This window comes from Papio anubis, chromosome 7 (assembly GCF_008728515.1).
Source record: "Papio anubis isolate 15944 chromosome 7, Panubis1.0, whole genome shotgun sequence".
Lineage (NCBI taxonomy): Eukaryota > Metazoa > Chordata > Mammalia > Primates > Cercopithecidae > Papio > Papio anubis.
Window position 1 is genome coordinate 104,010,027 of NC_044982.1, and position 225,789 is coordinate 104,235,815.

A 225,789-nucleotide genomic window follows, 5' to 3' on the forward strand; every position below is an offset into this window, starting at 1 on the left:
GACCAGCCTGGCCAATATGGTGAAACCCCATCTCTACTAAAAATACAAAAATTAGCCAGGTGTGGTGGCATGTACCTGTAGTCCCAGCTATGCAGGAGGCTGAAGCAGGAGAATCACTTAAAACTGGGAGGTGGAGGTAGCAGTGACCTGAGATCATGCCACCACACTCCAACCTGGGCAACAAAGTGAGACTCTATCTCAAAAAAAAAAAAAAAAAAAAAATTACTCCAGTCTACATACAGAAAAAAGAAAAGAATAATTATTTATTATTTATTAAATAAATATTTTTATAAAAATAGAAAGATAATTTTTAAAATAATGGAAAAAATAGCTTGAAATAAAGGACATAAATATATTAATGTTTTTGCTATATTTTCATTACATTGGAATTGATTACGAGTAACACCTTTTCACAATTCAATATTTTTTGTTGTTTTCCAAAAGTCCTTACCTGCATGCTCCCTTGATCCTCCCATTGCTTCGTTATTACACCTATTTTACAGATGAGTTATGTCTCTTTTATAGATGAGTTAACTCAAGTACAAAGCATGTTAATTTCAGAGAAATTAAACAAATGGAGAAAGCCAGAGTGTATACTTCAAACACATGAGAAGTACAGAGGACAACAGAGAAAAGGAAAAGCAGGTCAGGAGCAGTGGCTCATTCTTGCAATCCCAGCACTTGGAAGGCTGAGGTGGAAGAATCGCTTGAAGCCAGGAGTTCAGGACCAGCTTGGGCAACATAGTGAAGCCCAGTGTCTACAAATAAAAAATAAAAAAATTACCTGAGTATGGTAGTATGCGCCTGTAGTCCCAGCTTCACAGGAGGCTGACGGGAAGGACTGCTTGAGCCCAGGAGTTTGAGGTTGCAGTGAATTGTGATCCTGCTACTGCACTCCAGCCTGGGCGACAGAGCAAGATACTGTCTCTTTTTTCTTTTGAGACGGAGTCTCGCTCTATAGCCCAGGCTGGAGTGCAGTGGCGCGATCTTGGTTCACTGCAAGCTCCGCCTCCGGGGTTCAGGCCGTTCTCCTGCCTCAGCCTCCTGAGTAGCTGGGACTACAGGCGCCCGCCACCACGCCCAGCTAATTTTTTGTATTTTTAGTAGAGACAGGGTTTCACCATGTTAGCCAGGATGGTCTCCATCTCCTGACCTCGTGATCTGCCTGTCTCAGCCTCCCAAAGTGCTGGGATCACAGGCGTGAGCCACCGCACCCGGCTGACACTGTCTCTTAAGAAAAGAGGCCGGGTGCGGTGGGAGGCCGAGGCGGGCAGATCATCCGAGGTCAGGAGTTTGAGACAAGCCATGGCCAACATGGTGAAACCCCATCTCTACTAAAAATACAAAATTACCTGGGTGTGGTAGCCCATGACTGTAATCCCAGCTACTCAGGAGGCCGAGGCAGGAGAATCACTTGAACCTGGGAGGTGAGGGCGGCAGTGAGCCAAGATCGCACCACTGCACTCCATCCTGGGCAACAAGTACAAAACTCCGCCTCAAAAAAAAATAGGGGGAGGGGGAAGAAAGGAAGAAAGAAAGAAAGAAGGAAAGAAAGAGAAAATAAATGACAGGAAACCTAGGGTTGTCACAACAGGATGTGTAAAACAGGGGTGTTCAATCTTTTGGCTTTCCTGGGCCACACTGGAAGAAGAGGAATTGTCTTCGGCCACACATAAAATACACTAACATTAATGAGAACCAATAAGCTAAAAAAAAAAAAAAAAAAAAACCACACACAAAATAATCTCTCACTGTTTTAGGAAAGCTTACGAATTTGTGTTGGGCTACATTCAAAGCTACCGGGCCGCATGTGGCCCGAGGGCTGCAGGTTGGACAGGCTTGGTGTAAAATCTCTATTTTGGCAAATCTTTGAGCACAATCTCCAACTGTATGGGCTGGGGAGATGAAGAGAAACATCCTGGGATATCTCAGGTCCTACTCTTTACTTTCAGAGTGAAGAAGGGACCAGAGAACCAGGAAAACAGCAGAATCTTTAAGGGAGAATCAAGGATATTGGATACAATTTCTTAAACTCAGAGGGAACACATAGGGATTAGTTATAAAATCAGAACAGTAACCTCAAAAGGGAAATCTTTCGTAAATCAAAATTGCCAAAATATGAAACATTTTCTTTTTCTTTTTCTTTTTTTGAGACAAGGTCTCGCTCTGTTGCCCAGGCTGGAGTGCAATGGCATGATTTTGGTTCACTGCAACCTCTGCCTCTCAGGCTCAAGCAATTTTCCTGTCTCAGCCTCCACTGCGCCTGGCTAACAAAATGTTTTCTTAAAGGCAATATTTAAAAAAGAGAAAATACCTACACCGAATGAGAACCTGATCATGACTCCAATGGTGGCTAAAAAACAAAGGCTGCTGATCAGCTAACTGGTGCAGTACTCAGGAAAGCTACGAAAACCTAAGGAAGTGAGAAGCCCAGGCCCAGCATTCTTAATTATTTGGGTGTAATATTCACGTATGTTAGGGGACATTTCTGTAACTGGAATGAATACTCTTTAATCTCCAAAGAGGTTTAAATGCTTGGAAATCTGCCAGAGAATCTCACTATTTCTAAGAGACTTACTAATAATCTGAGCAAATCTGCACAAGAAAAACCTAGTCTCTAAAGAATTCCCAAGGGCTTTGCAATTGTGGAATTTATTGCAAATAAAAGAATTTCAATAGACTTTACAAAGGTAAAAGAACTGGGTTATGACATCCAGCATTGTGACACGGTAAAAGCAACAGACTTCAAATCTGGCTCTGCCATGCATGGACCAGAAGACCCTGGACAAATCCCTTAACTTCTCCTGGTTTCTCTCTTTTATAAAATGAAGGTCATTTAGAAGGTTCATTAGATAGAGAAGGTAAAAGCTGTTATAAACTATAAAGCACTTAGCAGAGCTCCTGGCATATTCTAAATACTCACTATTATTAGCTGGACCTGGGAAACGCAAAGCCTGCTTTAAATATGAAGCCCATCTCAGAGGGGGAAAAAGTTCCCTGGATAACAGCTATGGTGTTGACACAATAGTGCCTGACTCCGGCAAAATGCCTATTACATCAAAAATTGATCAACTAAAATGTCAGCCCATCTACCTCAACTCTTGACCAATTCCAAGAAAAAGGATTCTACACAGCATTCTATTTTGGCTTAAAAAAGTTGTCAGGCTGAGCGCTTTGATCAAAGCTTGATGCTAGCCAATTTACTTACTTGCCTGACATTAAGTCTAGTTTAAATTCTTCTAGACTCCTTGAATTAAATCTGGAATATAGCTTACCAATCTAAGTAGACAGGCCAATTAAAGTAACAATTTCAGAGAAATAATTCTTAATCAAGAGTAGGTGGGGCTGGGTGTGGTGGCTCACGCCTGTAATCCCAGCACTTTGGGAGGCCGAGGTGGGTGGATCACCTGAGGTCAGGAGTTCAAGATCACCCTGGCCAACATGGTGAACCCCATCTCTACTAAAAATACAAAAATTAGCTGGGTATGGTGGTGAGCACCTGAATCCCAGCTACTTGGGAGGCTAAGACAGGAGAACTGCTTTAACTCAGGAAGCGGAGGTTGCAATGAGTGGAGATTGCTCCACTGCACTCCAGCCTAGGCAACAGAGCGAGACTCGGTCTCAAAAAAAAAAAAAAAAAAAGAAAAAGAATAGGTGGAACTTGGGCACAGTGGCGCACACCTGTAATCCTCACGCTTTGGGAGGCCTAGTGGGTCCTGAGGTCAGGAGTTTGAGACCAGCCTGGCCAACATGGTGAAACCCTGTCTCTACTAAAAATACCAAAAAATTAGCTGGGCATGGTGGCGCGTGCCTGTAGTCCCAGCTTCTTGGGAGGCTGAGGCAGGAGAATCACTTGAACCCAGGAGATGGAGGTTGCAGTGAGCCAAAACTGCTCCACTGCACTCCAGCCTGGGCGACAAGAGTGAAACTCCGTGTCAAAAAAAAAGAAAGAGTAGGTGGAATTTCAGAAATGCCTAAGATTGGTAGAACAAGGATAGGATATATAGCTTGAAAGTCATATTCAATATAATAATAATTGTATATGGGAAAGAAGTTATTATTGTTTCTATAATACAAACTTAAGAGAAAGCAAGATCAAATACTCTTGGCTGATGAGGATAAGAGGTTGGATATTATAGACTGGCGCGGTGGGAGAGTGTTTCTCAGAATGAAGAGGAGGTATGAGATTTTTGTTTCCCAAAAGAGGCCATGAGTTTTAAGATTAAGGAACGCTGTTCTACAGGAAAGTTGAAGATTCCTGGTTTAAATGGGTAGTTGGTCTTTTGTGAAGTAGCTTTTCTGCAGATGTTGCCAAACTATACCTACACTGAGGAACATTCTCTGAAATAGCTCTATCATTAGGCTAGAGGAGTTTTTGTAAAAAAAAAAAAAAAAAAAAAAAAGTCATGCAGCATGCTTAAGAAGAGAAATTTCTTGGTTTTCAGATACCATTATAAGTTTTTTCTTTTAATTTCATTTTATACCCATTCCATAAAGCACATAAATAACTAGTTTCTTCTTTGCATTAGCTGCTAAGGACTGAGAGTCAAAGCTATGGATCTATTCCAGTAGACAACAGAATCTTTTGATATGTCCTGTAGGTACTAACCTCACCTCTGATTTCTTTCTTTTCTTTTCTTTTTTTTTTTTTGAGACAGACTCTTGCTCTGTCGTCCACACTGGAGTGCAGTGGCGCGATTTTGGCTCACTGCAACTTCAGCCTCTCAGGTTCAAGAGATTCTCCTGCCTCAGCCTCCCAAGTAGCAGGCATTACAAGTGACAGCTACCACACCTGGCTAATTTTTGTATTTTTAGTAGAAACGGGGTTTCACTATGTTGGCCAGGATGGTCTTGAACTCCTGACCTCAAGTGTTCTGCCCGTCTCAACCTCCCAAAGTGCTAGAATTACAGGCATGGGCCACTGTGCCTGGCCTCCTCACCTCTGATTTCATCCTTTTCTTCTCCCACATTTCTCTCAACCCTGAATTCTTCAATTTTCTACTTCACCACATAGTACTGGAGGTATCTTTATGGAACAAGACAGTATAAATAAGTTTAAAATATGCAAAGCACTGCAGTAGGGACTAGTGGATATCAAAGGATGAATCAGAGGCTGACTGTCTTAATGCCCTCCAGGAGTTGGCCCTCTGGTGGGGGAGAGAGATACACATAAGGCAAACCACTCTGAGGCCAATGTTCGAGAGGAGCACGAACAAAGTACAGGACAGTGCGGAGCAGGAAGCATGACACGGACTCAGAAGCTCCATCCGGAGTAAGAAACACCCCTTTCTGGAGCTCCCTGAGCATCTCTCTATCATCGCACTTATTTTTATTTATTTACTTATTTTTTTGTGATTGCTGGAAGAATATCATTATACTTAAGATCCTATGTGGAAAAACCTGTTTATGTCCATTGCCCCTGTTAAGGTACTGAGCATGAGGGACATGGTCTTATCCATCATTTTTGTATCCCCAGGGCCTAGCCCCAAATCTGGCACAGAGTAGATGCTCAATAAATGTCTGTTAAATGAATGAGAAAGCTTTTAGTAGGTACGGAAGTGACCAGGCACTCCAGGCAGAGTGACCAGCATAAAAAAGCCAGAATGTCTGTACCATAAGACCAATGTCCAGGATGCAAAAATGTGAGGTCTGGTAAGAGTGCAGCTGGAAAAATCCTTAGGGCATAGAATGACACATGGAAGGCAACATCTTCACCATTTTCTGGTAAGCCCTGCACATTCTAGTTTTGATAATGCTTTTAGGTTACACAGCATTCTTTCTACATTCAGAGAGGTTTTATTTGCTAATTGAATGACAATAACTATGGTGGCTTTACAGTCATATTTGCTATTTTACTTCTGAAAGCCTATCTGGTATTACTTACTGTTCTAGCAGGAGACAATAGTGGTGAAGATATACCTGGCCATAAAACAACCTGAACAGGCCATCCTGACTGAAAGAGCTGCTTGATGAAGGTAGACATCCATTTACCTAGCTAGAACCAGCTGGGTCATCTCTGAAGTTTAACAGTGGCAAATGTCATAAGAAGAGGCCTGCCCCTCAGATTCTGAAATCAGCCTCCCCATGTTCTGAGAGGTTAGCTGGACTTGGTAAAAGACTTATGCAAATACCAAGAAATGCACTCAGGATAACAGAGACTTTCTCTGTTCCAAGCCCTGGGTCTCTAAGAAGGAAGCCTGTGATTCCTTAAGAAAAATAACAAATGACAATACTTCTGCCATCAAGAAAGAAGACACGAGAAGAGCCTAAGCCTAAGGACACATACAAAAAAGAAGGAAGCAGGATTAACAGTTAAAAATCTGGGAAGGGTACATGCTGTTTAAATGGAACCGTGGACAGAGAAAGTTTTCAGATTCAAATTTGGCAAGACCAAGAAAATGTACTTACTAAATAACAGGAAAGTACAGATCACTTTAATGATTCATATGCTTTGCCTCCAAATAATAGCTCAACAACAATGCTAACTGAAGCTACTGCCTCTGGCTACAATGCATGATTATACTGAACACTTAATATATGCTGTTTCAGGCTACTGAGGAAAGACAGTACAGTGTCTATGAAATGCTCCTGTCCTGGAGGAGCTCACAATCTGCCAAGGACCTCGAGGTCATATCCACAAACTTAAACAAACAGTGTAAGGGTGCAAATGCTGAGTGACAGCAGAACTTGTGAAGATCGTAAGACTCAGATAAACAGAAATAAGATGACATAATACAAGTGGAAACACTCAGGAAAGGAGGAAAAAAATAATACTTTTAGACAACTGGTTGTGAATGAGAAAAGTGTTTTTTTTTGAGATGGAGTCTTAACTGTGTCACCCAGCACCCAGGGTGGAGTGCAGTGGTGCAATCTCAGCTCACTGCAACCTCTGCCTTCCAGGTTCAAACAGTTCTCCTGCCTCTGCCTCCCAAGTAGCTGGGATTACAGGCACACGCCATCACAGCTGGCTAATTTTTGTATTTTCAGTAGAGACATGTTGGCCAGGCTGGTCTCAAACTCCTGACCTCAAGTGATCCGCCCGCCTCGGCCTCCCAAAGTGCTGGGATTACAGTTGTAACCCACCACGCCCAGCCTAAGTGAGGAAAGCATTAATGTCTTCCTTCCAATAAGTGTATGAGGAGGAGGGACTGGATAGATGAAGACATAAGTACAAGGATGTTTGCACTCATAAGGATGCTTACTGTTGGCAGAATTCAAAGTTTGAATTATGTAGGGAAAAGGTAGTATGAACACAATTTATGGTCCACACAAGAAGCACTTCTGAAAGTAGAAGGCAGGCTAAAACTAATTATTAATAACAGGTGGTAATTATCCAAAATAGGCACAGACTGGCACATGGCAGGGGGACCAGTACACAAGCAACAGGGAGCCACTGAGTAAGTATTTCTGGATTTAGGTGATGGCAATGAGAATGGAATGATGGGGTAAATGGAGGATTTAGTACATGGCTAGATATGGTAGGGAAATGACAAATCTAGGTGAATATTCCTTCACATAAAACATGAAATTTGGAGGGGAAGTTTTCAGGAACTTGAGTTTAAAGATGGGACAATCAAGTGGAAGTGTCCAGAGGAAAACAGAGACATGGAACTAGAGCTGAGGACAGACATTGGAAATAATATAAAGAGATTGATTAGCCGGAGGTATAAGAGCAGACAAGTAACAGCCAAAGAGATAATCCCATTATCAATTTCTCATTTAAAGTTTGATAGTTTTCATACTCCTCTTCAATTCCTTTCACTCACAATGGTTGAGCCCTCCCAATTCTCCACTTGCCCTGCCAAATCTCAAACAGCTTATCACGCCACTCAGTTAGCAAAGAAAACCTCTCTGGCATTTCTCACATTTGCAAAGAGCTTTTAGGATATATTTGCTAATAAAATCTCCCATTTTAAGTCTTATGTTTAGCACTAGACAAGATAAAAATTGGGAATTTAATATCCCTCCCCACAAGTAATCTTTTTATTTTTGGCTAATGGAGTGACTCAAATATTATTAAATGATTTGATTACCTTTTTAGAGAAATTTAGTTGTTGCTTGCATCCAGCAAAGGAGGAAAAATAATACTTACATAAAACTGGTTGTGAAAATATGCAAGGGAAAAAAGTATTAATGTTTTCCTCCCAGTACATTTATGAGGAAAAATCTGGAGTAGATGAAGATACAAGTACATGGATTTTTTTTTTTTTTTTGAGACGGAGTCTCGCTGTGTCTCCCAGGCTGGAGTGCAGTGGCGCGATCTCGGCTCACTGCAAGCTCCGCCTCCCGGGTTCACGCCATTCTCCCGCCTCAGCCTCCCAAGTAGCTGGGAATACAGGCGCCCGCCACCATGCCCGGCTAGTTTTTTGTATTTTTAGTAGAGACGGGGTTTCACCATGTTAGCCAGGATAGTCTCATCTCCTGACCTCGTGATCCACCCGCCTCGGCCTCCCAAAGTGCTGGGATTACAGGCTTGAGCGACCGCGCCCGGCCTACACGGATGTTTACACTCAGGCAAGCTAGGATCACAGAGAACCCTAAGATCCCAACCTTGGCCAGCAAAGCACACTGCTTCTCCCCTAGAGTAGTCCTAGAAAGGCTAGTACAAAAACCAGTGTACTGATTAGGCTGAGCAGTGAACTGCATCTTCCACAGGTGATAAGGGGGGAAAAATGGAATAAATGGCAATTTTCTGCCACTCCACACAGGGAATGTTCAGCTTCTGGTTCATGAGAAAATACAAGTACTATACAAGCCTCACAGACAGGTTCAAAAAAGCATTTGTTATAGCAGTGATTTGCCAAGTTTCATATTCTGTTGAGAATATTAAGAGCCCATATCCAAAGTTGGAAGGCTAAAGCCTGGTTAATGGGTTTAGGAAGGTACTATTCTCCACAGGGGAGGGCTTCAGAAGAGTAATTGTCCCTGTTCTCATGCCATTAGCATTACCGCATAGACTGATTTCCACTGCAGTTGAACAAATAATAGAAACTGTTCAAGCGGCCTAACACAGATAACTCACTTTAAGACTTCACATTAATACAAGAGAACAGATAGAATTAAGAGTATTTGGTGCTCAAAAGATATTTACTCTATACTCCCTATTTCCCTCACTGCCTTGATATTAAAAGAAAACATACAATTGGGTTGTGCACTCACTACTTTAAACTGCCTGCTTTAAGTCTGCATTAGAGAAATGCAAAGTCAGGCACTTGAGAGAACAGCTTCAGACAAATGAGAGTTTAAAGACACCAAGCAGAATGCTTGTCCTCCAGCCCTTTCCTCTGCCTCTAGATGCTAACACACACTTGCCACGGTGTAGAAAGGGCTGAGAATACCTCAAGTGTAGAAAGGGTTATGACTTTTTATAACCAAGTGAGATTTTCTGAACATCTCAGCAACACTAACTGGGTTTATACACATCTGAGTCATGGGAAGAATCAATTTTATGACTAAGAGATTTCCTATGAATGTCAGTGGCTACTTTTGCTTCACACACACACACACACACACACACGCAAAACAGAAAAAAAAAAAAAACCAGTTGTTAGTATCAGAGCAACCTTCTTAGCTGAAGGACTGTTCACACTAAGTCTTTATATCCCCCAAGGGGTACTAAGAACCAGCCAAGGAAGGCAAATTTCAGAAGCTTTCCCAACAAACACAATTCAGGGATAAGGGGTTCAATGTGCAAAGTCTTTTATTTAAAATTTTAAAAGTTAAGACTTACGACCACCTCAGTATATGCCATTCCTATTAGAAGGAGGTATGACGGTTTCAAACTCATGCAGAGCTGCATTTTCATTTACAAGTCTCTGTAGGCACTTTAGAAGTGAAGCTTGGCTTCAAAATACAAACACTGGGGGCTTTGGCTCAACCTTTTAATATAAAAAATTCACTGATGTACAAAAATGTGAAAGTGTGACAATGACAATTATGAAATCCTGTGACTGAAAGTCCCCTCAAGTGCACTCTGTGGTGCACATGTGCCCGCCCACACAAACTCTGGCGTGGAAACATAAACTAATGCAAACCAGTGCTACCAAGAAGCACCAACACGTGTGTTCTCCATTCCACCAATCACAGACCAGTATCTACTCCAAACATCCAGTAACGAAAAGTATGGCATCTTCCCAGGAACAGCAAGGCAGGTTTCTTACTCACGATGAACCAGCACGAATAAACCCAGCAAAAAGAGCACTGCATACTAGAAAATAAACACAGAACCACACGTCAGAGAAGCATTGAAAAGTTCAAGGGTTCTTAGAGTTAATTAATAAACTGGTCTTTGTGAATATATTACTAAACTACTCAATTATTCTTTCATCTTTTAGCTGTAATCCATTTAAAAGTTTCCAATACTAAGCAAAAGATCACATTTCTTTAAATAATTTTCTTTTTTTTTTTTTTTTTTGAGACACAGTCTCACTTTGTCACCCAGGCTGGAGTGCAGCAGCAACCTCCACCTGCCATATTCAAGCAATTCTCATGCCTCAGCCTCCCCAGGAGCTGGGATTATAGGCATGTACCACCACACCTGGCTAATTTTTTTGTATTTTTAGTAAAGACAGGGTTTTGCCATATTGACCAGGCTGTTCTCGAACTCCTGACCTCAGGTGATCCGCCTGCCTCAGCCTCCCAAAGTGCTGGGATTACAGGTGTGAGCCACTGCGCCCAGGCTAATACTTTTTTTTTTAATTTTTTTAAATAGACACGGGGTTTCACTATGTTGCCCAGGCTGGTCATGAACTCCTGGGCTCAAGCGATCCACTCACCTTGGCCTCCCAGAATGCTGGGATTACAGGCGTGAGCCACTGCACCTGGCCCAAAAGATTACATTTTTAATAAAACAAATAATACAGGCCCTTACCTTAAATTTAGGATAGTCATTCATGAGGATTGTCACAATTCCAATATAAGGAACAAATCTAAAACAAACAAAAAACTGATTATCACAGAATTTCCGATGTAAAGCAGCTGTTGTCATTCACTGAATATTATCAATATCTTCTATAGAATACTAATTTTCAATTCACAAAGTTCATTTCTATATACTGCCCTATTTGATCCTTTCAAAAGCCCAAGTGATAGTAAAGTTAAGAATATCACCATTTTAGAGATGAGGAAACAGATGATCATGCCCAAGGTACATGGCTTGTGTGTGGCAGAACCAGCACCAGATAGATCCAAGGTCTTAGATTTCCAGGTGGTGACTCTAATGCTACATGTTGATATAGTGCTAGGGGCTAGGTTTATCATCATAACCTTCAAGAAGCTGTCAATCTAGCTAGGGAGACAAAGCAAGCACAGCCAGAATATTACAAAGTACTTCATGTTAAGTGGCCAAAAAGTGAGTGTAAGAGCTCATTATAGTACTTAGGATTTCACCACCTTCTCATTTGTTAACCACCTGTAATCTGTGTTTGGTCCTATTAATCTTGAAACTTTTCTAGAACAGTTTTCATCACCATATATAGCAAACCAGTCTCAACTCCCATATTCCTTTCCATCATGGCACCATTTGACTTTCATGACCACAAATATGCTCTGGAAATTCCTCCTTCTTGGTTTCTTAATGTACCACAAATTTGTTTCTTCACCTACCTCTTTGGTTGCTACACCTTCTTTTCACTAGCTCTTTCTAATTCCTCATGCCCCTAAAGTTTTTCTCCTCAACTAAGCAAAACCACCTGTTACATGATCTTACAACACCTGATACATTTCCTTTGAGGTCTTTATAAAAATTATACTTTTATTAAATAATTAGTTGTACGACAGATTCTATACATGTCTGTCTCCCCTGCTAAACTAGAAGCTCTATAAGGGCAACAATGATGCCTATCTTGTTCCCCCTGTACCCTCAAGGCCAACATAGTACCTTATACATAGGAGATATCCAGTATATCCTGCCTGATTGAATGTCTGAATGTCCGGGCCTCCTCTTTTTGCTCTCTCTTGGGGAAATCCTATTTTCTCCCAGGGCTTAAATTCCTCTCCATGCAAAAGACTACTTTGACATCATAAGAATTCAGGAGAGAAAGAGAAAATTAGCAGGGTACTATCGATGTGAGTGGAAGAGGTGGTTAGCAAATGTAAAACTTTCTTCTTTATCCTCCTCTTCTATCGCTGGACTCCAGAGCGGACTGGCAATATTGTACTAAGCTAGAGCCTGTCATAGGGAGGCTGAGCTGAAGTGGAGGCTGACCTTTGCACACTTTAAAATTGCCCAGATACTTTTATTCAGGGTACCTACCTACAATCTTTGCACCATGCCAAACACAGCACAAACAGAAATTACCTCCCACATAATATCTACACCATCAAAGCCTTAGGCAAACTTGAACACACATTTTGTTTCGGACACATTTCACTTCCCTTTAAGAACTCCCCTCACTTCTGTCTCTTGTCCTCACCCCTCCCTGCTCCTCTCCCTTCTGGCAGGATCACTGAGACCTGTCTCTCCTGCCCCAACCCCAAACTCCCACTAGTGTTTCTTAAAGCCTAGACCTCCTCTGTCACAAACACTTGATGGCTTGTTAAAAATGCAGATTCTTGGCTGGGCACAGTGGCTCATGCCTGTAATCCCAAAACTTTGGGAGGCTGAGGCAGGTAGATCACGAGGTCAGGAGATCAAGACCATCCTGGTCAACATGGTGAAACCCTGTCTCTACTAAAAATATGAAAATTAGCTGGGCATGGTGGTGCATGCCTGTAATCCTAGCTACTCAGGAGGCTGTGGCAGCAGAATCGCTTGAACCCCGGAGGTGGAGGTTGCACTGCGCCATGACTGCGCCACTGCACGCCAGCCTGGCGAAAGAGCGACAATCTGTCTCAAAAAAAAAACCAAAAAAACACAAAAACACAGATTCTTATATCTTTCCCAGATCGACTAAGTCAGGGAATTTCTGAAAGGTGGGGCCCAAATGATGCTCCTGCACATCAAAATTCAAGAAGCACAATTTTAGTGTGAGATGCACATATAGGTGTGTGATGGCAAATAATATCCCTTCTTAGGGTTCATGCTTTCATCTCAACCCCTGGGATCTCCAAGAGCTGAAAAGTAACAGTTGTTAAAGAACGGCATGGCTAAGCTCTAAGAGGATGGACAGAGGTTTTCTATATTTTTTATATATTATATATATACATATATAATATATATAATTTTTCCTTTTTAGTGCAGTAACTGTTATTTCTTTTGTCCCATTTTTAACACTTCCATAAAAGAAATAGCTTTCAGTGAAAGTAAATCACCTAATTTAAGAACATAAAGGCAAATGCCTCACAGTAAAGTACAGATTAAGAGCTATAAAAGCATCTGTGATTTCTACCAAGACATTAAGCTGCCAATTCTGATCTGATGATCAATAAGCAGCCATTCTCATACACAGAGACTCTGTTACCTCCATGCAATGATATCTATGCCCAAAGAACCACATCCTTGGCTCCCAGCAACCACATAGGCTGCTTGTGAATGATCCATGTAATTTTTTTTTTTTTTTTTTTTGAGACATGGTCTTACTTACCACGCTAGAATGCAGTGGTGTGATCACAGCTCACTACAGCCTTGAACTCCTGGGCTCAAGCAATCCTCCCACCTGAGTCTCCCAAGTAGCTGGGACTACAAGTGCACACTACCATGCCTAGCTAATTTTTAAAATTTCTTGTAGAGACAGCATCTCACTACATTGCTCAGGCTGGTCTCAAACTCCTGGGCTCAAGCGGTTCTCCCATCTTGGCCTGTTAAAGTGCTGAGATTACAAGCATGAACCACCACACACAACCTGAAACTTTTTTTTTAAGGTTGGTTTTTCTTTGCCCACTATCAGTAAAATGAAAGTAACTTGGTCTTTAGGAGTAATATAAGCAAGATCTAAGGATGCCAGAATATGATGAGGCCGTCCAAAGTCAAACAACAGGTTTAATTGTCTGTGCCACTGTTACCCTCCATGGACAGAGATAAGCAGAGTTGATAATCAAGTGCACAGTGCTGCTATCATCAGTCATCTTAAATTCAAACTATTTGCAGGCTTTTGCCTATTCTGCTCAGATAAACTTATGTGCTAAAGCAGAGTTGCTAATAAGCAGGAGGTTTAAAATAAGTAAAATAAATGCCATCCACAAAGCCAACTCCAACACCAGCCTGTGCCAAGTTAATATCTAGAAGGCAAAATGCATTTCATATAGTTAATACATTTCCCTGGGAATTCTTGGGATCACAGGTACTGCTGAGGAAGCAGCCTCAGAAGAAAGCACTGTCTCCTGATGCTCATAGAGATCATTAGACAAAAGGCCAAACAAACAGTAAAGAAAAGATGCCACAAAAATTAAGAAGAGACCCCAGCACAATTCTGTCAAATATCAAAAGGGGTCTATATCTGGGAAGTCTAGAATCCAGCAGCCAACTAAATGAGAGAGTAAGAGAATATGCAACGACCAGAAAAGGATCATCTTGTTTCTAGAATGACTTGTTTCAAGTAAGAAGTACATTCAAAAAGTCTTATCCATAAAACTGATTTCAGTTAACAGAGAGCTCAATTACTCTACTCCTTCCTTATATTTTTTTAATTCTTCTTTCCATTGTCAACATTTCTGTTCCCCGATCCTCTGCCAATCTTTCACCCTTTTCTCCTGCTGCTTTCTGCTCCTTGTTGACTAATGGATGCTCTTGAATTTTTCAACTTCCTGAGTTTAGAAAGAAATCACCTCTATTAATACTTAATTGGTTCAGTATTAGTTTCATTTTCTAAAATTGTTTTTATTACGTGCTACAACATGAATAAGCCTTAAAAACATTATGCTACGTGAAAAGAAGCTGGACACAAAAGACTACATATTATATGATTCTGCTTATATAAAAAGTCCAGAATAGGCAAATGCACAAAGACAGGAAGCAGATTAGTGGCTGTCAGGGGCTACAGGAAGTAGAGGATGGGGAGTGACTGCTAATGAGTACAAAGTTTTATTTTTGGGGTGACAGAAATGTTCTGGAATTTGATAGTGGTGATGGCTGCACAATCTTGTGAATATACTGAAACCCACTGAATTGTAGTCTTTAAGATGGTGAATTTTACATTCTAATATACGTGAATTATATCTCAATAAAAAATTTTTAAAATTATTTTAATTTAGAGCCTTAGGACTCAACATAAAATTTTTTTAGCATGCAGCTGTTAAAAAAAAAAGAGAGAGACCAGCCTGGCCAACATGGTGAAACCCCATCTCTACTAAAAATACAAAAAATTAGCTGAGCATGGTGGCACATACCTGTAATCCCAGCTAATCGGGAAGCTGAGGCAGGAGAATTGTTTGAACCTAGGAGGTGGAGGTTGCAGTGAGCTGAGATCACACTGTTACACTCCAGCCTGGGCAACAAGAGTGAAACTCTGTCTCAAAAAACAAACAAACAAAAAAACAACAAAAAAAATTTTTTCAAATGCATAAAGGAGGTGGGGTGCAGTGGCTCACACCTGTAATCCCAGCACTTTGGGAGGTCAAGGCGGGCAGATCACTTGAGGTCAGGAGTTCGAGACCGCCTGGCTAACATGGTGAAACTAAAAATACAAAAAATTAGCTGTTTCTACTAAAAATACAAAAAATTAGGTGGGCGTGGCGGCACACACCTGTAATCCCAGCTACTCGGGAGGCTGAGGCAGGATAATCCCTTGAACCTGGGAGGCAGAGGTTGCAGTGAGCCAAGATTACGCCATCACACTCCAGCCTGGGCAACAAGAGCAAAACTCAGTCTCAAAAAAAAAAAAGCATAAAGGAGGCCAGGCACAGTGGCTCACACCTGTAACCCCAGGACTTTGGGAGGCCAAGGTGGGAGGACTGCTTGAGCCCAGGAGTTCAAGACCAACTTGGGCAACACAGGGAGAACCAATCTCTACAAAAATTTAAAAAATTAGCCAGGTGTGATGGCATGCACCTGTGATCCTAGCTACTGAGAAGGCTGAGGTGGGAGGATTGCTTGGGCCTGGGAGGTAGAGGTTGCAGTGAGCCACGATTGTGCCACTGCATTCCAGCCTGGGTGTTAAGAGTGAGACGCTGTCTCAAGAAAAAAAAAGCATGAAGACATATGTACTACAGTAACAGACTTGCCTGTGGAAAAGTTCTATTCTCAAGATTTGCGTACAGCCTGGCTTTGAAATACCAGTTTAGTGTTTTATAAACACAATTTCCACAAAAGAAAGTGTTACGTTCCATTACATGTCAAGCTCAGTAGAGGTACAATCAATGGAAAGTAAATTTATATAGTTAAGATTCTGTGCTCCTGCTGTTCATGTCTTTTTTTTTTTTTTTCCTACAGAAACTTCCTTAATGCAGAGAGTACCAGACTATTACATTTTTTAAGTAAGAGCTACAAAATGGTCTATATTTTCAATGTTGGGATTTAAAAAATAGCATTAAATAGTGTGGAATTTTTTTCTTGACGGAGTCCCGCTCTGTCACCCAGGCTGGAGTGCAGTGGCGCGATCTTGGCTCACTGTAAGCTCCGCCTCCTGGGTTCACGCCATTCTCCTGCCTTAGCCTCCAGAGTCACTGGGACTACAGGTGCCTGCCACCATGCCTGGCTAATTTTTTTTGTATTTTTAGTAGAGACAGGATTTCATCGTGTTAGCCAGGATGGTCTCGATCTCCCGACCTAGTGATTCGCCTGCCTCAGCCTCCCAAAGTGCTGGGATTACAGGCATGAGCCACTGTGCCCGGCCAGAATTTTTTCAAAAATTGTCCAGAAGACAAGTTCCTTGAGTGAAAGCATATCTCCCCTAACCTTTCGTAGGATGGTACATCTTTTACCCAACCAATGGGCCAGAGTGAGTAGACAGAGCTGTAATGAACACTTAAGAATCGAGACCCAGGCTGGGTGTGGTGGCTCACGCCCATGGTCCCAGCACTTTAGGAGACTAAGGCAGGCAGGTCACTTGAAGCCAGGGGTTCCAGACCAGCCTGGCCAACATGGCGAAAACCCATCTCTACTAAAAATATAAAAAATTAGCCAGGAGTTGCGGCATGCACCTGTAATCCCAGCTACTTGGGTGGCTGAGACATGAGAATCATTTGAACCTGACAGGCGGAGGTTGCAGTGAGCTGAAGATTGCTCCACTGCACTCCAGCCTGGGCAACAGAGCAAGACTTTCCAGCCTGGGCAAAAGAGCAAGACTCTGCCTCAAAAAAAAGAAGAAGAAGAAAAAAAGAAGACTCAGATAAAGGAACACTCAGTTGTACTGGCAGGAGCATAAATGAAAGAGGCTTGGCAAAATTTGTCAAAAACCTTAACATATGAGTATGCTTCACCCAGTAATTCCACTTCTAGGAATTTATTCTGAAGAATGGTTGGGCAGAAATGCTGAGATACACGTAACAAGGATGTTTATCATAACATTGTTCACAATAAAAAAGCTGGAAATAATCAGAATACCTAACAACAGGAGACTGACTGAATAAAATCTATCTACATATCCATAGGATACAGTATATGGCCTTTCCATACAGTGGAATAGCATACAGCTTTGAAAATGATGATATGATGGTAAATACAGTGATTTGTAAATATGTAGTGATTTTTTGGGTAAAAAAGGGTTATAAGACAGTGTGACCACTCTCCTTTCATACACAAAATGCATTTATATTTGTATAAATATGTACATACTAGAGCTGGGTGCCACAATTCATGCCTGTAATCTCAGCACTTTGAGAGGCCAAGATAGGCGGATCACTTGAAGTTGGGAGTTTGAGACAGTCTGGCCAACAAATCGAGACCCCGTCTCTACTAAAAATATAAAAAATTAGCTGGGCGTGGTGGCACACACCTGTAATCCCAGCTACTTGGGAGGCTGGGGCACGAGAATCTTTTAAACCCAGGAGGCAGAGGTTGCAGTGAGCTGAGACCATGCCACCCACACTCTAGCCTGGGTGACAGAGCAAGACTCTGGTCTCAAAAAAAAAAAAAAAAGGCAAAAAAAAAGTACATATTAATATTTTTATCTCTACACATAAAGGCTAATACAATGCAAACCAAAAAGTTAATAAATATGGAGATCAAGAAAAAGGAGATAAGAAGTGACTTTGCTTTTTGATTATTGATATTTCCTTTATGTTTCTACATGAATCTGTACATTTATAATCTGAGGAAAAACAAAAAGACTCAAAGAGATTGGTGAGTTTAAATAACCACATTAGCAGCATCTTGGGAACTGAGGAAGATGGGGACTAGTATTTCTCAGAAGCACTGATGACCTAATTTGGATTATAAAAGTATTTTTAGCTCCATCAAAGGAAAAGTTCTTTAAAGTGGGGACATATTAAAAAAACAACAACAACAGCTCTGCAGCAGGCAAAGCACAATGATACCTGTTCTGATCTGATCTCTTTGGCCCCAAACTGAGCATCTCTCATGCTGTAACTGAGGAAGCTTTCACTTAGCAACTCATACTTCCTTCTCTGTGGGAACTGCGTTTCTCAGGCCTGTTTACTGGTGTAATAACTCTATATCCATACTGTTCTAGGTCAAAAGGAGCAGAGGTTCTGACAGTGGCAAAAGTGCCATGTGGCATCTAACCAGTGAGAATTAGCAACCATCCATTTCAGAAATGTTATGCTAGTAATTTTTGTATGATGGTTAAGGTGGACTATGCAGCCAGCCACTTAGGATCATCAGTGTAATCTTAGATACATAACCTACCTCATTTACGTTTCCTCATCTGTAGAATGGGAATATTAGGGTTGTTCGGAGGTTAAAATGTGGTAATACTTGTAAAGCACTTAGAATGAGTCTCTGGTACACAATAAGCCCTAATAAACGTGAGTTATTGTTAATACTATTAATAACATTAAGGGAGCAACAATGCCATACTTCCTTAATACCAACAACTTACAATTCCTGTCCTCCACTGAACTGTTCTCCTGATAAAATCTGAAACAAACAGGCTTAATATAACTTTTTAATTTCATTTGACCTCATCAATTTCAAGACTAGAAATATTATGGATTAAATTAACATGATAAAACTAATTTGGATGAACACTTTGAGTTGTTGACTTAGTACTTCTTAAGAAATATAAGTTTGTGGTGAAACCCCATCTCTACTAAAAAATACAAAAATTAGCCAGGCATGGTGGCAGGTGCCTGTAATCCCAGCTACTCGGGAGGCTGAGGCAGGAGAATCGCTTGAACCCAGCAGGTGGAGGTTGCAGTGAGCTGAGATCGCGCCATTGCACTCCAGCCTGGGTGACAGAACAAGACTCAAAAAATAAGAAAAAAAAAATCTCAAAAAATGAGAAAAAAAAAAAATGTATGATTCATGAGGCAGGATTAATAGTGCTCTAGACCCCCAGAGCCTAGCATAGTATGGACATAAGAGCACATGGAAGGTGCCCAATATTTCTTGAGTGAACCAAATAAGTAAACACATTTTTTAAAATTATCACATCCAATTCACCATCTCATCACTAGTATTCTATTCTTTTATTGCACCCCAGTTCCTCACCTCTGGAGTAGTATACCTGAAATTTTAGACACTTTTTAAGAAGCAAAATTTTCAAAGGACACAAGGGTGATTTGGTGGAACCAGAACCAAATCTCCATATTCAACTGTGTATGATCAAATAATATGATTGAGAGGGCCACACTTCAAGTGATATAAAAAGTTTGAGATGCTCCCCTCTATACTTACCCCCTGGCTCTCCCCACAACATCTTTTTTCTCTAGCCAATGTTGTCCTTGTTTATAGAGGCCTCGGTCATCAACCGCATTATTATCTCCTTTGGTCAAAAACTTGATATGCCCATTTTGCCTTAAAAGAGTAGAGGAAACCCAAGTCATCAAATACCTTCATGGCATTTAAAGCACAAAATCTGTTCTTGTTAACCAAAAATGTTTGTGGCATTGGGCTATCTTATCACCATTCTAGTGCTGAAATAATGATTTATGGAGCTATAAGAATGTTAATAGCTGTGTTGTTTATAAACGACTAAAAGCAAACTAAAGATCCAATATTAAGGAGGTCAAATATTATGTAAGCATTAAAATAATAGTATAGAAGAATATTTAATGACAAGATTGCACAAATGTTATTAAGTGAAGAATACAAAATAGCATGTTCAGTACAATCTCATTTTTATATTAAAATATATACATATTACCAATTTTCTGGAAACACAAAGAGCAAAGGAACACAATAAACTATCTCACAGGATATAATTGGCAAGATAAAGACTATGGGAAGCTACAGAATAACCCAGTTTCTCCAACTAATGACTTGCAAGGAACAAAGAAAGTTCGGGAAGTGACCTACAGATTAAACAACAGCCAGCCAGGCTCAGTGGCTCACGCCTGTAATCCCAGCACTTTGGGAGGCTGAGGCGCGTGGATCACCTGAGGTCAGGAGTTCAAGACCAGCCTGGCCAACATGGTGAAACCCTGTCTCTACTAAAAATACAAAAATTAGCTGGGCGTGGTGGTGGGTGCCTGTAGTCCCAGTTCCTCAGGAGGCTGAGGCAGGAGAATAGCTTGACCCGGGAGGCGGAGGTTGCAGTGAGCTAAGATCACGCCACTGCACTCAAGCCTGGGCAACAGAGCGAGACTCCATGCCAAACAAAAAAACAAAAAAAACAGGAGACTATAAAGCCACATCAACTAATTGCAGCTGAGGACTTTATCTGGATCCAGAAAGTTATGACACAATTGGGGATTTGAACAAATATCAAAAACTTGATGATACTAAAGAATTGTTTGGCCAGGTGCAGTGGATCTCTCCTATAATCCTAGCACTCTGAGAGGCCAAGGTGGGTGGATCACTTGAACCCAGGAATTCAAGACCAACCTGGGCAACATGGCAAAGCAAAAAATACAAAAAAGTTAGCCGAGCATGATGGTGTGCACTTGTGGTCCCAGCTGAAGTGAGAGGATCACCTGAGCCTGGGGAGGCTGAGGCTGCAGTGAGCTGTGATCACATCACTGCACTCTAGCCTTGGAGACAGTGAGACACTGTCTCAAATAACAAATAATAATAACACAGGAGGGGAAAGAGGTGGGAGTAGAGAAGGAGCAGAATTGACTATATATTAATCATCACTGGGACAGTGATGATAGATACATGGGGGTTCCTTATACTCTTCTGTGCATGTCAGAAACTCCCCAAATTCAGAAAATAAAAGCAAAAAAAAAAAAAAAAAGGTATCAGACAAGATCTAAAATAATACAGACCAATGTATAAACAGATCAGTGGATCAACAGTGGCTATCTATGGCTTTCTTTAGATTAGCTTTATCTTCTTTTTTCTCCAACAAACATGAGTTACTTTTATATTAGGAAAAAATGTTAGCTTTAAAAGAAGAAATACTTCAATTCTTCAGATATGCCACGGTTTACAGGAACAGTATTTTGTTTTTTTGTTTTGTTTTGTTTTGAGACAGAGTCTCACACTATTGCCCAGGCTGGAGTACAATGGCGTGATCTCGGCTCACTGCAACCTCCGCCTCCTGGGTTCAAGCGATTCTCCTGCCTCAGCCTCCCAAGTAGCCAGGATTACAGGTGCCCGCCACCACACCCAGCTAATTTTTTGTATTTTTCGTAGAGACAGAGTTTCACCATGTTGGCCAGGCTGGTCTCAAACTCCTGACCTCGTGATCTGCCCACCTCGGCCTCCCAAAGTGCTGGGATTACTGGCATGAACCACTGTGCCTGGCCAGGAATAGCATTTGCTTGATCAGAAAATTATTAGTTTAATTCTACTAAAGAACCATGAAGTTTCTAGTAATTTTAAAATTTAATTGAAAGCAAAGTATATTTTACAGTTGATAAAGCCTAGCTGAAAATTAATTCAAGTGCATTTGGATTGACCACTGCAGTAGAAAGAAGAAAATTAGCTTCAGGTTTCTATGGGCTAATATCCACTTAGATTCTAAGTCAGAAACTGGCTCACTAGATGTTAAATCTGCAGAGGAAACTAATTTGGGAGGTGCTGCAAACACCAAAGATGGTTAAGTGCAAACAGTCACATTAAAAATAAGATTCCAGTTAGAAAAAATGCAAATATAGAGAGAAAAATAATCTGTAGCTGACAATTCAGTAAGTGAATAAAGGAAAAATTCTGAAGGGTAAAAGAGGACAGGTGCTAGCTGGGGCTCACTGCAAGAGTGAAAGTCAGGAGCAGCAGGAAGGAAAAGTGAATTCAACCCAGAAAACAATACCAACTCCACACATGCAGAAAAGGCAAATCAGATATGAGGAGATAAAACCCAGGAAATGGGGAACTCCCCAGAAAAAGGAAAGGGTGCTAGAGAGATATGGACTACTCCCAAAGACTTGATTTGCTGGCAAAACAAACAAACAAATATATTAACACACCCAATTTCCCCTTCTGGGATGTAATCAGGAGACACCACTATAGCTTTTTTTTAAAAAGCATAGATATTCTTCATCTACTTAGTGGTGACACAAATATTCTCTGGTGGCAACCAGCTCTTATTAGACTTATTTTTTATTTTTTTGAGATGGAGTTTCACTCTTGTCACCCAGGCTGGAATGCAACGACGCAATCTTGGGCTCACTGCAACCTCTGCCTCCCGAGCAGTGGGGATTAAAGGTGTGCACCACCACAGCCAGTTAATTTTTATATTATTAGTAGAGACAGGGTTTCACCATGTTGGTCAGGCTGGTCTGGAACTCCTGACCTCAGGTGATCTGCCCTTCTCGGCCTCCCAAAGTGCTGGGATTACAGGCGTGACCCACTGCACCTGATCTTACTAGACATATTAAGTCCTACTCCAGCATTTCACAAGTCATAGGCTCAAAATACTGAGTGAAGGTATATTTAGGATTTTTCCCTTGCTGGAACAAGGACCAAATATTTAATATTATCTATTTCTAGGGAGATCAAAGAGTTTAGAATTTAATTCACCCATCGCAATACTGTGAAATTAGGAAGAAGGAAATACCACTTTATAGATGAGAAAAAATAAGACCCCAAAAGCTAAATGGGTACAGAATAACGTATCCATCTGCATGGGAAAAGCAAAGCTAAGGATTAAGTCACCCAATGGTAAAATTTATCTTTCCAAATACGTAATCACATGCCAGTGTTCAATATCATCCAATTATAATATTTCCTGATATGGTTTGGCTGTGTCCCTACCCAAATCTCATCTTGAACTGGAGTTCCCATAATTACCATGTGTCATGGGAGGGACCCAGTGGGAGGTAATTGAGTCATGGGGGCAGGTCTTTCCCAAGCTGTTCTCGTGATAGTGAATAAGTCTCATGAGATCTGGTGGTTTTATAAATGGGAGTTCCCCTGTACATGCTATCTTGCCTGCCGACATGTAGACATGCCTTTGCTTCTTCTTTGCCTTCTGATTGTGAGGCCTCCCCAGCCATGTGGAACTGTGAGTCCATTAAACCTCTTTCCTTTATAAATTACCCAGTGTCAGGTATGTCTTTATTAGCAGCATGAGAACAGACTAATACACCTCCTATAGGATGAACTTACTAACTACATACATTTTGAATATTATTTGTCCCCATATTTAAGAGCAACATTAATACTATTAAACCAAATGGGGCTGGGTGTGGTGGCTCACGCCTGTAATCCCAGCACTTTGGGAGGCATAGGTGGGTGAATCATTTGAGGTCAGGAGTTCAAGACCAGTCTGGCCAGCATGGTGAAACCCTGCCTCAACTAAAAATACAAAAATTAGCTGGGCATGGTGGCAGGCGCCTGTAGTCCCAGCTACTCAGGAGGCTGAGGCAGGAGAATTGCTTGAACCCAGGAGGCAGATGTTGCAGTGAGCCAAAATCGCACCATGCACTCCAGCCTGGGTGAAAGAGCAAGACTCCGTCTCAAAAAAAAAAAAAAACACAAATGGTAACTCTGACCAGGTATTTCAGTCTCCCCAAAAGAAAAAAGAAAATTGAAATTTTCTGAATATTAATATCTACACAGGCCTGCAAGTTGAAGGTATCTCAAGAGTCTGAAATAAATCACCAAAAACCCCAGATTATAAGTACCATATTTAAAATCATCAGAATTCTTACATAATTATTTTAAAAATTTAAGGATTTTCCAATTAAAAATTATCTGTCTATGAATCTGCCCAGAAACAGTTTTAAACTGAAGTCTATGACTCATTCAATTTCTTTTTCTTTTTTCTTTTTTTGAGATAGAGTCTCACTCTGTTGCCCAGGATAGAATAAAGTGGCATGATCTCAGCTCACTGCAGCCTCAACCTCCTGGGTTCAAGTAATCCTCCTACCTCAGCCTCCTGAGCAGCTGGGACTACAAGAGCACACCACCGTGCCTGACTAATTTTTTTTTTTTGTATTTGTAGAAACAGGGTTTCACCATCTGGTCTAGATGCCCAGGCTGGTCTAGTGCTCCTGTGCTCAAGCACTCCACCCGCCTCAGCCTCCCAAAGGGCTGGGATTACAGGCATGAGTCACCACGCCCAGGCAAACTCACTCAATTTCAAATAATCATAAATAAAAATGGAGAAATTTTCCTCCAGCTTAAACAAGGCCTGAGCTCAGTTTGATTCTCTCTGATATATTTAGGGGAAAGTTGGTTCAGCTTTGTTCATAACAGGCATTGCTGAGAATGAACAACACAAATCCACTTTGAGAATCTGGAAAACACTATCTGCACTGAATAAACCTCTATAATTCCAAAATAAATTTCTTTTTTTTTTTTTTTGAGATGGAGTCTCACTCTGTCACTCAGGTTAGAATGCAGTGGCGTGATCTCAACTCACTGCAACCTTAGCCTCCCAGGTTCAAGTGATTCTCCCGCCTCAGCCTCCTGAGTAGCTGGGATTACAGGTGCCCACCACCACGCCTGGCTAATTTTTGTACTTTTAGTAGAGATGGGTTTCACCATTTTGGCCAGGCAGGTCTTGAACTCCTGACCTCAGGTGATCTGCCCGCCTCAGCCTCCCAAAGTGCTGGGATTACAGGCACAAGCCACCGCTCCTGGCCCCCAAAAAATGTCTAAAAATTTAAGTTATTCCTTCTCAGTCAATAATATAATGTCACTTTAAATTATAGTATTTTCACATACATACTGACATCGGATTTTATTAAAAAAAAAAAAAGCTGTCACATCTTTATTTCACCAATGAAGAAAGAACTCTTCTAAACTAGAATGTTTACAGGAATTTCAAAAACCAATGGTTGACAGTTCCTTCTTCTTTAAGCAGAGGAAAAAAAACAATTTTATAGGGTGGTAAAAATAAGATAGTTTTTACAGAGAGCTTTTGCATATTCAAGAACTAAAATCCACCAGGTGCAGTGGCTCATGCCTGTAATCCCAGCACTTTGGGAGGCCAAGGCAGGTGGATCACTTGAGGCCAGGGGTTCGAGACCAGCCTGGCCAACATGGTGAAACCCTGTCTCTACTAAAAATACAAAAATGAGCTGGGCATGGTGGCACATGCCTGTAATCCCAGCTACTCAGGAGGCTGAGGCACGAGAATCGCTTGAGCCCAGGAGGCGGAGGTTGCAGTGAGCCGAGATAGCACCATTGCATTCCAGCCTGGGTAACAGAGGGAAACTGCCTCAAAAAAAAAAAAAAAAAAAAGAACCTAAATCATGCCTACTCTTTCACTTCTCATCTGTGTGTCATCCAGAATGCCTCCCTTTTCTTTCATTTCTTTGTTTTCTTTTATGAGACAGGGTGGAGTGCAGTGGCACAAACACGACTTACTGCAGCCTCAAACTCCTGGACTCACACAATTCTCCCACCTCAGTCCTCCAATTAACTGGGGCTATTTATTTATTTATTTATTTATTGAGACGGAGTCTGGCTAATTTTTATATTTTAGTAGAGACAGGGTTTCACCATGTTAGCCAGGCTGGTTTCAAACTCCTCACCTCAGGTGATCCACCCACCTCGGCCTCCCAAAGTGCGGGGATTACAGGCGTCAGCTACCGTGCCTGGCCTTTTTTGTTTTGTTTTGTTTTATCAGAGAAGGAATCTCACCATATTGCCCAGGCTGATCTCAAACTCCTGGGCTCAAGCCATTCTCTCACCTTGGCCTCCCAAAGTACTGGGATTGTAGGCATGAGTCACTGTGCCCAACCAGAAGATTATATTTAGGATCTATCTTTATGTCATGGTTTTTTGGAATTATATACAGAGTCACTGACAGGTTGGGAAGTAGAGGGGAACCAGGAAAAACCTTCAGGGAAAAATATGAACCAATAAATAATTATTTACAGTTTTCAAAATGTTCACTAAACTTTCAAATGGACTGGAAAAGGGCCTAGAGGTTCCTCACTCTTTCATAGTCTTCAGGCTATCAAAACTAAATACCACACTTAAACAAAAGCAGTTAGAAACAAAGATGATATACTTTGCACATACTTTTCATGAATCTTCAAGACTCGGTGAACTATAGGAATCTCTCTTCCTTCTATCCTAAAAACAACAATTTCTCCCACTCGTATGGGATCTTCAACTCGATTTGTTAGAAATAGAAGATCTCCTCTATGAAATGCAGGTTCCATGCTGCCACTAGGAGGGAAAGAAGAATATAATAGCAAAAAGAAAGTATGAGATTAAACGTACTTTCCAAATTAGATATTCAACAAAATAAAAAATATCACTTCTGGAGTATACTCAATACTTTAACAACTATATCAACAGAAATGTGTATTGTTCTCAAAATATGGTTTCCTCAGACTAATAAGTTACAACAAAGGATTTTGTTTTAGTTATTAACCTTCACTGACTAGTTCCATTTCAACTATTACTATTCAAAGAAGCTTAAATCTTGAAAAGGTCAGTGTTACTAATTCCTTAACCTTTTAAAATTTCAAATGACAAACAGAATATAAAAGAATGAACTTTAAAACAATGCCCTTATTCTCACTTCATCTGAAAACACTAAACATATTCAAATATGCAAATTAGAACTGGATCATCTTCCTCTGCCATTTATAAAGATAACAGCCAAGATGACCTTACAGGTTCAACTCATTTAGAAGGAAAAATGGCTCATCAAGTCAAAGAACTGTCAGCCACAGAGATAATGCTTGTGTTATCAATTTACTTATTTTAAAAAGAGAGAGAAAAAAAACAAGGAATAAGCAGAGATTTTTGCCTAAGAATTTCAGAAGCCAGGAAAAGATTCAATTCTATGGTAATAAGTAAGACTAACTTCTACAGAGTATCTTCTTACCTTTTACCTCTTCCATCCTACACCAAGTCCTAAAAAGGTCCTAAGATATTTGCACTAATTTATGAACTCCTTTTTATCTAACAAGAAGTAGCCCATCAGTATTTTTCAGAAACTCAAGCTCCGGTTTTCTATAACAACAGCTTAAGTAACAACAGAAAGACAAGAAATAAAGTTCAATGCGGGAATAAGTACAAACTCCAAACACTTTTGTTTAAAGACTCTCATCCCTCTATGTAAAGGGATATAGCAATGGGTCTCAAACTTTGCTGCACATTGGAATGACCTGAGGAACTTTTAAAAAATCTGCGGGCCAGGCACCATGGTTCAAGCCTATCATCCCAGCACTTGGGAGGTTGAGGTGGGAGGATCACTTGAGATCAGTTGTTCAAGACTAGCCTGGCCAACACAGTGAAACCCAGTCTCAACTAAAAATATAAAAATTAGCCAGGTTTGATGGCACACTCCAGTCTGGGCGATGGAGGGAGGCCCTGTGTTAAATGTTCTTATCACAAAAAAACAGAAAGCGGAGGTTGAAACTTTGCTGAAAGTGATGACATAGTATTCCAGCTTGAGCTATAGATTGTGAGTAATGTGTTTCACAGGAATATACTTACCTGCAAATTAATCAAGGTGTATACATTAAATATGTACAGCTTTTTGTATGTCAATCATATCTCAATAATTTGGTTAAAAAAGAGTAATCTAAGTACTATTACTTAGAGTCTAGATAATGTTAATGTACTATTACTTCGATTCTAGATAATATTAATAATTCAATTTATTTTAAATCTGCTGTCCATTATCTCCAGAAAGGATTTGGGCTTACAAAATTAAGCCCAAAATCTGACAAAACTATAATGTTTCTTTTCTTTTCTTTTCTTTTTTTTTTTTTTTTGAGACGGAGTTTCGCTCGTCGCCCAGGCTGGAGTGCAATGGAGCGATCTCTGCTCACTGCAACCTCCGCCTCCTAGGTTCAAGCGATTCTCCTGCCTCAGCCTCCTGAGTAGCTGGGACTACAGGCGCCTGCCACCACACCCGGCTAATTTTTGTATTTTTAGTAGAGACAGGGTTTCAACATGCTGGCCTCGAACTCCTGGTCTCGAACTCCTGGCCTCAAGTGATCTGTCTGCCTCAGCCTCCCAAAGTGCTAGGATTACAGGCATGGGCCACCACACCCAGCCTGTAATGTTTCAGTTAAACAACCAAGTGGTAATTCTCTAAAAACGAGTTACTAAATTGGGTTTTAAAATCACTAAGAGTGGCTGGGCATGGTGACTCATGCTTATAATCCCAGCATGTTGGGAGGCCAAGGTGGGAGGATTGCTTGAACCGAGGAGATCAAGACCAGACTGGGCAACACAGTGAGATCCTATTTGATATAGTTTGGCTGTGTCCCCACCCAAATCTCATCTTGAATTCCCACGTGTTGTGGGAGGGACCTGGTAGGAGGTCATTGAATCATGGGGCGGGTTTTTCCTGTGCTGTTCTGGTGATAGTGAATAAGTCTCATGAGATCTGATGGTTTTAAAAAGGGGAGTTCCACTGCAAAAGCTCTCTTCTCTTGTCTGCTGCCATATGAGACGTGCCTTTCACCTTCTGCCATGTCCCCAGTCACGTGGAACTGTAAGTCCATTAAACCTCTTTCTTTTGTAAATTGCCCAGTCTTGGGTATGTCTTTATCAGCAGCATGAAAATGGACTAATACACTGTTTCTACAAAAAAATTAAAAAATTAACCAGGTGTGGTGGAGCAGGCCTGCAGTCCCAGCTGCTCAGGGGGCTAAAATGGAAGGATCCTTTGAGACCGGTAGGTGGAGTCTGCTATGAGTTATGATGGCGCCACTGCACTCTATCCTGGGTAAACAGAGCGAGACCCCATCTTTAAAAAAAAAATTCACTAAGAGTATGAGTGCAAAGATAGGGAAGGAAGCAGAGTGGAGAAAAAAATTCAGTACTATTTGTCACCATAAGAGATGGTATTAATGCCTTCAAAATTCCTGGAGTCTAGTTTAGAAGTGATATTTAAAGGTCAGCAGGAAACTTGGAAATAATTAGTGATTCTTCTATACTGACACTGAAAACATGCTACAGAAAAACTCTTTAATTTGTGGAAGTACTATAACATCTAATGAAGTAACAACTAAATATCAGGCCTGGTGTATCAAAGTGAGGAATATAAAAAGACAGAACAATTTCAGGAAAATAAAGTACAATGAGACACTTTCTTAAGGGATGTGACAAAAAGAAACCTCACATGGTAACCTTTTTGTAGAACAGTCATGAGCCCTTTGGGGTTCTGAATGGAAATGCCTAACAAAGTGAGAATTTCTTTTCTATCTCTCTTTTTTTTTTTTTTTTTTTGGAGACAGGGTCTCGCTCTGTCGCCCAGGCTGGAGTGCAGTGGTGCAATCAGAACTCATTGCAGGCCTCAAGCTCCAGGGCTTAGGCGATCCCCCCACTTCAGCCTCCCGAGTAGCTGAGACTACAGGTGCATGCCACCACACCCGCTAATTTTTGTATTGTTTGTGGAGACAGGGTTTCACCACATTGCACAAGCTAGTCTCAAATTCCTGAGCTCAAGCAATCCGCCTGCCTGAGCCTCCCAAATTGCTGGGACTACAGGCATAAGCCACCGCGCCCAGCCTGAGAATTTCTTACAATTGAGAAGTAGTGACTAATTTTCTTCCAGGCCCTTTTCTGGAAAACAGTAGTTTCTAAGGGAATGATATACCAGTTATTTCATATCTCAATTTTTCTCCCAAGTAATGCCATGCAATTCCATGCCTTGAAAGGAAAAACTGTTACCTGAGCACCACTACAATTGGACTTTCACTTCCAGTTATTACCATTAACCCCTTCCAGATCATTAGTGCTGATGAGACAATCATTCCGAAATTTAGGACTTGATAATAGAGCTGCAAGAACAAAAGAGAAGACATCAGATCCACCATTATACCCACTTTGGAAAGCAATTGAGAGCGGTAACAATTTGAAAGTTTCAAGCAGTACTATTAGGACAACTACAGTTCTGAGACATTCTTTAATATACTATAATAATTATGCCATCAGCATATCAAAACAGGCCCCCCTTCTTTCGCCAAAGCACCCTGCTCCATTTTGTTTGGTAAAACATTAGTTACATTTATATAACACCATATTATTTTAAGAACCTTTCACAAAAGTTATTTCATTTGGGCTCCATAATCATTCAGCTTAAATTCAATCATACCCATGCTACTTACCAGCCAACAGTAATCTGTCTCTGCTGCTGAACTCCTCTATTACTTTACTTTTCTTTTTTTTTTTTGGAGCCTCGCTCTCGCTCTGTCACCCAGGCTGGAGTGCAGTGGTGCCATCTCAGCTTACTGCAACCTCCGTCTCCTGGGTTCAGGAAATTCTCCTGCCTCATCCTCCCGAGTGGCTGGGACTACATGCATGCACCATCACGCCCAGCTAATTTTTTTGTATTTTCAGGAGAAACGGGGTTTCACCATGTTGGTCAGGTTGATCTCGAACTCTTAACCTCAAATGATCTGCCCACCTCCGCCTCCTAAAGTGCTGGGATTACAGGCATGAGTCACCACGCCCGGCCCTCTATTACTTTTCTACCATATTTATCCCTTGATAATCATGGGAATAGTCAATGACATTTAACTCTACCTTCTCATTTTACAGTTAAGGAAACTGTCTCATAAAGAGGAGACTTCACCAAGTCCTATAGCTTATCAGTCACATAGTCAAGACTTGAAGGCCAGCTTTCTTACTAAATCTCTAGTACTCCACAAATTCTAAAATTCTGTGACTTGAATAATCGGATAAAACACCAGAAGGCATTTCAATTTCAAATAAAGAAAATTCAGAACGTATGGAAAAAGGCAAAAAATATTACCAAATCAGATAAGAGAAATAATGTGAGCTAACTGTTTTGGGCCAAGGCTGGAAAAAGCATAGAGAGGATGACCAGACACCAAGGCAAATAGTTCAAAAGGAAAAAGCTAGTACTGGAAAGTACTGGGAGAGATCTGAAAAAGCATATTAAGGTCCAACTATGAAGAAACTTAAACACAGGACTGAACCTGTGGATCTAACAAAACATTAGTAATATAAAGTGAAAAAACAAAAGTTTCAAAAGGTCTTACTCTGTCGCCCAGGCTGGAGTATAGTGGCACAATCACAGCTCACTGCAGCCTCCAACTCCTGGGCTCAAGCAACCCTCCTACCTCAGCCTCCTGAGTAGCCAGATGTGGTAATTTTTGTATGTTTTGTAGGGAAGAGGTTTCGCCATATTGCCCAGGCTGATCTTGAACTCCTGGGCTCAAGCAATCCGCCTACCTCAGCCTCCCAAAGGGCTAGGATTACAGGTGTGAGCCACCATGCCTGGTCACTTTTGATAAGATTTGCTTGTGGACATTCTACACAACTGTCCTAGTCTCTTCAAAAATCCAATGTCATTCAATGTCATGGAAAAAAAGGTGGAAGACTGTTCTAGATTAAAAAGGACTAAAGAGATATAACAACCAAATATAATGCACAAACTTTGGTTTCTTTGTTGTTTTTTTCTTCCTTCTCATTCAGTTCTAATAATACACAAACTTTGGCTGGATCTTGGTTCAAAAAAAAAAAAAAAGCGTAAGAAAAAATCTGAACTATAAAAGACATTTTGGGGTGAATTAGGGAAACTCAAAATATGATTTGAATATTAAATGACACTAGGAAATTCATGTTAATTTTCTTTTTTCTCTTTTCTTTTTTTTTTTTTTTTTTGAGACAGGGTCTTGCTCTATCACACAGGCTGCAGTACAGTGACATGATCTCAGCTCACTGTAACCTCTGCTCCCAAGTTCAAGTGGTTCTCATGCCACAGTCTCCCAAGTAGCTGGGATTACAATGGGCATGCATCATCACACCTGGCTAATTTTTGTATTTGTAGTAGAGACGGGGTTTCACCATGCTGGCCAGACTGGTCTCAAACTCCTGTCTTCAAGCAATCCACCCACCTTGACCTCCCAAAGTGCTGGGACTACAGATGTGAACCACTGCACCCAGCCTCTAATTTTCTTAAATTATGTGATAAATTATGTGATAATGGTGTTGTGGTTATGTAGAACACTGTCCTTATCATAAGAGATGCATATTAGTAGTAGTTGGCTAGTAGTTGTAGTTAGGGGTGAATTGTCATTATCTGCAATTCATTTTCAACTGATTCAGCAAAAAAAAATTCTATATATGCACACACACATAAGTATACATAGAACACATATGGCAAAAATGCTAATAATTGTTGGATCTGTGTGACAGATTACAGGTGTTCCCTGTACTTTCTTTCAATTTTTCTGAAAAATTCCAAAAAATGTGTAGAAAAAAATGGAAGAAGCCAGGTGCAGTGGCTCACGTCTGTAATCCCAGCAATTTGGGAGGCTGAGGTGGGCGGGTCACTTGAGGCCAGAAGGAGGAGACCAGCCTGGCTAACATGGCGAAACCCATCTCTACTAAAAACACAAAAATTAGCTGGGTGTGGTGGGACATGCCTGTAATCCCAGCTACTTAAGAGGCTGAGGCACAAGAATTGCTTGAACCCAGAAGGCGGGGGTTGCAGTAAGCTGAGATCGCACCATTGCACTCCAGCCTGGGCAACTGAGCAAGACTCTGTCTCAAAAAAAATAATAATAAAAAGGAAGAAAATAAAATAAATGTTAGTTGTTATATTTGGGGGTGTAATACTAGGCAATTCTTATTTCTTTCATTTTGATCATCTACATTTTCTACTTCTTCCCTTTTTAAACCAATTGTAATTTTTATCAAAACACTATATACACATACATACAAGAATATGTAAAAAAAGCAATATCCTAGCCATGGCAGGCCACCATTTTCATCTCTTCTAGCTATTTATTCTGATATTTACCCCAACCATTCTAAAAACTAATTGTTTGTTTACTTTCATACTAGGGTGTTAATGCATGACGTTCAAAATGTGCAACGAGGGACTAGGCACAGAGACTCATGCCTGTAATCCCAACACTTTGGGAAGCCGAGGTGGGAGGATCACTTGAGCCTAGGAGTTCGAGACCAGAAAGCAAGACCTTAATCTCTACAAAAAAGTACAAAAAAGGCCGGGCGCAGTGGCTCACGCCTGTAATCCCAGCACTTTTAGAGGCCGAGGTCACTTTTAGAGATCACGAGATCAGGAGTTCAAGACCAGCCTAGTCAACATGGTGAAACCTCATGTCTACTAAAAATACAAAAATTAGCCAGGCGCGGTGGCACGTGCCTCTAATCCCAGTTACTTGGGAGGCTGAGGCAGGAGAATTGCTTGAACTGGGAAGTGGAGGTTGCAGTGAGCCAAGACTGCACCATTGCATTCCAGCCTGGGCGACAGAGCAAGACTCCGCATTAAAAAAAAAGAAGAAGAAGGTGGTACAGGAAAACTTAGAACATTAAACAGAGATGTGGATAATTAAAAAAAAAAAAATTCAGAGGCTGGGCTCGGTGGCTTATGCATGTAATCCCAGCACTTTGGGAGGCCAAGGCGAGCAGATCTCCTTGAACTCCTGAGGTTAGGAGTTCAAGACTAGCCTGACCAACATGGAAAAACCCCCCATCTCTACTAAAAATACCAAATTAGCTGGGCTTGGTGGCACATGCCTGTAATCCCAGATACTTGGGAGGCTGAGGCAGGAGAATCACTTGAACTTGGGAGAAGGAGGTTGCAGTGGGCCAAGATCCCACCATTGCACTCCAGCCTGGGCAACAAGGGTGAAACTCCATCTCAAAAAAAAAAAAAAAAAAAAAAAGAAAGAAAGAAAAATTAGCTGGGTGTGGTGGCGCATGCCTGTAGTCCCAGCTCCTTGGAGGCTGAGGCAGGAGAATCACTTGAACCCAGGAGGTAGAGGCTGCAGGGAGCTATGATTGTCCCACTGCATTCTGGCCCAGGTGCCAGAGCAAGACTGTGTCTCAAAAAATAAACACAATTGTGATGAGGAATCCAGCTCTCTTGTACCATTTTCTATTTTCTCCCTACAATTATTGACCTGTTTTTCCTGCATACTTTATAAAAACGTTTCAAGTTTCATATTCTTATAAATTCAAAGTTAATCTCTGAACAGACAGACAAGAAACTGGGGAAGAGGAACCAGGAGTCAAGGTGGAAGGAAAAGATGTTCTGATACACATACTTCACGTTTTTACCGTTTTTAGTATATGCAAGTATCACCTGTTCAAAACTAAACTGTTTAGGTTTATTTTTTTAAGTCCATGCTAATGGCCAGAACACTGTATTTCAAGCATTCCAATGAAGCATGGTGTACTCAATCAATGTGATTAATCAATTTCCACAAAAGGAAATCTGAACATTTTCTCAGAGACACTTAGATATTTGCTATTCTTTTGAGTAATGGAGTGATGTGAGCACGTGGGTAATCTGAAACCTACTTTGACACTCACATTTACAGGTAAGGAAACTGAGGCACAGAGAAGCTAAGCGATATGCTCATGGTTGCATATCTACTGGCTGGCAGAGTAGCACTATTAGAACTCTGGCCTCCTAAATTCTACGTTTTCAAGATGGTGGCTTTTTAAAAGACAAAATGGGTCTTTTTATTCTGAAGGCTGAATTGAAGAAGTGGAGTGGGAGATGATAGAAGTAGGAAAACTGGCCTCTAAGATGCAATTATGTCAACCAGAAGATAGTGAGGAATTAAGACTCAATTTTCCAACTTTCTGCACTAAAAATATCACCTACAGTACTGGTTAGGACAATAGATTCTGGGCCCTAATTCAGAACCTCTGAGGAAGGGGTTGTATGATTCTACAATGTATATAGCTCCACAATCCCTTGCTCAAAACCCTTGGGGGTCAGATGTGTTTCAGGATTCAGAATGGGTGTGATTTTGAAAAGGTAATACTTGCATGTACCCTATGTTACATACATACTCTTAGCAGGGTTTATGGCAATATCCCATTATCAAACACATTAAGATTTTGGCAGCAAAACAAAAATTCACACGGAAGTAAATAAAAACTAAAAAAACAAAAAAACAAAAAAACCTGCATGTCAATCAGTTCACATCTATTTTGTTGAGGAAAAAAATTTCCATTTTCAAAAGGGCTCAGTTATAGAGTTGTCAGACGTTACCTAATAAGATATTTAATAAGATAACTGCTATTTAAAAGAAAAATGCCCACCAGGTGCAGTGGCTTATGGCTATAATCCCAGCACTTGGGAGGTCAAGGTGGAGGACTGCTTGAGCCCAGGAGTTCGAGTCCAGCCTGGGCAACATAGTGAGACCCCTATCTCTAAACAAAAAATAATAAATTTTAAAAATTAAGAAAAAAGAAAAGTGCCAGTCAAGGCAACATAGCAAGACCCTGTCTCTAAAAAAGAAAAAAAGAAAAAAAAAATTTCAATTAATTAGCTGAGTGTGGTGGCATGCACCTGTAGTCTCAACTACTTAAGAAGCTGAGGTGGGAGGATTGCTTGAGCCCAGGAGGTCGAGGCTGTAGTGAGTTGTGACCGCACCACTGCATTCTAGCCTGGGCAACAGTGCGAGACCTTGTCTCAAAAAATAATAATAAAATAAAAATGAACAAGTTAAAATATATGATTTCTTATGTCCTTGCAAGGAGGTCACGATCCCATCCATAATTATCCTTCTCCTTTTCCTCAGACATACAATGCATTTATTATGGAATCATTATTGTGAAATGTATCTAATCATCAAGATTGTCTTTCTCATTATTATTAGAGAAAAAGGTTAAAAGTTTCTGATTATGTATAACTGGTATGTTCCTTAAAACGTACCTATTTGTATACTGCTAAGTCAATCTGCAAGCCAAAACCTACACAGAAGCACACTATTTGCTAAAACAAACATTCTATCTGAGCAAAAGCTTGAAAAGTGTCATACTCTTCTCCCTTTCTTTTTATGCCTCTTTTCTTGCCAATAGTCTTTACTCAAAAGTCAAACATATTGCCTCCCTAGCCCCTACTTTCTTTATCACTATGTCTGAATGCTTAGGAATGTGTATAATCAGAAAACAAGTGTTGTCTCTTTCTGTACTGGCAGAAATAAGGTGGCAGCTACCTAACCTCATATCATCTGACCACATCAAGCTAACTATTAATAAAGACATTGCAACATATGTAGAATAATAACCACAGAATTGAATAGCCTTATTATTTTTTTCTAAGAAATGACCAGAACAATATTTCTTCAATGCTCAAGGTGAAACTAGAAAAGAATGATATCAAAACCAATCAAAGTTCTATATAATATCTCTCAGCAGCTGTGATATGGGGATTTGTGTTTACTATTCTTTTTTTTTCTTTTTGGGAAGTATTGTGTAGAACCCTCCCCGAAAGTCCTGTGACTAGAATAAGCCACAAGACAATTTATAATCCACTCTAAGTAATATATAATAAGAAATTAAGAAAACCCTAACACAGAAAATTCAGCAAGATAAAAGTTGATAATAATTTTAAATACTACAATTTAATGGGCTACAATCTAGAAGCTGTATCCTGTGTATTTACCGATCACAATGATCAAATACACCATTGTGCTTCCTATTCTTGTAAGAGATATTTGAAGATCAACATATAGGATATGTTTGTAGAAATCAGAAGCAAAAATGTGTCTTAGAGCTACAAAACAGCAGTTGGCCTAAGTCTTAAATTCCATTTATCTTAAGACCTCAAATTAAGGGATTCATTAATCCATAATCACAATTCTCCTGCTTTCTAACTCACGAAAGCAGAAATTAGAAGCTAAGTATTACAGAGAGTATACTGATAGCAGCTAGAAGTGAAATTGATGGTGCTGAAAAAATTGAAATATCTTCAAATGGACACTATTATTGTGATCCAATAAAGTCAACGCAAGTCCTGGAATAAATCTTAAATGATAATTTTTTAAATCCCTAATAGTCTAAACAAGCATACCGCCATTAAAACAAGTTTCACTTTAGAAATCTGTTAAATCTTTTAAAATCTGACAAGTGAAAACATATTTAACATATACAAACACATGTATAGCAGCTTCCCTCACAATAGCCTCAAACTGGAAATAACTCATATGCCTATCAACAGATGAATTCAGGCTCACTGGAGCATTTTAGATTTTGGATATTTCAGATTTGGGATGTTCAATCAGTAAAATGCAAATAGAAGTATTAAAAAAAAATCCAAAATACTTCTGGCCCCAAGCATTTCAGATAAGGGATACTCAACCTGTATATAAATTGCAGTATTTCTATAAAATGGAATACTACTCAGGAATACAAAGGAATTAACTACTGACACATGCAACATAGGTGAATTTCCAAAATATGCTGTCCTGGCCAGGAGTGGTGGCTCATGCCTATACTCCCAGCACTTTGCAAGGCCAAGGAGGGCAGATCACTTGAGGCCAGGAGTTTGAGACCAGCCTGGACAACACAGCAAAACCCCGTCTCTACCAAAAATACAAAATTTATCCGGGCATGGTGGCATGTGCCTGTGGTCCCAGCTGCTCGGGAGGTTGAGGTGGGAGGATGGCTTGAACCTGGGAGGCAGAGGTTGCAGTGAGTTGAGATCACACCACTCCACTCCAGCCTGGGCGACAGAGCAAGACTCTGTCTTTTTTTTGTTTGTTTGTTTGAGACGGAGTCTCGCTCTGTCGCCCAGGCTGGAGTGCAGTGGCCGGATCTCAGCTCACTGCAAGCTCCGCCTCCTGGGTTCACGCCATTCTCCTGCCTCAGCCTCCCGAGTAGCTGGGACCACAGGCGCCCGCCACCTCGCCCGGCTAATTTTTTGTATTTTTTAGTAGAGACGGGGTTTCACCGTGTTAGCCAGCATGGTCTCGATCTCCTGACCTCGTGATCCGCCCATCTCGGCCTCCCAAAGTGCTGGGATTACAGGCTTGAGCCACCGCGCCCGGCCGACTCTGTCTTAAACAAACAAACAAACAAAAAAAAACAAACAACAGAAAACAAAAAAACAAAATGAGCTAAAGAGACCAAATTTACCTTCCTGCCTGAAATAACTGAAACACTGGACAAAATATATGGAACAAGGGTTTTCAGACATTGGACATGTGACTGTGTTCAGGTAGTAAGGACTATGATTACTTAGAAAGGGGAAACAAAGAAGGTGAGACTGACAACTGCCTCAACTTATAGATCGGAGAATTTCCAGACCACAGGGCAAAGGAGAAATGCAGACGGAGCCTAGCAGTCTCCCTGACTTAAGGATAAAGAACTGGGGAGTTCAGCCAGGCACGGTGGCTCAAGCTGTAATCCCGGATCTTAGGGAGGCAGAGGCAGGAGGATAGCTTGGGCCCAAGAGTTCAAAACCTGCCTGGGCAATTTAGCAAGATCCCCATTCTCCACAAAAAAAGAAAAAAACAAAGACACACACACACAAAAAGGAAGAACTGGGAGTTCAGGGAGACAAAAGCAAAGATCAGTGCATGCATGTGAGGGGACTACTGAGGATGGAAAAAGAACCATCTAAAAGGAGCGGATAGAACAATTCTCACAGCTCTTACGGAGGAAGAATAGTTTGTTTCCACCAGAGTAGAAATCTTCATGGGGCTTTGGATTAGAGTACTCAGAAAGGTATTATTCACTTGTAGTGCAAAATTAGCCATAGACTAACAGCTGCTCTGGATCCATCTAACAAAGCTTCATAAGAGCTTGAGAAGACCAAACTGTTTCCAACTAACTTGCCTGTATCCCAGAATAAAGCTCAAGAATATTTATGCAAATACAAAAATATCCAGCACCCAAAAAGGTAAAATTCACAAAGTCTGGCAACCAATAAAAAACTACCAGATATGCAAAGAGGCAAGAAAATATGACCTATAATGAGAAAAATCAATAAATAGAAACAGACCCCAAAATGGCAGAAATTATAGGATTAGTAGAAAGGGATATCTGCTGGGCGAGGTGGCTTATGCCTGTAATCCCAGCACTTTAGGAGGCGAAGGCGGGTGGATCACAAGGTCAGGAGTTCAAGACTGGCCTGGCCATGTCTTGAAGAGTCATGGTAAAACCCCGTCTCTACTAAAAATACAAAAATTAGCCTGGCGTGGTGGCGCATGCCTGTAATCCTAGCTAATCAGGAGGCTGAGGCAGAAGAATTGCTTGAATCCAGGAGGTGGAGGTTGCAGTGAGCTGAGATCACGCCACTACATTCAAGCCTGGGTGACAGAGCAAGACTCCATCTCAAAAAATAAAAAACGAAAACCAAAAACAAAAACAAAAAAAGGTAGAGGAAAACTTAACACATTAAGTAGAGATGCGGATGACAGAAAAATATCCAGAGGCCGGGCGCAGTGGCTCACACCTGTAATCCCAGCACTTTGGGAAGCCAAGGCAGGCAGATCACCTGAGGTCGGAAATTTGAGACCAGCCTGACCAACACGGAGAAACCCTGTCTCTACTAAAAATACAAAATTAGCCGGCCGTGGTGGCGCATGCCTGTAATCCCAGCTACTCGGGAGACTGAGGCAGGAGAGTCACTTGAACCTGGAAGGCAGAGGTTGCAGCGAGCCAAGATCACGCCATTGCACGCACTCCAGCCTGGGCAACAAAGCTAGACTCCGTTTCAAGAAAAAAAAATGTAAATGATCAAATACTTTACTTAGAAGTTAAATATTGTTCACTTGGATAAATAAAACAATGTTCAATTATATGCTGCCTACAAAAATGCACTTTAAAGACACAAATATTGTGAAAGAAAAAGAAAAAAAGAGAAAAACACATATCATGCTTACATTAATCAAAAGAAAATTGAAGGAAAAAAAAGCAAGCTAGAGTGGTTGCATTAATATCATACAAAGTAGATTTTGGCTGGCACAGTGGATCACGCCTGTAATCCCAGCACATTGGGAGGTCAAGGTGGGTGGATCATGAGGTCAAGAGATGGAGACCATCCTGGCCAACATGGTGAAACCCCATCTTTACTAAAAATACAAAAATTAGCTGGGCGTGGTGGCATGCAGCTGTAGGCCCAGCTACTTGGGAAGCTGAGGCAGGAGAATCGCTTGAACCCGGGAGGTGGAGGTTGCAGTGAGCAGAGATCACACCACTGCACTCCAGCCTGGAGACACAGTGAGACTCTGTCTCAATAATAATAATAATAGGGAGGTAAGTTCATCATGAGGATGTAAAAATTCTAAACATTTATGCAACTAATAACCCGGCTAATTTTTTCAAAAATTTTTGGCCATGGGCAGTGGCTCACACCTATAATCCCAGCACTTTGGGAAGCCAAGGTAGGTGGATCGCCTGAGGTCAGGAGTTTGAGACCAGCGTAGCCAACATGGTGAAACCTCATCTCTACTAAAAATACAAAAATTAGCTGGGCGTGGTGGCGGGCACCTGTAATCCCAGCTACCTGGGAGGCTGAGGCAGGAGAATCGCTTGAACCCGGGAGGCGGAGATTGCAGTGAGCTGAGATCGCATGCACCATTGCACTCCAGCCTGGGCAACAAGAGCGAAACTCCGTCTCAAAAAAAAAAAAAAAAAGAAAAAATTTTAGAGATGAGGTCTTGCTACGTTGCCCAGGCTGGTCTCAAACTCCTGGGCTCAACAATCCTCCTGCCTCAGCCTCCTGAGCAGCCGAGATTATAGACACAAGCAACAGTGCCCAGTTTACAAATATATTTATACCAATATATTATACAACTTTACATATTAGACAACTTTGATGAAGTAAATCAATTCCTTGATACCAACCACCAAAATTCACTTAAGAAGAAATAGACAACCTGAATAGACTTATATTCTATTTGAATATAATTAATTTGAATTTATGGATTTAAATAATCCATATTATTAAATAATTTGAATTTATGAATTTAAAATCTTCCCACAAAGAAAACTCCAGGCTCAGATGGCATTCACTGGCAAATTCTACCAGACATTTAAGGAAAAAAATTCTAACAATTCTAGACACTAACTCTTCCAGAAAATTGCAGAAAAGTAAATACTCCCCAACTTACTCTATTAATCCAGTAAGCCAATTTTAAGCCAGTTTTAAGTAAGGTTCTGCAACAGGTCCAGCTTTGAAAGCTCTACTAGTAGCTGGGATTACAGTAGTACCCATGTGACTCAGAAGATTTCATGGTGACTGGTATGTCTGTAATGGATAGGGATGCTATATGGAGCCTTCGGCAGTCCTTTACAAGTAAATGACAGCCAAGACCTTTCGGATAGGGAAAAAGCTATACTGTCCTTTGGAGAATCGTTCTCCTTTTGAGTAACAGCTTTTAGTTTGCTACTGAGTTCTTGTAGAGACTGAAAACTTGACCATGGGCCAAGTTAACATGTGACCTGAACTCCGTGACATGCACTGGATGCCTGGACGCTGTCAGATTCAGCAAGCCATAAAGTAGGACATGCATAGCAGTAAGTACTCCATCATTAAGTGTAAGTGGTATAGAGAAGACTGGGCTCAAGCATGTCCTGAAGACACAAGTAAATATGAGCAAGTGACTCAGATACCCATGGCTCCTAATAATGCTACCCTGCTTCCTCCCTCATATTGTATTTACTGCCTCATGAGGAGCTCCCCATGACAGCTGACTAAGGAAGACTTTAGGCCTGATTTGTGATGGTTCAACATAAACCATCTAGCACTAACTGAAAGCAGACAGCTGTAGCATTACAATGTCATGCAGGGTTGATCATGAAGGATTGTGAAGAAGAGAAATCCTCCCAATGGGCAGCTTCAAGTGATACTGCAGTTGTTCATTTTGCCTGGATGGAGAGATGACTACAGATGTAGATTTACATTGATTCAAAAATGACTAGCAGTTTGGCTGGATGGACAGTGACTTGGAAGGGACATCACTGGAAAGTTGAGACAAGAAGTCTAAGGAAGAGATATGTGGATGGAGCACTCCAAATATGTATATAGAATATGAAGATAATTGTGTACCATATAAATGCTCATCAAAGAATTACCTCAGCAGAAGATCTTAATAATCAGGTGAACAAAAATGACTTCTTCTGTGGATATCAGTCAGCCTATTTCCCCAGCCACCTGTCTTACCCAGCAGACTCATGACTAAAGTGGCTGCAGCAGTCAAGATAAAGGTTAGCAACATGGACTTCCACTCACCAAGACCTATTAGGTTCTAGCCAACACTGAGTGACTAGCCTGCCAACCGCAAAAAAACAATACTGCCGCCAATCCTGATGGCAGGCTGATCATACTTCATCATTTCAATCATGAAAGGAACAGCAATTTCTTCTTGCTAGACTAGCCTCTCGATATAGATTGGTCTTCCTTGTCCTTAGTATTTCCGTCAAAAAGCACCATCCACAATCTTACAGAATGCCTTATTCTTCATTGTGGTATCCCATACAACACTGCTTCTGACTGGGGGACTTATTTTATAGCAACTAAAGCACAGCAGTGGGCAAGCAGTCATGGAATTCACTAGTCTTATCATGTCCCTCATCACCTTGAAGTAGCCAGCCTGAAATAACAGAATAGTAGACCATTTTCGATTTATTGTCTCTCAACTCCAAATCCACCCTCCTTCCTTGTGTTACTCAAGCTGAATCCTATAAACACAAATCCTCTGCCAGCTGGCTTAATGTTAGGTGTAATTAATAAAGGGTATTGAAAGGCCACTGCAAAACAGAGGGCTTCCCCTCCTGGTTTCAACATGATTTTAGTCCACCTAGTACCCAGTGGGTCAGTGTGCTGGAAGCCTGGTAGTGCTCACTTCAGTGACCACCAAGGTTGACTCGAGCCCACACACACTCTCTGCCAAATTTCTCAACCTTCCAGTAATTCACGACTATAAACCAGCTCCAGGTCAGTACTCTGGCAAATGGTATTGCCATGATAGGTTGCATGTTGCTGTGGCAGCCAAACCCTCACCAAAAGGTCTGAATCTCAGGCTTGGGAGGGGTTTGGGGTAAGGTGCTTTCTTAGTTCTTTCTTTGTTCACTCTTCCTCATCCTGAAGGATAGTAGCTATTTTCTGCATATGCTACTTCTGGAATCTTTTTTTTTTTCTTTTTAAAGAGAAAGGGTCTCATTCTGTTGCCCAGGCTGGAGTATAGTAGCATGATCATAGCTCACTGCAGGCTTAAACTTCTGGGCTCAAGTGATTCTCCCGCCTCAGCCTCCCGAGTAGCTAGGACTACAGGTGAGCACTACCATGCCTGGCTAATATTTTAACTTCTTATAGAGACTGGGTCTCACTATATTGCCCAGGTTGGTCTTGAACTCCTGGCCTCAAGTGATCCTCCTGTCCGGGCTTCCTAAAGTGCTGGGATTATAGGCATGAGCCACTGAGCCCGGCCAAGAGTCCTCTTTTACCCCTTTCAGTAGTTTAGCATCTTCTAGTAATTAACAGTTATTTATATTAGATTTTCCCTGTTCAATTACTGCTACGGTTACTCTCTTCTGCGTGACAGAAATGGCCTTTTCAGAATACAGTTATGGCATCAGCTAGGTGGCAACACTTTGTGGGTCTGGGGTAATGTCTAATGTCCTCCAGTATGTTGTATATGATCTGAATTGACAACCAACATATGGTGCTGTTTTTTCTATAGCTAGGATTCACTAGTCCAGGAATTAAAGGATAGGAATGGGTGTGACTCCTCTCATTATTACCCCTAATGATCTGGTAGTGAAATTTCTGCTTCCAGACCAGGGGCAGTGGCTCACACCTGTAATCCCAGCACTTTGGGAGGCCGAGGCGGGTGGATTACCTTAGGTCATGGTTCGAGACTAACCTGGTCAACATGGTGAAACCCCATCTCTACTAAAAATACAAAAATTAGCCAGGTGTAGTGGTATGCACCTGTAGTCCCAACTACTCAGGAGACTGAGGCAGGAGAATTGCTTGCACCCAGGAGGCAGAGGTTGTAGTGAGCTGAGATCGCACCACTGCACTCTAGCCTGGGCAAGAGAGCCAGATTCCATTAAAAAAAAAAAAAAAAAATTGCTCCCCATCCTCACAACTTTTAAATCTGCTGATTTAAAGGTTTTATTTATTTATTTGTTTATTTATTTATTTATTTATTTTGAGATGGAGTTTCGCTCTTGTCACCCAGGTTGGAGTAGAGTGGCACAATCTCAGCTCACTGCAACCTCTGCTTCCCGGGTTCAAGCGATTCTCCTGCCTCTACTGAGTAGCTGCGAATACAGGTGCCCGCCACAATGTCCAGAATTTTTTTATTTTTCGTGGAGATGGGGTTTCACCTTATTGGCTAGGCTGGTCTCGAATTCCTGACCTCAGGTGATCCACCCGCCTCAGCCTCCCAAAGCGCTGGGATTACAGATGTGAGCCACCACACCTGGACTGATTTAAAGGTTTTAATTCACAAAGGTTTTAATCCATCCATCAGGGGACATAATGGTTCCATTAAACTGAATGTTAAGACTGCTACTTGGTCACTTTGGGCTTCTCATTCCAGAGAACCAAAATGCAGCAGGGTTATAATTGGTTAGGGTGATTGATCCTGATCATCAGAGAGAAACAGGGTTGCTACTATGCCACGAGGGAAGCAAATGGAACTGGAATATAGAGGATCTCTGGGGCCCCTCAGTACTCCCACCTAAAAGTCAGTGAAAACTCCAACAACCCAATTCAGGTAGGACTTCTTATGACAACCCCAGTAAAGAAGGGTAGGTCACCCCAAGGCAAGAAATTATGACCAATTTAGGTTATTGCTGAGAGCAGAGAAAGAAAACAGCTATGATCATGTGACCAATTACAGAAACAAAGGTTATATCAGAAACGTAACTTTTGTTTTATCTTTATTCAAAAGCTGGTATGATTAAAACAGGTGTGTATAGATGCCAAGTTGACAAAGGGTAGAATCTAACAGTTTTGTACTTTGTCAACTTGGTTAAGCTAGAACTAGGTTTCCCCAAATTCCCTTCCCTGTATGGTTCTGGGTTAGAGTTGGCCAAAAAGAAATCTGCCCAAGATTTGGAAGGTGAAAGTGCAGTAGTAGCTGTAATTACACAGAAGGTCACTGTAGTTAGAGATGGTAAGACAGACACTGAGGGGCTAGCAGAATTCAGCTCTTCTGGCTGACTCAGAGACTAGACAGACAGGCAACGGCCTCCCACGGATCTCTCCATCTGCTCTCCTTTGCAGTCTCACTCCAGCAGCTGGACGTGGAATCCTGTCCCAGACTCCATGGCAAGCTTAGATCTGTCCACCCAAACCAGTGCTTCAGAAGAGCTGCTTAGTGACATTCCTCTGGGTCTCTAATCCACTTTTAGACTCTTATCCAGTTTCTCCTACAATTGTGTGAGACTTTTTTTTTTTTGAGATGGAGTCTCACTCTGTCGCCAGACTGGAGTGCAGTGGAGCAATCTTGGCCTACTGCGACCTCCGCCTCCCAGGTTCAAGCAATTCTCCTGCCTCAGCCTCCTGGGTAGCTGGGACTACAGGCGCACGCCACCAGGCCCAGCTAATTTTTGTATTTTTAGTAGAGAAAGGGTTTCACCATGTTGGCCAGGATGGTCTCGATCTCTTGGCCTCGTGATCCACCTGCCTTGGCCTCCCAAAGTGCTGGGATTACAGGCATGAATCACCGCGCCCTGCCGAGGTTTTATTACTATAATAAATCCATTATTCAATAATACTCATGGTAGTTATTCTTCCAGACTAAACCCTGACTGATAAACCATGTTTTTTGGACAAAATTTTCCAGTTAAGGGGTAGACACCTTAAGTGTCTAGATTCTATATCTCACTTTCTTCCTTGAGCAGAAAAGATAACCCTTTTGAAGAAGAGTTAAAACCCCAGTTTCTCCTAAGGGGAGCTCATCTTTACTGTTATAGGTTTGTGCCATCTGGCTGTGGAAAAGAATAATCATCCTTGTCTTTATGTCATTTGTGGAGAGAACGTTATGAAAAAAATAACAAATGTAAAATATCAAGGAATGGTAGCAAGAAAATATCTTTGTTACTATGGTACTGTATTCTGGATTTTGCTCAGTTACACGGAATAAAGAATAATTTCTGGCTGTTCAAAAGAATATATTAGTCGGGTATAGTGGCTCACACCTGTAATCCCAGCACTTTGGGAGGCCAAGGCTGGTGAATCACTTGAGGTCAGGAGTTCAAGACCAGCCTGGCCAACATGGTGAAACCCCATCTTTACTAAAAAATACAAAAAGTTAGCCAGGCGTGGTGGCACACGCCTGTAATCCCAGTTACTCAGGAGACTGAGGCAAGATAAGTGCTTGAACCCAGGAGGCAGAGGTTGCAGTGAGATGGCACCACTGTACTCTAGCCTGGGTGACAGAGTGAGACTCTGTCTCAAAAAAAAAAGAATATACCTGTTGATGTTAATTGCAGTTTACAATAAAATTTTACTTGTGATTTTCTTGTGTATGTAATGGAGACTGATACCAATATTTCTACATTGAAACTTGGCAATTCATTAATAAATCTTGACACTCTGCCGGTAATAAAGATTTTCCTGATCCTAAATAAGACCAGATTACTTTCCCATAAAAAAAAAAGTATACTCTGTGTTGGATACACCTCCTATTTACTTCACATTTATCCATATTAGGTCTATGTCTAAGAAAAATGTCTTAGGTTTCTGTATGTTTCAGGGACAACTCATTAAAAAAAAAAAAAAGTATCAAAGATACCTAGGCAACAGGGCAAAATCTCATCTCTACAAAAAATACAAAAATTAACCAGGCATGAGTTGGAGTCTCACTATGGTACCCAGTACACCTGTAGTCCCAACTACTTGGGAGGCTGAGGTGGGAGGATGGCTTGGACCCAGGAGGTTGAGGCTGCAGTGAGCTGTAATTGCGTCACTGGACTCCAGCCTAGGTGACAGAGCGAGACCTTATCTCAGGAAAAAAAAAAAAAAAAAGAAAAAAAAGTTATCTAGAAATCGTTAAAATATCACTGCAATAACAGTTAAGAGTTGGGTCATACTAAGAGATAGGAAGATATAAAAAGAATGAAGGATCCTATTAAGTCTCAAGGACTTTACATTTAGGCAGGAAGGCATACAGATAATTAAAACCCAGAGAAATGCAAATTCAATCAAGCAATGTAAGTGGCCTGCGGGGAGTTAAGTACACATTTATGGGAGTCTGCTTAGTCCCTTCAGGGCTCAGACAGGCATCTAGTCACATCCTGGCCAATAAAAAAATCTCAGCAAGCAGAGAAGTCAATTCTAAATATTACATGTGACCTACATGTAACATAAAAATAATTTGGCATAACATACCTATTTCATTAGTGAGTAAATATATATATATTTTTTAAGAGATGGGGTCTCACTGTGTTGCCCAGGCTAGACTTGAACTCCTTGGGCTCAAGTAACCATCCTGCCTCAGCCTTCCTGAGCAGCTGGTACTACAGGTGCACCTAGCTATCATTTTTAACCCCAGAATGATTTATAATTAAAAATAGAATGTTTAAGGGAAAGCGTGGATAGTGTTAATATTCTTATGTTAAGAACTCTGTTCATATTTGTTTTTGTTTTTTGTATTGTTTTGTTTTTTGAGATGGAGTCTCGCTCTGTCACCCAGACTGGAGTGCAGTGGTGTGATCTTGGCTCACTGCAACCACCATCTCCAGGGTTCAAGCAATTCTTCTGCCTCAGCCTCCCGAGAAGCTGGGATTACAGGTGCATACCACCACGCCCCACTAATTTTTGTAGTTTTAGTAGAGACGGGGTTTCACTACGTTGACCAGGCTGGTCTCGAACTCCTGACCTCAAGTGATCTGCTTGCCTCAGCCTCTGAAAGTGCTGGGATTACAAGTGTGAGCCACTGCGTCTGGCCTTTACTGTTCTTTTTTTTGAGACAGGGTCTCACACTGTTACCCAGGCTGGAGTGCAGTGGCACAATCTTGGCTCACTGCAACCTCTGCCTTCCGGGTTCAAGTGATTCTTGTGCCTCGGCCACCTGAGTAGTGGGATTACAGGCGTGTGCCACCACACCTGGCTAATTTTTGTATTTTTAGTAGAAATGGGGTTTCACTATGTTGCCCAGGCTGATCTCAAACTCCTGGGCTCAAGTGATTCATCCACCTTGGCCTCCACCATTACAGGCGTGAGCCACTGCACCCAGCCATATTTGGTATTTTAACTTCTGTAAAATTTAAGAGAATTTGACCTAGTGAAGTAATAAGTTAGCCTTAAAAATTCGTTTAAAATGTGTAATCAGTTGTTTTAGATTTATTATTTGAATCAGAAAGTTTACTATTTATACAGTGCTGAAACATTTTAAGAGAACTTAAAAAGTCTCAGATCTATAAAAATGAGATAAGTAGTCCATGTTTGTTGAATAATTGAAGTTCTTTAAAATAACTTTTTAATTTATAAAGTTTAATCATTTTAAGATGTTTAACTTTGTAAATTAAACCAAACATAGGCTCTTAAAAGTGATTGTTGGCCGAGTGCAGTGGCTCACACCTGAAATCCCAACACTTTGGTAGGCCGAGGCAGGCAGATCACTTGAGGTCAGGAGTTCGAGACCAGCCTGGCCAACATGGTGAAATCTCGTCTCTACTAAAAAAAAATACAAAAATTAGCCGGGAATGGTAGTGCACGCCTATAATCCCAGTTACTCTGGAGGCTGTGGCAGAAGAATTGTGTGAACCCAGGAGGCAGAGGTTGCAGTGAGCCGAGATGGTGCCACCACACTTCAGCCTGGGCAACAGAGTGAGATTGTCTCAAAAATAAAAAAGTGATTGTTAAAATTTGCTACACTTTAAATAGGATAAGATTTGTAAACAAATTCCAAAAATTTAAGAAAGAATTTAGTTTTAAAATTTTAGGTTTTACAAATTATTATTAGAACTAAAGATAACTCTAAATAGGCTTTTCTGCACACAAAAACCACCTCAATGTGCATTTAAAAATGCTCGTATCTTTGGGAGGCTGAGGTGGGCGGACCACGAGGTCAGGAAATCAAGACCATCCTGGCTAACACGGTGAAACCCCTAAAAATACAAAAAATTGGTGTGTGATCACATGCATCTGTAGTCCCAGTTACTTGGGAAGCTGAGGCAAGAGAATCGCTTGAACCTGGGAGTGGGTAGCTTCCAGTGAGCCAAGATTGAGCCATTGCACTCCAGCCTGGGCAACAGAGCGAGACTCTGTCTCAAAATAAAACAAACAAAAAAATTGCTTACATTAAGGTTAGGCACAGTGACTCACACTTATAATCAATTCCAGCTCTTTGGGAGGCTGAGGTGTGCGGATGGCTGAGCTCAGGAGTTCACGACTAGCCTGGGCAACCTGGTGAAATCCAGACTCTACAAAAAATACAAAAATTAGCCAGGTAGGGTGTCGCCAGCCAGTAGTCCCAGCTACTCCAGAGGCTGAGGTGGGAGAATCACTTGATTCCGGAAGGAGGAGGTTGCAGGGAGCCAAGATTCTGCCACTGTACTCCAGCCAAGTCAACAGAGTGAGACCCTGTCTCAAAACAAACAAACAAAAATTAAAAAAAAAACAAAAACCTCTCATACCAATCAGTGGTGTGCTGGAACCAGCTTCCTAAATTTTCAGCAATTCTGCAAGCTGGTTGTTAAACACAGTGCTGTTAAAAAACTAGAATAATAAATTATATTAAAGGCCAGGCACGGTGGCTCATGCCTGTAACCCCAGCACTTTAGGAGGCCAAAGTGGTCAGATCACTTGAGGTCCGGAGTTCAAGACCAGCCTGGTCAACATAGTGAAACTCCCATCTCTACTAAAAATACAAAAATTAGCCAGACATGGTGGCATGCACCTGTAATCCCAGCTACTTGGTTGCAGTGAGCCGAGATCACATCACTGCACTCCAGCCTGGGTGACAGAACACAGCGAGACTCTATCTCAAAAAAAAAAAAAGAAGTCATACACCAAACAAAGGTAAGTATACAAATAAAATAGTATATGACTATTAGCTAAAAGGACCTTAAAGATCACCTAATATTCTAGGGTGGTACCCAGAGACTAAGAAAGAATACAAGCAGTACTGTTAAAAATAAATTAATTTAAACAACTTGGCTGGGTGTGGTGGCTCACATCTGCAATCTCAGCAGTTTGAGGGTCCGAGGTGGGAGGATCACTCGAGCCCAGGAATTTGAGACCAGCTGGGCAGAATAGCAAGACTCCATCTCTATAAAAAATACAAAAATTAGCCAGGCATGGTGGCATATATCCATAGTCCCAACTACTCAGAAGCCTAAGGTGGGAGGATTGCCTGAGCCGAGGAGTTCAAGGCTGCAGTAAGATGTGACTATGCTACTGCACTCCAGCCTGGGCAACAGACACAGACCTTGTCTTTAAAAAAAAAAAAAAAAAAAAAAATGGAAGAAACCCAACGTACCTCTACCTCTATTATAAAGCCCAGAATCCAGAACACAGACAACATGAAATACTGGGGAGGATGTGGAGCAAAAGGAACCCTCATTCATTGCTGGTGGAAGGCAAAACAGTACAGCCATTTTGAAAGTGTTTCACGGTTTTTTATAAAACTAAAACATACTCTGTTTGTTTTGTTTTGTTTTGAGACAGAGCCTTGCTCTGTCGCCCAGGCTGGAGTGCAGTGGTGCGATCTGGGCTTACTGCAACCTCTGCCTCCCAGGTTCAAGCCATTCTCCTGCCTCAGCCTCCTGAGTAGCTGGGATTACAGGTGCGCACCACCACGCTCCGCTAATTTTTATATTTTTAGTAGAGACAGGGTTTCACCATTTTGGCCAGGCTGGTGCTGAACTCTTGGCCTCTAGTGATCCTCCCATCTCAGCCTCACAAAGTGCTGGGATTACAGGCATGAGCCACTGCGTCCGGCCTAAAAATCGATTAAAACTCCAAAGAATACATATTCTATGATTCCATTTATATAAAATGCAAACCCCTCTATACTGACAAAAAGCACATTAGAGGTGGGACAGAAGGGGTCTTGTAGGTGATATATATGTTCTGTATCTTGATTGTGATCGGTATACATAAGTATAAAACCTTATCAAACAGTACACTGTAAATGGATGGAGTTCATTTACTAAAGTATTCCTCTGTGGATCTGATAAGAAAAAAAAAAAAAAAAACTCAAAGTAATCAGACACTTAAAATAGATGTAATATGTAATTAGGTATAAGCAGAGAAGTTATGCAAACAATAGCAACTTTTAGAGGAATAAAACAAAATTCTAATTTCCCTCTTTCATTTGATTCTCAGTATCTACATGTATCTACATGTATTGTCAATTCTTTTTCCCAGATATTACGTACAGATAAAGAGCTCATTTCATAACTCTCCCTCATCCCATCGTATTCAATCCCTCCTATCCATTCCTGACAACCTCTGGGAGGCCAGGGTGGATAATTTTACCATTTAAACTTCCACTAACCCTGAACGTCATAGATGCAATGAATTCTGAACCACAATCACTCCATATTAGAGAAACACAGGGCAGAATAGCCCACTCATTTTATCTTCATGTATCTGGTCTCTCTTCCTGTCCATTTTGTTAGAGCAGGAGGAGTGCCTTATATATCTCTATGCTTTAGAGCCTATCTAGCAGGTTTGCAAGTGCTGAGTGAATTCCCTCCCTTTGATTATTGGAATGCTAACCAACCCAGGTTAAAGATGAAGCTATTGGTCGGGCACAGTGGCTCACGCCTGTAATCCCAGTACTTTGGGAGGCCAAGGCAGGAGGATCACGAGGTCAGGAGATCGACACCATCCTGGCTAACACAGTGAAACCCCGTCTCTACTAAAAATATAAAAAATTAGCTGGGCGTGGTGGCGGGCACCTGTAGTCCCAGCTACTCGGGAGACTGAGTCAGGGGAACGACATGAACCCAGGAGGCGGAGCTTGCAGTGAGCCGAGATAGCACCACTGCAGTCCCACTTGGGCGAAAGAGCGAGACTTTCATCTCAAAAAAAAAAAAAAAGATGAAGCTATTAAGAAGGTCTTTCAAGATCCAACTTAAATGCTAGTATCTCCTTGAAGCTGTTCGTAATGCCCTGACTCTCTCAATTTTCTCACAATCTCTCACAATTTTCCTACCACTGCTAGAATGGGTCATATCCTTCTTTATCCAAGTGTTCAGGCTTTAAAGAACTGAGATCAAATCCACATCCTGCCATTTACCTTCTTTTTTTTTTTTTGAGACAGAGTCTCGCTCTGTTGCCAGGCTGGAGTGCAGTGGCACGATCTCAACTCACTGCAATCTCCACCGCCCGGGCGATTCTCCTGTCTCAACCTCCCGAGTAGCTGGGACTACAGGCGTGCGCCACCAGGCCCAGCTAATTTCTGTATTTTTAGTAGAGAGGGGGTTTCAACACGTTGGCCAGGATGGTCTTGATCTCTTGACCTTGTGATCTGCCCGCCTCAGCCTCCCAAAATGCTGGGATTACAGGCATGAGCCACCACACCCAGCCTACCTTCTATCGTAAGCAAATCACTAAAGCTCTATAACAAGGACATCAGCCACAGCACAGCCAATACTCACCATGTGCCAGACGCTCTTCTGAGGATGTTATATTAACTCATTTAATCTTCATAGCAACCCTACGGTTGCACAACATAGTGAATGCGACTAATGTCAGTGAAGTATACACTTAAAAATGATTAAAATGGAATATTTTATGTTGCGTATCTTTTTACAATAATAAACGTAAACATAGGCACAGAGAGGTTAAGTAATCTGCTCAAAGTCACACAGCCAGTAAACAGCAGAGCTACTTCAAACCTCGGAAATCTAGCTTTAGAGTCCATACTCTTAACTTCTATACTGTACTGCTTCTCATAAAGTCTCATTTTCTTCATATGTTTAATATGAACAACATTACGTACCTTACATGTGTATAAAGCGCTTCACGCATGGTAAGAGCTCAAAAAAGTTATTGTTTTGCCTTAGTCCTTTTCTACACATTTAGGCTCCTTGAAGGCCGAGTCTTTCTTAACTATCTTTGCATTTCTCTCATTGTACCTGGCATAGAGTACAATAAATATCAGACTCAAAATAAATACTGTCTTCAGAGGAATGTCTGTGGCATCTAGAAAATCCAAATATGGATTAAAAAAAGACAACACTATACGAGTAAAAATTTGAAGTGTTGTCATAAAAACATAAAGTAACATTTGTGCAATTTCTATAGAATGCTCAATTCTGACTGACAGAATTGACACTGAGCTAGCTAAGGCCTGAAGGGGAGTAAGGAAAGATTGTGTACCTACTTCCCTAAGTGGCAGCTATAAGTACAAAACAATGCAAGTCCAAGGAAAAAAAAATCCTTAATGGTGACATCAGGATAATCATAACAGTAAAATACTGTTTAAAACAAACAAACAAGTCCGATGCAGCAAAACTAGGCTCTACAGACACACTTAGTGCCAAAGGCAAAACAGAGCAAACTTTTCTAAGGACTAAATAATTACAACAGTATTCTCAGTACTATTTGGCATACGATCTAGAAGATCAAGGTAGAGCAAAGTGTAAGGACAAAATCAGGAGACCCACATTTCCAGACCCCCGTGGCACTGATATCGGACTGTAAAACCATAGATTCTGAGGGCTGCCACCTTAGTGCTAAGCGGACGCAAGGGAAAGTGGTGTAACTGTTCCAACTCGGAGCTCACAGCGGTCCAAGTCAAAGTCGGTGCAGCCCGCTACGGCTCAGCTCTACTAAAGGGTTGCAAGGAGCTGAAAGCAGCAAAACGGCTTCTTGGGGCCTACAATCGCCTTGCTGAGCGCTCCAGAAACCGGCTAAACCTTGTCTCTCCCAAATCCACCTGGAGTCGCTCCGACTGGAGAAATCAAGAGTCGGCCGCCTTAAAATGACTAAAACAATAAGCAACCCCAACTCCCACTTTCAAACCACGTACGGTTTCCATTTGCTCCCCTGCCTCAGAAGGAGGAATGGAACATGAAGATACCGTTTCCCGCCCCGCCCCGCCCCAGGTAGGCCCTGAATCAGTTCGGGGTTAAAAATAATGAGGCGGACAAGGCGGCCTCTGGCCACAGACTCCAAAGCAAGGGAATGACCCGGGCAACAGACCAGCTCAGATCCTCACACCAGGACCCTCGGGTCCGCCAGGCCCCGCAGCAGCAGCCTGGAAGAGACAAGAAGAGCCAGGAGAAAAAGAGGACGGCCAAGCTCACCTGCCGCTTGTTCATCCGCCGCACATCGTCCAAAAAGTCTAAAGACAGCATGGCGGGGACTGTCGCCCAGGACTCCGGCAGTGCAGATGGCTCAATCTCAGCTCACTGCAAACTCCGCCTCACAGGAGATTCTCCTGCCTCGGGCTTCCAAGTAGCTGGGACTACGCGCGCGCCACCACGCCTGGCTTATTTTTGTATTTTTAGTGGAGACAGGGTTTCACTATGTTGGGAAGACTGGTCTCAAACTCCTGGCTAATTTTTCTATTTTTAACTGAGAGACGGGGTTTCGACTGTGTTGGTCCAGGCTCAGGTCTCGGAACTCGCTGAGCTCAGGTGATCTGCCCGCACTTGGCGCTCGCCAAAGTGCTGGGATTACAGTCGTGAGCCACCTCGCCGGGCTCGGCTCCAGCTACTTCTCACGTAAGTGGCTTTTCAGGCGTAGATGGTTGGACGCATGTGCAGAGACCTTCAAAGCACTGCCTGAGCCTGCCAGGAGTTTACAGTCCAATTGGAGAGAAAACTGCCCGGGACAATTAGAAAACATCCAAATGGTGCAACAACGTGATGAGACCACCAGTGGTGTGGGTCGTTAGGAAGTGGCTTCCTTTCCGACCTTGACTTTGCTGACAGGATTTAACATGGTCTCCTTGAATTCTACCTCCTGATTTTCTTGACTCGGGCACCTTGATGTGACTATCTTTTCGCTACCTTTTGCTTTGACTGGCCAAAGCTCCTAATACTTCAGTCAACAAAGATTAAAGCTGGATTACTTGGTATCATTTCTCTCTCTCTCTCTTTCCCCCCCGCCAAAAATAATCATTCTCTCTCGTTAGGGAAAGATGAATGAAGGATATACTGGAACTCTTTCTAGTATCCTCGAAATTCTTTAAATGGAAAGTCATTGCAAAATAAAAACTTGCATTTATTGGAGGATGGCTATAATAAAAAAGACAAATAATACTAAGTTTAGGGGAGGATGTGAAGAAATTGGAACTTTTTTCTTTACATGTGAAGAAATTGCAACTTTTTACATTCCCACTGCTGGTGGGAATGTAAAATGGTACAGCCGCTTTGGGAAATCGCTGCAGTTCCTCAAAAGGTTAAAGATGGGCCCTGCACAGTGGCTTATACCTGTAATCCCAGCACTTTAGGAGGCTGAGGCAGGTGGATCACCTGAGGTCAGGAGTTCCAGACTAGCCTGGCGAACATGGTGAAAACCCAGCTCTACTAAAAATACGAAAATTAGCCGGGCGTGGTGGTGGGCGCCTGTAATCTCAGCTCCTGGGGAGGCTGAGTCAGGAGAATCGCTTGAACCCAGGAAGCAGAGGTTGCGGTGAGCCGAGATTGTGCCACTGCACTCCACCTTGGGCGACAGAGCAGGACTCCATTTCAAAACAAACAAAAAAGGTTAAAGCTGGAATCATCATATTAACCAGCAATTCCACTGCTAGGTATATACCCAAAAAAAGAGAAAACATTTGTCCACACAAAAATTTGCACATGAATGTTCACACCATTATTCATAACAGCTAAAAAGTGGACATAACTGAAATGTTTATCAACTAATGAAGGGATAAATAAATGTGGTATATTGGAATAATGTACTAATAATTCCGCTGTTACAATGGAATATTATTTGGCAACAAAAGGAAATACTGCAACATGAATGACCCTTCAAACAGTTTTAGTGAAAGGATCCAGTCACAAAAGACAAAGTATTGCATGATTCCATTTAGGTAAAATATCTAGAATAGACAAATCCACAGAGATGGAAATCAGTGGTTGCCTAGGGCTGGGAGAGTTGGAGAAAATGGGGAGTGGCTGCTAATGGGTATGGAGTTTATTTTAGGGTATGCTAGTTGTACAGCTATGTGAATATACTCAAAACCATTAAATTGCATACTTTACATTGGTGAATCGTATGGTATGTGTATTATATCGCAATAAAGCTATTGCGAGAAAGAAAAAGAAACCACTGGTGTCTGGCTCACTGTTAAATTCCTAGCGGTGAACACATAGCCTAGCACATGTTATACCCAATAAATACTTGTTGAATTTAAAATTGTGTGTGTGTGTGTGTATTTTTGTTATTTCCAACAACTGCTGCCTCTCGGTACCCCACACTTACTGAGTTGAAAACAAATTCCTAATTTATCCAATTTAGGAAGACTTGTGGAATAAAATACACGTGAACTCCGTGAGGACAGGGACATTGTCTTGTCCACCCCATTATCTCCAGCTCCCATGAGAGTACCAGACATGTAGCAGACACTCAATAAGTATTTGTTAATAATGTTAAATATGGGTTCTAGTCTAAATTCTGGCTAGTAGAACCCTTGGCCTATTCCTATTAACGTTGAATTCAAATCTAAAAGTGAGTGCCAGCACTATTTAAATGAGTATCAATCTTGTAATGTGTAGAAAAGAGCCCTAAGAGAGGCGTAAAGTCCTGTGGAGTTTCAAATGTGGCAAAAGTCAATTCAGTTGGGGAGGCTTGTGGGGAGCTTAAAAACGGTGTCAGGCCAGGCACAGTGGCTCACGCCTATAATCCCAGCACTTTGAGAGGCCAAGGGGGAAAGATCCCTTGGGCCTGGGCAATAAAGTGAGACCTCCTCTCTACTAAAAATAAAAATTAGGCCTGGAACAGTGGCTCATGTCTGTAATCCCAGCACTTTGGGAGGCTGAGGCAGATGGATCACCTGAGGTCAAGTTCAAGACCAGCCTGGCCAACATGGTTGAAACCCTGTCTCTACTAAAAATACAAAAATTAGCCAGACATGGAAGCATGTGCCTGTAGTCCCAGCTACTTGGAGGCTGAGGCAGGAAAATCGCTTGAACCCCGGGGGCAGAGGTTGCAGTGAGCCAAGATCACACCATTGCACTCCAGCCTAGGCAACAGAGTGAGACTCCATCTGAAAAAAAAAAAAAACCAAAAACAAAAACAAAAAAAACACAGAATGCACGAGAAAGGAACAAGACCAGGGCAGAGTGATATAAACTAGGAGGATCTGCAAAGGCTTAATGAGGTTTCCTGCACTGCTCAGCATCTCTTATGAAAATAATTCAGAAATTTAGGACAGGTGATCCCAGACTTGATACAGATGTAAAGCCTAAGGAATTCAATTTTCCAAACGTGGGACTCTGACATGCTATTTTCTTTGCCGACTGGGATGCCAATCTTTCTGACACATAAGTCTTTTGGCCCTATCAATCACAGTGTTATGTGTGGCATTTTCCTTTATAGAAAGCCTGCTGGCCCCCCTGAAGAAAGTATCTTAGTATAGAAGTTGAGTTAGACCCACTTGGCTTTGAATCACAGATCAGTTGCTAGCTGTTTGATCTTGGACCAATTAGTTAACTCTTTTTCCAAAAAAAATTATTTAATTTAATGTTTCTAGAGACAGAGTCTCACTCTATCACCCAGGCTGGAATGCAGTGATGTGAACATACTTCACTGCAGCCTAGACCCCCCAGGCTCAAGCAATCCTCCCACTCAGCCTCCCAAGTAGCTGGGACTGCAGGCACATGCCACCATGTCCAGCTCAGTTAGCAATTTTTTAATCCCTAGTTTTCTGGTGTGTAAAGTAGGAATACAACAGAATTTATGTCATTTGAGGATTTAACAAAATAGTACATGTAAATAAAGCTGTTGAGGGCTGGGCATGGGGGCTTAGGCCTGTAATCCCAATACTTTGAGAGGTGGGCAGATCACTCAAGCCCAGGAGTTCGAGACCAACCTGGGCAACATAGTGGAAGCCTCATCTCTACAGAAAATTTAAAAAATTAGCCAGATGTGGGGACACATGCCTGTAGTTTCAGCTACTCAGGAGGCTGAGTCAGGAGGATCAATTGAGTCCTGAAGGTTGATCCCACAGTGAGCCATAACTGTGCTTCTGCACTCCAGCCTCAGCAACAGAGAGAGACTCTTATCTCAAAAAATAAATTAAATAAATAAATACATACATACATAAATACATAAAGCTGTTGTCACAATGGATGACAAATGGTAAGTAGACAAAGAATTTAATAATTATTAAAAACAAGAAGTAGGTTCAAACTGATACCCAAATTCTAGGCTAGGAAGGTCTGTCGTTATGGTTGAGCCCTGGTTAACCACTTCTGTACAAAAGGATCTCTGCCAGCAGAAGCAAAGTAGACTTCATGTGGGTTTTTTTTGTTGTTGTTGTTGCCCAGGTTGGAGTGGAGTGCAATGGTGTAATCTCGGCTCACCGCAACATCTACCTCCCAGGTTCAAGTGATTCTCCTGCCTCACTCAGCCTGCCAAGTAGCTGGGATTACAGGCATGCACAACCATGCCCGGTTATCTTTTTATTTTTATTTTTATTTTTGTATTTTTAGTAGAGACAGGGTTTCCCCATGTTGGTCAGGCTGGTCTCGAACTCCCAACATCAGGTGATCTGCCCCCTTCGGCCTCCCAAAATGCTGGAATTACAAGCATGAGCCACCGCGCTCGGCCTGACTTCATGTTTTTAAAACCCTATTTAAAATAATTATAATCTTACCAGTTTCTCCTTCAGCTTCTCAATGTAGGAAGTGATGGGTAGAAGCAGAAGGTCCTCTATGACCCTGCCAGAAAAGGAAGTGGCCCAGGCATATCACAGCAAGCTGGTGCATAGGCCACACTGGAGATGTGGCTCTTCCCTGGTGCCATCTCCCACGAGGATCTATCTCAGTTTGCTGGGGGTTGCCTGAGGTCAGGTCGGGGGATGCAGAGATGGAACTTTCTGCCTACCAACCCAGTGGCTATGGACATCAGAGACCAAGGTTTTAAAAGATGTAGCAGCTCTGCATAGCATGGGATAACAGAAAGAAATGTCATTCTCAAAAATCAAAGGCACCCTCTGTACAGAGAGATTACTAGAGTCACCCAAGTCTCCCTGGAAGATTTTTGGAAAGCTCTCTTTAAAAAGTCCCAGACAGCTGCAGGGACAGCTGTAAGAGGGAAGCACCAGCCTTCTGGGTTGGTATGTGTGTATATGTGATGGGGGTTGGGGAGAACATACCAATTTCCTGCTTGGCTATACTGCTTCAGCTAAAAGAAGAAAGGGGCCTTGATGTTTGTTTTGTGAGTCCTTAGAGAGGAGAGATCCCTGTTGTGAATGTGGTTGTCGTGTGGGTAGAGGATCAAGAGTGGGGACACCCTTGGCCTCTCCTCTGTAACTGGGCCTGCACCTCCTTCCTCTTGGAGGAGTTACCTTTTGAGCTCTTGGATCTCACAGTTAATGACAGGGAACTGGCTCTTATATCCCTCTTGATAGGTTAAGGGATCCTATAGGAATCTGTTGAGGCAGTGAATCACCACTGGAAATGTGGTTTGTGTAAATCTGGATATGGATATCCAGAATATAATCACATTCATTAGCAATCATTTATATACACATTCAGGTACTTAAAAATATTTACCTAAAGGCTCCTAAGAGCCTGTCTTCAAGGTACTCATGCTGAATCTTTGTGATTTGGCTACTGCCTCTTTTCTTTTCTCTTCTCTTTTCTTTCTGTTCTTTTCTTTGTTTTGAGTCGCCCAGGCTGGAGGGCAGTGGCATGATCTCAGCTCACTGCAACCTCCACCTCCCGGGTTCAAGCCATTCTTGTGCTTCAGTCTCCCTAGTGGCTGGGATTACAGATGTGCACCACCATACCTAGCTAATTTTTGTATTTTTAGTAGAGATGGGGTTTCAGCATGGTGGTAAGGCTGGTCTCAAACCCCTGACCTCAGGTGATCCACCCGCCTTGGCCTCTCAAAATGCTGGGATTACAGGCATGAGTCACTGCACCTGGCAGGCTACTGCCTCTTTCATCAACTTGATGTCTGATGTTCCTTCCCCAACTCCTTACCCTACAGTCCAGACATACTCAACCACCTATACTCCAGCACATGGCATAGGGATTAAAGAAGTAATCTCTGGAGCCAAACTACTCTAACCCTTACTGTGTGACTCTAGCTGAGTTACTTTACCTCTATATGCCTCCGTTTCTTCACCTGTAAACAGATATTTTAGCACCCAGGATTTATTATTATTATTATTAGAATTAAGTGAGCTAGTCTGGATGCAGTGGCTGATGCCTATAATCCTAGCACTTTGGGAGGTCAAGGTGGGTGGATTGCTGAGGCCAGGAGTTTGAGACCAGACTGGGCAACATGGTGAAAACCTGTCTCTACAAAAAATACAGAAATTAGTTAGGTGTGTTGGCACATGCCTGTAGTCCCAACTACTCAGGAAGCTGAGGTGAGAAGATCCATTGAGCCTGGGAGGTTGAGGCTACAGTGAGCCATGGTGGCACTACTGCACTCCAACCTGGGAGACAGAGTAAGACCCTGTCTCAAAAAAAAAAAAAAAAAAAAAAAAAAGAATGAAGTGAGCTAATGAATAAAACCCACTTGAGAGGCAAGGTGCAGTGTCTTACACCTGTAATCCCAGCACTTTGAGAGGCCCTGGCAGGAGGATCAATTAAGCCCAGGAGTGCAAAGCCACAGTGAGTTATGATCCAGCCACTGCCTTCCAGCCTGGGTGACAGAGCAAGACCCCTGTCTCTCTAAAAACAAACCAGACAGCCAGGCATGGTAGCTCATACCTGTAATCCCAGCACTTGGGGAGGTCGAGGAGGGCGGATCACAGGTCAGGAGTTCAAGACCAGCCTGTCCAATATGGTGAAACCTCGTCTCTACTAAAAATACAAAAAAAAAAAAAAAAATAGTCGGGCATGGTGGTATGCACCTGTACATCCCAGCTACTCAGAAGGCTGAGGCAGGAGAATCATTTGAACTCAGGAGGCAGAGGTTGCTGTGAGCCGAGATTATGCCACTGCACTCCAGCCTGGGCGACAAAGCGAGACTCCGTCTCAAAAGAAACAAAACAAAACAATACAGAATACCACCAGAATAGTGCCTGACACTTAGTAAATCAGTAAATCATGGTTATTATTATCAGAATGTCCTCCCACTTAGAGGCCTGACAAACTCCTGCTTACTCTTCCAGACCCTGTCTAGGTGTCATATCCTATGTGAAGCCTGTCCAGACCTCCCCAAGTCAGAGTGAATTGCCTTTTCATTAGTTCCACACCTGTTTCTTTTTTTTTTTCTTTTTTCTTTTTTCTTTTTTCTTTTTTTTTGAGATAGGGTCTGCCTCTGTCACCCATGCTAGAGTGCAGTGGTGTGATCACAGCTCACTGCAGCCTCTATGTCCCAGGTTCAAGCAATCCTCTCACCTCAGCCTCCTGAATAGCTGAGACTACAGGCAGGTGCCACCACACCTGGTTAATATTTTTATTTTTTGTAGAGATGAGTTCTTGCTATGTTGCCCAGACTAGTCTTGAACTCCTGGGTTCAAACAGTCCTCCCACCTCAGCATCCCAAAGTGTTGGGATTACAGGTGTGAGCCATTGTGCCCGGCCATATCTTTTTATATATCTATCTATTTTTTTTCTCCTTTTTTCTTTTTTTTTCTTTTGAGATGGAGTTTTCACTCTTGTTGCCCAGGCTGAAGTGCAGTGACTCGATCTTGGCTTGTTGCAACCTCTGCCTCTCAGGTTCAATCAATTTTCCTGCCTCAGCCTCCTGAGCTGGAATTACAGGAGCCAGCCACCACATCCAGCTACTTTTTTGTATTTTTAGTAGAGATGGGGTTTCATCATGTTGGCCAGGCTGGTCTCAAACTCCTGACCTCAGGTGATCCACCCGCTTCGACCATCCAAGGTGCTGGGATTACAGGCGTGAGGCACGGCGCCTGGCCCCCATACCTATATTTTATATGTACTTTTTGTTTGTTTGTTTGTTTGTTTGAGACAGCTGGAGTGCAGTGGCTCAATCCTGGCTCACTGCAACCTCCTCCCCCTGGGTTCTAAGCAATTCTCCTGCCTCAGCCTCCCAAGTACTGGGGATTACAGGCACCTGCCACCATGCCTGGCTAATTTTTGTATTTTTAGTAGAGACGGGGTTTCACCATGTTGGCCAGGCTGGTCTCAAACTCCTGACCTCGGCTGATCCACCTGCCTCGGCCTCCCAAAGTGCTGGGATTACAGGCGTGAGCCACCACGCCCGGCCTATATGTCCCTTATTACATGGAACTTCTATCATATTCAATTTTCTGAATCTAAAATAAGGTGTCAGTGCCTGACCAAAGATTCTTGCTGTCCTAAACACATTAACTCATTAACTCATTAACACATTTGGGTCTGTAACTGGTGAACTCGAACTGAACTGGTGAAGGAATATTTTCGGGGTGGAGTACTTCCTGTGTTGGGCCTGGCTAGTCCAGATTTGTCAACATCCTGCCTCCCAACTCCTACTGTTAACTAGGCTGCCCAGAGAAGAATGCACAATACCAGCCTCACCCCTCACCCTGGAGGCCCCAACCACACATAACTTCTTTCAGTTCCCCAAAAGGCTCTGGGCATTCCTTAAACCCGCTCTTTCTGGCATTCTCTAGCCCTTCCTTCTCCCTTTGCTTAGCCATTCTTTACTTAATCTTTAGGTTTCATCTTAGACATCATTCCCTCCACCCCCAACCCCCAATACCTTCTCTTATTTCCCAAAATGGCTTAAAGTATTCTCCCAGGCAGCCACTGAGCCCTTCATACTTCCCCTATCACAGCACTTATCACATTTTATTGTTATTACTTGTCTGGCTCCACTGGTAAATTGTAGGCTTCACAAGCCAGGCAATATGTCTGTAAAGCTACCCCGAGGTACAGTCCCTGGCCCATAGTTGATGTTCAGTAACTGCTATTAGGAGAAAAAAATGCGTCAGATGTAATGGCTCATGCCTGCACTCCCAGCACTTTGGGAGGCTGAGGCAGGAGGATTGCTGGAGCCCAGGAGTTCAAGACCAGCCTGGACAACATAGGGAGGCCCATCTCTACAAAAAAATAAGAAAAAAATAGCTAGGTGTGCTAAAGCCTGGGCAACAGAGTGAGACCCTGTCTCAAAAAATAAAACGAGAGAGAAAAGAAATGAACACATGAATAAAAGGAAATAAGTGTTCAGCAGCAGCACCTGCATCACATTCTCCAGCCTTGTTTTTTTGAGACGAGTCTCGCTCTGTCGCTTCAGGCTGGAGTACAGTAGCCTGATCTCAGCTCACTGCAAGCTCCGGCCTCGGTTTATGCCATTCTCCTGCCTCCTTCAGCCTCTCCGAAAGTAGCTGGGACTACAGGCGCCTCGGCCACTCCGGCCTCGCTAGTTTTTTTGTATTTTTTTAGTAGAGACGGGTTTTCACCGTGAAGAAGCTAGGATGGTCTCATCTCCTGACCTCGATCCCACGCATCTCGCCTCCCAAAGTGCTGGGATTACAGGCTTGAGCCACCGCTGTACCGGGTCTCCTTTTTTTTTTTTTAGAGATGGGAGTCTCAGCTTGTCACCTGTAATCTTAGGCTGGAGTGCTGTGGCGTGATCTTGGCTCACTGCAACCTCCGTCTCCCAAGTTCAAGCAATTCTCCTGCCTTGGCCTCCCGAGTAGCTGGGACTACAGGTGTGCGCCACCATGCCAGGCTAAGTTTTGTATTTTTAGTAGAGGCGTGGTTTTACCACGTTGGCCAGGGTGGTTTTGATGTCTTGAACTTGTGATCCCAAAGTGCTGGGATTACAGGCATGAGCCACCGCATCTGGCTTCTCCTGCATTTTTATCTTCCCAAAAGAATCTGTGCGCTGTTTTGTTTTGTTTTTTTTTTTGAGATGGAGTCTCACTCTGTCGCCCAGGCTGGAGTGCAGTGGCGCAATCTCCGCTCACTGCAACCTCCACCTCCCAGGTACAAGCAATTCTCCTGCCTCAGCCTTCCGAGTAGCTGAGAGTACAGGTACACGCCACCACAGCCAGCTAATTTTTGTATTTTTAGTAGAAACAGGGTTTCACAGCGTTGGCCAGGATGGTCTCGATCTCTTGACCTCGTGATCCACCCGCCTCGGCCTCGCAAAGTGCTGGGATTCCAGTCATGAGCCACCAGTGCCTGGCTACATCTGGGTTTTTAAAAACAAACAAACAGCGGGACACGGTGGCTCATGCCTATAATCCCAGCACTTTGGTAGGCCAACATGGGCAGATAGCTTGAGCTCAAGAGTTTGAAACCAGCCTGGGCAACATAATGAAACCCCATATCTACAAAAAATACAAAAATGAGCCAGGGGTGGTGGCACACATCTCTAGTCCCAGATATTTGGGGGGCTGAGGCGAGACGATCACTTGAACCAGGAGGTCGAGGCTGCAGTGAGTCAAGATTGTACCACTGCACTCTGGCCTGGGTAACAGAGCCAGACCCCATCTTAAAAAAAGTAAAAATACGGCTGGGCATGGTGGCTCATGCCTGTAATCCCAGCACTTTGGGAGGCTGAGGCAGGCAGATCACCTGAGGTCAGGAGTTCAAGACCAACCTGGCCAACCTGGTGAAACCCTGTCTCTACTAAAATACAAAAATTAGCCCGGCATGGTGGCATGCGCCTGTAATCCCAGCTACTCAGGAGGTGGAGGCAGGAGAATTGCTTAAACCTGGGAGGCGGAGGTTGCAGTGAGCTGAGATTGTGCCACTGCACTCCAGTCTGGGTGACAGAGCAGGACTCCGTCTCAAAAAAAAAACAAAAAACAAAAAACAAAACTTAAAAACAAATAAACAAAGGAGAGCTGTACTGGAAACACTTAAAATTTAAAACTAGAGAATCTCAGAATATGAATTTTCCCCACTTCCTTCAAAATCCAGCTTACCCAATTAAATATGTTTTCAAAGAAAAAAAGAAGGAAGGAAGAAAAGAGAAAAAAAATATAAAGAAAATACTCTAATGCTGAAATGCTGAGAGTGGTTTCTACGTCTGAACTGTCCAATACAATAGCCACTCGCCACATGGGGCTTCTGAGTACTTGAAACGAGGCTTAGTACAAATTGAGATGTACTGCAATTGATAAATACATCCTAGAATATAAACTATCAATTACGTTGATTTCAAGAAGGGATGATTATACTTTTTTTTTTGGAGGCGAGGTCTCTCTTGACTAGGCTGGAGTGCAGTGGCTGGATCATGGCTCACTGCAGCCTCAAACTCCAACTCTTGGGCTCTAGCGATCCTCCCACCTCAGCCTGCAGAGTAGCCAGGACTACAGGCGCATGCCATCATGCCTGGTGTATTAGTCAGGGTTCTCTAGAGGGACAGAACTAATAGGATAGATGTATACATGAAAGGGAGTTTATTAAGGAGTATTGGGCTAGGCGCGGTGGCTCAAGCCTGAAATCCCAGCAATCTGGGAGACTGAGGTGGGCTGATCACCTGAGGTCAGGGAATTGAGACCGGTCTGGCCAACATGGTGAAAACTCGTCTCTACTAAAAATACAAAATGAGCGAGACATGGTGGTGCATGCCTGCAGTCCCAGCTACTTGGGAAGCTGAGGCAGGAGAATTGCCTGAACCCGGGAGGCGGAGATTGCAGTGAGCCGAGATTGTGCCATTGCACTCCAGCATAGGTGACAAGAGCAAAACTGTATCTCAAAAAATAAAATAAATAAAGGAGTATTGGCTCACACAGTCACAAGCTGAAGTCCCATAGTAGGCCGTCTGCAAGCTGAGGAGCAAGAAAACCAGCCTGAGTCCCAAAACCTCAAAAGTAGAAAAGCTGCAGCTTCAGTCTGTGGCAGAAAGCACAAGAGCCCTGGCAAACCACTGGTGTAAGTCCAGGAGTCCAAAAGCTGAAGGTGTCCAAGGGCAGAAAGCATTCAGCACCGGAGAAAGATGAAGATCAGGAGACTTAGCAAATCTGTTAATTCCACTTTCTTCTGCACTTTTTTTCCCTCCCTCCCTCCCTCCCTCCCTTCCTTCCTTCCTTCCTTCCTTTCTTTCTTTCCTTTTTTCCTCCCTCCCTCCCTCCCTTTCTCCCTCCCTCCCTTTCTTTCTTCCTTTCTTTCTTTTTTTTTTTTTTTTTTTTTTTCTTTTGAGACAGAGTCTTGCTCTGTCACTCAGGCTGGAGTGCAGTGGCGCGACCTCAGCTCACTGCAACCTCCGCCTCCCGGGTTCAAGCGATTCTCCTGCCTCAACCTCTGGAGTAGCTGGGACTACAGATGCCCACCACCACACCTGGCTAATTTTTGTATTTTTGGTAGACACGGGGGTTTCACCATATTGGCCAAACCGGTCTCCAACTCCTGACCTTGTAATCCGCCCGCCTTGGCCTCCCAAAGTGCTAGGATTACAGGTGTGAGCCACTGCGCCCGGCCCTCTTCTGCTTTTTCTAGCCTCACTGGCAGCCAAGGTGATGGTGCCCACTCAGATTAAGGGTGGGTCTTCCTCTCCCAGTCCACTGACTCAAGTGTTAACCTCCTTTGGCAATGCCCTCACAGACACACCGAGGAATGATACTTTGCATCCTCCAATCCAATCAAGTTGACACTCAATATTAACCATCACACCTGGCTAATTTATAGACAGGGTCTTGGTATGTTGCCAGGCAGGTCTTGAACTCATGGCCTCAAGCAATCCTCCCACCCTGGCCTCCTAAAGTGCAAGGATTATAGGCACGAGCCACTGTGCCCAGCAGTACTTTTTTTTGTTTTTTAAATACAAAACAAAAAGAACACATGGCATTGTTCACGTGACATTGGCTCATGCTAGTGGACTGCTCTAAAATTATCAATTTAGAAAAACAACGCTCATTAACTGCTATTCTCAAGTATACCTCCATCCTCTTCTTTTATTATAGATTCAAAGAATACATGTATGGGTTTGTTACATGGATATACTGCATAATGGTGAGGTTTAGGATGCTAGTATACCCATCGCCCAAATAGTAAACATTGTCCCAGTAGGTAGTTTTTCAACTCTCATCTTCCTTCCTCATTTTTCTCATCTCTCCCCGCTTTTGGAGGCTCCATTGTCTATTATTTCCATCTTTCTATCCATGTACGCCCATTGTTCCCACTTGTAAATGAGAACATTTACTATTTGATTTTCTGTTTCTGAGTTATTTCACTTAGTATAATGGCCTCCAGCTCTATCCATGCTGCTGTAAAAGACATGATTTTATTCTTTTTTAATAGCTACATAGTACTCCATGGTGTATATATACTGTATTTTCTTTATTGAATCATTCACTGATGGACACTTAGGTTGATTTCATGTCTTTTCTATGGTGAATAATGCGCCAATAAACATACAAGTTTGTTTGTTTGTTTGTTTATTTTGGAGATGGAGTCTCGCTCTGTCGCCCAGGCTGGGGTGCAGTGGCGCAATCTCTGTCACCCAGGCTGGGGTGCAGTGGCGCAATCTTAGCTCACTTCAACCTCCGCCTCCCGGGTTCAAGCAATTCTCCTGCCTCAGCCTCCTGAGTACCTGGAATTACAGGCACATGCTGCCATGCCCAGCTTATTTTTTGAATTTTAGTAGAGATGGGGTTTCACCGTGTTACCCAGGCTGGTCTCAAACTCCTGAGCTCAGGCAATCTGCCTGCCTCAGCCTCCCGAAGTGCTAGGATTACAGGCGTGAGCCACCTCACCCGGCCAGGTGTCTTTTTTTATATAATGATTTCTTTTGGGGGGTTATATACTCAGTAGCGGGATTGCTGGGCAGAACGGCAGTTTTGTCTTTAGTTCTTTGAGAACTCTCCATGCTGTTTTCCATAGAATTTGTACTAATTTACGTTCTTATCAACAGTATATGAGCATTCTCTTTTCTCTACGTCCTTGCCAACATCTGTTTTTTTTTAACATTTTAATAATACCTATTATTATTATTATTATTATTATTTTTTGAGATAGGATCTCACTCTGTTGCACAAACTGGAGTGTAGTGGTGGCATCATGGCTGCCTTGATCTCCCAGATCCACGCGATTCTCCTGCCTCAGCCTCCAGAGTAACTGGGACTACAGGTGCCAGCCACCATGCCTGACTAATTTATTAAAATTTTTTTTTTTTTGAGACCAAGTCTCGCTCCATCGCCTAGGCTGGAGTGCAGTAGCACAATCTTGGCTCACTGCAACCTCTGCCTCCAGGTGCAAACAATTCTTCTGCCTCAGCCTCCCGTGTAGATGGGATTACAGGTATATGCAACTATGCCCGGCTAATTTTTGTATTTTTAGTAGAGACATGGTTTCACCATGTTGGCCAGGCTGGTCTCAAACTTCTGACCTCAAGTAATCCACCTGCCTAGGCCTCCCAAAGTGCTGGGATTACTGGTGTGAGCCACTGCACCCAGCCGATTAATTTTATTTTTTGTTGAGATGGGGTCTCCCTGTGTTGCTCAGGATGACCTCAAACTCCTGGACTTAAGCAATCCTTTCACCTCAGCCTCCCACAGTGCTGGGATTGCGGGCATAAGCCACCATGCCTGGCTTAATAATATCCATTCTGACTGGTGTAAGATGGTATCTCATTGTGGTTTTAATTAGCATTTGTCTGTTGATTGGTGATGTAGAGTATTTTTTCATATGTTGTTCGTTGCTTGTGTGTCTTCTTTTGAGAAATGTTTGTTTGTGTTCTTTGCCTACTTTTTAAGGAGGTTATTTGTTTTTATTATTGAGTTGTTTGAGTTCTTTGTAGTTTCTGGATATGAGTCCTTTGTCAGATGAATAATTTGCAAATATTTTCTCCCATTCTGTAGGTTGTTTACTCTGTTGATTATTTCTTTTGCTGTGCAGGTAATACTTTTGACATATTGAGCAAAAGTATATTATTAACATTAACTTTTTTATATTACATATTTATTTTTTAGAGACAGAGTCTCACTCTGTTGCCCAGGCTGAAGCACAGTGATGTGATTAAAGGTCATTGCAGCCTCAGTCCCAGCCTCCCAAATAGCTGGGCCTACAGGCACATGCCACCAGGTCCAATGAGTTAAAAAAAAGTTGTTTTTTTTAAGACAGGGACTTGCTCTATTGAACAGGCTGGAGTGCAGTGGTGCAATCACAGTTCACTGCAGTCTATCTCCTGGGCTCAAGAAATCCCAAGTAGCTGGGACTACAGGTGTGCACCACCGTACCTAGGTAACTTTTTTGAATTTTTTGTAGAGATGGGTTTTCCCCATGTTGCCCAGGCTGCTTTTGAACTCCTGAGCTCAGTTAATCCACCTGCCTTGGCCTCAAAAAGTGATGGAATTACAGGTGTGAACCACCACACTTGACCTAATTTTTAATTTTAATTTTAATTTTTTTTTTTGAGACAGAGTTTTAATCTTGTTGCCCAGGCTAGAGTGCAATGGTGCAGTCTCAGCTCACTGCAGCCTCTGCCTCCTAGGTTCGAGTGATTCTTCTGCCTCAGCCTCTTGAGTAGCTGGGATTACAGACATGTGCCACCACACAGGCTAATTTTTGTATTTTTAATAGAGACAAGGTTTCACCATGTTGGTCAGGCTGTTCTCGAACTCCTGACCTCAGGTGATGCACCTGCCTTGGCCTGCCAAAGTGCTGGGATTACAGCCATGAGCCATGCCCGGCCAATTTTTTTTTTTTTTTTTTTTTTTGAGATGGAGTCTCATTCTGTTGCCTAGGCTGGAGAGCAGTAACATGATCTCGGCTCACTACAACCTCTGCCTCCCGGGTTCAGGCGACTCTCCTGCCTCAGCCTCTTGAGTAGCTGGGGACTACAGGCATGCCCCACCACATCTGGCTTTGTGTACTTTTGCTAGAGATGGAGTTTCGCCGTCTTCGCCAGGCTGGTCTGGAACTCCTCCCCTCAGGTGATCTGCCCATCTTGGTCTCCCAAAATGCTGGGATTACAGGTGTAAGCCACGGCGCCCGGCCTCACTTTCACGATATTTTTATACCAACTGTGTTGTGATAAACAGGATTTTCCTGAGAAAAAGGTGGGCTAGGCATGTAGAGGTTGATTTGCAAGCTGAGTCAGATGGCTACCTCCTTTTTGCTCAGATCTGCTTTTCCAGTCCTTTTCTAGTCTACTAGATGTCCTTGAACTTTGGCATTTTTTCAATACCTTTTGGTGTAACCGCTGGGGTTAGAGCATTGGTGTAGCAGCAGAAGTGATCCCTCACCATGTCCTAGTCCTTGGGTCCTGTTTGTCCAGTTTGCTCACCACGGCTGTCAGTTTTTATGTCTCTGGTTCTAGCCTGTGACCTGCCCATGAAACCCTTTGTTTTATGATTTGGTTTTGGTTTTCTCTGCATTTTTTGCATGTGAGAGTTTGGCAAAAATAAGTGAAGTCTGTTGTTTTTTGGGGGGGGGCGGGGAGGGAGACGGAGTCTCGCTCTGTCGCCCAGGCTGGAGGGCAGTGGGGCGATATCGGCTCACTGCAAGCTCCGCCTCCCAGGTTCAAGCCATTCTCCTGCCTTAGCCTCCCAAGCAGCTGGGACTACAGGCACCCACCATCACGCCCGGCTAATTTTTGGTATTTTTAGTAGAGACGGGGTTTCACTGTGTTAGCCAGGATGGTCTCGATTTCCTGACCTCGTGATCTGCCCGCGTGGGCCTCCCAAAGTGCTGGGATTACAGGCGTGAGCCACTGCGCCCAGCCTAGTGTTGTTCTTTAGACAGATATTTTGAAATCACTCATCAGAAAATAGTGATAGATGGGACATACATCACAAAATCCTTGTAGTTGCAATAAACAACTTGTCAATATATGCGAACTATTTTCCCCTCCATTCTCTTGAATTAAGGGACTATTTAACGAAGGATTGATTCTCCTATGAAGCAACCATTTGGGTAGAGGGCTGGGTGAATCAATTAGCCACATCATTGTTCTAAATACTCAGCTTTAACATTCTTGGCCATGTCCAGTTCATTCTCTGACCACAAAAGTTCAGCTTGGTTCCTTGCCTGAATTTTCTTCTATGTAAAGTCAGACTTTCTATATCATGCCTATTTTTTGCATTGGGTTTTCTTTCTCTTTTTTTTTTTTTTTTGAGACAGAGTCTGGCTTTATTGCCCAGGCTGGAGTGCAGTGGTGCAATCTCAGCTCACTGCAACCTTTGCCTCCAGGGCTCAAGCAATTCTTCTGCCTCAGCCTCCCGGGTAGCTGAGATTACAGGCATCTGCCACCACGCCTGGCTATGTTTTTTGTATATGTATACATATATTTTTTGAAATGGAATTTCACTCTTGTTGCCCAGGCTGGAGTGCAATCCTCATGGTCTCAGCTCAGTGCAACCTCTGTCTCCCGGGTTCAAGTGATTCTTCTGCCTCAGCGTCCCAAGTAGCTGCGATTACAGGCACCTGTCACCATATCCGGCTAATTTTTTTTTTTTTTTTTTTGGTAGTGACAGGGGTTTCACTATGTTGACCAGGCTAGTCTTGAACTCCTGACCTCGAAGTGATCCACACACCTCAGCCCCCAAAAATGCTGGGATTACAGGCATGAGCCATCGCCCCCAGCTGCCATTTTTTTTTAAAGGTGCTTCGTCATATAAACAGATCATGCCAACTTAAAACAATCTATATGCTTTCAGCCAAGCATGGTAGCTCACGCCTGTAATCCCAGCACTTTGGGAGACTGAGGTGGGAAGATCTTTTGAGCTCAGGAGTTCAAGACTCTCCTGAGCAACATAGTGAGACCCCATCTCTACAAAAAATGTCAAAAATTGGCTTGGTGTGGTGGTGCACACTGGAAGTCTCAGCTACTTGGAAGGCTGAGGGAGGAGGATCACTTGAGTCCAGTAGTGTGAGGCTACAGTGAGCTGTGTTTGCACCACTGTACTCCAGCCTGGGTGACAGAGAGGGAGACCCTGTCTCAAAAGAAATTTTAAAAATTGGCTGGGCGTGGTGGCTCACCCATGTCATCTCAGCACTTTAGGAGGCCAAGGTGGGTGGATCACTTGAGGTCAGGAGTTCATGACCAGCCTAGCCAACATGGTGAAACCCCATCTCTATTAAAAATGCAAAAAAAATTAGCTGGTCATGGTGGCAGGTGTCTGTACTCCCAGCTTCTCGGGAGGCTGAGGCACAAGAATCGCTTGAATCTGGGAGGCAGAGTTTGCGGTGAGCTGAGATCATGCCATTACACTCCAGCCTGGGCAACAGAGTGAGACTCCATCTCAAAAACAAAACAAAACAAAACAAAAAACAAATAAATCAAAAGAAATTTTTAAAAATCTACATGCTTACATACTCATGTGAGAAGGAGAATAATTCTAAATAATAAATAAACATAAATCATTAGTATACATGTCTCTTCCAATCCTTTCTTCCGTCCTCGGTGCTGACAGAAGTATCCCTTCTTCCTCATAGGGCTAACTTTTCTGCTTGTCTCTGGTATTAGGCAGGCAAGCTTTGGTGTTTTGGAGTCATATGACCTGGGTTCAAATCCTGACTCTACTATTGACTAGCAGTGTGATTATGGGTGAATGACTTAGCTTCTTTGAGCCTCGGTTTCCTCCTCTGTAAATGGGGAATAACGTATTTTTACGGAAAACGTCTGGCCCAGAGAAGCTAATTACAGTAGTATTATGCTGGCATCATACTCCAGCTGACTTTTTTTTTTTTTTTTTTTGAGACAGAGTCTTGCTCTGTCACCCAGTCTGGAGTCCAGTGCCCAGTTAATTTTTTTTTTTTTTTTGTATTTTTAGTAGAGATGGGGTTTTGCCATGTTGGCCAGGCTGGTCTCGAACTCCCGGCCTCAAGTGATCAGCCCACCTCGGCCTCCCAAAGTGCTGGAATTATAGGTGTGAGCCACTGCTCATGGCCTCCAGCTGAGTTTTTGAAGCCCTATTCCTCCCTCTCCTGCCAGCTTTATAACTGCTGCCTTTACCTTAGAAGAAGGAAGAAGGAAGAGAAGAAGGAAGAGGAGAAGGAGGAGGAGAAGGAGAGGAAGAGGAAGAGAAAGAGGAGGAGGAGGAGGAGGAGGAAGAAGAAGAAGAAGAGGAAGAAGAAGAAGAAAAGAAGAAGAAGAAGAAGAAGAAGAAGAAGAAGAAGAAGAAGAAGAAATAGCAGTAGTACAGCTTTCCTGACCTTTAGAAAGAAAAATATACCTCACTTCACTCTGTTATTCTTTCTGGTTAATGTCTTACTTTTCCCTTTCATTGCAGAGTCAGTGTTCTCAGATTGCATGTGGTTTACTGCCTCACCGTTCTTTCTCCCTTTTCTTCTTTGCCATAAGTCACCTGTGACACTTTAGTGACCCTTAAGATACTTCAGTAAAGACCAGTGGGTTGGCAAATCCAGCAAATCCCTCTTTTTTTTTTTTCCTGAGACAGAGTCTCACTCTGTTGCCCAGTCTGGAGTGCAGTGGCGTGATCTTGTCTCACTGCAATCTCCACCTCCCAGGTTCAAGCAATTCTCCCTGCCTCAGCTTCCTAAATAGCTGGGATTGTAGGTGCTTGCCACCATGCCTGGCTAATTTTTGTATTTTTCAGTAGGGAGAGGGATTCACCATGTTGGCCAGGCTGGTCTTGAACTCCTGACTTCAGGTGACTGCCTGCCTTGGCCTCCCAAAGCGCTGGGATTACAGGCATGAGCCACCGCGCCCGGCCAACTCTCTCTTTCTTTTATTATTTGAGATAGAGTCTCACTTTGTTGCCCAGGCAGGAGTGCAGTGGCATGATCATGGTTCACTGCAGCCTTCACCTGCTGGGCTCAAGCGATCCTCCTACCTCAGCCTCTTGAATAGCTGGGACTACAGGCAGGTGCCACAATGCCCAGCTAATTTTTTTATTGAGACTGGGTTTCTCCGTGTTGCCCAGGCTAGTCTTGAACTCCTGGGCTCCAGCAATCTACCTGCCTTGACCTCCCAAAGTGCTTGGATTGAAGGCGTGAGCCACAATGGCCAGCCTCCCCTATCTGTGTTTTTTCTTCCGGATTTCACCACTGTGACATTCTGCACTCACCACTTCCTCCACCCCACCTTTTTTTTTTTTTTAATGCTGTTCTACTGTAGCTCCCATGACCACCAGAAGTCACCCAACCAGGCAGATCAGTATCCCTTATCAGTTCACCAGTCCTGAATAATCCCTGACACTTGCATCTTCCTAGATCCTCTCTTTGAAACAGTGTGTCACAACTTTTCCTTTTTCTTCACTGCCCCCCACCCCCCGCCCCGCTTTGGTGACATTCCTTCCCTCTTGCCTGCGGTTACTTCAGAGTCAGCACCTGCACCCACACTTGACTCCTCCCCTCCAGCTCACAAGCGGAAGTATCTTCCTAGCTAAAGTCAGCCTCTCCACATTTGCTCTCGATCTCTCCCCTCCCACCATTTGGTCCCCCTTAGGGGACAGAACAGATCATGAGTGATGCACCTTCAGCTTCTCCTGCTCTACTTTAAAATCCTGTCATCCTTTAAAATTCTTCCTTGCCCTCCCTCCCTGCTGCATAGTTACTGCCCTCTCTCTCCTCCCTCATTTCTGCCATCAAGCCCAAGCTCTCATGAAGCATTCATTTAATCTTAACAGCAGCCCATGAGGATGGTGTCAGTATTGTCCCTATAAAACAGAAGTGGAGTACAGTTGTTTTATTAAACAAGGTCACCTGGCAGGGGTTTGAAGCCAGAGAGCTAGGCTCAGAGTCTGTGCCCCTGATCACTATGTCATACCACAATGCATGCTTCATACTGGATGGCGTCTGTTCCCAGCACTCAGCTCAGTGCCTTGCACATACATAACAGGGGATTAATAAATATGTCTGACTGAATAAATACATGCTGCAGGTTCTTATTCTTTCACTCTTAGAATGACTCACTAGGCTGGGCGTGATGGCTCACACCTGTAATCCCAGTACTTTGGGAGGCTGAGGCGGGCAGATCACAAGGTCAGGAGATCAAGACCATCCTGGCCAACATAGTAAAACCCCATCTCTACTAAAAATACAAAAATCAGCTGGGTGTGGTAGCATGTGCCTGTAATCCCAGCTACTTGGGAGGCTGAGGCACAAGAATCGCTTGAACCCATGAAGCAGAGGTTTCAGTGAGCCGAGATCATGCCACTGCACTGTAGCCTGGCGACAGAGCAAGACTCTGTCTTTAAAAAAAAAAAAAAAAAAGACTCACTAATCCAGGGATTCTCGAAAAGTGTAGGGTCTTAGGTTTATGTTTACTTTTCTGAAAGAAGCCACAGTTCTCATGAGTTTGTCATAGGAGTCTGTGTCCATAACAAATTAATAACTTCTGTTTTTTTTGTTTTTTTTTTTTTTGGAGACAGGGTCTCACTCAGTCAACTTCCTGGGCTCAAAGGATTCTCCTAAGTAGCTGGGACTATAGTTGTGTGCCACCACACCTGGCTAATTTTTTTTTTTTTTTGTATTTTTTTGTAGAGATAGGGTTTTGCCATGTTGCCCAAGCTGGTCTTTAACTCCTGGCCTCAAGTGATCTGCCTGTTTTGGTTTCCCGAAGTGCTAGGACTACAGGTGTGAGCCACTGCGTTTGGCCACAACTGCTTGATTCATTCATTTTTCTGTCTCCAGTTTCATTTTCCTCCTTCCTCTCCCCCTTACATCCTGTACAATACCAGTAGATGACTAGATTGTCAATGTCTCACTTTAATTCTGTTGCTGGTAAAAACATAAGAATAGGCAGGGCGGCACAGTGGCTCATGCCTGTAATCCCAGCACTTTGGGAAGCTGAGGCGGGCAGATCACCTGCAGTCAGGAGTTCAAGACCAGCTTGACCAATATGGCGAAACCCTATCTCTACTAAAAATGCAAAAATTAGCCAGGTGCGGTCGCACGCATCTGTAATCCCAGCTGGTAGGAAGGCTGAGGTGGGAGGATCACTTGAAGCTGGGAGGCAGAGGTTTCAGTGAGCCAAAAATCACACCACTGCACTCCAGCCTGGGCAACAGAATGAGACTCTGTCTAAAACAAACAAACAAACAAACAAATATATATATGAATTATTCATATATATTCATATTTATTCATATATATGAATAAATAACTTTCCTCTACCTAAAAAGTCTTGAATGCCCTCACCCCACTGCGTCCAAGATAAAAAACAAACACTCTGGACCAATAGCCAAGGCTTTCAGTAATCAAAGCCCAGCACACTTTACCAGTACTCCCATTTTTCTCCTGCTTGAATCCTCTGCCCCAGGCAAACCAAAGTCTTCTAACTTCAAAGCCTATGTTCTAACTCATCTTTCAGCAGTTCATTCAACAATAATGTATTTCATTCCTGCTCTGAACCAGGCATTATGCTAGGGGTGGGAATACACAGATGAATACAACACAATTTTACCCTTGAGAAACTATCAATCTAATTTGGGAGAGAGATGTGAAAACAAAAATCTAAAAACATGGAATGACAAATCGTCCCTGGGAGTTATTCTTGCCTGGAGGTGGGGTGCAGCCGAGAGTAAAGGAGACTTTTCTATGTTCAACATGTCTGCACTCTTTACTTGTTTCTTTTATAACATGCATGCATTACTTTTGTAACCAGGGGAAAAAATCACAGTACATTCAATTCTGAACACTTGAGTTCAAAGAAAAAGCCCATAACTGTCAAAAACTTAGTAAAATTAAGGAAGAGAGGACAATGAACCAATAGAACAAATGGACAAAAGCTATGAATAGGCATTTCTCAGAATATGAAACATTTATGGTCAATAAATATATAAAGATATATTCAACTTCATTAATCATCAGAGAGGTACAAGTCAAAACCATAGTGAGATTCCATTTGATATCTATTTGAGTGGCAAAAATGAAGAAATCTGACAATACCATGCATCAGAGAGGACGTGGATCAAGAGAATCTTATATACAATGTTGTTAGAATTGTAAATTGGTTTAAAAAAATCAAACCAAAACAAAACCCCAAAACCACTTTGGTAAACAACTGGAAATTATCTTGTAAAGCTGAACATTCACAATAGAATTGTGACCTACCAATTCTATTTCTATGTAAATACTAAAGAGAAAATCTTACACTTGAGCACCATTGGGTTTTACATGAAAGTTCTTGGTAGTACTTTTGCAATAACAGAAATCTGCAACAACCCAATGCTCAATATCGGGCAATTGGTTGTATTAGTTTGGGTTCCCCAAAAGCAGACCCTGAGACAAGGACTTGGGTGCAGGTTGTGTATTTGGGAATTGATGATGTGTGTGAGGACAGCAGGTCTAACGGAGAGGAACGAGTGAGGTAGGGTAGGAGGGAAAGCCAGCGCAGGGTGCGTGCTTTTTGGAGACCTCTGAAAAGTGTATAAAATGCCTCCCAGAATTGTCCATCTGAAGGATAGGAGACTGGGGCATTTATTCTTTGGCTTACACCTGCCACTGGTTGAAGGTTGTGTTGATTCTCTTTACTTTCAGGCTATGCCTGTAAGAGGACTGAGTAGGCTCTTACGGCTTTGAAAAGGCCTTGAAACAGAAATTGGAGAGGCCCAAGACCTGGCACTTGCAGCGGAAATTGTCAGTAAGTGAACGCTCCCATGAAACTGGCCACCATATATTCAGGGCTAACAGGCCAAGGAGAAGAATACAGGCCACCAAGAGTTTCTGTTGCATGGGAAAAATGAAAGTTAGCATAGTCACACATTAGAATTGTCTATAGCAGCTGCGAGAAATAAATGCAACTATATGCATCAAGCCTGAGATGAATTTTAACAACATAACACAAAAAGTGAAAAAGAAATCCCAGGATATTACATAGGAAATGACACCGTTTTAGTAAGGAAGACAAGAACTAAAATTAACAATATATATTTTGGGAACATGTATGCATGTGTGTGTGTGTGTATACAAATATATGAGTTACTGTATCCAACTGGTTTTTTAGTTTTCAAAAATTTATGTGTGTGTGTGTGTGTGTGTACACACATGTATACAAATACTGCTGGAGTGCAATGGTGTGCTCACAGCCCTTTTAATTTTTTTTTTTTTTTTAAGGAGATGGAGGGGGTCACACTATGTTGTCCAGGCTGGACTTGAACTCTTGATCTCAAGTGATTCTCCTGTCTCAGCTTTCCAAGTAACTGAGATTACAGACACATGCCACTGTACCCATTCTAATTTTTTTTTTTTTTTTTTTTTGAGACAGAGTCTAGCTCTGTTACCCAAGCTGGAGTGAAATGGCGTGATCTCGGCTCATTGAAACCTCTGTCTCCCAAGTTCAAGCAATTCTCCTGCCTCAGCCTCCCATAAAGCTGGGATTACAGGTGTGCACCACCATGCCCAGCTAATTTTTGTATTTTTAGTAAAGATCACATTGGCCAGGCTGGTCTCAAACTCCTGACCTCAGGTGATCCACCTGACTGGGCCTCCCAAAGTGTTGGGATTACAGGCATGAGCCACTGTGCCTAGCCCCCATTTTACAATGTTTTATTTTTATTTTTATTTTTTATTTTTTGAGATGGAGTTTCTCTCTTGTTGCCCAGGCTGGAGTGCAATGGCGCGATCTTGGCTCACCAGAACCTCTGCCTCTCGGGCTCAAGCGATTCTCCTGCCTCAGCCTGTAATACCTAGTAGCTGGTATTACAGGCATGTGCTACACGCCCGGCTAACTTTGTATTTTTAGGAGAGATGGGGTTTCTCCATGTTGGTCAGGCTGGTCTCGAATTCCTGAGTTCAGGTGATCTGCCCGCCTCGGCCTCCCAAAGAGCTGGAATTACGGGTGTGAGCCACTGCACCTGGCCCATTTTACAATTTTTAATAAATTTTTAAAACAAAAATATTTTTGCTGGGTACAGTAGCTCACACCTATAATCCCAGCACTTTAAGAAGCCAAGGCAGGAGGATTGTATGAGGCGAGGAATTTGAGACCAGCCTAGGCAACATAGAGAGAACTATCTCTACAAAAATAAAATTAAAAATGAATACATTTAAAGACAAACAAACAAGAATTAGTTGTGCATGGTGGTGCAAGCCTGAGGTTCCAGCTACTCAGGAGACTGAGGTAGGAGGATCACCTGAGCCCGGGAGGTTGAAGCTGCAGTGAGCCATGATTGCACCACTGCACTCCAGCCCGGGTGACAGAGCAAGACATTGTCGTCTCTAAATACATAAATATACATAGATATACATATATACATATGTGTATCTATACACACACACACTCACACATACACACACACATATATATATATATATATATATATATATATATATATATATATAACAAGAAAATGATAAACACAAGATTAGGCACTGGGTAGGGGGATATGTATAAGTAGTCAATTCAGCCACTGCAGCCTTGAACTCCTGGGCTCAAGCAATCCTCCTGCTTCATCCTCCCAAGGACCATAGGTATGTGCCCCTATGCCTAGGTTTTTTATTTGTTTGTTTTTTTGTAGAGACAGGGTCTCTATGTTGCCCAGGCTGGTCTCAAACTCCTGGCCTCCAGCAATCCTCCTGCCTCGGTGTCCCAAAGTGCAGGGATTACACGCATTAGCCACTGTGCCTGGCCAAGGAGGTTAATTTTGTTCCCTCCTAAATCCCCAGGGCCTAACAGTTCCTGGCACATGATAGGCACCAAACAATTATTTGTTTAATGCATGTAGTTTAGCTAGGAAGAAGAAATATAGGCTAAGAGCCAATCGTGGAAGAATTTTTAATGCTCCAGTTCAACTCAACTCAGACATATGTCCTCTTAATTTCTTCCCTAGGTCAGACTCCAGCTCGGTATTTAACCAAACAATAAAATGGTCTCATTTCTGGCCCTCACCCTCATCAGTTACTCTTTTCTACCTCTTCAACCTGTCTTACTTGCCCTCTTGCTACCTCAGCTTTTTATCTCTAGAAGCCTTGGTTTTCTAGGTTCCCTTAAGGCCCTTGGCCACATGCTTAGGCAGTTTCCACACTGTCAGATGATCACACACCTGCTAGGTATTCTTGTCTTTGCTCATACCGATCCACTCTTCACCCTTTTGCACTCTGCTCTTTGCTTCCAGAGGTAGACTTTGGAAGCAGCATCATCTGGGCTCTTTGCTTGTAGGCTTCCTGCTGGGCTCAGCCAGTGAGAGGTACTGAAGGAGACCTGAGAGAAAGAAGAGAGGAAGGGCTCTTCTTTCCTCCAAGCTCCTGTTGGCTGTCCTTCTCCTACAGCTACACAAGACTGTTCCATCTCTTTGCCCCTTCAGGCCAATGGTTGATAATGGCTTCGCAGTAGATGCTAGACCTGGGGTGCTTCACTGTCCCTTTTTGGTTTCCCTCAACCCTGCTTACATCTCTGTACATTATCCCTTTATTAACTCTCCTCGGATACACATTTTGAGCAGTTCATTTGTTTCCTGCTGATCTTAGTTGATACAAAAGCAAAAATATACAATAGTATATTTTTAAGAAAATTGAAATTATTCACAAAATTCACCCCTTTAAAGCATACGATTTAGTGGTTCTTAGCATGTGCCAGCAAATTGCATCTTTTTTTCATTTCACATGTAATCAAATGTTTCTCTTGTGTCAATAAGGTATACGTTTCACATCACCAGTTACTTAACCATTCATAATGTTTCTAAATTTTCACTATCATTCAATAAGTACTATGGTAAATGTTGTGTATGTGGCCATTTTCTTTTGGGGAGTAGTATTTCTCTTATTTTTTTTTCTTTTTTTTTTGAGACAGAGTCTCTCTCTGTCGCCCAGGCTGGAGTACAGTGGCATGATCTCAGCTCACTGCAACCTCTGCCTCACAGGATCAAGTGATTCTCCTGCCTCAGCCTCCCGAGTAGCTGGGATTACAGGCATGCACCACCATGCCCGGCTTATTTATTTATTTATTTATGGTAGAAACAGGGTTTCACCATGTTGGCCGGGCTGGTCTTGAACTCCTGACCTCAAGTGATCCACCTGCCTCAGCCTCCCAAAGTGCTGGGATTATAGGCATGAGCCACCATGCCTGACCTCAAATTGCTTTTTTAAAGGATAGCAATTTACCCTGCCATGGTTTTCTCTTGATTGTACCAACTACACCATCTCCTTAACATTGAAAGTACATAAAGTATGTATACTTTGCTAATGTAGTAAGTAGTCTTAACATTTGAACTTCTTTGACAGCCATACCAATTCTAAGCCATTTAAAGCTGTTTTTAGCTAAATGGGACTGGAGGGTCGGTGATTTTGAGGGCATGGGGTGGAGAGAAGGTTAGAAGGATTTGCTGTCCAACTTTCTTCCTTCTATTTTTCCAGACTCTTCACCTTGTTTATACATTAGTTTCCTTCTCTTCATTGAGCTATTGAGCTATGCTTCTTCAGGGCCTAGGATAGTGTCTGGCACTGTCCAGAATATCAATAAACATTTATGAAATGGATAAATGATGGAAGAAGAAAGTTATGAAATATGCACAGAGCTGGTCATCCTAGTATATGAGCATTAACTGTGCATTAACTGCTCTCCTTCTAATGGACTCTCCGGAATCAACACTTTCCATTCCCTTCTAATAAATATGGTGCTAATGCTCAAGGACAGATAAATGCTTTGGGTTACTTTCTGGAATACCTACATACTCATTCCTGCCAGTTGAGCTACATGCTTAACAAGAGTCTGCTGTGTTTGGTCCTAAACCTGTTTATGGTAGCTATATGCAGGAGTTTAATAAACTGATGAATTATCCATCAGTTTATTAAAATTACATAAACAGATGAAACATAAGCATAAAAAGAGCTGTCTCTATGACATGTCAGTTGCATGCTTTGAATATATTAGCTAAAGACCAGTTGAAATTACTACTAAACCAGATGTGAGCAAAAGAACTACGAAGTTTTTTTTTTTTTTTAAGCCTCTACTTATACTGCTTTGTAAGAAGTTTTAAGTATACAGTCAACTTGGAAGCCAGGTGTGGTGGCTCACACCTATAAACCCAGCACTTTGAGAATAGGTGGGTGGATCGCTTGAGGTCAAGAGTTTGACAGCAGCCTGGACAACATAGGGAAACCCTGTCTTTACAAATATATGTGTATTTTTGTACAAATATATGTATATTGTGTATACACACATACATATATTTATCTTTATATATATCTATATATATTTGTCTTTACAAATATATATTTGTAAATATATATATATCTATATATATTTGTTTTTTTTTTTTTTTTTTTGAGACGGAGTCTCGCTCTGTAGCCCAGGCTGGAGTGCAGTGGCCGGATCTCAGCTCACTGCAAGCTCCGCCTCCCGGGTTCACGCCATTCTCCTGCCTCAGCCTCCCGAGTAGCTGGGACTACAGGCACCGGCCATCTCGCCCGGCTATTTTTTGTATTTCTTAGTAGAGACGGGGTTTCACTGTGTTCGCCAGGATGGTCTCGATCTCCTGACCTCGTGATCCACCCATCTCGGCCTCCCAAAGTGCTGGGATTACAGGCTTGAGCCACCGCGCCCGGCCACGTATCTATATATATTTGTAATTAGCCAAGCGTGGTGGTGCACACCTGTAGTCCTAGCTACTCAGGAGGCTGAGGTGGGAGGATCACTTGTGCCCAGGAGGTTGAGGCTGCAGTGAGTCATCATCACACCACTGTACTCTAACACTCTAGCCTAGGTGACTGTTTAAAAAAAAAAAAAAAAGGAAAGCACAGAAAATGCATCATGGATATGATTTATGTAAGAAAGACAGCAGACAGCTCAAGAACAATAATCAATAAAGGTTTGGTCCTAGGTCTAAAGATCGGCAAGGCAAGTGCGTGTTCTTTATAGTTTTGAAGTTAAAATGAAATATTAGGGTATATATTTGCCATTTGTTGTTATTCACTGCTTAAATATTCTTTTCCAATTAAAGGATGAACTATTGGGCCAGGTCTAATTTGTTTCGGCATTAGGGGTCGGGAAGGGGATGTAAATCCTTATCCTTATCCTTTAAATCCTTTTGTTTCCATAGAAGGGCAGGTAGGAGTGAATTTGTTCTGATTCCACCAGAGACTTAGCTAATTGCTGAATTCAGACCTGCCTGACCTAAGAGAGGGTGCAATCTTATTCTAATTAGACATGGTTAATATCGTTAGGCCTCTGCAAAGGTGAGAATGGAGGTTTGGGGAAAATAATTTTATTTTTTATTGTTTCCTTTTTATGGAGAACAGGGTCTTGCTATGTTGCCCAGGCTGGTCTTTAACTCCTGGGTTCAAGCAATCCTCTCACCTCTGCCTCCCTAAGTGCTGGAATTACAGGTGTGAGCAACCACGCCTGGCTGGAAATAATTTTAATTCAGGGAAAAATATTAAAAAGCTTATTGGCCACCATCTAAGCCACATTCTTCAGTTCAGCTTTATTGGCAATAAAGTTGATATTTTCACCTTTCCATTGCTTCCAAATTTACAAGGAAGAGATTAAACTTATTGCCCTTATAATACTCCAACAGTGTTAGATAAGATAGCCTCAATGTATTGTCACAACTAAGATAACGGTTACAATCAATAAATTATTTTTCCTTTTATTTTAGTCCATGATTCTATTCATTCAAATAAAAAATTGTCTCTGGTCTACCTTGTTTGAAGTTTAATCTGTATCTTGAGCTGGACAAAGAAGAAAATATTTATAGCCCCCGAGAAATATTGATATTAGGAAACATATGCTGACAAGGGAAGAGAAACCCAAACATGGCTCCTGTTAATCCTTCCATCCCACCCCTCCACAGCATCTCAGAAGAGTCTTGTCTATCCTGTTGATTTCTGGGACATGTAAACATGGCAAGCTTAAGGGTGCAGGCTATCTGGCTATAGTTGAGCCTCTTTTCAACGTCCTTTGTGACCCAGCAGGGGGTTATGGAATCAATGTAGTAGGTCCTGATCAGCATTTAAAAAGAATAAGATTAATTAGTTGAAAATATCAGAATGCATTAATGCATTTCATAAAATAAGGGTAGTATTTCATGAAACTTTTGTCTTACAGGGGTGTGTGGGTGTATAGGCATGCGTACGTTCTGGGTTGAGATGTCAAATACATTTCTTATGGAGGATCGCAGTCAAAAAAGTTTTCTAAGTACTAGTGTAAGGTGCACATTTCTTTTTCCTTTCCATTTTGCTCTTTGCTAATTTGTTCTCGCTCTGAAACTCTCCTGAATGGTGAAGAGAAATTGTAGTAATTAATAGCCAGAGAAGCAAGACCCAATTTTCAGTCTGTAAACAGCTGGGATACAAAGACTGTTGCCCCTAACTCATTGCTCTGAGTCAATCAAATGTCCAAATATTAGGACTGATGGGTTGAGACCTAAAACCTCATTGAGTAAGAAGTTACAGGACAATTTATTTGCAAATTTATTACCTGCACTATTCAAGCCTCAGTGGTTCTTCCTGACATGAAAAGGACACAGGGTTCAGCTTAGCATTCCAGATCATTTTTGATATAGTCCTACCTTACTTTTCCACACTGATTCCCCTACTTTTCTTCTACGCCAGTCCTGTGCTCCAGCCAAATGAATTTCTTGGCGCTTCCCTCTGAACAGTCCATCTATTTCTCACTCTGGGTTCTTGGTTGTACTGTTCCTTCTGCCTGGGACAGTCTCCTAACACAGTCCATCTCTACTTGCTAAAGTCCCATCTACACTTCAAAGATTCATTTCCAAATTCCTTTCCAGAATCCTAATATCTTTTTCTTTTTCTTTTGAGACAGAGTCTCACTCTGTTGCCCAGGCTGGAGTGCAGTGGCGCAATCTCAGCTCACTGCAACCTCTGCCTCCTGGGTTCAAGTGATTCTCATGCTTCAGCCACCCAAGTAGCTGGGACTACAGGCGTGCCACCATGCCTGTACTTTTAGTAGAGACGGGGTTTCACTATGTTGGCCAGGCTGGTCCCATACTCCTGACCTCAGGTGATCCACCAGCCTCGGCCTCCCAAGGAGCTGGGATTACAGGCATGAGCCACCATGCCCAGCCCTAATATATATTTTTTTCTTTCGAACCCCATAAATATCTTTTAAAAAATTCCTTTCTTAAAAATACTTAAGCTACTTAAAGATACCATTTCCCTGCTTCCAGGAGAAATACACATGCACTATAAAAATAAGAAAATATAGATGTCACAGAAGGAAAGTCCTGTTTTAAAATCTATGCATTATACATATTTATGTATATTTATAACCATCTGCTATATCACCTTATAATGTACTTTTAATTATAAAGATTTCCCACATCATTAAATATTTTTCTTTGCCATGATTTTTAATGGCCACAAACTCTAGTTTATTTAACAATTACGTAACTATAACATAATCATATAATTTGGAGCATTTTTTCTTGCTTATAGGTAGGGTGCAATATTTTGAGGTAATATAAATGGACTAATATCTGGGATATGGTGACAAATCTTCCAAAGAGCACAATATTTTTTGGAAACAAGAAATTAGGGCCTGAGATAATTAGGAGAAATGTAAGTTCCCAATGAAACTCTGGAGATATTGGCAGGTATGCTGGGTTTCTTAAGTGGTACACGGGTTTGGAGTCAATTGTACTTAAATTTTAAAGGACAGTGAGACCAGCTGACCTAAGAATGATTGTAGAGGGTAATCCAGGCAGCTCATCCATGGAAGCATGCATACCTCCCTACCTCAAAATATTTCAGTCTTTAAGCGCTCTTTAAATCGTGTAGTAAGAGGTGGACTTCTCTGACTTTTTGCTCTCCCCTTTCCCCCTTCCCCCTTCTCATCTACTTTTCCTTTTCCGGTATCTTGCACCATCAATTATCCTACATCTTATCTGCCATTCTCCCCTCTCAGCTCCTTTATTTAAGGTCTCCCCACTCAAGTTAGAAAAAAAAAAATATATCACCGGCCAGGCGTGGCAGCTCATGCCTGTAATTCCCGCACTTTGGGAGGCTAAGGTGGGTGGATCACCTTAGGTCAGGAGTTCGAGACCAGCCTGGCCAACATGGCGATTCCCCATGTCTACTAAAAATACAAAAATTAGGGCCGGAAGCGGTGGCTCAAGCATGTAATCCCAGCACTTTGGGAGGCTGAGGTGGGCGGATGACCTGAGTTCAGGAGTTTGAGACCAGCCTGACCAACATGTTGAAACCCCATTTCTACTAAAAATATAAAATTAGTCAGGCATGGTGGCACATGCCTGTAATCCCAGCTACTCGGGAGGCTGAGGCAGGAGAATCGGTTGAACCCAGGAGGCAGAGGTTGCAGTGAGCCGAGATTGTGCCATTGCACTCCAGCCTAGGCAACAAGAGCGAAACTCTGTCTAGACAAAGTGGCGTGTGCCTGTAATTCTAGCTACTTTGGAAGCTGAGGCTGGAGAATCACCAGAACCCTGGAGGTAGAGGTTGCAGTGAGCCGAGACCGCGCCATTGCACTACAGCCTGGGCTGCAGGAGCAAAACTCCGTCTCAAGAGAGAGAGAAAAAAAAAATCAACTTCTCCCTTTACTCTTTTGTAGAGAGGGAGGGTCTCGCTATGTTGCCTAGGCTGAACTCAAACTTCTCGGCCTAAGGGATGGTTTTGCCTCAGATTCCACAGTAGGACCCAACTTTCTCCTTTATTCTTGGTACTTCTTGGGCTCCAGGCCTACTTTTCTCTCTCCCCCACTGCCAAATACTTGAAATCATCACCCTTTATTGACTTCATTGCTTCATCGCTAACATACTGCTTAGCCAAACTTTCAACTGAATTCCGCGCCTGGTGCACAGCAGGCCCCGGTTGCGTGTTAGTTCCAGTCCTCTTGCAAATTTGCATCTCCTTCCTGGAGAAGGAATTTCTCCACGGTTAGCAGTGTGTGCTCACTGCCAGGCACCAGGGCCTCATCTCCGTGTTCGCACACCCTGACCTTGCTGCCGCCCTAATCCTGCGGACCCAGTTTCCAGGTACGCCGGGTTCTTGGAAGGTCCTGCCGGTCACCCTCCTGGCCTTCTGCCAGACTCTCTGAGTTCTCACCCTGCACAGTCAACGCTTCCCCAGTAACCCTGAGAGATCTCCCACTCTACCTCTTTGAGGCACCCGTTGCCAGTCCTCCATCTCTGTTTGCCGCGCGTCCCTCGGTTACCCCAGTGGCAACATGTCAGAGTGCCCCGCACCTCCAAGCCTGAGCGAATGTCCTTGTATGACCAAACCCTTAGGGCGCACCTGAGCGCCAGGCCCACGCCACCCCTGCTTCCTTTCACTTAACAGCCTCGACTAGGCCCCACTATGCGCCAGGTCTCAGTGAAGAGGACGCAGTCCCGGGTCCTGGGCGTTCTTCGCCGGCGAGACAGCTGCGTAGGCAGATCCTGTTCCTCTAGTGGGCGGCCTCGGCCCTTGCCCCGAGGCGCGTCAGAGGACAAGAGGCTCAGCTCGCAGGGAGCGGCTGCCTGCCGGACCGCACAGGGTGCCTAGCAGGGGTGGAGGGAACTGGAGCCGGGCGGGGGACGCCCGGGGTCGAGGATCCAACCCTGAGCGGCGCCGTCCCCGCCCCGCCCCGTACGGTCCCGTCCCGCCCCGCCCTACCCGCCGCCGCCGTCGTCGCTGTCGCCGGGCCTGCGCCGCGCAGCCCGCCTCGGGCGGGAGGCGGGAGGCCGGGCCCAGGCCGGGGCAGCCCCTCAACCGCACCGTCCTGGGCCGGTGCCCAGGTCCGAGTCGCCTTCCGCCTGCCCCCGCTCCTCCCCGCGGCAGCCCCAGCCAGGTCCCGCCGCCAAGCCGGCTCCCGCCCCCGCTCCGCCCCCGGAGCCGCAGCCCCGCCCGCCACCGCCGTCGCCATGTTGTGGCTCCCGCAGCCGGCGCTGGGGACGCGCGCGGCCGAGACCCGGGCCTACAGTCGCCGCCGTAGCCGCCAGGTAAGCGCCCCCCGGGGGCCGGGCCGAGCGGGGCCAAGCAGGGCCTGCGGGCCGGGGCAGCCCCAGCCTGGGCCTGGGAGGATCGGAGCCGGGACCGAGCCCGAGCTGGAGCCGCGGCCCTGCCCTGCAGCCTGGCGGACCCTGCCCGCCGCCAGAGGCGGCAGCCACTTCCCCCGACCGCCGCCTGGCGGGCCCAGGCCGCCACCCCACCCCGCCCCCGGCCGTCGGGCGCCGGCCCCTTCCGCCGCTGCGACCGCCGCTCCTCTGCAGGCCGGGCACGCTGCTGTCTTCCGCGCAGGGCGGGACGTGCGGCCGCCTTCGGCGACAGCCCGCAGCCCCCCGCCCGGGCACGGATAACGGTGCCACTTTCTCCCCCTGGGACGGCCTGTCAGCCCGACCGTCCCCGCCGCCCGGAGAGCTGTCGCCGTCACGGGGCAGACACTTCGGGGAACGACCCTCTTCGGCGCCCCTCAGTCCTCCCCTCCCTTGAGCCCAAGTTCTGACCCTGGGGAAGGTTTCTCGGGGAGCAGACAGGTATTCCTAGAGCTCCAGAGTTGGGGTCCTCAGGGGTGACCAGGCATGTTGATCAGGGTGAAAATTATCTCTCTGCAAGGGCTCTTCCTGCCAACGAGGGGGTTGACGGGAGGCTCAGTGTGACCTGAGGGAGGACAGAAGAGCGTCTGCTGGACAGATGGCCTCCTGGCCTTGGATCAGCGTTTGTGAGGGGGAGGGGTCCGTATGACCTTAGGTATGCCTGCTCCTGAGAACTGCAGCATTATTGAAGCTGTTTAGGGATTGTAAACCATTTTTTGAGTAAGCCAAAGGTGGCATTAAAGGTCCTGGATTGGAATAAGTCCACAGGCCCACCCGGGGAAGCATGTTTGGCATCCAGGACTAGTCTAGAATAGGACTGGCAGTAGAAGAATGGGACTTGGGGGGTAAGGTGGTGTTTGGCTTATGGTTTGCCCACTTGAGTTCAAGCCTGTGTTCATGGAGGGCCTTTGTAGGGTGCTTCTGTCCCGGGTGCAGGGTAGTGCACGGTATGGCAGAGTGCAGAGGATGTGGACAGACAGATTCCTGGCCTGGTGGATGCTTGGTGGTGTTTCAGTAGTCTGTTTCCTCAACCTCACTGTTACATTACACAGGGAAAGAGGCAGAAGTGTGGTGTTAGTGCGTCCATTTTGATCATTTTCCAATTTTTCAACTAGTTGTGGCTTTGATTTATTAAATAAATTTTTACTGAGCACTTACTATGTGCCAGGCACTGAGCTAGGTGTTGGCTGTACAGTGGTAAGCTAGAAAGATACCATGTTTTAGTTGTTAGCCATTGGGAAAGTCTAACAATAAATAGTCGTGGCCGGGCATGGTGGATCGCGCCTGTAATCGCAGCACTTTGGGAGGCTGAGGTGGGTGGAGTGCCTGAGGTCAGGAGTTTGAGACCAGCCTGACCAACATGGTGAAACCCCGTCTCTACTAAAACAATACGAAATTAGCCGGGTGTGGTGGCACATGCCTGTAATCCCAGCTACTTGGGAGGCTGAGGCACGAGAATTGCTTGAACCTGGGAGATGGGAGTTTGCAGTGACCTGAGATCGTGCCATTGCACTCTAGCTTGGGCTACAGAGTGAGACTCCATCTCAAAATAAATAAATAAATAGTCGTGGAAATTTTTTCAACAACAAATATTTGTCAACAAATATGTCTTAGGCATTGTTCTAGATACAGTGAACAAAGAAAGCAAAAATGATTGCCCTTGTGGTGCTTTCATGGAAGTGGGGGAGAAGACAATAAATAAAGTATGTAACAAAAATATGGTCTGTTAAAAAGTGTGAAATGCTAAGGGGAAAAAGGAAGCAGGGAAGGAGAATCTGAGGTATCAGGGGTGGTAGTTGAATTTATATTATTAGGGTGGCCTGGGAAGGCTTCCTAAGAAGGTGTCTTTCGAGTAAAACTTTGAAGGAAGTGGTAAACTAATAATTTACTACGGTGAGTATAAGGAGAGAATTATGAAGAGAGGGTTAAGAGACTGATTTGATTTGGGGGCTCAGGAAAGGCTTCCCTGAGGAAGTGACGTTTAGGCCAAGATCTGAAGGAGGGTTAAGAGTTAACCATGTGTGGAGCTGACTGTAGCAAGGAGGAAGTGAAAGAGGCCTGTGGGACTGGAGGGGGAAAGGGAGAGGGGAGATTAGTCTGGAGACTAGGGCCAAGTTAGAGCAGTGGGGCCTTGGGGGCAGAATGCCTGCCTCTTTAGTTTCATTTGTATCTCCAGTGTAATTAGGAACCTTTGAAGAGTTTAAGGGAATGACATGACATTTACATTTTAAAAGGTCTCTAGCCCCTGTGCAGGGAATGGACTTTTGAGATAAGCAGGTAAGGCAAGGCTTTCTGGGTTGAGTGGCTTAACTACCTGATCTGTTTGGAAAAGCCTCAAGCAGTCTGGGGGAGATCCTTTGCCTCTGTGAGTCTGCTTCATCTAGCTTTTAGGAAGGGAAGGCAAAAATGAATTAGCATTTATGGAGTACCTGCCAGGTGGGAGAACCAATTTTAAAGACTTCTGCATACATTATTATATTTAACTTAGTCCTCTCTACACCCTAAGAGAAAGAGGTTATCATACCCATTTTACAAAGAAATAAACGCAATGGGGATGGATGACTTATTCAAAGCCATATTTGTAACATAGCCTGGATTCAAAGCACGTCTGCCTGAATTCAGAGCCCACTGGCTCTGGAGCCAGACCACTGAAGTTTGCATTTTGCTCCTGTCACTTGCAAACCAAATGATCTTGAGTTATTTATCCTCTCTTGTGCCTCAGTTTCCTCATCTTGAGTGCAGATATCTCATAGAGTTGTTGTACAGATTAAGTCATGTAAACAGTTTAGCACTGGGTTCAAGTGTTGGTTGCTTTTATTATTTTAAACATTTTTATTATTATTATTTTTTTTAAACTAGAGACAAGCTGGATGTGTTGGCTCACGTCTGTAATCCCAGCACTTTGGGACACTGAGGTGGATGGATCACCTGAGGTTAAGAGTTCAAGACCAGCCTGGCCAACATGGTGAAACCCCGTCTGTACTAAAAATATAAAACTTAGCTGAGCGTGGCGGCGCACGCCTATAGTCCCAGCTACTCTGGAGGTGGAGGCAGGAAAATTGCTTTAACCTGGGAGGCGAAGGTTGCAGTGAGCTGAGATTAAGCCACTGCACTCCAGCCTGGGTGACAGAGCGAGACTCCGTCTCAAAAAACAACAACAACAACAACAAAACTAGAGACAATGTCTCACTATGCTGCCCAGGCTGGCTTTGAACTCCTGGCCTCAAGTGATCCTCCCGCTTCCACCTCCCAAAGTGCTGGTCTTGCAGACATGAGCCACCAGACAGGCCTTTGGTTTTATTATTTAAATGTTTGAAATATCCACGTTGTGTCTCAGCCATATTGTGGTCATTTTAAATGAGATTAAATATATAGATAATTTATTTCTTGAATTTTGTGGGACTTTTTTTTTCCTCTTATCGTCTCTTAATAACTTAATGCCATGTTCCATGTGATCAGTCATTCAACATCAAGCTCCCATTTCATGCTTGTGGAATACATAGTGAGTTTCTTCCAGGAGCTCAGAGTATCCAGTGGAGCTCAGATATTTTAAAGGATGAGTTACAGTGTACTTAAGTTCTCTAGCACAGTTGTGGTTAAAGAGCTATTTGAAACAGTAAGAATGAAATCCCTGGGTAAATAGGAAAGACTTCAGGGAGGAGGTGACTTTCGAACTGGGCTTTGGAGGAAGAATAGGAGTTTCACAGGCAAATAAGATTGAGCAAAGAACATTCTAGGTAGATAGAGTCATAGGTATGAAAGCATGGAGCCATGGTAGCCCCCATTGTTTCGGGGTGAGGCTGGAAAGCTAATTTGGGGCTGTGAAAGGCAGGTCAAGGAGTTTGGATTTTATTCTGTAAGCCATGGGGAGCTACCAGAGAGTCTTAGATACATCACATACATCCCATGATAGGCGTTGCAGTTAGAGAGTGGAGATAGATGTTATCATGGGGTGGCTTTGTTTGGGGGGCATCACTGTGTTTCAGGATCTGGTTCTCTGCTTCGTAGACCAGAAATTTAGTTTTGTAGGGTACTCAGAGCTGATCGGATCCAGAGAGACTGACTCACTAACCAAACTTGGAAGAGACTCATGAATAAACTTAGGATATTAACTGACCATGAGGAATGAAACTGCAGAATGACAGATGTTTCTGTCCTCTGGCCATTGCTCCCCTCTCTCTGGCCAGGGCTGGGACATACCAACAAACACTTGCTCCTCAATTCCTGTTTGTTTTTCTCAGGCTCCATGAAAACAAACCCTTTCTGTTAACATAATCTTTCCTCAAGCTCTATTCAGTGTAGTCAGCAATGATTATTAATTGATAGAATGAATGATTCTGTATTGTTTATGTGGGATCCTGTATTTGTGAAACTTAAGGAATGGGAGAAATAACAGAAATAAAATATCAGAAAGGAGTGTTCCATAGAATTAGGTTAATGGAGAAGGTATGCAGATTCTAAGTAGTGTGGATAAATTGTGGCTAGCAGTGGTTGTGGGCAGATGCATTGAAAGTTGTTCTGGGAACAGAGGTCTGTGAACTCTTGGAGGGGGTAGAGGGCTTTTGGCTGCATGTGAAGGAGACACTGGTTTAGGATCTTTATCTTCCCTACACATTGGAGACAGAAAAGAAAATAATTCCCACCCTCCACTCAGCCAGATCATGGTGAGCTTTAATTTAATTTATTTTGTTATTTTATTTTTGAGATGGAGTCTCACTCTGTTGCCCAGGCTGGAGTTCAGTGATGCCATCTTGGCTCCCTGCAACCTCCACCTCCCAGGTTCAAGCGATTCTCCTGCCTCAGCCTCCTGAGTAGCTGGGACTACAGGCATGCGCCACCACACCCGGCCAATTTTTGTATTTGTAGTAGAGTGGAGTTTCACCATGTTAGCTAGCGTGGTCTTGAACTCCTGACCTCAAGTGATTTGCCTGCCTTGGCCTCCTAAAGTGCTGGGATACAGGCGTGAGCCCCTATGCCTGGCCTTATTCCTATCTTTACATGTAAATTTGTTTAAACTTTCTTTTCTTAAAAAATAGGAACATCCTGAATAGGAGAGAGTTCTGAATGTTGATGTCCCTGAGGTAGAGCAATTGCATGTACCCAAAATCTGTGTGTTTTCATTTGTGGGCATCTGGTCCAGGGGCCTCCCTTTGCTTGCTCCAAGGGTGTAGGATGTGATATCCATTAGCTAATTCCTTTTGGGAACTGTTTTCAGAGGATCAGAGTGCTACTTCAGCCAACCATTTGCTTCTGTTTAACAGCAGGGAAAGTGTGTGTGTGTGTTTGTTGAAATGACACATTTGATCCTTTTTGTGGCTCAAATAAAAGTTAATGAATACCTTTCGAGTTTGGTGCCACGACAGTTATTCCTCAAAGCTGTCAGCACTTATGGGCTGTCCTCTGGTCACTGCGTGACTTTGGTTAAGTTCCTTACCTTTTCCATTTCAGATTCTGAAAGTGTTATATCAAGAGGTAATAATGGGCAGCTGGGTACGATAGCTCATGCTTGTAATCCCAGCAGCACTTTGGGAGGCCGAGGTGGGTGGATCACTTGAGGTCAGGAGTTCGAGACCAGCCTGGCCAATATGGTGAAATCCTATCTCTACTAAAAATACAAAAATTGGCCGATTGTGGTGGCACACGTCTAAAGTCCCAGCTACTTGGGAGGCTGAGGCAGGAAAAAAAAGGAGGTATTGGTGTCTCCCTTTCTCTCATCAACACACTCTGGGGGATGAAAAGGGTGATAATGTCTATGTGTGTGATAGATTGTAGAACGACTGCCACTGTGTTGAGTGAAGAAAAGGAGTATGTCTGCTGAACAGATTAACATCTGGTCTCCAATCAGTATGTGTGGTGGGGTAGGGGGACTGCATGACTTTAACTTTTTATTTTTGAGAGGTCTAGGATTATTGCAAAAACTGAGTTTTTGTTTTGTTTTGTTTTTAAGGCAGAGTGTCACTCTGTTGCCCAGGCTGGAGTGCAGTGGTGCGATCTCAGCTCACTGCACCCTCCGCCTCCCAGGTTCAAGTGATCTCAGCCTCCCAAGTAGCTGGGACTACAGGCACCCATCACCACACCCAGCTAATTTTTTTTTTTTTTTTTTTTTTTTGGTATTTTTAGTAGAGATGGGATTTCACCGTGTTGGCCAAGCTGGTCTCAAACTGCTAACCTCAAGTGATCCTCCTGCCTCAGCCTCCCAAAGTGCTGGGATTACAGGGGTGAGTCGCTGCACCTGGCTGAGATTTGAAAACTTTAAAAAAGTGTTTTTAAATTTTTTTTTTTTTTTTTTTTTTAAGAGATGAGGTCTCTATATTGCCTAGGCTAGCCTCAAACTCCTGGGCTCAAGCAATCCTCCTGCCTTAGCCTCTTGAGTAGCTGAGACTATAGACAGTCACCACTGTGCCCAGCCTGAAACTTTTTTGAGTAGTCCAGAGGTGGCATTAAGGGTCCTCCTCCATAAAAATAAATCCACAGACTCATCCAGAGAACACGAGACCTATATCCCAGGTCTAACTCAGAATAGACTTGCTTCTCTGTAAGGACAGAGTTTACAGTAAGATCTTACCTGAGTGGAAGGGTGGGGTGGTTTTTACTTTGTTCTTTATATTTTCTTCCTATCATTTGAATTTTATACAGACATGTATATATCATCTTTACAAAAACAAACAAGCATCCTGTAAGCCTAGTTTCATTTTGGAGACAAACATTGTATGCCCTAAAGCAAAAACTCAAAAGCTGCCTAGAACTATGTCCCTATAGAGATGTATGATGTTGGAATTGGCCTCCTCTGTCACTCTCAGGATAAGATGCTTTTGTTAGATATGCATTCAAACAGGTGGATTAGGCTAGCACCTCTGATTGGGATAGTCCCTGAATTCAGAGAGGCAGGGCTGCACCCATCTGGGAGGAGCTGATGAATAGAGTATGATTTGGCTTCTAGCTTCATTAGTTGGTTGCTTTCTTTAGGGGTGTTTCTAAAGAAATCACTCCTTTTCTGGTGTGGCTCTGGGCTACCTCCTATGGACCACTGGGCTCAGTCTCTCACACACCAGCATGGGGATTCTAGAGGCCTTGATGTTACAACCTGGGGATCAAGGGACTGTGAAGAGAGAGAGTTGCCATGTGTAACCCTCACATGCATTCCTGGGATTTCCCACCTTTTAGGAGTTTAGCTCATACTAGGGGCAAGGTGGAGGGCTGCTCCTTATAGCCAGTCTTTGGATGCAGGAACATTTTACCCACATTGCCCTTGGCAAGCTAGAGCCAATGTGAGCCAGCCGAGTGTACTCTGGCTCCGCTTTTATCCCCCTGGTTTGCTGTAGTTTACAACATTCTACTTTTTTTGTCAGTTCAGTTCCTGAAATTGCGAGTATTCCTTTACAAGCCAAAGGACAGGGTGAGACTACAGAGAGAGGTTTTGAAGATAGGTGTCCATTGTAACTGTAAGCCATCTCAGGGACATTGTAGGGCCTGATGACGCATTTGAGGCAGAACTTTGGCATTTTCAGAAAAGGGGACCCAGGGATGGGCACTGAGCAGTTCAGATTTTTCTGGACTTGCCCAGCCAAAGCTCTGGTCTGTGTGGCTGGGCTGCTATCTGCCTTTGTGCTGTTATTCTCCCCAGACTTGAACTTAACTGGCTGAGGTTATAAAAACTACTTCACCATTTAATACTTTATTAAGGCTATAAATCTTTAGGCCCTTAAAAATATTAGATTTTTTTTAAGAGATAGGAGTCTTGCTACATTGCCCTGGCTGGATTGGAAATCCTAGGCTCAAATGATCCTCCCTTAAACACTTTTTTTTTTTTTTTTTTTTTTTTGCTGGGCACAGTGGCTCACTCCAGCACTTTGGGAGGCTGAGGTGGGTGGATCACTTGAGGTCGGGAGTTTGAGACCAACCTGGCCAACATGGTGAAACCCCATCTGTACTAAAAATACAAAAAAGTAGCTGGCCATGGTGGTGTGCGTCTATAGTCCCAACTAATCGGGAGGCTGAGGTGGGAGAATCACTTGAACCTGGGAGATGGAGGTTGCAGTGAGTCGAGATCATGCCAGTGTACTCTGGCACGGGTGACAGAGTGAGACTGTCTCAATTAAAAAAGAAAATTATTTTTGTAGCGATGATGGGGTCTTGCTATATTGACCAAGCCGGTCTCAAACTCCTGGCTTCAAATAATCCTTCCACCTTAGCTTCCCAAAGTGCTGGGATTACAGGCATGAGCCACAGCATGTGGCCCTTACCTTCCCCAGTAGCTGGGACTACAGGTGTGCCACTGTCCCTGGTCATGGTCATTATTCTTTTTTTTTTTTTTTTCTTCTTCAAGAGATAGGGTCCAGCACTGTCACCCAGGCTGGAGTTGGAGTGCAGTGGTACATTCATAGCTCATTATAGTCTTGACCTCCTGGACTCAAATAATCCTTGCACTTCAGCCTCCAGAGTAGGGACTACAGGCATGGGCCACAATGCCTGGTTGATTAGTTTTATTTGTTTATTTCTTTTGTAGGGACAGGGTCTTGCTGTGTTGACCAGGCTGTTCTCAAACTCCTGACTTGAAGCGATCCTTCCACCTCGGCCTCCCAAAATGTGGGATTACAGGTGTGAGTCACTGTGCCTGGCTGCCATTCATCCTTTTTTTTTTTTTTTGAGATGGCATCTCACTCTGTCACCCAGGCTGGAGTGCAGTGGCATGATCTCAGCTCACTGTACCCTTCACCTCCTGGGTTCAAGCAGTTCTCCTGCCTCAGCCTCCCAAGTAGCTGAGACTACAGGCACACGCTGCCATGTTTGGCTATTTTTTTTTTTGTATTTTAGTAGAGATGGGGTTTCACCATGTTGCCCAGGCTGGTCTCAAACTCCTGAGCTTAGGCAATCCGCCCACCTCGGCCTCCCAAAGTGCTAGGATGACAGGCGTGAGCCACCGTGCCCAGCCATTAATCCTTTAAAAAAAATTTTTTTTTTGAGACTGTCTCACTCTGTTGTCTAGACTGTAGTGCCTTGGCGTGATCATGGCTCACTGTAGCTTTGGCCAACCAGGCTTAGGTGATCCTCCCACCTCAGCCACCCAAGTAGCTGGGACCACAGGCATGTGCCACCATACCAGCTAATTTTTTGTAATTTTTTTTTGTAGAGATGGGGTTTTGCTATGTTGCCCAGGCTGGTCTTGAACTCCTGAGCTAGGCGATCTGCCCCTCTTGGCATCCCAAAATGCTGGGCTTACAGGTGAGAGCCATGGCGCCTGGCCTGTTATTCTTAATTAGCATGTTTACTTGTATTTAAAGTCTTGGGGAGGCCAGGTAAGGTGGTTCACACCTGTAATCCCAGCACTTTTGGGGGCTGAGGTGGGTGGATTGCTTGAGCCCAGGAGTTTCAGACTAGCCTAGGCTACATGGCAAAACCCCATCTCTACTGAAAATACAGAAGAAAAAAAAAGCTGGGCATGGTGGCACAGACCTGTATTCAGTCCCAGCTACTTGGGAGGCTGGGGTGGGAGAATCACCCAAGGCTGGGAAGTCTAGGATGCAGTGAGCCATGATTATGCCTCTGCACTCCAGTCTAGGTGACAGAGTGGGACTTTGTCTCTAACTAACTAAATAAATAAAATTTTGTGGAGCCTTTTTGCAACAGCATTCTACTCTTTTTTTTTGCCAATTCAGTTACAGTAGATACCTACCTTAAAGCCTCTTCTTATAGTCTCCCTATGCCCTTTGCCTTGCTAAAGGAACACCCTCAAGATTTTAAATATAAGTAAACATTCTAATTAAGATCGGTATTCCACAATTGCTTATAAAAGCAACTGTGGACCCAATCCAGAGCTGGTGCTCTGTAGAGCATAAAAGAATAATGTGAGATGAACTTTGCCCTCCAGGATTTCCCCCACTGAAAGCAATTAGAGAATAATTTGCTTTCAGACCAGAAGTGTCTTAAGGGGGCTTTTCTTTCTGAGGGTGGTGGTTACTGGCATACAGGTCAACCTCTGAGATGGCTGGGAGAGGTAACATTCTCTAGTACCCAAAATGTATTGAATGGCTATTTGGGAGGAGAGAGGTGGTGGCAATGAAGTATTCTCATCTTTCATTACTTTACTTGTCTCCCCTTGACGCTGCTTCCTACCTAAGTGCTATACCTTTTAGGAGAAGCTGGCCTCCTATCCACAAAATATGAACCCCAGTGCCTGTCATTCCATCATTCCTCTGAGTCTAAGGCTTTTGCATTTCCATCTTAGAGTCCTTTTTTAAATTATTTACACCCCCTGGGAGAGGTCATACTCTTAGTACATCATCACCAAACAGTAGCTTTAATTACCAGGAATTAATGAAGTCAACTGAGAGAAAGACTGGGACCCAGGCAGGCACTTGGGGGCAAGAGTGTCTGAAGGGACACAATTCTGCATGGGAGGAGAAAAGTGAGGGCAACAAAAGAAACATTCATACATATCAGCTCCTGCAGTGAATGATGTTGTACCACCTCATTGCTGACTCTGGGCCCACCTTGGTGGTCCTGCTGGCTGGGGCATAGGGTACGGTGTGGGCTAGCTCTGCCTGTTACAGGGGTTTTGAGGCAGAGTTGGAATTTGAGCCAAGTCTTTAAGGATTGGGGAGATTTTTTTTTTTTTCCCACTCATTTAAAAAATAATATGTGCTCAGTTTAGAAAAGTTGGGAACATTCAAGAAGAAATTCTTGTAATTCTTCCTAGTGATAGTTGAGATGGATAGGCAGAGGGGAGTGATCCTTTTAAAATGTCAGTCTGATAGAATTTGAGGATAAGTGGTTAAAAAAAAAAAAAAACAACCCACCTCCAACAAATAAAATATTGGTCTGAGCATATCATTCTTCTATTCCAATCCTCCTGTAGCCTTTCATCTAAGAGTCAAAGTCAAAGACCTAGCAATGGCCTGCCATCATCTGCTTCCCAGCTACATCTACTCTTTCTGCTTCAGGGCATGTGCCACCACGCCTGGCTAATTTTTTGTATTTTTAGTAGAGATGGGGTTTCGCCATGTTGGCCAGGCCAGTCTCGAACTCCTGACCTCAGGGATCCACCCACCTTGGCCTCCCAAAGTGCTGGGATGATAGGCATGAACCAACACGCCCGGCCCAGGAAGTTTTTGAGCAAAGTAAGTGACCTGATAAAAATGGTGTTTGGGAAGGATTAGTCTTAAAGAAACTTGCAGGATGACCAAGTAGGGAAAGATCAGAGAGGGCAAGGAAAGAGCAAGGACAGGGAGTCGGCAGACATGGAACAGAACAGATGACATCAGTGAGACTTGCTGTGTGGCTGCCTTGACAAAGGCTTCCAGTGCTCCCAATGTGGTAGAGTTTAAAGTGTTGTCAGTGGTTTTAAATCAGTTAGCAGGTGGGCTATAAGTAGGAGAAAGGAAAAGGAAGGGTCCTCCTCAGGTCGCTGAAGGTGTTCATCAGGTTGGGGGGTTTGGGGATAAGCAGGCAGTAGTATCCCAGATGGCACCTTCATCTCGCGGGCTGTAATCCCAGGAGAGGAGCCTGTCTATTCTTTCTGGTCTGCTGAAAACTCTTCCTGTCTGAGTGCAGCTGTCAGTGCTCTCAGGCTTTCTTCTGAATCTGCACATATGCTAAAATGGTATCTGAAAGCCAGTTGTTCCATCACCTTTCAACTTCATTTTCTATTTCTGTATGTTTATTTCTCAGAACAAATTGTCTTTGATGAACAAACCCATTGGATTGGATTAATTTACTAGAAATACTTATTTCTGAAAGTATTTCTGAATGGGTTCTGTTTCATTAGGCTTCTGTCCTGTTTTTGATAAGGGTTGTGCCAAGATGAGATCGGTGAAGAAGTGTTTTTGGTATAATCAACCAAACGGCTGCTTCTTTATGATCTTTTGGTATGAGTCATATTTTGAGATTTGTGTTCCTGATGTCTTCATTTAGAATATACATCTCATGGTTTGCTATGTACCAGGCACTATTCTAGGCACTGGGAATATAACAAGGAACAAAATAAACACAAATCTTACTCATATGGGGCTCATTCTGGTTTGTATGCATTTATAGATAATAAGTAAGATAAAATATAAGAGATGGTGAAAAGTATTATGGAGAAAAATAAAGCAGGGATGATGGATGAGGGGTTTAGTGGGGAGGCAGGTTTTCTATTTTAAATTGAGAAGTCAGAGAAATCTCATTGATTAAATGGCCTTTGAGTAGAGGTCTGAAGGAAGTGAGAGAGGTAGCCATGCAGATATCTGAGGAAAGAGCAATCAGATTGGAGAAAAGAGCAAGTGCAAAAGCCCCTCGGGCTGGAGAGGGTTTAAGGAATCCATGGGGGAAGGTATGGATTTTGGGGATCCTTTGGTGGCTCCACCTCTAGAATTTCTGGTTTAATTGGTCTGAGCTGGAGTTAGGCATTAGGATCACTCCAGGGCTGAGAAGCACTGGTCTGAGGGTTAAATAAGCCGTATCCCCTATATTTGGTGGAGAGATTTGAATGGGTAACTGTGAGTAGGTGACTTCAGCTGTTCTGATGGGAAGGGCACACAAGGGCCCTGTGACCTTGCCAGGAATAACAGGAATCTTCCACAGTAATAAAAACTCTTCAGTTTATGTCCCTTTTCTTATTTGATTACCTCTCCTCTGTGGGCCTCAGTTTCCTTGCTTGTAAAGTAAGTGGTTTAAATTTAATGGTTTCCTAGAGTCTCTTTCGCTCCGATAGTCCTGAATCTTTCTAGTGTTGGAAGAAGCTCTAATCTAGAACAATGCTCTAGAACAATATTGTCTAATCTTGGTCTTACAACACTCTAAGGTGTGTCATTATGGCAAGGGCTATGGTGAATGTCTCAATACCAAATTGAAGGAAAATTTGTGCCCTATCCCGTAGCAGCTTGGGAAGATGAGTGTGTTGGGAAACTTGAAATGTGAAAACTGACCTGCCTGTTCGGAGTTCAAAGTACAAGGGCAGCTTGGTCCTTGGAGGCAGGCAGGAGCCTGAGTGCCAGTCTTAGTTCACTCACTGGTGAGTTCCTTGTGCTGTGTGAAGAATGTGTTATAAACTGTAAAATTCCTATACATCCAAGCATCAGTGTGTGATTAGGGTGACCTGGGAGAAGCAGTCAGCCTGGAAGTGAAGACTGACACTCAGGTTTGTTAGCCATTCTGCAGCCAAACTGCATGATTGCACATATGAGAGAGACTGTCTGGATAACCCAACAGAAACTGGTGGCCAGAGGAACTAAGGTTAATCTGGAGTAAATAACCAGGTATACTCATTGGAGCACCTCCCAATTTATTTACTATTGGACAACAGACCTAAGACACCCCTTGGCCCTGATCTCTAACTTTTGTCCTCATTTGGACAGCACAGTGTCTGCTTGTTAGTTTATGTTTTGAAATGTGAAAGTCCAAATAAAAAAAGGAAAAACTACCAGGATAGTTTTCTGTAGTTTCTTTCTGTAGAATTGAGATAATTGGTTTCTTTCCCTTTCCTTCTACATTTTTACATTAATATTGTCTGTATTACTATTTAGAATCCAAACTAAATGTTGGTCTGTCAAAATTGGACAAAAATGAAGTCAAGTGAGGGAATGCAGGATTAGAGTGAGAACAGGCAGAATGAGAAATTCAGGGAATGAGTCCTTTTATTACGTAATTTGTGGTATATGTAGTTGATGGGCTATTAACCAGTATTTCTCAACACTAGTCAATTAAATCTGAATCTTAGGGGGGTAGTGGCCAAGTATTAGTAGCTTCCAAAGTTCCCAAGGTGATCCTCATGTTCAGCTACAGTTGAGGACCACCTAGTTTTAAAAAAAGGGTTCTGCCGACTTTGTTCATTTTGTCCCTCATTCTCATCACCTGCTCTGTGCTGACCTCTTCCTACACTGCTATCTGCCCCCGCCATGATTTCTGCAGCTCACCTGCCCCACTGGCCCCTGCTTGGCCCTCTGCTTCTTCAGCTTCAGCGGGCATCCCGAGCACTGGGGGAATAGTTGTGTGGAGGGGTAAACTAAACCTGGCTTTACTTCCCTTGTCTTTCTGTCCTTTCTCCATGCTTCTGGCCAGCAATTTCTGGGGCACTCTGAAAACTTATGAGGGAAAGCTTGCTGGCCACTGAGGTTGGTGGCATAATACTTAACAAACATGTATTTGCTATGTGAAAGGCAGTGTTGTAAGAGCTTTGTAACTATTAACTCATTTTATCCCTGTAATAGCCCATTTTACATATGGGGAAACAGACAGAGATTAAGAATCTTGCCCCAGGTCTCACGGCTAGTAAGTAGTAGAACTAGGATTTGAACCCAGATAGAGTCTGTGCTCTGAACCACCATCCTATAATAGAGGGAGGGGAGCAGACGTGGAGCTGGGAAGAGTTTTGTCTTTGATTACATTTGTGGCCTGCTTGAATTTATGTTTGAGGATTTTTCTCAGGGTCTTACACTTGAATTATTATTATTAGTTTTTTAAACTATCTTTCCTTACTCTAACATTTACCTTCAGACCCACTTAAAAAACATTTTGTTTTTCTTCTTTCCTTAGGTGGTGTTTGGACTCTAGACCATGTGCCTAGGTAGAAGTTTTTCCTTTCTCTGCAGCTCTGCTCCCCTAGCAACGCTCGCCACACCCTTGTTTTGAGATCCTCTCCAAGGTATGATGTCTAGGCTAACCTGAGCTGGGCTTAAAAAGCCAAGAGTTTGGACATGAGATTTTTTTGTTCCCTGGATTTTGTTTTTTTTTTTGTTTTGATGATAAAATACATATAACAAAAGTTACTATTTTTAAGTGTGCAGCTCAGTGGCATTAAATACTTTCACGGTTGTGCAAGCATCACCACTGTCCATCTCTAGAACCTGACATCATCTCGTACTAAAACTCTGTACCTATTAAACAATAACTCCCCCTCTCTCTCCCGCTAACCCCTGGCAACCACAATTCTCCTTCTTGTCTCTATGAATTTGCCTACTCTAGGGACCTCATATAAGTGGAATCATTCAATGTTTGTCTGTTGTAGCATGTGTCAGAATTTCCTTTTTAAAGCTGAATGATATTCCATTGTATGTATATACCACATTTTGTTTATCCTTTCATCTGTTGACAGATACTTGGGTTACTTCCACCTTTGAGTGTTATGAATAATGCTGCCATGAACATGGGTGTACAAATATCTTGTGTCCCCCCGCTCTTAATTCTTTTGAGTATATACACCCAGAAGTGGAATTGCTGGATCATATGGTAATTCTGTTTAATGTTTTAAGGAACTGCCAACTGCTTTCTATAGCAGCTGCACCATTTTGCATTCCCACCAGTGATGCACAAGGAATCTGATTTCTCCACATCCTCATTGGCACTTGTTATTATTGGTTTTATTTTTTGTTTTTTTGTTTTGTTTTTTTTGAGACAGAGTCTAGCTCTTTTGCCAGACTGGAGTGCAGTGACGTGATCTTGGCTCACTGCAACCTCCACCTCCTGGGTTCAAGTGATTCTCCTGCCTCAGCCTCCTGAGTAGCTGGGGCTACAGGTGCGTGCCACCACACCCAGCTAAATTTTATATTTTTAGTGGAGACGGAGTTTCATCATGTTGGCCAGGATGGTCTCCATCTCTTGACATGTGATCCGCCCACCTCAGCCTCCCAAAGTTTTGGGATTACAGGTGTGAGCCACCGCGCCTGGCCTTGTTTTGTTTTTAAATAATAGCCATCCTGATGGGTGTGTGATCTTGGTGGTTACCTTAGTTGGACCCATAAAGTCTACTAGCCAAGGGGTGGGTCCCTATTGTGCTGAAATGTACAAATATAGAAAAACAATATGATAAACCTCTGTGTACTCACTCAGATTCAGTAGTTATCAATTCATGGTCTTTTGTTTTGTTTTGTTTTTAGTATTTTGTTTTTTTGAGACAGGGTCTCACTCTATCACCCAAGCTGGAGTGCAGTGGCGCGATCAAGGCTCACTGCAGCCTTTGCCTCCTGGGCTCAAGCAATCCTCCCACCTCAGCCTCCCGAGTAGCTGTGACTACAGGCACATACCACCATGCCTGGCTACATGGTCAATCTTGTTTCATTTATGTATCTCCTCCTTGCTCTCTTCCTCTTGCCCTGTGTTATTTTGAGGCCAATTCCAAATGTCACACCATTTTATCTGTAAACGTTTCACTCTGTGAAGGCTCTTAATATTCCATTTGTCTGATTGTAGAAAGGCACATAGGGACATGTTATTCCGTATCATTCCCTTGGATCACCAGGGACATACAGTAGGCACATATAGAACACCTGGATATTGGATCTGTTGCCATGCTGGATTGTTGGTGAAGGGCTGCTTCGGCTGGGGCCCTACTTTTCTGCTGAAGGCTGGCTTCCCTCAGGTCTGAGCAGTTACGGTGAAAGAGTACACCCAGATATCTGTTGAGAGGGGAAGGAGAGAAGAGGGAGGAAGAGAGGCATGAGGGAGGGAGCAGGATCTGGAGAGTCAGGGGGCGGAGAGAGAGACAGAGACAGAGAGAGAGAGGACAGGGGAAGAGAAGAGAGGGAGAGAAAGTGTACCTTGAAGGAAGAAATAGGGGGAGAGAGGATGAGAAAGAGAAGAGAGAGAGAGAGAGAGAGAGAGAGAGTGTGTGTGTGTGTGTGTGTGTGTATGTAAGAAAAGGGGAATAAGAACAGAACACTTGGAAGAGAAACTTTAGCACCTCTTTGACTCACCAGCTCCTAAACTTCTGTGTTGATCTAAGGCAACCATAGAGATGCCTCTAAGAGTAATAGCATGCTCTTTGTGTCCCTCTAGACCTGTCAGTTTAGGAAGCTTTGGAACTGTAGGTTGTCTGTGGTAGATGAGACTGGTGGCACCCTCAAAACCACCAAAGAAAGAGTGAACCTGTGGAATGGCCACTTTCTGTTTTCTTTTTGTTTTTCAAGATGGAGTCTCATTCCGTAGCCCAAGCTGGAGTGCAGTGGCGTGATCTCGGCTAACTGCAGCCTTCGCCTCTGGGGCTCAAGTGATTGTCCTGCCTCAGCCTCCCAAGTAGCTGGTACTAGAGGTGTGCACCACCATACTCGGTTAATTTTTTTGTATCTTTCTTAGAGATCTTTTGTATTTTTAGTTTCACCATGTTGACCTGGGTGGTCTCAAACTCCTGAGCTCAGGTGATCCACCCGCCTCGGCCTCCCAAAGTGCTGAGATTACAGGTATGAGCCACCGTGCCCAGCCAACACTGTTTTCTAGGGTCCTTTGCATCGGGAGTTGAGGCTTGGTTCACAGCAGGTCTGAGGCTGCTGGCTTCTTGCTTAAATTTAGGGTCCCCTACTACCAAGAGACGATGCATTTACAAAGTTCACTGGGAGGAACACACCAGGATGGTGTGTGAACAAGAGGAGTCCTGTCCCCCTTTTTCTCAAATCTCTGGGTCCTGTTTCCTTCTAACAAAGTGTGGTGCCAGGTTATTGCTGAGATCTGTTTGCAAATAAGGAAATGTAAAGGGGGTACAGGTTACAAAGTATCAGTTTGTATCTAAATTGTCACCTCTGTGTAAACTGCAGTTGCTGCCAATGCCTAGTTTCTACTTGTCCCAGTCAGTTTTATTGTCTTGTATAATCCCAGCTCCCTCCAGTTCTGTCTTTTTCTATCTTTTAAAAAAGATAGCACCTTTATCGAGATATAATTCACATGCCATACAGTTTACCCATTTCAAGTGTACAATTCAGTGGTATTTCAGTTTGTTCACAGAGTTGTATTTTCTTTTTTTAGATTTCTTTTCTTTTCTTTCTTTCTTTTTTTTGATAGGGTTTTGCTGTGTCACTTACCCTGGAGTGCAGTGGTGCAATCACAGCTCACTGCAGCCTCAACCTCCCAGGCTCAAGCAATCCTCCCACCTCAGCCTCTTGAGTAGCTGGGACTACAGACATGTGCCACCACTCCTAGCTAATTTTAATTTTAATTTTTTTTTTTTTTTGGTGGAGATGGGGTTTTGCCATGTTGCCCAGCTTGTATTGAACTCCTGGCCTTAAATGATCTACCTGCCTCAGCCTCTTGCTTGGGCTTACAGGCACGAGCCATAGTGCCTAGCCAGTATCTTCTTATCTTCTTTCCTTTCCTTTTCTTTCTTTCTTTCCTTTCTTTTCTTTTCTTTTCTTTTCTTTCTTTTTTTGAGACAGTTGTGCTCTGTCGCCCAGGCTTGAGGCTGGAGTGCAGTGGCGCGATCCCAGCACACTATAACCTCTGCCTCCTGGGTTCAAGCGATTCTCCTGCCTTAGCCTCCTGAGTAGCTGGGATTACAGGCGTGCACCACCACACCTGGCTAATTTTTGTATTTTTAGTAGAGACAAGGTTTCATCATGTTAGCCAGGCTGGTCTCATACTCCTGACCTCAAGTGATCCACCTGCCTCAGTCTCCCAAAGTGCTGGGAGTACCGGTGTAAGCCACTGTGCCCAGCCTTTTGTGTCTTTTTTTCTTAAGACTCAGGCCCACCCTGTACCTACCTCTTCCCTATGGTTCTCAGAGCTAGCCTTTTCTTTCCTCTGGTGTCACACTGATCCCATCCTCAAAACAAATGACCTTATGGGACATCGGCCAATGGACACTCCCCACTGATAAAATATTTAATTTAATCAGCCATTACAGGGATCCAGGATTCATAGACAAGGGCACTTTAGGTAGACCCCTTCCCACTCGCGAAGTCCTGTGACCACTGAAGGTCTCTCTAAAATTTTAAGAAGTGAAACAAAAATTTACATATTTGCAAAATGTTTGATTCATAATAAACCCACTTGGGAATCTGTGACTATCTTGAACAATCTTAACTCTGGACAAATGAGCTTGTCAAATTGTTCCTCCTCCTTTCTTTTTTTTTTTGGAACTGTTGCCCAGGCTAGAGTGCAATAGCATGATCTCAGCTCACTGCAACCTCCACTTCCTGGGTTCAAGCGATTCTCCTGCCTCAGCCTCCTGAGTAGCTGGGATTACAGGTGCACACTACCATGCTTGGCTAATTTTTGTATTTTTAGTAGAGATGGGGTTTCACCATGTTGGTCAGGCTGGTCTCGAACTCCTGACCTCAGATGATCAGCCCACCTCAGCCTCCCGAAGTGTTGGGAATATAGGCGTGAGCCACTGCACCTGGCCTGTTCCTCCTTTCTAATGGTGGATTACCTTCCTGTAGACACACTGGAATTTACAAAAAGACAATAAGGTAATGAACAATTATATAATATATGCTGGGTGGTGATAAGTGCTGGGAAGAAAATAAAGCAGTGTAAGGGGATAAAGATTGACGGTGGGGTTGGGGATTGGTATCTCATGTAGAATGGTCATGGAAGGCTCCTGACAAAGTGACATTGGATTAAAGGCCTGAAGAAGTGAGGAAGTGAGCCCACCGAGATCTGGTGGGAGAATGTTTCAAGCAGAGGGAATGGTGACTGCAGAGGCTCGGGATGGAGCATGACCAGCATGCCTGAAGAATGTAAGGAGGCCTTTGTGTGCCTGGACAGACTGGGTGAGAGAGAGGCATAGGAGACGGGGGCAGTGCTTTCATCCCGGCTGTGGAGGCTGTGGGAAAGATGGGATTTCACTCTGAGGGAGATGGGATGGTGTTGAAGGGTTTTGAAGAGAGTAGGGACATGATGTGATGTGTGCTTTAACATTTTAAAATTGTTCTCACTCATAGGTGGGAATTGAACATTGAGAACACTTGGACACAGTAAGGGGAACATTGCACACCGGGGCCTGTCGTGGGGTGGGGGGGAGGGGGAGGGATAGCATTAGGAGATGTACCTAATGTAAATGATGAGTTAATGGGTGCGGCACACCAACATGGCACATGTATACATATATAACAAACCTGCCCGTTGTGCACATGTACCCTAGAACTTAACGTATATTAAAAAATTTGAAAACAAACTATCTTATTTTTCGAGATGGGAAAATCTCGGCAACTGTGTTGCCTAGGCTGGGGTGCAGTGGCTATCCTCAGGTGCATTCCTGGCTCACTGCAGCCTCAAATTCCTGGGCTCAAGTGATCCTCCTGCCTCAGCCTCCTGAGTAGCTGGTACTACAGGCATGGACCACTGTGCCCAGTGGCAACGTACGTTTCAATAGCAATACTCTGGCTGCTGTGTTGGGAGTGACTAGTAGAGGCAAGGGTGGAAGCAAGGAGATCAATTGGCAGGCTTTTGTGGGAACACAGGAGAGAGATGATGGTAGAGGTAGTGAGAAATGGCTGGACTTGAATATATTTTGAAGGATGTGTTGACAGGATATGCTTGTGGATTGGATGAAGGGTGTGAAAGAAAGAGGTTTAAGCCTAAGCAGCTGGAAGAATGGCATTTTCATTTACTGAAATGGGGAAGGCTGTAGGAGGAAATCAAGAGCTAGATTTTAGACATAGTAGATCTGAGGTGCCTATTAGATATCCAAGTAGAGATCCAAATCTAGAAATAATAATTTAGTGAGTGTCTACTGAGGGGCTTATAAAATAGCAGGAAAGAGAACACTTTACTGAAATGTTCAGTAAACTACAGTAAAGGTAGAAAATTATGATGTGAGGAAGAATAAATAGAGCAAAAGGGAGAGTGAGGTGACTTCTGTGGGAATTCTGTGCGCTTGATGAGCCTCAGTGGTGCCCAAAGATGTTTCCAGTGGATTATGTATGTGTAGGTGCTCAAGAGCAGGGTCTGGGCCTTCAGCTTGTGCCTTCAGTGCCAGTCCTAAGTCTTAGCATTTGGTGACGGTTCCCCTCTCTGAGCCTCAGTTCTCCATGTTTAAAAAATGAAGAGTTTGGACTAGACCAGTGCACTAGAATCACCTGGGAAGCTTTAAAAAAAAAAAAACCCAAAAGCAGGGATCCATCCTAGACCTATTGAATCAGAATTTTCATGGTGGAGCCTGTGTATCTGTATTTTTAAGTCATTCCCCATGTTACTCTTTTGCAGTCTGTCCACCAGCAGCCTTCAGACAGGCATTTGGAAGCCCCTGGACCAGATAATTTCTAAGGGCCCCTTCGGCTTTAACATCTTGTGAGTCTTGTTAGAATGTTTGCAATATAATTCTGTCCTTGCAATCTTCAGTTGGCGTGGAAAAGGCATGGAAGGGGGAGAGGAGAAGCTGCCTCTGGGCGAAGGACACCTTGCACAGGGCAAGCAGGGGCAGGTACATCAGCCAGGGGGTTGAAGAGACATCCAGGAATGGCTCTGGGAGCAGTGGGAGCAGTGACAACTCACCTGCCATGGGGAGCCAGGTGTGTTAGGTCACGGAAATAGAGGAGAAAGACATGACCCCAACACAGGAGTCGCTCACATACTGATGGCAAAGACTGACGAGCAAACGAATGATTCCAACCCCCTGTGAGAAGTGCTGCCACAGAGGAAGAGAGGCCTGGGTGTCAGGAGAAGAGTGGAGCAGGAGGAGGGCAGAGGACTGGAGTTGCAGTACTCAGAGAAGGCATCAGAAGGGAACTCTGGAGCCGAAGCTTGGGGATGAGGAGTTCTTAGGCATGTTTGTGTTTGGGGCCCTGGTGGGTTGGGGTATCAGGTATTCTTCTCTAGTCAGGGGGATAGCTCAAACCCTGGCACAGAGGCATGAGAGAGTGTGAGATAACCACCACTGGGGTCAGAATGAAAGGTATCCTGACAAGTTGCTGGAGAGGGGCAGAGACCACATTGGAATGCATCCTCCATGTGAGGCTGAAGGGTTTGAACTCCATCCCAAACACCATGGAGATTTTGAACAGGGTCATCTTGGTGATCAGATGTATGTTTCACAGCAAATTTTATGGCAATATGTACATTAGAGGGGCTACACTAAGTGGAGGAAAGACAAGTAAAAAAGGTGGGTTTTTTTTGCCTGAGCCCACTGGGACAGCTGTTTCTTATGTACTGCTGAGAATCTCTTTGGGCCATTTTTTGCTGCTGGCTTGAACAGCAGGTGCCTCATAAAATGAAACATTGGCCGTTGACTGACTCAGAACATCTGAGACTTGGAGTGACATAGACCTATAATCAGGCCTCAGATGTGTATTCAAGAGGCCAGTGAGATGTATATGCTATGGAGTCTGCTTGTCCACCTTAGCAGTTAATTTTTATATAGAAATCCGTAAGTTCTAGATTAATTTGCCCAGCCATTGCAGTCTGGCCTGCTCAAGGACTCAGAGATCTTTAAAGTTAGTTTAATTTTACATACTAAACCAATGCCTACCTAGGGTCTTCATGCAAGTAATTATTGATACCATAGGAGTGAAAGCCAATTCCATGTGGTCACAATTCCTTATTCTTTTAGCTATACCATTCCCAGTCTGGGGTTTTGTTCTGAGGCTCTTTTTTTCTGTTTCCTCTGATCCTACTGAAGTTTCACTGAGTTCCCTTCGCTGCCACCCATGAAAGCGGTGTCTCGATGATTAATGTTCCTGCTCGAGTTCAGGCAGAGGCTCTGCACATCTTGGGAGCAGCAGCTTACTCTTGAACTTGTTTGCTTGTTCTGACTTTCCCCTTGTCTGCTTCCATTCCTGGTACGACCTAGGGAGACCCTGTCTCTACAAAATTAAAAGATCTGGCCAGGCATGGTGGTGCATGCCTGCAACCCCAACTACTCAGGAGCCTGAGGCGGGAGGATCACTTGAGCCCAGGAGGTGGAGGCTGAAGTGAGCTATGATCACACCATTGCACTCCAGCCTGGGCGACAGAGTGAGACAAATAAATAAAAACTCTTAATAATTACAAGCAATAATGCAACACAGATGATACCAGTATTTAAGCCATCGTCAGTCATGTGGGGGAGCAGGGTTGAAAGTTCACCCACAGGTTGTAAAACATCCATCCATCCTTTCTTCCAGTCCTAGTACAATGAACAATGGCAAATTCAAGAAAACTTGTGTTTTTTTTTGTCTCACAGTTCAGTGTTCCTTAAATCATGCTGCCTTTCACTTTCATTTTATAAATCTACAACATTTTATTTGCTTCCTTGTCTTATTAAACAGAATATATTGATTAGAGATCAAATTTTTCTTAATGCATTTTGGAGTGCCTCTGCCTCCTTAATGTCCTGTTACTGAACTTTTATTAATCTACTATTACTGAACTTAGCATTGCTGAAGTAACAGATAACAAAGTTTAATGTTACTTGAAATTTGAAGGCTTTGTTGCAGAGGGAGAAAAAGCTCATGGGTTCAGTGTTAAGTCCTTGTTCTTAGTTCCTCGGAACCTTTTTTATTTTTAGATTTGAATATGTGAATGTTACTACATTTATATATTTTTGTACCTGTGATAATTCAGGATATTTTCTGACAATAGATAAAATCATCTTTTGTCTACATCTTTTATTTCTTTTTTTAACAAGTCACCACCCACCAGGGGTTTAATTCTCCCAATAAAAAGGTCAGTTCAGAGAGGGGCCCTGCCTTGTCCCCATCCAGGGGTGAAGATCTACAGAGCACCCTGGGAATGTCCAAGCCCAGTACATATTTTATTTCAAACTTCAAAATACTGCCCTCTTCTCTCTAGTATTATGAGGTTTGATGAACAAACCTATAATTTAGTTATACTTTCCCCTTTCTCCTAAATTTTCATCTCTCCAGAAAAAAAAATAGAGCTCTAATTTTTAGGCTGTCATTAGAAAGCTGTTTCATTTACTTTATAACTTCAATCTCTGAGATTTCTCAGGACCTCTTCCAACTCTGGTATGTTTTTCTTGAGGTATAGGGAACCCAAACTGCACAGCACATGTAGCTACAGACACAGAGTGGTTTTGAATAAGGGCAGGATCACAAGTTCTAATTTGCTTACAGTGTTCTTTCTGATAATGCCCAGCATTTTCTGGACCTTTTGTGATCAAACATGCAATGTGGTATCTTAAGGGAACAGTCTAAGCTGATTGAACAGTGTAGCTTAAAATCCATTATTCTAAAAGTATAATTGGTATTGCTTTTCCCTGAATGTTCCTTCACATTTGCCTTCACTGATGGTCACTTGCTATAATTTTGCCTATTTATACAGCCTCATGAGAACCTGTCTTTTAATTTTGCGTTTTGATTAGGAACAGCTTTAAGGCCATTTGCAAACTTGAAGGTTTTACTTTATTGCTTCTACAAATATTTATTGAGTACCTAATGGGGAATCCAGTGATGAGTGAAATAGATAAGCCTCTTCCTTCATGAAACTTACATCCTAACATTCTTCTGCTAGATTATTGGGTCCCAAAGCATTTATATAATTATGAAGACTTCCTTTTTAAAATAAATTTTTCATGAGTCATTATTCGGTAGTGGTGTGTCTAATGGCTGGTCCTTGAGAACACATATGTGGATGTGAAGCTGGGTTCCCTTATGGGTTGGAAACCACCATTCTAGGTAATTTATGAAAGCGTAAAGCTCTAGTCCAAAACTAGTCAATGGGTTAAAAACTCTACTGGTTATATTTCCCCATGAATGAGAATTACATGAAGACATATATACGGATGCACACAGATAACATACCTTCACCCAAGTTTCATGGAAGTCAGTTGTTATTTTGTTCTGGTTTTGTTTTGTTTTGTTTTGTTTTTGGTGGGATCTTAGTATTTAAAGTCTGTAGAAATTTTGTCTACTAGTCTACTAGTTCTGCCATAATTATATATAATCATACTTTTTTTTTTTCTTCTTTGAGACAGAGTCCTCACTCTGTTGCTTAGGCTGGAGTGCAATAATGCCATCTCAGCTCACTGTAACCTCTGCCTCCCAGGTTCAAGCAATTCTCCTGCCCCTAGTTGAGATTACAGGTGTGTGCCACCATGCCCGGCTAGGTTTTGTATTTTTAGTAGAGACAGGATTTTGCCATGTTGGTCAGGCTGGTCTCGAACTCCTGACTTCAGGCGATCCACCCACCTTGGCCTCCCAAAGTGCTGAGATTACAGGCATGAGCCACAGCGCCTGGCCACTGTTTTCTTTTTTTTTTCCTAAGATAGGGTCTCGTTCTGCCACCAGGGCTGGAGTGCGGTGGCGCAGTATTGGCTTACTGCAACCTCTGCCTCCCAGGTTCAAGTGATTCTCCTGCCTCAGCCTCCTAAGTAGCTGAGACTACAGGCATCTGCCACCATAGCTGGCTAATTTTTGTGTTTTTGGTAGAGACAGGGTTTCACCATGTTGGCCAGGCTGGTCTCGAGCTCCTGACCTCAAGGGATCCCCTGCCTCAACCTCCCAAAGTGCTGAATTACAGTCATGAGCCACCGTATCCAGCCAATCATACTGGGTTTTATTGTTGTTGTTGTTTGAGACAGAGTCTCGCTCTGTTGCCCAGGCTGGAGTGCAGTGACGTGATCTTAGCTCATTGCAACCTCCACCTCCTGGATTCAAGAGGTTCTCCTGCATCAGCCTCCCAAGTAGCTGGGTTTACAGGTGCGTACCACCATTCCCAGCTAATTTTTGTATTTTTAGTAGAGGTGGGTTTCACTATGTTGGCCAGTCTGGTGTCCAACTGACCTCAGGTGATCTGCCCACCTCAGCCTCCCGAAGTGCTGGGATTACGGGCGTGAGCCACTGCACCCAGCCGAATCATATTGTTTTTATACCCTCAAATAATTCCAACAGGGTGATTTGGCATGCTGAGGCCCTTTCAAAACTAAGATGCTCCTTACCCACATCTAGTTGATATGTTTACTTAAATGTTTGGTAAAATTTCCTGGGCAAACTAGTAGACCCTGTAATAAACAATAGGATTTATGTTCATCTTTAAAAAATATTTCCAGATATTCCCTAGGTAGAAACTTATTCTGAGAGAAGGTATAGTCGTCAGTCTGCCAGTCTTGGAGTTGTTCTTTACCCCCAAGGGGGCTGTTCATATTGTTGCAAATTCCATTATCTCACCTTTGAGTGAAATTTACTCCCAGCCTCCAAACCAGTGATCCTGCCTTGCCTCTTGACTAGGCCACTCTAGATCACTCAGTGAGCTCACCAGGTCTGGATCTATCTAGCTTGTTCAGTGAGACATGGGGTCTCACTATGTTGCCTAGGCTGGTCTTGAACTCCTAGGCTCAAGCCATCATCCCACCTTGGCCTCCCACCAAAGTGCTAAAAATAATGAAGTTACGTAAGTAATGCAATTTGAAACAAATAGTTTGAATAATTTTAAAATGAAGATAAACAAAAGAGAAAATAATTTTATCTGTTGAGATACTATTTTTTTTTTTTTTGAAACGGAGTCTAGCTCTGTCGCCCAGACTGGAGTGCAGTGGCACGATCTTGGCTCACTGCAACCTCTGCCTCTGGGTTCACGCCATTCTCCTGCCTCAGCCTCCTGAGTAGCTGGGACTACAGGCACCTGCCACCACACGCCCAGCTAATTTTTTTGTACTTCTAGTAGACACAGGGTTTCACCGTGTTAGCCAGGATGGTCTTGATCTCCTGACCTCGTGATCCGCCCACCTCGGCTTCCCAAAGTGCTGGGATTACAGGCATGAGCCACCACTCCCAGCCGAGATACTTTTAACATTTGGAATATTCTTGTAACCTAACTCCATTCTGGAGTATTTTTTCTAGTCTGTCCATTTGTCTTTCCTCTTTTAATTGTGTGCTCATCACCCTCACTCATTTTTCTAATGGGTTGCTTATCTTTTATTTATTGCTTTGTAAGGGCTTTTTGTTTTTGTTTTTGTTTTTGTTTTAAGGAGCGGAGAGTTTGATAGGCAAGAAGGAAGGGAGAAGACAGAAGGAGGACGCTCCCCTGTACAGAGACAAAGGGAGGGGGGGCTCCAAAGCCGAAAACGGAGGTCCCCACCGGCCACGGATACTGGTCAGGTATATATGCAGAGGCTGGAGGAGGCGGTGTTTGATTTGCATAGGGCTCAGAGGATTGGTTTGACTAGTCATGTCATTCACGTAGAGAAAAAGCTGGCCCTCCCACCCTAGTCTTTTAATATACAAATGCATGATGCCATGACGTTCTACACACGTGAGGATATGTGGGGGTGGCCATGTTGCCAGGAACTTGCAGGGAAAGGGCAAGAAGGCTGCGGGAATCTCCATGTTTGGGTGGACCCAGTTTCTAATGGCCGACTTGCATATCAAAGGTTGCTGGCCTGGCTCTAAGAGCCTGGGCTTTACAAGAAACTTTTCCAGAGATGCTTTAAAACTTCCCAGTGACCCCTTTTCCTACAACACTCCCCCACTGTGGAGATGCCACACTAACTCTGTTAGGGGGTTTTGGGCGACGACTCTTTCTGGCTACTTCCTGCTGAAAAGGGACGTCAAATGGGGAACAGCAGCTAGGGCTCCTCCTGGGGTTGATCTAAGAGTCCTCAGAAGATGGCGTGTCCATGTGTGGTTCAGTTTGTAGCACCATTTGGAGTTTGATTGCAGTCTGATGATTGAATTTCCTTTCCTGGCCCATGCACCAAAATGATACGGCTCTGATGAGTGGAGGAACACTAGGGTTCTTGGTCCTCATGCCGGTTTAGAGAAAACGACACAGACACGACGTGGAGTGGTTTTAAGGAGTGGAGCATTTAATAGGCAAGAAGGAAGGGAGAAGACAGAAGGAAGAAACTCCCTTGTACAGAGACAGATGGAGGGGGCTCCAAAGCCGAAAGAGGAGGTCCCTCTATGAGGGCTTTTTATGTCTTAGTTAAGATATCAAGGATAATTATATGTTGCAAATATTCCTTTTAATTTGTTGTTTGCCTTTTAACTTTGTGCTGGCAGGTTTTTGGTAAATAGAACTTTTTTATTGTTTTTTTCTTTACAGTTTCTTCTTTTGCTTTATAACAGGGTACATTTTGATTAATTTCTATTTAAAAACAATGTGATGCTTTAGAGCAAGGTTCAAGTAAATATAAACATGTAGGTGCACGGTAGAGTACCTTATTCACAGTTATTGATTACTGCTGTTTTTGGTTTTTCTTACTGGGGCTAAATAGAAAACAGGATGTGATCTTTGGCTTTTAAAGGCTTTCAGCTTTGGCATTTAAAACATTTATTCTTCTTAAAAATAGAGAGAGTCTCACTGTGTTCCCCGGCTACTCTCAAACTCCTGGGCTCAAGTGATCCTCCTCCCTTGGCCTCCCAAAGTGCTAAGATTACAGGTATGAGCTACTGTACCTGACCTAAAATCTCTATAAAAGTTTTTTTTCTGCTGCTAATATTGAGCTCTCACACCATTTACTAGCTCTGATTTTCCAGCAAAAGATACTCACTTTACTTCTGACCATTCTCAGTCAATCCCTGAGACTTCTCTATGAGGAGAGCTTTACTTCTGATGTAATCTTTCTCTGCTTCAAGCCTCTGCAACTTCATATTAGATAATAGCAAACTCCCAGCTAATCCTTATACACACAATCAACTTCTCCTCTTCTCCCACATGCTTTCTCCATCTCCTAAATGAGAGCTGGGAAATCTGTTCTGCCCTTTCCCCTCAATCTTTTTTTTCGTAGACAGTTTTGTTTTGTTTTTTTGAGATGGAGTCTCGGTCTGTTGCCCAGGCTGGAGTGCAGTGGCAAGATCTCGACTCACTGCAACCTTCTTCTCCTGGGTTCAAGTGATTCTCCTGCTTCAGCCTCCCAGGTAGCTGGGACTACAGGCGTGTCCCAACTAATTTTTGTAGTTTTAGTAGAGACGAGATTTCACTGTGTTGGCCAGCCTGGTCTCGAACTCCTGACCTCAGGTGATCCACTTGCCTCGGCCTCCAAAAGTGCTGGGATTACAGGAGTGAGCCACTGTGCCTAGCCTTTCCTAGACATTTAAAAGAAAGAAAGAACAAAAAAGAAATAAAAAAGAAGCTTATAAAGCAAATATCATGCAGGTGTTTCCTTATAGTTATGATCACCCTGCATAGTAAGTCACTTGGTATTGAGTACCCACTGCTTTCAGTGACATCGGGTATGTTCCTCTTGTTTATGGGTTCCAACACCTCCTACTCCAAGAGACAAACATTTGTTCTGTTCAAAACTTTATATCTCATTCCAGTGGTGTATTCTGCCAACCCATGTTTAGATAATTGGTATTGCACTTTATTATTACCATAATTAGATATCTTCCCAATGGGAGGGAGTATAATTTTCATTTTCTGTGAGAACTCTTATGCAGGCAGATGTATTTTGCTGGGAGTTGGGAGAGGGGCAAGAACCAAAGCTGGAAACCTGTTGATCCCATGGGGTGGTAAGAGATATACCTCTGCTATGCCACCTGCTGCCCTGTGGTTCTGAGTGGGTTTTTGTTGTTACTGTTGTTATTTTTCCCTTTAAAAATTGTAAAAGCAGTCTATCAGCCCCCTAAAAAAGTTTTGAAAAACTAACCCAATAGTAATTCCACTACTCTGCACATAATCATTTTCATTTTTTTTTAAATCTTGACTCAAATGCATGCATAATTTTACATTGTTATAGTCTGACAACATTTTTGTATTAGTCTTTTTAAACTTGACATTATAAGTAATTGTCCTTGTTGCTATATAGATTTCATAATGAGAATTTTTAAAAATTAATTAATTAATTTATTTATTTAGAGATGGAGTCTCACTCTGTCACCCAGGCTGGGGTGCAGTGGTGCGATCTTGACTCATGGCAACCTCTGCCTCCTGGGATCAAGTGATTCTCCTGCCTCAGCCTCCGGAGTAGCTGGGATTACAGGCGCCCACCACCACACCTGGCTAATTTTTGTATTTTTAGTAGAGACAGGGTTTCACCATGGTGGCCAGGCTCAAGACCTCAAGCTATCTGCCTGCCTCAGCCTTCCAAAATGCTGGGATTACAGGCAAGAGCCACCACGCCCGGCCCATAATGAGAATTTTTAATGACTGCATTACAGCCTATTAAGTATTTTTTTTTTTTTTTTGGTCTTAAGACATTTAAATTCTTTTTGTGTGTGTCACTCTCTTTTGTGCTTTTTAAATAATGCTGTAACATATCATTTTTGCATATAGTTTTTGAGAATTTTTGTTCTTAGGATAAATTTCTAGAAGTGGGGTTCCTGGACCTAACGTTTGCCACTTTTCTGGTTCTGTGAAGCTACCATACTGCTTTCTAAAAGAATTGTGCCAGTCTGCATCCTGAAAGGTTTTCAACATAAATGTGACATAAGAAACACGTAAGCCAGTAAAGGCCCTGGAATGCTGAAGCAGATCCAGGTTTTAAAGGGACATGGTGAGGTTTTTCTTCTCCCTCCAGCAGGTTTGAGCCAGCCAGTTTCATGTTTCATCTTAAGTGTGAGTTTTATGAGAATTTCCTAATGGAAGGTCTCTCTAGGGCCTTGTGTTTCCCATGTTGCAGTAGTTCTGTAGCTCTGCTTCCCCAGATCATGAAGGAACCAGGTGCATGAAGTTAAAATAGAATTATTATCTTATTCTTTGTATATTAAGTCAAAATAGAATTTAGGCTTCCCCCAAATTGTCAACTGACCAATTTGATAACTGTTGGTACTTTGCAAGTCACCTTGCTCCTCAGGTTTAATGGAGGAGCATTTACCAACTGGTAACAGTTTTAGGGTGAAAAGGAATCAAGTGTGTCTGCTGAACAGAGAAAAAATACCTAGGGATGATGTAATTTTCTAGAGTTTATTAATAAGACAACACAAATAGCAAATCATTTTGGATTTGATTGAATTTATGCAGCAAAAACCCCCAAAGTTATATAAAGTTAGTGAGTAATTGCTAAGAGTAAATTAGCAGAAGAAGTTATAGCCAGGTTCTATGTATTAATCAGTAGTTTTCTAAAGGCTGGAAGTGCCGAGTGGCTTTTTGCTAGTGCACATGATCATGGAGGGATGAGGTTCCCTGAGAAGCTGGGGGAGTATGGTAGGAGCATAATCTTTGTGGCTTTGTAACTAGCTGTCAATTTCCAGGTACTGAGGTTTAAGATCATCCAAGCAGGCTTGTCGCTACATCTCACTACTCTTTCCATCTCTGCCCCCACCTCTCCAGCATTTTAGAAACCTGTTGGGGTAAAACTGAGGTGGGTGGCTTCCTGTCATAGTATGTGGGGTTTTGCATGGGTGTCCTGGCTGTGTGTTCATTAGTTTGATGGGTGTGTAGTGAAGATGGTCCAATGGGACCCTGGTGGTCACTGATTCTGTTCTCTGTTTCTGTTATAGCCCTTGCCAGCATCCAGCCATGGGGGATATGAAAACCCCAGATTTTGATGACCTTCTGGCTGCCTTTGACATCCCAGACCCCACCAGCCTTGATGCCAAGGAGGCCATCCAGACACCCAGTGAGGAGAATGAGAGTCCCCTCAAACCTCCAGGCATATGTATGGATGAAAGTGTGTCCTTATCTCACTCAGGATCAGCCCCTGATGTGCCGGCCGTGAGTGTCATTGTCAAGAACACCAGCCGCCAGGAGTCGTTTGAAGCAGAGAAGGACCACATTACTCCCAGTCTCCTACACAATGGATTCCGGGGCTCAGATCTGCCTCCAGATCCCCACAACTGTGGGAAATTTGATTCTACTTTTATGAATGGAGACAGTGCCAGGAGTTTCCCTGGCAAACTGGAGCCTCCCAAGTCAGAGCCATTACCCACCTTCAACCAGTTCAGTCCAATCTCCAGCCCAGAACCTGAGGATCCCATCAAAGATAACGGATTCGGGATAAAGCCCAAACACTCTGACAGTTATTTCCCACCCGCTCTTGGGTGCGGAGCTGCGGGGGGCCCAGTCCTGGAGGCTCTGGCTAAGTTTCCGGTTCCAGAGCTGCATATGTTTGATCATTTTTGTAAGAAAGAACCCAAGCCAGAACCCCTGCCTTTGGGGAGCCAGCAGGAACACGAGCGAGGTGGGCAGAACGCAGTGGAACCTCACAAGGATCCGGATGCCACTCAATTCTTTGGGGAAGCTTTGGAGTTCAACAGCCATCCTAGCAACAGTGTCGGAGAGTCCAAGGGGCTTGCCCGGGAGCTTGGTACCTGCTCATCAGTCCCCCCTAGGCAGCGTCTAAAGCCAGCTCATTCCAAGCTGTCCTCTTGTGTGGCAGCCTTGGTGGCCTTGCAGGCCAAAAGAGTGGCTAGTGTCACTAAGGAGGATCAGCCTGGCCACACAAAGGATCTCTCAGGGCCCGCTAAAGAGGGTTCTAAAGGTAGCCCCAAAATGCCCAAGTCACCAAAGAGTCCCCGGAGCCCTCTGGAGGCCACTAGAAAAAGTATCAAGCCATCAGACAGCCCTCGTAGCATCTGCAGTGATAGCAGCAGCAAAGGCTCACCGTCTGTGGCTGCCAGCTCCCCACCAGCAATTCCCAAAGTGAGAATCAAAACCATTAAGACATCATCAGGGGAAATCAAACGGACTGTCACAAGGATCCTGCCAGATCCTGATGATCCAAGTAAGTCCCCTGTTGGGTCACCTCTAGGGAGCGCCATTGCTGAGGCCCCAAGCGAGGTGCCAGGGGATGAGGTGCCTGTGGAAGAGCACTTTCCTGAGGCAGGCACAAATTCAGGGAGCCCCCAGGGGGCCAGGAAAGGGGACGAGAGCATGACAAAGGCCAGTGACTCTTCATCTCCCTGCTGCAGTTCTGGGCCCCAGGTCCCAAAGGGGGCTGCCCCAGGCTCACAGACAGGCAAGAAGCAACAGAGCACAGCACTGCAGGCATCCACCCTGGCCCCTGCCAACCTCCTGCCCAAAGCCGTGCACTTGGCCAACCTGAACCTCGTTCCCCACAGTGTTGCTGCATCAGTGACAGCCAAGTCCTCAGTGCAAAGACGGAGCCAGCCACAGCTTACACAAATGTCGGTGCCCCTGGTCCACCAGGTGAAAAAGGCTGCTCCACTGATTGTAGAGGTCTTCAATAAGGTCCTCCATAGCTCCAACCCCGTGCCCCTCTACGCGCCAAATCTCAGCCCGCCTGCGGACAGCAGGATCCACGTGCCGGCCAGTGGGTACTGCTGCCTGGAGTGTGGAGACGCATTTGCCTTAGAGAAGAGCCTGAGCCAGCACTATGGCCGGCGGAGCGTCCACATTGAGGTACTGTGCACACTGTGCTCCAAGACGCTGCTCTTCTTCAACAAGTGCAGCCTGCTCCGGCATGCCCGTGACCACAAGAGCAAGGGGCTCGTCATGCAGTGTTCCCAGCTGCTGGTGAAGCCCATCTCTGCAGACCAAATGTTCGTGTCGGCCCCTGTGAACTCCACGGCACCAGCAGCCCCAGCCCCTTCATCGTCTCCCAAACATGGCCTCACTTCGGGCAGTGCCAGTCCTCCTCCTCCAGCCTTGCCACTCTACCCAGACCCTGTGAGGCTCATCCGGTACTCAATCAAGTGTCTTGAATGTCACAAGCAGATGCGGGACTACATGGTCCTGGCTGCACATTTCCAGAGGACAACAGAGGAGACAGAGGGGCTGGTAAGCAGACCCTCACTGTTATGGGTATCGGGCCCCTGGCTCACACAGGTTCCATGACTGGGCATGGAGAGGAAAGCTCATTGATATGGGGGCAGTGATGGAATCTTATGAGTCTTAGAAGAGGACGTCTGCCTGAATATTTAGTGCTTGGTGTTTGTTGGAAAAGGTGTCCTGCCCATTACTGAGGTGAGACCCTAAATTAGCAAGTGTATTTATGGACATGTCCCATTTCCATTTAGCTTTCCCTCAAAGGGTCTGTCAAGGCCCAGTGTCAGGCCAGAGATAGGTCTTTACTGCATGATCTCCCTCTGGTCTCTGGCAGGTGTCAGCACAGTCTTAGCATGTGACCAAGGAACTTGGGGACAGAGATAGGTGAGTCACCGCCCCTGCACCTCAGTCTGTTCTAAGAACTTTGTCTTTTTTTTTTCGCTTGAGACGGAGTCTCGCTCTGTCGCCCAGGCTGGAGTGCACTGGTGGGATCTCAGCTCACTGCAACCTCTGCCTCTGGGATTCAAGAGATTCTTGTGCCTCAGCCTCCCCAAGTAGCTGGGACTACAGGTGTGCATCACCATGCCTAGCTAATGTTTATATTTTTGGTAGAGACAGGGTTTCACCATGTTGCCTAGGCTGTTCTTAAACTCCTGGCCTCAAGTGATCTGCCCACCTTGGCCTCCCAGAGTGCGGGGATTATAGGTGTGAGCCACTGTGCCCAGCCAAAGAACTGTGTCTTTGATAAGTTGTTCTGACCTGCAGTGACACAGCTGTTTTTGCAGTCCAGTGACATAGCTGTTTTTGCAGTCCTTTTGTGGAAACTGCAGTAGGGCCAATGGCAGGGCTGGGGTAGAAGGAAGGAGAGTGGACAGACATGTGGGGCCTGTGGCAGAGGTTTTTGGAGCCTCCTCCTTTCAACTGCATTCTCACCACTCCAGGAAAGCAACTGTGTTTATCTGCTTGTTTTGATTCTTGGTTATGCTTGATGAGATTCATTTAAAAAAAAAAAAAGGCCTTCTGCACTGAGAATACCCTTTGGCGCCTTCTGTGTCTGTGTTATGTGTTAGTGGTTTCCCTGAAGAAGGAGGCCTCCAGAAGGTGGTTCTCTTCATGACACAGCCAAACCCACCCCTCATGGTGCTTCCCTAAGCTGATGCTCCAGAGGCCTGGTGGGAGGAAAGCAAAACGCTCTTTTTGCTTCAGTTCAGCCAGGGGTCTGTGCATGTGTTGGTAGCTGATGAGCTTTGCATGTGTTCACCACTGTGCATGGGCTGGGGGTCTGTGCCAACCAGGGGATGCCTGCAGAAGGGAGTCTCACCTTTAGGAGTTCACAGTGGCTTAGCAAGGGCAGTGGTCACCACCCAAACAGCTACAATATGTGGCCGACTGAGTGGGGCTAAACCAAGGTTGTAAACCTGATTGCATAGAGTGCTTCAGAGGGACTAATTCATGGTGACTCCATGCATGAGGAAGATGCTGCGTGGAGGTGACATTTAAGTTGGGCTTGCAAGGATGAGTTTGGAGGAGTAGGAGGGGCAAGGGTGTTCTGAGTATAGGGAGCAAAGGAGTATGAGAGAGCAGAGTGGGTTTGAAGAAGAGGAAATTGTTATGCATGAGGCTGGTCTTGGGAATATTAGGGTAGAGGTCAGAGGTTGAGTTTGGTGGACCTGTAGGGCTTCTCTGGAGGACTCAACCCCCGAAAAGGGCCAGAAGGTTCTATAGGATCCCACTATGGCTTCTCATCTTCCCTGCTCTGTTTCAGTTTGCGTTTTTCTTCTGATGCGTCAGATGGGGTATGGTCACTCTGGGTCTCTTCCCCTGGGGCTTCAGTGTTCTTGCTGCCCCAGCATGGTTGAGTTGGGCCAGGTTTATTTTATCTGAGTCAAGGGGCCATGAGGACCCTTGGCAGTGGAGATCTGATGCCTGGGCCTGGGAGTTTTTCACACTGGTCCTTACGTATCTTCTTTTTTCTTTCTTTCTTTTTTTTTTTTTTGGGTGAGACAGAGTCTTGCTTTGTCACCCAGGATGGAGTGCAGTGGTACGATCTTGGCCCACTGCAACCTCTGCCTCCTAGGTTGAAGTGATTCTCCTGCCTCAGCCTCCCGAGTAGCTGGGACTACAGGTGTGCGCCACCACGCCTGGCTAATTTTTGTATTTTTAGTAGAGATGGAGTTTTGCCATGTTTGCCCAGGCTGGTCTTGAACTTCTGACCTCAAGTGATCCACCTGCCTCGGCTCCCCAAAGTGGTGGGATTACAGGCATGAGCCATCACACCGGCCCTCCTTGTGCATCTTCTAAAATTCGAGGAAGCAGAGGTCTGGGTGTAGGATCCCAGGCTGGCATGGCATATTTCTCATCTTACATCCTCTCTGTGTCATTCTGCCCTAGTGGGAGCTGGAGAAGAGCACCAGCTGACAGGAAGGGAAGGAGTGCACAGAAGGCTATCAGGCCTCTCTCAGCTAGCTCCAAATCCCTCACAAAACCTCTTACCACTGGCTTCTGAGTCTCAGGGAAAGGGTGAACCCTGAGCTATGGGCTTAAAAACTAGGCTTGATGGCTGCTGGGCTTGAGTTTTCCACAGGACAGTACCTAGCTTCAGCCCACGTGTCGAGGGCAGGGGGTGGACAGATAGGTTGCGCTCGACACCACAGCAGGGACTGCGGGAACAGCATTGGTTTGAGCTTTCCATCTTCTTCCTGGAAGTCTGCCCTTGAATGGAGCATGCCTCCCTCTGCAGTGACCCAGGGAGTCTTTCATCCTTCCTCTTGCTTTCCAAGCTACGTTGGTGGGGCAGGATGTCAGCCAGATGGATATTGTCATTCCACCCAACACAATTAGTAACAATCCCTTAATATTACCTACTATATGTTCATATTCAGATTTTTCCAGTTATGTCAAAAAATGTCTTTTTACAGTTGGGATTATTTTGAGTCAGGATCTGAACATGGGGCTACACATCACATTTGTTTATGTTTCATAAATAGCTCAATCTGGAACAGTACCTCTTCCCACTCCATCCTAGTAGACACCCTCTTTTCATGCCATTGACTTGTTGAAGAAACTGGGTCATGTGTTCTGAGCATTTTCCAGAACAATTCTGGGTTTAACTGATTGCTTCCTAAGTTTTCCAGAACTTTGAGTTTTGCTGATTACTTCCTCATGCAAGGAATTTTTTCCTCCATGTCCCATATTTTTTTCTGTAGACTAGAAGTTAGCAGTAAAGACTTGATTAGATTCAGGTCAGTTTTGATGGAGGGTGGGAGTGGAGGGTGCTGTGTTCTTCCTGTTTCATAACTTAAGGAGGCACAAAGTGCCTGATTGTCTCACTTTTAATGATGCTGAATTGATGAGAGTGAATTTAGGTGATAATATTCTGATCCCTTCAATGTAAAGCTCCCCACCTTTTACCTAATTATCCATCAGTAATCACTGTTTGAGTCTAATTTTATTGAGTTTCAAAGGATATTTTTCTAATTCTTTGTTTCTTTCGCATTTATTAGCTAGAGTTCTCTATAAAGTATCTTTTTTGCTTCCATGAGGGCTCTTTAGTTACTCTAAAATATAATTTATGTTGGAAAATGGGATAATTTGTTTCTTTTAATTAACAGTTCTCAGAGCTGTGAGTTGATACCCTGAAAATCTCAATTGGTGTTCTAAGAGTCCTTCTTCTATTGTTTTAAAATTGTGGTAAAATACATGTAACGTAAAATTTCCCATCACAATCATTTTGATGTGTACAGTTCCGTAGTGTTAATGTTAGGTGTATTCACATTGTTGTGAAACCAGTCTCCAGAACTCTTCATGTTGCAAAACTGAAACCCTGTATTCATTTTAAAAAAGAAACAAACAAACAAAAAAACAATTCCCCATTTATCTTCCTCCTCCTAAGCCCTGGCAACCACCCTTATGTTTTCTGTCTCTAGGAGTTTGACTATTCTAGGATCTCATACAAATGGAATCACACAGCATTTGTCTTTTTGTGACTGGCTTTTCCATTTAGCATGTCCTCAAGGTTCGTCTATGTTGTAGCATGTCACAATCTCCTTCTTTTTTGGCTGGGCGCAGTGGCTCATGCCTGTAAGCCCAGCACTTCCTGGGTGGATGAGGTGGGTGGATCATTTGAGGTCAGAAGTTCAAGATCAGCCTGGCCAACATGGTAAAACCCTGTCTCTATTAAAAATACAAAACAAAAAACAAAAAAAACCTGGAAAACTAAAAAACAAAAATCAGCCAGGCTGTAGTGGTGCATGCCTGTAATCCCAGCAACTCGGGAGGCTGAGGCAGGAGAATTGCTTGAGCCTGGGAGGTGGAGGCTGTGGTGAGCCAAGATCGTGCCACTGCGCTTTAGTCTGGGTGACAGAGACCCTGTCTCAAAAAAAAAAAAAAAAAAAAAAATTCCCTTCTTGTTTTAAGGCTGAATAATATTCCATTTGGTGTATATAACACATTTTGTTTTTCCTTTCATCCATTGATGAATACTTGAGTTATTTCCACATCTTAGCTATTGTGAACAATGTTGCTATGAACATGAGCATAAAAGTATCTATCTTTGAGACCTTGCTTTTAAGTCTTTTGGGTATACACTCAGAAGTCCCAGCTACTCGGGAGGCTGAGGCAGGAGAATGGCGTGAACCCGGGAGGCGGAGCTTGCAGTGAGCCGAGATCCGGCCACTGCACTCCAGCCTGGGCGACAGAGCGAGACTCCGTCTGAAAAAAAAAAAAAAAAAAAAAAAAAGAAGTGGCACTGCTGGATCATATGGTACTTCTGTGTTTAATTTTCTGAGATACCACTGTACTATTTTCCACAGTAGATGCACCATTTTATATTCCCACCAACAGTGCCCAAGTGTTCCAGTTTCTCCATATCCTCTCCAGCACTTATTTTGTGTTCTTTCAAACAGTAGCCATCCTAGTATTTTTGAGGTGACCTCCTCTATTAGTTTTATGTTGTAGTGGCTCATTGTTTTTATATATTCAGTGTATTTACATATTCAGTCATTTTTTTTAATGCTCATGTTATCCTATCTTTGGTCAGTGGCAGCCCCTTCGAGCTGGCTTCTATATCCCTTTAGGCAACTCCTTTGACCCCACATCAGTGTCTCCCTCTGTGAGTAGGACAGGTGTCCCCTTTACTAAGAAGTTAAGAAGGGCCTCTCCAGCCTGCAGGCACCAGCTAAGTCTTTTACTTTTTCCCTCTGGGCTGGCTGCTTGTCAGAGCTCTGCCCATCAGAGCTCAAGGAGTCTGGTTGTAGGACTTGTACTTCCCCTGGTTTTCTCCTGGGGCTGAGAACAAAGGAGCCGCTACCTAATCTGACCTTGTCTGTGGGTATATTTGCTTAGCTGTGGCTCAGGGAACCCCTGCCCCCCATCCCACCCCCACCTCCCACCCCCGCAACTCTCCTATCCCCCAGAGTGGGCAAACAGGGCTAGAGCAATGGAAACTGACAAGACTATTCAGTCAGTCTATATTGAGAGCCTTCTGAGTACCAGTCAGGGTGGTCTCAGATCCACTTTGGAAGTCACTGAACTACCTGACTAGAGGTGCTGAGCAGGTCTCTACCAGGCCAATGTTGGGGGTAGATGGCAAGAACTGCCTCTACTGAGCTATGACAGAGACCCTGGTGGGTCTAGCAGTGCAGTGAGGTCTTAGAATTCAAGATGTGCTTTCGGCCTCTGCAAAGGAAAAGCTGGTCCTCTGCTAAGCCACAGGAAAGAAACACAGTCCTAGGGGCAGAACTGGTCTTTGAGAGAATAGAGTCAGGTCTGTCTCCAATTAATAGGGTATCAGACAAAGCTTTCTTGGGTATCAATATCAGCATTCGAAATGAGGTCTAGGAGTGTCAGAAGTGTCCGGGAGAGTTAGAAGAGAGAGTGGTTGGGGGAAGGGGTTATTCTGACCCATGTGCTAGAAAGCCAGACAGCCCGTGTTGGAGAGCCACAGGCCTGTGGCTCCTGCATGATCTGCTTTCTTGGTGTTCTTTCCTAGACCTGCCAGGTATGCCAGATGCTGCTGCCCAACCAGTGCAGTTTCTGTGCCCACCAGCGGATTCACGCACACAAGTCCCCCTACTGCTGCCCGGAGTGTGGGGTCCTCTGCCGCTCTGCCTACTTCCAGACCCATGTAAAGGAGAATTGCCTGCACTATGCCCGCAAGGTGGGCTACAGGTGGGTGCTGCCTGGCTTGCTGTCCTGGTATTGCCCAATGGCTGGTCCTTTTCCTAAACCAGAACTTATTTCAGATAGTTTTGGTCTTAAGAGGCTTGAGTTTCAGTCTAACAGGACAAGAGCATTGTATGGTATGTGGACAGACATTTTTTATTTGGTAGCAGACAGGAAGAGCAAGAGAGAGAAGAATAAGGAGTTTAAAAAACTTAAATATTAAAAAATTAGCTTTGAAGTTTTGGGGAGATTAGAATACATATAATACTTTGTCTATTTGCTTTTTAAAAGTATCTAAGTTTAATTTGCTCACAAAGTTATCACATTCAGCACATTAAATGTAAAGTACTGTTTCATTAATGAATGTACTAATTACAGTACTTGGAAATGTTTGCAGGTTTTAACAAATGGGGCTGCAAGATGCCAAACTCAAAGGGCTTTAGTATCTTTCTTTTTGTTAATTTTTGTCAGTTTGTGGCAAAATAGGCAAAACCTGAGACTGGAAGAAAGGATCAGCCTCTTGGTAAAATCAAGAAAACTCATATTTTAAATGGAATCTCCTCCTTTGTGTCAAACATAAGCAAGAAGTCATTTTCAGGAAAAAGATTAAAGTGAGGGAAAAAGCTTCCCTCTAGAGTTCATTGATCTGTAATTTGTTTTCTGCTATTTGACATTAAATTTTTTTTGGTTTTAAGTTCATTTGACTTTTTTGTGTGTACTTATTATTGTCTTTAGCATTGTGTTAGACACTCAGGATACAAAAATGATTAAGAAACAGCGCTTGCCCTGGTAGGTTACAAACATAAGAACATAAGTAATTATAACTCAGAGTGCTAAGTCCCACAATAGAGAAATGGTCAGGAAGGCTTCCTAAAGGAGATATTAGGAGATTTTCAGGCAGAAGAAGGGGAAACCATATCTGGCAAGGGCCTGAGCAGGAATACCAGCATACACAAAAGGGGTGTCAGGAATGATGAGTATGGTTGTATAGAGGAATGTCAGGATGAATTGTGGGAGTGGGGAGAAATGAGACTAGGGAGTTGGCAGAGGCCAGGCCATGCAAGACCTTGTATTTCTTGGCAGACATTTGGACTTTATCCAATGGACAGTGAGGAGCTACAGAAAAATTTGCAGCAGGGGAGTGATTTGGCTAGTGTATTTTAGAAAGATCATTCTGGGAAGCAAATACATATATTAGTGAGGGGAGAGACTGAAGACTTCTTGAAAGGCAAGTGTGATGATCCAGATGAGATGCTGAGGGCTTCACTGAAGCCATGATCGTGGGAATGGAGAGAAGGTAGATTTGAGAGGGGTTTAGGAAGAAGCATCAAGATTTGATAATAGCTTTTATATGAAATGAGGGATGAGGAGTTTGGCAAAGGCAAGCCCAGGCTATGCAAGACCTTATATTTCTTGGCAGGCATTTGGGCATTTTCCAGTGGACATTGAGGAGCTACAGAAAGATTTGCAGCAGGGTAGTAATCTGGCTAGTATGTTTTAGAAAGATCATTCTGGGAAGCTAACACATATATTAAAGTTTTGCAGTGACTCCCACATTTCTGACTTGGGGTAGACATTTTATTTTTATATTTTTTTGAGACAGGCTCTCACTGTCACCCAGGCTGAAGGGCAGTGGTGTGATCGTGGCTCACTGCAGCCTTGACCTCCCGAGCTCAGGTGATCCTCCCATCTTGGCCTCCCAGGTAGCTGGGACTACAGGCACGCACCACCATGCCTGGCTAACTTTTTGTGCTTTTTATAGAGACAAGATTTCACCATGTTGCCCAGGCTGGTTGCGAAACTCCTGGGCTCAAGCGATCCTCCCACCTCAACTCCCCAAAGTGTTGGGATTACAGGTGTGAGCCACTGCACCTGGCTGGTATAAACATTTAAAAATGTAGACTGATTTCTTTTTCATCTTATGGAGGATGGAGTGTCTAAAGTACATTAAAAACAAGACAAACCTAAGACAGGATTATACAAAGCACTTACCACCAAGTTGCTGAAGAGCATTGCTTGGCAACATCCCAGGCTACATTTTAAACCAAACATCTGAATATGTTTTTACGGTATCCTGTAACACTTAAAAATACCTTTCTAGCCTTGATTTAAGTGTATGCTGCTTGTTCTGAGATCAAATCCAATCAAATAGTAATACAATCAACACTTAAATATTTATCTTTGAATCTTGAACCCAAGAATTTTTTTTTTTTCTTTTTCTTTTTTTAGATGGAGTCTCGCTCTGTCACCCAGGCTGGAGTGCAGTGGCAGCATCTTGGCTCACTGCAATCTCCACCTCTCGGGTTCAAGCGAGTCTCCTGCCTCAGTCACCTGAGTAGCTGGGATTATAAGCATGTGCCACCATGCTTGGCTAATTTTTGTATTTTTAGTAGAGCTGGGATTTCACCATGATGGCCAGGCTGGTCTCAAACTCCTGACCTCAGGTGATCCACCTGGCTTGGCCTCCCAAAGTGCTGGGACTACAGGCATGAGCCACCGCACCTGGCCCAAGAAATTTTTAGTTGTATGGATGGGTTAATACTTTTCATTTTTAATTACATATTTTCTTATGTACAAGTAAAAAGAAATATCTCAAAAGCAATTCAGTTTATCAAACCTTTTTGTAAGGAATGCCAGACCAAATATGTTGTGATTCAGCTAAAGGGATTACTGAAGATAGTGATATTAAAATTTTCAGTGATCTGCAGTTGAAGTCAGAAGACATACACAACACTACAGTGTTCATAACAGAGTTGTGCAATCACTACAAACAGTTTTAGAGCATTTTTACTATCCAAGAAGAAACTTAATATCCACCACTCCACCACTTCTTTCATCCCCGTAACCCTAGGCAATCACTAATTTACTTTCTGTCTCATAGCTCTTCTGGACATGTCATATAAGTGGAATTATATAATATTAGCATAATATTTGCAAGGTTCATCCATGTTGTAGCATATATCAGTATTTCATTCCTTATTATGGCTGAATGAGATTCCATTGTGGGGATATACCATGTTTTGTTTATCCATTTGTCAGCTGATGGACCTTTGGGTTGGTTCTACCTTTTGGCTTCATGAATAATGAATAATGTGAATAATGCTGCTGAAGAACATTCATGTACAAGTTATCATGTGGACATGTTTTCAGTTGCTTTGGATACCTAGGAGTAGAATAGCTGGGTCAGATAGTAACTCTATAGGGAGGGGAACATCACACACCGGGGCCTGTCAGGGGATGGGGGATTGGGGAGGGATAGCATTAGGAGAAATACCTAATGTAGGTGATGGGTTGATGGGTGCAGCAAACCACCATGGCTCTTGTATACCTATGTAACAAACCTGCACATTCTGCACATGTATCCCAGAACTTAAAATATAATTTTAAAAAAGGAAAAAAATAGTAACCCTGTTTAACTTTTTGAGAAACTGTCAGACTATTTTGCAAAGTGACTGCACCATTTTTACATCCCCACCAGCAGTGTATGAAGGTTTTGATTTCTATACACCCTTGCCAACACTTGTTATTGTCTTCTTGATTTGTAACCATCCTTATGGGTGTGAAATAGTATCTTGTTTCCCTGATGGTTAACTAACAGTGTTGATCATGTGCTTATTGGACTCCACCTTTTTTTTTTTTTTTTGAGACAGAGTCTCACTCTGTTGACCAGGCTGGAGTACAATGGCACTATCTCGGCTCACTGCAACCTCCGCCCCTCCCCGGGTTCAAGCACTTCTCCTGCCTCAGCCTCCTGAGTAGCTGGGATTACAGGCGCCCACCACCATGCCCGGCTAATTTTTGTATTTTTAGCAGAGACGGGGTTTCACCATTTTGGCCAGACTGGTCTTGAACTCCTGACCTCAGGTGATCCCCCGACCTTGGCCTCCCAAAATGCTGGGATTACAGGCGTGAGCCACTGTGCCTGGCCTGGACTCCATCTTCTTTGGAGAAATGTCTATTCAGATCATTTGCCCACTTCTGAATTGGGTTATTTGACATCTTATAATTGAGTTGTAAGAGTTTTTTATATCTTCTGAATACAAGTTCCTTGTCAGATTTGCTTATATTTTCTCCCATTCTGTGTATGTTAATTTTTTTAGTACATTCTCTTTTTTTTTTTTTTGCCCAGACATTTTTTTTATTATTTTACTTTAAGTTCTAGAGTACATGTGCACAACGTGCAGGTTTGTTACATATGTATACATGTGCCATGTTGGTGTGCTGCACCCATTAACTCATCATTTACATGAGGTATATCTCCTAATGCCAGAAATTTAAATTTCATTCAGTAGGCTTATTGTTAGTAATTCTAGTTTTAATATTTTGAAACTATTTTTATGTATTATCAGATATAGCAAATAATTATAATATTGTTCTTAAGAATGATTTTCAGTAGAAAAGACAACAGTTACAAATGTAAAATCAGAATTTAAATAAAAATACTGTCTTAACTTCAGCTGGGTTAAATATATATAGTCCCCTCCAAAATATATAGTCCCTGGTTCTTTCCACTAAAAACTCCTAAAATCAATAACATAATAAAACTAAGCAACCCCAAAACCCATACAGTGATCTCTAAATATTATTCTTCACTAAAAGGATCAGTTATTTTGAGAAATGTCTGATTAATTATGAATTTATTTAAAAGTTTAGTGTTATTTTTAGTAAATGTTCAATTCCATTCCCCAAAGGACCTCTAGAACAAACAAACAAACAAACAAACAAAAACAGGATGAGCACGGAAAAACAATGCAGAAGAGGAGGAGAGAGAGGCTTTTCTAGTTTATAAGAGTTATAACCACTCCCAAGATAAAATCAGGTCAAACAAACAAAACCATGAATCTAGCTACATATCAATTTATGTAGCAAAATTACATACCGTCTATCCAAGACGGTATGAGGAACTCTTTTGCACAGATAGGCAAACACTCTGTTTTGAGTGACAATGCGATCTTCTTCCTCCTTTCTTAATCTACAGACTTCCATTTGCAAAGAAGCAATAGTTTCTTGTTGCTCAGTTCGTTTTTTCTTATAATGCTGGCACTTCACCTATAAAGTTTTCTGCTCCTTTTGAAGATCTTTTATTTTATTCTGTTGCTGGCAAGCCCTATTTAGTGATTCATCCTCCAATTCACCAATTTTGGATTTCACACTCTCCATAATTTATTCCAAGTCATTAGCTCGTTGTTCTTGATTGGTTGCTCGGCTGTGCTCTAGCTGAAGTTCATTTCTAAGCTGCTGATTAGTTTCTATAAGCTCCTGTATCATGTTCTGTTGACGTGAGGTTTCTTCCACCAACAATTTCAAATTCTGTCTCATCCTTTGTGATGACTGTTTGTCAAAAATGATGAGATCTTTGAGATCTGTTCTTTTGACTAGAGACAAAGGTTTTAAGCCATGCATCATCAATAGCACATTTATGCTTTCCCATTCTGCTTCTTCCTGCTGTTTTTCAGTCATGAGTCTAGCTGACGGTTGATTGGAATCCTGAGGTTTAAGGGCTACCAGAAACATAGTTTCTTTTGTAGAATCAAAAGAAACAGACATTGGCAATTAAAAAATTTGAGTTGCCTCAGTCATAGCATACTACTCTTGCACTTTACACCTGGTCATTCAGGTTGATCTCAATGAAATGATCACCCAACAAGTCTCATGTCTGAAACTGGATCTTCATCTTCCTCAGTCGCCACCTCCCACCAGCCAGTACATTCTCAAGATACCTATGTTCCATTTTATTGAAGTCTACTACAGAGTTTTACAATATTATTTTATGTTTTGTATTATTTTTGCTTTTACTTGATGATAATGTAAAAAGTCTCTATATATGGTTATTTATATAATATAAATATATATATAATTTATATGTATTTTATGTAAAATATGCATACACATATATTTCAGAATTTTATAAATTGTTCTGTTCTTTGTTAATAATTTGGAGAGTGGCTAATGATGTCATAAGGAAGCAAGTTTAGACTGTTTTAATGTTATTTTCTTATTTGTGATTATTAACAAGGTTAAATACTTTATGTTGTTTATCTTTTCTAAAACTACATATTTCACAACATATGATTCTATAATTGCCTATTTTCTCTTAAGCTGTGGTCAAGTGCAGTGTCATATGGTTGGCACTCTTTTCTGCACACTTTCTCATCAACTTGTAAACCCCGTTGGATTCAGTCCTTCATTGAGGGTACTTTGCATGTGTTCTCACTTTCAGTGAGGTTTCTCGAAGAAATGTCTACAAGATACATAGAAGGAATTTTCAGTAGCATTCGAGAAGGATATATTTCTACTGTTTCTGCAGGAGTTTGGTCAAACGGCACAAATAAAGCCACTTAAGAGATTCTTTACACATATCAGGTGTACTTGGCCACTTTGGATGAATGTGGAATTATGTGCTTTTTTCTCCTCTTAATACTTTGTAGTGTGGAAATACTTGTGTGTGCTAGAAGTTGGTTTCACTCTTCTGTTTAGCAGGAGAGAAAGGAAAATTAAGTAAGTAGCTTGTATAGAAGCCCTAATTTAAAGCATACACAAATTTAGTAATGAATGCTCTATGGAGTTCACTGCAAAAAGCTTTCTGGTTCTGTGGGCTGCTCTTCGTTGCTAATTAAATTTTCGAAGGTGATTCTCTACCCTTCCCTTCCAATACATACAAGGAAGAAAAAAGATTGTTCAGGATTCTGTGGTGATTTATGTGGACTGTGAAAATGTATCACACCTGTAATCCCAGCAATTTGGGAGGCTGAAGTCGGTGGATCACCCGAGGTCAGGAGTTCAAGACCAGCCTGGCCAACATGGTGAAACCCTGTCTCTACTAAAAATACAAAAGTAAACTGGGTGTGGTCGCAGGTGCCTGTAATCCCAGCTACTTGGGAGGCTGAGACGGAGAATCGCTTGAAACCAGGAGGCAGAGGTTGCAGTGAGCCGAGATTGTGCCACTGCACTCCAACCTGGGTGACAGAGCAAGACTCTGTCTCAAAAAAAAAAAAAAAAAAATATATATATATATATATATATATATGTGTGTATATATATATGTAGTAAAATGAAGGGTAACATTCAGGAGTCAAAGAATTCTTAAATGAAGGCATGCCTTTTATTTTAGCAAAGCAGCTGCCTCTCTTTAGTGCCTATGGGGATGTCAATATTATGAGGGCAGACAGTATTGCCACAAAAGGAAGATAAAAAGAAATAGCAGAGAGGGGAAAGATGTTTCCTCATGTAGGGGAGACCTGTGTGTGTTCATAGGCAGGAGGAAAGACTGAACACAGGAAAGGGACAAGTAATTTTTTTTTTTTTTTTTTAGACGGAGTCTCGCTCTGTCGCCCAGGCTGGAGTACAGTGGCACAATCTCTGCTCACTGCAAGCTCCGTCGCCTCCCGGGTTCACGCCATTCTCCTGCCTCAGCCTCCCGAGAAGCTGGGACTACAGGCGCCCACCACCACGCCCGGCTAATTTTTTTATTTGTATTTTTAGTAGAGACGGGGTTTCACCATGTTTGCCAGGATGGTCTCAATCTCCTGACCTCGTGATCCGCCCACCTCGGCGTCCCAAAGTGCTGGGATTACAGACGTGAGCCACCGCGCCCGGCCAAGGGACTAGTAATCTTATGGATGCAGGTCACTAGTAATCTTATGGATGCAGGTCATATTATTCTCTGATATCAAAAAAAGGGAAGGCAGTATTTATAGAGAGATGTTGTGAAGTTGAAACAAGTTCCATATGGCCTCAATTTCAGAAAAATGGTTTAAGACAATTGTTTATCTTATTTATGCATTGTAAAAAAGATGTATCCACCAAACAAAACTCGGAAAATACAAATTGGTAGGGAGAAAAAGAAATGAAAAGTTATCCCCATAGTTCCACTAAGAAGGTATCACAGCACTTTTGAGCTATGTGGTCCAGTAGAGTATAGTACCAGCCATTTGTGGCTACTGGGTGCCTGAAATTTGGCCAGTGCAACTAAGAAACTGAATTTTTATTTTATTTTGTTAATTGAAATAACCACATGGCCACATGAACAGTGGAGCTTCCCCCCTCTCCCCCCAGCCAGGGAACAGGTTTTCGCTCTGTCACCCAGACTGGATTGCAGTGGCACAATCTTGGCTTACTGCAACCTCTGCCTCCCGAGTTCAAGCGATTCTCCTGCCTCAGCCACCTGAGTAGCTGGGATTACAGGCACGTGCCACCATGCCCAGCTAATTTTTGTGTTTTTAGTAGAGATGGGGTTTTGCCATGTCAGCCATGTCTCATCTTGAACTTCTGGTCTCGTATGGTCTACCCTCCTCAGCCTCCCCAAGTGCTTGGATTACAGGCGTGACCTAGTGTGCCTGCCCCAGTGGAACTATTCACCATTCCTTCATCACAACAAGTTCCAGTGAACAACACTATGGAGTATTTCTTCCTGGACTTTAAGGGTTGTTTTAATGTAGTTGTTGTTTTGGTGAGCATAGCATTGCCTGACTGTATGTTTTGTTAAGTGGCCATCCCTGCTTACTCGTACCACCAGCCTGTGGGAAGGCATGGGCTTTGTGCAGCCTCCTTTGGAATTTCTTGGACTTCTGCAGTTGTCTCACACTTAAATACTGTTTATGCCATTACTGAACCATTTTATTCCCTCTCCACTTCCACCGACTTCTCTTAGGTAGGCTCAGGTTTTTGGTTGGCAGAATATCCTCTGGCCAGTGCAGGGAAGGTTGGGGTTTCTCCCTTCTATACAAGGCATGGCCTTGGGCTTGGGGGCCCCTGTGTGGCCACGTTGTGCCAGACTGTAGCAAGCAGACCCTCAGGATATACTTGTGGAGGGTGGAAGTCTGAGTGATTGAGGGAGGGAGAAGGTGCCTGGATAGCTCTGTTCCTCTTCTCCATCCCTCCTCTTGCAGCACCGCCTCTGGGTCCGGTACTCCCTCTGCTCCACCCACACTACCCCACTTTTGTCTAGGTGCATCCACTGTGGTGTCGTCCACCTGACCTTGGCCTTGCTGAAAAGCCATATCCAGGAGCGACACTGCCAGGTTTTCCACAAATGTGCATTCTGCCCCATGGCCTTCAAGACTGCCAGCAGCACCGCGGACCACAGTGCCACCCAGCACCCCACCCAGCCCCACAGACCCTCTCAGTGAGTGCAGCTCCAGGGCCAGCAGGCCCTGTGGGGCAGAGAGGAGTAGCCTGGGTGCTGTAGTGGGTGGCATAGGAATGGGTGAGGGAGCTAGGGTTAGTGGCAGAGGTGCCTGGGGTCATACTAAGGATGTCCTGACGCAGGGGAGCATCCACATTGGCTGCTCCCCTGGGTAGTGCTTTCCCAAACTTGACCCTGGTTCAGAGAGAGCAGAGATGGGTGGAGGGGCTGCGTGGTGCCTTGGCCACCTCACACCCTGGGGCTTGTCTCATCAGGCTGATTTATAAGTGCTCCTGTGAAATGGTCTTCAATAAGAAGAGGCACATTCAGCAGCATTTTTACCAGAATGTCAGCAAGACGCAGGTGGGCGTCTTCAAGTGCCCTGAGTGCCCACTCTTGTTCGTGCAGAAGCCGGAGTTGATGCAACATGTCAAGGTGGGATGCCTTGTGGGAGGAGGCTGGGGAGGAGGGCACATGCCTCAGGTTGGGGGTCCGACTCTGTGCATCATTCCCCTTGCCCAGTCAGTAATCGCTCTCCCCATCCTCAGAGCACTCACGGTGTTCCCCGAAATGTGGATGAGCTGTCAAGCCTCCAGTCTTCAGTGGACACATCCTCAAGCCGCCCCAGCTCTCGAGTTCCCACTGAGCCCCCAGCCACTAGTGTGGCTGCTCGGAGCAGCTCCCTGCCTTCTGGCCGCTGGGGTAGGCCTGAAGCCCACCGCAGAGTGGAAGCCAGGCCTCGGCTGAGGAACACTGGCTGGACCTGCCAGGAGTGCCAGGAATGGGTTCCAGATCGGGAGAGCTATGTGTCCCACATGAAAAAGAGCCACGGTCGGGTAAGTGCAGCCACACAGTCACAATGCAGAGCCCAGTCCTCTGGACTTCTTTCTGTGAGACCAGAACTCCTAGTGTTCCTGGCGCTTTGGGCAGCGTGGGTACCACAGATCTTGAGGTCTTTGGGATTATCCTCCTTTCTGCCTATAGCATCTGAGAAGAAAGATGCACCCAGAACTATCTTACAGTTCTGATGCTTTGTGTGTTGCCACCTCCTTCCTCAGACATTGAAGCGGTACCCGTGCCGGCAGTGTGAACTATCCTTCCACACCCCCAACAGCCTGCGCAAACACATCCGCAACAACCACGACACAGTAAAGAAGGTCTACACCTGCGGGTGAGTCCCTGGGGATGGTAGTGAGGAGGCCTGAGGTTCAAAAGACCCTGTCCATGGCACCACTGGGTCTTTTCTCTGCTGCAAGATCAGGTGTCTAAGACAAGAGAGAAGTGAATTCCAACTGGAAGAAGTTGCAGCTAAGTCAGAAATCAGGGGCAGGTCAGAAATCAGCTTCCAGAACCTGGTAGCTCCTGAGCCCTGCCGTGTCACTCTCTAGCCCAGGACTGCACAGCCCATCAGTCACGAAGCACCCTGAGGTTTAAGAGGAGGGATGGTGATGTGACCATGCACCCCTGGGACTGAGAGGCTTCTACACCATCTGCCTGTGCCTTAGGATATACCCAGGCCCTTTCACTATGACTACTAGCCTAGCACTTGGGTCTGTGGGCAGTGACATCAGGGAGTGTTCAGTGAGATTGTGGCTGAGGGCCAGGTGTCAAGAATGCAAGTATTCTAATGTGCTATTGTCTGCCACCTTGGCTGACCTGCTGGCTGAATCTCTCTGAGGATCCCAGCACCAGCCAGCCCAGGAGTCTGCTCCAGACTCTCTCCCTCCTGGCCCTGGTGTGAATAGCACTGAGGGAGCCTGCAGCCCGGGCACTTACCTGACCTCTCTGCTGTGCTTCTGCAGGTACTGCACAGAGGACAGCCCCAGCTTTCCTCGGCCTTCCCTCCTGGAGAGCCACATCAGCCTTATGCATGGCATCAGAAACCCTGATTTGAGCCAAACGTCCAAAGTCAAACCTCCAGGTGGACATTCCCCTCAGGTGAGTATGGGCTCCCTGCCCACTGGAGCTGGCTGCTCAGTGAGGCTTGGAGCTGGAAGGGCATTAAGAAGGCTACTGTTGTGGCCATGGAGCAACCAGAGTGACAGCTTCCCTCAATGTGGGTCACTCTCTAGTCCTGTGTGACCCACCTGGCACTGGACACAAGTAGGGGATAAGGACAAAGACCCATAAGGTGGCCTGTCAGCCTGTTGTTACTGTTGCTTCCCTGTCACCATGGCCCCCTCTGTAGGGGTGTGCTGTGCTCTGTGGACGTTGGTACATTTTCACACATACCATTCTCTTTCTGTCTCACAGCAGTCCTGAGGCGTGTGCACGTAGGACTACCTTGTCAGATGAGGATAATGATGTTTGACCAACTTACCCCCCAACTTTCTCACTAGTTATAGGAGGAGCCAGGCCTAGAACTTGCTATCCTGGCCCCTTGCCATATGACTTTATCCCTGTCCCATGCCCTATTCTCATTTCTTGTGAACTTCTGGAGCAGCCTGGTTTTTCCTCCTCACTGCAGCCTCTCTCCACACCATGGTAGGGGGGCTGTTCCACAGAAGGGTCAGGGGTGTCTGGGAAGCCCTAAGAGCTGCCTGGAGTTTCAGGGCATTCTTAAAACTTTCTTGCCTAATCAGAACCATCTGATTAGGCAAGTCAGTGGTTGGCAAAGGCCCTTTCATGCATAGGAGCTGGGGGTATCGAAACCTGTCCAATTGTAAAATGCATATCCTCCCTTCCCCCAAAATGCACATACCCTTTGATCCAGCAATTCTGCTTCTAGGATTTATCTATTAGAGATCTTTTGCCTTGGGCATAAAGAAGTCTGCTAAAGGATGTTTGCTGCAGCACTGTGTGCAGTAACAAAGATGGAACTCAGCTAAATGTCAGCCATTGGGGACTTCTCATTCCCACAGTGGGTTAGTGTGCTGCCTGTAGAATGAAGTCTCTATGTTCTCCTATGGAGACACACTCCAATATATGTTGTTAAGTAAAAAAAAAAAAAAACAAAAACAAAACAGGGTGAAGAAAAGCATGCATATACCAGGTACGGTGGCTCATGCCTGTAATCCCATCACTTTGGGAGTCCAAGGTGGAAGGATCACTTGAGCCTAGGAGTTCGAGACCAACCTGGGCAACATAGGGAGACTCTATCTCTACAATAAATAAGTAAATAAATTAGCTGGATGTGGTGGTGTGCACCTATAGTTCCATCTATTCAGGAGGCTGAGGTGGGAGGATCGCTTAAGTCCTGAGGTCGAGACTACAGTGAGCTGTGATCACGCCACTGCACTCCAGCCTGGGTAACAAAATGAGACCCTGTCTCAAAAATGAAATGAAATAAAAAAAAATTAGCCAGGTGTAGTCCCAGCTACTCATGAGGTTGAGGTGGGAGGATCGCTTAAGCCCAGTAGGTCAAGGATGCAGTGAGCTGTGATTGTGCCTCTGCATACCAGCCTGGTCAACAGAGTGAGACCCTGCTTCAAAAATAAAAAGAAAAGTATGCATGGCATGCCATCATTTTGCAAAAGACAATAGTTTTGTTTTTGTATATGCATAGGATACCTTTTGGAGGAGCTACAAACCCAGGTAATATGTTCTTTGGAGAGCAGGCCTGGGGAGTGGGATAGTCTCTATACCCTTCCCATGCCTTTGGAGTATTGTGACACATGCATATGTTACATTACAAAACAAACAAAGAATTGAAACAAACCAAACATAAACCAACATTCAGGGCTAGGGTGACCCTGGCCGGGGTGGTGCTTTCCTTGAGTCCTTGGACTCATGGTTACCTCTGGGGGCTCATGTCCAGGGCTTGGCCTGGACTGTGCTCACGCTGTCTCTCCTTTTAGGTGAACCATCTGAAAAGACCAGTCAGTGGAGTAGGGGACGCTCCAGGCACCAGCAATGGCGCAACCGTCTCTTCCACGAAAAGGCACAAGTCCCTTTTTCAGTGCGCGAAATGTAGTTTTGCCACAGACTCGGGGCTCGAGTTTCAGAGCCACATACCTCAGCACCAGGCGGACAGCTCCACAGCCCAATGTCTCCTCTGTGGTTTGTGCTACACCTCTGCCAGCTCCCTCAGCCGCCACCTCTTCATTGTCCACAAGGTGAGAGACCAGGAGGAGGAAGAGGAAGAGGAGGTGGTGGCAGCAGAGATGGCAGTGGAGGTGGCAGAGCCAGAGGAGGGCTCCGGGGAGGAGGTGCCCATGGAGACTAGAGAGAATGGACTGGAAGAATGTGCCGGTGAGCCTTTGTTGGCTGACCCAGAGGTGAGGAGATTGCTGGGCCAGGCCCCTGAGGACGATGGTGGCCACAATGATCATAGTCAACCACAGGCCTCTCAGGACCAGGACAGCCACGCACTATCCCCTCAGGTGTGACTGGAGACCTTGCAGTGTGCATGGTCAGGGGTGGTGCCAAAGCGTCTTCCACCTGCCGTGCGGACCGTGGAAAATAAAAGGCTCTGCCCCCGGTGAGAGTGTGGCTGGTTGTACCCTGGAGTAGTGTCTGCCCTGAGCTGCCAGTGCTGGGTATCCCCCAGCCCCAGGAAATGTGGGGTTGGCCAGGACCCTCACAGCTCTGAATTTGCTTCTGTTATTTATGGCTTTGTGCTGCTTCTTGGTATCCCATCTCTTGTCTGTGTCCTTCCAACCCCAAGCTGCTTATGTGGCCCAACCCCAATGCTGTCAACTAGGCTTGAACGCCACAGTGGCTGTGCTCTTCTGGGAGGTTCCCGCTTGCTGCCTTCAGCCAGGGCGCTCCTCAGAGCTCTATTTTCCTGCAGACACCAGCTCTCCTTCCTGCCTTTAGATCCTGAGAAGGAGGGAAATGAGGGGTGCTGACACAGTCCCTCTGGGAGAGCTCTGCCTAGCCTGGTTTGGCAAGGGCCCTTGATTACCTTGCCCCTCCTCCCTGTCTTTGATTCTTTTCCCTCAAAATAGTCCTGAGAACTAATTGTCACACTGGCTCATCATGTCTCTGTGGGTGGGGTGGGAGAAACCTCTGCTGCACACCTCTGTTTGGAACCTGGGGAGAGCAGGAGGTAAGGCAAAGGCAGGCAGGCACCAAGAGCCAGACTCCTTGAGAAGGCGCTGTGGGTGGGTCTTTGTTCTGCCGTTTTGCCTTTCCTGACAGGTGGGGTTGGGGCACACAGACATTGGAATATTTGTACTCCTGCTCTCGTGCCATTTGAGAGGCTGCTGCCCCAGGCAGGCCAGCCCCTCCTCCTCTTGGCTACACTCATGTTGCTCAGACTATATTTCAAATAAAAAATCTTCTCACCATGCAGGTAGGCTCTTGTATTCCTCTCCAAGTGAGCCTGGCCCCACCCTGTTCCACCCAAGGGTCTTTCCCAGACTTCCCCTGTTTGTCCCATCTCTGAGGGAGGACAACACTTCCTACTGTCTAAGGAAGGTCTTCTCTAGATTCTGGAGCTTGTGGTTAGGAAACCAGGAGCCCTGTACTTCTTAGTTCTCTAGAGACCTTCTGAAGGGGTGAGAGGAGGGACTCCACCATGTGGAGACCTCTAAGATCTCCCCCAGGCTAGTGGCATTGGCTTTAGGGCCTATCGAAATTTTCTGGGCACCTTCATCTTTCCTTCACATGATTTTCAACCTAACAGAACCCCTTACTGGTAAAAAGGGAAAAGGGGGTGGAGAAGAGGAATTTTATAATTTTCTTATAGCATTCAAGAGGTTTCTTATTTCTTACAGCAGTGCTGCTGCCACAGAGAACTCAGATGTGGCAGAACTGGGATTAGACTTGGAAGACTGGCTGTCTTTTCACTGATGGTGGAGTCAGGGCCCACCCTAGCAGGAGAAACAGGCTGTGTGGAGGTGTCCTGTGACCTCTAACCCAGGTGGCATGGGGCTGGGCCCAGCAGGATCTAGTAAAGGGAAGAGGGTGCTAGCTGGGTGCCTAGAGGTCATCTTTCAAGGAGGCATTAAATATCAATTATAAATTATTAAGTCAGATAAATATGCCTGGCCTTTTCACAGTTGAAAAAAATACATTTTTTTCCTCTATCAAATGCCAAGTTTTTAGTGGAAATGCTAATGGCAGTGGGAAAGGTTGCCTCACTTTCAGAGAGACTCTCACTGTCTGCACCCTTTTAATAATTGCTCTTCCTGGCAAGGCTGCCACCTCCCTGTCTCCCATACTGGCAGTGGGGCAACCCAGGCCTGCTTCCAGTTACCTGCAAAGCCAGACCTAGCCCTGCCGTAGCTGTTGTCCCATGCTTAATTCTAGTTGCAGGAAGCCATCCCTGTACCCTGGGTCCATTCACAGGAACAGGTTCCAGAGAAGGCTGATGGAAGGGTTTGAAATGACTGGTTGAACCCTTCCTGCTCAGACACAGTGGTAGCTGGAGAGCAGGCAGAGATGGTAGAATTGCAGGTTTGGCCACCTGTACTGACCCCAGATATACATCTCCTTCCTGGGAAGAGCATGAGTTGGAAAAATGTTGAGCCACTCCCTGGAAAACCTGGGTCCTGGCCTGGATTCTGCCCTTAGCCAGCTCTTAACAAATCCCTTAACCTCACTCTCTCTTCCCCTTCACGATAGAGTTAGTAATTCCCATCCAACTGGCTTCATGGGCTTTTGTGAACTCATGAATGTGAAAGTCTTTTCTAGTTTGTAAAACACTATATGAATGTGGGAAAATCTTTACTTGACCTTAGGGCATGGAGGGTGGAGCACATTTTGTCTGCTGTTTGGACTTAGATGCTGATTAGCAGTTATAAAGTGGCCCAGACACCTAGCCATTCTTTAGTAAGAGTGAAGATAGCATTTTAAGCCCTGCTTGTGTGCCCAGCGTCTTGCTGAACACTTTCTAGTGATTCTCTCCTTTAATCCTCACAAAGATCTCACAGTTGTCCTCCATTTTACCGAGAAGAATACCGAGGCTTACAGAGGTTAAACGATGTGCAGAGGCCACCTGTAGTGATGGTGCTGAGTCAAGCCTGTCAACCATTGTGCTCCTTAGTGACCAAGGCTGCTTTGACAGGCTGCCAGCTTGTCAGTGGTTTGCAGCCCCCGAGATATTGTTTTCCTACTTCCCATGCAGTTGGGGTGCCCCGCCAAGTGCCAGGTTCTCTTTGGAGTCCGTCTGTGCCTTGTCACCCCAAGGAGGGCCTCGAGCATCACGCTGTGACATTCCAAAACACATGTGGTATCTCTACAACCTTTCATTCTCATTGGGATTTGCCTTGCCATTTAAACACCATCATTTTTTGAGGACTATCTAGAAAAGGTTGCCTAACCCTCACAGGGAACACAGAGTCCAATATCTTCTGGTTTTTTCTTTTGCAAGATTTTTTTAAATGGTTGTGCTATCATTTGTCATCATCAGAAAATGCTTGCTGTAACAAGCGTTTATCTGCACATTATGCTGCAGTGAATGCTCTACTGATCAAATTAAACAGATAAGATCCCTACCCTTGTAGAAACTACAACTTAATACACTCTAAGACTTGACAAATTACTTAGTATTTATTTTCCAACTGCTTTATCTCTGTAAAATGATATGCTGAATTATTATAAGCTAATTGTTGTAGAAAGAACTTTCCCCTTAACTTATGTAAACAGTCTGGTTTTAAAAAAATTAATAATTGTGGCCTAGTAAGCTCAAAACTTTGCCTTCCCCAAGACTGAGGAACCTCTGTCCTGTTCACCACTGTATATTCAGCACCAGGCAATTTCTTTTATTTTTTGTTTGTTTTGAAAAATTAATACATATACATGGTAAGACATTCCACAATACAAAAGGGTATACAATAAATGGTAAGCTTCCCCATGGAGGTCAGCCTCTAGTCCCCTCTCCAGAGTTAATCACTGTTATCTATATGTTGTGTATCCTTTCAGAGCAATTCTATGCATTTACAAGTTTATAAATATGTATATTTATATATCTATTTTTAATACAAATAGTAGAATTCTATACACAGTGTTCTGAAGCTTGCTTTCTTATATAGTATTTTGGAGATTATTCCAAATTCATACATTGGGTCAGAGTAATTCTTTAAAAGTTCCTTGCATATAACAGTGATTCAAAAATTATATGGATGAATGAGTGAATGCCTGCATGAATGAATGAATCTGATTCAATTGGTAGCTACTGCTGTTCTCTTGGGGTCTGATCTGATCAAGACAGCACCTTTTAGATTCTAGAATGTGTTCTGACTAAGGGGTTCAGGATACTATTCACCTTCTCCAACAGATGCCACAGGAGCCTTAGGAACTGGGCACAGGAAGTCTTGGGCCCCTGGAGGGAAAAGTTGAGACCCAGGTCCTACTTAAAATGCTTGGTTTTAAGGTTCCTACTTAAAATGCTTTTTTCTTTATTGGAAAATGATGTAACATTTTAGAGAAAATTAAAAAGCACACATATTTATAATCTCTTCCTCCTACCATTGCAGTTGTTTTCATTTTTGCCTATAACTTTCCAATCCTTTTTCAGCACATTCATAATTGAATTTATGGTATAATTATGACAGTATCAGTGGTTAACATTGAACATTTCTATATGGCAGACATTATTTTCACATTCATTTTTATTTAGCTTCACAACAATCCTGTAAGATACATACTATTATTATTCTTTTGGAGACAGTAAAATCGAGGTTCAGAGTAGTTAAATGACTTCCTTAAGGCCATGGAGCTAATAAGGGGCAGAGCTGGAATTCACACTCAGGGATGAATTCACACTCAGAGCTGGAATTCACACTCAGACAGTATACTAACAGTATACTGTCTCTGATTTTGTACCCTACTTTTCTCCACTGAACGCGGAAAATGTCCAGTACATGTTTCTATATGGCTTTTAAATCATCATTTTATTTTTCTTTCTTTTTTTTTTTTTTGAGACGGAGTCTCGCTCTTTCGACCAGGTTGGAGTGCAGTGGCGTGATCGCGGCTCACTGCAAGCTCCACCTCCCAGGCTCATGCCATTCTCCTGCCTCAGCCTCCTGAGTAGCTGGGACTACAGGCGCCTGCCACAACGCCCAGCTAATTTTTTTTTTGTATTTTTAGTAGAGATGGGGTTTCACCGTGTTAGCCAGAATGGTCTCGATTTCCTGACCTCGTGATCTGCCCACCTGGGCTTCCCAAAGTGCTGGGATTACAGGTGTGAGCCACTGTGCCCGGCCTAAATCATCATGTTCAATAATTGAATTCAATAATTCAGTAATTGTAATACTGCCTTGGAGGCAGTATTTTGATTTTGATCAATTTTGATATTGCCCTCCAAGGCAATATCACTTATTTACATTTATTTGTTTTTCAGTTTGCATTATATTTATGCTTTCTCAGAGTTCTATTGATCATGCCAAATCAATATAATTGACCATTTCCTGTTTAACATTTAAATTCCCTACTTCATCAATGCAATGAAGAGTCCTGAGCATATAGCTTCTTGCTTCTGCAGAATTATTTCCTTGGGAGTTTAACCCAATTTTTTTCTTGAGTAAACTCACTGGTGGAGTAATAGAATGGAGAAGATCATTGTCATAATATGAATCAGACTAGTAATCAGATGCCCTAGGGTGCAGTCTCATTTCTGTAACTGACAGTCATTTGGTCTCTTATCTGTCAAATGAAGGGGTTGGTTTATATCTCTGGGGATCTTGATTTTTATCTTCTCATTCTATATACGTTCATGTCAAAATAGACCTTCCCAAAGGCAAGAACTCGTATTTCCTCTGTTGCTTATTTTTTTTATTTGTTTACTTTTGACCTAGTTGCATACACAAATGGAAAAGATCCCTTTTACTCAGCCCCTCCAAGACAATATCATTTTTATTTACATTTATTTGTTTTTCAGTTTGCATTGTATTTATGCTTTCTCAGAGTTCTAGCTCTTTATGAGTACCTATTTTTTTTTAAAGTCTCTTTGTTAATCATCCTAAGTTTTATAAGTTTTTAAATTTTATTACTTTTTTTTTTTTAAGAGACAGGGTCTGGCTCTGTCACCCAGGTTGGAGTGCAATGGCACAATCATAGCCCATTGCAACCTCAAGCTCCTGGGCTCAAGTGCTCCTCTCACCTCTGCCTCCCAAGTAGCTGGGACTACAGGTGTGTGCCACCATGCCTGGCAAATTTTGTTATTATCTTTTTAGAGATGGGGTCTTGCTATATTGTTCAGGCTGGTCTTGAACTTCTGGGCTCAAGGGATCCTCCTGCCTCAGCCTCCCAAAATGCTGGGATTACAGGTGTGAGCCACGGTACCTCGCTTTTTTTTTTTTTTTGGTCAAGCCTTTTGAAGTTTGAACTTGGTCTGCTTCATAACTTCCAAGCATCTTTAAATCCTTCTGTCACCAGGCATTTTTCATTAGGGTCCTAGGTCCAGGTGAATTCTTGAGTTGGTTTGTTGTGTCATGTGTTGGCCTTTAAAAATGCTCTTATTTTGGCTCACGCCTGTAATCCCAGCACTTTGGGAGGCTGAGGCACGCAGATTATGAGGTCTGGAGTTTGAGACCAGCCTGCTCAATATGGTGAAACCCCGTCTCTACTAAAAATACAAAAATTAGCTGAGCGTGGTGGCAGGTGCCTGTAGTCCCAGCTACTCAGGAGGCTGAGGCAGGAGAATTTCTTGAACCTGGGAGGTGGAGGCTGCAGTGAGCCGAGATTGAACCATCGCACTCCAGCCTGGGTGACAGAGCAAGACTGTCTCCAAAAAAAAAAAAAAAAAAAAGATCTTATTTTATATCTATATCTATATATACCCATTTACAGATTTAAATTGAGTTTCCAGTGCATGAATACTAAAATCAGCAAATATTTAATTGACCATAAGGAAAAGAGGTGCAGAAGGATGTGATAAAGCCATGTAAATCCATTCTAACTAGGAGAAGCTTCCATCACAATGAGTCTCCAAGTAACAGTGGATCTGCAGCACCAGTGTGTTTCATGAATGGATGTGGGATCATACGTAGAGTGATCATCCAGATCTACTAAATCGCTTTGCTTCTTGGCCTTTTGGCTGAGATCAAGTACAGACCTACTAGATCTTCTCAGACTTAATCCTATAGGCTTTGCCTCTATTCTGTATGAAAATGGGGGTAGTAGATGATGCATTTGATGTTTGGAGAAAGTGATTAAGCTCCTCTTCAATCTGGCATTCATTAAACTTGGAAGCCCCACTGATTCTAGGTCTCCCCTTTCAATTATAGCACAGGACACACACATAATCCCTACTTTCTTGTGGGGTTTTTTTAGTCTATAGAACAATTTGCTTAGAATTTTCCCCTAAGATCCATTGTGCATAACAGAGCTGAATATTCTTGGTATCTGAACAAGAAAGTAGGTGCTGCTTTCTAAGAAACTCTTTTCCTATGGAGAAGGGGTTTTGATATGACTTAAAAGTGAGGAAAAGGAGAAGATGGAAAGTGGGGGTTGTGTGGGGAGGTAATGGTGGGAAAAGGGATAGAAATTTGTGGAGGGGCAGGCAGGAGAATTTGAACAAATGGAGAGTTTAGAACCTGGAAACGGTGCATTTTTAAAGACAGTGATAGACAGAAATGGTGCTATTGAGCTCAAAAGGGAGGTAGTGGCTAGATTTGTCAACGGCAGCACTTGGGTGAGCAGTAATTGTGGTAGCAGTTGTTGGGAGGAATTAATTTTTTTTTTTTGAGACAGAGTCTTGCTCTGTCGCCCAGGTTGGAGTGAAGTGGTACTATCTTGGCTCACTGCAACCTCTGCCCCCCGGGTTCAAGTGATTCTCTTGCCTTAGCCTCCCCAGTAGCTGGGATTACAGGCACCCGCCACCATGCCTGGCTAATTTTTGTATTTTTAGTAGAAATGGGGTTTTGCCATGTTGGCCAGGCTGGTCTTGAACTCCTGACCTCAGGTGATCCACCTCCCTCAGCCTCCCAAAGTGCAGGATTAAAGAATGAGAAGATACAGCTGTTGAGGAAAAGGAGAGCTGAGATTCAAAGACTTCCTTAGAAAAAGACAAAGACTTGAAAGGGAGGAAAAAGACTAGTTTACCTTGCAAGAAGACCAGGAGAAGCCTGGGCTGGGAAGAGCCTTTTCTAGGTTCACTTGAAGATAATGGAGTTTATATCCTGGGCCCAACTGACTAATTGCTGGCCCCTGACCACACACTCACGCTCTTATCTAATGATTGCTTTATTTTGGGACATGCCTAGATTTGTGGCAGTCCTGGATGGAATCAGAGCAGGTAGATTGGGGAAGACACTTGGCTGTGGCAGCTCTATCATTGAGTCCCAAGTTCCCTTTCCAATCAAGTGAGAATCAGGACTGACTTCTCATTGCCAGTAATCCTTTAATTGCTGTCCATGTACCAAAGCACAGCTGTGGCCACACAGCTATCCAGTCCCTGGATAGAAGCATGCCAGAGTGGCCAGCTCATCCCATAGCAGTAGGACCTGGAGTGTCCACCCTCTTGGAACAGAGGCTCAGCTGCCTGAGCTGGGAGCTGTGGCAGCTCTTAGAGGGAGGTCAGTTAAGCAGCAAAGAGCCCTGCAGACCAGCTGGCAGGAAGGGCAGCTTGCAGCACAAGGCAGTAAGTTCCCACGGGAGGGCAGGATCAGCAGAAAGAACTGGGCTTTGTTAAACTCAGAGCTAAGACTTTAGAATGAGTGGAACCGAGCGAAGGAAAAATAGAGGAAACTGGAGGGGTTGGATAGGTATTTGATTAATTTCCCATGCTGTCAGTGACCCGCATTGAGATGTGGTTTGAGGAGCATTGAGGACTGGAGTGGAAGCCAATGATGCTTCATAAGGAAGTTTTCAGTGACCCCTGACCTCAGACCCGTGCCACAGCTTGTGGAGAAGGCCCTCTCAGTGTGAGTCCACATGGGTGCCAAAGAAGCAAAATAAGACCTGGTAAGTCTTCTGACCAGAATGAAGTTGATGATCGTTGTACTCTACTTTGCCCTAAAAAGCTCACATGTGAGGTATTACCATTCATGGCACAGGAGTTTGAGGTGAACATTGGCAAAGTGGATGCATCCAGAGAGGAACTTCTTGCATGGCCTGAGGCTCTCAGTGCCATATTGCTCAAGGAGCTGTTGAAGGAATTTAATGTTTCATCAAGAAAAGAGGTATTTCATGATCAGTATTTTCACATCTTTGCAGGGCTATCGTATCAAAAAGGAGTCTAGACTTCTGTGTGGCTCCAGAGCAAAATTTGACTCAGAATAAAAGGAAAATCTGTCTGAAAATGAAATGGGCTGCTTGGAGGAGTAGCACATTCTCACTCCCTGGAAATGTGCAGGCACAGGCTAGGGCCCCTCCACCAGGGTTGTCCAGACCGTGGTGAGGCCCTGCAGTGGCAGGGAGAGAATAGAGGTGTAGGGAGTACTTAATGATGGCCCTTCCTGCGCACTGTGATCAGTCCCTTCCCCCCCGCCATTTCCTCTCCTCCACACAGATGGGGCCGCATGTGTCTCCCCTTAGTCTCTCTCTGTCCCAAGCCTGGGGACCAACTGTGGTCCCCAGGAGTTCCACGTTAACCCTCAGGGACTGGCATCTGGCCACTGTCATTGGGTGGGCCTGTCTCTGACCTTATGTTTCAGCTCTAGTCATTGGGTTGCTTCTACCTTGTACAGGAGGCCAATGTTTGCAACTTCATAACCCAATTGTGTTAACCCATTATTGCTTGATATGTGACTGGCTCCCCTTGGGCTCTTTTGAGAAGTTTGATAGTGAAGTGAAAGATGGGGTTGGCAAGGTATGGTGGCTTATACCTGTAATCCCAGCACTTTGGGAGGCTGAGGCAGGACGATCGCTTGAGCCCAGGAGTTTGAGACCAGATTGAGCAATATTGGGAGACACTGTCTCTTCAAAAATTTTTAAAAAATATATTGCCTGGGTGTGGTGGTGTGTGCCTGTAGTCCTAGCACTTTGGGAGGCTGAGGCAGGAGGATCACTTGAGCCCAGGAGATCAAAGCTGCAGTGAGCCATGATCACACCACTGCACTCCAGTCTGGGTGACAGAGTGAGCGACTCTGGGTGACCCTGTCTCAAAAAAAAAAAAAAAAAAGATGGGTAAATATTTTAGAAGCAAACATTTGATCATCATCATAGGCCGTGGGGAAGGAGGGAAGGAGGCCAGGCAGGGGAGGCAGAGAGCTGTTACAGTAGGGCTGCTGAGAAGGCCAGAAGTTTGAGAGCCTTGGAAGGGAAGAAAATGTAGGAAGCCGAGGTTAGTGTGACACAGGGATGATACTGACAGCCTGTCCTTTAAAGTTGATGTTCTTGCCCAATGGTCTCACTTTCCCCTGTATTTTGAAGGAACAGTTGACCATCACAAGTGAGGAAGGCAAAGGGGAGATTGTAATCTTGTTTGAACAGTTGCTGTAGGGAAAGGAAAGGGTAAGCTTGGGAGAATATAAAAGGATTGCCACGCTGCCTGAGACTGGACTTAGAATGTAAAGGATTGCCACGCTGCCTGAGAAATGTTGGGCAACCCTGGAGCAGGAAGAAGCCCACAGCCTAATTCCAGGTTAGGAACCTGCCAGGTAAATTTAGTAGAAGATCAAGGGCGAGTGCAATGAGTTCCCTAAAGAAGGTGTAGTTGAAGTTATTGTCCACTTTGTACTGTGTTCATGTGTGTGTGGGGATGAGGTGGGGGTAGATAAGAGAAGCCAGCCAGGAAGGAGCTCAAGATCATAGAGGCTACAGGGGAGCTGACATTTTAGAGGTAGAGAAATTTGTGGTGGCAAGGTTCAAGTGGTGGGCATTTGATTGAGATGTGAAAGGGAAGTGAGGGTGAAGTTCTTTGTGACGACAAGGTCATTGGACCTCTACCAGGGTGTTGGCTGTCATCAGAGAGGCTAGGATGATGGCAGCGGACCAGAGTCTGCCATGGTTGCACTCGATGTGAGGTGACCATTGTTTTTCATCAGTTCAGGTGAATGGTCATGAGGAATGTGACAGCTAATAATATTGGGGTTAAGGATTGGGTAATGCATGCCATGGGCAATGCTTCAAAGGAGGATGGATTGTGCCCTTTGAGTTTTGTTAGCATTGGAAGAGAGGGGGCTAGATAGGAAGGGGAAGGGACGGAACTAAGTTAAAAGAGAAAGCATGTTCAAACTCATTCAGACCTTGTTGAGAGGGCCTGACGTAGTAGGATCTAAGTGTCCTGGGAGATTCCACCATTCTCTAACAGGGAGCAGCTTCCTTTGTTTCACTGAGTATGTTCACTAACACAAAAACAGGCCCAAGATTTTCCTACTACAAATACCCAGTTTATTCTGGGGCCCTGGGAAGTTCGAAATAACTGGGAGATGGGATCCTGGCACCAATAACAAATTCCTACAGTGCTTCCTCAGTACATGGTAAACACTGACTGCCTTGTACTGTGTTGTTTACTTTGTTTGTTTGAGACAAGGTCTTGCTCTGTCACCCGGACTGGGGTTCAGTGGTGCAATCACACTGGCAAAGCAGGGTCCCCTTCCTACTTCTACCACCAGCGCCAGATTCTGGTCCCCCTCATGGCCAACTTGTAGGGTACCTTGGCACAAGTCATTATGCCTCTCTGATTTTTTTTTTTTTTTTTTTGAGACAGAGTCTTGTTCTGTCACCCAGGCTGAAGTGCAGTGGCGCGATCTCGGCTCACTGCAAGCTCCGCCTCCTGGGTTCACACCATTCTCCTGGCTCAGCCTCCCGAGTAGCTGGGACTGCAGGTGCCCGCCACCACAGCTGGCTCCAACTCCTGGGCTCACGTGGTCCTCCCACCTCAGCCTCCTCAGCAGCTACAGATGTGTGGCCAGCTAATTTTAAAATTTTTTTTGTAGAGATAGGATCTCACTTTCTTGCCCAGGCTGGTCTCAAACTCCCAGACTCAAGCAATCCTCCTGCCTTGGCCTTCCAAAGTGCTGGAATTACAGATGTGAGTCACTGTGCCTGGCGTGTATTGTTTCCTAATGCAGAACCAAGGCATGTGCTCCTCTGTGCTCTTTCAGCACCATGTACAAACCTCTATCACAGGATTTGTAATGATTCTGTTTTAATTGTTCTCTCTTCAGGCTTGAGAGGTTCTTGAGGGCAGAGACTATAACTTACTCATTTCTGTACCCTCAGCACTTGGCATAATGCGTCACAAGTAATAGTTAATAAATACTTGCTGAATGAACAGCTATGACCTTCAGGATCATAAGTGGAATGCCCCACTCCATTTTACAAAGGAGAAAGCTAAAGCTCAGGGATGGCAAGCCACTTGGCCAAAGTCACACAGCTACTTAGTGGAAGAGTAGGGTTAGTCTCTGGACTCCTAGCCTTGTTAGACAACACCACTTTCCACGTCCTCTTTCTCTTGTTAGACTGTAAACTTGGAAAGGAAAGACATTATTGACCTCTCCATCCCTGAGTGCCTTGACATTCCTTACTCAGCTCGACCCCTGTCATGAACTTGGTTGAAGACAGAAAAAATGTGCTTGTTAAATTTGCAGATAGCAGGAAGCTGGGTTCCAAATCTTGGCCAGATGTGGTGACTCATGCCTATAATCCCAGCACTTTGGGAGGCTGAGGCAGGAGGATCGCTTGAGCCCAGGAGTTCAAGACCAGCCTGGGCAACATAGTGAGACCCTGTCTCTTAAAAAAAAGAAGGGAAGGATAGATTCTCCTATAGGTTAGCACTGGATGATGGGCAGAATTTAAAAAGATATAATAGATAAGAAGGAAAGGAAGTATAAGAGTAGGAAGATGAGATTTAACTTAAAAAAAACAGGTAAGATTGTATACTTAGGATAAAAAAGACTTTAGGAGTGGGGAAAACTTTGATGAACAGTGGTTTTTGTTGAAAACTCACAGGCTCAATGAAAAATTGAGTCAGTGAAATAATTTGGCTGTCTGTCAGGGAAGTTGTTAATGTCTGGAGCCCAGACCCACACTAATGTAGGTGCGAATTTAGTTGTAGGTTGCTATGGTCTAACCTCTACAGCGGCCACATTTTCCAGAGGAAATTGGTAAGTTGGAGTGGGTAACTAGTGGCACCATATCCATTGTCATATGAGAAATGGCCTGGAAGGGAAGTCCAGAGTCCCCATTGTGCTAGGCAGGGTCTCAAGGCTCTAGCGCCTGCCTCGTCATCCTCTCTCTACTTTCCTGTCTACTTCATACTCAAGTGACATGCATACCAGGCTGTTTCAGTCCTCCATATCTTTATACATACTGTTCCCTCTATCTGGAATATTCAGTTCCTCCTGCTCCCCACCCATAACAGTCTACTTGGTGAGGACCTATGTAATTTACAAAATCCTTCTAAGCTTTACTTCCTTCATGGTAAAACTGTCCTAATCCAGGCAAAACTAACCACCCTTTTCTCTATACTTTGGTGCTTCCCTATACATAGTTTAAGAATTGTATGTTTTCCCCTGCATCATATGTTGCCTGTCCCACCTATTAGACTGTGAGCTTCTTGCAGGCAGAGATCCTGTGACCCCTGCCTCTAGCACCTGTGCCCTAACCTGACACATGCTTTCCCACCCACCCCCTTTTTTTCTCTGCTGCTTGAACCAGCATACATGATTTAAACAAATGAACCAAAACTCCAAGTGGGTTTTCAAATATTTGAAGGATTACCCTGTAGATGACTGAAGATTCTGTGCACCTCCAGAGAGCCAAGAGCAAGAATGAATGGGGACATGTGATCAAGAGATGAATTTGGGACCACTAGGAGAGAACACTTTAGTATCAGTCAGGATACTTCTGCCAACAGAAGCCTAAATTGAAAATAGCTTGAGCAAAGGGAGAACTTTTTTGGTACACAGATTCCAAGGAAAGTTTGAACTGCCTACCTGCAGGAAGGCCAGGGACAAAGCTGGACCCCAGGAACACCTGAACAAGGGCACCTGAAAGCCATCAGGACCCTGTGTCCTTCGCCTCTGCTTCTCTCTGTGCTAGCTTCCTTATTCCTCACTGTAAACTGGCTTACTCCACACAGCAGGAAACATGGCTGCTGACAGCTGTGGCCTCACAGCTCAGTTTTCCACCACAGAGGGTCTGGTTTTCTTTCCCAATTCCAGTTAAAAATGTTTTAATGTTTGGGAGGCCGAGGCAGGCACATCACGAGGTCAGGAGATCAAGACCATCCTGGCTAACACAGTGAAACCCTGTCTCTACTAAAAATATCAAAAATTAGCGGGACATGGTGGTGGGCGCCTGTAGTCACAGCTACTCGAGAGGCTGAGGCAGGAGAATGGCAGGAACCCGGGAGGCGGAGCTTTCAGTGAGCTGAGATCCCGACACTGCACTCCAGCCTGGGCAACAGAGTGAGACTCCGTCTCAAAAAAAGAAAAAAATGATTTAGAGAAGAACTTTATTGGCACAGCCAGGGTCTGTAGTCAGGGAGATGGGGTACCGTGAATAGCCTGGCTTGAGTTTGATGCCAGTCAACTGAGGCCAGGAGTGGGATCATGTGGGAACAAGGTAGTTGCCATTGGAACCACACGGAGTAGGGGAAAGCCATTTCCAAAAGTAGTGGGGATGGGTACAGCTTTGAAAACAGAGGGGTTGGACTCCTTTGCTCCCACTTTCTAACAATTACAGTCATTTAGCTTCAGGTACTTTCTGGATGCTCTCAGGAAAAGAGCAGAAAGAAGGATGGATAAAAAGTCTGTGGGCACTTTCAATATTTAGACCAGGTTTCGGAAGGGCTTGGCACTAGTTCTTGGAAATTGTTGCATGATTTGATTACTTTTCTGGGCATCAGGACTCAGCCCATTTCCCCCTCTGGTGCTGAGAAATGGAGGCCAAAGGAGTGAAGGAAGTTCAGTTATTCTAGACGTATTAATTGAGCCCCTAATCTATGCTAGATACTGGGGTGTGGGGGGAGACAAGAGAGAGAGATCCCAAGGGGTTCCGGCCTCTCAGGGACTCAGGTCACTAATGAAGGTGGCTGGGCTTGTCGACGTGCTGGGCCAACAGCCACTGGCGAGGCAAGGCGAGGGTCAGTCAGGGCTGGTGCCAGGAAGAGGGCCGGTTCTTTGGCTCCCTGGTCTCCTGCGGTCCAGCTCAAGCTGGCCAGCGGTTGACCTGGCTCCCCCTGGCCCCGGCCAGGCCTCGTGGACCCCTCATACGCAAAACGGGACATGAGCAGGGGAGGAAGGCCAGCCGGGAGCCGGGTCCTGGGAGTTCCACGAAGGGACCTGTCCTGGTCTCCATGTTCACGCTGCGCCTTCCTTCCGAGGCTCCCCGGGCCTCGCCCGACAAGGCGCTGCTGCAGACACCAGGCCCGCCGAGGGAGCAGGGAGCGCACTGGGAGCCAACTCTGGGGCGGGCGCCTAGGGCCCGGCGCCCCCCCAGAGTCTCCGGCCGCGCTGCCCGGGCCGGGCCGGGGGAGGGGGGGAGGGACAGCAGCAGGTGACGACGGCCTGGCCACCGGCTATAAATAGGGGCTCGCGTCAGCCGCGGGCGGGAGCAGCGGCGGCGGGCAGGGGCCCGGAGGCCGGGGCCTGGAGGACTGGCGAGGCAGGGGCGGGTGAGGGCCGGCGGTCGGTGAGGGCGGCGCCATGGGGTCGCGGAGGGCCCCCAGCCGGGGCTGGGGCGCGGGTGGGCGGTCTGGGGCGGGAGGCGACGGTGAGGACGACGGCCCCGTGTGGATCCCCAGCCCAGCCAGCCGGAGCTACCTGCTCAGCGTGCGGCCGGAGACCAGGTGAGTGGCACCGAGGGGCAGGGTGGCGTTGGGCTGGGCGAGGCCCTGGGATCAGTCCCTGTGAGGGCGGCCTGGTCCCTGTAGGCCTGGGCTGGTCCTGCGCCCTCGAGCCCTCCCAGCCCCAAGGCCCAGGGTCTGGGGACATGGTAGCTGGAATAGCCTTCATAGCCCCTTGTGACCCCTCCTGATCCACGGGCCTGAGGCCTCTGGCAGTGCGAAGCTCAAGAGAGGACAAAGGCTCCACTTTGGAGTGATTTCATGGGGTCTGAAGGCTTTCTTTATCTCCCCCGCCCCTACCCTGCTATTCCCTGGCTTGGGATTCCACAGTTAGAGATAAGGAAAGTCAGAGTGGCTGAAATTCCTCCCTGGCAGGTAGGGAGCGGGAGAGAACTGGTGGGGACAGGGAGAGTGTGCTGGGGGTCTGCCCAGAGTAGGGGCTACTTAGCTCAGGGTGGGGAGGTTCCCCAGAAAGAAATAAACCTTTGTAAATAAGGTTCCTCTACTGGGCCCAGAACTTGGGTCCTCCCCAGGACCTGAGTTGGGGCTGGTGAGATAGGGGGTGGGATGACATACTGTCTGGGGATGTCGGGAATTAAGGACTTGCAGCTCTGAGGGAGCGAAGTGCCCTGTCCAGTTTGGGGAAGGGAAATGCCAAGGGAGGTGTGGAACTAATGAGCTCTTCACTGGTCTTCCAAGAGTTTAAGAGGTATGGAAGCTTTGGTTTAGCAGCTAGGCCACCCACAGATATAAAGACACAAAGACAATAGACACGCATCCAGGCAATCAAAGGCACACAGACGCACATGGACACGTGCATTGCCATGGAGACAGACACTTCCTGCCCCCTGTGGGCAGCTCAGTTTCCCTCCACTTCTGGAGTCTATTTTCCAAAGGGAAATGTGTTGAGATAGTGGTTGTTTCATAGCCTGAGAACTTGGCTTGTGTATTATACAGAAAACAGTCATTCCTCCAAGAGGCTGTCCAGAGACCTCTTGTTCTCCATTCTTAAAACAGCATAAAAACAGGCATCAAGGACATTCAGGAAAAGTCCTGGGCACTTCCTCGTGAATTGGCTGAGTCCTATTGACCTTGGAGTTGGGAAAGTTCAAATGTAACCGGAACCAGTTTCTGCATAAAACTCGTCAAATGGTGTCATATGTCTGGGGCAGGGCTGAGGACTGATGTTAGTGACTGAGTCAGACTCAACAAGGCCCCTGGCTGCCAGCAAAGAATACCCCTTTTTCCTACTCCTGGCTCTACAGATAAACCGGAATGAAATTTGGACATTAATTCCAGCCCTTAGAGAAGCTGACTCCCTTGTGGGAGCCTCACACTTGTCACAGTGATTTGTCTGGGCTTTGCCTCCTGTGTTTGGCCTTTGTCAATACCAGTGGAACAAACAGAAGAGGCAGAACCAGGGTCCTTCTTGGAGACAGCAGCAATGAAGGAAGGGAGGAAATAGTACCTTGAAAACCAGGCAGAATGGGGAGGGCAGGGGATCTGGGATTTTAGGAAAAGGACTGGAGAGTGGACACAGTGCTGCTGCCTGACTGTGCAGTTGTATGATAGATAAATGTTAATTGCACACCTCATGAGCACAAAGCTTGTGCCAGCCTGAGAGCTAGAGGTGGGATAGAAGTGGCTGACTTAAGTCCCTTTGGACCTAAATGGGAATGTTCTTAAAAGGAGTCTCTTTCATCAAGTATCTGGAGGGGGCAAGACAGGAGGAGTGGGAGAGAGCTTTGGACTTTGGGCTGTGTTTTGCCCCTGCAGAGTTTTTTACTGCTCCTGCCAGCTAGCCACAGACCCCCAGAGGTTCTGAGAGACAAGGACAGCCAGATTTATCAGGCTTCTGGAAAAGCCTCCGGCCAAAGTGGGGAGAATGTGACTGTGGCTGCAGTGGGGAGTGGAGGGGGCGGGGCAATTCCTGCTTCTCTAGCAAGGCCTGACCTGTGTTGAAGGGAGCCATCGTACTGTCTGCTGTCCCTCAGAACAGCCTCACTGCCTGTGGGGGTGGGGAGAGCTCCCTAGAGACAGGGAGAAAGACAGTCCCTGGAGAATTTTGCCAACTATATTGACTCCAGCCTAGCTGAGCCCTGACTATGCCAGAGTCCTGAGTCCTTGACTGAGAGGCAAGTTCTGTCCCCACTCTCTTGGCTCCAACATGTGGGTCTGCCTTCACACAGATGTGTCATGGAGCTCTCCAGGCATCATTCTCATGGGCCCTTGTGAGGAGGGGCTGTCCCTGGGAGCTGATGGACAGCTGAGCTGATGGACACCAGAGGCCTTGGTGGAGGGCCCAGAACCTATCTCCCCATGCACCTTTCTCTGCCCCACAGCTCTGAAAGGGTTCTAGTCCATGTCGGTGCAAGAATATTTCCAATGCCCACTGGGGTCAGAGATCCAACAAGCAGACAGTTCCACCAAACTGTAGGCCCAGGCCCTAGGTCACCCGGCATCTGGGACCTCACCCCCATAGGACAGTGAGATGTGGGTAGGCTAGAGAAGTTAAGGGGCCACAACAGTTGAGTAGAAGCAGTTATGATTAATTAGCTTTTATGGGATATTCAGAAGTTCCAGAAGCCCCTGCCCCCTGGATTCTTGGAGGCCCTGGTCCAGGTGGACTCAGAGAAGTCACAGAACCTGTAGCTCTGCTGTTCAGCATGGGTCAGCCAGGCTGTCTGGGGCTTTTAGGGAACCTGAGGTATCAGGCCAGGACTGTCCAAAGGCCTTTTATGTCCCGGAATAGATGAAAGCCGGGAGGGATGGAGTCTCCCAGCTTCTGTGGTCAGTTCTGGTTTTCCGTAGCCTACTTCACTCTTTTAGTGTTTGGTGTTTTTTTTTTTTTTTTTTTTTTTTTGAGATGGAGTCTTGCTCTGTCACCCAGGCTGGAGTGCAGTGGCGTGATCTCTGTTCACTGCAACCTCCGCCTCCCAGGTTCAAGCAATCCTCCTGCCTCAACCTCCTGAGTAGTCTGGGATTACAGATGCCTGCCACCGCACCCGGCTAATTTTTGTATTTTTAGTAGAGACGGGATTTCACCCTGTTGGCCAGGCTGTTCTTGAACTCCTGACCTCAGGTCATCTGCCTGCCTCGGCCTCCCAAAGTGCTGGGATTACAGACGAGAGCCACCACACCCAGCCAAGTTTAGTTTTTAATTATTTATTTTTTATAAAGATGGGGTCTTGCTATATCGCCAAGGTTGATCTTGAACTCCTGTGCTCCAGCGATCCTCTTACCTCAGCCCCACAAGTGTTGGGATTACAGGCATGAGCCACTGTGCTCAGTCCCAGCTTCACTCCTTTATGAGGAGACGTTTCCTTTCTGGGCCCTGATTTCCAACCCCACCCCCCAACTTTTTTCTTTTTTCCTATTCTGCTTATGTATGAATTCCCATTTTGTGAGATGAAGGTGGCATAAAGAACTCTTTAAAGTTTTTCTGCCCCAACATTTGATGCCTCTCATTCGGCTCCCCCTCAGAGGCAGTAAATGGGGAGCTCCCCTGCCTGGGTGACAGCCCTGAGCCTAGCTGTGGCCCAGCCAGCAGGGCACAGGCAGGTCTTCCACCTTCTGAAGACCAGGTGCCTCCATTAGCCCAGGGTTTCTCCTGACCTGACTAATGATGTAAGGGCGAGGCCTAGAGAGGGCAGGATGGTTGGTCCAGGAGCAGCAGAGCTGGGGGAGGGGTCCTCTGTCCCAGCTCATTTCTTGACCCACGTGTAGGTGGAACTTGTCATTTTCCTTTCTGAATTAGAAAGCTAACTCTCCCCCTCTTCTTCCCAGGGAAGAAGTCCAGACCCAAAGAAGAAGAAATCTCCCAATCCTAAAGGAGAGGGACAAAGGAAATTTATGGTCAGGAAAGGATGGAGTTGGCCAGTGCCTTGGAACCATGGGAGGTTCTGCCCAGGCGGCCTCCAGAGGATTTTTAAAGTTCTGAGCAGAGGCAGCTGCACTCTAGCACACTCCTTTCCATCTTTTCTGGAGCAGCAGCTCCCTCTGGGGGGCAGCACCCTTCCTGCTTGAAAAATGCCTTTCTCTCCCCTGCCCTCTCTCCCCAGGCCCCCCACTCTACTTTCCTCCTCTTTCTTTTTCTTCCTCTCTCTCTCTTTTTTTTTTTTCTCTCTCTCTCTCTCTCCCTTCTATAGAACAGCAGTTAAATACCCATTGTCTGTGCAGCACTGTGCTAGGAGCCACAGAAACTACAAGAACTAGGTTTGAAGGCTGGATGGGCAGGATTTAATTGAGCAGTAGGAGGGAAGAAGGACTTTCCAAACAGGGAGGACAAAAGGGAAGGCTCAGGGGTCAGGAAGGACTTTTCATGCCAATAAGGGACAGGCCTGGCTATGGTGGCACCAGAGCATTGGGAAGTAGAGGGAACCTGGTTGTCGTGGGAGTGTGAGTAGATCAGGGAGGCCCCCACCCGCCCAGCCAAGAAGTGGAGACTCAGTGTCCTCTACACTGGGGGACTGCAGCATTTTGTTAGAGAAGTGGGTTATATGAGGGGTTAAGGAGAAGGGGTTGAGGTGGTCATCAGTGTGGAGCCATGAGGGTCTAGATTGTAGTGCAACAACAAGAGTAGAGAGAAGGGGAGAAAGAAGGGACAAGAATTGTGGACGGACTGGATTTGGGGTTGGGGAAGAAGAAGTAATCCAAGATGGCAGGTTTTGAGCTTAGGAGTTTGGGAGAATGCTGGAGGTATCTACCAACCCAGGAGCCCGGGGTTAGGGGTGAAGCCAGGTTTTAGGGAAAAGGATGGGTTTGGTTTTGTGGTTATAAAGAGATGGGATCCTCATAGAGACACAGACCGTGAGCACCACTGAACAGGCTGGGCTGCTGATAAGGAAGGGAGAGCTCTTCTCATGATAGGGACAGCTGAAGGGAGTGTGGATGGGGTGAGCCCTGACATCTCTCAAGGAGCTGGGATCCAGGGCCCCACTGGAGATTTTTGTATCAGGAATGGAGGAGGGAGAGGGAATAGTTGGCTCATAGTAAGTGGGCTAGAACTCCAGTAAGGGGTGGTCCTATGTGGGTCCTCATCCTAGTGCCCTAAGCATTGGCCTTTCCTGGCTGCCCCAGGCAGGAGGGATGATCAGGGCCTCAGGCAGAATGGGCCTTGTGTGGACCATGAAGCTGGGTGCCTCCCAGCTCCTGCTGAATTAACTGCTTTGTTTTTCTCTTTTTCACTCTCCCAGCTGGTTTGCCTTGCGTGGCCTCTTTAACCATACTTTAACATATTAATGATGGGTGTTCTCCAAGCCACCTGTCTCTCTCTCCTAGCCTCTCAGGGGATTTCCAGGAATGGGGCTCTTTTCTCCCAAAGGCCAAGAATTGAAGCAGGAGCTTGCCCCCAGGCTGGTATGCTGTGGAGTGGGGAAACATGCCAGGCAGCTGTAAGCCTCCCTCTCTGGGGCAGTGACCCAAATGCCTGGGACACACCTTTCCCAAGCACAGGCCCCAAGGGGCCTCCTTTCTGCCTAACCATTTTCCTGGACTTTGCTGCATTTAATGAGCTCTTGGTTTCAGATACATTGGTGTCCGGTGGTCAGGCCACTTGCTAAATGGAGCAGGCCAACTAAGACAGCTGGTCCCTTTTAATAGAAAGGCTTCTGGGCCGCAGAAGGTGGCCGATTAATAGTTTGCGACTGTTGATTTCGCCTACTTCCTTCTCCTTGCTTTTTTGGCCTAATGATTCCATTTGCTGTTTTTGCTTAGCTTATCAAGCAACCGGTTGTCTCACCCCAGCTCTGGAAGGTAAATGCATATTGCACTACATTTCTCTGACTGCTTTTTTCTTGGGTCTGGGCATTGAGGGGCCACTGAGTGACTGCTCGTGCACTAACCAGGCTGCATGGGGTGAGGGGAGAGCTGGAGGGCGGGTGGGGAGAGTGCAAGAAGGTACTCAGGTGAACATGGCTCTCACAGGGGGCCAGAGTTGATGCTTGCATGGGCCATTTGAGATGGGCACAGGATATCAGGAATAGAAATATGGGCAGGGGTCTCTGAGATGCCTGCAATGACATCTCTGTGTCCCTAGGAGACACAATGGGAACAGAACAGGGAGCCACCAGTCATGTCACATGACCCACCTCTTCCCCATCCCAGGTTTTTTATTTCTTTTTTTTTTTTTTTTTCTGGAGACAGAATCTCGCTCTGTCGCCCAGGCTGGGGTGCAGTGGCCGGATCTCAGCTCACTGCAAGCTCCGCCTCCCAGGTTTAGGCCATTCTCCTGCCTCAGCCTCCCGAGTAGCTGGGACTACAGGCGCCCGCCACCTCGCCCGGCTAGTTTTTTGTATTTTTTAGTAGAGACGGGGTTTCACCGTGTTAGCCAGGATGGTCTCGATCTCCTGACCTCGTGATCCGCCCGTCTCGGCCTCCCAAAGTGCTGGGATTACAGGCTTGAGCCACCGCGCCCGGCCAGGTTTTTTATTTCTTAGAGACAGGGTCTTGCTCTGTCACGTTGCCCAGGCTGGAATGCAATGGCTCCTTGCAGCCTTGAACTCCTGGCCTCAAGGGATCCTCCTGCCTCAGCCTTCTGAGTAGCGGGGACTACAGGAATGCACCATGATGCCTGGCTAATTTTTAAAAATTTTCTTGTAGAGACAGGGTCTCACTGTATTCCCTGGTCTTGAACTTCTGGCTCCAAGGGATCCTCCTGCCTTGGCTTCCTAAAGTCCTGGGATTAGAGGCGTAAGCCACTGTGCCTGGCCCCAATTCTAGGTTTTCATGTTTTTGGAACCACATATCTAGGTGTGATACCTTATTGTCTATCTTCTAACCATGGCAACTGCCTTTTAAAATTTTTTTCTGCAGTCATTTAAGTTCTCCTTTTACCTCCTGTTTCTCTGAATTTTCCTTTTCTTTGGTTCCTCCCCATCCCTGAAGACTGAACTCTGTGAGATCAGAGAATACCACATTAGTGTATTCCTGCATAACTTATTCTCTGAATCTGTTGCAGAGTCAGGGCAAGGTCTGAGCAGGCTCATGGTCCAGGTTTGCTGGGTGAATGACTGTCTTCTTGCCTCCTGAACTGAAGGACAGCTCTTTACCCTTGGCTGAACTGACTGTTACAATCAAAATGGGAACATTTCCTGGCTCCTTCCCACCACTTGGGCCTCATCCCAGACTCTGATAGATTTGGGGAGAGTTAGCTACATTTTCTTCACACAGAGAAAGATTTCAGAATAGCTAACTGGTTTCTGAATAGCTGATGTTTACAGACATGATTAGCAACTACTATGTCCATGGTCCTTGATGGGGATGAACACTGAGGAGACTTTGTTCTGTGTGGCTCATGGGTGGAACTGAGGATATCACAACTAATTCCAAGTGGAGTGTGGTAAGCGTTGAAAGGAGAGGACCTGGGCAAACCAAACCTAACCTAAGGGGAAGGTTAGGTTCCGCTGAACATCATGAAAACCAATGATTCTGGTGTTCCTTAGAGACATATGATTAGTCTGTGATATCCTTATGAAGTCATGGAGTTGGAAGGACTCGTCAGGGTTGGACAAGACCATTTCCAGATGTGTGGACTTCCTGGCTCTCCAGGGCATAGGGCGCAGCACACTCAGAGTCTATCCCACATTCGAGTGGTTTGGAGGACGGGGACAGAAAGCTTGTGGCAATGAGAAGCTGTGTGACATTCAGCAGAACATGACAGTATATAAAGTGACTCCCTGTGCCTCCAAATGTACCCCAAGCCCACTTCCCTAAAGAGAAGGCTTTCATCTAGCCACACCTTTCGGCTGTTACTTGTTTTCTAATGTAAACAGTTTTGTAATACAGCTTAGGACCTAATGTGGAAAGTTTGAAAAGATATGTTCTTTTCCATTCAAAAAGAATAATGAAATAAAATAACTACTTGTTTTTTTCTTTCTTTTTTTTTTTTCTTTTTGAGAAGGAGTCTCTCTCTATCGCCAGGCTGGAGTGCACTGGCGCGATCTCGACTCACTGCAACCTCTGCCTCCCGGGTTCAAGCGATTTTCCTGCCTCAGCTTCCCGAGTAGCTGGGACTACACGTGCCTGCCACCACGCCTGGCTAATTTTTGTATTTTTAGTAGAGACGGGGTTTCACCATGTTGGCCAGGCTGGCCTCGATCTCTTGACTTCGTGATCTGCCCGCCTCAGCCTCCCAAAGTGGAGGGATTACAGGCATGAGCCACCGCGCCGGGCCCATTTTTCAGTATCTAGCATGAGCATTTGTCTCTGCAAATTTTCTTAAAGCATAGCTTCCCTGTTGTCTCACTTATCCAGTAGCCGAAATGATTTCCTTAGACGTGTCCAAGTGGCTCTCAACTGAATATTGGATCCAGGCTCAAGGTCATGGATGAGATAGTATTCAAATTATGCAGGGAGGACATAATTAGGGATGGTTTGAATTAACTACAGACTCATGGAAGTAGGATTATGTTTACCCTGGTGGTTTCTAGAAACTGTTGATTGAGATTTGATATTTCCCCAAATCAGAAATTGCTGTTAGTATGATAGCAGCAAGAAACATTTTCAGATATTAACACTTCCTGAGTGTTCAGGGAGTTGATAGCCTAGGACCTGAGGACCCTCTATTTCTGAGTGGCTTAAGAAGAAAAGGAAAAGAAGTTTATTGCACAGATGAGTTGTAGGTGACGGAAGGTTGTAGGGAGTGTTACAGAATATGTCTAACTGCAGACCTGGCTCAAATGTTCAGGTATGTGAGATTGGGATCCCCTTTGTGGGTGATCTTTGTCGGGGAGGGCCCTTGTCAACTCCAGGAACGCCCAGGTATCTGCATTCCTGTGGTGAAACCATAGCGGGACCCCCATCAGTCCAGAAGTCTTACTTGATTCCAGATATTCTCTGGGGTACAACCCTTCTCTTCAAACTCAAGTCTAGAATAATATTCACAGAAAAGATACATTGAATGTGGAACCCCTCCCCACAAAGTGTGTAGGGTTCTAGATCCTGTTTGCTTCTGCTTCCACAGACTCTCTTGGCCCCTGGCAGAGAGGCCATGGACAGACAAACATTGCCCTTGGGTGACCATCCCTTCCTCTGAGGCACAGGGAAAGGCACCTTTGAATGATGTGTCTTTCTCACTACAGTTTCTCCTGCTTCTCTTCACTTTGCCCCCCTCACAGTCCTCTCTGCTGCTCACAATGGGATGTATGCCTGGGGAGGGAGGGCCAGGCATGGCTTGTGCACCACAAAACCTGGCTATGTGGTGGCGCTTCACACCTAGGAACACACTGTGTCTCTGCTGGCCCTTGAAAGGGTTTGGCATGGTGGTTTGCTTCCTGGGCCCAGGAAGGAGAAGACTGTAAGCCCTGAGCATTGTTGGTGAGTTTGTACTGGACTCAGTGCTTACTGATGCCCCTGAAATCTGGGAGATGGACTGGAGAAGGGAACTAAAAGTTCTGGCTTTTGCAGGGGTGGATCTGTTTGTGGTTTGGCACTCCTGCTGGTTGGTCTTGGAGCAGCCAACCATGTTTCACTTCAGCATGTGGTATCCAGGGATGGAGCAGGGGAGCCACAGCTGGCTTTCCAAGGATGCTTCTCAGCTTCATTTGGGGTGGGTCTCTCCTTTCTGATACCCTTATGAATTAGAGTTCCCCTTTGGGTCTAGACCCCTAGCATTGGCCAGCTTATTCTTTGTCCATTGTGGGTCTGCACTCACAAATGTAGGAGCTTTTTTCCTAAGCCCAAGCTCTAGGAGAGGCTCCTGTGCTCTTAGGACCTTGAGTCACTGAGGGTTGGCTGGCCTTCCCCTCTTGGCATGAATGGAGGCTCTGCTATGCTGGGGGTTCCATCTCCGAGGCTTGACCTACTTATCTGTGTGTCTCCCTCATGCACCAGTGTCCCTGGAGATGAAAGGTGCAGGGTGAAGTAAGGCCCCCCCCCCCCCAACAATGATGGGATGGGATGCCTCAGCTGGTAGCATGGCATGCTCAGGAGCCTGGCCCATGGTCAGTAACTTGCCTATTGTGATGGGTCTGGGTCAGGATTCCATTCAACCCCTTGATACCTGGCCCCAGCCTAGCCAAGAGGCACAGGCTGCCTTGAAGAAAGACTTGCCTGGGTGCTGGAGCTCTGGCCGCAGGAAGATGAACAGCCGTGGTGAGATGGAAGCTACCTTGGACAGGCCAGGCTGTGCTGTTTGTTGTGGGAAAGGCCAGCTCTGAATAGCTCTTTGCCTCTCCTAGGAGCACCTTCTGCTCCATCATTGCTCAGCTCACAGAGGAGACCCAGCCGCTATTTGAGACCACACTCAAGTCCCGGGCTGTGTCTGAGGACAGCGACGTCAGGTTCACCTGCATCGTCACAGGTAAGGAGTCTGTATGCTGCATGCCAGGGCCTCTGCAGAGAGCAGGGTCCAAGGAGGCTGTGAGGACAGGAATGGTGGGGTGGAAAGGCTGTGTGCACAAAACTATGTGAGGTGATATTTACTTTCTGAGCTTTCTCTCCAGTTTAACCTCCCTGTGTGGGCTGGTGCCTCTTGCTCCTCCCATTCTGGAGCCACATATATACCCTACTCTTCTTTGGAACCTGTCCTCGGTGAAGGTTCCTGACCCTCAGGCATACATCCATGACTAATGGACTAATTGCACGAAAAGAAGTACTCCAATGGAAAGAGATCTTTGAGGCCATCTCCCTGAGTATCCCCATGTTATAGTTGAGTAATTTGACGGTTGGGAGTCTCAAGCCTGAGAGGAGAATTGCATGTGGTGATTCTGACTACAGACCTTGGAGGCAGACTGCCTGGCTTAGAGTCCTGGCTCATCCCCTTTCCAATGATGTCACTGAGCAGGTTATATAACCTCTCAGCTGCCTCATCTGTAAAGTGGGGATAATGATAGGATGCACTTCATAGGGTTAATTGAGATTGAATGAGTTAATACATGCAAAGTGTTTGGAGTAGTACCTGATGTACAGTAAGTACCATATAAGTGTTAGAAACTGACTACTGTTATCTGCATTTCACTGAGCTTCATGGTGGAATTTGAAGCAACTGTTTGGCAGAATAGGAAGCAGAGTGATACTCCTTGGAAGGGGAGGATAGTGGGTGGGAGTGCTGGGAGGGTGGTTCCAGACATTGCCTCTCCCCCAGACCACCCAGTAGAGACTCCAACCTGACCAGCCTCAGGGCCTGCAGGACCCATGAATGGGTACCCACCCCTCCCAGCTGTGCAGCTATCAGATCCCAGGCCCAGGCTCCCTCTGGAGAGCCTGTTGTTTCTGTAAGTCAAGGGCATTTGTGGTTTCCAGCTGTGACATTCCCTAATTCTGGGGGACTTGTTTACCCCAGCCAGTAAACAGCTTCTCACTTGGGCAGTTCTCACCCTTACTCAACCCTCTGAGCTGCAGACTGAGAACACTCTCTGCTCCGAGGGACATAGGTATTCATCCCATATCTTTGTATGGCATATGGTGAATTTCACGAGTTGTCTGTTTCCATTGTCATTGCATTCTTACAAATCCCTATGAAGTAAGTGCTATTTTTAGTCAAATTTTACCAAGGAGGAAGCTGAAAGAGGCTGATGCATTGCCAAAGTCTGCAGCACTGGTGAGGGAGACACTGCTTTTGCTCTCCGGCATCTGATGCTGCTTCCCACCTGCATCTCTTGTGTTACCGTGGCACTTAGAGTTTCCTAGAAAAACCCAGTTCTTTCACAGCTTCGTGCTTCTGCACATCTGATTTTCTCTATTTAGAAAGTCCTTAATGCTTCTTTTTAAAGAAAATTAAATTTTACTTTGTCAAATTAATATATGCACATAATTTAAGACTTCAAATTATACTAAAAGGCATACTTCAAAATACAGCATTTAACCCCTCTCAATTTGTCTTCCCAGAAGCAACTGTTTTCAGCTTTTAGCTGTTTCTTCTGGCATGTATACATTTCCATCATGCTGAGTACTACGTGAAATTCTTCAGTTTTAGATGTTCTCTATTGTCTTCCTGTTATGGTAGATGAGAAATTAGCTCTTTTATACCATCATTTTCTCTATTTCCCTAAACTTATCTTATTCATATAATTATGTTGACAGCAATTGCGGGACTTTGGTTCTCATCTTCTTAGTTTAAAAAGGTTTAAACAAAAGACACACAGCAAAGGAGATAGAACAATTTATTGCAAAGGAAAAAGAATACTGTAAAAGTTAGGTGCAGAATAGACAGGACACCTGAGAGAGAGAAGATTCAGCTTGGGCTTCTCGTGAGGATGAGACAGCAAAGACTGGTACCTAGGGAAACTACCTTTCTGTAAGTTTTACATGATTATTCATGAGGCGGTAGGAAGAGGTGTTGCTCGTAAGCATGTTCTGGGTGGTCTTCTGGGTGCACATGCGCAGTAGCTGTACATGCTTGTTCAAACATCATGAGTATCTGGGACCACAGGCGCATGCCACCACACCCATGCTCATGAGACATGCATCTTAAATCTCCACCCAGGGGTGTGTTTTTTACTATTACAATGAGCAAAGGGTGAGTTTGAGGACAGGTAAAATCAAAATGCTCCTGCTTTCTTTCCCTACTGGAGATAGCTTTGCTTTAATGAACTTTACAATGCCCATGCTAGGGCTTAATTGTGTTGACTGTATGGTCCCGATGGTTGCTGTGTCCTGAGGACATGGTTACTTCCTTGACTCTTATTAATGATAGTTTTCTAAAACTATCCTGCTTCAGTTATATCATAATTTTTGCTTAAATCGATTTTACTGTTTACCTTATTATGCCTATGCAATATTATTTGTAACTGAACATTGTAGCATACTATGCATATTTTTTTTCTTTTGTTTTTCCTAAGGTTAGTACTTTCCATAGTTTTTCATTTGTTTCTTTTTTTGGTATCTGTTGCTAATTTTTCTTATACCTCCTAATAGCCTCTTAAGACAATATTCTGCAAGGTCAATGACATCAGTAATCTGGCAGTTACTTCCCTTGGAGATATTCCTCTTGGAGCTCTCCATTCTTCTTTTATCTGAACTGCTAGCCTTTTGGGGCCTGATACACAGCTGTTATCCTGGGTCTTCCCTTTGCTTTTCTGTGGGGTTAATTCAACTTCCTGGATCTCATGTCTTCCTTTGTTGGTTTATTTTTTTTGCTTTATTGAATACTGCCCGAGTGGTTTCATCAGGTCCTGAAGATGGTGGAGTAGCAGAGGGCATGGTGATGGCAAGGCCTGGACCTTGCTCTCCCTTGAGTCCCTCTGCTCCAATGTGCCTTCATTTCTCCCTGTATCTGGTACATAGTTGCTATCCTCTAGATTTGCTTTACCTGTCTTCTGTGATAACTTTCCTGCTTTTTGTATTCTACATTTTTTTCTTTCTTGATTTACATTCTTGTTTTGGTAGCTTTCTAGAAAGAGTACATGGGAAACAGATGTTGGATTCCTTGTGTCTGAAAATGTTTTTGTTGGTTGGCTGGTTGGTTGGTTGGTTGGTTGGTTGGTTGGTTGGTTGGTTGGTTTTTTGAGGCAAGGTTTCCTCTGTCACCCAGGCTGGAGTGCAGTGGCATGATCACAGATCACTGTAGCCTCAACCTCCCCGGCTCAGGTGATCCTCTTGCCTCAGCCTCCTGAGTAGCTGGGACCACAGGCATGTGCCACCATGCCCAGCTTATTTTGTGTGTGTGTGTATGTGTGTGTGTGTGGTAGAGACTAAGTCCTACTATGTTGCCAGGCTGGTCTCAAACTCCTGGGCTCAAGCAATCCTCCCACCTTGGCCTCCCAAAGTGCTGGGATTATAGCAGGCATGAACCAGTGTGCCCGGCCTCTTTTTTTCTACTTTACTTTTTCTTGGGAATTTGACTGGGTATAGAATTAGAAGCTGAAAATAATTTTCCTTCAGAATTTTAGACATTGTTCCATTATCTTTTTGCTTCCAATATTGCTTTTCAGAGTGAGAAGACAGTTTGATCCTAATTCCTTGCATGTGACCAGTTTTTCTCTCTGGAAGCTTGTAAGAGTGTTCTGGTATTTCATAATGATGTATTTTGATATGGGTCTCTTCACCCTGGAACATGCTTAGATGCTTTCAGTTGGAAACGGAGAGCCTTTAGTTCTGGGAAATTTGATTTTATCCTCCTGTTTTCTGTCATCTTACTTTACGAACTCCTGTTTGGATAGCTGTTCCCCTGGACATGGACTTTTATTTTCTTATCCTTTATTCCCCTTTCATCTGTTTGTCTTTTGCTCTACTTTCTGGGAGATTTCCTCAGTTTTATCTTTCAACTCTTCTACTGAATTTTAATTTCCAAGGGTTTTAATTTTTGTCATTTTCTGTAAGCATCCTGCACTTTTCATGAATGTAGTATCTTTTCTTAGCTGTCTGAGACGCTTATTAATGATAGTTTACTAAAAGTTTCCTTTTCCTTGCGTAGTTTTTCTTCTGTCTTGCTTTTTCTCTGTTTAATTTAATTGTGTCATCAATCTTCAATTACAGGCTTTCCTCCCATATCTAGAAATCTTTGGCTGTCAGACAGTGAGCAAGAGTAGGAGACTTACAAGCTGATCAGAGGTTCTGAGCAAGGAGGAGGGACCTGAAAACTTGGCTGTTTACTGTAGGGTGATCTAGGTAGCTACTGTTGGGAACTGCCAAGTAAGTTTCTTTAGTTTCTTCCTCTTGGACTAGTGAGGTTTCCTAGCAAAAGGTTTTCTGGGAGTTATGCAGATCAGAGGGCTGGGTGGGCTCTCAGCATAAGACATTTATTTTATGATACATGGTTATTACATTTTTCTATTTTTCATAGAATAGTCATGCCCTCAGTTATGCTGGCTTACTCTCAGGGCAGACTTTTACATTTCCAAATAATAAACTTCACCTTTGGCTGTGGTGGGGAAGGAGCAGTCATCCAGTGAGATAGAATGGGTGAAGGGTTCCAGAGATCTATTTTCTAAGCACCTTTTAACCTTTCTTCCTTCCTCTTTCTCCCAGTTCCAGAGGTACCAATTTGCCAATTCTTAGGCCCTTTGGGGATTTTCTGGTGTCAAAAGGATAGTTCTCAGTTTTCTCCACTGCTAGCTTAGGGTTGAGCTGTCTTGAGTCTGCTAAGTCAGTTTCCACTTGTCCATCTGCTTTCTAAGTTTCAAAATTTTGTTGCTCCTATTACTCTCCTTGCCTGTTCACTTCATCTTCGTTGATTAAAAAGTCTTTTCAGGGCAGTTTAGTGAGCTTGAGGAAGGGTGTGAAGATAGATGGCATGTTCATTCTGCCTTTTTACCTAGAAGCCTACTGGTTTTCTGCCTGGCAAAATCCTTCTCACCTTTCAAGGGGCTTGCCCTCTGGGAGGTCATCTCCGGTGTTTCCAGGAGAGCTCTTGCTCCATCCTCCACCACATAGTTTTTTTGTTTACACATCTCTCTCCCCAACAAGATCATGACATCTACAAGGACAGGGCACACACCTGACACATCATGCCTCTCCAGAGCTGGCACAAAGATGCTCAGTACATATCAGATGACCACAGTGAACCTTGACTGTGCTGATGACAAAACCAGTATCTTTTCTACTTTCCACATTGCCTGTTCATTTCAGCCACAGCTTTGATACCTGGGTAACAGCAGCTGCAGTGGGGACCTGGGACCACTTGAGACGTGCAGGTGTCAGAGATGGCTCTCCTTCCTCTCCTTTTCCATTCTTTTCTTTGTAGCCACGGAGTTTGAGAGCAATGTGGAGATGCCAGACATGAGTCTGGCTTATAGAGTCATGAGTATTTTATCAAATATTCCCAGTGTCATCATGGAAGTAAGCTGTTCCCTGTTTCAAGCCCAATCCAAAGGAGCAACCTTTTCTGCCACATCTCATGATGACCAGGCAGGGCTGCTCAGAGATTTATTTTATGATGTATGGTTGTATTTCATACAACCTACCTACTGTGTATATCATAGCACCTACTGTGCCAAGATCTACAACACTACCAATGAAGTCTGTAAGGTTTCTGGGGCTCTGGCTACCTCTGATATCCATACTTTAGTCCATTGTTGATCTTCTCCTCTCCTGCCCCCACTCATCCTCACATACATTCAGAATCTCAGCTTTCCTGAGTTTTGTGTAGTACATTAGGAAAGAGGTCTCTATGATCACCACAGTACACCTCAAACAAGCCTTTTCCAATTAGCAAGGAGAAAATGCAGGCTGTAGGAGAGGGGAGGGGGGAGAGGAGGGGCAACGTGGAAGGTTCTGCAAACTAAAGAGTCAGGGTTAGACCCAGGAGCTCTCTAGACTGGAGAGGTGGATCTCTGGCTGAGACTGGCCTCTGTGTGAGGCTGCTGTTTTGCTCCTGGCTTGTCTCCAGAGTGACCACACGTGCACTCTTCCTTCCTCACTGCTGATAGCATTTCCTAAACAAGGCTAGGATGAGTGAGCCCACCAGGGCCCTGCCAGGCAGAGGTGATGCTTTCCTGGTGGTCAGAACTTAGTCCAGGTGAGGGAGAGTCATCTGTGCCAGCAGTGCTCCTGCTGGCTGACCTGTGATGGAAGCCCTTGGGGTCACGGAGAAGAGAGGCAAGGCCCTGGGGTTCTTCCAACTCACAGTAGGCTTATGGGAAGATAGTGGGCCTCTGCTAGCTCCTGTCTGCCCCAGGAGCCCCTCTGGTCAGAGTGCTACTGTCTTCCTTGAGGCAGCCCACTCTCTCCAGCACAGGGGCTTCCCTCCTCCACTCTCCTCAACTCTGTTGTAGATTCTATGTTGTGTGTGTGTGTGTGTGTGTTTGCATGTGGGTGCACATGTTCATATTGGGCTGGAAGGAGGAAGCATCAACAGTGGGCAGGTTGTACAAAGGGATTGAGTCTTCTAAAACAGGACCATGTTCCTGAAGAAACTTTTTTAGAGAAGTAAGTCTAAAAATGACTGTTGGGAGCAAAAACTTATATATTGGTCCCAGTAACCTCAGTGGAAAGAGTACTGGAGAAAGGAAAAGGAAACCTAGGGCTTTGCCACATGCTGGCTGTGTGACCCTGGGTGTTACTTAGCTTCTCTGAGCCTCATTTTCTTTTTGTGTAAAATAGGAAGTAAAATACTGGCCTGTGTTATAGAAGAGAGGGATTTGAATTCTGGCTCTCTACTTGCTAGCTAGATAACTTTGGACAAGAGCTTTAATTTCATGAGCTGGAATTTCCTCGTCCTTAAATTGGAGATTAGTAGCAGAGTGCATTCCTCATAGGATTTTTGTGAGGATTAGATGAGATAATACATGAGAAGTATTCAGCTTAGTATCTGGCACATAGTAAGTCTTCATTAATGTTAGCAATCATTTGCACAGGAGTGTTCTGAGGGTCAAATGAAATTCTATGTATTTGAAAGCTTTTTGAAAACTTTACATTTCCATTCATTATTCTTTTGAATCAGAGCTTCTGTGAACTGGGAATGGTTGGGACAAGGCTGCAAGTTTCCAAGGTGGGTTCTTGAGTCAGGTCTGCTGGCTGTGAAACAGATGTCACAGGGTGTGAAGGGGCCGAGGGAAGGCCACAGGCTCAAGTGCTGCTGTGGGCTCTCCTGGCCAGGGCTGGAAGTGTGTGCACACCTGCCTGTGGACATGCACAAATGCATAGTTGGGAGTGAAGGACCCAGAGCCCTCCTGCTTTTATGCATTTTAGGATATAGTTCACATTATTCAGGGCTCAAGGCAATGTGTTCTCCCAAATAAATTTGCTTCCAAAGCTCATTGTGGTTATGAAGCCCCTAAGCTATTGGATTGGCCCCCGCTGTGTAGAGGCAGCACCAGAGGGTGGCATGGAGGCTGAGGCCCCAGCCCTGGGGCTGTGGGGTCCATTCAACTCCTCTCTCCTTGCCCCACCCCTGCCCTCTTGCCCGAGCATCTGGCTGGACTCAGATGCCCTGGAGACTGAGGCTGTGCTGGGTGGGTCATGGGGTAGGGAGGCTCTGAGCTGGGCCCTTGTAGGGATGAGATCATCTCACAGGATGGTGAGGACACCTGTGCTGGCTCTGGCCACACACACAGTGATGTAACCAGGGGGTTTAGCTCACAGTGGAAACATGGGGCTCGCTTTACAGCCAGGGCTGCCCAGAGTTTGTTCCTGGCCAACGCTGCTGCAGCCTCGCCTCCCCTGCTCCCTGCTCCTGTACGCAGTTCCCCAGCATGCCCTTTGCTTGTCACCCTCCCCCTCTCCTGTTGGGGTTCCCTTGTCAGGCATGCCCTTCCCATCCACCTTGTGTGTTCACCCTACTCACTCATTTACTTATCGTCCCACAGATTTCTTTTAAGTAATTACCACACCAGTGTCAGGCACTGTCTTAGGTGGTGGGGATATAGCAGTGAACAAGATACAGTTTCTACCCACATGGGACCTAAGTCTAGCAGGAGAGATAGGCAAGGAAGTAGTCAATGACAGTATTGTGATTAGTGCTGTGAAGGGGAAGTACAGGTGACGTGAGAGCTGAGGGGAAGCGGGAGATCGGAGGGACGGAACCCATCTTTCCTGAAATCCTGCCCACCTTCCAAGTTGAGTTCAGGTGCCACTCACTACAAAAGCTTTTCCTGAGTCTCTAGCCAGAGGTGATTGCTCCCTTCTCTGCAGCCCTAAGCACTTAGTGCATTGCTTCATTTATTCATCTATAAATATTTAATGAGTGTTGATTCCATACCAGGGACTATTCTAGGAACTGGGGACACAGCAGTGAATAACACAGATAAGTCCCTGCTGTCATGGAGCTGATGTTTGTCATGGAAAGGATGGACGTAAACCAACACACTCCTAAGTGTATAATATGTCACGTAGCAATGTGTTCTATGAAGAAAAATAAACATAGTAAGAGGAATAGCAAGTGCCTGGGAGACAGTGTTGCTGCTTTACACAGGGTGGTAGGGAAAGCCTCTCTAGAGAAGTAACAGAGCCCTGCAGGAGTCAAGGCATGGTGCTCCTATGGTGTGTGAGGCAAGCCAGCAGGACCACATGAGTGGGTACAGCAAGCTGGGGGAAAGTGGAGGGAGGTGGGGCCAGCATGGTCACAGGGCCCAGATCATGAGGGCTGCGTGAAATGGAGCTAATTGGGGTGTTTTGAGCAAAGGGGCACCATGATCTGACATTATTTAAAAGGATCACTCTGTCTTTTCTGCTGAGAATGGGCTGAAGAGAGCCAAGCAGCGAGATCAGTGAGGAGGTTATTGTAGGAATTGAGGTGTGAGGTGACGGGAATGTGGATCAAGCTGTTGGTGCGGAATGGCAAGGAGTGATCAGATTCTAGATATATTCTAAGGGAGGGCCAGCAAGATTGCTTGATGGAGTAGAGGTGAGACAAGGAAAGGAATACAGGATTGCCTCCAGGTCTTGGCCTGAACCAAATATAGGGATGAAGTTGCTATTTACTAAGATTTGTGGGAACTGGCTTGGAGGGCAGACTAAGGAGCTTGGATGGGACATGGTAAGCTTGATACCTCTTAGACCTTCAAGTGGAAATGCCAGGTATGCAGTCAGAAATAATGACTGGGGTAGAAGACTGGGCTGGAGATAGAAATTTGGGAGTCCATAAGCATACATATATTTGAAAGCCACAGGACAGAATTAGGACCTTCTGGGTTGTGAGTAGGGATAGAGTATGGAAAATGGTTCTGGGGCCTGAGCTCTGGGGCAGGTCTAGGTGGGAGGGGAGGACTGATGAAGAGCTCAGGAAAAGCAGCCAGTGAAGTAGGAGGAGTAGTTAGAAAGAGTGGTGTCCTAAAAGCAAGTGAAGCAAAGGTTTCAGGAAGTGGGTTTGGTACTGCTGATGCATTAGGCAGATGGGCATAGGAATTGGATTTGGCAATGTACAAGTTATGGGTGACTTTGACAAGAGCAATTCTGGTGCAAGAGAGGCTATAAAAGTCTGACTGGAGTAAGGAAAATGAAGACAGTGAGTACAGGCAGCTCTTTCAAAGAATTTTTCTGTAAAGCAGAGAGCAGAGAAATAAGAGCAGGGGTTGGAGGAGGCTGTGGGGTCAAAGGAAGTTCTTTTTAAAGACACAGTAGAGCAGGCTTGTACGCTGATGGGAAAGATGTAACAGAGAGGAAAAATTTGATGATGCAGAAGCGAGCTGGAATAATTGCTGGAGAAATGTCCTTGATTAGGCACGAGCAGGTAGGATCCACTGAGGGGAAGCTTTACTTTGGAGCATGGTGTATCTGTAGGCAGTAGGAAAGGCAGAGCACCTGTGCAGATGCTAGGTGCATTGCTGCCTTGTGCGGGTGCATGCCATGTCTCACCTTTTCTTTTTTTTTCTTTTTTTTTTTTTGAGACTGAGTCTTGTTCTGTTGCCCAGGCTGGAGTGCAGTGGTGTGATCTCGGCTCACTGCAAGCTCCGCCTCCCGGGTTCACGCCATTCTCCTGCCTCAGCCTCCTGAGCAGCTGGGACTACAGGCATCTGCCACCATGCCTGGCTAATTTTTTTTGTATTTTTAGTAGAGACGGGGTTTCACCGTGTTAGCCAGGATGGTCTCGATCTCCTGACCTCGTGATCCGCCCGCCTTGGCCTTCCAAAGTGCTGGGATTACAGGCTTGAGCCACTGCACCTGGCCATGTCTCACCTTCTCTTTCGCACAATAATCTCCTGGAGAGCAGAGACCCTGTCTCATGTGGTTCTGTGTCCTCATAACCCTAGCTTGCTCTTCATGTATACTTAATATATATCTTTGAGTGAATGTACGTTAGCAGTCTCATTTCGAGCAAGTAATGCAGATCAGTCAGCTTAAGATATGAATCAGCATTCATTGGTAAGTCCAGAGGGGCTTCTTATGGAATTGACAAGAGGAGGGCAGCTGTGCCCAGGCAAGGAATGGAACTAGTACTTGGAAATATCTTGGAACTCTCTCTGTCTTCCACTTCTTATTCAATCCTGAACATCGACTTCCTTTTTCCATCTCTCACTGTAGTGTTGGCTTCTCAGTCCACGTGGCAGAACATGGCTGCTCTACTCTTTTGAAGCTAAATTTCCAGACACAATGGTAGACTGTCTGTAGGTCCTAATTCCCAAATACTTGGTCAAATAATTAGCTAGATTAGCTGATTTGCTGTCCATTACTGAACCAATCAACTATGGACAGAGAGATAAGGGATATGTGACAGTAACAGCTGGGAGCTCCTCCTGTGGGTGGGCTGGAAGTGCCTGAGAAGGGGCTGGGCAGACACCTCAGTCAGTGTCACTGCAGTGACAGGGTGGGTAGGAAGGTGTAGATGTGTGGACAGATGGACGATAGGTAAATGAATGAATGGGGGGACAGATAGATGCTTTAGCCATGTTGTCAAATAATCCTAACAGTTCAGGAACCTGAAATGAAAGGAGGGCTCTTGGAAGAGATGCTCATGGTGGGACATGGGGGAGGAGATCTCTGTAGATAGAGCCCTTACTGCAGTTGAGGAAGTAGAACGGGCCACTATAGAAGGAAGCTTATTCCCAGGAGCCAGGGATTTCTGGAAACTCCTTGTCTCCCTTCCCATTAGGAAGCTAGGAAGTTTCTCCTCCATATTTTCCTTCCTACTGCTGAGGGGGAATTGTTTTCAGCTTTGACAGGGACCAGCTTCTAAAAATAAGCTGAGCTATCATACGGTGGCTCTGTTCTTCCAGCAAGCCTGGGGCAGGTGGTCCTGTCCAGTCTCTTCAGGTGGTCTGGAAATCCATGGCCTCGTGTTCTCTCCTCCCATTATTATTATTATTATCATCATTATTATTATTACTGAGATGGAGTCTCACTCTATCGCCTGGGCTGGAGTGCAGTGGCGAGATCTTGGCTCACTGCAACCTCCACCTCCTGGGTTCAAGTGATTCTCCTGCCTCAGCCTCCCAAGGAGCTGGGATTACAGGAGCCCGCCACCATGTCTGGGTAATTTTTTTTTGTATTTTTAGTAGAGACTGGGTTTCACCATGTTGGCCAGGCTGGTCTCAAACTCCTGACCTCAGGTGATCTGCCTACCTCAGCCTCCCAAAGTGCTGGAATTACAGGTGTGAGCCACAGTGCCTGGCCTCTTCCCATTATTTTGGAACTGGCCTTCCTGCAACCCAATCTCCTGCTTCTTTCTCAGGATACCCAGAGCCAGAGGTGACCTGGTACAAGGATGATACGGAGCTGGACCGCTACTGTGGCTTGCCAAAATATGAGATTACTCATCAGGGCAACCGCCACACACTGCAGCTGTACAGGTGAGGGAGAAGGGCCTGTTTTGCTCTCTCTGCCCTCCCGAGGGCCCTTTGGCTGGGGTCCTGCCCTCAGAAATGGAGTAGTCTAGATGGAGATGCCCAGGCACTCTCTGGGGATGGCGGGCGGGGTTCTGCTGTGTGGTTGAACCACCTGGTGAACCACATCTGCCTTCCAGTGTCTGGGAGCTCCTAAGGCCAGGGTGGGAGTATTCCTGACAGAGAGCTGGTGCAACCAGTGGCGGTCCTGACCTACAGAAATATTTTCCATGAGGTCAGCAGCCAAAAAAAGCAACTGTATCATCATGACTTCACAAGGGGCTGTGTTGGTCACATGCTTCTGAACGGAGCTCTCCTGGGCCCCAAGTCTAATCCCTCCTGGGACAGTATGGCCTTGGTCAGCCGCCACCCTTTTGCCAGCCTCAGTTCCCTCAACTGTAATGGAGGGTGTTGTATGTTGTGACGTGTGAGATGGGGCGTGGCACACAGCAGGGCTTGCAGTGGGGAGGGGGAAGCATGCCCGACTCTGAACGGCTCTGGCTGGGGGGTGTGGGGGCTCTCACCTCCCAGGAGGGGAGAGGTGGCACCTCACGCTCCTACCTCTAGGTGTCGAGAAGAAGATGCCGCCATCTACCAGGCCTCTGCCCAGAACAGCAAGGGCATTGTGTCCTGCTCAGGGGTCCTGGAGGTGGGCACCATGACCGAGTACAAGATCCACCAGCGCTGGTTCGCCAAGTTGAAGCGCAAGGCTGCGGCAAAGCTGCGCGAGATCGAGCAGAGCTGGAAGCACGAGAAGGCAGCGCCAGGGGAGGCCGACACGCTGCGCAAGCTCAGCCCCGACCGCTTCCAGCGAAAGCGGCGACTGAGTGGGGCTGAAGCGCTGGACCCCTCGGTCCCTACCAGGGAGCCTGAGGGTGGGACCCTGGCGGTTTGGCAGGAGGGAGAGACTGAGTCTGCTCAGCACTCAGGTTTGGGCCTGATCAACAGTTTTGCTTCTGGAGAAGTGACCACCAACGGGGAGGCTGCCCCCGAGAATGGGGAGGACGGAGAGCATGGCTTGCTGACATACATCTGTGACGCCATGGAGCTGGGGCCTCAGAGAGTCCTCAAAGAGGAGAGTGGGGCCAAGAAGAAAAAGAAAGATGAGGAATCCAAGCAAGGCCTGCGGAAGCCAGAGTTAGAGAAGGCAGCCCGAAGGCGCCTTTCTTCAGAAAACTGCATCCCCAACTCAGACGAGCCTGACTCCTGCGGGACTCAGGGGCCCGCGGGCGTGGAGCAGGTTCAGACCCAGCCCAGAGGCAGGGCTGCACGGGGGCCTGGGTCCTCTGGCACAGATAGTACCAGGAAGCCAACCTCTGCTGTGGGCACTCCAGACAAGGCCCAGAAGGCCCCTGCCCCGGCCCTGGCCCCTGGCCCGGGCTCGGGCCCAGGCCAGGAAGTGTATTTCTCCTTGAAGGACATGTACCTGGAGAACACCCGGGCAGTCAGACTTCCGGGGGAAGACGGCCCCCAGACCCTGAGTGTCCAGGCGCCTGGAGAGAGTCTCAAGGGGAAGGCACCCATTGGGGCTAGAGATGAGGGGGTGCCTGGTGCTCCTGGCCAGCCCACACACTCCTTCACCCCCCAGCCCACTAGGCCTTTCAACAGAAAGAGATTCGCCCCTCCAAAGCCCAAAGGAGAGGCCACCACCGACAGTAAGCCCATTTCTTCTCTGAGTCAAGCTCCAGAATGTGGGGCCCAGAGCTTAGGGAAGGCCCCACCTCAGGCCTCTGTCCAGGTGCCGACACCCCCTGCCCGGCGGAGACATGGCACCCGGGACAGCCCACTGCAGGGGCAAGCAGGCCACAGGACTCCAGGAGAGGTAAGTGTGGGTGTTGGGTGCTTGGAGGCTGCTCTGGGAAGCTGACCTCATGGAAACTTGCTGCAACTGCTCCGGCAGCCAGTGAGCGGTGGGCTATTTATAGAAAGGGGTGGGGAGGGACTGGAGTGCCAGCTACAGGGACCGCAGGCATGCCCTTCGCCCCAGCCCGTTTCCTGATGCCAGGCATGTGGGCAGCACAGCCTGACTGTGACCCTCTTCTGGGAGTGTAGGAGTTCACAGCCAAGGGGACTGTGCCCTGGAGGGAGATGGAAGAAGATAGTATTCTCTGGGGTGGGAAAGGGGGTCAGTGGAGAGCTTTCTGTGGGCTTTGCTGAGGCAACAGTGTTTCATGGGGGAGATGGAGGAGCAGGTGTGTGCCCTAGTGTACAGCAGGTGGCAACTTGGCTGCTCGTGAGATTTTTAACAAAGCTGAATGTCCAGGAAATGCTGGTTAAATCTGGGTTTATCTAAGGTTCTGAAGTCAGGCATACCTATAAGCAAATCTGACTGCCTTAACATGGTGTGATCTAGAGCCAGTTGTAAAACTGGAATAATAATAATAATAATACCTACTTCATAGGGCTGCTGTAAGAATCTGGTGCCCACTAAGAACTAAGTAAGTGGCAGTTGGGATCAGATACGACTATGGTGGGAAACAGAAGAAAAGTGTTTTACTTGATAACAGGAGTGCCATCACCTTCTAGGGAACGGGTAGCCCACAGAGAAAAGATGATGTTTTGTGTGGAGACAGGGGTAGTGGAGTGTCCACTCCCCAAAGAGGCAATGGGTGGCAGCATTAAGGAGCTTGAGGGGCGGGATTGAGAGGGCAGGAAAGAAACAATTTGTCCCTTTTGGTTATTGCTTCATGTTTCAGGGGCTTAGAGGGCATTATTTCACAGAGGTTTTGGGAGACAGAGTGTTTTATAGTGGAACAGAAAGAAGACAGTGTTTCTTATGAGTGACAGAAGGAGAAATATTTCAAGAGTGGAGCTGGCTGGGGTGGATAAAATAGATGGAACATATTTACACTGAGAAATACTGGTTATTTATTTGAAATCCCAATTTAACTGGGTGTCTAGTATTTCTTTCTTTGGTTTTTTTGTTTGTTTTTTGTTTGTTTGTTTTTTGAAATGGAGTTGCCCAGGCTGGAATGCAGTACAGTGGTGCGATCTCAGCTCACTGCGGCCTCCAACTCCCGGGTTCAAGCGATTCTTGTGTCTCAGCCTTCCAAGTAGTTGGAATTAAAGGTATGAGGCACCATGCCTGGCTAATTTTTGTATTTTTAGTAGAGATGGGGTTTTGCCATGTTGGCCAAGCTGATCTCGAACTCCTGATCTCAAGTGATCTGCCCACCTCAGCCTCCCAAAATGTTGGGATTACAGGCATGAGCCACCATGCCCAGCGCAGTATTTCTTTTTGCTAAATCTGATAACCTTAAGTGGAGACAGCCTCTGGTTTTGGTGAGAACTAAGATGAGACTATTTCTTGGGGTAGAGGAAGCAGGAGTTATGGATCCGGGAATGGCTTCATGGGGGAACAGGAGGAAAGCAGTGTTTCCCAGGGATAGGGACAGAGGACAGGTGGTTTCTCGGAGCAGTGAAGGGAAGCACATGAGGGACAAGCTGATACAGCACCTCGCAGAGAGCAAAGGGGAAAGGATGCTTTGTGGAGAACAGGAGGGGCTTTCCCACGGAGAGAACTTTCATGGCGGGAAGGAGAGAAAGACTAGTTTCAAGGGTGACCATGGGAAATGGTTTTATTTCATGGGTGCTAAGGTCAGACTGTAGGAACAGTAGTTCAGAGGGCTTTGGAGTGGAACAAACCTCAGGGACTTCAAACTAGACTTTCTGGAACCTGTTCCTGACTCTTGCCCCCCCTCATGCCTGGTCTCATGTAGTTTTGGCCAATGGAGTGGTAAGTTCACAGTGGCCCAGGGAAGGCTTTGTAGGGCTGCTGCACATGCCTAACAGCCCACAGGCTGGACAGCAGGGCCTTTTGGAAGAGATGGCTCTCATAGGCCCTCATAGCTCATTTAGGAAGGGACCAGGCTGTTGGCCAAGTTAGTGTGCAAATCTAGCTTCTCTGCCTAAAGGGTGAGGAACCCCATACCAGATGGTGGCATCCTCCTGGTAGGGCCAGAGGAGGAAGTACCAGCCCCCTCTTCCTTGCCTCTCAAAGGTAGGAGGAGGGGCTCAGGCAGTGTGGTAACTGAGAGGTTGTCTGTGTTGGTTCCACTGCTCCTACAAAAACCTCATGGTTAGGCCAGGCGTGGTGGCTCACGCCTGTAATCCCAGCACTTTGGAAGGCCGAAGCAGGTTCATCACTTGGGGTTAGGAGTTTGAAACCAGCTTGGCCAACATGGTGAAACCCCATCTTTACTAAAAATACAAAAAATTAGCCGGGTGTGGTAGCATGTGCCTGTAATTCTGGCCACTTGGGTGGCTGAGTCAGGAGAATTGCTAGAACCTGGGAGGCGGAGGTTGCAGTAAACCGAGACTGCGCCACTGCACTCCAGTCTGGGCTACAGAGACTCTGTCTTAAAAAAAAAACCAAACCAAAAAAAAAAAAAAAAAAAAAAACCACCCACAGACACAGAACAAAGCCAAAAACCTTTTTTTTTTAACTTAAAAAAATTGTTAAATAGGTCATACATGTGAAACACGTTTAACATCTATGTATGTATACTTTTAAGCTGTTGCTTTTTAGTGGATGAATTTGATTTTTTTTTTTTATTTGGGACAGGAACTTGCTTTGTTTGTCACCCAGGCTGGAGTGCCGTGGTGCGATCATGGCTCACTGCAGTCTCAACCTCCTGGGCTCAAGCGATTCTCCTGCCTTAGCCTCCCAGGTTCCATGCCCGAGACTACAGGCGTGTGCTGCCATGCCTGGCTATTTTTTTCTTTTTTAAAAAATTTTGTGTAGAGACAGGGTGTTGTCATGTTGCCCAAGCTGGTCTCGAACTCCTGGGCTCCAGTGATCCTCTCACCTTGGCCTCCCAAAGTGCTGCTATTACAAGTGTGATAAAACAGCCTGGTCTGTTTTTTCATACTCTCATCCTGCCAAATTTTTTTGAAAAAACAGTTATATTTTTATTATTAAAAAAATGGTCATAGTAGAAAATACGGAGGAAACTCTGAAAACTTGAAGTAGAAAGTAAGGCCAGGCACAATGATGCCTGTCATCCCAGCACTTTGGGAAGCCAAGGCGGGTAGATCACCTAGGTCAGGAGTTCAAGACCAGCTTGGCCAACATGGTGAAACCCCATCTCTACTAGAAAAAATACAAACAAAATTTAGTTGGGGGTGATGGTGGTTGCCTGTAATCCCAGCTACTCAGGAGGCTGAGGCAGGAGAATCACTTGAACCCAGGAGGCAGAGGTTGCTGAGATTGCACCATTGCACTCCAGCCTGGGCAACAAGAGCAAAACTCCATCTCAAAAAAGAAGAAATAAAGAAAGAAAAAAGAAAGTAAAAATCCACCTATTATCTACCATCCAGAGATGATTATCACCCAAGAGATGAAGGGACATCTTGGTGTATCTACCAATCTTTTTATGTGTATATGTAGTTTATGTAGGTTTTTACACTTTTGTTTTTGTTTTTGTTTTTTTTTTGAGACAGAGTCTCGCTCTGTCTCTGGAGTCTGCGTGGTCTCAGCTCACTGCAACCTCCGCTTCCCGGGTTCAAGCGATTATCCTGCCTCAGCCTCCAGAGTAGCTGGGATTAGAGGCACCTGCCACCACGCTTGAGTAATTTTTTGCATTTTTAGTAAAGACGGGGTTTCACCATGTTGGCCACGCTGGTCTCAAACTCCTGACCTCAGGTGATCTGCCTGCCTCAGCCTCCCAAAGTGCTGGAATTACAGGTGTGAGCCAGTGTGCTGGCCTTTTTAACCATTTAATATGCATTTTATTCTGATCCAGTTTTATATCCTGTTTTCTTTCTTTCTTCTTCTTTTTTTGTTTTTTTTTAGATGGAGTCTTGCTCTGTAGCCCAGGCTGGAGTACAGTGGCATGATCTCAGCTCACTGCAACCTCAACCTCCTGGGTTCAAGCGATTCTCCCACCTCAGCCCCTTAGTAGCTGGGATTATAGGCACATACCATCATGCCTGGCTAATTTTTGTATTTTTAGTAGAGACGGGGTTTCACCCTTTTTGGCCAGGCTGGTCTTGAACTCCTGACCTCATGATCTGCCTTAGCCTCCCAAAGTGCTAGGATTAAAGGCATGAGTATCCTGCTTTCTTCTCATCATTTCATGAGCATTTGCCATGATTTCTAAAAAATCTTCAAAAGAACTTTATTTTTAATGACTATATAAGATGGTATAGTACAAATATTTTAACCTTTTTTTCATAGTTTTTATGCTTTCCTTCCCTGGTCTTAGATTAAGTAGTAATCTGTATTTTTGCTAATTTTTGTTGTTTGAATTCTTTCATTTGATTTTTAAGTTAATCTGAAATGTATTTGGGTGTATAATATAGCATCAGTCTCTGGCTTGATTTTTGACTAATAGGTAATTTTCCTCAACATTATTTGTGGAATATTCAAACCATATCTATTATTTAGTTTTTCTTTCCTGATACACTAATTCTTATGCATACTAGAGCCAATTTTAATTCCTACATATACATCTGTCATAATGCATTCATCTGTGTGTTGATTTTTTATAAGACAATCTTGTTTGAATTTTTACAGGTTTGCTTTCTGGCAGGGCAAGTTCTTCTCTTACACTCCTTTAAAATTTTTTTTTTAACTATTATCTCTTGTTTATTCCTCTAGGAAAACTATAGAATCATTGTTTGAAATTCTCCAAACTCCTAGATACCATTGTTTTTTACTTTATAATTTTTTGTTCACCATTTTTTAAATAGTCATGAATTACATTTAACAAGATTATAAAGCCTGTTAAATCCTTTTGTGGATAACTAAAGGCATATTTGTATTTTGAATGGGCTTTTAGTAAAACTTTGGAAGAACCAATACCTTAGTATTTAGCCTTCTCATTTGGGACCACAGTCTCCATTTCCATGATCCAAATCTTCTTTCTCATCTCTCTTTTTAAGTTCTGTTTGTTTTTTAATTCATTTGAGCCCAGCGTGTCTCTTGTTAGGGTTTGTTACTTTCAGGGTCCCTGTTTCTGGGATATTATGCCAGTGCCCTCTTACTCCGTCTTGATTTTCTTTCCTGGGAATAGGGGTACCTCTGGAAGCTCGAGTTAGGCGTCTCTCATGGGTATGGGTGAGGAACAGATGGTACAGCTGGGGCATCTTGAGTTGTTAAGAATGTCTGCTTCTCCTCCAGCCCAGGCATGCTGTTCACACAGCTCTCTCTCGGGGCAGGAGGTAGCTGATGAATGGAAACTAGCCTTCAGTGCCCTCAAAGTCTGCTTTTTATGAGATTTTTTTTTTCTGGGACTGCCTCAGATCTCTGGAGCTGAGGTACATAGGGGAACATGGTAGAATGCACCATCTGCCAAAATCCTTGGAGAGGACCATGTAGGTGTGGGAGAGCCCTGCTGAATGCTTTGAGACCTAAGTGTCTCTTTTTGAGAAGCCTTGAAGGTCCTGAGGATGATCTTCCAAAAGCATGGGAACTCTCCTCTCACAATCAGGGCTCTTTAGTTTTCAGGGAGGACATGGATATAAATATCTTTTGAGAGCTGTTGAATCGAGGGAGATTGAGGAGAGACATGATCCTTGCCTTGAAGAATTATCTACTGAATTGAGGGGACTGGACTCACTAGAAAGAAGTGCAAAGAGGATGTGGTGAATGATGACAACAGAGGACTTTCAGAGAGGGAGAACGGTGTGGTCTGGAGTCACCAGTGAAGGCATCTAGAAAGAGGCCAGACTCGTTGGCATCATGTATAGATTTATTATGGGAAATGCCATATTAAAAAATTAATATAATTTTAAAATATAAAAGATAATATTCTCAGGTGGAAAGGAATTAGCTGAAAGAGAAAAAGGAAGACATTCTGGGAAGGATGAATAGCATGAAACAAAGGTGAGATTGTGGGCTAGAGAGGGAATGTAAAACCATCCTATCCTAATTTTGATGCCTAAATGCATTGAAAGCTTCTCAACATTTTTTCTTCCTTTCTATGTCTTGTGTACTGCTTTGGTTTGTTTAGCACCAATTGTAACATTATCTAAGGCCAGGAGTGACACAGAAAAGGAAGAGAACTAACAGTTATTCAATATCAGCTTCTGGTAGTGCTGGGTTAGATAATTCAACTACTGAGGACAACTAGAAAAGCTAGGCAAAATATAAAAATATCTGCTTGAAGGCACTGGAGAGCTGACAAAGTGAAGAATTACTGGGCCAGGATCTGGGAGGAGATAGAAATCTAGAATGGTAGTCCCAGCATTTGACACAGCTTTTGTCCTGGGAGGTATTTCTTATGCCAGAAGAGGAGAATGAGAGACTGAGCAATAGTTTAGATAGTCTCATGAGACTAAGGAGACAAAAATTAGAGCCCATGGTCTCAAGAGTGGGAGCCCTTGTAAGCCCCCTGGGTTTTGGGTTGGGACCCTGAAGGTTTGTACCCTAGGAGAAAGGGGAATCAAGTAAATTACTCTCACAGTATTGAGGTATTGATGAGCTCCAAGTCATGTGGTAAGAAATATCTCAATCCCTGAAATTAGAATTAGGTGGTTCAAGATACTTAGTGCCCTCAGGCACCTGGCAGAAGCAAACAAAAATCATATCTGGGGATGACAGCATCATCTTAAGCCTCAAATTATTTTTAAAAAGTATTTCAAATGTAATATTCAGCATGAAATGAAGATAAGTCCCCAGAAGATAGAAATTGGCCCACAGGTTGCTGGGCACACTGGCTCGTGCTTGTAATCTCAGTACTTTAGGAGGCTGAGATGGGCGGATCACTTGAAGCCAGGAGTTCGAGACCAGATGTAAACATTAACATGGGCAGAGAGAGCTCCAGAAGCTCTCTAGATCAGGCTTCAGGAATGGAAAAGAGATTTCTTGGCAGTGACAGTGGTAGCAGTAGAGGCCACAGGCGCCTAAAACTTTGAGAGAAGAGAATCTTCCCTCTCCATTCAGAGGAGCTGTGATCCTAAGAGTGGGACAAGTCCCTGTTCCTTTTTTTTTTCTCCTGGGTCTCTTCCTTGATGCAGATCACACACTCATGTGTGAAAGTATGTGGCAGAGAGGGGTAAAAGAAGCTCCAGCTATTTGGCCAGAGGACTGAAAAAGGGGGCCATATGGGGGAAACTATGGAGAGGGAAAAGCTTGGGAAAATGACCTCTGAGAATCATTAATGACCTCTGGGTTTATAAACTCTTTTTACATTTCTGGGCTCATTCCCAAGCTGTTCCTGCATGGATCTGATTCTGAAGAGCATATGAAAAACTTTGAGAATGAAATACTTGGAGAATAAAAAACTTTGAGAATAAAAACACTAATGAACCATCATTCAAGTCCCACACTGGCCACTGGGTGGCACACACACATGGCGGATCCAAATAGCCCTGCAGGCCGGGTGTGGTGGCTCATGCCTGTAATCCCAGTACTTTGGGAAGCCGAGGCAGGCAGATCACTTGAGGTCAGGAGTTTGAGACCATCGTGGCTAACACAGTGAAACACTTTCTCTACTAAAAATACAAAAAATTAGCCAGGCATGGTGGCACATGCCTGTAGTCCTACCTACTTGGGAGGCTGAGGTGGGAGAATTGCTTGAACCCAGGAACCTGGGAGGCAGAGGTTGCAGTGAGCTGAGATTGTGCCATTACACTCCAGCCTGGGTGACAGAGTAAAGCTTCATCTCAAAAACAAGACAACAACAATAAGAAAACCCCAAATAGCACCGGAAAGGCTTGGAAAATATAACTGAGATTGAAGCTATAACCTCAGAGGCCTGAATGAAATTTGTAGCCTGAACACAACTAGGTAGATTGCCTTCCAAGACAAAGATGTTAATACTCTCCATAAGATTTAAACAAGAATCAGAGTCTTGTAATATTTAAAATATCCAAATACAATAAAAGTTATATGGCATATGAAAAATCATGAAAATCTCCACTTGCATGGAAAGACAATCAAAGAGTACCAATGCCACAGTGACACAGATGTTAGAATCATCTGACTTTAAAATCATCTGACTTTACTATAAAAATGTGGCAAGTAAGGGTAAATACTCTGGAAACAAATGGAAAGATAGAAAGTCTCAGCAAAGAGGTAAAAGACTAGCCTGGGGAACATGGCAAAACCCTGTCTTTACAAAAAATACAAAAAAATTAGCTGGGTGTGGTGGCATGTGCATGTAGGCTGAACTATTTGCAGGGCTGAAGTGGGAGGATCACTTGAGCCTAGAATGTTGAGGGTGCAGTGAGCCAAGATCACACCACTGCACTCCAGCCTGGACAAAGTGAGACCCTGTCTCAAAAGAAAAAAAAAAAAAAAAGAAAAAGAAAAGGTAAAAGATATGAAGAACCAAATATCAATTTTATTTTATTTTTATTTTTTATTTTTTTGAGACAGAGTTTTGCTCTTGTTGCCCAGGCTGGAATGCCTGGCACACTGCAGTGGCATGATCTCAGTTCACTGCAACCTCCACCTCCTGGGTTCAAGAGATTCTCCTGCCTCAGCCTCCTGAGGGAGTAGTTGGGATTACAGATGTGTGCCACTACACTTGGCTAATTTTGTATTTTTAGTACAGATGGGGTTTCACTGTGTTGGCCAGGCTGGTCTTGAACTCCTGACCTCAGGTGATCCACCCACCTCAGCCCCAAATATCAATTTTAGAACTGAAAATTACAATAACTGAATAAAAAGACTCACTGGTTGAGCACAACAACAGAATGATAGATGACAGGGAAAAGTCAGTGAACTTGAAGTTAAAGCAATAGAAATTATTCAATCTGAACACATAAGCCCACACACAGAGAGAGAGAGAGGAAGGGAGGGAGAGAGAGGGGGAGGGAGAGAGAGAGAATCAGAAAAATCAATGAACAGAGCCTCAGAGACTTGTGGTGCAGTATCAAAAAGTCTAACACTTGTGTCACTGGATAATCAGAAAGAGAAAGAACAGTGGTGCGGAAAAAAAAAATACGTAAAGGAATAATGGCTGAAAACTTTCAAAATTTGGCAAAAGTCACAAACCTATAGATCAAGAAGTTCAGCAAACCCTAAACAGGAAAAGCCCATAGAATTCCACATCCAGAAACCTCATAGCCAAACTGTTGGAAAGTAAAGACAATGAAAAATTCTTGGAAGTAGCCAGAGAAATGTAATACATTATTTATAGGGGAGCAATGATTTGAATGACTGCAGATTTCTCATCAGAAACAATGGAGGCCAAAAGGAAGTGGAACAACATATTTTTTTAATGCTGAAAAAAAAAAGAACTTTCAACCTATAATTCTACATTTAGCAAAAATATCTTGAAATATTGAAAGTGAAATAAAGACATTCTCAGATAATGGAAAAAACAAGAGACTACATTGTCAGCAGACCTGTTCTAGAAGAATTGCTAGTCTGGGAGCTGTGGCTCATGCCTGTAATCCCAGCATTTTGGGAGGCTGAGACAGACTCACCTGAGGTCATGAGTTCGAGATCAGCCTGGCCAACATGGTGAAACCTCTTCTCTACTAAAAATACAAAAAAAATTTGCCAGGTGTGGTGGGGAGCACCTATAATCCCAGCTACTTAGGAGGCTCAGGCAAGAGAATCACTGGAACCCAGGAGGCTGAGATTGCAGTGAACTGAGATTGTACCACTGCATTCCAGCCTGGGTGATAGAGCCAGACTTGGTCTCAAAAAAAAAAAAAAAAAAAAAAATAAGGATTGCTAAAGTAAATTTTTCATACAGAAAGGAAATAATACCAGAAGGAAGGAAACCTGAAACATCAAGAATGAAGGAAGGGCAATGGAAATGGTAAATATCCTCATAAATATAATAGATCATTTCATCTTGATTTCTTTAAAATATGTTTGAAGGTAAAAAGTTAAAAAAAATACATTATCTGCTGGAGGTTTTTTAATGCATGCAAATGTAATATATAAGACAAATATAACATAAAGGGGTATAGAGTAAAGAAACCTATATGGTGGTGAGATTACTGTATGGCACTTGAAGTGGTAAAATATTGACTCTAAGTAGACTGTGGAAAGTTAAGTATGTATATTATAAGCCCTAGAGCAACAACAAAAATACTATACAAAGAGATATAGTAAAAATCAAACTATATAAGTTAAAGTGGAATACTAAAAGATGTTCTAATCTAAAAGGAGGCAAGAATAGGGAAACACAGGAAGGAAAAACAGAGGAAACAAATAGAAAACAAATAATAAAATTATTGAGCAAAATCTAAACCTATAAATAATTATATTAAATATAAATGGTCTAAACATATCAATTAAATGACAGATTGTGAGACAGGACCAGAAAAACTTTCCCAACTTGATGCTGTTGATAAGAAATCCGCTTCAAATATAATGATATAGATCAGTTACAAGTAAAATAATAGAAAAATATATACCATGCAAACACTAATCAGATGAAAGCTGGAATGGCAATATTAATATCAGACAGAGTAGACTTCTGAGGAAAGAAAATTACTGGCTGGGTACAGTGGCTCACGCCTGCAATCCCAGCACTTGGGGAGGCCAAGGCGGGCAGATCACCTGAGGTCGGGAGTTTGAGACCAGCCTGACCAACATGGAGAAAACCCATCTCTACTAAAAATACAAAAATTAGCCAGGTGTGGTGGCGCATGCCTGTAATCCCAGCTACTTGGGAGGCTGAAGCAGGAGAATCACTTGAACCCAGGAGGCGGAGATTGCATTGAGTTGAGATCATGCCATTGCACTCCAGCCTGGGCAACAAGAGCAAAACTCTGTCTCAAAAAAAAAAAAAAAAAAAAAATTACTAAGGGAAAAATAGTGAACTATCTAATGATAAAAGGGTCAATTCAAGAAGACATAACAATAAAAAATATGTATGCACCTAACAACATACCTTCAAAATACACAAAGCAAAACCTGACAGAACTGAAAAGAGAAATAGAGAAAACAATAATTATAGTTGGAGACTTTAACACTCCTCTCTCAGTAATCAGTAGAACTAGTAGATAGAAAATCAGTAAGGATATAAAAGAACTGAATGGCACTATCAACCAACTGTCTAATAGACATACATAGAATACTCTGTGTAACAACAGAATACTCATTCTTTTCAAGTGCATATAAAATATTCACCAAAATAGATCATATCCTGGGTCATAATATAAATCTTAACAAATGTGAAGTAATTGAAATAATACAAAGTATACACTCCGATCAAAATGAAATTAAACTAGAAATCAATGACAGAAAGATAATAGAAAAATTTCTAAACACTTAAAGAACATACTTTTATGGGCCAAGAAAGAAGTCCTAAGGCCAATTAGAAAACATTTTAAATTGAATGAAAGTGAAAATACAACATACCAAAATGTTGGCTGCTGCTAAATCAGTGCCTTGAGGAGAATGTATAGCATTAAAATGTTTATATTAGAAAAGAAAAAAGATCTGAAATATCAATAACTTGAGTTGCTACCTTAGAAAACTAGAAAAAGAAGAGAAAAAAATAAACCCAAAGCAAATAGAAAAGAACAGAAAACAATGAAACTAAAACTGGGAAAACTGTGGAGAAAATAAACCCAAAGCTAATTATTTGAAAAGATAAATAATATCAATAAACCTCTGGCAAGACTTACATAGAAAAAAAAAAAAGAAGACACAAAATACAAGTATTAAGAATGAAAGAGGGGCTATCACTCCAGCCCCTGTAAGGATTGACAGGGTAAAAAGAAAAAAAAAAGACTACTATGAAAAACTACACATAAGTTTAACAACTTATATGGAATAGAGCAATTATTTAAAAATTACAAACTACCAAACTTATGCAAAAGTGACTACCCTGCCCCATCCCTGTTAAGGTCCTGGTTTTGTCCCTTGCTCTCCCAAACCAGCGTTCCAGGGCCATGACCCCTTAGAGGGTTATAAACCATACTACTTTTCATTCGGTTGTTCTTTCCTGTTCTTTCCCTTATGTGTTTGGCACTGTGAAGGATGCAAAGGTGAATAAAGCTTTTTATTTTTTATTTTTATGTTTTTATTTGAAGAGACAGGGTCTCACTCTATTGCCCAGGCTGGAGTGCAGTGGTGTGATCATAGCTTACTACAGCCTCCAACTCCTGGACTCAAGCAATTCTCCCACCTCAGCCTCCAGAGTAGCTGGAACTACAGGCATATGCCATCACACCTGGCTAAGTATTTTGTGTTTTTGTAGAGACAGGGTTTTGCTGTGTTGCCAGGCTGGTTTTGAACTTTGGGCCTCAAGCAATTTTCCTACAGTGGCCTCCCAAAGCACTGGGATTCTAGACATGAGCAACCATACCTGGCCATAGACTGAGTCCTTAATATCTGAGAATTTATGAGGGAAGAGGGAAGAAGACAGGATGGCAAATTAAACCTACTAATATCACTTGTAGTAAAAAAGCTTACATAGAGCCAACTAGGTTCATTCTGCTCACACCATTTTTATTTTTAAGAAATATATGACATTCCTTCTAATATCTTTACACAGTTCCAGATATAGATGTACACACACACACACACACACACACACACACCCTCCATCATAATGTTTAGTAAGAGGGGTCAGCCCTTGTAGAATTGTACAGAGAATATTCAGTCATCCACCATGTATTTATTGATTTCCAACTCCTAGGCCTGTACTGGGCCCTCTTCAGAGGGGAAGAGTTCACAGATTAGCAGGTGACATATGCATGAAATAAATAACTACCACACAGAATGGGGGTGTAATGATAGAATTAGGTAAATTTGCTATGGGGGCCACTAACGTTTTTTGGGATAGAGGAGAGAACTCAGGAAGTCTTTAAAGAAGAAAAGAAACTTGAATGAGGTCTTCAAGGATGAGAAGGAGTCCTTCAGCAGGGCAAGGAGAAAGGTGAGAATGTCTGGCACAGAAAAAAATACATAAAGGAGTTACAAAATAGCACATTTGTCAGTACAGTTAAGTTAGTGTTGGGCGGAGGGACCCAAGAGATGAACCTGGAGAGACAGATCTGGGACTCTTGCTGAGGGACGGGCCTCACTGATCACACAAGTGTCGATTTCCATATATACTTTCATTTTTAATTGTATTTTTGTTAACTGTATGTCACATGCACAAGGTATAAAATTCAAAAAGTACAAAAGATATATAGAGAAAAAGTCTCCCCACTTCGCTATCCCCACTGCTCAGGTCCTCTTCCTGAAGGCAGTTGCCAAAGCAGGTTCTTTGGGCATCCTTTCAGAGCTGTTTTCTTTAACATTTGAAAATATGTGTGTGTGTCTGTGTATTTTCCACACAAAGGTTGCGTATTATATTTTCTATCCTTTACCTTGCTTTTTTATTTGGATATTTGTTTTATTTATTTGGAATGTAGATATACCATAATTCATTGGATCAGTCCTGTATTGTTGGAATTTAGGTGATTTCTAGTCTATTGCTATCATAAACAATGCTGCAGTAAATATCCTCGTATGTAAGTCCATCTGCACATGAAGGTATACCTGTATGATAAATTCCTAGGAATGGAATATTTGGGTTAAAGAGTATAAGTATTTTTAGTTTTAATAGATAATGCCAAATTGCCATCTGTAGAGGCTGTGCGATGCCTGTAACCCTGGCCAAGAGAGTACAGCAGTCCACCTTATCCACAAAAGATACTTTCCCAGATCCCCAGCAGATGCCTGACCCTGTGGATAGTACCAAACCCTACATATATTATGTTTTTTCCTATACATACACACCTGTGATAAAGTTTAATTTATAAATTAGGCACCATAAGAGATTAACAACCATAATCATAAAATAAAACAGCTATAGTAATATGCTGGTATCACTACTCTTGCACTTTGGGGCCATTTATTAAGTAAAATAATGGTTACTTGCACTCAAGCCCTGAGATACCAGGACGGTTGATCTGGTAACAAGACAGCTACTTAATGGGTAATGGGCAGCCTAGTGTATACCTTGTGGTTATACTGGACAAGGGGTTGTTTCACATCCCAGGTGGGATGGCATGAGATTTTATGATGCTGCTCAGAACAGCGCAAATTTTACAATTTGTTTTTTCTTTTTACTTTGGTTAATCTTTAAAACTCTCCCATGGCAACAGTCATGGATTACTATGTCATATAACACCTAAGTCTTAAATCTCCACAGGAAAACATACCACCATCGAGTGCCATGGCATCCTATAGAGAACTTCCATCTTTGGTCACAGCATTAAGAGCTCTTGGTTTCACAGCCTCTTTGAAATGACCTATAAAATTTATCAATTGTTTCTTTCTGGAATTTTTCATTTAATATTTTCAGACCAAGACTGGCCACAGTTAACTGAAACCATGGAAAGCAAAACCGTAAATAAGAAGGGGCTACTGTGTGATTAAACTTTTTGCTCTTTGAAGCTAGGGTTTTTTGACTTCATCCTGTCAGTGATGGTAAGCCATTGAAAGGTTTTTTAAGAGGGGAGTGTTACAGTCAGGTTTGTGTTTTGGAAAGGTCATTTGGGCTGCAGTGAGGAAAAGAGTTTAGCAGAGGCAAAGACTAAAGTCATGGATATCAATTAGAAGGCTTTACAGTAGTCCAGGCAAGACAGAATTGTTGGCAGCTCCGATTAAGCAGTTTGCAGTGGAGATGAAGGAAATGGATATTGAGATCAAGAAGTAGGTTCAATAGAACTGAGGGATTGATCTGGCTGAGAGTGCGTTCGGAGTGAGGGTAGCTTTCATCAAGAAGTTCTATTTCCATGAGTCTTGTGAACAGCAACAGGCTTGTATGCACAGTCTGCACCTTCTTTGTAGATTTATAGATCTTATGTCTTTAAACATTTTCTAATCCTAGAATATCAAAAGATAAAAAAGAGGCTGTAGTATATTACTAACTGCTGTTTGTTGGCACCAAGGCAGTTTTGTCTGTTAATATCTGGTTGTCAGAGAAGTTGGAAGAGCATCTTTATTAAGATTCTTCAGTCAGGCCGGGTGCAGTGGCTCATGCCTATAATTCCAGCACTTTTGGAGGCTGAGGCGGGTGGATCATTTGAGGCCAGGAGTTCAAGACCAGCCTGGCCAACAGAGCGAAACCCCATCTCTACTAAAAAATACAAAAATTAGCTGGGTGTGGTGGCACACACCTGTAATCCCAGCTATTCACGAGGCTAAGGCAGGAGAATCGCTTGAACCCAAGAGGTAAAGGTTCCAGTCAGCCAAGATCATGCCAGTGCACTCCAGCCTGGATGACAGAGCAAGACTCCATCTCAAAAGAAAAAAAAAAAAAAGATTCTTCAGTCAGCCTGTAGTCCCAGCTATTTGGGAGGCTGAGGTGGGAGGATAACCTGAACCCAATAGGTTGAGGCTATAATCCTGCCTGTGAATAGCCACTGCATGCCAGTCTGGGCAAGATGGCAAGAACCTGTCTCAGAAAAAAAAAATCCTTCAGTCAGACTTATTCCTGATATTTGCCAAACCAATTTTTCCCACATCCATACCATTCATTCAAAATTCTGAATTTAGGCTGGGTGCAGTAGCTCACACCTATAATCCTAGCACTTTAAGAGGCTGAGGTGGGGGCATTGCTTGAGGCCAGGAGTTTGAAACTACCCTGGCCAACATGGCAAGACCCCATCTCTAATTTTAAAATATAAAATAAATTTAAAAATTAAAAATTTAAAAAACAGAAAATTCCTAATTTAGTAAAGTAACTTTAAATTCTACACTTAATTTACATACATTTTAATTATATATATTTAAAAGTCTTTCATTTTGTGATCTGATTGCTTTGATTTTGTGTGTGGTTCTGATATTTAAAAATATTTTTGGCCGGGCGCGGTGGCTCAAGCCTGTAATCCCAGCACTTTGGGAGGCCGAGACGGGCGGATCACGAGGTCAGGAGATCGAGACCATCCTGGCTAACACGGTGAAACCCCGTCTCTACTAAAAATACAAAAAAAAACTAGCCGGGCGAGGTGGCGGCGCCTGTAGTCCCAGCTACTCGGGAGGCTGAGGCAGGAGAATGGCGGGAACCCGGGGGGCGGAGCTTGCAGTGAGCTGAGATCCGGCCACTGCACTCCAGCCTGGGCGACAGAGCGAGACTCCGTCTCAAAAAAAAAAAAAAAAATATTTTTATGTTATAATTTCAGTTTTATATAATACCATTAATTATTTCATCTGTTCACTCAGTTTCTACTAATTTTTTATGATGAAAAATAATACAGTGTTTTCACTTTTTCTCTGCATTTTCTTCATTCATCTTCTTTTATATGGGCCAGAGTTTCACTCTTGTTGCCCAAGCTGGAGTGCAATGGTGCAATCTTGGCTCACTGTAACCTCTGCTTCCTGGGTTCAAGCAATTCTCCTGCCTCAGCCTCAGAGTAGCTGGGATTACAGGTGCGTGCCACCATGCCTGGCTAATTTTTTGTATTTTTAGTAGAAACGGGGTTTTACTATGTTAGCCAGGGTGGTCTCAAACTCCTGACCTCAGGTGATCTGCCCGCCTTGGCCTCCCAAAGTGCTGAGATTACAGGTTTGAGCCACTGTGCCCGGCGTTCATTCATTTTCTATCTCATATTAACCTAAAGTTTGATTTCTAAGTGATTATCTTTATGTAGGTAAATATCCTCTATTTCTGTTACTTGGTTTTTCAGCTTTGAGTAATGTCTTTGGTGCCTGGCTTTTACAGGTGACACACTCAAGGAAGTTACTTCACTTGGTTATTTTCTTCCCCTTTCCACTTTCATGCTGGCTCTGTTGTATCTGTATCGTCAGGGCATAGAACATTGACATTCTGATTTGCCATTCTAAACCCCACTTGATTTTAGTCTTGCTTCTACAGTTATATGTTAATATGCATCAATATATATGTTAATGTAAGTGAAATATATTTAGTGCTTATCGTCAGCTCTTTTGCTGTTGTTTCCTCAATCATCTTTTGGTTGACTGCATTCTTCCCTGGTGATTTCCTCAAGCAGGGCCTGTGGGAACAGTATTCCTTTAGTCTTTGTATGCTAAAACATAATGTTCTTGGCTTAGCAATTTTCCAGAGGTTTCTTCAGGAGTGTAGTTGCCAGTGTTTTCTGAGATCTGCCTCCTCCATTCCATCTCTTCTCCTTGTCTGCTCTGCTCAGCTCCCGTGTCTTCGGCCAGTTTCCACCCAGGCCTCCATGACCCTGCAGCTCTTGTTGCATGTGGACTTATGGGTTTATAACCATGGGATGAGACCTTTGTCTACAGTAGCTGTGATTTTGCCAGCGTCTTGAGACCTGCTGAACAGCTCCACTCCCCGCGCGCTGAGCTGTGGCCCTGTTTATTTCCCCATATCACTTTGCTCCTCCTCAGCTTCCCAGTGTCTGCATCTGTTGGCTTTTGGAAGCCGTTATCCTTTTGTTTGTTTTTTGAGACTAGGTTTTATTTGCCTCCAGTTCACTAACAAAGGATTTTGCTTTGTTTATTTCATGTTTACTTTAGTGGTTTTGATGATATCTTGGAGGAAAAGAGGCAAATCACTGTTAAACGCCACCATGTTTGACACGAAGTCCTTTAAAAGTGGGTGGCAGTATGATATAACAACAAAGAGCATGGGATTTGGAGCGAAATACACCCAGCTGCAAATCTGAACTCTGCCACTTACTGACTACCTGTTGGTGGACAGATCGCATGCCTTCTTTCATTGTTATCTCTAGAATGGGGCTGATTCTCCTAAGTATTCATACTGTATGAGGAGTAAGTGGGATAATATCATGTACAGGGGCCTAGCATAGTGCTTTGCAAATACATGTTCAAAAGGGTAACATTATAATGTTTCATTAATTTCCTGGCATAGATGCCATTCAGAATTACTTTAATCCTCTCTGCTTTGATGGCATCCATTATTACCACTCACTCAATGTTACTGGTGGAGGCCGGGACATTGAGGCCATTATTGGGACATCCTTTGGCACTGTCTCACTTCACCCATAATTCTATCCAAGGCAAGTAGTGCCACAGGAGAAGGACTGCTCTGGGAGCCCTGGGGAGAGGATATTCTCCTTCATGTGGTAGGGGTGAGGGGTGGAATAAGCCATGAGCAACGTCTTTCAGGAAAGGCAGGATTTCTTCAGGAAGAGGTGGGAAGGGCAAGAGCTGGGTCTGGATGCTAGATATTCCTCAGTCCAGATACTGAGATCAGAGATTAGGGTGGGCGGGCATGGATGGGGCTTTGGGAATTTGTCACATGTCTTTGCCTCCCAACTTCCAGCAGACCTGAGAAACCAGGCAGCAAGATTCCCATCAGAGCAGTTGTGGATGAGGTCAGAGGAGGCTGGGATGCCAGATTGGAAAGAGATCTGAATGTCCATGTAGTTAAATCCTTGCTTTTGTCCCCGTGTTCTCAGGTCCTGGAATGCCAGACAACCATGGCTCCTACTGTGTCGGCCAGCAGCAGCTCTGATGTAGCTTCCATTGGTTGTAGCACCTCTGGAAGTCAAGGTATCTTTGAACCCATGGATATGGAAACCCAGGAGGATGGGAGAACATCTGCTAACCAGAGAACTGGAAGCAAGAAGAATGTGCAGGCAGATGGGAAGATACAGGTGGATGGAAGGACCAGGGGAGACGGAACACAGATAGCCCAGAGGACATGGGCAGATAGGAAGACACAGGTGTATGCTGGGACACAAGAAAGTAAGAGGCCACAGTCAGACAGGAGTGCACAGAAGGGCATGGTGACACAGGGAAGGGCAGAGACACAGCTAGAAACAACACAGGCAGGTGAGAAGGTACAGGAAGACAGGAAGGCCCAGGCAGATGAGGGCACACAGGAAGACAGAAGGATGCAGGAAGAGACGGGGATGCAGTCAGCAGGGAGTGCACCCACAGCCACAGAAGGTCAGTCAAAGCAGGAGGCAGTGACCAGCCTTGGCCCACCATCCAGAACCCCCGAACTCCCACCTACAGAGGGTCCTAGAGCTCCTCTGAGTATTGAATGTTTTACACAGATCCCAGAAGGGTCTTGTATCCCAGAAAAACCTGGTTTCCTGCCCAGATCTGAGGAGGCAGCAGTAACAGCCTCCAGGAACCATGAGCAAACTGTGCTGGGTCCCCTGTCAGGGAACCTCATGCTCCCAGCACAACCACCCCATGAAGGGAGTGTGGAGCAGATGGGAGGAGAGAGATGCCAAGGGCCACAGTCATCAGGGCCAGTCGAGGCCAAGCAGGAGGACAGCCCGTTCCAGTGCCCCGAGGAGGAGCAGCCAGGGGGAGTGCCGTGTGTGGATCAGGGTGGCTGTCCTCCAGCTGGCCTGAGCCAGGAGGTACCCACAATGCCTTCTCTTCCTGGAACTGGGCTGACTGCTAGCCCAAAGGAGGGGCTGAGCAGTACCCTGACTTCTCAGCACAGGAGCACAGCTGCCTTCCTGCCCTCTGAGGATCAGGCCCTGATGAGTTCTGCCCCAACACTGCACCTGGGGCCGGGGACCCCCACTCAGAGTCACCCACCAGAAACCATGGCCACCAGCAATGAGGGGGCCTGTGCCCAGGTATCAGATGTGGAGGGGCGGACCCCAGGTCCCCGGAGCTGTGACCCTGGCCTCATAGATTCCCTGAAGAACTACCTGCTTCTGCTGTTAAAGCTGTCCAGCACAGAGACGAGTGGAGCAGGGGGAGAGTCCCAGGTCGGGGCAGCTACCGGAGGTCTGGCGCCCTCAGCCACTCTGACACCCACTGTGGAAGTGGCTGGGCTGAGTCCCCGGACATCGAGGCGTATCCTGGAGCGTGTGGAGAACAACCACCTGGTGCAGAGTGCACAGACCCTGCTACTGAGCCCCTGTACCTCCCGCCGCCTCACTGGCCTCCTGGACCGCGAGGTGCAGGCTGGCCGCCAGGCCCTTGCTGCTGCCCGAGGCTCCTGGGGTCCTGGTCCCAGCTCCCTCACTGTCCCTGCCATTGTGGTAGACGAGGAGGGTCCTGGGCTGGCCTCAGAAGGAGCCAGTGAGGGTGAGGGAGAGGTTTCCCTTGAGGGGCCTGGCCTCCTGGGGGCCTCTCAGGAGAGCAGCGTGGGTGATCGGCTGGGGGAGGCAGGTGGGCAGGCAGTCCCTGGGCAGGGACCCTCAACAGAGAGCATAGCCCAGGAACCCTCCCAAGAGGAGAAGTTCCCCGGGGAGGCTCTGACAGGTCTCCCGGCAGCTACACCTGAGGAACTGGCTCTAGGGGCCCGGAGGAAGAGATTTCTCCCTAAGGTCAGAGCAGCAGGAGATGGGGAGGCGACCACACCTGAAGAAAGGGAGAGCCCCACGGTTTCCCCCCGGGGGCCCAGGAAAAGCCTGGTGCCTGGGTCCCCAGGGACTCCAGGGCGGGAGAGACGCTCCCCTACGCAGGGCAGAAAGGCGACCATGCTGGAGGTGCCTCGGGCAGAGGAGGAGCTGGCGGCAGGAGACCTCAGCCCCAGCCCCAAGGCTGGCGGTCTGAACACAGAGCTGGCCCTGGATGAAGGCAAGCAGGAGACACTGGCCAAGCCCAGGAAAGCCAAAGACCTGCTGAAAGGTGAGCAATGGGGAGGGAGGCGGGGGATGACTTTACAGGACAGGGCCGCCATGGAGCCACGGACAGCACACCGCTGCTGCTGCTAACAGCACCACCCGATGACAGATAGCATATCCCTCCTCAGGATTCACAAATTACCTTGGTAAAGGTACCCTTCTCTCACAGCCTTTGGAATCTGAAAGGCCTAGTTCTTGTTTTGCTTCTGCCACTCCATAGAGTGGAGATAACAGTACCACCTTTGCAATGGCGTGAGGCTTAAATGGGATGGAATGGGTAAAGTGCTTAGCATAGGGCCTGGCTTCAGTAGTGTTCTAGTTCTCCATCATCACCAATCCCCCTTTACAGAGTTGTCGCATGATTACAGAGTGGTGGGGACAGGATTCAAATGCAGGCTTCTAGAGTTAGGGACCTAGAATGCAAACTGAAGTTCCTGTCTCAACTGCTGTCTGGGTCCTCAGCTGGGAGCCCCTCCCAGCCTGGGGTCAAGGTGGAGTAGGGGCTTCTGTCTAGCTGAGATGTGTGCTTTGGGGGTCAGGGCAGAAGCCTGAGATATAGGCAGGAGGCACCTGGGGGCTATGAGGCACCTTGGTCGGTCTGTGTGGAGACTTGAATCCTGTTTTCTCCCAGCCTTTCCCACCAAGGACACCCAGGAAAGCAAGGATATGGCCAGAGGAGAGGTGGTGTTCCCCTCTTGACTGGACCCTGCTCTCAGCCCCACAGGTCATCCGGAAGATTCGGGTGGAGCAGTTTCCTGATGCCTCCGGTAGCCTGAAACTCTGGTGCCAGTTTTTCAACATTCTTAGTGACTCAGTCTTGACATGGGCCAAGGATCAGTGCCCAGTGGGCGAGGTGGGCAGGAGGTAAGCCAACGATACCACCATCACCTGACCTGGCTCCCTGATTGCAGTAATACTGTTGGGCACTGTCCTAGCGCTTTGAGCCTATCGCCTCATTAATCCTCACAATAACCAGGGGAGGTCCTTTTATTTCCATAGTAGAGATGAGAAAATGGAGGCTCAGCATTCTTTAAACCACTTGTCCAAAGCCACACAGCTAGTAAGTGTCAGGACTGCAAACCAGATCTGTGGGCTTCAGTACCAGCTCTTGGCCCTGGAATTGCGCTGCTTCCCCAGAGTTCTCAGAGCTGGGGTTCTCAGCAGCCTCTGAGAGTGGGCTCCAAGGATGCTTAGGACCACAGTCTGCCCCCATGCCATGGCGATGGCCCTTATGAGTAGGGTCTCCAATCTGCAGCGCAGGGGATGAGGGGCCGGCGGCCTTGGCCATCGTGCAGGCCTCCCCCGTAGACTGCGGCGTGTATCGGTGCACCATCCACAACGAGCACGGCTCGGCCTCCACCGACTTCTGCCTCAGCCCTGAGGGTGAGTGTGCCCCGTGGCCCGGGGTCTCAGCCTGGCCTGGCTCCTGGGGGGTGGGCAGCCGTCATCTTTGAGAGAAGGCACTCTCTTGGCACAGCAGCCTGAAGGCGCTGCTTTCTTCTTTTTCTGTATCTAGTGTTGTCAGGATTCATCTCCAGAGAAGAAGGTGAAGGTATGGTGCCCCCCTGGGGAAGGTGGGGTGGTCCTACCCCTGCCATCTGCAGGGAGGACCCTCTTTAAGGGCTTGGAGTCTGATCCCAATCCACATACTGCTCCCTTTTGTCTCCTAGTTTAGGATATGGCTTGGGGAGATGATAGAGGAGGACTGCTGTATCAGAAGGTTGTGGGGGAAGAAGTGGCCAAGGGGGCCACTGCACCGGAGTTAGTTCACCCTTGTGCCCTTTGTCCATGTCAGAGTCTTTGATCCAGGGCAGAACCAGCCACCAGGGCATGTCTTGTCCTGCCAGCTCCTACCCAGGATTTCTCACAGTACTCTGTGGACCCCAGCATTAGATTCACACAGGGAACCTGTTAGAAATGCAGTTTCCTGGTCCCTGCTGCACTGCAGACATCTTTAATGACCTAGGAAGGACCTAGGAACATTGCATTTTCAGCAAACTCCCTGGTGATCATGAAATACCCGCAAAGTTTGACACACATTTGAAGGGCTCAAATAGGGATGGATATGTACTGCTCCTGCAAGAGACAGGCTAAGGCTTGGGACTGTGAAGGCAACCAGTGATGAAAAGATGTTTAGAGCTGTACTTGCTAACAAATGCATTAATTCCTTCATTCACTCACTCTTTTAATCACTCATTTATCCAACTAGTGACTTTGTTTTGAGATGGAGTCTCACTGCCACCCAGGCTGGAGTGCAGTGGCATGATCTTGGCTCACTGCAACCTCTGCTTCCTGGGTTCAAGCAATTCTCGTGCCTCAGTCTCCCCAGTAGCTGGGATTACAGATGTGTACCACCACACTCAGCTCATTTTTGTATTTTTAGTAGAGACAGGTTTCACCATGTTTGCCAGTCTGGTCTCAAACTCCTGACCTCAAGGGATCCGCCTGCGTTGGCCTCCCAAAGTGCCAATTAGTGACTTTTGTTTAGTAATCAAATAAAGTTTAATCAATATCAAATATAACCTCAACCTCAAAACTAAATAATAATTATTTAATATCATCAAACATCCAGTCAGATTTCCCCAAATGTCTCATATACGTTGGTTTATTTGAATCAGGAACCACTCATTGCTTTTGGCTGATGCAGCTCCCAAGTCTCTCTTAATATTTAACAGTTTCTTCTACTTTATTTGTTTTCTTCCTTTGCCATGTATTTGTTAAAGTCACTGGTATAGAATTTCTAACATTCTGGATTTTGTTGATTGTGTTCCTATTTAACATGCTCCCCCATGCACGTGCGTCTTCTAAATTGGTAATCAGATTTAGACGTTCGGTCAGATTCAGGTGTGATTTTTTTTTTTTTTTTGCAAGAAGAACTCACAGGTGCTGTGTATACCTTTTGCATCCTATCTGGAGGCACATAATGTCAGATTGTTTTCGTTTTAGTAATGTTAAGATTGGTCATTGGTTCATTCAGGTGGTATCTGTGTGATTCATCCCATTTTAAAGTTAAAAACAATCTGTTACAAACCCTATTGTTATCTAGGGGTTTTAGCAGTCACTGATTATTGCCTAAAGCTATTATTTCATTAGCAGTTGCAACATGGAGATAGTTTAATTTGATCTTTTCTTCTTCATTCATTAGCTGATTTTTTTCTGTAAAAAGGGGATGATTATTTGGTTATCTCAATACATAAGTTCCAACAGGAAATGAAGGATAAATATTTGCTCTTTTCCCTTTAGTTACTAGAATAATGAGTTGGTGCCCTACCATTTTCCATAGGTGACCAGTGAGATTATTGTTTGAGGGAGGAGATTGGATTTTTTTTTTTTTTTCGGTCACCACTATGAATACATGGATTTTTAACATATGTGATATATTCAACATGTTGCAGTAATTATTTTTGTTGCCAAGATTGTTTCCTTTTTGGCCCAAGGGAGCCCCTTCAGGTTGGCCCCTGTGTCCTTCTGCCAAGTCTCTAATAGCTTTTGCTAGCTCTCTTGCTTTCTGGTCTCACACGATATTTCAGGTCCTTGCTGTACACTTTCTGCCTAGACCTGAAATCAACCATTTCTTTAGAAAGCTCTAGTTTCCCTTTAATGGGAAATTATATTTAACGGTCACAATTTGGGCACTCACTGCTGCTGGATTTGTCCTGCAAACTTTTTGTTTCAGTCAAACATGTTGGTTGAAATGGAGTCATGTATTCATCTAATCAAAACAATGAATTCTAAAACAAAGTAATTCTGGTATTCTGTATTGATTGCTATTGCCACAGAAAACCCCTGCCTTCCACAAACGCATCCTTTGTGGAAGGCAGGGGTTATGTGATGGATACCACACAGGTACCACTAGATGGCAGGGGTTGAATCAAGTAGAGTTTCTGCCCCAAGGAGCTCATAGTCTGGTAGGGACTCAATGTGCCCAAAGATCAGGCGTGAACAGAAAGTGAGCCCAGCAGGTTGGCAGGGTGGGAGGCTCTTCTGGACTTTTCCTTCCCTGCGAGCCCCACATTGGTCAGACAGGAGCTCCTGGTGTCCCACATTTCTCCTGTTCCCCTTCAGTTGGAGAAGAGATTGAGATGACCCCTATGGTATTTGCTAAGGGTCTGGCGGACTCTGGCTGCTGGGGGGACAAGCTCTTTGGGCGATTGGTAAGCGAGGAGCTCCGAGGGGGTGGATATGGGTGTGTCCTTCGGAAGGCCTCCCAGGCCAAGGTCATCTACGGACTGGAACCCATCTTCGAGTCGGGCCGCACGTGCATCATCAAGGTGTCCAGCCTGCTTGTGTTTGGGCCCAGCAGTGAGACTTCTCTCGTGGGCAGAAACTACGACGTCACCATCCAGGTACTATGTCCCATCTTCACACCCCATCCCTTTACTCACTCACCCCCTACCCTTTCCCAGCTCAGGTCCTGTTGGGATGCCCAGTATCAAGGCAGAAGGCATCTCAATCTCAACCTTATGAGGCTCCTAGGATGGACCTTGTGGAAGGCCTGAGATGCAGCCCAGAATTCAGATGCTTGGCCTCAGAGAGCTTGAGAGCTTCAAAACAACTTGGGCCATAGTTTTCAAACTCTGTATTTGCAGCAGAAACCTTCCCCCTGCTCCATACATAATCTCTCATGGAAGCCTTGTTTATATGTGGGATGAAAGGGAGGTGCTGTGGGTGGGGTGGGCCGTCTTCCTGGTTCTCCACAGAGTGGTCTCTGGGGCACTGTCACATACCATTAGAACTCCTGAAAATAGTTTGGAAATCACCTGAAAATCTCAGTTTGAAAAGAAGTCAAAAGCCACTTGTTATACAAAAGAGGAAAATGAGGTGCAGAGTGGGGAGCAGGGAGGAGTAAGCCCTTCCTCCCCCAGGGCTGGGATCCTCCTCTCGGTTCCCTAACAGAATAGGGGTAGACACAGTGGAGGACTGGGGAATTTCTTTGCTGACCATATTTGGTTCCCTCATCCACAGGGGTGCAAGATCCAGAACATGAGTAGGGAGTACTGCAAAATCTTCGCAGCAGAAGCCCGGGCCGCACCTGGATTTGGGGAGGTGCCTGAGTAAGTACACAGTGAGGAGGACGTGCAGTGTGCAGCACTGTTGCCTTGGGCTTCTGCAAAGACAGTGATTTCACAGCCTCCCAGGGGCAACCTGGGTTATGCCCATGTGCAGATAGGCTCACAGCCCCGTGCTCAGCTCAGTGGCCTCACAAAAATCTAGAAATAGAGACCTCATTTACTTCCCACTTGAGAAAAGCCTCTGCTCTGGACTTGAGTCTCCTCCTGCCCACCCCAGTTCCTCATTCTTTAGCGCCGATGTTGCTGATTGCAAAGTTTGGGCACAGCAGTTTCTGGGACTCCATGAAGGTGATGGGGTGAGCTAAGCTAGACAGACTGGTCAGGACCCTTCTGTGGTAGGCAGGCGGAGTCAGTGTGGATTTTTGTAGGAGTCAGCTATAAATGGCAATTGTTTCCATTTTGAGACTTGAACTCCAACCTTTGCGTACCTGGGGTCCCACTGGCAGAGAACCACAATCTGGTTGAATCCTCTCTAAAGGTGCTCCTTCTATTTGACATATACGTGCCCCAGTCCCTCACCCAAGCCACACAATCTGCCTATGCCCATAGCAGGGTTTTGTTCTAATCCCACTAACCAGGAGAATGGACAGGACTCTGAAGCCAAAAATACCATTTCCTTTCCTGAACTCAGGGTGGAGTTGCTTTCCTTTGCTGTCCTTTGGGCTCAGAGTTGAGAATTCCATTCTTGGAAGGGCCCTTCTTTTAGGTCCAAGAATACAGAATTGGATGGGAGGGAGGAGCTCTCTGGGCCATACTTCCTGCTTACTGCAAGGTGAAACTATGTTTAGGATCATCCCACTGTATCTGATCTACCGGCCTGCAAACAATATCCCATATGCTACCCTGGAGGAAGACCTGGGCAAGCCCCTGGAGTCTTACTGTTCCCGGGAATGGGGCTGTGCTGGGGCTGTGACAGCATCTAGCAGCTCTGAGGCCATGCAGAAATGCCAGACCTTCCAGCACTGGCTGTATCAGTGGACAAATGGCAGCTTCCTTGTCACAGATTTGGCAGGTATGAAGGTATAAGGGTGCGCGGGTGTGCATGTGCATGGATGTGAAAGCATGCAGAGGAGGCAGAGCCACAGTGCTTGACTAATCGTTTACAAAGCACCTTTGTCTTTATTCTTTTTTGCTTTTCACAATAATCTTGTAAAGTAGATTGGACAGGGACCATTTTGCACGCAACACTAATACATACCTCATGTAGCCTAGTCTATCACTGCAGTTGCATTTAAAGGAGCACAGTCCAGGCTCAATTAAAATTAATAAAGGAATTTATTTCAAAGATCATTACATGGGGTCTAATTCAAAACCCACAACCACCCTTTTCAAAACCTCCCTTCTTCCCTTCCCTGCAGCTTTGCTGTAGACTTTCTCACTCTCCAAACTTCCCAAACTCTCCCTTCCATTTTAGCACAGTAGCTTTACTGTCTCTCCTCCTCCTCCATCTTTGTTAGCTTTTTGTTATGTAAAGCAACTTAGTCTCGCTTCTTTTTAGTTTTACTCCTATGCCCCTCATTACCCAGAACTCCCCAACAAAGGAAGGCCAGCAGGCATGAACCCTCCTTCCTTCTTCAACCAGCTCTCTCCAGGCCTACTGTCTTTAAGCAGAACTGGACAGGGGAGAGGAACAGAGAAAATGCTTAAGGGAAGGAAAGGTTGCTGGGATTATCATGCATTATTAAATCTTGTCTCTGTGGTAAATAAGTGAGAAAACTAAAGACCAGAGATATAAAACTGACTCAAATGTGTGTTTCACTGGGATTAAATTGTACAATAATTATTATATATATAACTCCATATACTGGGGGGGAGGGAGGGCTAGGTAACATTAAGCCATTATCAGTCAACCTATTTGTTAATTTACATATTCATGCTTCCATCCTTTTTCCATCCAACCACTACTAAATATTGAAAAAATAAAAAGTTGAATTAGGAATAGTCATTGTCCTCAAGAAGCTGTGATGAGTAGACCAGTTTCTACTATAAGATGATAACGTGGTATAATAGAAAGGCTTTAGAGTCGGCTGGGCGTGGGGGCTCACACCTGTAATCCCAGCACTTTGGGAGGCCAAGGAGGGTGGATCACTTGAGGCCAGGAGTTTGAGACCAGCCTGGCCAACACAGTAAAACCCCATCTCTACTAAAAATCCGAGCATGGTGGGGCATGTCTGTAATTCCAGCTACTTGGGAGGGTGAAGCTTGAGAATTGTTTGAACCCGGGAGGCAGAGGTTGCAGTGAGCCAAGATTGCACCACTGCACTCCAGCCTGGGTGACAGAGCGAGACGCCATCTCAAAAAAATAATAAAGAAAAAAATAAATTTGATTTAAGTCGAAGCCCCATTCTCTTCTAGCTGAGTCTGTTTTACAAAGAAGAAAACTGAAGTTCACATTGGTTAGGTCATTCAATCTCTCTGAGCTTCAGTTTCCTTTCCCTCTTTAGGAATAATGTCTCTCCTACCTAGCATTCAGATTTTTTATGAGGATTAAATGAGACTGTATTTGTGAAGACCTTCTGCAAACTAAAATTCTGTGCAAATGAGAGAGATCATCATTATTACACAAAATGGAATGCTATGAATGCCAAAAGAGAAATGACAAAGAAATTAATATTTATCACATTACTCCTATGTTTCAGACACTAAGTTAGAGTCCTACACATATTATGATATTCTCAATACCCTGTAAGATGGTCATTATTATCCTCACCTTTATACTTGAAGATTAGAGATACGAAGTGACTTGTCGAGTTCCCACAGCTCAAAAGTGATAGAGCTGAAATGTAAATCTGGGTCTGTCTGACTCTAAAGGCCACAATTGTTATTGTCTATCATATGATGGTACTCAGCCCTGTTAGTGAAAGGCAAGTTCCTAGCAAAATGCTCTGGACAGATTGAAAATGGGGGAAAGAACATCCTAAACCTAATGTGTGAATGCTAAGATACCTGGGTGGCCTGACCACAGTGAAAACGTTTTTCTCTATCATCATTTTGCCTGACTCCAAGGCTGTCTTAACCTGGAAGACCATCTTAGCTTCTTGTTTGCTTGCTGCCTTTGTAAGTGGTGCAGAAACCAATCTTCTGTAGTGTTGCATTTCCGCTGGTCTACCCCTGATTTATCCTCTCATTCCCATCTGTCTCTTTTGTCTGGACAAACTACTGATCTGTTCAGAGGAAGAAGGTTTTAGCTCAAAGCCAGAGGCCAGTCCAGTTTGTGACCTGGTCTAATCCCAGTAGAGGCAGGATTGCATAGCTGGAAGAGTTTTGGCTCTAGGAATCCAAAAAAGCTGAACCCTTATTTTAAGTCAAATGGCCATTGCCCATAGCCAGAGCTCAATTATTGAATGACTGAGTATGACTTTGTTCAAGTCATTTAACTCTGAGCTTCTCCTCCTCACTTGTAAAAATATGAATAGTATTCCTAGTAATAATCCAGAGACCTGCACGCTGTGAGACAGGCTGGTGGTGATGACCCATGAGAAGATGCTTGAAGACACACCTGCACTGACACCCAGGAAGTTGATGCCAGCTTGGGCTGGTTCTAAGCCCCCATGTCTCCAGTAGGAAGAGACGTGGTTCTAAGCCCCCCACTATCTCTTCCTGCAGGAGACGTGGGGGCTTAGAACCAGCCCAGGCTGGCATCAACTCCCAACTTTCTCTCTTTTCAGGGGTTGACTGGAAGATGACTGATGTGCAGATTGCTACCAAACTTCGAGGGTGAGTGGTTCTTGGGGACAGAATGCCCTCTGGGGGTCTTCTCTGGGTGTAAAATGTCCTAAGTCCTTCTGGTTCTCCATCCCTGAGGTGCTGGACCTGGGGCCAAGTGGTCCCAGACACACCCATGGCCATGTGGTAACATCCTAGAGGCTACTGGTCCCCACACCTTATCTCTGGCCTGGTGTGGCAGCTATTACTGATGACACACATGGGGTCCCCTGCAATTCACAGCTCGCACATACTCCTCCCTTCTTGCTTGAGGATGGTTGCCAAGGTGCCGATGAGTAAGGGCCCTGTGATTAGAGTGTGGACCTCGAGTCTGCTCCAATTTATGTTAAGAAGCTAAGCCATCCTTATGCCAGTTAAAGTCCTGCGTGATGGATTCCATGTGTCAGGGTGTAATAAGACCACAGTTTTAAAACTGAGGCCTTGGGCTAGGCATAGTGGCTCACGCCTATAACCCTAGCATTTTGGGAGGCTGAGGAGGGAGGATTTCTTGAGCCCAGGAGTTTGAGACCAGCCTGGGCCAAGTAGAGAGACTCTGTCTCTATTTTTTAAAAAAAGAAAAATTGAGGTTTTGGCTGCTGCCACCTGAGGTAGCACCCAAGGGAGACTCCCCATCACCCTCAGATAGGGTAGAATGTACCCTGAGCAAGACATCCTGATGATGGCCACCCCAGAGTCAGCCCCCCAAGGAACTGTGTCTGTGGTTGGGACCCCCACTCAACTCTTCCTGTCTGGTTGCAGATACCAGGGCCTCAAGGAAAGCTGCTTCCCTGCCCTGCTGGACCGGTTCGCCTCCTCCCACCAGTGCAACGCCTACTGTGAGCTGCTGGGGCTAACACCCCTCAAGGGCCCTGAGGTGGCCCACCCCCAAGCCAAAGCCAAAGGCTCTAAGAGTCCATCTGCTGGCAGGAAAGGCTCCCAACTGAGTCCTCAGCCCCAGAAGAAAGGCCTCCCTAGTCCTCAGGGCACCCGGAAGAGTGCTGCAAGTTCCAAGGCTGCCCCTCAGGCCTCAGAGCCGGTTGCCGCTCAGTTGTTGGGACAGCTTCCCACCCAAGAGGAGGGCTCCAAAGCCCAGGGCATGCGGTAGCCTCAAGAGGAGGCTGGGGGCCTCCACCCGGCAGCAGACCAACCAGGAAGCAGCTTGAACCGGAAGGAGACTTTCCAAAAATGGAACTAACTGGAGAAGGTACACGAAGGAGGCACCACTTGGGGACCTCTCTGAGCAGGCTCTCATGAATCAGCTCCTCATCAGATGGCTTTGGTGCATGGCACATAGCCCACTGGCCTCTTCTGGTGCCACTGTCACCCAAGGTTCCCAGGCCTCAAGCAGGCCCCACCTCCGAGTGCCTGGCAGCCTAGGCCCTCCTTGAAGTTTACACTTTGCCACTGCTGGAGGCTCCCCTGAGTCCTCTGCATGAGTTCTACACCCCAAGCCCTTGCCCCAGCCCAGTCAGGCAGCAGATGTCATAATCTGAGTGAGGACATGCAGGCCAGCATTTACTCCCCTGCCTTTGCCTGGCCCTGATCTTGCCTGTCCTCAGGGCTCCAGACTTCCTCTGCTAGTCTGGCCTGGTGACTCTCAGGGTATCTTCTCCTTCCAGCTACTTTGGCTCACTGATCTCAGCTTACCCTGCAACTAACCTGTCCTTGAGCCCAGATGGGGCTCAGGGCCCTTCCAGAGCCTGTCACGTCCTTGTGCAGTGGCCTTTGATGATGTGTGTTCATGCTCTTCCCCCTTCACTCACTCGCCTGCTTCCCATGCTCCCTTGCACCCCCTGGCCACATCCCTGTCTTAGGGCCCAGCTGCAGCCTGCTGCCTGCCCTTCATGACTCTGCGCATGGCCCTTTGCTTGAGGGCTCCCCACTCCCTGCCTACCAATACCCAGGTGAGGAACAGAACCTCTGGCATCTCACCCCACTTCAGTACTCTCTTCCCCAACTTCTCTTGGGCTCTTTGTTCATGAGGTGAGAGCTGGCATGAGGGCTGTGTCAGCAGCTGTAGCCAGAGAGAGGTGTTGACTCTGAGAGACCTTACACTCCACACTGAAAGGAAGTGGGGTCACAGTGAATTTCACATCCCCTCTCAACCAGGAATGGAGGGCTAGGTCCCTTCCCCATGGGGAGTACACTTGGGTGTTGTAGGAGGGATGCAGTCTATCCATGCACTTGAGTGGAGGAGAGTCTCTGTGCCTGGGAATTAGGACTCCTGCCCCAACCATAGCTCTTGATTCTGGGGTCCCAGCTCTGGACCTCATGTATGGGCTCCCAAGGACCCAGCAGCCTGGGTCCTTCCAGAGCATCCCTCCCAGAGGCCTGGGATGGGGTAGGTCTGCAGCTAGCCTGCTCCCCTTGGAATGCAATAAAGGCAGCATTGTGTGCCCTGCTTGCCCTCATCTGGTGTGGTTGGAGGTCCACGGAGTCAGGGTCCCCCTCTCCCAGGCAAGCTCTCTGAGGGCATTCTGTAGTCCCAGGCCCACTGGAAAAATGAATCTATATTTTGGTTCCTGGACCGAAGTTCAGTCGCAGTCTTCTGTGGCCACAGAAAGACAGCCTGTGCTTCTTGCACAATTGAGCTGCTGCTGTGTGCCCCTTAGCAGGGTGTCTGGGGACTTATGCCTTTGGAATTGCTCTTCATTCAGAAGAGGAACACAAAGGAAGCCATCCAGGAAGAAAGCGCAGAGCTGGGGGCTCTGGAAACGCCCTGTGTCTCTGGCTACAGCAAGACCAGCCCAGGAGCCCACCAGCACCTGCCTCTCAGCTACTTGCTGACCATTTCCTGCTTCTCAAGCTGCAGAGAAGCTTTTCATTCCCACCCCCACCTGGAGCCTCCCCTTGCCTTACATTTCCCCTGTATGGTAACATCTCTGACTTCTCTACCTCCTCTGTGCTCAGGTCACTCCACATCTTCTGCCCCAGTGTGTCCCCACCTCTCCCAGCCTGTATATCCAGATTCCTTTGGTGAACTGAGAGCTGGAGTACTGTTCATTCATTTATTCATTCACCCACTCATTCAGCAGACATATACTGAGCGCTACTTTATGCCAGACCCTGAGCTGGCAGATGTTTGGAGGCAAAGATGTGTGAGGCCATCTCAGGAGAGACTACCTGTTAGGATTCTTGAGTTTTGACCAACAGAAATGAACTTGGACCAACTTAAGCAAGGAAAAAGGGTTCATGGGAAAGATGCTTGGATAGCTCACAGAACCAAAAGAATAGCTGAACAATTGGCCTTGGGAAGGGTGGGAGCTGGGGCAGCTCCAAGGCTTGCCTCCCAGGAGCTGCTATGGTTGGCATAGCTTGCCATCGGTTCTAGTGGGTCCTCTTCCACTCAAGATTCAAATTCCAAGTGAAGGAATCTGGCCTGGAGCTCAGGGCTTCATAGAGCGGAAGGGAGGCAGTTTTCCAAAGGACGCGGACTCTTACCAGAAGAATGGTGGAGTGCGGAAGGGTAGAAAGGGTTTGGTAGGCAAACCCTGAAGATGCTCCTAACACACATGCTGTTCTTCCCATCTCATGTATGATGACTCTCCCACATATAATCAAAACCACATTTCCCTCTGCTTAGGGAATTCAAGATTATATCTAACCTCGAATTCCAGGGGTAATGACACGGCTCCTATTCTCCAAAGTCCATTGTCAATAGGGATAATCTCCCTCTTTCAGTGTTACCACAATTCCATTTTGAAATTCTACAACCTGTAGATTAACCATATTCAACCAAAATTATATAATCCAGCAAGAAAGGAAGAATGGGTAAAGTCTACAGTCCATTTCTAGAACTGGTCATGAGAACTCATGTTTATGATGATGGACTTTTAATCTGGTGGAGTGACCCAAACCTTCAGTTCTGAAGCTCCTTAGTGGTCCTACCTGTGTGACAGGCATTTACTATTGGACATGGCAGTCCCAGGATGAACTCCAAGAATCCCCCCATGTCCATCTCTACTCCTGCCCCCTTTTACGTAACAGCAATCATATTTTCCCTTGAAAGGGTTAATCATTCTAGATACTCCCATGACCTCTTTATAATGAGCCTGAAATGGCCCGGTGGCTGCCTCAGCTTCCAATTCAGTTGAACTGCTACTACGTCTTTGAGGATGTGCTCCTTGCTAGGGGACTAAACTCTCCACACCAGCCCGGTCCCAAACCTCAGGTGTAAGAAAAACATTGAGATCTAGCAATAGCAGGGCTGTCTCTACACTGCGTCCTATCCCTGAAGGAGAAACAGCGAGAGGTATGGTTGCCGGCTCCAAGCGCATGCTGCCTCCTGCAGTCCTGACCCAGCCTCTAGGGGTGTTGTTTCTAGTGCCATAGTTGAATTTTCAACAAACCATTTCACCACACTCTCAAGCCAGCTGCTGCTGGTTTGTGGGTTCCTGAGAGGATGAGTGAATGCCTACCCATCAACCTATTACTCTTCTTTTAGCTGTAAAGGGAATTCTGTGGTTGGGTGCAGTATGTGAGGAGGTCACATGATGTTTATGGCATTTGATAATTCCGTGGATATTGATGGCAGGAGAGGCGTGATGGGTTAGAAAAGCAAATTCAAATCCAGAACGAGGGCCCAAAAGGGCCAAGACAAATTACTGCCCCTCTCAGAGCCACAAATGTAGAAAGGGGGAAGCTCAGCAGTATGGCGGGAGGAAGCACTGTGGAGAGTGAGTGAGCTACCCACACATGACCTGCTGGTGCCTTCAGAGCCCTAGCCTGGAGCGACAGTGTCCCATTGATAACAGAGTACACTGGCTATGCCAGACTTTACGGCTAGGTGGTCAGATAACCATTTCACGAGGGGCAGCATGGCCAACGAGTGTGCCAGGGCCAAGTGTTTAGGTTCCCCCAGAGCCCAGTGGTGAGCCAGAGGGGCATTTTGCACAAGGATAATGGTTACTTGTCGGCCAGAGCATCGCTTGACTCCAAATCCTGGGTTCTCCTATCATATTTTCTTGTCAGGACTTACTGCAAGCTATATATGGCTCCCCGGTATGCCACCGATGGACAGATACCTCACGTACCATTGACCTGCCAGGTCACATGGCCTGATGGCAGAGCTGGCTGCACGAAAGACTTTCCCAGCTGGAATGCCTTCGCCTGCTCTAGGCCCACCCCAAAGCTGGTCAGTTGGTAAATGGGTTAGAACAAGATGCCCCAAAGTGACATATATTGCTTGGAATTAGGCCTTAGTGGTGAGGGATTCAACATACAGTCATTTGTCCTACATTATGAAGGAAACATTCTGACCTCAAACAGATCCCTCAACCCCTAGAACTTTATAGAAGGGGCAGACCTTGGCATTTTCACATGATTTATCTCCCACTCGGATTCACATATGTTTGACCAAGGCACTAGGCAGCTGCCGATTTCCCATCCCTCCTGTAGTCCCAGATGAATGGATACAGATCCCTTTGGGGAAGGCTGCAAGGAAAGTTCACAACATGCATCTAAGTGTTAAGTTTTTCCTTCAAAAAGACATTTGACTTCCTCTCCATTTAAGGTCTGGAAATCAAGTGGGAGATATTGACTTTGGCACTTGAGACAGACCTGTTGACCCAGAAATCTTTAGTTAAGGTCATTACTAGGCCATATCCTAGGGGCATCTGGCCTTTTTCATTCCTGGGACCCACAGCTCAAGGTCTGATTTCCATGTCCTGCCCATTACGATGAGCGCCCTATTTTGTTCCTTCTGTCTATCTCAGCTGCTGAGATCAGGGAGCCCACATTCCCAGCAGCTCTTCCAAGCAGCCTCCCAGGCCTAGAAAGGAAAATCAGCGGAGCCTTGTGAATTTATTTGTCATAAATTCACAAGAAGGGAGCTCATCTTCTGGGTCCTGCCAGAGGGCACTGAGGGGGTTGATGGGCTGGGTGCATGCCAGGGACCCAATCAAGCATTTTCATCTTCTGAAATCTTTGAATTCCTGCCTTTCTTGGATGTTTGGTCTTTTGATATAATTTAGCATGGGCCAACATTTGGTCCAGATTAAAATAGTAAGAACTGTATCTGGCAATTTGAGCTTTTACATAGAATGTAGAATCTCTGGTGAATGAATATATCAATAAAGACAACCTGAACCAAAATTATGTCTTGGTCATACAGCCTTTAAAAGGTCCACCACAGCCTGGGCAACATAGGGAGACTCCGTCTCTACAAACAAAACAAAACAAAACAAAAAAAAATTAACCAGGCGTTGGGGTTCATGCCTATGGTCTTAGCTATTTAGGGAGCTGAGGTGGGAGGACTGTTTGGGCCAGGAAATCGAGGCTGCAGTGAGCTGAGATCACACCACTGCACTCCAGCCTGGGCAACACAGCGAGACCCTGTCTCAAAAAAACAAAAAAAAGTCCACCAATGTACCCTATATTTTTTGACAATGTATTTGCCAGTTCATGCAGTTTCTTCAGAATATCACTCTTCTCTTTCCTGATCTGATGAAGACTCTCAACCCCTGGGATATGCTAAGTGTGGGTTCTGGTTACTGGTATAACTTGTGGTGTCGGGCAGGAGGGAAACTGTTTGCTTTCTTTTTTTATTATTATTATTACACTTTAAGTTCTAGGGTACATGTGCATAACGTGCAGGTTTGTTACATAGGTTATACATGTGCCATGGTGGTTTGCTGCACCCATCAACCTGTCATTCATATTAGGTATTTCTCCTAATGCCCTCCCTCCCCCCAGCCCCCCACCCGCTGAGAGGCCCCAGTGTGTGATGTTCCCTGCCCTGTGTCCATGTGTTCTCATTGTTCAACTATCTCTTATGAGTGAGAACATGCGGTGTTTGGTTTTCTGTCCTTGTGATATTTTGCTGAGAGTGATGGGGAAAGTGTTTGCTTTGTTCTGCAAGAGAGAGGTACACCTTTTCTAGTAGTGGAGTTTGGAAGGAAATATTTCTGGAGGGCTGTCCTATTTATGTCCTTTGAATACTCCCAGATATCATTAATCCAATTGACAGGATGCCACCCTTTTTTGAAACCGAATGAGGTTATGAATTCAATTGGTGGTGAATCTAGCAATTTTGCAGAATCAGACTCTGGGTTTGTTTTTAAACAAACTCTATGGCTCCAAGCCATAAGGGAATTTCTACCCAGTAATAGAAAGGTCCTGAGTTTCATTCCATGCCTTGAGGTGGGAGGATTTTAATGATCATCCTCTAGCTTCGTTTTGTGCATGTGTGACAGGGTGTCACCCAGGCTGGAGTGCAGTGGCGCACTCTTGGGCTCACTGCAACCTCTGCCTCTGGGTTCGAGTGATTCTCATGCCTCGGCCTCTGAGTAGCTGGGACTACAGGCATCCACCACCGTACCCTGCTAAATTTTTTTTGTATTTTTAGTAGAGTCAGGGCTTCACCATGTTGGCCAGGCTGGTCTCAAACTCCTGGCCTCAAGTGATCTGTTTGCCTTGGCCTCCCAAAGTCCTGGGATTACAGGCGTGAGCCACTGTGCCCAGCCCATCGTCTAGCTTTAAAAAGCATCCAGTGATGTACAAAGGCTGCTACTTTCCCATCCCTGAATAGGAACAGGAGTTTCAATGCTCTTCACCCTATCTTACCTCCATAACCAATTCCAAAACCCCTGTTATTTCCTGGGAAAAGGAGAGAGTCCATGTCCTTTAACATCTTCCCTGTGAATGTCACCATCAGTTACAGTTCTCTGACTGCCAGCAATAAACTGGCTCTAACTTAAGTAAGAATAAAAGGATGCCAGGGTAACCCACTGGTCTGAAAGAAGAATTGAATGACAAGCCTAGGGGACAATGGTAACCAGGGCAGCTCTGAGGACTTTGGCCTGAGGAACTTGCTGACCATCACCCTAAGTGCACCCTTCTCATGACTCAATCCCAACTGCCTTTTGTTACTGTGTGTCTCCACTCAAGAAAGAGAATTGGATTGGCCTGGCTTGAGTCACATGTATCCCTGAGGCCTGGGGCAGCAGAGGTACTGTGGGAAAGAGGGGTGATTTCTGCCCACGCCCCACCAACCAAAAAAACAAAAAAACAAAAAACCGGAGGGGGTAGTAATGTTACCGGAAAAACTGTTAGTACAGAATACGAAGTAAGAGAGTCCTAGCTCATTCCAACCCCAGAGAGCAGCCACTGGACATGTGAAAGATGCTCTCAACACAAGGGTTATCACCATGGAGAGGCCTTCAGGCTGGGGCCCAAGAGGCCTTGATGAGTGGCACTAAATTGGGAAATTTACCCCAGGGCAGGGTCTGGGTTTTAGTTTTGTAACTTGATACCCCTGAGTTGATCACTGAGGGAGGCTATCTCATTCTGGTTAAATTTACAGTAAAATGGAACTTACACATGAAAAACTCACCTTGCTAATTTTCAGTGAGAGGATCACTTGAGCCCAGGAGTTTGAGACCCTGTCTCTATTTAAAAAATCAAATTTGGCTGGGCACGGTGGCTCACGCCTATAATCCCAGCACTTTGGGAGGCTGAAGTGAGTGGATCACCTGAGGTCAGGAGTTTGAGACCAGCCTGGCCAACATGGCGAAACACCGTCTCTACTAAAAATACAAAAATTAGCTGGGCGAGGTGGCAGGCACCTGCAGTCCCAGCTACTTGGGAGGCTGAGGCAGGAGAATCGCTTGAACCCGGGAGGCGGAGGTTGCAGTGAGCCAAGATTGTGCCACTGCACTCCAGCTTGGGCAACAGAGCGAGACTCTGTCTCCAAAATAAATAAATAAAATTTTTTTTTAAATGAGAAATTTAATCATTCAATAGACTGGACAGTGTGTTTACCTGATAGTCAATTATCCTCTTCTTCTGAAGGGAATGGTTCAAGAAAATGCAAATTCTCAGATTTGGTGAGCTTAGGATGTCATCGAAACAGGCTCCTCCAGCTCTCTGCTCTGCCCTGCCAGCCGACGCGGGAGGAATAATTGATCCCCAGTGGAATATTATGAGAAGAACTGAGAATAGTAATGTAAAGCTAAATCTTTGTTATATAGAGAGTCAATAGATAATGTCTAAAGTTGAAAATAAAGGCTGGACACTATGGCTCATGCCTGCAATCTCAACACTTTGGGAGGTTGAGACAGGAGGATCACTTGGGCCCAGGAGATTGAGGCTGCAATGAGCCATAATCATGCCACGGCACTCCAGCCTGGGCAACAATAAATGAATAGATGATAGATAGATAGATAGACAGACAGACAGAAGATAAATAAGTAAATTAATAAAAATAGTAGCTATATTGATATTTTAATATCTATCATCTATGTATCTATTATCTATTTTATGTATAGAAGTTGCTAACAGATGCCAGGTGCAGTGGCTCACGGCTGTAATCCCAGCACTTTGGGAGGCTGAGGCAGGAGGATTACGAGGTCAGGAGTTCGAGACCAGCCTGGCCAGCATGGTGAAACCATGTCTCTACCTAAAATACAAAAAATTAGCCGGGTATGGTGGCGCATGCCTGTAGTCCCCGCTACTCGGGAGGCTGCACTCCAGCCTGGGTGACAGAGTGATACTCCCTCTCAAAAAAAGAAAAAATAAATAAAAAAGAAAAGAAAAAAAAGAAGTTGCTACTAGAAGTGAAAAAACAAGAATGACTTGTTTGTAATTGGGTGGGATTTGGGGGGCAACAGAGTTGGCCTCTGGCTTCCTGGGCTCTGGTCTCCCGAAGCCTGTCTAGTGGTGAGCTTCCGTTCAACTTCCTTTGCTGGTCCCTTCTTTGGACCTTTCTTGAAATGGAAAGGCCAACAAAGCGACTCCAACCACCTCCTTCTGCTTCAGGAGCTGCCTTAGTGGATTGGGTGCCTCTCAACTGAGGCAAATCCAAGCTGCGTTGTTAAGTTTCAGTGGTGGATACAAGATGTCTGGAATTCAATGGGATGGCAGTGTCTGTCTTGAAGAGGCTCTTGGTGTTTGGGCTGGAGCTACCTCTGGACAGGAGGCGCCCCCTACTGACATCCAGAGGCCCTGGAAACTCACTTCCCATGTCTGATCTCAGAACTGACCGGGTTCAGAGATGGCCCTTTCTTATTATTTCCAAAGGGTCTCAGGGGACACACCACACATGAAGGCGAAGGATCCTCACCCTGGAATTTGAGACATATTCCTGGATGGTAGAGTTTCAACAGGACGTGACTACATGGATTTCTGGGCTGAGGTAGTGTCCAGTCAACCACTCTGGACACTGGACTTTTTTTTGAGACTGAGTCTCGCTTTGTCACCCAGGCTGGAGTGCAGTGGCACAATCTCGGCTCACTGCAACCTCTGCTTCCAGGATTCAAGCGATTCTCCTGCCTCAGCCTCCCGAGTAGCTGGGATTACAAGCATGTGCTACAACGCCTGGCTAATTATTGTATGTTTAGTAGAGACAGGGTTTCACCATGTTGGCCAGGCTGGTCTTGAACTCCTAACCTCAGGTGATCCTCCCACCTCAGCCTCCCAAAGTGCTAGGATGACAGGCATGAGCCACTGGCTTTTGAGTGGTTGGAGTAGTGCACCCAGGCTCAGCGTGGGACACATTCCCGTGGAGTCCAGCCAGCTGACAGTTCTGACCAAATTAAATACTCTGGTTTCACACTAAACTGCCTTGGTTCCACCAAACCCCTGATAAAGATTCTCATTGGAACAAAGCTGTGGACAAAGCCAGGGTCCTCCCTAAGACTAACCCACTTCAAGGCAGGCAGAATGCCTACGGGGGAGAAGCCCTGCCTTGTCATGGGCCCATGCCTGTGGTGGTCCACAGGAGCCTGCACCCTGCTTCCAGCCAACAGAAACAATCTATTCCTACCTGTAGTGGATGCTGCTGGTGCCCTGCCCAGATTCCCTTTACCGCAGGGAGCCCGTCCCCCAGGCGCTATTAGTTGGTAGCAACTCACAGCTGCCCCTTCTCTGAAGCATGCTGGGGTAGCTCAGAGAAAAAGAATCAGAGAATAAGAATCAACTGCTCCAGGCCAGGCGCAGTGGCTCACTCCTGTAATCCCAGCACTTTGGGAGGCCAAGGTGGGTGGATCACAAGGTCAGGAGATTGAGACCATCCTGGTTAACACGGTGAAACCCCGTCTCTACTAAAAATACAAAAAATTAGCCAAGTGTGGTGGCGGGTGCCTGTAGTCCCAGCTACTCGGGAGGCTGAGGCAGGAGAATGGCGTAAACCAGGGAGGTGGAGCTTGCAGTGAGCTGAGATCGCGCCACTTCACTCCAGCCTGGGCGAGAGAGCGAGACTGTGTCTCAAAAAAAAAAAGAAAAGAAAAGAAAAGAAAAGAAAAAAGAATCAACTGCTCCAAGAGCACACATTTCGAAGCATTGTCCTGAGCCAAATGGAAACCACCTCACCTGAGAGGCAATCCCCACTTCCACTCTTAATCCTTGCCCCCATCCTTGGCCCATGACTAGCACTGCTACGAAAGGCTGTCCTTGCTTCACCTCAAAGTGGAACTAACTCCACGGGAGAGTTTGGGCTCTAGAGTGTCTCTGTGGGATCAGACTAAAGCCAAGCCTCAGCCGAGACCACACTGCTGCTTCTTCCCCTGGCCCTATTCTGCCTCCCTTTCCCCCTTCTCCCAAGAATACTCCCCCATAAATCACTTGAACAGAATCCCCGTCTCAGGCTAAGGAATCTGCATAAGATCCATCTGGCATCCTGCTGTGCTGGCTCTCGCTGACAGAGAAATTTCACTGGGACTCTTTTCTTTTCTTTTCTTTTCTTTTCTTTTCTTTTCTTTTCTTTTCTTTTCTTTCCTTTCCTTTCCTTTCTCTTTCTCTTTCTCTTTCTCTTCTCTTCTTTTCTTTTCCCTTTCCTTTCTCTCTCTCTCTCTCTTTCTTTTCCTTCCTTCCTTCCTTCCTTCCTTCCTTCCTTCCTTCCTTCCTTCCCTTCCTCCCTCCCTCCTCCCTCCCTCCCTCCCCTTCCTTCTTTCCTTTCTCTCTCTCTCTTTCTTTCTTTTTTTTTTCAGGATCTTGCTGTATTGCCCAGGCTGGAGTGCAGTGGTGTTATCATGGCTCACTGCAGCCTCGAACTCCAGGACTCAAGCAATACTCCCACCTCAGCCTCCCAAGTAGCCAGGGCCACAGGCATCTTTGCTTCCACTGTGACTCTTCTTTTCTTTTGAAATAGAGCTTTGCTCTGTGCTTGAGCTTTCTTGATTGCAGTGGTGTGATCTTGGTTCACTATAACCTCCGCCTCCTGGGCTCAAGCAATTCTCCTTCCTCAGCCTCCCAAGTAGCTGGGGATGCACCATCATGCCCACCTAATTTTTATATTTTTAGTAGAGACTGGGTTTCACCATGTTGATCAGGCTGGTCTTGAACTCCTGACCTCAAGTGATCTGCCCGCCTTGGCCTCCCAAAGTGCTGGGATCACAGGCGTGAGCCACTGCATGAGGGCTCATCTTTTCTATCGTGGCAAAACGTATAGCCTTGGAGCAGCTGAATTCTTATTCAGGATATGGGACTGACTGCCCAGTAAATCAACCCTTGCAAAATTCACACTGGGTCTTACCCAGGAAGTCATTCAGAGGCACAGTAACCCTGATGACACAGAGTCTGACCAGAGAACACAGTCCACAGCAGTAGAGTCCAAGCGTGGGTCCAAAATCCATCCTGCCTGCCGTACAGCCAATGAGATGGTCACATGGGGCAGACACCTCAAGAGCCAGCTCAGATCTTCCAAATACTAGCATGCAGTGCGGTGGCCCCTGGCTTTACCTCAGGCTGGCCAACTTCTCAATAGTTGCTCCCTTTCTGGTACTGGCTCCCCAGTCACACTCCATGGAGGACAGGTAGGGGAAACGGTAGCCAGTGCCTACCTCACTGGGTTATTGTGAGGGTTCATTGAGATAGTGCAGGTAAGGCTTTTATCACAGATCCTGGCATCTGCCAAGCTCTTAAGTGTGCCAGCTGGTACCATTGTTGTCACCATCTCCTGGAACTACAGGATCCATCTCAGGGCCCCTCACACACTGCTCTTCCCCTCCAACCTGTGAGCTCCAGCGCCTCTCCATTTCCTGAGGGTGGGGTGGCTAACAAAGCTCTCTGCCCAAGCCCCTGAGTACTACATTTCCAGCTCTCATCCCTGTGGGGACCAGCACTGCCCTGGGGAAGGAGACTGGTGGGAACCAACAGGAAATGCTACAGCTGAGGCTCCCAGCCCATGAGCTGGCCAGTATTGAGCTTCTGTGATGGGTCAGGTTTCCACGGCCACAGAACACAGCCCTGGGAATCAGGAACCTTTCTTGCTTCTATAGGCGTAGTGAAATGGAAAGGAGTGTTTCTAAGTGAGTCATGGTGTCTGATTGGCAGGCCCATCCAGGAAGAACAGTGAGATTACCAGTGAGAGTAGAGTGAAAGACGCAGCCACGCCTTTGACTCCACAGCAGGACACCAGGTGTCCGTTTTTGTTCTACCTAACAATTGTATTGAATTTGTGGTGCCCTACTTGTCAGCACTTCTGTATGGACCCTGCTGGTCTTTGGTAAATTGTTTTCCTGGCTCCTCCCAGGAGGCCTTAAGTCCTCTCCATGATTACTCCTGTAAAAGTATCTGGCTTCGCCCTTAGGCCCAGTGAGGGCCATATCAGACCACTTCTCTGACAGGGGGAGAAGATGGAACAATCACGGAATCATTTTTGCCTGTATAGCGAATCAGCTTATCAACTGTGACTTGATCAATAAGGCAAAGGAAATCCAAATTAATAGTCTCCACGGCCCCCGCCAATAGCTGGAGGAAGTGTACTTTAGAAGGAAGATATAGCTTTTAGTATAAAACCTGTAATAGACAGGAACATCACCCCTGAACCCAAGAGCATAACATGAATTAAGACCCTTGGTTTGCAGAACATCTTGATCTGGATCAAACTGAAAAGGAACTATCTCAGTTTCTCACTATATGAAAAGCTGATATGAGGCTGGGCACAGTGGCTTACACCTGTAATCCCAGCACTTTGGGAGACTGGGGCAGGAGGATCACTTGAGCCCAGGAGTTCTAGACCTGGGCAACATGGTAAGACCCCGTCTCTACAAAATAAGTAAATAAATAAATATTAGAATAACTGGGATGAAATTTTTTAAAAACAGAAAAAAATTAGCTGGCGTATGGTGCACGTCTGTAGTCCCAGCTACTCTGGAGGCTGAGGTGGGAGGATTGCTGGGAGGTCAAGACTGTAGTGAGCTGATTTTGTGCCACTGCACGCCAGCCAGGGAGACAGAGTGAGACCCTGTCTCAAAAATAAATAAATAAACAACTAAATAAATAAAATGCTAATATGAGCTGGAGAGGCAAGAGGAATAGAAGGTAAAACAACAACAAGGGAAATACACTTTATAAGTGCAATCAATTAAATATTAAATATTTGGGAACAGTGATCTCTGAACTGCTTGGGTAAAATTTGCCCTGCCTGGTGGCCTTAAGCACTCCTGCAGGTGGGGCCAGGCATCCTAGTTCTACCAGGCCTCTTGCGGCTGCCGTAGATGAGCCCCAGACTTGGCCTTGCATTTTGTATTGGTTAATGACCATGTGTGCCCAGATGTTCTCAGTGAGTAGAGTGGGTCAAGGAGTAAACTATATCGGAGACCATTGGATAATCATGCCAAGCAGACTGGGGGATTCCAGCCTTTGGGGTACTGGAATGCTTTCTTCTCCTGGGACCAGCTGAACTGGCTCTGTAGTTGCCAGGAGAGCAGTGTGCTCTAACACTTAGGCTAGTCCATTCCCACAGGAAAACTAGAAGAGTTACAAGTAAAGAGTATAAAAGCCCAAGGTATTTCTTTAGTCTTTGTATTTAACTCTATGTCATCATTTTTTTGTTTTGTTTTGTTTTGTTTTGTTTTTTAAAACAGGTTCTCACTCCTGTTGCCCAGGCTGGAGTGCAGTGGTGTGATTATGGTTCACTGCAGCCTTGACTTCCCAGGCTTAAATGATCCTCCCACCTCAGCCTCCCGAGTGACTGGGATTACAGGTGCACACCACCACATCTGTCTAATTTTTTGTATTTTTTTTGTAGAGACAGGGTCTCCCTATGTTGCCCAGGCTTGTCTTGAAGTCCTGGGCTCAAGCGATCTACCCGCCTTGGCCTCCCAAAGTGCTAGGATTATTGCTACTTTCCAATATTTCTACTACAGACTACAGGAAGTCCATTTTTCAATGCCAAATGCAGAAGAAAAAGTTGTATGGATGCCCTTTCTGCCAATCATCCCAGGTTTAGGAGAGAAGAATGATGAGGTCATGTTCATGGAACTTGACGAGGGATGAGCCTCTTTATTTGCCCAGTGCTTGGATACACAAATCAATGCAACGAAAGAGACCTTGCCTGTGAAGAGCTAAGAAATGAATGTGGGCAGAATCATGAGAAGAAAATAAAGGGGTTGCTGAACAACTCTTCTGATAGTTCTTGTGCTTTTGAATGTTTCACTCACTACTTATAAAATAACCTATTATGTCAGAGCCTGGCGAGAAGGAATTCTCTCCAACTCTTTGACTAATCATTCCCTAAAACAGGAGGTGGCCTGCAGAAGAACTAAAACCATAAAAGTTAGGTGGTTGCCTCTGAGGAATGGGACAGAGTTGGAGGGGCAGAGCAGCCCCTTTACTGTCAACCCTCTGAGCTCTGCTGGATGGTGAGGGAAATTATCTATGCATATTTATGCGGTCCTCTCCCCACTCTGCCCTGGCCTAGCTCAGCTCTGGGTCTCACTCAGCGGGCCCCAGTGGGTGTGCCGGGCCTCAGAGACTGTTTCCTCAGGAAACAGGCCACCAAGAAGCCCAGGGATGTGCTGAGGTCCTACAGCTGGATGGGTGCAGCCGGGACACCTGAGGTCCTCTAGCTGTTGGTCTTTCCCTGGAGTCTCCACCCCAATCTATCCAGCCTCCCAACTCCCCAGCCTGTGACTTTTCACCAAATTCCACCTGAAAAGGGGCTGGGATCCTTACTGGGGGCTGGGATCCTTGCTGGCCGTGCCTCCTTGAGGGGAGGAGCAGGGGAGAAGCCCAGAGTATCCTGGCCTGGAGGAGGGGAGCAGTGTGTCAGAACAGCCCCGGATGACACCCGGGACAGCAATAACACCTGCCAGCCTGGTGCTGCTGGACTCCCTGCCAGGTACTTCCCAAGTAGGAGCACATTGACTCCTCATAGGTTCTAGTACCCACCGCCAGTTGAGGCAGCAAGTTAACTTTGACAGTCAGGAGTAGAGACCTTTGGGCTCCAAGCTCAAGATCCACCCCAAGACACACAGCCCATTAAATCCTTGTTGTAGAGATTAGGGCCAACAATGATGTTGGTTATAAGCTGCAATGTCGGGAATGTTTCGAAGCAAGCATGGTTGCTGCTGGACGTGTTGTGCTCCTGGCTTCCCTCTGGATGCTGACAGAAACAAGGGTGAGAGTTAACGACAGTAGGAGAGGAGGGAAGGCGGGACTGGAGAAAGGAGGGGAAGTGGGTAGCATGGGGCAAAGTGGAAAAGCAGATGGTGTCCTTTTTTCCTTCACTGGGGCTTGGTGAAGATCCCTTCAAAGACAGCTCCGGGCCCATCCCTG

General features: G+C 44.9%; 3 protein-coding genes, 1 non-coding gene and 1 pseudogene across 20 annotated transcripts; 2 read left to right on the forward strand and 3 right to left on the reverse strand.

The window, feature by feature from the left end:
- Nucleotides 1-9,682: 9,682 nt before the first annotated feature.
- On the reverse strand, nucleotides 9,683-54,364 carry SEC11A (SEC11 homolog A, signal peptidase complex subunit). 6 transcript variants are annotated; one of them, XM_009210829.2, is made up of 7 exons: nucleotides 54,269-54,363; nucleotides 29,978-30,087; nucleotides 26,357-26,506; nucleotides 19,673-19,792; nucleotides 18,876-18,913; nucleotides 10,871-10,928; nucleotides 9,683-10,207 (listed from the first exon to the last, which is right to left on the reverse strand). In XM_009210829.2, the coding sequence occupies exons 1-6, from the start codon at nucleotides 54,317-54,319 to the stop codon at nucleotides 10,903-10,905; spliced, it is 495 nt and encodes a 164-aa protein (XP_009209093.1). In that variant the 5' UTR covers nucleotides 54,320-54,363; the 3' UTR covers nucleotides 9,683-10,207; nucleotides 10,871-10,902. The 6 variants fall into 6 exon arrangements, with proteins under 6 accessions (XP_009209093.1, XP_003901382.1, XP_031524240.1 ...); XM_003901333.4 differs by lacking the exon at nucleotides 18,876-18,913 and having other exon boundaries at nucleotides 54,269-54,364; XM_031668380.1 differs by lacking the exons at nucleotides 18,876-18,913; nucleotides 54,269-54,363 and adding an exon at nucleotides 52,960-53,095.
- A 33,143-nt stretch (nucleotides 54,365-87,507) lies between these two features.
- Nucleotides 87,508-144,293, forward strand: ZNF592 (zinc finger protein 592). Of its 6 annotated transcripts, XM_017960875.3 has the most exons (12): nucleotides 87,508-87,801; nucleotides 102,406-102,514; nucleotides 108,784-108,867; nucleotides 114,482-114,611; nucleotides 118,896-121,134; nucleotides 127,112-127,290; nucleotides 136,232-136,408; nucleotides 136,684-136,843; nucleotides 136,957-137,244; nucleotides 137,467-137,579; nucleotides 138,211-138,346; nucleotides 140,206-144,293. In XM_017960875.3, the coding sequence occupies exons 5-12, from the start codon at nucleotides 118,915-118,917 to the stop codon at nucleotides 140,734-140,736; spliced, it is 3,804 nt and encodes a 1,267-aa protein (XP_017816364.1). In that variant the 5' UTR covers nucleotides 87,508-87,801; nucleotides 102,406-102,514; nucleotides 108,784-108,867; nucleotides 114,482-114,611; nucleotides 118,896-118,914; the 3' UTR covers nucleotides 140,737-144,293. The 6 variants fall into 6 exon arrangements, with proteins under 6 accessions (XP_017816364.1, XP_003901379.1, XP_009209086.1 ...); XM_003901330.5 differs by lacking the exon at nucleotides 108,784-108,867; XM_017960877.3 differs by lacking the exons at nucleotides 87,508-87,801; nucleotides 108,784-108,867 and adding an exon at nucleotides 96,474-96,492.
- On the reverse strand, nucleotides 132,127-132,985 carry LOC116275669 (annotated as a pseudogene). The gene has a single exon (XR_004184742.1). The product of XR_004184742.1 is annotated as a centrosomal protein of 70 kDa-like (transcript).
- Nucleotides 144,294-155,736: 11,443 nt separating the features above from the next.
- ALPK3 (alpha kinase 3) lies at nucleotides 155,737-215,385 on the forward strand. Of its 6 annotated transcripts, XM_017960872.2 has the most exons (15): nucleotides 155,818-155,975; nucleotides 161,688-161,726; nucleotides 166,151-166,272; nucleotides 177,958-178,075; nucleotides 178,676-179,930; nucleotides 198,374-200,275; nucleotides 200,312-200,519; nucleotides 201,232-201,379; nucleotides 201,771-201,898; nucleotides 202,032-202,067; nucleotides 204,581-204,861; nucleotides 205,481-205,569; nucleotides 206,376-206,599; nucleotides 209,256-209,304; nucleotides 210,052-215,385. In XM_017960872.2, exons 1-15 carry the CDS (start codon nucleotides 155,833-155,835, stop codon nucleotides 210,395-210,397), a joined length of 5,088 nt encoding a protein of 1,695 aa, XP_017816361.2. In that variant the 5' UTR covers nucleotides 155,818-155,832; the 3' UTR covers nucleotides 210,398-215,385. The 6 variants fall into 6 exon arrangements, with proteins under 6 accessions (XP_031524241.1, XP_017816361.2, XP_017816362.2 ...); XM_031668381.1 differs by having other exon boundaries at nucleotides 155,737-155,975; nucleotides 198,374-200,519; XM_017960874.3 differs by lacking the exons at nucleotides 155,818-155,975; nucleotides 161,688-161,726 and adding exons at nucleotides 163,967-165,287; nucleotides 165,378-165,519 and having other exon boundaries at nucleotides 198,374-200,519.
- LOC116276219 lies at nucleotides 194,154-194,271 on the reverse strand. Its single transcript, XR_004185649.1, has one exon. It is a non-coding gene; the product is annotated as a small nucleolar RNA SNORA25 (small nucleolar RNA).
- Nucleotides 215,386-225,789: the final 10,404 nt, after the last annotated feature.

What these genes read in the sequence shown, in the direction of transcription:
- ALPK3 (XM_031668381.1), top strand. Translation starts at nt 155,833, where the DNA reads ATGGGGTCGCGGAGGGCCCCCAGCCGGGGCTGGGGCGCGGGTGGGCGG. An exon ending in AGCCAAAGACCTGCTGAAAG is followed by an intron (nt 200,520 to 201,231) that starts GTGAGCAATGGG and finishes CCCTGCTCTCAG; the next exon opens with CCCCACAGGTCATCCGGAAG. An exon ending in CTCCAGAGAAGAAGGTGAAG is followed by an intron (nt 202,068 to 204,580) that starts GTATGGTGCCCC and finishes GTTCCCCTTCAG; the next exon opens with TTGGAGAAGAGATTGAGATG.
- ZNF592 (XM_017960875.3), top strand. Translation starts at nt 118,915, where the DNA reads ATGGGGGATATGAAAACCCCAGATTTTGATGACCTTCTGGCTGCCTTT. An exon ending in TGAAAAAGAGCCACGGTCGG is followed by an intron (nt 137,245 to 137,466) that starts GTAAGTGCAGCC and finishes CTCCTTCCTCAG; the next exon opens with ACATTGAAGCGGTACCCGTG. An exon ending in CAGGTGGACATTCCCCTCAG is followed by an intron (nt 138,347 to 140,205) that starts GTGAGTATGGGC and finishes CTCTCCTTTTAG; the next exon opens with GTGAACCATCTGAAAAGACC.
- SEC11A (XM_009210827.2), bottom strand. Translation starts at nt 54,319, where the DNA reads ATGCTGTCTTTAGACTTTTTGGACGATGTGCGGCGGATGAACAAGCGG. An exon ending in GGCGGATGAACAAGCGGCAG is followed by an intron (nt 30,088 to 54,268) that starts GTGAGCTTGGCC and finishes TTGTTCTTGCAG; the next exon opens with CTCTATTATCAAGTCCTAAA. An exon ending in GTCTTGAAGATTCATGAAAA is followed by an intron (nt 19,793 to 26,356) that starts GTATGTGCAAAG and finishes TACTCTTTTAAG; the next exon opens with GCAAAATGGGCATATCAAGT.